The sequence below is a fragment of the Schistocerca nitens genome, chromosome 5 (assembly GCF_023898315.1).
Source record: "Schistocerca nitens isolate TAMUIC-IGC-003100 chromosome 5, iqSchNite1.1, whole genome shotgun sequence".
Taxonomy (NCBI): domain Eukaryota; kingdom Metazoa; phylum Arthropoda; class Insecta; order Orthoptera; family Acrididae; genus Schistocerca; species Schistocerca nitens.
In genome coordinates, this window is record NC_064618.1 from 244,823,289 (window position 1) to 245,111,646 (window position 288,358).

At 40.1% G+C, this 288,358-nt stretch overlaps 2 protein-coding genes across 3 annotated transcripts; one reads left to right on the forward strand and one right to left on the reverse strand.

Moving 5' to 3' along the window:
• Positions 1-56,570: 56,570 nt before the first annotated feature.
• On the reverse strand, positions 56,571-174,604 carry LOC126259472 (transcription factor 25). Of its 2 annotated transcripts, none has more exons than XM_049956305.1 (10): positions 174,288-174,604; positions 162,037-162,222; positions 134,012-134,184; positions 114,105-114,187; positions 99,606-99,724; positions 92,674-92,867; positions 86,477-86,902; positions 69,491-69,740; positions 65,113-65,300; positions 56,571-57,472 (listed from the first exon to the last, which is right to left on the reverse strand). In XM_049956305.1, exons 1-10 carry the CDS (start codon positions 174,423-174,425, stop codon positions 57,235-57,237), a joined length of 1,995 nt encoding a protein of 664 aa, XP_049812262.1. In that variant the 5' UTR covers positions 174,426-174,604; the 3' UTR covers positions 56,571-57,234. The 2 variants fall into 2 exon arrangements, with proteins under 2 accessions (XP_049812262.1, XP_049812261.1); XM_049956304.1 differs by having other exon boundaries at positions 114,105-114,190; positions 174,288-174,603.
• A 2,348-nt stretch (positions 174,605-176,952) lies between these two features.
• On the forward strand, positions 176,953-239,409 carry LOC126259464 (transcription termination factor, mitochondrial). Its single transcript, XM_049956293.1, has 5 exons — positions 176,953-177,474; positions 195,529-195,704; positions 195,792-195,888; positions 227,396-227,549; positions 238,967-239,409. The coding sequence occupies exons 1-5, from the start codon at positions 177,060-177,062 to the stop codon at positions 239,328-239,330; spliced, it is 1,206 nt and encodes a 401-aa protein (XP_049812250.1). The 5' UTR covers positions 176,953-177,059; the 3' UTR covers positions 239,331-239,409.
• The last annotated feature ends 48,949 nt before the right edge of the window (positions 239,410-288,358 follow it).

The following is a 288,358-nucleotide window of genomic DNA, read 5'->3' on the forward strand; positions in this document are numbered from 1 at the left end:
AAAACTCTCCCTTCAACAAAGGCATTAAAATATACAATAGCCTGCCGTCAGAAATAAAAAAAGTCCCTGACTGTATTTAATAAAAAATTAAAATCATTCCTACTTGATCATTGTTTCTACAGTGCAAGTCAATTTCTGCTCCACATGGGTAGAAACAAACATGAAACAAATTGCACCAAAGAATTTTGTAAAGAGTAAAACATTAATGCAAGTATGTGCAAAAATCTTGCATCTATATCATATGCTACTAAGCAAATTAAGAGCAGAAAGAATATCCAACCAGGTACTGTTGTGTATATGTGTTAGAGGAATGTAGCACTAAAATACAATGTGTAACTGAGTATATAATTTGTGTGTCCATAACTTCTCAGAAAATATGTATGTAAGCTCATGTTTGTGTAAACGTTTGGCATATTACTTCATGCCAGCAATTTATCACAATGTCCAACATCAAATGTATGTTTGTGCATCACCATGTGCATGTCATGTACAGTATTGATTCAGAGAACAATAAATAAATAAATTTCAGGACACCAGTTGTCTAAGTAGGGTTTGTTAACTACTGTTATAGTAAGAAATTTCTGTGATATTGTTATTAGTTATAAAAACTAATTGTCTGCATTTTCTGTTTGCATGACTCAGAACAGGGGGCCAGTAATGCTGTAACAAACACCCCACCCGTCACTTATCTGGTTTTGGCGTGTGTTCACCCCAGCTAATTGACTGACAGATCAACAGAGAGTGCAAAACTGCCGCAATATCAGATAACGCAAAGAAAGTAATAAGGCCCTGTGACTCCTGATTGAACTACGGTGGCAGTGTTGACATTAATTGATTCAGAAATGATCACTTTTAATTAAAAAGGGGTGCACATTGATGTTATATTCAGCTATTGAACACCAGATGCAAATGTTGAACATAAAATTAATTAAGAAAATGACTTGGGATTTCAACTACTTGATTGAAAACAGATGCAGTCGATTAGCACAAATTTATTTTAACTCCCAACCTTCCATCATCACGTTCCATGACTCTCCTATCAGGTAGTGGTAATAAATTGCGTTTACGTGGATTGAAGCGCGATAAATCATAATTAATTTCTATCGACTGACCCAGGCGTAATGCGAAGTGCGAGAAGAATTCCCTAATACACGGCCCATGAAATCCTCGTGGAAAGTTTGCCGACGTGATCCAACAAATTAATGTGGCCTAATTCAAGCAGGAGCGGGTGCAATATCACCGAATTCAGCGTGGCGGGGTGTCGTCGTTGTGAGGACGTCAGCCGGCCTCGTCGTGCTGCAAGGCTGCGCTCATCTATTCACTCCTAGCTCTCTTGCTCAATACATAGCTGAACCAAAACTTTCTATCTCCAAGCTCAATTGTTCCATTTGCTAAGTCCTAAACTGCAGAGATGCTCATTCTTTCTCAGGCAAGCTGAGTCAATTGCAGCACGTGTAGCGTTTTAATTATGCGTCGCTTCCCAGCACCGACCAATGCCTGCTCTGGGAAGTGAACAAATTCCCACAAAATTTCCCTTCCTCTCAACTTCTGCTATTTAACTCCTCCCAGGCCACCCATCAAGGTTACCGGAATTCTGACTCCCAGGAGAGTACTTCAAATTCCTTGGTCCTACGTTCCCATCGGAGGCCGGTGTATTTCATTCTGTCGCTCTTCACCTGATTTACTTCAGACTCTGCGGACCATGAATTCAGTGTGAAGTTGCTATAGTCACGAACACGCATATTTTGGACTCTCTTGACCGCTCCGCCGTAGCTTTGCGCGGCTTTCTCGCATGTTTCACTGAAAACGGGATGACGGACCATTTTCGTGTGGTATAGTGAAACCGGGAGCCCCACTTAGCGAAATTAAAAAAATGACCGAATCCGCAGAGGCAAAAAATCTGCATGATAAAGACTTCGTTGTACTTATGGGAGGCGCAAACGATGTCTACAAAAATGAGACAGCGAGTGCAACGCGCGATCTTAAACAGTGTCTGAGGAACCTCACTCACACTAACGTAATACTTGTCAATATTCCGCATCGCTATGATCTTGTAAGATGGTCATGTGTTAACAGAGAAATAGAAAGTGCCAACAGTCAGTTTGCAAAAATCTGCAGACATTTTAAAAACGTGGAATGCGTTGATATAAGCAGTATTGGACGTAGATTCCACACCCAACACGGACTTCACCTGAATGGCTTGGGGAAAGAATATCTGACAAGCCTGATAACCAGGGTAATAAAAAACCATCAAAATAAATTCAAAACCAAAACGATAATTGCATTGCCATCGCCTGACTCCACAACGAAGACGCCTCAAAAAAATTCATTAGAAACTTCATCAGCAGCAGCAAAACATGTAAAAAAAGATCAAATTTCAACAGAAATAACAGTGGACATCGATTTCAACAACAAAGGAACTACTGTTCCTCATCAGCCAAGTATTATTTTAGACGAAAATAACAAAAACGAGAAGACTCCAAGTTCACAAGGAAACACAGCAGCAGTGGTAGAACCAACATTTGAAGTGTCAGAAACAGCACCACCATCAACAACAACAAATAGAAGGCTGTTGGACAGAAGAAATGCTGAGCCTCCTTCTCATCTCAACGATTTTTTATGTGTGGGCCTGAAGAAAAAGAAGGGACAACAGTAGGTAGTGTCAGGTGTCTCCTCTCTCCTGTCTCAAGGCAGACTCCAATGGATTCTCAGTCAGGTAACAGCACTAATAGAATAAAAAAGCAAGAGGAAGGCATCTCTTTCTTTCATCAAAACATAAGGGGCCTCTTAAACAAAACAGACCAACTCCTTATTAACATTAGTGAAAAGGACAGTATAAATAATGCCCAGATTTTGTGCTTAACTGAGCACCATGTTACTGATAAATGTGCCTTGCCATCTATAGTAAGTTATACTTTAGTAACATACTATTGTAGGGAAAGTAAAGATAAAGGTGGAGTAGCAATTTATGTTAAGGATAGTGTAGCATACAAAGCTATAGATATTAAGGAATATTGTGTGGAACAACAATTTGAGGCATGTGCCACAGAAATAACAACTAAATTCTACCCAATAATAGTGTTGGCTGTCTACAGGGCTCCTTCAGGCGACATAAAAACTTTTCTGCATTCAATGGAACTACTACTGTCATGGTTACATTCAAAAGCGAAGGATATTGTAGTATTAGGTGATTTCAATATAAACTTTTTGACAGAAAATAAGAATAAAATAGACTTTGAGATTGTGATGACCTTACACAATCTGACATCAGTAATAAACTTCCCAACAAGAATTACATCCGAGTGCCAAACTATGATAGACAACATTTTTTTAGATGTAAATAGACATCAGAATTATATTGTCAGGCAGGTTATAAGTGGGCTTTCAGATCATGATGGACAAATTCTCACTATTTATGACGTTAATCTGTTCAAAAAAGAATTTCCTCGATGGAAATTCATAAGAGTAATTAATGAAGAGGCGAAAGAAACTTTCAACCACAGGTTGCAGCAAATGGATTGGTCTTTAGTATATAGCCATGATGATGTTGATACTAAATTTAACTGTTTTATAAATGAATTCTGTGCTCTTTTTGAAGAAATATTTCCCAAGAAATGGGTCAGAAACAGGGCCTCCAATTCTGTAAGCAAGCCTTGGATTACAAAAGGTATAAAACAGTCATGTAAAACCAAAAGGGAAACTTATGCTGCAATAAGATTCTGTAAAGATGTAGAAAAATGGGAACACTATAGAATATACTGTAAAATTTTGAAGAAACTAATACAGAAATCAAAAGCCCTTTATTATGAGAAGAAAATAGATAATTCTAATAATAAAATAAAAGCAATTTGGAACATTGTAAAAAAAGAGACAGGAAGAGATACAACAAGTAAAGAAGATATAAATACTATCAGATATGAAGGTATCCTAGTAGATAACCCCAAAACGGTGGCTGAGATTTTTAATAAACACTTCCTATCGGTAACTCAACAGATTGGTTGCAAGCCCGATGTTGACGAAGCTGTAACTCTTTGTCAAGCCGTATATTCAAACAAAATTTCAGAAATGCACCTTAATCCTGTTACTGTAGAAGAAATTCAAAAAATCATCATGTCTCTAAAAAGTACGAATTCTGCAGGGGTTGATAATATATCTAGTAATTTATTGAAATATTCTTGTGTGTGGATAAGGGACATTCTCTGTCATATTTTCAATGCTTCCCTTCAGAAAGGTGTGGTTCCCAGTAGACTTAAGTATGCCATTGTGAAGCCCCTGTACAAAAAGGGTGATAAAGCTGAACTAACTAACTATCGACCTATCTCTTTGCTGACAGTTTTCTCCAAAATTCTAGAAAAGCTAATACATGTAAGAATTACTGTTCATCTCATGAAGAACGAAGTTCTCAGTAAGAGCCAGTTTGGCTTTCAAAAGGGCCGTTCAACAGAAGATGCAGTCTACGCACTTGCAAATGAAGTCCTAGAAACTCTTAATGAAAAAATGCTAGCACTTGGTGTCTTCTGTGATTTATCCAAAGCGTTTGACTGTGTTGATCACCAGATTCTCTTGCAAAAAGCAAAATTAGTAGGAATAAGTGGTGTTGCAGGCAATTGGCTACAATCGTACCTCCAAGACAGGAAACAAAAAGTTGTGTTGAATAGCTTGGGTGGAGTATGTGACACTTCCTCAGATTCTGAATGGAGTTCCATTACATGTGGAGTGCCCCAGGGCTCAATTCTTGGGCCACTATTATTCCTGATTTTTATAAATGATCTACCATCATGTACAAGCCTGCCGTGTAAATTTACATTATTTGCTGATGATACCACAATTTTTATGAGCAGTAGAACAGACAACAATCTTGAGGAACTCATTAATCACATACTCTCAGATATAGTTAATTGGCTCAAGGTGAATGGTCTCTCATTAAATTCCAGTAAGACCAGCTTTATTCAATTCTGTACAAAAACAGAAAAAGAGAGAGAGATAAGTGTGACATGTGGTAATCAACCAATAGTTAGAATGGAAACAACAAAATTTCTTGGAGTGCACATTGACAAGAAAATGAACTGGTCTTCACATATTATTGACCTCTGTAAGAGGCTTAGCTCTGCTACCTATGCTTTACGGGTTGTCACTACATGTGTTGAACCTAACACTGCAAAAGTGGCATATTATGGCTATTTTCATTGTCTCATTGAGTACGGAATTATTTTTTGGGGCAACCAGCCATTAGCAAGGAAAGTGTTCATTGCACAGAAGCGAGCTTTAAGAATTATATGTGGATTGCGCCCAAGAGACTCTTGTAGAAATAGTTTTCGTAATCTTAAAATATACACAACTACATGCCAATATATTTTTTCTCTCATGTGTTTTGTTTGTAAAAATATAGAGATATTTCAACCAAACAGTAATTATCACGAGCATAATACACGGAGGAAGAATGACATACACAGTGAACTCAGAAATTTGAGCTTGGCACAAAAGGGTGTCCACTACACTGGAGCAAAACTCTTCAATGCTCTTCCTCCCAAAATAAAGACAGAGATTCATAACAAGAGTGAGTTTAAGAAAGCACTAAAAATATTTTTGCTAGAAAAAGCTTTTTACAGTCTAGATGAATTTTTAACTAAATAAATTGTAATATTTTAATATTATATAATACAAGTTGACATAATGCCACTATGAATTTTATTTAACCTGAGCTCTGTAACTGTGTGTTCTCCGTATCTGTGTTCTGTAGTGTTTTAATGATTCTAAGAAAATATGTATTTTCTTTTTTCTGTATTGCTGCCCAAAGAATTTACTGTATAAATTTTTATATAATTATGTACTCAAATTTCTGTATATGCTATTAGATTATCAGATTGTATTTGTAAAAAACTGACTCGTTCCACGTCCTTGTGTATCCAACACAGTTGGACCTATGGAACACGAAATAAATCAAATCAATCAAATCAAATCAGAGCTTGAGCCGCCCTAAGCTGCCTATTGCCGCTTCCCTTCGCCGCTCCCCAGCCAGCCCTGGGATAAACTAGCCTCCAGTAAATCGACGGGTTTCCACAAAGTTTTCATGTCGTGTGAATTACTTTACATCACCCGACATTAATTATTCCAATACGTCCATACTATACCCTCTACAAGATGCATTGTGCCTTGTCAGTCATTTTTGTTCAGCCCTACTGTTCGCTCAACATGAGTTAGGTGATCTTTAATGACTTCATGTAAGGGGCATAGTTCTTGCCATCTTACAATGCAAAAAGGCAAAAACTGAGAAGAAAGTTTTGGAAAGAAAAAACAGTTGGTCCCAGGTTACGTAAAATTTTCCATAGTAATCTGGTTGGTTCGGCACAGCAAAGGGAGGATGGCTACGCAAGTTGCTCGGTAGCAACTCTTTTGATGTAGACAGAAACCTTTTCCTCATTATTCCTTCCTTGAATTTTATTGTGGAAAAATTACAGGAATTTTTCAGTGTGATTCGCTTTGTCAGTAAAACATAAAAATTTCCCAACACAATAGTTTAAGTGTCATAGTAGACATAAAACAGGCTTTGATATAGTATAAATTACAATGCATTTTTCTGTGACTTGAACAAGAGAGGCAAATTTCCAATATTTCCCACCAAAATTGCAAGGTGCAAACTGCTACAGGCAGTAAAACTTAACTGGTAAAACATCAGGCACTTATTCCATTAAAAATTTAACATTTTACAGTGAAGTGCAATTTTATTATAATTGACAAGCTTATAGTTAATTGTCTTATTGACATGGACATGTTTAGAACATACAAAACACAGATTGACATAGGTAATGGTAAATGCCACTTTTATGTAAAGGATCAGATTTTTTCCATTGATTTCGACAAACCACCTGATAAAAGTAACAAAAACAAACCAGAGTCAAATGTAATAGTACAATATTCCTTTCCAAGTGTATATTTCACAAACAAATTGATACTGAACAAGAAGCAAACACTAATGTTAGTTAGGAAATGGTAGAGCAGAAAGTAAGTGAATCACAGATACAACAAGAACTTTCTAACTTGTTATTTAAGTATGCAAATGTTTTCAGCAAGGGGACAGGAGTAATTAAAGACTACAAATATAAATTTGAAGTTTATCAAAATGAAACATTTTGTGTAATGTCATATCCTATTCCATGGGCAAAACGAGATGCAGTAAAGTAAGAGATCAATCATATGATTAAATGGGGAATTATACAACCTTCATTTTTATTTTCACCCTATTGTAGTCCTATATTACCAATAAGTAAACCAGGTGGATCTGTAAGATTAGTTCTGGATGTTAGAGGTAGCAATAAGATTTTAGTACCAGTATGCATAAGACCAGAGAACTTGGACGAACAGCTTTTAAAGTTTTACAATACAAAATACTTCAGTATACCCGATCTCAAGGTGTCCTACTGGCAAATAAGGCTCTACGAAGAAAGTAAAAAATATACAGCATTTGTTCGTGGTGGCAGAAATCTGTGTTCTACCTTTCAGACTGAACATTAGTGCAGGCAGTTTTATATCTGCACTGGACATGGTCTTAGGACCAGAATTGCTTAGCAAAGTCACTGTTTATGTAGACGACATTCTAATAGTCACACCCACTTGGTTAGAACATATCAAGCTGATTAAACAGGTACTTCAATGATTTGCAGATTACAGAGTAACAGCCAAATTAGAAAAGTCTAGTTTTGGTATGGAGCAAGTCAGATTTTTAGGACATTTGTCAGAACATGGTATTTTACCTGATCTGAAAAAACTTGATGCCATATGCAATTGTCTAGCTCCAAGGAATAAAAAAACAACTAAAAGCTTTTTTAGGACTAGCATCCTTTTTTTGTAAATTCATACCACAGCAACTGGTGAACAGTGATGCATTTCTCAACTTGTTATGAAAAAATGGGCCTTGGTTGTGGGATGATAAGTGTCAGAAGGACTTTAATAAAATTAAGCAGGCATTAGTCAATGCAAAGAATTCTTAGGCACTGTGACATGTCCAAGGATGTTTGACTATGCACAGATGCCTCATCTCAGGGACTGGGGGCATGCTTGTTCCAGATGTGAGAAGAAGAAGGTAGGGAAGTACCCAAGGTCACCAGTTTTTCTAGTCAAACATTACCAGAAGCAGAAAGATCTTACTCTGTGACAGAATTGGACATTTAGAAAGTCTGAATATTTTTGTGGGGTAATCAGCCACTGACATTTCTTTTAACATATAAACTATTGTACCGTAGATTAACTATGTGGTGTCTATATTTACAAGAATTCAATTTTGACATCATTTATATTAAAGGAAGTCAGAACATTATTGCAGATGCCTTGTCTAGGTTATCACAAGGTTAAGAGGAATTTTGAGAATTAACAGAGCAAGATGCAGAAATCAAAACATTATTAATGCAAGGTACAACACAACAGACTGATTACCATAAGTTTTGTAAGCAAATGAAAATTATACAACAGCAAGATTGCAGATGGGGTAAAGTCATGCAAAATCGTAAGCAAGATGAAGGTGAAAAGGTAAGTAAATGGTATCAGGAGTACAAGGGCATTTTTTTTCATAGGAAAAATGGAAAATGTGATCAATGGTGTGTGTGTGTATCCCTGAAGATTATATTGACAAATTGATAAGACACACACATGAAGCGTGTAGACGTTATGAAGCAGGCAAATGTACTGAAAAAATTGCAACACTCTGTTATTTTCCAAATTTGAGAAGGCAAGTCCTACAGGTACTAAGAAAGTATGCAGTACGTCAAAAATCAAAACAGTCCAATGTGTCAAAATATACTTAACTACACCCAATACTCACAAAAAACCCTCTAGATATAGTATTCCTGGACTTAGCTGGTCCATATTCAAGAAGTACAGGAGGTGTAAGATATTTAGTGGCACTCTATTATGTTTTCTAGAAACATATCAAAATGTATGCCATTAAAAATATCAGAAAAAATAATTGAGGAAGAATATCTGAGAAGAGTGGGTAAACCAAAGGTACTACTAACTGATAATGCTTAATATTTCATTGGGCAAAAATGGAAACAATTTATGACCTCACAGGGCATAAAACATGTATTAGTAAGCTTTTTCACCCAGAAGCAAGCCCTGTAGAATGAGTCTTTAAAGAATTTAACCAGTTTATTAGGACATACATCCCTCACAAATAAACTTGATGGGTTGAATGCGTAAATCCTTTCATGCAAATTATCAATAACCTTCCACATTCTTCAACAGGTTTCACAACAAATGAATTGATGTTCTGGACAAAACAAACAAATGGGTAGTAGTCGCCCATACCAAAAGTACCCACTACAGAAATGACACTACAAGACAAAATCAAAAAAGCCATGATTACACTCAAAAACAGGGCCGAGTACAGAAAGAAAATTTATAATAAGATACTGAAATGTTTTACACAATTTTCTGAAGGGCAACGAGTCCTCTTACGGACATACCCTAAATTGACAAAAATTGGCAGACTACATAAGAAGTGGCAATTACTCTTTTCAGGATCATATATAATTTCCAAAATACCTTACCCTGGAATGAACAGATTAGTCTATGAGAAAACAGGGAGAGACAAGGGTCTGCACCACCAAAGATATAAAAACTTTTATAGAATGATGAAGCAAGGTAACATTTTTTTTCTACCACAAGATAATTGTACATAATTTACACAACTCTAAGAGCGATTTTTTTCTGGAGTGTATTTTAGGATAAAGTAAAGTGTATAAGTATAAGTAATTCTTTTGATTTGTACACGTAAGCACAAAATCAACAGCAATGAGAAGTAATACAATGCTTCACAAGAAGCTCAAGTACAAACAGAATTAACTTATGGCTCATTTGTGTGCACTCAACAATATGCGCTGACTTCAGTAGTAGGAGAGGAGTCATTGACCTGTGTGGATGCGCGCCAGACTGGCAGAAGGTGCAACCAAATAGGAATGCCGTATGTGTTGTTGTTGTGGTCTTCCATCCTGAGACTGGTTTGATGCAGCTCTCCATGCCACTCTATCCTGTGCAAGCTTCTTCATCTCCCAGTACCTACTGCAGCCCACATACCTCTGAATCTGCCTAGTGTATTCATCTCTTGGTCTCCCTCTTCGATTTTTACCCTCCACGCTGCCCTCCAATACTAAATTGGTGATCCCTCCATGTCTCAGAACATGTCCTACCAACCGATACCTTCTTCTAGTCAAGTTGTGCCACAAACTCCTCTTCTCCCCAATTATATTCAATACCTCCTCATTAGTTATGTGATCTTCCCATATAATCTTCAGCATTCTTCTGTAGCACCACATTTCAAAAGCTACTATTCTCTTCTTGTCTAAACTATTTATCGTCCACGTTTCACTTCCATACATGGCTACACTCCATACAAATACTTTCAGAAACGACTTCCTGACACTTAAATCTATACTCGATGTTAACAAATTTCCCTTCTTCAGAAATGCTTTCCTTGCCATTGCCAGTTTACATTTTATATCCTCTCTACTTCGACCATCATCAGTTATTTTGCTCCCCAAATAGCAAAACTCCTTTACTACTTTAAGTGTCTCATTTCCTAATCTAATTCCCTCAGCATCACCCGACTAAATTCGACTGCATTCCATTATCCTCGTTTTCCTTTTGTTGATGTTCATCTTATACCCTCCTTTCAAGATACTGTCCATTCCGTTCAACTGCTCTTCCAAGTCCTTTGCTGTCTCTGACAGAATTACAATGTCATTGGCGAACCTCACAGTTTTATTTCTTCTTCATGGATTTTAATACCTACTCCGAATTTTTCTTTTGTTTCCTTTACTGCTTGCTCAATATACAGATTGAATAACATTGGGGATAGGCTACAACCCTGTCTCACTCCCTTCCCAACCACTGCTTCCCTTTCATACTCCTCGACTCTTGTAACTGCCATCTGCTTTCTGTACAAATTGTAAATAGCCTTTCGCTTCCTGTATTTTACCCCTGCCACCTTCAGAATTTGAAAGAGAGTATTCCAATCAACATTGTCAAAAGCTTTCTCTAAGTCTACAAATGCTAGAAATGTGGGTTTGCCTTTCTTTAATCTTTCTTCTAAGATAAGTCGTAAGGTCAGTATTGCCTCACATGTTCCAACATTTCTACGGAATCCAAACTGATCTTCCCCGAGGTCGGTTTCTATCAGTTTTTCCATTCGCCTGTAAAGAATTTGTGTTAGTGTATTGCAACTGTGACTTATTAAACTGGTAGTTCGGTTATTTTCACATCTGTCAATGCCTGCTTTCGTTGGGATTGGAATTATTATATTTTTCTTGAAGGCTGAGGGTATTTCGCCTGTCTCATACATTTTGCTCACCAGATGGTAGAGTTTTGTCAGGACTGGCTCTCCCAAGGCTGTCAGTAGTTCCAATGGAATGTTGTCTAGTCGCGGGACCTTGTTTCGACTCAGGTCTTTCAGTGCTCTGTCAAACTCTTCACGCAGTATCGTATCTCCCATTTCATCTTCATCTACATCCTCTTTCATTTCCATAATATTGTCTTCAAGTACATGGCCCTTGTATAGACCCTCTATATATTCCTTCCACCTTTCTGCTTTCCCTTCTTTGCTTAGAACTGGGTTTCCATCTGAGCTCTTGATATTCATGCAAGTGGTTCTCCTTTCTCCAAAGGGCTCTTTAATTTTCCTGTAGGCAGTATCGATCTTACCCCCAGTGAGATAAGCCTCTACATCCTTACATTTGTCCTCTAGCCATCCCTGCTTAGCCATTTTGCACTTCCTGTCGATCTCATTTTTGAGACGTTTGTATTCCTTTTTGCCTGCTGCATTTACTGCATTTTTATGTTTTCTCCTTTCATCAGTTAATTTCAATATTTCTTCTGTTACCCAAGGGTTTTTACTAGCCCCTGTCTTTTTACCTATTTGATTCTCTGCTGCCTTCACTATTTCATCCCTCAAAGCTACCCATTCTTCTTCTACTGTATTTCTTTCCCCCATTCCTGTCAATTGTTCCCTCATGCTCTCCCTGAAACCCTGTACAACCTCTGGTTTAGTCAGTTTATCCAGGTCCCATCTCCTTCAATTCCCAGCTTTTTGCAGTTTCTTAAGTTTTAATCTACAGTTCATAACCAATAGGTTGTGGCCAGAGTCCACATCTTCCCCTGGAAATGTCTTACAATTTAAAACCTGGTTCCTAAATCTCTGTCTTACCATTATATAATCTATTTGATACCTTTTAGTATCTCCAGGATTCTTCCAGGTATACAACCTTCTTTTATGATTCTTGAACCAAGTGTTAACTATGATTAAGTTATGCTCTGTGCAAAATTCTACAAGGCAGCTTCCTCTTTCATTTCTTCCACCCAATCCATATTCACCTACTATGTTTCCTTCTCTCCCTTTTCCTACGGTCAAATTCCAGTCACCCATGACTATTAAATTTTCATCTCCCCTCACTACCTGAATAATTTCTTTTATCTCATCATACATTTCATCAATTTCATCATCTGCAGAGCTAGTTGGCATATAAACTTGTACTAATGTAGTAGGCATGGGCTTCATGTCTATCTTGGCCACAATAATGCATTCACTATGCTGTTTGTAGTAGCTTACCTGCACTCCTATTTTTTTTATTCATTATTAGACCTACTCCTGCATACCCCTATTTGATTTTGTATTTATAACCCTGTATTCACCTGACCAAAAGTCTTGTTCCTCCTGCCACCGAACTTTACTAATTCACACTATATCTAACTTTAACCTATCTGATGTGTCGGCAGCTGGGCCAACACCTTGTAGATAGAGGTGGCTTAAAGGGCACGCGAGACTAACGCAGACGGGCGTGAAGTACTGGAACAGGATACGTAATTAATGCTATGAAGAAAAGAACGGAGCTTCTCATATACTTATCTTTAATGTCTTCTTGTACATCTCTATGGTGAACACAAGTGAGACTCTAATTACAATCACTGTAAGGCTAATGGCGCCTTGCTAGTTCGTGGCCATTAACTTAGCTGAAGGCTATTCTGTCTCTCGGCTAATGAGAGAGAAAGGCTTCGTACGTCTAGTCGCTAGCTCTGTCGTCCGTACAACTGGGATGAGTTCGAGTCAGTCTCTCGAGACCTGCCTTGTGGTGGCGCTAGGTTTGCGATCACACAGTGGCGACACGCGGGTCCGACATGTACTACAGGACCGCGGCCGATTTAAGCTACCACCTAGCACGTGTGGTGTCTGGCTGTGACACCACATTCCTCCCCCGCAAATCGGCGAACGGTCGTGAGATAAGGCTTCCGCCCGCCGTGGGGAGGACCCCATGTTGACGTATGCGATGAGGTGGGGAGCCTAACAACAGGCGAGGCTGTGCCACCCGCACCCGGCCATTCGGTCCGAGGGGAGCTAGGAAACGCCTGAAAACCTAGTCCAGGGTGCACGTCAACATGCGGTGTATGCGCCCGTAAAGTGACAGGAGGGGCCGAAGGGTCGACCTCCATGTGGTCGGAGAATCCGACGCGCGATGACGACATCTGGTCCGGAGCGGGCAAGAGTTCCATGGCGGAGGACAGCTGGTCACGGGAAGCGATCGGCGGCGCGTGACCCAGGGAGGCGCGTGGCGGCTGCAGCGAAGCGTCCACTGCGGGCGGCGTCGGAGGCGGCTGCGGCGGCTGCGGCGGCGGCGCGACGCCATGAGGCAAAATGGAAGGCAGCGTCGGTAACACCTGGGGATGAGGCGAGCCAGTAGATGGGTCCCCAGGGCGCTGACCTGACGGCTCCGTCGCTGAAAGCAGACGGGGAGCGGCAGAACCCAGGCGACGACAGAGGCGCAGCTGATTGAGATGCCGACGCACCTCACCAGAGGCCCCCAAAACCAAATACATCGCGCGGCCGAGGCAGCGAAGAATGCGCCCTGTGAGCCAACGCCGTGAACCGCGATAGGTGCGATAGAAGACAATGTCGCCAGGAGCAAAAGCAGAAGTCTGCCGCTGCACAGGAACCTGATGCGGCGGATGCAGCAAAGACATCAAGGTTCGATGAGAACGACCATGGAGCAACTCAGCCGGCGAGCGACCATCGCGGGGCTGAGAGCGATACGAGGACAAAAAGAGCAATAATGCGTCCTCCCGAGAATGCGACTCTTTCAATTTCAACATCTGTGACTTGAAAGTCCGGACCAATCGTTACGCAGCACCGTTTGACTGAGGCGAAAACGGCGCGGACGTCAGATGTTGAATACCATTGGCCTTGCAGAAGGACTGAAATTCTGCGGACATGAATTGTGGGCCATTGTCGGAAACAATAGTCTGCGGAAGACCTTCAATGCAAAAGATAGCAGACAAGGCTTGGATTGTGGCAGAAGACGTCGTGGAAGACATCCGGACAACAAAAGGAAAATTACTGAAAGCATCGACCACAACCAACCAACGAGCATTCCAGAATGGACCAGCAAAATCGATGTGCAAGCGTTGCCAAGGGGAAGTGGCTTTCGCCCATGCAAAGAATTTCTGCGGCGGTGCGGATTGTTGTTCGGCACACGCCACGCAAGAGGAGCACATATTCGTAATCGCAGCATCGATTCCGAACCAAGTACAGTGCTGACGAGCAAGTTGTTTCGTTCGCACTATACCCCAATGTCCTTGGTGGAGAAGCTTTAAGACAGAGGACTGTAACGAACGTGGGACCACGACTCGGGACTGATCATTATCAGAACGCAACAACAAAACACCACGTCGTACAAAAAGTCTCTCCTTGTGAGCAAAAAATCGGCGAACCAGCGGATCCTCGATCCATGACTTGGACAAGGGCCATTGCGTAGCAACAAAACGCAAAACAGTAGCAAGGACAGGGTCAGCAGCTGTGGCCGTAGCTACACGACGAAAATCAATCGGAAACGATTCGACCACGTCATCGGTTGCCGCATCAATGAACATGCAAAGTAAGTTTGGAAGAATCGAATGCTTTATCCTCGGCAACAGGCAAACGGGACAACGCATCAGCATTTCCGTGCTTAGCAGTGGACCGATACAAGATATCGTAGCAGTACTGCGAGAGGAAAAGAGACCAGCGAATGAATTTCTGCGCTGTACGTGGAGGTACCGGCTTGTTCGGATGAAAAAGCGATGTCAAAGGTTTGTGGTCCGTGATGATGGTAAAGTGACGACCATACAAGAAATCATGAAACTTTGTAACACCAAACACGAGAGCTAAAGCCTCTTTCTCTATCTGTGAATAATTTCTTTGCGCAGATGAGAGCAAGTTTGACGCAAAGGCAATAGGGCGATCATGCGATCCATCTGTGTGCGCAAGCACAGCACCGATCCTGAAATCTGATGCATCTACCATCAACAAAAGGGGTTTCTGGGGATCGAACGGCGTAAGGCAAGTATTTGAAAGTAACGCCGATTTCAACTGGCGAAAGGCGCGTTCGCATTCCGTCGACCAGACGAACGGAACACCTTTACGGCGTAAGTGATGAAGCGGAGCTGAAATGGAAGAAGCATTGCGCAGAAATTTATGATAATAATTTATTTTACCCAGCACACTCTGTAGTTGTTTCAAGTTCTGCGGTGAAGGCAAATCCAGTATGGCACGGAGGTGCTCCGGACTCGGATGGATGCCCTGGGCATTTATTACATGGCCCAGGTAGGGTAAATCCCGAGCAAAAAACACACATTTGTCCTTCCTCAAGCGAAGACCATTTTGTCGCAAGACTTGAAATAATGTTCGGAGATTTTGCAAATGTTCGGCTTCTGACTGTCCGGAGATCACAATATCGTCCAGATAGTTCGCAGCAGTAGGGACCGACGCACAAACAGTTTGTAAATATTGCTGAAACAATGCAGGTGCGGACGCACACCCGAATGGCAGTCTTTTGAAGCGATACAAGCCAAGATGCGTGTTTACCACCAAGACGCGCTGGGATTCCTCGTCCACAGGTATTTGCAAGTACGCATCTGCTAGGTCCAACTTTGAAAAATATTTTCCCGGGCACAGTTTGTCAAAAAGATCTTCCGGGCGGGGCAAAGGAAAAGTTGCAGTCACAAGTTGTGGATTCACAGTTGCCTTGAAGTCCACACAAAGTCTCAATTTTCCGGAAGGTTTTGGCAAAATTACTAAGGGTGAGGCCCAGAGAGAAGCCTGCACACGTTCAATTACACCTTGAGATTCTAAATCGTGTAATGTTCTTGCGACCTCATCACGCAATGCGTGGGGAACATTGCGCGCTCTGAAAAATTTCAGTTGCGCGTTGGCTTTTAGTTCCAAATGTGCTTCATAGTTCTTAGCGCAACCAAGGCCCGGTGCAAAAATTTCCGCAAATTCTTCACATAGACTAGAAACACTGGCGGAAGGTACAGTCTGAATCACTGAGAGGACCTGATTTACTATAGACAAATTAAACAACTGAAATAAATCTAAACCAAACAAGTTCACTGCAGTAGAAGAACGAAGAACGTAAAATGACACAAGTTTTGTTTGTCCCTTGTATGTTGCAAGAAGGCTGCACTGTCCTAACACTGGTATTTTCTGGCCTGAGTAACTATTGAGCTGAACATTTGCGGCACGCAACGGAGGTTTGCCCAGTTGGTTGTACGTGTCGTGATTGAGCAATGAAACTGCAGCTCCGGTATCGAGCTGGAATGGTATCACGGTGCCTGCAAAGTCTAAGTCTACAAAAAGTTTATTGTCCTGCTGACGACAAAAGCGACTGTTTTGTGCAACTGGAACAGACCTGGGACAGAATCACGTGCGACGTGACGGGACTTCCGTCGACGTCGACGCACACTTTTTGTGGAATGAACACTGTCACCGGACGGGGTGGAATGAACTACATGAATATCCATGGGCGAAGGTGCATGAGCCTGAGTTTCCTTGGTTCGATTCCGGCGCGAAGCAAAGGGCCTGGAATTGGTGTGAGTGTCTGATCTGAGCTTTTTCTGGCAAACACTTTGGACATGTCCTTTCTTATGACAGTAAAAGCAAATGGCTTGGCGTGACGGGCAATTTTCACGCGAATGTCTAGATGCACACCGCGGGCATGATTTCACTGCAGTAGCTTGCTTACGCGGCGCACGTGTTTGCGAGCTAGGCTGCCGCTGCGCCGACGGGCGCGAGGGCCGCTGAGCGTCCTGTGCAGCGGGCCCGGCGGGCCGGTTAATATGACACACTGCTGGCGAAGTTTCAAACGATTCCTGAGCAAAGTCAAGTGTGTCTTGCCTATCCAATATGTCTATCACTTGTTGAAGGGAGGGATTAACTAGTTTCAAAATCTGTTCCCGTATGCGAACATCAGAAACGTTCTGTGCTATTGCATCACGCACCATAGTATCTGAATAAGGAAGGCCACATTCGCATTCAAACGCACACTCCCTAGTAAGTCCTTGCAATGTCGCAACCCACTCCCTATTAGTCTGACCGGCCGTACGTTTTGTACGAAAGAACGTATACCTTTTTGCAACGACATTTACTGTTTCCTTGAAGTAGGCATCTAAAGCAGACAAAAGTTCTTTGTAGGACAGAGTTGCTACGTCGCGCCGGGGAAACAACTTCACTATCACTCGGTAGGTGGACACACTGACACAAGAAAGCAAAAACGGCTGCCGCTCATTACCTTGAATTCTGTAGGCTGCTAGGTGGAAGTCGAACTGACGGGACCACTCGTGCCATGACTCGTGGGTGGCATCAAAGGGTCTGAATTGAGGTGCAACAGCATGTTGTGGCGGCGGTAGCGATGAAGCGGCGGCGGCCGCATCGGTGTGCAGCGCACGTTGACCCTGGACGAGCTGTCCAAGAGCATCCAATAACGCCTGCGTCTGCTGATTCTGCAAGCGATAAAATTCGGACAGTACATCTGGAGATTGTGGCGAAGCCATGACACAAAGAAATTAGGGCAAAGTAAAACACAAGAGCCTTTGTAGACTCGTCGCCATTTGATGTGTCGGCAGCTGGGCCAACACCTTGTAGATAGAGGTGGCTTAATGCATGCTAGACTAACGCAGACGGGCGTGAAGTACTGGAACAGGATACGTAATTAATGCTATGAAGAAAAGAACGGAGTTTCTCATATACTTATCTTTAATTTCTTCTTGTACATCTCTATGGTGAACACAAGTGAGACTCTGATTACAATCACTGTAAGGCTAATGGCGCCTTGCTAGTTCGTGGCCATTAACTTAGCTGAAGGTATTCTGTCTCTCGGCTAATGAGAGAGAAAGGCTTCGTACGTCTAGTCGCTAGCTCTGTCGTCCGTACAACTGGGATGAGTTCGAGTCAGTCTCTCGAGACCTGCCTTGTGGTGGCGCTAGGTTTGCGATCACACAGTGGCGACACGCGGGTCCGACATGTACTACAGGACCGCGGCCGATTTAAGCTACCACCTAGCACGTGTGGTGTCTGGCTGTGACACCACACTATCCATTTCCCTTTTTAAATTTTCTAACCTACCTGCCCAATTAAGGGATCTGACATTCCACACTCTGATCTGTAGAACGCCAGTTTTCTTTCTCCTAATAACGACGTCCTCCTGAGTAGTCCCTGCCCGGAGATCCGAATGGGGGACTATTTTACCTCCGGAATATTTTACCCAAGAGGACGCCATCATCATTTAATCATACAGTAAAGCTGCATGCCCTCAGGAAAAATTACGGCTGTAGTTTTCCCTTACTTTCAGCCGTTCGCAGTACCAGCACAGCAAGGCCGTTTTGGTTAGTGTTACAAGGCCAGGTTAGTCAATCATCCAGACTGTTGCCCCTGCAACTACTGAAAAGGCTGCTGCCCCTCTTCAGGAACCACATGTTTGTCTGGCCTCCTAACAGATACCCCTCCACTGTGGGTGCACCTACAATACGGCTAGCTGTATCGTTGAGGCACGCAAGCCTCCCCACCAACGGCAAGGTCCATGGTTCATGTATAAGTACCTAACTTAAATACAAAGTAAACGGAAATACTACGCAATTACATCTCCTGTCGAAGAGCTAAGGAACCTGTTGATATATGTACACAGAGAATGTGAAATGCTAAGCTTTATAGAACATATTTGCAAGCAAAATGAAGCATTATGAAAAAATATATGAGGTGTGTAAGATAAGAAGAAACGATAAAATACGGTAAGAAATGTCAAATAATTTTCTTTGCAGGTAAATGATCATAAAGGTTAACAGAATAAATGAATGACTATGAATTTAAATAAAGTATGGAAATATCTGCTGACAGATGTAATGACCAAATGTCTCAGTGGCCACCGAGCTACATAATGCAATTTGTTTTAAGTTTTTTTTTCACCGACCAGTGCATCGTCACTGTGTACAAGAAAAGAATTATGTCGAGAGTAGCAGGTACCAAATGAAGAAACAGGCCGCACCTCAAGTAAACAATTTAGTTACAAGGGTATTTATACAAAGGTCATAAGGCAAATGAAAAATGAAAATATGCATCATCACAGTGTAGCTCGTCGACATTTACCAGAACCTGTTCGCTGCAAAGTACACATAAACATTTAAGCATGTGATTTTACAAAAACCAATTAATTTTTATCATTTATGCTTATAAATAATGACATTTCCATGTATTCGAGAAAGATAAGTCGGTGATGGTTGAAACTCTTTCATAATTAAGACTAAGCTACACATGAGTTGAAGTAAACAGCACTAGGGCATGAAGAAACAAAATTATAGTACATGAATGATTAGTTAGTACACATAATTTCCTTGAAATAAGATTTCCTTGGCAACTAGTCCATGATTGTACGAGTAACATTTCCTCATTAATCCTTGAACCAGTAGATGAGTATTTCCTTCCTTCCCTCCCAAGCAAGGAGGCGGTTCTAGCTTGTAGTTAGGCCAGCAATGCGTAATATTTTAGTCCTATTGTGAATGTTTTTCTCTCTCCTCTACCTAAGGAAGAAATGAGCTCCTGTAAGTGATAAAAGCCTATCTATAAAATGAAGTATAAATGTATCATATGCATGTATTGTACCATAACAATGTGTTATGTAATTAATTTACGTATGTGATGTGAGCAAAGATCAGTTAAAACTAACAAACAAACTGTAGTAATAGAAACTGGTTAATGAAAAATTACGACATTTTAAAACTTAAGAAATTTATGTTCGAAGTATAAACGACAGACGAAATGTCAGACATAGGTATACGCTATTCTGTTATACACACATAAAAAAAGAAAGTTTTGCATCAGCTCGGTTCCGGAACCTGCACAGAAAATTGGAATAGAGATCAACATAAACATTATTTCCGCCCTTTTTATTGCTCATGAAAACCACACATTGCATGTTGTACCCCCATACAGTGAGACCTTCAGAGGTGGTGGTTCATATTACTGTACACACCAGTACCTCTGATACCCAGTAGCATGTCCTCTTGCATTGGCGAATGCCTGTATTCATCATGGCATACTATTCGCAAGTTCATCAGGGCACTGTTGGTCCAGATTGTTGCACTCCTCAGTGGTGATTCGGCGTTGATCCCTCAGAGTGCTTGGTGTGTCATGTCATCCATAAGCAGCCCTTTTCAATCTATCCCAGGCATGATCGATATAGTTCATGTTTGTAGAACATGATGGCCGCTCTAGTCGAGCGATGTCATTATCCTGGAGGAAGTCATTTACAAGATGTGCACAATGGGGGCACGAATTGTTGTCCATGAAGACGAATGCCTCACCATATGCTGCAGATATGGTTGCACTATCAGTCAGAGGATGGTATTCACATATCGTACAGAAGAGGATGGTATTCACGTATCGTACAGCTGTTACGGTACCTTCCATGACCACCAGCGGCGTATGTCGGCCCCACAAAATGCCTTCCCAAAAGAAATGTATTTTCAATTGAAAATATGAATCACCTCAGTCAGAGGATGGTATTCACATATCGTACAGCTGTTACGGTACCTTCCATGACCACCAGCAGTGTATGTCGGCCCCACAAAATGCCATCCCAAAACAAATGTATTTTCAATTGAAAATATGAACCACCATCAGCTTTATATCGGAATAATGACAATGAAAATTTGTTCCAGACTATGTGATGAAGCCAGATTTCCTGCTTTATGTGAGTGTTCACTTAATCGATTCGGCTATCCGCACACAAATCATAGCCAGAGCCAAACTTCCATATGTTCTCGTCCATGCTTTACAACCTTCACTCATATGTTATGCATATCCCTGTTCAGGGATCACATATTTATTGAGAGCTGAGGGCCTGTTATGCATGTCTGAAGGAACATTCCACTGTCCTTTTTTATCAGGCACTGCCAGTTTCGTATCTTTTCACCAATACCAGGCCCTCAACTCTCAAGAATTATGTCTTTCCTGGATGGGAATATAGGTAAAATATGGGTGCAGATTGTGACACATGGACAATGACATATGGAAGTTGAGGTCTGGCTGTGATTCTTGCACAGACAGCCAAAGCAGTTAAGGCGACTGCTCAGGTAAAGCGGGAAATCCAGGTTCTAGACCTGGTCCAGCACAAATTTTCATTGTAGTAATTCTGATATACAGCCAAAGGTGGTTCATATTCTCAAATGCAAATATACTTCATGTATTTCTTGACAGCTGTAGTTGCTGCAGTGACTTTTCCTTCTGATGTGTTTGTATGTCCGAAGGAACATTTCACCACATTTCTTAATATCACAGGCATTTTTTTTGTTTCTGTTGCACTTTGTGGTAATAATGATTTTTGTCATTCCAACTTACTCTGAACGGCCAAAAAAGGCTCTGCATTCAGTGATTTGAATATTCATTGTTTTAGCTGAGACACAATGGCAGTTGTTAAATCACTGACTGACACTGAGCTGGAAGAATTAGTTATTTCCTCTATGGATGAAGGAACAATTTCCAAGTTTGAAGGTCATGAAAGTAGCGCATCTTGAAGCAAGTGTTCCGATGACTGTCCACAGCCTGAACAAAATAGTGCATGGTCTTTTCTTTCTAAACATGGGAATATAGAATGGCAGTTACACCCTCCAACACAATATACCCACCTATCATCTTTCAATATCATCGAGAATGCCCCAGGAGTTACCAGGTATGCAACCTAGAGAGTAAGTGACGTAAAAAATTAATTTGAAGTAGACTTTTATATAGTGCTTCAAAATGAAATAAGAAAGATGTCAAATACTGACAGATAGAATATTCTTGGAGAAACCTGGTAAGTCACTGGTCACAGAATACATTGCATCAAGGAAGCACTTCCAAGAAGAGAGGGTTATCTGAGAATGGTTAGGTACATCTAAACCCTGAAGGTATGGCAAGTGAGTCAGAATTAGTGATAACAAGAAAACTTACTAAATATGTTTGCTGTAAGTTGTATCCAGAAAGCAATGACAATAAAACAAACATATTGTGTGGAAGATGTAATAAACATGTTTGCAAAACATGTGACCAACTTGTGTTCAAATTGCAATGATTAACAATAAAAGTTGGAACGTAAATGTTAGACCTTTTAAAAATAATTACTTGTATTGAAACCTGTTGTTTCATATTTATGATTTCACCAATATTTATATGACTACTAGTGTCCAAACTGCAGTCTGTAAGTAACAAAAATAAGTATGAAAAGAAAAATAATGTAATGCTTTATAAGAAGGTTCCCTTACCAAAAACTTACTGACTGTTCCAAATTTACTCTACGTGAATATTAAAATAATAAATTTCAAACAATGGAAACTCAGGTAGGAATATCAACAATGTAGAAAAAGACAAAATGGTTCAAATGGCTCTGAGCACTATGGGACTCAACTGCTGAGGTCATTAGTCCCCTAGAACTTAGAACTAGTTAAACCTAACTAACCTAAGGACATCACAAACATCCATGCCCGAGGCAGGATTCGAACCTGCGACCGTAGCGGTCTTGCGGTTCCAGACTGCAGCGCCTTTAACCGCACGGCCACTTCGGCCGGCAGAAAAAGACAGATTGCTACTTACTGTAAAGAAGACAAAGATACGTGCAGGCACAATTAAAAGACACATATAGCTTTTGCCCACAGTCTTTGTCAGTAAAACACACACACACACACACACACACACACACACACAAACACACACAAACAAGCAAGCAAGCACACCCCACGCACACACGACCACCAACTCCAGCATCTCGGGCCAGAATGCAACATCATGTGGGATGCAAGCAGAGGGCTGCAAAAAAACACGGTGGGAGATGATATGATAGGACAGAGAGGGTTGAAACTGTTGAGTGGAGGGTGTGGGGACAATAGATGGAAGCCAGTATAATTACAGGAGTGGAGGATGTGTTGTAAGGATAACTCCCATCTGTGCAGTTCAGAGAAACTGGTGGTGGAGGGAAGGATCCCGATGGCTCGGTTGGTGGGGCAGTCATTGAAATCAAGTGTGTTATGTTCAGCTGCATGCCATGCCACAGGGTAGTCTACTTTGTTCTTGGCCACAATTTGTTGGTGGCCATTCATCCTAGAGGACAGCTCCTTGATAGTGATACCAATAATTGCTTCTTCTGCTGTTGCATTCTGACCCAAGATGCTGGAGTTGGCGGTCATATGTGCTTTTGTATTTGTGTGTGTGTGAATGACGTGATGCGTGTGAGTGTCTCTTTTACTGATGAAGGCTGTGACCGAAACTTATATATGAGTGTCTATTTTGAACAAAATATAGGTATATAACAATGTCAACAACTGTAAGAGAAATGTAAGTTAGTAGAATTTTTTTACAGTATTTTAAATGTTGAGTCATACTGACCAGAGCAGTAAATTTTTATAGTACGAGTGAACAGAACAGAAGGGTTAATAACAAAAAAGACGATAACCAACTATTTACAATAGCATATACAATATATACTGTAAAGCCAAAGAAACTGGTACACCTGCCTAAATTCATGTAGGGTCCCCACAAGCATGGAGAAGTGCCGTAACGTGACATGGCATTGACTCAACTAATGTCTGAAGTAGTGCTGGAAGGAACTGACACCATGAATCCTGCAGGGCAGTCCATAAATCTGTAAGACGACGAAGGGGTGGAAATCTCTTCTGAACAGCATGTTGCAAGGCATCCCAGATATACTCAATAACGTTATGTCTGGGAAGTCTGGTGGCCAGCGGAGGTATTTAAACACAGAAGAGTGTTCCTGGAGCCACTCTGTAGAAATTCTGGTCATGTGGGGTGTCACATTGTCCTGCTGGAATTGTCCAAGTCAGTCAGAATGCACAATGGATATGAACAGATGCAGGTGATCAGACAGGATGCTTACATACATGTCACCTGTCAGAGTGGTATCTAGAGGCATCAGGGGTTCCATATCACTCCAACTGGACACACCCCACATGATTACAGAGCCTCCACCAGCTTGAACAGTCCCTTGCTGATATGCAGTGTCCATGGATTCATGAGGTTGTCTCCATACCCATTCACGTCCATCCACTCAATACAATTTGAAAGGAGACTTGTCCGACCAGGCAACATGTTTCCAGCCATCAACAGTCCAATCTCAGTGTTGATAGGCCCATGCGAAGCATAAGGTTTTGTGTCATGCTGTCACCAAGGGTACACAAGTGGGCCTTTGGCTCCAAAGATATTGATGATGTTTTGTTGAATAGTTCACATGCTGATGCTTATTGATGGCCTAGCATTGAAATCTGCAGCAATTTGCAGAAGGGTTGGAATTCTGTCACACTGAACGATTCTCTTCAGTCGCCGTGGTCCTGTTCTTGCGGGATCTTTTTCCAGCTGCTGCAGTGTCGAAGATTTGATCTTTTACCAGATTCCTGATATTCACAGTACATTTATGAAATGGTCATATCGGAAAATCTCCACAGAGATGCTGTGTCCCATCGCTCGCGTACTGACTATAACACCACGTACAAACTTACTTAAATCTTCATAACCTGTCATTGTACGAGGGTTGCTCGTAGTAGCAGTAACCAATCTATAAATTGTGCCAGACAATCATTGTCTTATATGTCTGTTCAAAAAGTAAGGTGACTATATATTTTTATGAAAAAATATTTATTTACTCATCAATATTCATGTTGTCCCCTTCAAAGTAATCCCCTTTAGATACAATACACTTCTGCCAACGCTTCTTCCAATCCTCGAAGCACTTCTCATAAGCACTTTTTAGTACAACCTTGGGTACTTCCAGCGATGCAGTTTTTATTTGTATTTCCTCAACCGATGAAAATCTTTGTCCTTTCACAGGTCTCTCCAGTTCTGGGAACAGGAAAAAGTCGCAGGGGGCCAAATGCTGTGGTTATGGTGGAGGCATGTTTGTCATGTAGTTTTTGGCCAAAAAATCTCTCACAAACAATGATGAATGAGCAGATGCATTGACGCGATGCAAAATCCATGAATTGTTTTTCCACATTTCTGGACATTTTTTGCGTATTGCTTTTCACAAACGGCGCATATCATCAAGGTAATACTCCTTATTAACCTACGACCTTGAGGAAAAAATTCATGTTACACTACACCACGGTAATTGAAAAAAACAGTGAGCAAAACTTTGACATTTAATCAAACTTGACACGCTTTTTTAGGTTATGGCTCTGGGATGCTTCCATTGGGACGATTGGGCTTTGGTTTCGATGTCACAATTGTAAACCGATATTTTGCCACCAGTTACGACCCTTTTGAGCAAATCAGGATCATCATTGACACCATTCAAGAACTCCTGATCATCATTGACACCATTCAAGAACTCCTGAGCGATGCTCATATGACAGTTCTTCTGATCAAAATTGAGAAGTTTTGGAACAAACTTCGCTGACACACGTCTGATGCCCAAAACATCTAAAAAATTGCATAAAATGAACCAAACAATATGCCAACATCCTCAGCAATTTCTCTTACAGTAATTTGATGGTTTTCCAAAACAATTGTCTTCACTGCTTCAATGTTATCATCTGTTGTTGATGTGCTGGGGTATCCAGAGCGAGGTTTGTCATTGGAATCTTCTCGGCCATCTTGGAAGAGCTTGTATCACTTGAAATTTTTTTTTTTTTTTTTTTTTTTTACAGCAGACTCACCGTATGCCACTGTCAATATTTCAAGTGTTTTAGAGTACTTGATTCCATTTTTCACTCAAAATTTGATGCAAATCCTTTGCTCCATTTTTTATAATAATCAAAAATCGCTGAGCACACTAAATCATGTTTAACCTTCCTATCTGTCAAAAACAAATGAATTACAATGTACACTTGAAACTGTGAACATATGAGGGTAGTTTGAAAAGTTCTCGGAATGGAATAGGAAGAAAGTACTTACATCACTGAAACTTTTTTTTATTTTTCGATGTAGTCTCCTTGTAGATTAATACACTTGGTCCTATGATATTCCAATGCCTTGATCACATCTCAAAAATGAGTTTCCTCTAGGCCTGAAAAATAGTTGTCAACTCAGGCTATCAATTCTTCATTTGAAGTGAATCTTCATCCACTAAGAAAAATTTTCAGTTTTGGGAAGCGATGGAAGTCTGACAGAGCCATATCAGGTGAATAAGGCAGCTGTGGCAACAATTCATACCTTAGTTCATGTAATTTTGCCATGATGGCATATGTGTCCGGGCATGCACCAAGAGTCGCAGCACCCATCTTGCAGATAATTTTTTCATTTCTAAGTCTTCACTTAAAATGTGATAAACCCTTTAAGGTGACATCTGGCAAGCATGATGAATCTCGTGCACTTTCAATTGGCGATCCTCCATGACCATTTTGTGCACATTCGCAATGATTTCAGGAGTGGTGACACATCTTAGCCGACCACTGCGCACATCATCATCTAAGCTCTCCCGATCAAATTTAAATTCATTTGTCCACTTGTCAACAGTTGAATATGATGGGGCAGTGTCCTCCAGTGTATTCTAGAAATTGTCAAGAATGTTCTCTGCTTTCATACTTTTCTTTACGAAGTATTTAATCACTGCTCGAATCTCAATTTTTTCCATCTTTGCAAATAGCTATGCAGTAACAACAACAGAGCTATGTCACCGCCACAGCTCTCTTCCAAGAGAACTGAAGTGGCACATGTTTACAGACAACAGTCCAATGAATACCACGTGAATAACTAGCTGCACTAGTGCTGAGCTCTCTTGGTGATTTTGAGAACTTTTCAAACCTCCCTCGTATGTTTGGGACATGTGTACCAACTCAACAAAAAAATAAATAAATAAATCGATAATCAAATGTACGTTGCCCATGCAATATGAAAGTCACCTTACTTTTTGAACAGCCCTTGTACAGGCATTACCGGCTGCAGTAATGTATTCTGCCTGTTTAAATAAACTGTAGAGGGAGACCAAAGCTTCACTACAGTAAGCAGGTTTAAGTGAATGCTTGTTGAAGTAATTGTGTAGACATGAAGAGGATTGCATGGGGTGGACTTATGTAGACAGCTGCATCAAACCAGTCTTTAGTCTTAAGGCCCCAACTGTGTGAGGTGAGGACATTATTATTTTTGTATGCTTCCATACATCCCCTCAGTACTCTTCTTATCTTATAGACCTAACACAATATGTACAATTGGGGTTAGTAGTTCTCTCAATTCACCAAACAGATTGTCATAAAAATGTTCCCCTTCAGAGAGAATTCTAATTTTAAGTCTCTTGACTACTTCATTAGACTTTTGCAGGGGCTATTCTGACTTGTTATGATCCTAGAAGTGTGTATGAATTATTTTGATGTCTGAAGTCATCCTCACATAACGGCTCCAACCTCTGGAGCAGTATGCTAGAATAAGTCATACTACTGCCTTGTACACTTTTTGCTTTACACACACGTCATACGCAGGATCTTCCCAACAAATGTAAGCCTTACATGCTCCTTCAAGTGATCACTCTACTTCATATAACTTTGTAATATAAGTCCTTATGTGACAAGTGCCAGAAATTTACTGATAAAGATTATTACTGTAAAGATAAATTGAGGTTAACTATTCTAGGAAATTTTAGGATGTGTTTTTAAATTAAATCAACATAGAGGTCCATTTGAACACCACTGTGTTTCCGAGGATGATAGGGTTTGATTTCCCATTGAAGACATCATTAGAGATAGAGTACATGACTGGATTGGAGAAGGTTAGGGGAAGAGATCAGCCAAATGATTTTCAAAGGAACCAACTCGGCATCTGCTGTAAGCAATTTAGGAAAATCACAGAAAACTTAGATCTAGTTGGTAGGACAGGGATTTGAACCACTGTTCTCTTGAATAAGAATCCAGTGTCTTACTACTACGCCAACTTAATCAGTTCTATTGGTGTTGGTATAGCCTTCAGTTCCTCCAACCTTTGAACTGACTTATCCAGACAATTACAGAGGACCTTCAGTTTAATGAGAACTTGAAACTGGTGTGCAGCTTAGCAAGTTTCAGATCAACAAATCATTCCAAGAAGTGAAAGAAGCAATAAACGACAGAAAAACTGAGGGTTAATGTTGGATCTTACCCGCCAAGCCCCTCATCAAATGAAAAGAGTTTCGTGCATCATCTTATCATATCACATCCTTACTGTCATGACTCCATGAACATTTGTGTTTACATATCACCCAGTTTTATTTGTCTCATGACATCAGTGCCTCTTTGATAGGACCTTACAAGCAAAGTGATCACCATATAAGCCATCTTCCACACCAGCTTCTATATTCAAGGTGAAGGCACCTCTCTCTGTATATGCAACACCTATAACCTAACAATAACAGTAACATAATACAGTGATGTGCATGTGAGTGCGCGCACAAACTCGCACCCTTGTGCTGTATTACACCTGGCAAAAAAGGAGGAAAGCATGAAGCTGGACTAATCGGGAATCTAATACGCCACATGCCTTGTTCCCTTAAGGTAGTCAAGTGCCACATCAAGGAAGACAGAGCAGAGATGAAGGGAGATCAAGCCCTGAACATGCACTGTATTACACTTGGCAAAATCAGAGGAAAGGATGAAGCTAGACTAATCAGGAATCTAGTATTCCACAGCCTTGTTCCCTTAAGATAGCCAAGTGCCACATCAAGGGAGACAGAGCAGTATTGAAGGGAGATCAAATCCTTAAATCTAAATGTGCTAAATGCACGATTGTTCTGCCACTTGTTGCCAATGACCAAGACTAATAGACTCATGTAATTCCAATAACAGTGAGTCAGATTCTGGGCATAGATTGTAAACAATGAGGCACTAGGAAACGTCATTAGAACAATAAAAGCAATCTTGCAAGGCAATATGTTGTACTTTCAGGATATTCTAAAGCTGAAAGACAAGGTTGTCTGTCTTTAATAGTGTACTGATTGTGATAGTAAATGTTTTACAACAAATTATATTTACTACCGTGGAAAATAAAAGGTATAGTGACAAATACAAGGAGCATGTTTCTTTTACATAACCTCATTCTTCCGGTTACCATCACTTGTACACTTTTATTAACAACCAACAAGCTCTGTGTTACAATGAAAACATCATCTTGGAAATGTTGTCTCACATTCCAGTCCATGTTTCATACCATTTGTTAACTGTTTTTCCTTTATCACTAACAGAATGTAGTGCAGTGAACAGAGGAAGTAGTATTCATCTTCCTCTGCCTCCTGTCAGGAAAGGAGAATTGCAGAGGGGAAAAGGCAACAAGGCACCACACCCATTACACGTGATATAAACCAGGAGTTGCTTTATGCTTATTCTAACACGAAGAGCCCAAATGCACTACAGCAAAATTAAATATTACATTCGCCAACAGTTACCACAACACTACTACAAGTCATATTGTTTCATTGTTAAAGTTGGCTTTGTGCAGACACAAAACATTAGTGACTTGAAGTCTTAAAAAATTAACTGATTTGTCCTAGACAGCCTAGCACTCAAGAACTCATTTCCATATAGTAAGTCAAAACTCAAGAGGGTTTGAGGAACATATACTTGGACTGTGATGTGAACACGGTAACAGTATCTAAACAGATTTCATATTGACCTTATCACAGGCAATTCAGCCTTCAGTTTAATCACGGTTTTCTTAAAGTATTTGAATTTGGCAGTTTCTTGAGTCTCCAAAGCAGTAATTATAACAGAGGCTTTCCAATCTCTTCCTCATGATGACACACTTCTAACACATGCAATTCCATGAGACACACTATCACTAATATTGTCACATAGAAGAAGGTGTAATTAGATCAATGACAAACATTAACTTCACTTAACGAAGGTTTATTCATCACTTGCACATACAAGAGTGTGGAACGAACTGCCTCCGGCCAGAACACATACGGTACATATACAGTTACAGAACATTCCAGTACAATGATTCTTGACATTTGTAGATACTTCTAGAATGTACTCGAACTGAATATAGAAATTAAAATTTTACAATAATGATCAAAGCAGAAGAAATGAATTAAAATTTGTGCTGCGGCTGGGACTCAAAGCCAGGTCTTCTTACTTGCTAGGCAGAAATGCTAGTCATTACACCACCGCAGTACAATGGTCAACATTGCTGCACAAACTACCCAAGTTGAGTGCCCTCCCCAACACAAACTTCAATTCACATCTTCTGCTTATTTTCTCTTACATTGTTACTACTGCCAGGGCTCTTAGACACTGGAATAGCACTCCAGCGGTGGACATAATGGGAAAACCCTGTACCATAGGAGATCTTTTGAACTCATGACCCTCCATGCAACAGTCTAGTATCATAACCACTACATCACATTGACAGTGCTACTCAGCTTCTTCTGCAACATTGCTCTCTCCTTAAGAGAACACTGTTTCGATGTTATGTCCTCCTAGTCCAGAAGTGAGTCATCGGTCCTGCATACTCTGAATCCCGATGACTGATGTTCATCCTGGCGGTGATCATCTTAAAACTTCCCTTGCTGCTACGCTCTTCGTCACCTTTCCGCTTGCTGCCTGTCGCTGGAGCTTCGAATTTACTCTGGGTTGCAGGATCCTTATAGGGCTTCATTGGAAGGATTTGGACCGTATCTCTGATCTTTCATTGTCTTGTGTCGGAGTCGAAATCTTCAACTTCATAAATAACATCAGACAACTGTTTTACAACCTTATAAGGTCCAAAGCAGCGCATGAGGAGCTTCTCAGAGAGACCAACCTTCCGAACAGGAGTGACGATACAGACGAGGTCACCGGGCTGGTAAACAACGGGGGTGGCTCACGTCATTCCTTCGGCAATCATTTTCTTGGGCCTGCAGTGTGTGGAGTCGAGCTAACTGCCGAGGTTCCTCAGCTCTCGTTAACACCTGGCCGATGTAGTCTGTCACAAGATTGGATTGAAAAACTTTCCCTCGATCCATAATTAATGACCTTGGGGCACCATGTTTTAATACAATGTCTTCCACCATGAATTTGGCTACCTCGAATGCTTCGGCTGTTTTCATGGCTTTTGTAATGGCATAGTGTGTCAGATGATCAGTGCAAAAAATAATCCATCTATTGCCACTAGCAGACGTTGGAAATCATCCAAGGAGGTCAATCCCAACATGCTGCAAAGGTGTTTCGGCTGGTGGAATTGGTATGAGTCGGCCAGGTGGTTTCTGAGGAACTGCTTTTCTCCTCTGGCACTCCCAACAGTGCAACACATAGTGACAGACACTCCTAAATAAACCTGGCCAGAAAAATCTCTTGTGGATCCTATAGTATGTCTTAATAAATCCTAAACGTCCGGTCTCAGGTGTGTCGTGGAATTTCTGTAGAACATTTAGGTGCCTGTGTTTGGGATCACTGATAGACCTCTCTTTCCAAACCGATCAAAGTTTTTCTTGCAAAGTAATCAATTAACTATCTTAAATTGTCCTTCTACAGCCTCTGACTGATTTAAGGCAAGCATAATTTCAGATATTTGGTGTCCTTCTGCTCAGCAGAGAGATACGGGAGTGCAGTGAGACAGTCACTATCTTCATCCAAGTCTTGATGGTCTTTCTTGAGAGACAGTCGGCATCTTGGTGTTTTCTTCTACTTTTGTACACTATGGTAATGTCATACTCTTGAAGACGTAGTGCCCACCTGGCGACTCATCCTGTTGGATCCTTAAGACCTATCAACCAACAAAGTGAGTGATGGTCTGTAACAACTGTGAATGGACTTCCATAGTGATACTGTTGAAATGTGCACACGACCCAGATCACAGCAAGAAATTCTCTTTCTGTAGTTGAGTAGTTTCTCTCGGCTTTTGTAAGTGTCCTGGAAGCATAGGATATAACCTGCTCTTTTCCATCCGAAATTTGCACAAGAACAGCACCAATCCCATACGCGCTGGCAACTGCGTGTGGTTCAGTAGGTGCGCTCTCGCCATCCAGATCAAGTACAGGGTCAGTCATCAGAGCTTTTTGCAGCACACTTAAAGAATCTTGTTGAGCACCACCTCAGATAAATTTAGCATCGGCTTTTAACAACTCTTGGAATGGCCTGACTTTGATACAATAGTCTCTGATAAAATAACGGTAATAAGAACATAATCTGAGGAAGCTTCTCACATCTCTAATACTTTTAGGAATAGAAAATTCCGTTATAGATCTCACCTTTTATGGGCCTGGCCGCACACCTTCGTTTAACACAAGGTGTCCAAGTATTTTGATTTCTTTTGCTCCAAAGGGACACTTTCTTAGATTAAGTTTCAGACTGCCTTGTTGGAGATACTTTAGAACAGCCCTCAGCCTTTTTGTGTGTTCATCAAATGTCTCTGAGAACACTACAATGTCATCTAAATAACAAAGACACATCGTCCACTTCAGGTGACTTAGAAGATTTTCTATCATCTGTTCAAAAGTTGCTGGTGCATTACACAAAACAAACGGCATTACCTTAAACTCATACAGGCCCTCAGGGATGATGAATGCAGTTTTCTCATGATCAGCCTTATCTACTTTGATCTGCCAGTATCCCGAGTATATGTCCAAGGTTGAGGAAAACTTAGCCCCCTTCAATCTAGTGCGTCGTCAATTCGTGGAAGAGTGTAAACGTCCTTTTTAGTTATCTTATTGAGCTACCTGTAATCAACACAAAAGCGCCAACTGCCATCCTTCATCCTGATGAGAACCACTTGTGACGACCACGAGCTCTGCGATGGCTGAATGATGTCATTCTTCATCATTTTCTCTATCTCGTCATGAATTATTCGACATTCCATTGCTAACACATGGTATGCTCTCTGGCTTATTGGTTGATGGTCTCCAGTGCTAATCAAGTGCTTCACTGTCGATGTGTTTAATTTGCTCTTCACCTGTTGGTTGAAGCATTCAGAGAATTCTTGAAGAATGGCAAGTAGCTTCTTCCGTTGTTCCTTAGTGAGATCTGTGATAGTCGAGCTAGAAGATCTTGTCTCGTAGTGGTAGCACTGATTTCGCCCACAGACTCGGCTTGGAAGGTTTCTATGACGCAAACCTGTTCTGCAGTTAACGACTCAGCATTTGCTACGCACATGGAAGGATCTGCAGTTCTCGATGACAGTTAACTATCCACAATTCACCGAATCCGTTCTTAAGCGAGAAGACAGAGGCTGGTGTGACCAAGTTAATTTTCAGTGGTATGCTTCTCTTACATTCCACTACAATATCCACGTGTTGATGCACAGCATGACACATGCCAGTTACCTTTCTAGTGCTGACTGCAGGAATGATCACTTCATCTAGCACACATAGTCTCCACACACTCAGATGCGCATCTCCCTGTCCACAGTATCTCACCTGATCAAGCACAATGTTCGAGTGACCACAATCTATAAATACCTGAGAAACCTTCAAAAAGACCTATCCGAGAATGACTTCATGACTGCACTCTTATAAGATGATGAATTCTAAGGGCTGTGTCTTGGCCACTTATACCCACATGAATGACACACCTTCCTGTAGGTTTTATATATTTCCCATTAGCCACGTTCAGCAGAGATGTTTTGTTGTTGACAAATATGGTTTTCTGCAACTGGCAACGGTACTTTTCCGTCATGAGGATATCGATGTAGTTTCCTATCATTTTTGTAGTGATCAATGGCGGAGGATTTTTCTCTTCGGTGGTCTCACCTCCAAAGATGGTTGCACCCTTTAGTTTTGCAAGTTGCAGTGACTAGGTGATCAGCTGGAGCTCCTAAACAGCGATGGAGACCTTGATAGGCATGTTGGGCAGCGTCTTCTCCAGCGGCTAGCTTGTGGCGATGGTGATCTACGTCATCCTGCACCCACATCTTAGTCGTCCCGGAGTTGGCATCGGCTAAGATCAGTCTGCTGTCTTCTGGCGTCCCGATCATCCACAGTGGAAACATACTGGTTAGTTATCCTGGGTCCTCTAGATGTCAGTCTTCCTTGGTGCCCAAAAAGGTTCCCCATGCGGCATTGTAGGAACGTACCTTTGCCTGGATCTCAACTTTATTACCGTTTTAACAGGAAATGAAGGACGAGAGATTGGGTTCAATGTCTGTTCCACTTCCTCCCTTATGACCTCTTGAAGCATCTCGGATTTTTGCTTCCCGTGCAATCCAAGTGCCTTCTGAACTTCCTCTCTCACTATCTGACGAAGAATACTTGTGAAATCAGTTTTTTCCTCCATTACAGACATCGGTACGACATTTGGAAGCCATTCAAACTTCTTTCATGTAATTTTTTTTTTATGCATTGTCTCAATATACTGGCTCTATTTTATGAAGTCGTCTGCTTTTGAAACCTCCTTCAGGAGTAGGGCTTGATACATGTCCTCAGCAACACCCTTCATGAGGTGTGCAACCTTATCTTCCTCCTTCATTCTAGGATCCACTATTTTACACAGCTCCCAGACGTCTTGAATGTAGGATGCTGTTGTTTGTCCTGGTCGCTGTGCCCTGCACTTTAATTTATCTTCAGCCTTGCACTTTTCTTGTTGTGTGTGTCGCCGAAATACTTCCCAGCTGCTGAACTTCTCCTCTTGTTCTCATACCATTGCTTGGCAGTGCCCTCCAAGTAGAAAAATACGTCAGCCAAACACACGGTGTCATCCCATTTGTTAAATATGGCTATATGCTCATATACCTTCAGCCACTTGTTTGTATCTTGGCCATCATCACCAGAGAACCCAGAAGGATGTCTCATGTGGTGACACACAGGTGCTGTCATCGTAATGTCCTCTTCTTCTTCTGTCCCTGATAGATTGTGATCTGTTGAATATGGCTCGAACTCAGGTTTCTCGACATGTAAACAGCGGCTCTGTCATGGCCTGATGGGAGCCACTGTGTTGTCGATAATATGCGCTATCACATGTTCCAATACCAGGCGCCTCCTTCAGAATAATGTCACATAGAAGAAGGTGTAATTAGATGAATGACGAACACTAACTTCACTTAATGAAAGTTTATTCAGCTCTTGCACATACAAGAGCGAGGAGTGAACTGCCTCCGGCTAGAACACATACGGAATATATACAGTTACAGAACATTCCAGTACAATGATTCTTGACATTACAACAGTCTAGTATCATAACCACTACACCACAGTGACGGTGCTACTCAGCTTCTTCTGCGACAATATTAGTAAAGAAGATTCTTTTGGAGCAAATGATATTTTAAAGAAACATTAATTTATATATTTCATTTCTAAGTAAAGTAGAATTATACTTATTCTAAGTAAAGTAGAATGTTTACACGTGCAAAACTGTTTAGTACTATTGTCGGCTGAAAGAGCATTACAATCTGCCTTATATGAGCTTGGATGTAGGGCAAATTCACATACATTTCCTCACCTAACATTCTCAAACTTCCTTGTTTAAATGTTTTATACCACTCATAAAAAGGAAATGCAGCTTCATGCAAATATGTTCTAAAAAACTGCAGCAAAACAATAAGCACTCTTAAGTGAGGGTAATCTTGCTGAATGGAAATCCAGAAGTGGCATAAATCTGTTTTTTGGTACTTCTGCTTTAAAATGTGCTTGCTCTTAAGGTCTGACAGTTCCTCCTCTATAAGTGAAGGTCACCAGTGCTGGTAAATGCGAAAGAGTTTCTTATCCAGTCGTACTGGTTTATATCTAGTGTTAAGAAATATCCATCCAGCCTCTTTCATCTGCAGAACCTGCCAATGAAATGGTGGATGTATTTCTTTTTTTACTAACTGCACATTCAGATAGCAATGGAAATATTTCAAAATTGCTTTCTTTTATTTCTCTCAACTGTACCTCTATTATTCCTTATGTTTGCAATTTTATCTGTGGTGGCTAGGAAGTATGCAGCCTTACCTTGTAGACTAGTGTTTGTCTTTCTGAGTAATTCAAGTAGTTCTGAAACTAAAGCTAACTTTGTGGCCCAAGAGGTTGTCCCTTAATGCAGGCACAAACTTGTTTTTCTTGCCCAAATAACTGCAGCATGCATCCTTCAGTACACACACACACTACTAAGTAATCTCCCTCTACATGGCCAGCACACTTATGCAGGGAGGAGGTGGTTATAATGCTGTATTCCTAGCCCATCATATATTTGAGAGGAAAGTCTTGACTTGAGAGGCCTGCTTGTAATAATGTTATTATTTTAACAGTCTTGTACAAAACAAATTTCAAATCCTTTCCATAGTTTTTGCTTAGGGCACACACTTTTATGCAGAAAGCAGTATGTAATAATCAAGTTTTTTGTTTCATCAGGGAGATGACCCTTTTTTTTTAACCTGCCATTTAAGGGGCACCATTTGTGCATGTACTGACACAGTTCTTATGCAACAAATTCATTGTCTTTATGTAGCTAATTATTATTTTCAAACTGTATTTGGCTTTGGTAGTTAAGAGAATTTCCTTGCAACAGAGGTATTATTCAACTATGGTTCCATCATACATCAAACGAGTGAGAGAAACTAGCCGTGCCAGGCCACTTACATCAGTAGATTCAACCAAATGAATTGGAAACATAAAATTTGTTCTGGAAACTCGAGTTTTAACAAAATGTTCAGTGTTTTCAGACATATTCTGAACATGTCTTCCACCAATATCATCAGCCAAGGAAATTTTTTCACATCAGATTCATACTCATGGCCAAATATTGTTTTCACTATAGCAACACAAGCTGGACTTCTGGTTCTCTCTGCAACTACATGAGGTAATGGTGTTTTTTCCCATAACCTCAGTTAAAGGTAACAACACTACACAACACAAAGGATACTTTTTAAATCCATAATTATCTCCCATGGCACTTGGCTCAAAGGTGCCTATGATCTTCCTCTGTAATGGTGCAAAAGTGTGGTACTCTGCAACGTCACCCCAGGCTTGGCAATGCTTCAAACAGCATGGTGTTGATACAGGCTAAAAAATGGTAATAGCTCAAAAGTGTATGTGATGTGGGTTAATGTTGTCATACCTCACATTTCACCACTTCTTTTAATACCTCAGTAATGGAGGAAGAACTGTGAAGCCCAGTAATGAAATTGCACTGTGTTCTAATGGGTAGCTGATGAAAACCCTGCAGATGCACTGCCACTCAGAATCGACATTGGAAGGCTCCAGGGGGTAGTATAAATGATGGCAATGAAATCATGCCTTTCCTTGGGGATTTTATTCCCCACATTTTGCAGTATGATGAGCAGCAGGACAACATTCTTGACAACCTTTAACACTGTCTCTACCCCAGACATTTCAATTCTTCTTCAAGGACACTGTGCGGCTTCATCCCCACTGAATGTTATCACACTGCTTTGGAGTGCAAGCAACTACAATCTCTGCTCTTCCATACAGGTTGGAACCACTAGGGACCATTCAGAATCATTCAACAAAATTTATACATGACCTGAAGCAGCAAAGGATACTTATGCTTATGTATTTCCAGCCCTCCAACGACAAAGCGGCCCTCTAAGAACCCCCTGTTCGGCAAAACCCTCAGTCGTTCCCACCAACATTTATCGAGAATTTTAAAATGGTGCCTTTACAGAGACAACCTGTGAAACAGTTCTACATGCCTGCAGACAGACATCTGAAATCAGATGGGTGTCAAGGGGTTACCTGTCAGCACTACTTTACAGGTTGTCTCTGTACAGGTACAGTTTTAGAATTCTCAATGAAGGTGAGTGGGTGCCACCTAGGGTGCTAGGGAGGCTTACTGCTGGGACCCTTTGCCGTTTTATTCTTGCATGCATGTGTCACAACATATCCATCCCCCCCCCCCCTCAGCAGTCATGCCACAGGAGTGCCCCCCCCCCCCCCCCCCCAAAAAAAAAGGGCTTAAAACACATAAGCACCCTTTGCTGCTTCGAATCACATTCAAATTTTGTCAAATGGTTTTCAATGGTCCCTAGTGGTTCCAAATTGTACACAATAGGAAAAATTGGGCACTTTACTCCAAAGGGATGCAGTCACATTCAATGGGGATAGCTGCACACTGTCCTTTGAGAATGGTTGAGGTGTTCACACTGTCAGCAGTGCCAAAGTTAGTCACGAACACCATCCTGTTGCTTGTTGCTCTGTGAACTGTCATTTTTGACTGCAAAATGTGTGGGAATCAACGCTCCAAGGGAAAGGGGGAGGGGGGTGGGGAAGAGGTTTCATTTATAGGCTGAGGCCTTTTTATGTTGATTCTGAGTTGCAGTGTGTCTGAAATGTTTTCCTCGGTCACCTGTAAGAAAACTGCACCACTTCAATGCTGGGTGTTGCGGTTCTGACTCCAAAGCAGAGGCATCAAAAGAAGGGTTAAAATATGCGCAAGATGGAGGTGACAACCTTCCCATTGTGCGACACATTTATGGTGGCGTTAGGCAGATTTGTAGTGAAAGTTGATGCCAGTGCAACACCATAAACCCGCCTCACCGATCACATTCATTTATGAGCCCCAGCCTTATCTCCCCATGTGTTGATTCCTTCCTGTTTGAAGCTTTGTCACATCTGAGGGTAATGTTGCAGGGTGCCACACTTATGCTTGATTACAGAGGAAGGTTGTAGGCATCTCTGAGCCAATTTTCAAACTTCTGTGGGGCAGTGTAGCTTCTTGAGTTTTATTTCAGGTCTTAAATTTCCTAGTATACAAAGAACTCTGCTCACCTCTTCTGTCTTAGAATTCCTTTGAAATAGTCAAAACATTTTCATTGTAATTGTTTGCATTTTTTTGAAATATGGCACAGCAATTTATTCGATAACATCTTGCATTAGCGAATTTTTCTCCGCATCCTTCGTTGCCAAACCACATGAACTCCAGTGTGTCTATTCAACATTGTATACCCTCATTTTTGTATTCTTACTATTGCATGAAGGTTCAAAACAAACAGGTCTGAGATACACTATTTGACTGTTGTTTCACATCTACTGAAGTTTCAGACACATTGCTCTGTATCTGATGTTTCACATAAACTGTCTCTTTCTGGCATTAAATTTATCCATTTCTGGTGTCTTCTGTAAATTATATCACCTCGAAGGAAGTAAAATAATAACCCATCTAACTAACAAAACAGACTGAGGGAAATGTGTACAATCTCCCACTATCACCATTCCAAGAATTTGTTAAGACAAGGATGGATTGAGAGTGCCAGTATATGGCAGCAAAAGACACTCATCTGGTGTCATAACTGGAGGATGCGTGCACAAAATAATGGAATTCAACATACCAACAATTGGTTACACTGAAGAGAAGGATGTTTTGTATTATTTTATTGCAAGTTTTTAATTTGTTTTACATTCAAAATTTACTTATCTCTCAATACTCTTCATGCTGCTACTCAACACACTGGGATGTTGGGACACCTGTTTTCGAAAGATTTGCACTAAAAGTCATGTTCTGTCAATTTCTATAGACTGCACAATGCCTCAGACAAAGATGACTGCAACTTAAATTTTTTACCATGTTACCATTCATGAACTAAGTTTTGGATTCCTATTCACCATGATTACACAATATAACCCAAAAAAGTTAGTTCCCTGACCGTAATCTACAGATTCACATAGAAGATGTGACAGTTCAGGTTCTCATTTTGAGAGGTTATGGTGACAAAAGGGTGTTCAGAATGTGTGTGTAAAGTGAAAGGTACCAACTTATGAGATTAAATCTGTGTCATCTCCACACACATTTATCAACTGTTGACAGACCATAGTGGATGCATTTTTTTTTTCCTGGCAATTTTAGTACACTGGCTTACAGATATGAGAATCATTTAAAGTATCAAATATGATTGTGTACCAATCCATTGCCACATTTAGGGAAAAACGTAACAGAACCACCCAAACCTCACTATTTTTTCTATTTAACAAGAGGCAGCTATTAAAAAGGGAGAAGGGCCTGCCTTGATGTTCTCTACAATACTTAATGAGTGCCAGTCAAATTGCAGAAATTGAAGCACTTTAGAATTTCCCACTAAATCTTTTTCTGTTGCTCAATAATATCGGAGTCCTGTTTTACATGTTCTCCAGTCTCATTCACATACTTACACACGTATCTTCTCGATGCAGCAATTTTCCATCCATATTCCCTAGCTTGTCTGTGGAATCTTGCTTTGAGATGTACAACACTCAGCATATTTATCAGTATGCTATTCAGCTTTTATAATGTTGAACATAATTTTTGCCTTTCCCACACTGTTTATGTTAAACTTAGATTAAAAAATAATTCTAAAGTAAGTTTTTGGTTTTCTTGTTACATTCTTACCATTCTATCCTAACAACCATTCTAATTATCGAACAGCAATGCCCTCAGTTTTGTAAGGATAAATCAGAAAATCACCCATAGTTAGAATGTTAAGAGAATAGCTGAATAACACAACAAATAAACCTTTTAGCACGTTCAGTGAATGCTTGAATGCGCCTCAGCAGCTGTGTGATAACGGTTTGTGGGTTAGGGAACTAAACAGCAAGGTGGTCAGCACCTTCTCTAAATCAAATACAGAGGAGCATGGTGAAAATCTATTAAATATTGAAAAACCAAATTGTATCCACACACTAGAACTGTAAAAATAAACCTGATACGGTGAGCATCAGACAAGGCCATCAATAAGAGTCAGACAACATCTACATCTACATTGTTACTCTGCAATTCACACTTAAGTGCCTGGCTCATTGAACCATTTTCATACTACATTTCTCCCTAAGTAGGTGGGTGTCAACAAAATATTTCCGCATTTGGAAGAAAAAGTTGGAGACTGAAATTTCGTAAATAGATCTCGCCGCAAAGAAAGCTGCCTTCATTGCAGTGACTGCCACCCCAACTCGCATATCATATCAGTAACACTCTCACCCCTACTACGCGATAACACGAAACGAGCTGCCCTTCTTTGCAGTTTTTCGATATTCTCCGTCAATCCTACTCGGTAAGCATCCCACACCATGCAGCAATATTCCAGCAATGGACGGACAAGTGTAACATAGGCTGTCTCTTTAGTGGGTTTGTCGCATCTTCTACATGTTCTGCCAACAAAGCACAGTCCTTGTTTCGCCTTCCCTACAATATTATCTAGGTGGTCTTTCCAATTTAAGTTGTTCGTAATTGTAATTCCTAGGTATTTAGTCGAATTGACAGCCCTTAGATAAGTGCGATTTATCATATACCCAAAATTTATCGGATTTCTTTTAGTACCCATGTGGATGACCTCACACTTTTCTTTGTTTAGTGCCAATTGCCACTTTTCGCACCACACAGAAATTCTCTCTAGATCATTTTGTAATTGGAATTGATCATCTGATGATTTTACTAGACAGTAAATTACAACATCATCTGCAAACAATCTAAGAGGGCTGCTCAGATTATCACCTAGATCATTTATGTAAATCAGGAACAGCAGAGGGCCTATGACACTATCTTGCAGAACGCCAGATATCAATTCTGTTTTATTCGATGATTGAGAGGAAATTACGAATCCAGTCACACAACTGAGATGATACTCCATATGCACGCAATTTGATTAACAGTTGCTCGTGAGGAACAAAACGCATCAATACAAGCGGACAAAATGTAGTATGGCAACTAGGTAAAATCAACGATAAAATATCAGTACAGACACAGTCAGAAAGGGGACATATGGCTGTGACTGGGTGTCTGCTTATAAACAATGGGTGATGGAGCCACTCTGTGACACATTAAAATCTCACACTCAGTGTTTTGGAAATGTCCACACATCACAGAAAATCTCGTAACACCAAACACACTCACCTCACGATCAATTAAAACAGAGGGTGGATCTAGTGGGAGACCCAAATCTCCCTACAATTAAAATACCAAAGAACGGAAAATCCAGGATGGAACAGACAATATTATGAAGAGGACAGATTGCTATTCACCATATAGTGGAGATGTTGAGTTGCTTGCGGGGGGGTGGGACCACCCTGTTAAATAAATATATGTTTGACCAAAAGGCCTTCTTCTGAATTAGACAACATACATACCCACATTCACACCACCACAATTCGCACACAACGAAAGCTTAATTGTTTGGCAGTCTTTTTGTTCTGCCTGTCTGTGACTAAACATCTGCACTGTATTGAAGTAGCAATCTATCCTTTTAATAATACTGTCCCAATTAAAATAGGTCGTATCAACACCTGTGTTCCACATCTGTGACACACTGAGGGTTTCTTGTGATGTAAGAGAATGCCATGTGTCAATAGGAAATGTTCCACTCCAAGCCCTGCAAGGGCTACTTCTTCAGCTAGTTGTAGTCAGAAGGAGGCAAGCTATTGCTACACTGGGAGTTTCACTGAATGCAGCTTATTATTCCTCACTTCAAGATACTTCAATCTCCCACCAAAACATGGCCAGCTGGGTAACAAATGTAAAAACAACCCACAGGGGGACTGAACAGCGAGCAGGAGGTCAAAGGGAGCATGCCTCTTTGGCAGCCACATCAGTGAGCACATTTCCCCGGATCCCTACTGGCCCTGGAATGCAGCAGAAAATTATTTCCGTTCTCTGCCATTGCAAAAGACAGAGCAGTCTGCACTTCTTGCACCAACTGATTTGCTGGAAACATCTGATCAATGGCAAGAAGGGCACTTTGGGAATCTGAGCAGACGAGGAATTTCTTGCCATAATGCCATCTCATCTGGTACACTGCCTGCAAGACTGCAAACAATTCCACATTATTACTCTGGGAGACCTAGTCTGAGGACAATGTTGGGAAATACAGTGAAGTAGCCAATAAAATCCCCCTGCTTGGACCCACCCATCTAAACACTATTAAAATGTGGCTGGTTATTAAAAATCCCATTAAATTTAATTTTAAAAGTACAGTCCCGGGTACAATGCTTTTTGTATGAGGTCAATTCAAAAAGTAATCGGGGCCTGTTTAGTAACCATGGAGATATGGTATTCCACCCCTGGTTTCAGACCTTAATAACCCTCCACTTGTAGTAACTGCTCTCCCTCGCATGGATCCCAAATGGCCTCTTTCTCAGCGGAGGGTTGCATAACTGATGTTCCAGTGGCAGCTGTGTAACAGAGATGTATACCAGTGACTTAGGAAAGGACCAAGACCTGTATGCTAGGTGTAGCACGAAGAGAATATGTCGAATAGATAGTGACTCATCAGCCTCGGGACACAAGCTAGAAACTAGACTTGTGCAATAAGCCACTGTTGACAGCTAAATACCCTTGTGGTGAACTGTGTCCAGCATTCTGTGCCCTTTCGGCTCCGCAAGACATGTGACATGCATTTAAGCACAGTTAAGGCCTTGAGGCAACGTACCTTCAGTTCTTTAAAGTGTGGCAGGCATGTCAGCCTCTCTTCAAAAGTGGAGGCTCACATATTTCACCTTTTCTTTAAAAGTGAAAATAGTATCAACAGTTTTAAAACATGTGAACTAAAAAGAAAGTGGGAGAGGTTTAAATTAACACACACAGTTTTCTCCAAAGAGAATTAAAAACCCATGGTGTCTGACCATTTCTCCCACTGCCTAATCATAAAATGCAGTTGCTGAGTAGCCATTGTAGGGTAGGATGGCAAACACCATTTCACTTAAAAAACTCCCTTGAGAGATGCCACTCACATCTTTAAAACAGACAGACAGGTTGTCCCTGACCGTGTACCGAAAATAGGAAGGACTCTATGAATGTGGGTTGATGTACACAGAAACACTACTCGCATCCATATAATATTGCAGGTCTTTTGCAAATCAAAGACTACAATGATAGTATTGCTTATGAAGGAAAACTTGTTGAATTGCCGCTTTGAGCAGGGTCAAGTTATTGAGTGTGGAGTGATACCTCCTAAACCCACACTGGATGCAACTGAGTACTGACCTAGTTTTGAGAACCCATACTATGTGCCGGAAAATGATACACTCTAGTGTCTCTCCTACACAGCTTGTGAGACTGACGCTACAGTAACTATTGGGTTAGTATGATCCTTTCCTGGTTTTAACATCTTGATTAAAACAGATTCTTTTCACAAGTTGAGAATGCGTCCTGTAACTCAAATTGCATTAAAGTGCTGGAGGAGGACTACCTTCAACTGCGTGTTCAACTATTTCAATATGCTGTAAGTTACCAGGTTGTGGTATAGTGAGCTACTAACAATGCAGAATTCAAGTTCAAAATAGAGAAAGGCTGATTGTATACTTCCTGTTAATGGAACAGAAATGAAAACCAACCCACTCTTGCATCTTATGATAACCATGGAGAGCTGGATCTGGCTAAAATTGGCCATGATTGTCTAACAGTGAGCAGTGTCTCTCAACAATGGTAGAAAAGACCCCCGGTCTCCTGCAGATGCTTGGAGGTGATACCACCTGGAAATCCTCCCAATGACTTCCCGTTCTTTGCTTGTGGGAGTGGAACTACTGAAGGAGTTCAGGAACTCTTGCACTGACCTCACTCACATTATTCTCCTTGCCTTTGCTCTTGCCATTCAAAAGGTTGCAAGCTTTAAATATGTGGGGCACCAGTTAAATCTTTACACAGCAGCACTCCAATTCTTGATTATAGGATGACACTCATCATTCCACCAAGGGACAGGCTGCCTCCTAAGTGTTCCTGATAATTTGGGGAAGGACGCATTGGTGGTTTGGTGAGTCAGAGCTGTAATGTAATTTACCCAGTACTGGATACCTGCACATTGCTCAAAAATAGCTAACTGCATGCAAAGCATCCGGTCAGAGTTTTGGAACAGCCATTTCGGCAGCTTCCATTCGTGATCTACTCCATCTGGCAGATAGATCCTGGTAGGGAAAGGTTGTCTGGCATGATAGTTGTCATCAACTTCCCACTGACCAATAGCAGGAGGAGAGGTTTATGGCAGTACACAAACCTGTAACAATGCTGAAATGCATAGCTCGATCCAAGATCTTCTAGTATACAACACCTGGGGGCAAGAGGTGTTGGGTCCCCATAATACAATGTGTGCATTAAAGTCACTCAAAAGGAGAACAGGGTGGAGCAATATAGCAAAAAGCTGTGTGAGGATCTCACTGTCAATGGGCTCATGGTGTAGAAGGTACCCCCAGAGCACACTGTGACATTAACGTGGGTCATTATCTTAACAACATTATCACTTGTAGCTTTGTGGTTACGGACATAGGTGAGGAGTGGGACGTGTCCTTGATGAATACTGTTTCCCATCTTGTGTCTTTCTTGTGGAAGTGAAAGCCTCTACGTACACGTGCTTCAGTAGCTTTAAAATGTGTCTCTTGGAGATGTAAGCACATAGGTCTGTCCTGTACAAGGAGTGTAAGTTCCTCCAGATGGGTCTCGTCTTCTTCTTCTTCTTCTGCACTCTACAACTCATGATGAATGTTGCCCTCTTCAACTATCTCCTTTCACTTATCCTGGTCCCATCTTTCAAAAGTCTTCAAAGACTCCATTCTCCCATTTAGTTTTCAGTCGATCATGTCCTTTCTGTCCACCTGACTTTCTTTGTAAAATCTTTTTTGGTCTCTCTGTATCATTCATCCATTCCACGTGTCCAGCCCCTCTCAGCCTAGATGACTTCACAATCCACAGCTGATCTTTGTAGATGGTGTACAACTCATGATTGTATTGCATCCTCCATTTTCCCTTTCACAAATTGGGGTGATGATTCTATTGAGTATCCTTCTCTTTAATGCATCCCTTGTTGCAGAGCCCAGGTTTCAGAGGTGTACACTATGCGATCAAAAGTATCCGGACACCTGGCTGAAAAGACTTACAAGTTTGTGGTGCCTTCCATCAGTAATGCTGGAATTCAGTATTGTATTGGCCCACTCTTAGCCTTGATGAAGGCTTCCACTCTCACAAGCATATGTTCAATCAGGTGCTGGAAGGATTCTTGGGGAATGGCAGCCCAAACTTCATGGAGTGCTGCACTGAGGAGAGGTATCAATGTCGGTCATTGAGGCCTGGCACGAAGTCAGTGTTTCAAAACATCCCAAAGGTGTTCTATAGGATTCAGGTCAGGACTCTGTGCAGGCCAGTCAATTACAGGGATTTTATTGTCATGTAATGACTCTGCCACAGGCCGTGCATTATGAACAGGGGGTCATTCGTGTTGAAAGATGCAGTTGCCATCCCCGAATTGTTCAACAGTGGGGAGCAAAAAGGTGCTTAAAACATCAATGTAGTCCTGTGCTGTGATAGTGCCACACAAAACAAGGAGTGCAAGCCCCTCTCCATGAAAAACACAACCACACCATGACACCACCGTCTCCAATTTTACTGTTGCCACTGCACACACACTGACAGATGGTGTTCGTGGGGCATTCGCCATACCCACATCCTGCCATCGGATCGCCACATTGTGTACCATGATTTGTCACTCCACACAATGTTTTTCCACTGTTCAATCGTCCATTGTTCACGCTCCTTACACCAAGTGAGGAGTCATTTGGCATTTACCGGCGTGATGTGTGGCTTATGAGCAGCTGCTCGATCATGAAATCCAAGTTTTCTCAGTTCCCACCTAATTGTCACAGTACTTGCAGTGAATCCTGATGCAGTTTGGAATTCCTGTGTGATGGTCTGGATAGATGTCTGCCTATTACATATTACGATCCTCTTCAACTGTCTGCAGTCTCTGTCAGTCAACAGACAAGGTTGGCCAGTATGCTTTTATGCTGTACATGTCCCTTCACGTTTCCACTTCACTATCACACTGGAAACAGTTGACCTAGGGATGTTTAGGAGTGTGGAAATCTCACATACAAACGTATGACACAAGTGACACCCAATCACTTGACCATTTTCGAAGTCCGTAAGAGCTTGCTGATATGGAGTACCTGGCAGTAGGTGGCAGCACAATGCACCTATTATGAAAAACTTATGTTTTTGGGGGTGTCCGGATACTTTTGATCACATAGAGTATGCAAGCACTGGTCTGATCAGTGTTTTACACAGATGGTTAGTTTCGTGGTTCTAGTCAGGAGTCTTGACGATAAAAGCTTTGTTAAGGCAAAATAAGCTTTATGGGCTGCAATTAATTACTGCTTTATTTCATAGAAGGTATCATTTAGATGGGTTACGGTTGAACCCAGTTATTTGAAATGATCAACTCTTTCAAAGGTGTAGTTACCCATTGCTAGTTTGGCTGGCACGTTTTTCCTGGGTGCCTCCCCAGCAGCTAGGTAGTGTGTTTTCTGCTTGTTCATATTTATTTTATATTACTGCTGGCCTGTTCAAGTGCAGTGAATGACTTTTCCATTGCCACCAGATTTCTTGCTACTACACTGATGTCATCCGAAGAGGCCAGTACCTGCACGGATTTATGAAAAATCATTCCCCTATTCGAGATACTAGCTTCTCTCATCATCTTCTCCAAGGCGGTGTTGAATAGAAGGCATTCCAGCACGTCAACTTGCCATACTCCATTTTTAATTTCCATAGTATTGGACAACAATCCTCAAGTTTTTATGCAACCTTGCATTTCTCTCATTGTCATTCTTACTATCTTTATCAGCTTATTTGGAATAACCAATTCACCTAGAGTTTGATATAGTTGTTCTCTTCCTATACAGTAAGCTGCTTTAAAATCAATAAATAGATGATATACTTCGACCCCATATTTCTTTTTCCAGATTTTGTCTTAGGTAAATATCCGATCGATAGTGGGCTCACCGGAGATAAATCCATATTGCTATGGCTCCATTTCCCTCTGTATTATTGGATGGAGTCAGCCGTACAGTAAGCTAGAGAGGATTTTACATCCCAGACTAAGCAGGGTAATTCCTCTATTGTTATCACATTTCGTCTGGTCTCTTTTCTGATATAAAGGGCATCTAATTCCCTCTTTCCATGTACGAGGCATTTCCTCTTCTCCCCACATTAGATTAAGCAGTTCAGGATGTTCCTTTCCAAGTAGAGCCTCCTTGCTTGAAAAGTTCTGCTTGAATGCCGTCCGTTCCTATCACTTCATTGTTCTTTAATTTCCTTATTGCAGTTCTCACCTCTTTCTGTCCCTGAAAGGTTTCTGTGTCTTATTCCCCTCTCTATAAAATTTCCTTGCCTCATTTGCTCTTCTGGGAAGCTCCATTTCTTCAATATATGCCTTCATCCACTCCCTCTTTATCCTTTGATGGGTCCTCCTTTTCAGTTCTCCGCTTTTCTTAGAATTCTTTCATTATTCTCCTGGTACAATGTGGTTGCAATGTCTTTCTGTGTGCTTCTTTCTTTTCCTCATTTGTTACTGCTTCACATTTGGTATGGAACCACGAGGTTCTTGTTTGCCTCATGCTGTTCGCAATTATCTTGCTTGTTGCTGCTATCTGCACTGTCTTTTTTACCTTTTCCCATTATCTTCAATGTTGTTACATTCTCCAGCATCTTCAAGGGTCTGAATTATTCTCTACTGGTATTGTTCCCCTGCTTCCTCTGATGCTAAAGCTGTACTGTTGTATTTCTGTGTCCCGGGCTGCGTTCCTTTCACTACATTAGATATTCTTGCTCTAACCCATGCCCAAACTACGAAGTGTTCCTTGTGTATATTTGGACCTATTAAACTCCTTACACCCAATAAGTCTGACTTGTGCCTTGCATCAATTATTTCATGGTCGATCTGATTTATTGTATTTATATCAGGTGCTATCAATGTTTCCTTATGTATTTCCTTGTGGGGGAGCAATGTGGAGCTTACAACAACAGAGATGTTGCAAATAGTATCAACCTTGCCCTATTGTCGTTACTTACGGCATGTTAACTATAGGTACCAACATTTGGTCTACAGGTCTGTTCTCGTCCCATCTGGGCATTTAGGTCTCTGTCTAGTATTTTTATATCATGCCCTGAACATTCATCATATGCTCTTTCCAGAGATTCGTAGTAAGCTTCTTTTTTCTCATCCTCTGAGTCTTCAGTTGCTGCATGGGCATTAATTATGGAGAAACTGAAGTGTCGATAGTTTTGGGTTCACAGGGTTGAATCCTATTACTAAGTGCTTTAGTTGGTGATGCACCACAAATCCTGTCCCAAACTCATGGTTTCTTTTTGCTACAGCTATAAAATACATTTGCGTCTTTCTTTTTTAATATTCCACTCCCAGTCTACATCTTACTTATTGTAATTGTGTGATGTGCTGCTTCAGGTTCAGTATTTTGTCTAAAATGACTTTCAAAGCTCCTGGGCATTAGTACCGATGAATATATTCAATTTACACTTATATTGTTTTTCTTTCTTTTCTATTTTTGTCCCCATCGACTGGTTGCCCATCCTCCATAACCTGGTCCATGTCATATCCGTTATCAACCTGGCTTTTCTTTGCTGAAGTTTCTTAACATGTATTTTTTACAGTGTGGGGTGTCAACCCTATGTCCAATCTCCACTGGAGAATGGGTAATTTTCATTTAGGGTTTTCTTCCTTAGTCTTTGGAGACCCAACTCCCAGCAGCAAGGCAGCAGTTTGCTAGCTTTGGTCTGTCCTGGGTATTTTAATTTTCTAGTGTTCACCATATCTCGTAAACTTTCCCCTACCCGCCACTTGGGAAGGAGCCTGATGGGAGACTAGGAACTCCACACGGGAGATGTGTCCTGCATCCATTTATATTTCACTAGGGTACGGGAGCCACTTCAGTGGCATGGTTTTAAGCTACTACAATCTTTTAGTCAGGTTGGTGAGGCATTTGTAGATCTAGGGGGAATATAGAGGCTGTCATTGTCTGACGATGAGGCATCTAATTCGGTGGTCATGTCCCCTTGTCTGTCAACTGTACCAAAATTATGTCTGTTGGTGCCTGGAGCTGCTTGGGACCCAAAAATTCTGACCTTTTCCTTACCCTCTTTCTCTTCAAGGTTGGTGGGGAAAGGGGAAGTCTAGAGGCATTCTGCTTTTGGGGCGCCATCTCTATGCCCAATGTGAATGTGTTGCCCTTCTCTCGTGTTGCAGCTGCTTGTATCACTATGTCTTTACTATCATTGCTTTGGCATGTGCATCTGCAAGTACAGGTGCTGGTGTTGAATACAACTTTACTAAATGGCATCTGTGTTGGAGCGTCTACATTGAGAACAAGGTTCTTCAACGGAGAAGCAAAAGAAACGGCAAAGGTACAGGGTTTCTTCACCTTACACCCTTTCTTGGCATCCACATAAGGGATCCACTTTGTCACCTTTATTTCCAGAATTTTTTGTTCATCAGTGAAAATTGGGTAGTCTCAGCTCTGCGCTGGGTGGCTCCCAGAGCAGTTGATGCATATTGCTGGAGATGTGCAATAAGTGAGCTGACTTTCCAGATTTCCTGCAAGTCACTTAACCTCTGAAACTCAGCACTGTGAGACCAAATTGCTAGCATTTGAAACAGCTCATGGGGTTACGTATATATAAGGCCTAACCTTCAGAAATAGGAACCTTGCCATGACGCGCAGGAGATTTGAAGGCCGCAATGGAGGTAGCAGTCTTCTCAATCTCTCCATTGTTCCACATCGACTATCCCCTGTGACACCCATACTTATTTCAGTTCTGAAATGTCTATGTCCATAATATCGTGGCACATGATCACATGCTTGTTTGAATTGAAGGAGTTGTGCAACTCATGAACACTTTCATAGTCATTTTTGATTTTCTAAGAAGTTCCACCTGCTTTGACCAGTTAGTTTCAATTATCAATTAACCATTTCACAACAATGTAATAGACTTGAAAGTACCAGAAAGCCATTCTAATTCCTTATGAATATAGGAAGGAGACAGTTTTTCAAACATACCCTCTTACCTCATCATCACTATATACAAGTTCTGATTCAAGAGTCCTTGAGCCCTGTTACTAAAGACATTCCAAGTATCAGGATGACTAGCCTCTCCATTCGCTTCAATGAGTGAGTGTCAGTACTCCCACATGGTACACCCATCACACTGGGAGTTGAGGTATTGATTGGATTCAGGATGATGTTTCCACGAGCACCTATGGACATACCAGTTCACCCAGACAGAGTTCTGCTTGCCTGGTTAAGCCTTATATAATCAAGGTACGGCAGGTACACCAGAGGTTGCTCGCTAATAACTGTTCCGCCTCAACAGCCATGCATATCATCAGTGAACAGTACACCTTCAGATTGAGGGTTTTCTTGTGAGGTTTTTACCACCCTTGTGATCACAGCGATTAATCCAAGATCCCCGCTCACAGCAAAACATAATGTTTAACCGTCGCACTGCGGGGTGGTTGCTGAAGCTTCCTCAGAGTTCATTGTTACAGAAAACTGGAGGCACTTACCAGTCCTCAGCTCAGAAAACCTTGGTTCGCCAGGCCTGTACCCGCCAAACAGATTGCTGAGCTATCTGCGGTGCTCACCATTTAGCTCGACCAGGGGAGGCACATGTGGCATACGACCAGGGGAGGCACATGTGGCATATCAAACACCGCAGATTCAGCTGTCTCTAAGTATTTCTTTCATGTAAGTTTGCAGTTGGTGAATACAACAAAATCTAGTACACGATCAAACAGTTCAGTACTTTATTCCCACCAACTGATGCTTGATATGTACGTTCCACCATCTTAAAATCTATATTTAATATCTTAATCAATGGTTGATTACAAATGTGTTGATTTTACTCATAGGTGATGTGGCAGTTATGAGTGATATACAATTAATTTGCTTAAAACATATATACATAAACATGTCACAATTATACGGAAGCAAAAATTGATATATTTATGATAAAATGCATTAGTGCTTGCACTTTCAAAAGGAAATAAGAGTGTGCTCTGGGAAGATGAATTTTTCTGGAAAGCATGCAGTCACATTACTTTTGAAACTATGAAAAATTCCCCAGTATCACCTGTCACATGATAAAAACAGGGTGCCAGTGAAAAGGTTCAAGCTCTGTCAGAGAACACAGCATTACTGTTGGGAAAAACCTCCAGTTATTCTTATCACATTACACTGACATCTTGATTCCGAGTAATGTTAAATTAATGTAGTTACCTAGCAAGTTACAAAAACACTGTGGCCCAAAGTAGCTACATGTGCCAAATAACTTGGATTTCAGAGGTTGACTGTAAAATCTGAGGTTCTTCCTATTATCTTTACCCATTGTCCTCAGTGAGATGCTTTCAGGAAGTGATAAAAAAACAAATGGGTAATTTCATAACCAAAAAATTTGGGATGATCAAAATAACCTGGTGTATGTAATACTGATAAAAATGCACTGAATACTCAATGTTGCCAAATTTCAATGAGGTTTGCAACACAAAATGTATGTAGGGTGATCCATCTAGTGATTAGCTTTTGGTGCTCATTGAATAATGGTCACACTACAGGTGCATGACAATACATGATCAAATCCCTTACTTTAAAGTTGTCTGATGATACAAAGAGAACAGTAACACATGAACTTATTTTACAGATGCATCACAGAAAACTATGATAGTGCCAATAAGGTGACACCAAACATCCATCACCTAACTAAGTGGCTTAATGTGGGTGTAAGAGACTGGGTTGGAGGAGATAATAGGTAACAAAATATTTGAAACAGCAAACCTGCTCTCCCCACGCAACCCAATGCCCCCTCAATATACTGACGAGAACCTGGCCAGAAGCACTGTTGTAGTTGCCCTGACAGAAGCATAGCATTGTTGTTGAATTCATGAATTAATATTGTCACCTAAATGTCCACACACATCACCTGATAATGGGTCTACATTCCTTTGTTTCTCTAGCATGCTTACCTTTGGATACATCTTAATGCCACCTCTAGTGGAGAAAGAAGCGAGTAAATGACAGTCAGTGGTATTTGACAATGAATCTCTGAAGCCTCAAACAAAAATTCTTATTTGTAGATATACTAGCAAACAACGAACTTACATGTATGTTTCCATTTGTCACTTCAAACTGACTATGGGATCGGTACCCACTGAAATCCTCTCAGATAATCATTCACTATACATTTAGTGTCCACAGATTCCAAATTGATTCTTTTACCATGCCAATATCTTAAGAAGGAATAAATATATAAGCAATGACACTGAAAGTTATTTCCCTTACCTGGTTACAGTTTAACATCATCTGTCTGTAGATCAGAGGTTCCCAAACTTTTGTTTGTCACGCCCCCCTTCTGTCGAAAAGAAAACTTCCGTGCCGCCCCCCCCCCCCCCCCAAAAAAGAGAGATTTTTATTAATTATCAAGAAACTATTGATAAATTTGTGATGGTGATGTCATGTAACATGGTGGGCTGTTAATGTATCGAGTCGCAGTTATTACGTCATCAGTCTAGTCTTGTGACTATAAGCCACTCCGAAAGTAAAGAAAGTCCTTAGTAAACAAGGAAAAATATTTGCGACCTTTGCAGATTAGTGTATGCGGGCTATTATTTTAAGTTGAGTGTAGCTTATTACTTTCACTCATGATCAAAAATAGTCACTCAGTCACGGTGTTAACGAACATCACTGATTTTTACGCCTAGAGCGCTCCCCATTATCATTGCGCATAGGTTGGCATTTATGTCAACGACGACAGCTACCGAATGGCGACAAAGGCCCAGAACCAGACAAAAAATAAAAAATTTGTTTTACGCAATAACCGTGCAGACTACTCAGAACTTTAAAAAATATGAATAAAACAACTTCCTTACCTTGATTACATTCCCTTGCTGCACACCATTTCTTCACCCGTATACGAGTTTTGGACTACTCTTCGCTTGCCATATCTAGGATAAACTTTCGCTGTGTCTTCATCCAGAAGAAATACTATTATTAGTTCAAATAACATACCACACGTAACATCAGAATCCATAAGGATCACACGCAGTATTTATATTTAAATCAGATTCACTATGTTTATTTTATATTGTTTCTTCGAAATAGTTTTTTATAATTTTACAGTATTACCTACATGTAAGGATACTTAGGAGGAAAATAACAAGTTCTCTTATAATGTGACGTATTTATTATAAAAATATTATTTCCACACACATGTGGTAAGAAACAAAAAAATAAATCAATGTGAAGGATGAGCTTGCATATTTTTTACAAGATTTTGAATTCTTGGGTGAATAGTAGAAACGGCGCAACGTAAATCATTGGCAATACTGAGTTTGCTTCAAGCTTATTTTTTATCGCCACTACCGCTGAAAATTCTCTTTCGCACAAATAAGTGCTTGAAAATGGTAAACACAGTTTCAGTGCTTGTTCTGCTGTGCTGGGATACACCGTGAGATATTTCATCCAAAATAAAGGCTTATCCATCTTCTCAAAGTCATACTTCACTGCAGAATCATTTTTAATTTCTAAGACTTCCTCTTGTAGTCCGTCTGGCAACACATCCACGTAAACGTGAAATGGATCCGTCACTAACCTATAATAAATTTTATCACCACAACTGTTAGAGAAGTATCATTCGAATTCATCAGTGAGGTGCTGCAAATGGTTTGATATTTTACTCTTAGTATCAGTACCCTTAAAATCGTTTTGAAATCGGGCTTCTTCCAGGACTCCAAACAATCTGGGAAAGCAGGAATAATTGCAGGCTAAAATTTTACGTTTCCATAGTTGCAACTTATCAGTAAATGCTTTGATGGCATCCCGATGAAAAATTATGTTTGACTCTCCACCTTGTAATTTAAAATTCAATGTGTTTAAAGATTCGAAAATATCTGACAGATAAGCCAATGCAACATGAACACCGGGCTTTCTAAATTCCACATACAATTCAGTTTGTTTGTTATTTTCCAAAAACTGCATCACTTCGTCTCAAAGTTCAAATAATCTTCCTAGCATATTTCCTTTTGAGAGCCAGCGTACTTCTGCATGAAGTACTCTGCTCAGAACGAACAGTTGTACTAGTTTCGCATTCACGTTGTGCACATTTTTCTGGTGACAAAGGGCATAACCCTGGCGTCCAAATTACGAACCCGCCAGTTCACTTGAAGCGTATACAGTCTATTAAAGTCACTGCAATCGCATCACATGGGGATCCGCGGGTTGACAGGGTAATAAAACGGCATTTTTGCAGTTACGCAGTATATGTGATTATTACTCTGATGAACATAGCCTACTACGGCTAAAAGTTATAACATGATTACGTTCAGTTCACGTGTACAAATGTATGGAATAGTTAATACCTGACTTTCCTGTTTTCCAATTGTCAGAAGTAAGTTGGTTACAAATCTGATATATTACAATTAACGCATATCGCCTTCATAATTTTGAGAGTTTCTGTGTGTGACATTCTAAACGTGATCTTCAAAAGCTATATGTTCTAGGATAGGTTATCGAGATAGGTTTGTGGGAAGTGGGACGCCAAACGATTGCATTTAGCACCGTAATCTATCATTAATACCTGCACATTCATTTTTATTAAAATATCGATATTAAAAAGAAATATTAGGTTTATACCACTAACTCCACCCGCGCCCCACTTGCAACATCATCAGCCCCCCCCCCCCCCCAAGGGGGGCGCGCCCCCCAGTTTGGGAACCTCTGCTGTAGATGAATGATGAAATGCTGAGTACATATTGGGATAAAACAAGTTCAGTTTCTTTGTGGTTTAAGGATTAATGGAAATTAGGTTCCAATAAGAATGTTTGTTCACAATCTAATATGAATGTAATCTCAATTGTGCTCGATTTCCAAAATAAAACTGGCTTGAAAACTATTTTTGGCATTTCATCAGAATGCAATCTGAAGAGCTAAGAGGACATAGCCAAGAAAAATAAGTGACAAAATTATATCACATGTTAGCTGTGCCGGTGCAGAATAAACAGTCATCATGTTAGAAAATTACCACACAGGACCTGTCGTTGTATACTTACAAGTATTCTGTTGTGTGAGTGAGTTTCCAGACCAACTTGTTTGCTTCTCTCAGAAGTTCTAAATGAAGTGGGGTTGGGACATATGGAGACTCAGGTTTTCTATTTTCTTTAGATGAGGCTTTCTTCAGTCTGTCTTGTGTATGAGAACTTGCAAAACAGGCACCATTACACATCAGAAAATTCTCATTAGTACATTAGATAGCCAATGCGTAATGTTACAGCTGGTGTTTGGTGTGCTATTTCCAGATCGGTTTTATTTTTGTTGTCCTTTAGCTAAGAGTGAAAGCTGGATGATACACAAACATAAAATGAAAAGGGATAAAAACAACATAAGAAGAGACAGGAAAATCATTAAATATCTAGTTATTGCATCCCAAGTTAATACATTCCCAAAACCAGCTCTTTATAAGCAGTAAAAACATTCTTCCTTTGGGCATAACATTGATATTTGACAAGTTGACAATTCTGGAATTTTCACACACTGTGCAATAAACAAGAGAAGCACAGAAGGGCAAATAAACACTATTTTTCACAAATAAATTATAGGCTGGCCCACAAAAATGAAAGCCCACTTAATTTTCCAATGTCCTTTCCTTATTCAGAAGCAACTCACTAAAGTTTGCATTCCCCCCCCCCCCATTTCTACCAATGGATGGCCCACCTTACAGTTACCACTTTCTGATAAACAGATGCCTCTTTTTAATCAAAAAATTTCTCTCCTAATAAACAAAAAGTTTACCTCCTACAGAATATTACATTATAAGCCGGCTTTTTGTAGGTGCAAAGGAGAGATAATACCTGCGCGTATGTTTAGTGTTTGTTTAGTTATGTAGAAAATCCAGAAAAGTTGCTGTTACACACAATGAGATTAGCACTGGTATCTAGTCTACAGGTTTCCAAGAAACAAATTCACATAACATTCTTCTTCACGTACCACTTTTTGTAAACAGTCCCCCTCCCAGCAATACATAAAATTTCACTGCAAAATACTAACAGATTACGAATTTTATATTATAAAAAACAAGAACAACAACACAGTCAACAATAACAAGACTGTATTTACAAATTAAGTGGAACTCCACACTTTGATCATATTATATCACACACAACACATGTTATCTTGGGCTTAGTTTCCTTTGATCATAAATGAAGTGGCACAGACAATAATAAAAATTTTGTTTTTCTGATGTCTTGACATTTTATGTGCATCAGGTTTTAAGGTATTTGACAGAACAGTAACTACATATTAATTAACCTCAATCATTGTCAGTATCATCATCATAGTCATCCTCATCTTCCCCATCATCATCATCATCATCATCTTCATTGTTGTCCAAATAGTGGTCACCATGCACCACATCAGATGTGTAAATATTTGACAGCAAGTCTCGCATTGCATCTAACAACGTTGTTACACTGATGCGAAGTTCTACCCCAGCTGCAGCTGCTCCTCCTGCCCCTGCATCGGCATCTACTTCAGCTGCTTCATTTTCCCTGGAAAAGTATGATAATCAAATAAGACTGTTTTTAAAACTGTAGTATACATGGTGTATACAATGTCAACAAAACTTTTCATTGGTATAGAATGAAAATAATATTTATCTTTAATGTCTATTTAGAAATGCTTGCGTGTACTGTGTTTGTTAGTATTAGCTTCTTGAACTTTCAACTTCAGAAAATGTGCCTTTTTTTAAAGGTTCCTTTCACTCTGACCCAAGGTGGTCAAGATCATAACAGCACGGAATGATGCATGGAGTGGAGAGGGGGGGGGGGAAGGGGGGGGGGGCAGAATATTGTGAGGAGGATAGCAATGGATGCAAATGCCTGGCTGAGTTCTAGATGTACATCTATCCATCTCACAGATTAAATCAAACAAAAGAAAGTTCACGATGGAATAACAACAATATTGTGAACAGAATAGTGAGCTATTCACGACAAAGAGGAGGTACCGAGTTGCAGAGAAAAATCAATGCTGCTTCTATGTGGTGAGCAGAAATCTATTCTTTTCATAATATTGTCATGTCACAGGTTAGTAAGATGACGTGAAATGTCAATGTAAGTTGATTCAGATCTGAGATTGAGCTCCGTATGTAGTAGCATCTGCAAACTGTTTCAGACCTTTTGCCTGTGGGGTACACAGTCCCTCCAAACTAAGTTTACACATGAATAACAACATAAACAACTGGTGTTTTGCTATTCTAAAGGATATGGTGATGGTTCCGAAGCAGAAATCTATAGGATCCGACAAAAATGCAATCCAAACTTTAGATTAAATTTTGACTTAAAAAGAGCAGGAATCACAAATAAAGGCACATACTGAGCAAAAAAAAAATTGCTAAGACGAGTCGTTTTGCATCCAGGAAGATGACAAGCATTCTATTAGTATCATCAATAAAGATGGTCTCAAGGATTGTCTATCAGGATCTGCTAAACAATGATATAAAATTTGAATCTCCTTCTGCTGATGAAGAAGTGATAATTATACACACAGACCAACACCTGATAACCTGGTATCTTACGTGAAGTATTGTAAATAAACAATGGAAAATCTGGGATAAAATAACAAAAGTATGTACACACACAAGTGTGTCCGCACACATGTAAGTACATCTAGCACAGAACAAATATAACCCCCAAATAATAATCGATTTTCACTGTGATAATGGAACTACGTATCTTCATCCCTAATTTTGGTGTGGATTGTTTTTTTCATGGGTACATCCATACACCCCCCATCATTTCACCAAACCATATACAATGACAAACTTCAATGCGCTGTAGTGTTTTAAACCAAAGCAGTACAAAACAAAACATTGGTACAGATATGTAGTTGATATAATTTTTGTTAACAGATGAATCAATTCTCTTATTTAAAAAATTCATAAGGACAAACACTTTCCACCCACAAATGCAGTTCATCACTGAAACACAAACAGGTGAAAAACTCAGTTTCTTAGATTACACCGTACATGAGAGATACAACAAACATGAGCTCACAATTTATAGCATACCTACAATCACCAGTGCCATCATTCATAACCTGTCCAATCAGCCTATAACTCATAAAGCAGATGGTTTCAGATATGAGATAAAATAATCAACAAAATGCAAAAACAGGCAACACAGTCATAAAAAGAATCATACACATTGATACAACACAACTCACAACAAATTGCATAACAACAAAATTACACAGAGGGTGGGCAATATATTAGAGAGACGAGGACTAAACATAGCATACAGAATCCAACAATACAATACAGAACAGACTTGGAAGAAATACCACCAACACTGACAAATACAGCTAGCCTGGTATATATCAACTACCTTGCAACTGCTATCAATCTCTTTGTGTGGGACATACAACTAGAAATTTTAGAAGCACCTATACACGATATCTCAGAGCACTGAAAAGTAATAGCTCACATTCAACATTTGCAGATCATCCAAAGGCACCATGAAAACAGAAACTGATTTAAAAATTCTTACAACTAGTAACAGCTTATATCAAAAATTAACAATAGAAGAAAACTCTCATCTCCAAAAATCAATAGCCCCAGAGAGAAAGTACCAATAACCCCACCCCAAAACAGCACATAATCACCGTCAAATGGCTCTGAGCACTATGGGACTTAACATCTGAGGTCATCAGTTCCCTAGAACTTAGAACTAGTTAAACCTAACTAACCTAAGTACATCACACACATCCATGCCCGAGGTAGGATTCGAACCTGCGACCATAGTGGACGCACGGTTCCAGACTGAAGTGCCTAGAACCGCTCGGCCACACCGGCCGGCCATAATCACAATCTAAAATTAAATTCCCCTCTCCCCATACTTCACACCACTCACCACTTTACCTGCCTATCCATAACTCTCTCCCTCTCTCTCGCACACACACACACACACACACACACACACACACACACACACACACACACACACACACACACACACACACACACACACACACACACAGCAAGTGATCACGAGAAGATACCACTGTTTTGTTTTCATTTCCTGCGATAATCAGTAATGTAATTGTGCTTTACAACGAAAACAGATTACATGTAAAGCTGTACAAATTTCTCTCTAGTAATATTCAGTCTTCATGTTATATCAGGCACCAAAAGGTTGTCCATCTGACAACTTATGGAAGACAGCAGCAAAACATCTATGAAATATAGAAATTATTTTACAGTAAAGTGTGAAACTTAATATTTTATTAGTGGAATGTGAATAAACTACAATGTCTAAATATTTTGGTTTGACAGATTTTTCATGTTTTATTGGAACTTTGAAAGATTGATGAATGAAATGAAATGTTTTATACAGTCATGAAAGATAAAGCAATTAAAGATTATACACTGATGTGCTATTAATATGGCGAAAACTACCATATATGTGAATTACACATTTCCGAAATATTAAAAGTATGGGTAATGGAAAACATGATATGATGAACAAATAGACTACATCAAAATGATGGAGACTAATTTAATGGGACTCTAAGTTGAATAGTACATCAAGAATAGAGGAAATGAAAAATTACACTCTCATTGACACAATAGCAATGAGAAAGTAAATAAATAAATTTCTCTGTTTAGTGCTATGGCAACAAAAACATACAGCTAATCCAAAACAGTTAATCTACGTCATCACACAAATTATAATAAAATCTGCACACTAACATTTACTTTTCCCAGCACAAATCTATGACAAAGACAATAATTACAATACAACTATAAATTTATGCATGCAGCTGCTTGAAAAACAAACACTACAAGGTCAACTAGAATACTAGAATCAAGAAATACATTTCATCAAGAGAGAATCTGTCACATCAGTGGAGGAGAAAACTAAGGGACGTAGAGCTATATCTGACTGTCTTCTGCAGCTGATGGCTGTCAACTGAGATACTGCTCTTGGTTATGAACAATAGCATGAAATTTCTTTTTACCATTGCAATATTAATACATGAGAGTGGCAATACATTACACTACAGCTGTCAAGGGGCTTTTGGTACAAGATGTCACGAGCAATTATTTTGATGATATATTTAACGACAGAATCTGTGCAGTATATGGTGGCCAATGCGCAGTGACCAAGTTTCGTCCAAAGTGCTGGACACGTTCATTTGTTTGTTCAGAAGGGAGGCCAACACCAATTGCCCACTTTTGGCTGATCAGCGATGTGCTGTGATTACAGAATTGAGGTGCAAGCCATGCAGCCTTTCTCTAACAATTTTACAGAAACTATCTGGTAAAAAAATTTCATTTTTGTATTAATTATAGCTTTATATGTCAACTTCATGCTGATGTGCCCTTCATTTTGTTAATGTTCATAATTACTGTGATATTTGTATTTGAATAATACACTGTGTGAAATTCGACAAAGTTTGCAATGAAAAACAGGGGTCACTATGATTTGCATTTGGTACATATTATATAATATGTTGCTGCATATGAAATTTAATTAACATATTGCAGTTTCCTTCGGCTTGGGTGGAGGTCTCTTTCTGTTACCAGTGTCAAGAAAATTGATTCCGTGTAGCAGACTCATTTGTGACTGTGCACTCCAATGATAAAGCCAAAATGAAATATCCACAACATTCCTCATATTTCATAAACAGTTTGAGGTATCAAAACGAGTTTTAGCAAATGATAGCACACCTTAAGCAAAACTTCATTAGATACCATGTTATTCCACTAACTAGACTTTTTCAATGAAATACTGTAATTTTTAAGGGCCACTGACAGCTTGTGAAATAAGAAATGATGTGGGTTTTGGAACAAAATAAGTGAAGACATTACACATTTATTTTTGTACTGAATACAGCTTTTTCATATGCTATCGACATTACTTTTCCTTAGTTCCTATCTTAATAAACATAATATGCCACTGTTTCAGAATTCTCTTGCAGTTGCATCTGCACAACATGTTAATGTGGCGACTTCCATGTGAACTCTATTATGTTTTGGCAAAAGAAGCAAATTTTAACAGGGCAACAAGAGATAACAAAATTCACCACTTGTGATGCTTCTCTGAGAGTTAGGAATGGTTAACAAGTCAGGTGAAAATAAATAGCTGCTTTTGTCACATTTTCAGTGGAATTTTGTTTAGATTTTAACCATACCAGAGGTGACAGAAGATCTTTTTGAATGGTCGCCATGTAAGTGTGGGCATGAAGGGCCTCCACTTAATATTTACAAAAAATACAAATATAGGCTTTATTTTAGAATGGCACTTTCCCTCCATTGCTTGGCATTTCCCCTACAGCACCTGCCTATTACCCCCTCCACTACCACTCTCCCCAAGCGAGCCCTGCCGACTGCTCCTACCGGACACGTTATTCTGCAAGCATTCTAGTAGGAAAATAGTGTGTTGAAATAAGTGTTACATGCTATTTATGCTAACAAGCCCGACATAATAATTAATATTTTTTTCAAATACCACTACACTGAGAGCGCCCAGAGAGAAAATGACAAACTCCAAAAGCAAGAGATTTCAGATATAAATAGATTCAAATTAATATAAGCTACTTACAATCCTCTGACTGAAAGAGTGCGAGGAACTTAGCATAGCAAGCAAAAATGACATCTAAATTAAATGTAATTAATAAGTTTTGTATTTCAACAACTTTAGTGGAGGGTCTTGAACTGGCAATGTTAGTATCAAAATTCAGTCACCAAAAAATAAATATTAGCAACATGAACTGATGTCGAGCGTACAATGCCCACATTCATATGTACAAAATCATGTAACTTCCATACTAAGACTGTTCATGTGGACACTGACATGGGCTGCATATGTAAATTTCAAGGTGCTACATATGTAATATCACAGAGGAACATTTACGTAATAAGCCGTGGGAAGCCAATGTAGCATCACCCAACGGGGATACGAAGCTGTGGATGGAAAGTGTGCAAAGGCCACCCCCTCCCTCCACAGAAATAGCCAAATGTGATACTAAACCTGCTGTAAATGCAGAACAAGAGTATGTCCACTAAACTTACATTCAGTATCTGAGCATTTACTGCTTGATCCTCCTTTAGATTTTCCCATTTACCATTTCTTATGTTTAAGTATCTACGATTTCTGAAACTGAGGCAGAAATACATATAGCATCTGCTGAGCTTGGTATTTTTAACTCCGATAGCTATGAGTAAGCATCCAATGATTCAAGGAGGAATGACAACATAACACTAGTTTTAGATAGTGCTGATTCCAGACGGATTCAATGAAGGGTATACCTTATTAGCTGAATGGTAATGTGCTTGCCTCCCAAGCAGCAGGCCCAGGTTCAATTCTGGCTGGGTTGGAGATTTTCTCTGTTCATGCACTGGGTGTTGTGTTGTCCTCATTGTCATTTCATCCTCATCACTGGCATGCAAGTCGCCCAATGTGGCATCGACTGCAATAAGACACACATTCGGTGGCCGAACTTCCCCAGATGGGGCCTCCCGGACAGCAATGCCACATGCTCATTTCATTTCAATGAAGAGTCCCAAGAAAATTTAATTAATGAAGCAAGGCAGGAGTTTACAAAATCCCCATTTGAATGATGCTTGGACATTATTGGTTAGTACGATATCTTCACCACTAAAGGATTAATAGACATGATGGAAAAGATGAAATGAGAGCTGTAAATTTCTTGATTGATGATGTTATAGATGTGCTCACCAACTTCATTGTTCATCTGGAGTGACTTACTGTTAAAAGCTGCGAGTCCATATTTTGAGAAAAGTCTAGCAACCAATCTATTGCATTTGGTACACAGCAAAAGAGGGAAGAAAATCAATCATGCTGGTGTTTACAGGTCCATCCAAAATTTTGCAAGACAAGGTTTTAGGCAAACATGGAAAACCTACCTTAGGGCTATTATGAAAAACCTAAATCCGGACAGCACACGGAACTTTCTAGCCTGAACCTCAATGCAGAGTGCTGATAACAGCACCATCTCTCACTGTGATAAGATTCTGGACATGAATAGACATTTTTGTACATACACCCAGTGACTTTTTACAGGCTTGATGAGGCTAAATATATTTTATTTTCACTCTACTATTTAAGTGATTATACTCTTTCTGTACATGGACTAAAGAAAGAACAAAGCTGGAGAGACTGGTTTAAAATTAAAATTTAAAACAGAGAATCACATCATGACGGTAAATTATTGGATCAAGTGCGACTTCTAATTCTCTGGACAACACTCTTTAAAATTCTTTAATTGTTATAGTATTACGGTTACCCAGAATGTAGTGCACAACATTCCCCCCCTCCCCCCCCCCCCCCCAGCTATGAATGCGAAACGTTACATATATATTATTTGAAGTCTTCTGAGCGAGTGCACCAAGTTTCTGTCACTTCCGACAGATAGCATAGCTGCAGGACAGTTTCAAAATGGCATCTCTAGATGATGTATGTTACAGGCAAAATGCCATCATAGGATTTCTCACTGCAGAGAAACAAACTGTGGGGAATATTCACAAACACTTGTGCAAAGTCTATGGAGCGTCTGCTGTCGACAGAGGTACAGTTAGTTGCTGGGCACTGAACGTGAGGTCATCAGAAGGCAGTTCGGTTGAGCTCCACGATTTGCAGTGGTCGGGGAGACCATCCACGGCTGTCAGACCTGACATGTTGCAGCAAACTGATGTCATTTGTGAGGACAGATGCATTACAACTCGGCAGTTGGCGCTCCATCTGCTAATCCGCAAAGGAAGTTCACACATTGAAGCACCGGCTCCACCACCAGGAAGAGTATTGGTACGGACAATGCATATATGCCCTTGTTTCGCACTGGAGGAAGGCCATAGAACGGGATGGAGATTACATAGAAAAATAGGACATGTAGAAAAAACCCCATTCTTTCGTGTGTTTAATTCTCATTATGTGCATTAAAGAATTGTTGAAAAAAAAATTCAGTGCATTCCTTTCTGGGCAACCCTAATAAATGCACTGTAACATGTACTAGTAACTAGCTTGTTCTTGAAAGTACCAAGTGAAAAAGAAAAGGTATTTATATTAATCTATGTATACAGTGTTTTACAAACAGAAAAAACAGCATCATTTTCTGTTATCTTACTGTTTTCTAAATATAATGGTGCAAATTTGGACAAATGTTCACTCACACACGTTCTGCAACAACAGCTGCTGCAGCTGGTTGGTTTAAGTTGAAGTTTGGCATCAAAGAGCGAAAAAACATTGAAAATGCGTTTGAACGTTCATATGAAGATCTCAAACGCTGTGGCCTTGTGTAGATATCAATGGAGTCTAGTGGTGGAAATGGATCAAAACTCAGGACTGGACCTTGAACATCCTACAAAACAGAAATTAACACATTGTACCATTAAAAACAAAAAACAAATGAAGTAGTCTTATTTATGCTAACATTACTAGTTTAGTGTTGTGATATGATCTATACTGCTGCAACACTTACTTTATGTATTTTATCAAAACTTAATTATGAGGTACATGATAATAAAATTACAGATTTTATTTTATTGTCAATGATAATCAGAAACGCATTAAGGAACATTTCTCAATTAACGCCAGAGAAATTACAATACACGTGTTACATATCAGCATCATCAAAATCAATAAAATAAGACAGTATAAAGGCTGACAACTAATTTTATTAGCAACCACATGACAATTGACTTTATCCTTTTTTGCAGAATCATAAAACACACACACACACACACACACACACACACACACACACACACACACAAATTCCATCACAAATTACTATAGAAAATAATTTTTTAAATTAGGAATGTTGAAGTGAAACTTCACACCCCCAGCCCAAAGAAGTGGGGGTTGCGAGGACTGATGGGGGGCGGCGAGGGGTGAGGGGGAGGGCAGGGCGAGGGGGGAGAGGGAGGGCATGGCGAGGGGGGGAAGGGGGAGGGTCAGGGCGAGGGGGGAGAAGGGGGAGGGTCAGGGCGAGGGGGGAGAAGGGGGAGGGTCAGGGAGAGAGGGGGGAAGGGGGAGGGGGAGGGCGAGGGGGGAAGGGGGAGGGGTAGAGGTAGGGCGAGGGGGGAAGGGGGAGGGGTAGAGGTAGGGCGAGGGGGGAAGGGGGAGGGGCAGGGCGAAGGGGGAGGGGCAGGGTGAAGGGGGAGGGGCAGGGCGAAGGGGGAGGGCAGGGCGAAGGGGGAGGGCAGGGCGAAGGGGGAGGGCAGGGCGAAGGGGGAGGGCAGGGCGAAGGGGAGGGCAGGGCGAAGGGGAGGGCAGGGCGAAGGGGAGGGCAGGGGGAGGGGAAGGGCAGGGGGGAGGGGGATGGGGGAAGGGGGAGGGCAGGGGGAGGGGGAGGGGAAGGGCAGGGGGGAGGGGGATGGGGGAAGGGGGAGGGCAGGGGAAAGGGGGAGGGCAGGGGAAAGGGGGAGGGCAGGGGAAAGGGGGAGGGCAGGGGAAAGGGGGAGGGCAGGGGAAAGGGGGAGGGCAGGGGAAAGGGGGAGGGCAGGGGAAAGGGGGAGGGCAGGGGAAAGGGGGAGGGCAGGGGAAAGGGGGAAAGGGGGAGGGCAGGGGAAAGGGGGAAAGGGGGAGGGCAGGGGAAAGGGGGAAAGGGGGAGGGCAGGGGAAAGGGGGAAAGCGGGAGGGCAGGGGGAAGGGGGAGGGGGAAGGGCAGGGGAGGGCAAGGGGGAGGGCAGGGGGAAGGGGGAGGGCAGGGGGAAGGGGGAGGGCAGGGGGAAGGGGGAGGGCAAGGGGGAGGGCAGGGGGAAGGGCAAGGGGAGGGGGTGGGCAGGGGGAAGGAAGGGGGTGGGCAGGGGGAAGGAAGGGGGAAGGGGGTGGGCAGGGGGAAGGGGGTGGGCAGGGGGAAGGGGGTAGGAAGGGGGAAGGGGGTAGGAAGGGGGAAGGCAGGGGGAAGGGGGTGGGCAGGGGTAAGGCAGGGGGAAGGGGTAAGGCAGAGGGAAGGGGAAAGGCAGGGGGAAGGGGTAAGGCAGGGGGGAAAGGAAAGGGGAGGGGGGAAAGGAAAGGGGAGGGGGGAAAGGAAAGGGGAGGGGGGAAAGGAAAGGGGAGGGGGAAAGGAAAGGGGGGTTGGGAAAGGGGTGGGGAGGGGAGGGGGAAGGAAAGGGATGGGGAGGGGAAAGGGGAGGGGGAAAGGAAAGGGGGGTTGGGAAAGGGGTGGGGAGGGGAAAGGAAAGGGATGGGGAGGGGAAAGGGGAGGGGGAAAGGAAAGGGGGGTTGGGAAAGGGGTGGGGAGGGGAAAGGAAAGGGATGGGGAGGGGGAAGGAAAGGGATGGGGAGGGGGAAGGAAAGGGATGGGGAGGGGGAAGGAAAGGGATGGGGAGGGGAAAGGGGAGGGGGAAAGGGGAGGGGGAGGGGGGAAGGGTAGGGGGGAAGGGGAGGGAGGTGGAAAGGTGAGGGGAGGGGGAAAGGGAAGCGGAGGGGGAAAGGGAAGCGGAGGGGGAAATTTGGGGGGAAGGGGAGGGGTAGGGGGAAAGAAAAGGGGAGGGTGAAAGGAAAGGGGAGGGTGAAAGGAACGGGGAGGGAGGGAGAAAGGAGAGGGGGGAGGGGGAAAGGGGAGGCAGAAAGGGGAGGGTGAGGGGGAAAGGGGAGAGGGTAGAAAGGAGGGAGGGAGGGATGGAGGGAGAGAAGTGAGAGTAGGTGTGTGCATGTGTGGATGCATATCTGTAAAAGAGATAAAAACTCACCAAGTGAACAATGTCATACACATGGTTAATACTATCACGATCCACTGTTTTTTTCCTGACACTGGAGCTTGATGTAGGCGGAAATTGGAGGAGGGTAGCACGTGCTGCAGGCAGTGGGGGGAGACAACGAAGTAAGTGGAGAACGGTAGGGGTGGCTGGAGAATGGTGTAGGATATTGTAGAAGGCTGCCTAAGAGTCCTGGGGGATGGACGTGGGGATGGAGAAAGATGCGAGGTGACGGGATGGGGGGAAAAGGGTGCGAGGGAACTGGAGGTCGGGAAGGGTGCGAGGGGGCTGGGAGTGGAGATGGGTGTGAGGGGGCTGGGAGTGGAGATGGGTGTGAGGGGACTGGGGGTGGAGAAGGGTGCGAGGGGCTGGGGGTGGAGAAGGGTATGAATTAGGCCTGCCCTTCTCTGGGCCCCGGGTCCCTGCCCTGTGCCCCCCCACCCTTGTCCAGGTCCTCCCTACTCCTACGAACCTTCTCCGGGCATACACCCCTGCCAATTGGAGTAATAACACACAAAAATTTAAAGGAATTGAATAAGATGTATCTAGAAGCTAAATGCATACTTAGAATACATTAGTACTTTCAAAACTGGGTGTAAGATGTAGATATAATGCTGTGTATCTTCGTACATAATTTTCTAAATTTTTCCATTGCTTCGTTGTGATTCTCTTATGCTACTTTACATATTAAATTCTACACTACTCCCAAGCAGATAGAAAACTGGCTTCTAGAATACATTGACAACCTAAATGCAAGACATAAAGATGAACCAATTATGGAAGAAACAATAAATGTCAAAACTAGAATTACTTCATCATGGGCGTGGGGCGAGCTACCTAAGGACAAGGCAAGTCAGAAACTATCAGTGTATCGATGTTAATATTATAACATACGAGATTTTCAAATCTGAGAATTTTGAAGTCACAGGGAGCACAATTGTCAAATTAGAAGATATGTGTACTTGAATATGGGACCGGAAGTAGAAATGCGAATGAAACAAACGAATGCTGAAAAGGAAAATGTGAAAACATTAACTGATAATTCTCATCCGTATTGGAATGTAGGACCTCGACTACCATAAGATGTAGTATGTTGAAAGTATTTCACCACTGTCTGGGCTACAGCTTCTGGTGCAATGCTTAGAGCAGCATTGATTGCTCTATATGGCCAATGCAGTGCCTTCATTAGTTTTCTCATTGATCTTTCTCGTTGACTCCCCATGCCTTTGCTGATGTGAAACATTTAACAAATTGTAAAATTCTTACCATGAGGTTTTTTATCATCTCCCTCTCCCTCTCACAAAATGCACTGAGCTTTTACTCCAGCAATACAAAATGCAACAAGAGTGTCAGCAAACACACTATGGTCAATTTCAGTTCTGCCCACCTATCTAGATGGTTTAAACCTTTCAGAACCTTTGGCTACAACTGTGTACATTAACTTTTACTTTACAAAGCAAAAATTTCTGTGCTTGCTGAGGAGGATGTCCACACAAACAAACTTGTTATTCATAAAAATTACTATCACAAAATATATCATGTTCAAAAATCTTTAAAATGTCATGCAACTAGGTAATAAAACTTCATGCATATGCTTCCAACATTCACTCTGTGATTGTCAGTCACTTTAACTGTCAAACGATCTTAAAAGCATCACTATAATTGAAAACAATCACTGTGGGGTCCCGGACTTAATACGTGAGTATGAAGATAGCTCACAACTCACTAAACAGGGAAAGTGCTTGACGCACCTGAGCATTTGCCACCCCCCCCCCCCCCTCCGAACACAAACACAGACTTTGTAGTTAAAAAACATAGACACCATATTATTTCCAAAATTACTTACAGATGGCAGCGCTCCTGAAACATCTTTGAGATCTGACAGCACAATGTGACGAAGCACATTCCTTGGTGTTTTCATATACCTCTTTTTTCTGTTCTCACCACTGTCCAGAACAAATGCATCTTTACTGTCAACACGGTCCAGCACAATATTTACATTCTTCTCTAGCCACGCAATCACTTTAGGATCTTTCCATTCATGATATGTTCTTGAGACATACAACTGAACCAATTGTTGCAGTGGCTGAGTTTGACTGTAAAATTCAATAATAAATTCATGTAATATTTACTCTCGAAGTTTATTAACTATACAATGGACTATTACATGTGTTTTTCATGGCTACATGACAGCACTCACAATGAGGTGTGACAGTTCTGCAAGTGTGTATACAAAAAGCTGCATGCAAATTAGGAGAAAAGAGAATGCAGACTACGTCTTTCATATTCATGGAATGCAGCTAATCTCGCTTATCCTTACTTTAATACAATCTCAATATGTATGATGTATTTGGAAAGGGGGCAGGAGGAAACAAGGGAGGATGTAACAGTTATAGCAGAGATCACACAGTCAAAGTGGTGTCTTGAGTTTAAACTAAGCCATCATGTTCCAATGTAGCAGCATCCTTATCACTATAACACAAAATAAAATGTTAGAAACAGAGGAACAATAACTGAATCATACCAAAACCTTTCAAATTCACTGCTGTAGCCTCATCAGTTACATAAACTATCCCTCGTTTAGCACACAGTAGCGAATCATTGCCAACCTAAAAGCAGCAACACGGCAAGCAGTGCCTCTGATCTTAACTTTGGCCTGAAACAAGGTTCGCAGGAGAGCTTCTGTAAAGTTTGGAAGGTAGGAGACGAGATACTGGCTGAAGTAAAGCTGTGAGACTGGGCGTGAGTCGTGCTTCGGTAGCTCAGATGGTAGAGCACTTGCCCGCGAAAGGCAAAGGTCCTGAGTTCGAGTCTCGGTCGGGCACACAGTTTTAATCTGCCAGGAAGTTTCACATATTTAGTAGTTTGTCATTGTGCCAACATACACACAGAGTGTCACCAGAAGGGCACTAACGAGAACTTGTGTGAGGATGTCAGCCTTTATAACAATATCATTTGATACTGTTCAGATCACTGAAAAAATTTGCAACACTATTTTATAACACACCACTGGAGAGTAGTGCCACTAGACAGTTTCAGAGAAAATGGTAAGTGCCCAGAAATAAACAAGTGGATAATGGCAATCTAAATACAAATCCAAAAGGACAAAACTGAGAGGAATCATCAACAGTGCATGAATGAAACGCGCACAGCAAACAGAGAGGAATAACCAGAAACAAGCATGTCATTGCGTACAAATAGTAACATTGGTGACCTGAAAGTTTCAGATACATAAACACAATCTGACAAGGAATGCATGCTCACTTTCCTTTTTGTCTATACTGTCATAGGATCCTGCCAACTCACTTAGTGTCCATGCCACCAATAGTGTGGCTGTGAAATCTTAAAACTATTAACGGACAACACTAGTGTGTTCATCTAGACATCTCTGCCCAAATCTGGGCCGATTGCCGATGATACTTAATTACCCCCCCCACCATTCTCCAACAGGCATAAAGGTTTATGCTTTATCCACTAGGGCAATGGGGAGCATTGTGCGAGTAGTTCTGCCAGTGGCTTCAACAACTTCTGAATTTCCTGAGTTTCCATCCCTGTGGTGTCTTGCACGGTTGCTGCCTGGTCCATTTGAGACTGCAGTTACTGCTGAAGCACTTAAACTATCAGTGACTAAACTCCATGGGTTGCCAGCTCTTTGCCAGTTCAGTCATCATCATCATCTGCTCCTGCTGCTGCAGGTAATTGTGGCGTGTGCACAGGTTGTAACAGCACTATGACTGTGTCCCGAGTGTGCATTGAGGAGTACTGGCAGGCTGCAAGGATGGCCTTAAAATGTGGTCGCCAATAGAGGCAGGACTGGAAGCCCACTGCACCAGCTTGAGGAGTGGGGATACCTCCTGGGTTATGTCTCATTTGCAACTGGTTTCAGTGAGGGATCAGATGCTCCTGCCCAGCTGCAACAAGGAACATTTGGTGCATCTAGTAAAGTGTGAGAGACAAGGCAGCTCTATCCTAGTAGCTGGGTGTGTAATAGAAGCTTGGGGTTCACGAGATGGGGCACAACAAATCCAGGAACACATGTGGCCTGTGCCTATGCGCTACCTCAGCAGCGCTTGGTCCATTGACTGGGGTGGACTGGTAGGTGGCATGAAGAACTGTCAATGTCTCGTCAGTGGGCATCAGTGCCAGCACCCTCCTCATTTGTGACTTGGAAGTTTTGACCATTCACTCCATTTTGGAATTTAAAACTGGGTGGAAAGGGGTGGTGGTCAGGTGCTAGGTGCCATTGCATTAGCAGAACACTCCAGCTTTCATCAAAACAAACTGAGGTTGTCAGATACTAAGGCGTTGGGGATGGGGAGTCCCTCTACTGTAAAAAGTGAAACAAGCACTCAAATCGTAGTGCGTGCAGTCAGAGAAGAGACATTCACCACCATCAACCACACAACACCCTGAAAAGAGGGGGCAAAGTTGATATGCACCTTCTCCCAAGGGTGCTCAGGCTTGAGCCATGGGTACAGACTTTCTGCTCAGGAGGATTGGTTGTGAGCTCAAGCCTGACACATACACACTGCATGCTCCATTACATTGCCTACTCTGGCCTGTAAATGTGGCACCAAGATAAAGCTTTCATCCTCGACATCTCCCATCGGGAAGTATGTGGCAACTGAAAGACATGGTCACACATTGTACGTGGGACAATGACAACACTTAGCATCCTCTGTAGATAACACCAGTGCTCCCTGAACAATATTAAACCTATGTTTCATAGCCAAATAATTGAGCAATGCAGGGTGTGATCCTTTTGGGAAACTCCATGGCCAACCACTTTGAACCACTGACACGACTCTATGCAGGAGAGGGTCCTCTAAGTAATCACTATTTCATGAGCAGTGATTGGAAAATCTTGCAATGTGTGATGCATTATCTCATATAGTGTGAAACACACTGCTTCCAGATGATCAAACTCGATGTCAGGCAAAATAATGTATTGGTGTTTGCATGCCGAGCAATGGGCCACAAATAAATTTAGTAATGGTAATTGCTCAAGAACAAAGCCCAACGTTAAGAAACACTGTGCCCTTCTGTCTGGAAGGTTAGAATATGAACTAAAAAGAGAAATGAGGTGGTGTTTGTAATCTACAAGTAACTCGAACTTATTAGCATATATTAAAGTTCTCTGCTGTCGGCATAATCCTCTTAGCGATTAACATGTGCCCCAGATAGTGCACAGAAGGTGCAAAAATACTTGCACTTATCAAGGTTACAATGGAGTCCATACCCTGGCAGCCACTGAAATAGTGTTTGTAAGCTTTGCACGTGCTCTGCCCTAGTACCATCAGTCAACCAAATGACATTCAAATAATTTACGCACTTCCGAATATTGTGAGTTCGCTGCTCTGTGTACATTCAGGAAATTCCTGGTGCTGAGATGAGCTCAAAAGGCAACTTCCTGTACGGATACATTCCAAAAGGCATATTTAGTACTAAGATTTTCTGCATGTCTGTATCTAGATATAACTGCAAGTATGCATCCTTCAAATCAATCTTTGAAAAACACTGCCACCCTGATGACTTTGCTAAAAGTTCCTGTGCCCAAGGGGTAAGATATATGTCTATCTAACTTTGCTTGTTAAGCGTGGCCTTAAAGTGACTGCAAATTCTGATGGACCCATTTGCTAGAGAGAGAGACCCAATGACTGACAGAGATTGGCATAATGACCCCAATTCCTGTAATCTCACTATATCACACATTGCGATAGGAAGTGACTGTGCATGACAAAATTTAGACACAGCGGACTGTTTGAGTGAAGTATGTGCTTCAAACTCATTGGCTCAGGGCCATCATTGATTGGAACTGCTCATAATTCTCTAATAACAATTCTAAACACCTCTAATAACAATTCTAAACACTGGAATGGTACCTAGCTGAATACAAGGTTCACCTCATCCAATACTTGGAAACAAATGCAATGAATGCAGGTATGCCAAAAGTTTTTACAGCCACCAGTGAACATACAACCATCAAAGTGATTTGTCTTTCCGCTTTCTTATATTTTTGCCCATATAGTCTTTTACCCCACAAAGGGATCCTCTGTCTGCTATATGAGATAACCTGCCACTGCGGTGGCTACGAAACACCAACTCTGCAACCCACGTCTCAGTGAGGGAGTGGCTCCTTCTCTTGACCAATTCACTTCTCTTCATTAATTTCTCTGTTGCCACTGTGTCACATCCCAAATCCAGATATCTGCAGCATCAGTTTCTGCCATATGTTGTGAGGATGCTCCAACAACAATGGTACCACCACCTACTGGTTGTAACTTCAACAGTATTAGTGAGGTGAATTAACTTTCTATTTTTGTGGCTTCTTCTGTTTTTGGACACAGCAATGATCGGGAGACTTTATGTGCTTAGAAACCTGCAGGTGTGATTTGTGAAACCTGAAGGACCTGCGGATGTCCCAGTTTAAGCAAAATTATAGGGAGCACTATTTATGGCCAGTCATATGACAGCAATGTAACCTGGCACATCACATATTTTGTTGCATGCAGTTAGTGTCAGTAACATGTAGTACTTGCCAACATTATTGGCATGAGGCACATGACTATATGGAATCTGTAATAGTTATCTTTCATTTTTTTGTGTTCTTTAGATGTATTGTATTCCTGATTGATAGAGGTTGCACAAATACCAGGCTTACAAACATGAGCAATAATGACTGAGGAAGTGATTGAATTCTTGGTGAAACAAGTAGCTGAATTGAAGGAAAGTAACGCTGCTTTGCAAAGGCAAAGGCCAGACAGGCAGCAAAGTAGGTCGACAGGGTGAACTAGCTGGAGCAGTAGAAACAAAATTTTCATTTAGCATACTTACTCCTTCATTAAATTTGGCTGCAGCTAGTCTAGTTACCCTTTCTTTGAGTAAAGCAACTGAAAATGAGACAGCATTTATTGATAACTTGGAAACTAATGCAAGGCTGCGGGAGTGGTTGGATGAAGTATGTTCAGACACAGCCAAATTATGATAATTTATGGGTGAGGCAAAGATATACTAATGTACCATGAAGGGTTGAAAAGACACACACATTTCAGCAACTCATAACAGGCAGCACTCAGCACTACTGTAAATAGAACAGTACAAGAGTCTTTAGGGAACAGCTTAATGGAATATCCCAGAAGTACAACGAATTGGTGTAAGCATTCTCGGATAGGATGAGGAAGATAAGTGCACAAACTTGTGAGTTGACACAGTATGAGGTGGTAGAAAAAATTATCCTCCAAGAGGCAGTGTACAGAATATGTTAATTGTGTTTCTTGAGGGTACCTCCATCCAATATGTCGAGTAGAGTGTGGATGGAGAATCCGAAGGATTAGGCTGCTGCCATTAAGGTTGTTAGGCAGCCAGAGGAGGTGCATATAGCAACATAAGTATAGGATAAGAGAAGCGTTTTTTCCTTGGAGGTAAAATATTGCACGTGTGGATGTGAGGCCCGTATTTGGAGGCAATGCCTCTGGAGTGTGAAGTGGTAGGGCACCACGCACGGCATTGTACAAATAACAAGTAGGGCGGTAGAAGGTCGTTAAACATCAACATGTTTTCCGCAACTGCCAAATGAGATTCCCAATGAAATTCAATGCTACGAAGATATTTGCACATTGAGAATACAGCTTAGTCAGCGTGGTGAACAGTATGGAACAGGGATTTTAGTGGACACACGGCTAATGAGTCATTAGTGAGTCTTGAACCCTTTGGTAGGAAGAGACTGAATTCCTCACCGTGTTATAGATTACATGGAATAGGTGACAATGAAGTGGCATCACTGGGGGTCAATGTTGCACAGTTTTTGTATTGGAGCAAGGAACTGTCAAGAGCACATGGATTTGTTGCTATATGTTGGTGAGGGGTACTGTGCAATAATAGGGTGGGATCATGTTATAGCAAGAACAAACATGATTTATGAACATAGTACTTTACAGAACCAGTTTAAGGTGCAATAAAGTACAGGTTGCACTTAGCACTGTACACACTGAATGGGCAACAGTAATCTAGATTACAGAATAGGCCGAACACTTGTTTGCGATCGCTTACATAATGCTGTTTCTTTGATGACTCAATAGAGTGCACCAGGGGAACAACCCAGCTGGCCTCTATAAGCAGCACTGTGAACTGTACAGACGTGCAATTTCTGAAATCGCGTGCATATCAAGTGAAGGTACATCAGAGTGCTTAAATAAGTGTCATGCAAAAACGCATCTTTTGCAGCATACTATCAAATTAAGTGGAACACTGTCCTAACTAGGAGAGACCTCTGTAAATGATACACTGTTACAAAGTTCAACTAGTAGGAAAGTGAGACCAATTAAAATGCATACACAATCATAAAGGCTCAGCTCACATAACAAGTGCCAAATGGTGCAGGAGAACTACTCTGGCTAAGGGGAGGAACTGCCCTACTCAGTGATATTTTCTTTCCTATATAGCCATTGGAACCCAATGACAAGTTGGCAATATCACATACTTTTATATCTAGAAGCACGCCACATATGTAGGAAGTGAATGGAGAACAAATGGTCCCAGTTAGTGTGGATAATTTTGGCACTGATGAAATGATTATTACCACTTTGGACATCCTGGGGGATGACGATTTAGAAAGATCAAGTTGTGGACCTTTGCCATAAGCAAACCACAAATGCAGCTGCATTATATGAAAAAGTAAAACATTTGAAAGGGAAAGATAAGGTAGCAATAGAAATCCTATTGACACAGTTCACAGTTCTGTTCAAGATTAGTGGACCATTACCACGCAACATAGGATCCTCCTGGCGGTTAATCCTCCTGTCTATAACAACCCATAGAGAATGCCTCAACACATGCAACCAACAATGGAGGACTCGTCAATCGACAGCTGAAGAACGGCATTATTTAACGGAGTGGTAGCTTGTGGGGAGCACCCGTTATCATTGCAGCCAAAAAACTAGTAGAGCGGGATGAGGAAATACAGATTCTGTTCCAACAATAGTTACTTAAATGCTATAATTGTGAAATATGCATATTCAATATTTAATGTTATGGAAAAATTGAACAGCTTGGGTGTTTCAGCAACAGAACTGAAAAGTGGTTTCCACAAGTTAGACAGTGGACTGTTCCCCTAGTAGCATTTATCGTCCCGGGTGGGCATTACCAATATTGGTGGATGCCTTTTGGACTTAAGGATTCACTGGCCATATTACAATGATTATTGGATGGAGTGTTGGGGGGGGGGGGGGGTTTAAACCATGCCAGTGTATGGCCTACTTAGCCCCCCGTAACTTCTTGCTGTCAATGGTTACCTGAAACTATCCTCACAGTGGCTCCACAAGCTGCCACAATGGCCATTGGTTGCAGATTATAGGTGACACATGCAGACTCCAAATGAAAACAGAATGATAGGAAGAAAAATGAGAGCAAATAAAGTCAATAAAAGGAAAACTAATTAATTTAATAAAAATAATAATCAAAGTCTTGCTGTTACATTTAAGACTGGTGAACCTATCAAAACAATGAATCGAAGCATTCTAAAACTCTGCTTTATGCAATGTCATGTGAAGTTCTCTAATGTAAGTTAATCTCTGTGATTGTAATAACTGTATATGTGATGCTGAATCTTGTCTCGTGTGGAAGGATCCAGTAGTGTTTGGTTAGTGTGTGTGTGTGTGTGTGTGTGTGTGTGTGTGTGTGTGTGTGTGTGTGTGTTTTTATCATGTCAGATAAAATACAAAACAAAAGAGCCACACCCAGGATTTAGGATAAAAAAAAAAAAAAACTGGACAAGGGAATGGAACTGAATTCATCAATTTTTTGGCAATTTGGCAAGAACGAGTGTGAGTGTAGTGTTGAGTACTTTTGATTGGAGGAAACCAACTCCAATGTATGAAGTGTCAACTATCAAGTAATTTTAATCTGACTATAGGTAGGATGACAAAGTTTGGGCCACCATCATGGTATCTGCGGAACTGAAGGAAGAAGTATTAAAAGAGTCTCGTAATCATATGTTGCAAGACACAGAGGGGAAAGGACAACGGGGCACATAATGGCTAAACTGTTTTGGTGGAGAATGCGAAGACGGGACCTTGACCAGTATGTGAAGAACTGCATGCCATGTGTACAACAAGCCGATTTCAGACCTCAACGAATACTGCTTCAAAGATTACCAGAGGTGTCTACACCATTTGAAATGGTGGGGATGGACATTTTGGGTCAATTTAGCAGGACACCGAAGAGTAACCGCTGCTTGTTAACCATCACAGACTAATTTTCTGATTACACTGCAGTGGTTACCATCCCAAATCAATAAGGGAGTACAGTAACAAAAGCAACAGTAAACAACTAGTTATCGAAATTTGGTTTACCTGACGGTAATTACAAATCAGGACACCAACTTCGTATCCAAATTGATTATGCAATTACGTCATCTATGGCAGAATCGAAGTTAAGAAGTAGGCCCTACCACCCTAGGGTAAACTTGAGGATTGAGCATGTTCACCATACTATTGGTAAAATGTTAAGTTATCTGAATAGTCATCACATAGGGCATTTATCTACCGTATGTTGTAGCCACATACTATTCGAAAGTGCACGATAGTGTTGGGCTCTCACCATACGAGATGTTATACAGTAGAGCCATCATCTTTGAAAGTTATTAAACCTAACCTTGAGAAAAATGGAGACTCCATAAAAATTTTTGCAAAAAACATTAAAGGCTGTCTGGGAAGGGTAAGGCAGTGAGTTCTTGAGTGCTAGGAAAGAATCAGGAAACATAATGTTAAGTTATCTAAGTGTAGGATTGGCCAATAGGTCACGCTAGCAACTTCCCATACACCTAGGAGCAAAATGAAGAAATACCAGGGCCATACGAATCAGAGAGCTGACAATGCCTGTGAATATGAAGTTGCAATTACTAATTTCAACTTCCATTGTCTGCATAGGATGAGTTAAACAGTTTAAGGCTACCCTGGACACACTACTTGAAGTGTCAGTGCCATTATCTATGAAGATGGCAAAAGGTAAGAAGAGACTAAAAGGGGACAGAAGGTAAGTAAAGATGCAGGATGTATTGTTAATCTCCAAGGGGAGAGAGGAAGCTATGTGTTGATGTCAATGGATGAGTTCAGATTGTGCCAAAGAGAAAGAATTATCTTATGCACAATCAATATGGTCCAGACTGACATGGAAGCACATGAGATACAGATTTTTTAGGTAGCAAAAATTGATCAGGATTTCGAAGAGATGTTCTGATGCAACAACCAAACTTCCAAAGTGTCAAAATGCAATGGATTTACTCTGTATTTGCTCCAGCGATAGTCACTGAATTGTTACTAAGAAGGTCGTCCCAAGGGAATGACAAAGCTAGAATTCCAAAGCAAGTGGGATATTAATTAATAGTCCAACCTGCAATATAGCTCGCAACTACTGTCACTGGGATGACTTATGAATACGGTACAGCCCTTGCTGTAATAGCTGGAAAACCTTTACAGATTGTGCCATTCAGTACTTGACCACCTTAAATAATACCCTAAGACTACATCTCCTCCATTTGTAGGGTGAACTGATAGCCCCATGGGAAGGTCATTTTACCACTGTGCACATGTTTCAGCACATTCAGCAACACCACTTTAAGCAACGAGATATGATTATGAATGTGAGTGTGTGTGTTTCTGGTACCACTGCAGTTTTGGCCTGACTGTATGTAATCTATGTCTACTACAAGCACACAACTCCCCCAGCTCTCAAGCTCCCAGAGCAACAGTTGCCGAAAACATTTAATAGTAAGGAACAGCCAATGAATCATGTGGTTTACGCTATGGATTAGAATAGAAAGATGAGGAAAACTTTGTATTTTTACACCAATCTGCAAAACGTGTTAAGATAGTTGTGTCCAGAAATGTACACAGGTCCCACATGGGAAACCAGGTGTTTCAAGCAGGAAGGAGTGTTCCACCATGATTCAGTCTAGTACGATAAGCTTCTCTTGTTATGCTCTGAAAATGATGTCATACAGAGGGAAGCAAGTGTCAGTTTGCAGCCCAGGCAGCATATTCACAAAGAAAGAATGCTTATTCATCAGGAAGCTGACAAAGCAGAATAAGCTAGTCAGCAGCTCTGAAAGGTGATGCTGGCCAATACTACAGTTCCGACTAGGCTCATGCAGGGATTGATTAAACAAGAAAAGCTGAACAAATGAAGTCACCACCACTGAATGATGACACTAAGCTGTTACAGCATGTTGTCTCTCTCTTGGGTGGGATGCTGCTGTTTGAGAAGTACCAGCCAGCAAACACTCATAAAATATCACCTAAAATCAGACCCTCACTCTCAGATTTCTCTGTATATGACCATATCGAGTTGGGTATGTGACACCAACCATCACCACCTTCCTCAGCTGCAGAGTTAGAGGTGGAGGACACTGCAGTGCCAGATGACATATCCAGTCACCTACCAAGAAATTCATCTCCAGTAGCAACAGGCAAAGGCCTGTGCTGAAAACCACGTGCAGACGACTTGGTGCCTTTGCACCATTAGGGGTCCCGTTAACTGTCTTCCTCCTGATAATGGCTACCTCCCTAGTGATGCACATATTCAAGCATGGGCTAGGGTGGCATGGTCTCTCTGTTGCTGTGTAATGGCTCCCAAGGGCCTCCGTCATTTCTGATCACCATCCAGTGCAGGCACACGCTTTTGACTTTGGCTGTGCTGGATGTTATGGTTTGTACACTGTCTATCCTGGAGTGGTATGCGGTGACCACGAGTTAGTAAGGCCGCCAGAAGCTGCACCTTACACACTTTGGGGCCAGTTTTACTGACAACACTGAACATCACTGCTAACACATGCTGGGTTCGCTCCTAAGCTAGCATTTGCAAGACCGCGGAGCTCGGTGTCCTGGATGCCGTCAACAATATCTAGAGGCAATATCCTCCCACCTCCTGTAATCCTGTATCTGTACTAATATAAATAAAAGAGTACTGTGAACAGTGATGTTGCATTAATGACGAAGCAGTTTCGGCTATCTCCACTTCCATAACCTATGTCCCACAAAGGAAGCGGCACATTCTTCTGATCTACAAACAGCTGATTCCTCCTCCTCCTACACCCTGGAATTCATTCCAGAATTTGGGGAATTTTGCAATAGCAGAGACTACTATAGTCTGGTTAATAAATAGTGAAAGTATGAACATTTCTGATAAAACTTGGTACAGGACAAAGGTCGAGATACTAGGAACACCAACAAGAATTCCACTATGTGAAAAGTCCCATTCAGAAGTTGGCATTGCATTGATGTGTCTATCAGAAACAGTTAATACATTTCTTTCATGACTACATAACAACATAAATCTGTCTACAGACCAAAGATGAGTGAACATCATAGAAGTTCATTTGGCATGGCCATATTGAAAGTGGTATGGCGTTCACTTCCTCCAACCTCTTAACTGATTTACTGTGCCAATTACAGTGGCAGCTTAAGTTTAACATGGACTCCAAACACCAGTGCAGCTCAGCATTTTTCACTCTGAGAAATAACTGCCATAGATGAAGCAAGTTATAAGCAACAGAAAGAAATCCTAGGAACCACTGAGTACAATACTACACCTTTGGTTTTGTAGTGTGACAATGAGTCATTTAGTCACTGAGCCTAATCTTAAGCTGTCTCACACAGAGCAATTGCCATACTTTGCTTGACTGTTGCTAGCAGGGTTGCAGATAGCTGGTCCACCTGCCAAAACTGTCACACCATGTAATAAGACGTTCAAAAGTGGCAAGACGTTCAAAAGTGGCAAGACGTTCAAAAGTGGCAAGACGTTCAAAAGTGGCAAGACGTTCAAAAGTGGCAAGACGTTCAAAAGTGGCAAGACGTTCAAAAGTGGCAAGACGTTCAAAAGTGGCAAGACGTTCAAAAGTGGCAAGACGTTCAAAAGTGGCAAGACGTTCAAAAGTGGCAAGACGTTCAAAAGTGGCAAGACGTTCAAAAGTGGCAAGACGTTCAAAAGTGGCAAGACGTTCAAAAGTGGCAAGACGTTCAAAAGTGGCAAGACGTTCAAAAGTGGCAAGACGTTCAAAAGTGGCAAGACGTTCAAAAGTGGCAAGACGTTCAAAAGTGGCAAGACGTTCAAAAGTGGCAAGACGTTCAAAAGTGGCAAGACGTTCAAAAGTGGCAAGACGTTCAAAAGTGGCAAGACGTTCAAAGTGGCAAGACGTTCAAAAGTGGCAAGACGTTCAAAAGTGGCAAGACGTTCAAAAGTGGCAAGACGTTCAAAAGTGGCAAGACGTTCAAAAGTGGCAAGACGTTCAAAAGTGGCAAGACGTTCAAAAGTGGCAAGACGTTCAAAAGTGGCAAGACGTTCAAAAGTGGCAAGACGTTCAAAAGTGGCAAGACGTTCAAAGTGGCAAGACGTTCAAAGTGGCAAGACGTTCAAAGTGGCAAGACGTTCAAAGTGGCAAGACGTTCAAAGTGGCAAGACGTTCAAAGTGGCAAGACGTTCAAAGTGGCAAGACGTTCAAAGTGGCAAGACGTTCAAAGTGGCAAGACGTTCAAAGTGGCAAGACGTTCAAAGTGGCAAGACGTTCAAAGTGGCAAGACGTTCAAAGTGGCAAGACGTTCAAAGTGGCAAGACGTTCAAAGTGGCAAGACGTTCAAAGTGGCAAGACGTTCAAAGTGGCAAGACGTTCAAAGTGGCAAGACGTTCAAAGTGGCAAGACGTTCAAAGTGGCAAGACGTTCAAAGTGGCAAGACGTTCAAAGTGGCAAGACGTTCAAAGTGGCAAGACGTTCAAAGTGGCAAGACGTTCAAAGTGGCAAGACGTTCAAAGTGGCAAGACGTTCAAAGTGGCAAGACGTTCAAGTGGCAAGACGTTCAAGTGGCAAGACGTTCAAGTGGCAAGACGTTCAAGTGGCAAGATGTTCAAGTGGCAAGATGTCTGTTTCAAGTACAGGTATTTGTTGTAATAACTGGAAGTTTTCTCAAGATATAAAATGACTTCCCGAAAGGCATCATTTAAAGCAATAATGCTGTCTTCCTTCCAAAGAGGAGATATCCACAATGATGCAGGCATTGTGAAGTTACTGCTAGTTGTGCGCCTGCCTACCATGGTCGCTCTTGAGATAGGCTCTGTCTTGCAGTTGTAATGTCAGAAACTGACATAACTTGATATTGGCTAGTGTAGGTAGCATCCAGAGAATATTACAGGAAAAATAGCATATGAGCTACCACCTGCAAACATGCAAAGCTCCTTGCAGAAAAGCAACCTAGGAAGACAACGGTGCCTGCCAGAAAGCCATAGCAAAAGCCAGCACACACTCTACATGTTTTTTTTTTTTTAATTGTATAATCTTTCTTTTGATGGATGTCATGATGAAGCACCAAGAGCTGGTTTAACATGTACAATATTTATTCACAGACAACCAGTTTTGGTCAAGTGACCATTATTAAGTCACCTATTATGTCACTGGTGACGACATGGCTGTCTGTGAATACACACACATTACAGCTGCTTTTGGTTGTCCATCACTTCATTCTTTAAGTACTCAAAGTTCCTTAATCGGGGGGAGGAGCAAAAGATATCTTGGGGAAGGTTAAAAGGGGAGGTCAGGTTACTCAAACCCCAGGATGATGGGTGTACTGTGCCCCAGCTTCAGAACAGACGAGCTGAAGACAGAGTGAGATGTACAGATAGATTACGTGAGCTTGTTCACACAGAATATTGAAGACACAGTCATTCACAGTTTAACTGTCATATATCTTTATATAAATTCATAAATTTACTGTATCAAAGGAAAGTGGAATGGAGAAAACTAATAACAATTCTGAGACGCAAATGCTGCCAGTACCCACCTTTAGGAGGATTGTCAGTGTTGTTTACATATACACATGAAGGTAATGAAACATTACTTGTCTCTAGGAACTAATGGTTCCTGCACCAGGGAAGAAACAGGAATAGACTGGGAAACATTAAAAAGGAAGGGCAGGTTATTCAGACCCCAAGCGGGAGGGATCCACATGTAGTGATAGACAAAGATTATAATGTTCTACCATGTTCTCAGCTTTCTACAAAAATTTAACTCAATTTGCCAACTCTATTATTCTTGTCCTTTTACAAATTCAGAACCACCTTGCTCAATATTGGTCTACACCTCACCAAAGCCCACATTCAAAAACCTGCCCTTATAAAATCAACAAGTAATGTAAATGTCTTGTGACTAGGGCTTCCCGTCAGGTAGACCGTTCCAGGTGCAAGTCTTTCCATTTGGCACCACAACACCCAGTCCCCGAGCGGAGAAAATCTCCGACCCAGCCAGTAATCGAACCCGGGCCCTTAGGATTGACATTCTGTCGCGCTGACCACTCAGCTACCGTGGGAGGACAACAAGAATTAATACCTACACTATGACAACTGCCACTCATTCCACATAAAATTTCCCTTCCCTGCAGCATCTTAGTAGCCACCTCTCCAGAGCAGTATCTTCCATTTATCCACCTACTAACAAAGCTTCCATTTCCAAAACACTCAAAACTCAAAAACACCCCCTCATCACTCTGTACCACTCAGGCACTGAATGCCTCAATGATTTATTACTCTGTCAAGGCAATGACTGTCTTAAGTCAAGCCCTGGACTGAGATGCTCTCCCCACACCATCACACACTGTCGCCTTCCATCAGCCTCCTAACCTCAGTAACATCCAAGTCAAATCTTATAAAATTTCCAAACCATTATGTACCAACCCTTGCAATTGTCCCCACTGTAAAAACTGTCCCATGCACCCACCCACTACCATGTACTACAGCCCCATCAATGGGAAATCTTTCAATAACAGGGTGACCAACTTGCAAAACAATGCACATTTTTTTATCAGGTAACTTGTCTCCACTAACAGTATTTTATATAGGCATTATACCAACACTAAATTGGGTGAACTTGTGCATAGATATAAAAGAACTGTCCACCTTGGGGACACCCATACTCAGTTCCTGAACATGGTCTACAGCTTGCCTAAAGGGAAGTGAGTGCTTGCTGCATCACAAGGGCTATTTTGTTTTTCCCAAATAATGCCACTTTCCCTGAACTCCACCAGAGATAGGAAATTGCCCTCCAACAAATCCTTGTATCCCCCCCCCCCCTTGCCGGACTTAATCACCATTAACACCCCTCTTTCTTCATACTACCTTATGTTAAGGGTAGCAAACACATTGAATAAAGTGACTGCTTCAGCAAATTAGTAATTCGATTCCTTCAGGTTCCCCAATGCCAAGTACCTTTGTGGGCACATTTTAGTGCTAGTGCAGCTGCAGCCTTTTTGTGTGAGCAGCAACAAGTAAATATTCATATTTTGATGTGCAAATGATGGGAATCAAGTCAATATGGTGTTACCTTTTTCACCTGAGACAGGCTTTTGTGCTCTTTCAGCTGAAAGCCAATAGCCTCAAGACAACTGCGGCAGCATTGTCAATATATCGCTTGTTCTTTATTGTAAAAATAAAATGATAAATGTTTATGGTAAATCAATTCTGTAGTGTTCTGTAAAGAAAAAGTTAGCACTCATCTCTCAATCAAAATTGTATGCAGTGGAGGTTGTTTAACTGTGAGGCAAGTCACTTGAGGGGGAAGAAATGTTCAGAATGAGTGTTCTTACTTATTAATAAATTTATTTGCATTACAAAACTGGAATATATCACACAACATTTGAATTGAAGAAAAATTGAATATGCATCAACTTACTTAATCAAATTTAAAGTTATTGTGATCTAAAGAGAATATATTTCATACAATTTATCATATACACTAGAATTAATTATTTGAAAAGTAATTCTCGAAAATATTGAATAAATTCATTCAGGGACTTCCCCCATCTTCTGTACTAAAAACAGAAAACAAATCTGCAAACTCAAGAAAAGGAAGGAAGCAAATGATGTTGATAATTTACTTCAGAGGTAAATAATTTTGTACTGTTACAATTTCCTGTAGCCCTTATCTCATGAGGCCATTCTGTACATGGTCAGTGAAACTTTGGAAAACAATATTAATTCCATATAAATCCATAAAAGAAGATTAGATGTTGAGCTAACGAGTAGGAACACAGTTAAGGTCCACTGTCATGATGAAAGAATTTTCTTCTTACTTTAGGAATTCAGGGGACTGGTGCCATGTATTGTATGTAAAATATGACATACTCAATCTTTTCAAGTGTACAAAGGGTAAGTTATTTCACACAGTTTTAATCACTAGAGTCTAATGCCAGATTGTGCCCTTTCTTAACCTGTAGTAGCAGTTGGGACATTTTCAATAAGGATAATATACAAAAGAAATAAGGAATGTCTGAACTTATCTCAGCCATTTTTGAACTGCTGAATACCAGAAAGCATAAATCTGGAACTTTGGACGAATTCCACTGGCAATAAACTACCCAAAAGATTTTTTTTTTACTGAGAGCTTGGTTAAAATACACAGAAGATGCCAGAGTTAAAAAAAAAAAAACTGTCTGAACAAATTTATTAATAAGATCAAGCTTGTACTTGATTTGATTTGTATAATATTAGAATGTGTACTAAGATAACAATAATAAAATATGTATCAAATAGAAAATTCACTTGAGGAAACAACATTAGTTTTTACATTCCACAACCTACCCTCTTTCTTCCCTTAGGAGGGGAATAACAGTTCCAAAAATTAGGAATAACTTTCTCAGTTTTAAATGAGTCTATTGGGAGTACCGGAATTACGCCTCCTGAAGAACTGACCAGTCATTCAAAAGCAAAAGTTTTATAGATATTGACAGCATTTCTCTGACAAGTCAAGAAATTTTCTCCTTCAACACATACTTAGCACTGCAGCACAGTTTCTTACCTGTTTTCAGCCTGTGAGGTGAAAAAGTTATGCCTTATTACCCTTGGATCTGGTTGCACTGAACATTTTTCCAACAAAGGCATCAGCACACCAGGAAACATTATGAGAGCCTTTTGAATTTGTATATCTGAAGCATCTGGTTCACACTGATTTGCTTCTGCCAGGTGGTAAAGGGCCAGAGCATGTGAATATGCAAAATTTGGTAATTGTGAAACATTCCGTGTTGCTTCCCATTCCTCAGCAGCAGCAACAAGCCATGCATACTTCTGTGATCGTAATGCATAGAAATCTATGCACAACACAACAGCCAATGGATCATCTGCAAAGTTGAGTGAAAGCAGAACTTTGCACAATTCCAGTGCAGTTCGGTAACATGCACGTTGGCCTACAAACATCAAGTGCTTAAAAATAGTGATGAATAGTGCCCTGTAACAAAAGAATACAATAAAGTCTATATTAATGTTTCTCATAACATCAGAGAGAACTGAGGGAGGGAGGAGGGGGGGAGGGAGAGAGAGAGAGAGAGGGGGGGGGGGGGAGTTAGAGAGAATGAAGGGGAGTAGTGTGATGGAATGCGATGTTTTGAACACGTCACTCAGTTGAAACATACCCCGTAACATTAACAATGGTGACATACAATAGGCTAAACTTACTCCAGATTTAACCAAACAAAATATGAAATGAAAACCGAAGTTAATTCAGTGTTATGTGGTAGTGACCTACCTTCTACATGTAATTGAAAAACAAAGTAGTTGAGAACAATGTACATATGTCCTGCTACCTGTTCCTTTGCAGGTGATGCCTTCTGTTGTTGATTTCTGGAATCGTTTTGAAAGAAACATCAGTGAATGTAAAAGCTGCTATTGTGAACAGCTTAGCCACTATGTGATCATGCTGAAGTAATTTCGGGCACATACTGATCAGGTTTCGCAGTTTCCTGTAATTCTGCTACAAATATGACACATTTGTTGAGTGAGCAAGAAATTTTGGGGGCTAAAGAGGAAAAAATTGCTCAATAACTCAATTCACACTTTTTTTGAAGGATAATTATACTTTCTGTCATCATTAGTATGTATTACTCTTAAAGATATATCAATTAAATTTGTGCCAGTAATTCTTTAAATTTTAAATAATTGCATAAATGGCCAGTTTTCTAGGCCAAAACATTCATCTAAGTGCCCATTCTCCAAAATTTTAATGAAGAATTTTATACCACAGACCCACCAATAAAATAAGATTTCAGTGAGGATGCTTTCATCACTTTCCAGTATAGATAGTGCTGAGTTTAATGTGAAATATTTAAAGACAAAAAACACTTGTGAGCCATCATATCAGCAATTTCAGTCTCCAGAATACTAATATTTTTACAGGAGTTCCAAAAACTATGCTATGATACTTCTGAAAACGCGAGTCACATAATTCCTTAAACATAAAATACTGCCTCTTGAAATTCAAGAGCAAGTACAGAATACTCATTCTCTCAAGTTATCTACAGATAAATCTTCATCTATGATGGTCGGGTCCTGCAGAAAGTGTCATCACTTCTGTCTCTAAGCTGGTTGTAGGTTGTGTTCCAAAAATGAACAATATAGAGACAGAAGTGACGACACTTTCTGCAGGACCTGCCATCATTTTGCAGGACAATGCTCAAGCACATACAGTGCAAGCTGTTATTGATTTGTTTGACTGATGGGGCTGCTAAGTGCTATACAACCTACTGCACTCCCCTGACTTAAGCCCTCATGAGCTCAACTCGATTTCTAAACTGAAGGAAACACTTTATGGCATTCGCTTCACAACTGCTACAAATTTGTTGGGCAATAGACCATGCCGCTCAAACTGTCAACACAACTGGCACTGTTAAGAGTATCCTATGACTTCCACATCGTTGGTAACGGGTTATACAGAATTCTGGTGACTACTTTGAAGGTCAGTAAAACTTTGAAACATGTATCTATTTTGCAAGAGCTGTAAATAAATAGCTGCCACTATTAAAGTTCCAACCCTCGTATTAATATACTGAAAGAAATAGTTATGTCGCAGGTGAGAGTCCACAAAGACCTTTATAAACAGTGATAAGGTAAGGTGTACATCATTAAACCTTTGCGCTTTAATGCGGAACAAATTTTTTTATAAATATTTCTTTCAAAATCAAATGAGAAATATCATGGCATAAAAAACTATGGGAAATGAAAAATAGAAGTTTTCTTTTTTCATAAGGAAAACAATAGATTAAAAAACGAACTACAATATCAGACTTGGCATCATTTACATAAAAATGTTTTTGTGGAAAAGAAATGACATAAGCGCACTTCTTGACACCAGGTTCGGCACGTAGGCAGAACCCACAAAAATTCAACAATTGCCACGAGACAGAGCAGTTTGCTTTGAAAAATATTTGTTCCCAATACTGACTTAGTCACCATCCCACGTTTTACTGACTGACTGAAGAAAAGCGTAAATTCTGAAGTTTTAGTTTCATTATTGTTTACAATTTTTTCTCCTCCTATCAGAAAATAACACATGAACAATCATTGTTGGAGTCACTACAGAACGGTGGGGCTTTAAAAACATTTTCATTAGGTTTTCATAAAATTTTGATAAAGTATTTGGTGAGTAATTATTATTTTTATTATATGTCTCAACTTGCTGTAACTTTGCTGTCCAAATTTTTATAAAGTAAAGTTACTTCTCTACTTTATAAATCAGCATATCATGGAACTGGTGGGTGGTTAGAAAATTTTACTATTAACAGAGATACAAAAATGGGCAGTCGAAAAAAAAGATTGACTAAACTTGCTTTAGAGCTAACAATGGATGTTTGATGAGAGGAGCCATGCATGTGTATCCAAGCATGCAGTGTTTCTTTTTTATCATCACGAATCTGGGGATGTTATTTTGTAACTCAGTCTTGTCGAGGAACCATGGCAAAACGGAGAGTAATTTATTTATTTTTGGGATTACTCCATTTCCTTGCTCAACGTGTTCTCCTTGGGTGCCTATGTTACAAAACTGACTACTATTCAGACCAACTACTAAAAATCTGGATAACTGAGCTTTGCCCTTGCTAGTGGACTTCTCCTTGCAGTGTTTTCTGTGCTACAGGCTGAAATAAAGTCTGAATCCTACTCAGTTTTATGTATTGATCAAAATTTCTTCTTTCAATGAAATACATTTAAAAAAAATGATCTACTGACACACAACCTGCACAGAAAAAAAAAATCAGTTCTTGGGAAGCTACTGGCTCTTTATTTACATGAAGTGATTAACATTACTGACATGAGATCTCAAGTTGATTCCATATCTCTAGCTTTCCAGAAGCCTTTTGATACTGTTCCTCTCAAATGCTTCTAATCAAATTGCAGGCATGTCTAGTACTGGCTCAGCTATTCGATTGGATTCACAATTTTCTCACATACATGTCACAATCTTTGATAAATAACGGGAAGTCACATAGTGAAATGGAAGTTATATCTGGGGTTCCCCAAGAAAGTGTTATAGGTCCTCTGCTGCTCTTAATCTATATAAATGATTTAAAAATACATGTTGAGCAGCCTTCTTCGTAAATGTCAGTATCAATGGCAAACAATTTGTGTAGTGAAGTTATCAGACCAAATCGAATTAAAAAATTATTTATACAAGCTATCTGCATGGAGCAAAAATCAGCAGCTGACCCTAAACTGCAGCAAGTGTGAGGTTATCCACATGAGTAATAAATTTCTGTCACACAAAATCTACATAAATTTAAATGTTGTCTTTTCATCTAAATACCTAGGAATGATGGAACAGCATAAATTGGGAGCATTAAACAGAGAATGTTGTAAGGCAAATCAAAGATTGTATTTTATTGGCAGAACACTTAAAAGGTGCAGCAAATCAACTAAAGGCACAGCCTGCACTATACCTGTCCATCCTTTTCTAAAGTATTGCTATGTGATATGGCATCCTCACCAGATAAGACTGATGGAGGATACTGAAAAAGTTCATATCATATGATAGTGGAGAGAATGTCATGGATATGATATGCAAGTCAGTGCTTTTCATGCAGCGAGGCCTTTTCACTTCTGTCACCAACCTCCTCCTCCAAATGTCAAAATACACTGCCCACTAAAAAAGTAAAGCACCCAGAAGACATGGTCAGATGTCAATGTAACTACACACACACACACACACACACACACACACACACACACACACATTCTTTGTGGGTATGTAAATGATTAAGAGTTAAAATTCTATGTGACATGTAGAACTGCCATCAGAGTGCATTACTGTTGTTCTTGTTTAGTGTTGTTAACAAGCCTGGTTTAGTATAATGGTTATGAAGAGTTTCAGATGTTGAGTGATCACTGTGAGGGACCCAGGGATCCTGTGTACTCATGTGAAACAGAGTTGTCATACACGACAGTTTCAAAGGGGCCTCATAGTGGGTCTCCATTTAGTCGGCTGGTCAAATTGTGCAATATCCAAATTTATGGGACATTCGGATGTGACAGTGGTCTGATGTTGGATGGCATGGGAAAGTGATGGCGGGCATAATCATAGTCAAGGTTCCAGTCAACCAAATCTGACCACCACCAGCATGGATCGTCACATACTGCACGAAGCACGTCATAATAAATAAAATAGTCTCTATATTTACTTCTTAATAATTTTTACATTATGTCCTTTAAAATATTCCCTCCAAAACCCTTACACTACTCCATGGGAATTTTCCACTGCTCAAAAAAGTACCTGAAGTTATCTTTTGAAAGCATATTTACAGATTCCATTGATTTTTCCTTTCATGGCTTAACACACTAAAATATTGTTGCTTTCAGTGCAGATTTCACTTTCAGGAAGAGAAAAAAAAAGTCCCTCATGGAGCAAAATCTGGTGACTAGGGAGGATGTTCCAACACTTGGATCTCACACTTAACCAAAAATGACTTCACAGATGTAAGGTTCTTGAGCACCACTTTTGAACAAACTTTACTGTTGTAGAAATGTTCACGTAAAATCTGCCGAACTGTGTCTATTTTTACAATACCAACAACCGCATGAATACTTAATCACTGGTCTTTTCATCTAAGATCTCTAATTCTTCCAATGTTTTCGTTCATAGCTGACACTGAAGGTCGCCTTAGACGTGACTCATCTTCAACCTTTATTCGTACATCCTTGAACCACTTCAGTCACTCAACCAGCCTACTTGAATGGGTGAAAGGCATTAATTACTGCACCTTTGTTTAAATAATGAATGGCTGCCTATGGTTGTCTTTCTAACTTTCACTTACAGTTTCACATTAATTTGTAGCTTTTTAATTTTTTAACAGGTTGCGAATACATACACTAACACAAACAAAGGCCACGGCCCGACTGAGGGGTCGGCAGGTGAATGGTTAGCAGCAATGAAGAGGGGAGACGCCATGCGATTTGGCAGTGTAGCATTTGACTTCGAGGCCTGCAATGTTTGTCTAATAAAAAATCAGTTTGGTAATTTTTTAGCCAAACCACTCATGTCTGATTAATCTTAAGTACTAATGTAGTATCTGAAAGCCTGGACTACCAAAGTCTTATTTAGTTGGATATTTACATGCTCCAGTAGTACATCATCCTAGGAGTTCTCCTTTGCAGCCACCTTTATCCTAATATCTCAAAGGAGAGTAATTGCTTGAAACTGGTTTGGTCTTTTCGTTTTTAGTCATCCTAGGTAAATTTAATGTATAATCAAGAACAGCAGCTCCGTAAAAAAATTATCAAAGAAAAATTCCATTACAACTCAGTTTGTCTTGAGATTCTAAATATTATTCTAAGGTTTAAAATATAGCCAGAACACTACTTTTTCGTGTAAATAGAAATATTTACAGCATTCCACCTGAATACCTAATGATAGTGTACAAAGTTAGGCTATGTTATTTCATGAGCTGTAATAAAAGCAAATAATGGTGTCAACCTCCCCAAAATAGGGATATAATTATGTCCTTATGAGCTGAAGTATCTATTTCAGTCTGATGATTCAAACAACATATAAATCCTGAAATAGTGTTGTGTGACATATTGTATTTTGCACATAAAATTAATGCAACCTTAATAATCACCACCTTTATTGTTTAGAGCTAAAAAGTTTGATCTGCTGCACTTAAAGTATATACAATTTAATATCAACAATCATCTAAATAAATTTAACCATATTTAAAATGAACTAAATGCTTTTACCTGTTCTCCTGTCGCCTGTAATCTAAATGACAGTTGCCTGTGATAATGTTGAACGTTGGATGGAAGGCACTTTCCAAGCAATATAATGCTCGTTCATTCAGTTCTGCAGCCATCTGTAGGTCTTCACTCAGTTTACACAAATCTGACAATTGGATGAGTGCATCCACATGGTAGGGATGGTCATTGATAATTGACTGGAGAGAAAAAGAGTATTTATTACAATTATTGGCAAAAATAAATACTGAATGTGTTTACTTAAGTTTTGCATCTATCCATACAATTATTCATCCTACATAAACACCAGGATTAACTAATGAAAAACATTCTGAAAAATAAAAGGAATAAAAAGAGTGACGCGATCTTTGATGTTTTTTAGGCTTCATTGTTAATGATATATTGTTGAGTGTGAGGGTTACATAATCATTCCATTTTTATTCATAATATTTCCCTAACTGTTCTTGTGATGATGGTTTTGAAAGATCACAATAGCTAACATGGTGGCGGTGGTGGTGGTGGTGGTGGTGGTGGTGGTGGTGGTGGCAGCGGCAGCAGTAGTAGTATTTAGTCTTCTTGGGAGAATCATCTGGCTTTTGTCTGAAGCAATTTAGGTACATGGTACACCTATATCAGGACATCCGGACAGAGTATGAGCTCCATCCTCCAAATCTGAGGCCAGTGTCTTACCAAATGCACTACTTAATCCATTATTCCTAGCATACCTACTTAATTGATTATATCTAACATACCTCTCTCTTACGTTTGTATATAGAACTACATTGATGGGAGTTATTCTCGCAACACATCCTTCACTCTTGTAACCATCATGGTCTCAATCTCCAGTAACCCACTGTCCCCACACCCTCTATCGGTTTCCCCTTCATCCATCTTGTCACCCCTCACAATTCACGTCCGCACATCACCTTCAGTGTGCACCGCTCCCCACCGGCTCTGACAGTCAAGCATCACACGCCTAGCTCGTGCACCTCCACCTCTGCCTCCCATGTTCCTAGCCGGCAAACTGGCTTCCTCCCTCAGAGCTGCTAGCCACCCACACCCAAGTCCTCTTCATGCCTCCCACCACTCTCTCCTTTTACTCACTCCACCTGACAACCCACACCCCCAACTTAGTTCATCTGTCAAAACTCACTAGCACTGTTCGTCCAGCAGGTGCCAAGTAGGGGCATAGGCACACGCGCGTGTGTGTGTGTGTGTGTGTGTGTGTGTGTGTGTGTGTTTGGGTTGGGAGGGGGGGGGGGGGGTCGCCCAAACCTATCAACGATGCAATACTTCTGCTTTTCAGTGAGTCATCTCCTTTACTCCTGAAGTACTTACATAACCACACCTTGTTCACTTAGTCTCTCCATACTTCCCACTCCACAAACCAAACATACCTTCAGACCCCAAATGTGCTGCCACTTGTTACTCATTAGTATCTGCACAATACTGATTTATGGCTCATTTAACATGTATCTTTTTGGCAGGTCTCCTGTTTAAAAATTGCTAACGACTTAAAAGATTAATACAAGGGTTGGAACTTAAATATTGGCTACTATTTATTCACATCCAATACAAAAGAGTTACATGTTTGCACCTGTTACTGTCCTTCAAAGTAGTCACCAGTGTTGTGTATACCATTAGCAATGCCTGTTCTGTTGATGGTACGAATGGAGTGGTCTAAAGTTATGGTGATTCTCGTGTACGGCTGTGATAGTGTTATCCTAATGCATTACGTTCCTCCACGCAGACCATCAATGCACAGCATTACTGTTCATTTTTGTAGCATCACTTGTGACCAGCTTTGCGAAAGAAGCAGCGACACTTTCTACGCAACCCACTCATCATTTTGCATGACAATGCGCGGGCGAATACAGCGCAAGCTGTGGCTGCTCTTTTCGGTCGATGGAACTGGGAAGAACTGTACCATCCACCATACTCCCTTGACTTAAGTCCTTGTAACTTTGATTTGATTCCAAAGATGAAGGAACCACTTCGTAGCATTTGCTTCAGAACTATTCCAGAGATTCAAAAGGCAGTAGACCACTACATTCACACCATCAACAGAACATGCTCTGTTAACGGTATGCTACGCCTTCCACATCACTGGCAATGGGTTCTACATAATGCTGGTGACTACTCTGAAGGACAGTAACAGATGCTAACATGTAACTCTTTTGTATCGGTTGTGAATAAATAGTTGTCACTATTTAAGTTCTAACCCTCGAACTTTAATAAATATTATTTAAAATCTTTTTGGTACATGATTTCTTTGCACAAGCAAGCACACATTCACGAGAAAAATAAAACGCGTGGTAAAATAACGAAGCTTATGAAAAGACAGGACATAAAACAACTGTTAGATTAGATTAGATTAATACTAGTTCCATGGATCATGAATACGATATTTTGTAATGATGTGGAACGAGGCAAATTTTCCAATACATGACATAATTAATTTAACAACATACTTAAGTTAATATAACAACTTTATTTTTTGTGTTTTTTTTTTTTTTTTTTATTTTTTTATTTATTTATTTTCTTAATTTATATCTAAAAATTCCTCTATGGAGTAGGAGTTGTCATTCTGAAATTCTTTTAATTTCTTCTTAAATACTTGTTGGTTATCTGTCAGACTTTTGATACTATTTGGTAAGTGACCAAAGACTTTAGTGCCAGTATAATTCACCCCTTTCTGTGCCAGTTAGATTTAATCTTGAATAGTGAAGATCATCCTTTCTCCTAGTATTGTAGTTATGCACACTGCTATTACTTTTGAATTGGGTTTGGTTGTTAATAACAAATTTCATAAGAGAGTATATATACTGAGAAGCTACTGTGAATATCCCTAGATCCTTAAATAAATGTCTGCAGGATGATCTTGGGTGGACTCCAGCTATTATTCTGATTACACGCTTTTGTGCAATAAATACTTTATTCCTCAGTGATGAATTACCCCAAAATATGATGCCATATGAAAGCAATGAGTGAAAATAGGCGTAGTAAGCTAATTTACTAAGATGTTTATACCCAAAATTTGCAATGACCCTTACTGCATAAGTAGCTGAACTCAAACGTTTCAGCAGATCATCAATGTGTTTCTTCCAATTTAATCTCTCACCAATGGACACACCTAAAAATTTGGAATATTCTACCTTATCTATATGCTTCTGATTAAGGTCTATATTTATTAATGGCATCATACCATTCACTGTACGGAACTCTTATCAAAATTCAGTGAGAGTCCGTTTACATGGAACCACTTAGTAATTTTCTGAAAGACAGTATTGACAATTTCATCAGTTAATTCTTGTTTGTCAGGTGTGATTACTATACTTGTATCATCAGCAAAGAGAACTAACTTTGCCTCTTCATGAATATAGAATGGCAAGTCATTAATATATATTAAGAACAACAAAGGACCCAAGACTGACCCTTGTGGAACCCCATTCTTGATAGTTTCCAGTTTGAGGAATGTGCTGATCTTTGCATATTATGAGAACTACTTATTTCAACTTTCTGCACTCTTCCAGTTAGGTAAGAATTAAACCATTTGTGCACTGTCCCACTCATGCCACAATACTTGAGCTTGTTTAGCAGAATTTCATGATTTACACAATCAAAAGCCTTTGAGAGATCACAAAAAAATCCCAAGGGGTGGTGTTTGGTTATTCATATCATTCAAAATTTGATTGGTGAAAGCATATATGGCATTTTCTGTTGAAAAACCTTTCTGGAAACCAAACTGACATTTTGTTAGTACTTCATTTTTACAGATATGTGAAGCTACTCTTGAATACATTACTTTCTCAAAAATTTTGGATAAAGCTGTTAGAAGGGAGATCGGATGGTAATTGTTGACATCAGATCCATCCCCCTTTTTATGCAAAGGTATAACAATAGCATATTTCAGTCTATCAGGGAAAATACCCTGTTCCAGAGAGCTATTACACAGGTGGCTGAGAATCTTACTTATCTGTTGAGAACAAGCTTTTAGTATTTTGCTGGAAACGCCATCAATTCCATGTGAGTTTTTGCTTTTAAGCAAGTTTATTATTTTCCTAATTTCAGAGGGAGAAGTGGGCGAGATTTCAATTGTATCAAATTGCATTGGTATGGCCTCTTCCATTAACAGCCTAGCATCTTCTAATGAACACCTGGATCCTACTATATCCACAACATTTAGAAAATGATTATTAAAAATATTTTCAACTTCTGACTTTTTGTTCGTAAAGTTTTCATTCATTTGATGGCAATACTGTCTTGCTGTGCTCTTGGTTGACCTGTTTCTCTTTTAATAATATTCCAAATTGTTTTAATTTTATTATTAGAGTTGCTGATTTCAGACATGATACACATACTTCTGGATTCTTTAATAACTTTTCTTAATATAACACAGTAGTTTTTATAATGTTTGATAGTTTCTGGGTCACTACTCTTTCTTACTGTCAGATACATTTCCCTTTTCCGGTTACAAGATATTTTTATACCCTTAGTAAGCCATGGTTTGTTACAAGGTTTCTTACGAGTATATTTAACTATTTTCTTGGGGAAGCAGTTTTCAAATGCATTTACAAAAATGTCATGAAATTGTATTGATCAGTAAGTCACTGTAAACCTTACCTCCAAAAACTTAAATAGCTCTGACTACATACAAAATTTTCACAACATTTGCATTCTTGTCAGATAAAACTGATGGTAGAAGCTTAGGAAATATGATGGCTGCCCTCTAGTCACCAAATAAAATATTTCACATTAAAATATCATTTATAGATAAGGTATCGATGCAAGTATCACAACTGGTGGATTCTATTATCCACAAAGGTAGCAGCAGGTATTGTGGCATTGATTTTAACAATTCATTTTATGAGATTGGATTGATAATATGTACTAAAGCTGAGAGGACATTTTGTTCCCAAAATTTTCAAAGTACCTGAGTAGCGCATTTGTGTGACTGGTGTTGTGGGATGTTACCTGGACATAAGCATGTTACACACAATTTCTTTTCCTCTGGGTGAAAGATGTTCACAATGAAGTGACAGTGGGGTTACTGAGTTGAGTTACACTTTGCTATTCTTCATATTTTTGTCCTAAATCTAATCCCTTCCTAGAAAGTTATAACAGCTTGACTTTTTGCTTTGAAAGTCACCTTGTTGCAAGTCTCAGTTTCCTGTACTCCCATTTCTTCCAGGTCCCTTTGAGCCTCTTGGATCTAGTATACTTTGGTTCTCTTTCTCACAAGTAACTACGTTATCTTATGAGTCAGCTTCTGCTGGGCCTTTCTAAGGATGTGACCAAAGAACATCTTCATTGTGTGGGATCATCTCTATTCAGGTAAACACTTCTTGGTTCATTAGTCTTTTATCCGACTGTCTTCTGTTCTTCAAGATGTCTTCTTATTGTAGATATTCACAAATTTTTATGTTAACTTCATCTTTTTATTCGTGCTCCCACAGCATTTTTTCTATCACACTAGTTCCCTAATGATTCCGACAATATCGCAATACTGTCTATGATTGCCAAATGATCTACCTGTATTCTTTTTTCCTCGTATATTCCTCTTTTCGTGCATCCCAGTCATAAACCACTCCTCCTTTCATTTCTCGTCACATTCTCTGAGCAACTCATCACAGTGTAGTTAAAGAGGCAAAGTCTGCCTTCCTGCAGCTTTGATCTTTACCACTTTGTTAGTCACGCTAGAACTTTGAGGGCACCTCTCTACCAGAAAATTTATTTTCATACATGTATTATCAAAAAGTTAGTTCCTACCTCTCAGATCACAGGAAATGAAACAATTGATGAAGCACTTCCAATCAAAACGTTACCCCTTTTTTTTTTATTTTTGTCCACTTTTTCTATAAATTTATGAAGAATGACAGTCATTTCTCATGTTCTGCCTTTTGAATGAGAAATTCACTATTTTTTTGAAACAAAATTACCCATTTTCCTCATTTGGAACTCTCAGATCCATAGAAACTATCCATGTACCTATTAGTGATGCGCCTAACCAGCTGTTAAGGCTTACGAAAAGTTCGCCCTACACTTGACCTAGGATGTCATGTTAAGATCGTTTGGTCGGTTCAGTGGATGATCTATCCAAACTCATCTCCTCCAAAGTTTGGGATAGGGTCTGTTTATACTATAAATCGTAGGCTTTCTTGAAGTCTATGAATGTGTGCACAAAATTCTTGCTCTATTTTTTATGTGCCACTACAAGTTTCAGATTCAAGATTTGTTCTGCACATGATCTGCCCTTTTTGAAGCCTCCTTGGTACTCACTGACATGTAGATGTAGTTGCTTTCCCATTCCACACGCCAACACTTTCGAGAATATCTTTTAAGTCACTGGTATTAATGACATTCTTCTGAAGACCACAGATCCAACTTATCTTCACTTCTGTATAGGATGTATCAGTGCTAACAGTCACTATTCTGGAAGCTGCTCTACTTCCCAAATTTTACTTATATATGTCACATGAGTGTATTTAAGAGTTCTGTAATTACTGAATCTTCATATTAACATTGTGTATTTCAGATGCAATACAAAACACAATAATATGGTTCTTTTTTTACTTATCAGTCACTACATAGAAAATGCGTGCCTGTGTGAGGGGAGAGGGTGGAAGAGAGAGAGGGGGGCAAGAAAGACAGAGAGAGAGGGGGGGGGGCAAGAAAGAGAGAGATAGGGGGCAAGAAAGAGAGAGATAGGGGGCAAGAAAGAGAGATAGAGAGAGAGAGAGAGAGAGAGAGAGAGAGAGAGAGAGAGAGAGAGAGAGAGAGAGAGAGAGGAGGAAGGGAGAGAGAGAGAGAGAGAGAGAGAGAGAGAGAGAGAGAGAGAGAGAAGGAGGAAGAGAGAGAGAGAAGGAGAAAGAGAGGGGGGGCGGTGGAGAGAGGGCGGGGGGGGGGGGGGGAGAGAGAGAGAGAGAGAGATTCATTACCACAATGTTATCTGGATTCAGGCTATCAACAGCTTCCAGAAACTTCTTCTGCACCTGCCGATAATTTGCATTATGTTCATACGCAAATGTTGGAGAAGAAACCACACGCATTGATATACCTGGAAAAAAAGAAAGCAGAATCATAAACTTTAAATTATTTAATGTTAGCAGATTCTGTGGTTAGCATGTTAGGGAAGGTCATTCTGAGGTGGAACAAATAAGTGCAAGCAATTTCAACTAGACAAAGATCCAGAGTAAGAGAAGAAGGTTCCAGTAAGTGGAGTAAGGGTGGAGTAGTAATGAGAGGCTTGTGTGTGTGTGTGTGTGTGTGTGTGTGTGTGTGTGTGTACACATGGGGGGGGGGGGGAGGTGAAGGGGGAGGGAATATGGTATGGAATGACTGGAGGCAAAATGAATATAAGTCTTGCCTGGGTCTTTGATTGTCACTGGCCAGCAGATGCAAGAGGACTGTAAGGAGTGTTTGGATACAGGGCACAAATATGTTTATGAACAAGGTTGAGAGGGTAGTTTCAGTCTATAAAGTAATGAGTAAGATAATCACCGTACGAGGTGGACTGCATATTGATACAAAAATAGTGTCTGCAGGAGACCAAGTGAGTTGCACAGACTTTTTGACAGGATAGGAGCTATTATAGTGGACGTATTGCTGATGAATGTTATGAATAATGTGAACAGAACAAATGGGGGAGGAGGTATTGAGGATCTGGAAGAATGAGGAAGCTGCTGAGTGTGATCTGTCAGTCAGATGGGGTGTTAAGCTGGACAACACTCTAGTGTTCTTCAAGAGGGATAGATTATGTGCCAGATCCAGATTCCACCCTCTCACTGGATTTCATCCATGAAAGCATAAACAATGCTAAACTACACCAATACTCATCCCCGTACTCCATTCAGTGAAACTATAAACCTGACAAATAACAAGTTTGACATTGTGTTGCAATACATTTTCATGCACCTTTATCAGCTGTGCCAACCTTATAACATGTCCCCAAAACCTCACACGTGTCGGTGTCCATCAAAAAATCTTGTCACTGTGGCAGAAGTATGTTGAGGGAATGGAACTTGGCTAATAATTCATTTTTCACACACAATTTCTTGACAAGCAAATTTGTGCATAACACAATGTATGATACCCTACTAACATAAGATTGAAATGGTCATAAACTGCATTGCAACTTGAGCTTGAGAGAGAGAGCCCTAACCATAGCTGCAATGATTTGATTTTTGTAAAATGGAAATGAAGTATGCAAAAATTAAGTAATCATGTTACCCCAAGTTCCGGATCATTTTCTCTGGAAATTACATTTCCTGAATAGTGCGATGAGACTTAAGGAAATTTGTGCTCAAGAAATTGTTCCCATAATCAAACTTCACCTTACAGTATTCTTTTCAAAATTTCTTAGATCTCTCCGATATACAACCAATTTTTGGAGAGGAATTCTAAACGAAACTGCATTGATATTAACAATAAATCTGAATAATCGTACTTCAAATTTATTAGATACAAAGGAACATGTAAATGTACACAGGAACTGTAACATCTATCATGTTCTGCCTATGCAACTCTAATTACAATTAGCAAATTAATCATACTGAGCAGTTGCTATCTGAGCTTCACATATTATTTCGATATAACTTATCTAAAATGTAACTCTTAGTTTACCACACTGTCTATATAATTTTGTAAATATATGTGTAGTTTTTTATCAGATTGTAAGTACTATTGTGTAGAACTAATGAAGTCCCTCTTTTAACAGCAGAACTTCAGAACTTCAAATCTTACACAAACTTAATGAGACAAAACTATTTAAAGCTACTTAAGATACAGTATCTACTTCTGATGTTGTGTACTAGAACTATAGTGGAGCTAGGAAGACATGTGAAAATACAATGTTTTCCAAATTGAATATTACCCTACAATAATCATCAGCAGGATCTTGGAATATATTTAACATTGATAATGATAAAGGTAATGAGTTGCTAAGAAGTGAGTATTTGAACTACCAGCCACGGTGAGACTGATGCCTCGGCGGTAGTAAGTCTGCTAGATTACCAACTTTTTATAATGTGTAATACTGTATTTGTGAGCAAGAGTACCATTTTTGAGACTAGCATTTAAGCAACAAAAGCAAAGCACCGGTCCGTGAACAGTGAATATAGCATCTTAGCTGTATTCAACCTGACTGTGTGCACCGTGAAAGATACAACAAAAGGTAATAGATACTGGACTGGAAGAGTAATGAGTAAAAGTGGGCAGTGAAAAATGGATTACAGAAAAAAAAAATAATTTTGTATACTATTGCGTATCTAGAAAGGATGGACCTTCCCAAGATAGAAAGCAAAAATTTTTGAAAACTGAATTGTTATCTAACACTGCAGAGTATCCTCAGATTGTGCCAATCAATAGTTATGAACTAGTGACAAGAACATTAGAGAGTAGTGCTCAGCTGAAATTTTAATACAAGCAGGAACAATTGTCAATGTGGGGTAGTGCAAGTTTGGGTAATGCAAGTAAATCCAACAAGGGAACAGGTTTGCAGTCAGTCTTGCAAGGAATAAATCAAATGTCTGTTAGCATTAAGCAAGACTCAGACAATAAATTTTCAACTGTGAACCAAATGTTTGCTAGCTTTCAGCAAGTTCTCTATTATAAACCAAATGTTTCTTAGCATGAAACAAAACTCAGACTATACGTTTAGAGATCTTGAAATCCACATTGATCATCAAATATCTTCAGTGGCAGACAACATAATACAGCAATCAGTCCCTGGGGGGTGATAAGATACAGCAGGATGTAGAAAAGCTGGAAAGTATTATACTGAAATTTTCCAAGTGGTGCAAATTTCATTGTAATTTAACAGATAAGAAATGTTTGTGATAATTTTAGTCTGGCACTGTCTCGAGTGCAACATATCAATTATGATCATCTCTGCATGTTATCGCAGGCCAACATGCATTGCGCAGCTACTGCATACGTGGCGTGGCAGGAGCTCTATGAAGATTTTATGATTCCCCGTTGCCTGTGGCTAAGAGCTCTGTTGCAGTCTCGGCCAGCAGTCAGTCAGATACCTAAGCCCCAGTGATTTAAGATTGATATTCTAAGTGACAGCATGTGCTTAGCAGTGGCACAGTTAAATCGCACTTCTACAAGTTCCATAGTGATGATTTTGATTTGAGTTGCCACAAGCCTGTCAGATGTGGTGGTCAAGTTCTGCAGACTACTAACTTCAGTAGATTAATCCATTCTAACTACAGTATAGATTCATGTATCTAGCATCATTAGATGATTTATGTAATATCACTGAGGTCTAGTGGACTGAACAAGTTAACATCAGTGCAGGTTGCACCTGGCTGGCTGTGTATGCAGTGATTTGGTGCCATTTACCATCTGAAGCATGTTGGATATTTATGATTGGGACAGGTTTTGGAACTAATAGCATGTTGGAGAAGTCACTTCGCTGCACTCATTAAGATGCACATCCTGTATGTTTGATTCAGCAGCCTATTAATAGTATAACTAAGGTTAATTCTTTAATCGACCCAGATTCTACTACATAAAATTGATGTAAGGTTTTTTTTAATTTTTTTAATGATAAGTTATATTACCATGGTATTTTTTGCAAGTGATAAGTGATTTTATGTAAACAGTGTATTGCAGAGTCACTAACATTAACCATGCCTGTTGCACTCCATGATGTGCTAATGGAAGATGAAGATTTATAAAACATTTCTGTACACTAAATTATGTGCTTTAGCTGATCAGTTAATGTTTTTCTGGTCCTATTGTGAAAGCATTTGACATTTCTGCTACAGAGCTAGATATGGTTTGAGTACTTTAATGTTTTAAGCTATTGGTTTAAAGCAGTGGTTCCCAACCTGGGGTTAATTACCCCCTGAGGGGTAAAAACTAAAGATTTGATTCTATTTCAGTCACGAAACTAAATTATTTTCAAAAGATCATTACTATTAATCACAACTTTGTAAGACTTCAGTATTGATTAGATAAGTTACCAATAATTACTTTTTCTCAATTAGTAACATTAATGCATTCGAGGTTACAGGCTCCTCACATAGTCCACCTACTGCACATACATTTTGTGCTTTGTCCCATACAACGCTGATGATAAAAGTGAGACATATATGTAATAAATGCTAAATATCTCAAGAAACATCATCTTCAAGTTGTAGATAGTACCTGCAGTAGTCCAGAAATTGTTTCAGATACATTTATTAATTGACAGCATGACACAGCAGTAACTACATAAGGGCTGCTATAGTACTGTACACAGCTTTATTATTATTATTATTATTATTAGTATTATTGTTATTTGAGAGGTTAGACACAAAGCATATTATTATTATTTCTTTCCTTTCTCAGACCTTAGGTCTGGTTCGAAATGAAAGTGACTCGGACCTTGATCAAGCATGACTTCCTTTTAACTGTACGGTATATGTTACATTGCGTTTAGGAACTTTCGGGTAATTGAACATGTATCAATAATTACGGATTTCTGTAGTTGTATATATATTTTTGGATGTAGCTGTATTGCGTTGATGTACTGGTGGATATTGTGTGGTATGACTCCTGTAGTTGATAGTATAATTGGTATAATGTCAACTTTATCCTGATGCCACATGTCCTTGACTTCCTCAGCCAGTTGGATGTATTTTTCAATTTTTTCTCCTGTTTTCTTTTGTATATTTGTTGTATTGGGTATGGATATTTCGATTAGTTGTGTTAATTTCTTCTTTTTATTGGCGAGTATGATGTCAGGTTTGTTATGTGGCGTTGTTTTATCTGTTATAATGGTTCTGTTCCAGTATAATTTGTATTCATCATTCTCCAGTACATTTTGTGGTGCATACTTGTATGTAGGAACGTGTTGTTTTATAAGTTTATGTTGTAAGGCAAGCTGTTGATGAATTATTTTTGCAACATTGTCATGTCTTCTGGGGTATTCTGTATTTGCTAGTATTGTACATCCGCTTGTGATGTGATCTACTGTTTCTATTTGTTGTTTGCAAAGTCTGCATTTATCTGTTGTGGTATTGGGATCTTTAATAATATGCTTGCTGTAATACCTGGTGTTTATTGTTTGAACCTGTATCGCAATCATGAATCCTTCCGTCTCACTGTATATATTGCCTTTTCTTAGCCATGTGTTGAATGCGTCTTGATCGATGTGTGGCTGTGTTAGATGATACGGGTGCTTGCCATGTAGTGTTTTGTTTTTCCAATTTACTTTCTTCGTATCTGTTGATGTTATGTGATCTAAAGGGTTGTAGAAGTGGTTATGAAATTGCAGTGGTGTAGCAGATGTATTTATATGAGTGATTGCTTTGTGTATTTTGCTGATTTCTGCTCGTTCTATAAAGAATTTTCTTAAATTGTCTACCTGTCCATAATGTAGGTTTTTTATGTCGATAAATCCCCTTCCTTTCTGCTTAATGTGAATCTTTCTGTTGCTGAATGTATGTGATGTATTCTATATTTGTGGGATTGTGATCGTGTAAGTGTATTGAGTGCTTCTAGGTCTGTGTTACTCCATTTCACTACTCCAAATGAGTAGGTCAATATTGGTATAGCATAGGTATTTATAGCTTTTGTCTTGTTTCTTGCTGTCAATTCTGTTTTCAGTATTTTTGTTAGTCTTTGTCTATATTTTTCTTTTAGTTCTTCTTTAATATTTGTATTATCTATTCCTATTTTTTGTCTGTATCCTAGATATTTATAGGCATCTGTTTTTTCCATTGCTTCTATGCAGTCACTGTGGTTATCCAATATGTAATCTTCTTGTTTAGTGTGTTTTCCCTTGACTATGCTATTTTTCTTACATTTGTCTGTTCCAAAAGCCATATTTATATCATTGCTGAATACTTCTGTTATCTTTAGTAATTGGTTGAGTTGTTGATTTGTTGCTGCGAGTAGTTTTAGATCATCCATGTATAGCAAATGTGTGATTTTGTGTGGGTATGTTCCAGTGATATTGTATCCATAATTTGTATTATTTAGCATGTTGGACAGTGGGTTCAGAGCAAGGCAGAACCAGAAAGGACTTAATGAATCTCCTTGGTATATTCCACGCTTAATCCATATTGGCTGTGATGTGATGATATTTGAATTTGTTTGGATATTAAGTGTGGTTTTCCAATTTTTCATTACTATGTTTAGGAACTGTATCAATTTAGGATCTACTTTGTATATTTCCAATATTTGTAGTAACCATGAGTGGGGTACACTATCAAAAGCTTTTTGGTAATCAATGTATGCGTAGTGTAGCGACCTTTGTTTAGTTTTAGCTTGATATGTCACCTCTGCATCTATTATCAGTTGCTCTTTACATCCTTGTGCTCCTTTGCAACAGCATTTTTGTTCTTCATTTATAATTTTGTTCTGTGTTGTATGTGTCATTAATTTCTGTGTAATGACTGAAGTTAATATTTTGTATATTGTTGGTAGGCATGTTATGGGGCGATATTTAGCTGGGTTTGCTGTGTCTGCTTGATCTTTAGGTTTCAGATAAGTAATTCCTTGTGTAAGTGCATCAGGGAATGTGTATGGGTCTGCAATGTAACTGTTAAATAATTTAGTTAGATGTGAATGTGTTGAGGTGAACTTCTTTAGCCATAAATTTGCTATTTTATCTTTTCCAGGGGCTTTCCAATTGTGAGTAGAATTAATAGCTTGGGTGACTTCATGTTGCAAAATTATCACTTCAGGCATTTGTGGTATCATCTTGTATGTGTGTGTTTCTGCTAGTATCCCGCGGGACTGCTACGGTCGCAGGTTCGAATCCTGCCTCGGGCATGGGTGTGTGTGATGTCCTTAGGTTAGTTAGGTTTAAGTAGTTCTAAGTTCTAGGGGACTTATGACCTAAGATGTTGAGTCCCATAGTGCTCAGAGCCATTTGAACCATTTGCTAGTATCCACCATGCATGCCTGTTATGTTGTACCGGGTTTGACCATATGTTGCTCCAGAAGTGTTCCATGTCTGTTATGTTTGGTGGATTGTCTATTTTAATGTGTGTGTTATCTATTGTCTGGTAAAATTTCTTTTGGTTTGCGTTGAATGTTTGGTTTTGTTTCCTTCTATTTTCACTTTTTTTGTATCTCCTAAGTCGTTTTGCCAATGCTTGTAATTTCTGCTTCTTCTCATCTAATTGCTCTATCGCTTCTTGTTGTGAGATTTTACCTAACGTTTTTCGTTTTTTTTTCTGACATTTCATTTCTTATAAATTGTGTTAGCTGTCCGATGTCCTTTCTCAGTTTTTCTATTCTGATCTGTAGCCTGTGTTGCCATGCTGGTTTTGTGGGTTTCTTCTGTGTGTTGGTTGGTTCTGATCTCTGCCTAGTGTGTATATTTAGTGTAGTGAGTGCTCCTATATAAACTAGTAGTTGTAACTCTTCCATAGTGGTATATTCATTTATTTTGTTGTGTATGATTGTGTTGATAGTTTTTATTGTTGTTTCGACTTGTGGGTTACTTGGCAGTCTATGCAAGAATGGTCTAATGTCTGTATTTGTGTCTTTATATTCTATATATGTCAGCTGAAATTTTTCTTCTATATCTAACATGTGTGTCACTTCGAGTTCTATTTGTGCTTGTTCTGGTGGCTGTCGCAAGATTTCGTTTTCCTCTGATTGTTTAATTGATGCGTGTTGTTCTTTGTTTGTTTGCTCTGGGATGTTTGAGTCCATTACTCTATTTTCTTCTTCTTCTGTTTGCACATTATTTTGTTCCAGTATTTGTTGTACTTGTTGTTTGATGTTTTCTAATTCTGACTGGGGTATCCTGTTATTTTTGATTATTACACGGATCTGATCAGCTAGTCATTATTCTGTTAAAAATTTTAATTCTGGGTATCTGGTAATAAATGTTGTGTATACTTGTGATCTGTATCCAGTTGTGTTGGTTCCTAAGTTTGTTGCTTGGTAATAACAGAACATGAGGTGTCGATTAACTCCATCGGACCATCTCATCCTCTGCCTTTGTTTTCCTTCTAGGGTGGTTGTAGGAAGCATATCCTGCAAAACACCTCTATTTGGATTTAAATCATTTTCCAGTTGGCTAGCAGTGTCGTTACCATTGTGGGCGGGCACAGGGTTCAAGCGTCGTCCCTGACCATGACGGCACTTGTCCGAGGCTTCTTTAGTTCTGTCCTGAACCAACTCATCACACTAAAAGGGGGGTTAGCCCTATTAGTGGTTTGTTCTTTTCGTCGCCTTTTACGACTTGCAGAACATACCGGAGACCTATTCTTTTCCCGGGCCTCCACGGGATTATTATTATTATTATTATTATTATTATTATTATTATTACTATTATTGTTATTTGAGAGGTTAGACACAAAGCATTAACAACCTGTAGTCTTCCAATTTCTGCCAGTTCAGAAGTAAGGAGTGCAGCAATGAAGTGTATAGTGCGCACGTCTGAACTTGTTTGATTTTAAATGGGGTTGCAGTGTGCAGGTCAAGCAAGTGCTGCAATGGAGAGGAGTCACGCAGGGGAAGCATTTTTTGTAATAATTGTGTACCCTCACTGTGGATAGTTAGCTTTCTATTCTGAGAAGTTGTGGGTAGCTCTTGTGATGCATCATGAATTCCTTCGTCATTCATTCTGACACATACAAACTAAACATCATACATCATTTTAAAAATAAAAATGTTCTAAGAAATGTCCTTCTACTATTTAGTCAGGCACTAAAGTTGATGATAATGAGGGGCAGGTGGGAGGGGGTGGGGATAGAGGGGTGGGACAGATGGCGGTGGAGGGAGGAGGGCCAGGGGCATTACCTAACGCCTGATTGCACTCAGGGTTAATAGTTTAAGATCAGTTGGGAACCACTGGTTTAAAGGCTCTGGGTTAGTTGCATATTGATTAGAAGTTATACTTTAAAATGAAATCACTTTTCTGCTTGGGTGATCACTCCATTTTCAAATGATTAATTTAGTCTCAGTATTGCTTCTTCTCCATGTCTACTTACATTAATATGTTGCATCTGTGACCATTTTACAATGCAAACTTTTCTCTGTTCTTGTTAGATTATCAAACAGTATATAACCATCTCAACGGCTGTGCCCACAAGCGGAGGTGAAGCCTGAACTGGCTTCCGAACTGCTGTGATGAAAGTCTTTTATAATTGTTAAATTCAACACTGTGCAAGAATTCTAATTAACATATTTTCTCTTCCACTTATTATTGCCGGCCGGGGTGGCTGAGCGGTTCTAGGTGCTACAGTCTGGAACCGCGCGACCCTACGGTCGCAGGTTCGAATCCTGCCTCGGGCATGGATGTGTGTGATGTCCTTAGGTTAGTTAGGTTTAAGTAGTTTTAAGTTCTAGGGGAATGATGACCTCAGAAGTTAAGTCCCATAGTGCTCAGAGCCATTTGAACCATTTCTTCCGCTTATTGACTTAAAATTTTCAAGACAGCATGGTCATATTGGTTCAACTTGTGTAAATGATTTGAGTTTAACAATCTTCACTATTACTTGTGATGTTTGTTAAATTAAAAATTGAACTGAAGGGTTGTGAAGTTTTATTTAGTTAAAGTTTTTTGAGGCCTGGTACCTTCCGCTCACCCAAATCCTCACTAGTAATTTCAGATGGTAGCTGCAGAATGTGGTTATGTGAATTAAACAGTAGTTATCATACCAGGAAGGACACTGAATGTAAGCTGTACTGTTAATTATACTTGTACCATTTGGTTATAATTAAAGTGCAGTTACTCATGGATGTCCACTTGGTAGGTATGCTAATGCATTAATGCGGAACCTATTTACTCTGGAAAAAATAGTTCCAATCATGGCCACCAGGTGCAAATTTGTTGCTGTACGCTATTTGTATGACAGTATGACATCCACACCATCATTTGACAAGCCATTAGATAAGTGAACAGTGTGGCCACTGAAAAGTGAGACTATCTGCTGTTAATGAAACTATTTCATGTGAATGGTGGCAACTACAGTACTGCATTGAGAGAGTATTGCCCACTGGAAGGTCTGAGGAGATGCTTGATGTCATTAAATCGTTTAAAGAAGATAATGAAATTCAAAAATGCAGGAAAACTTTGTGTGGCACCTCAGAGAAGAAAGTGCCCTATTCCAATGGAAGTTACCGATGAGGTTGCTGTTGCTGTAGAACACCATGCAGAACATACCCCAGGTAATGTTGGTGCTTGTGCAGTGTCACAAGAATTGGCTGTACCATGGTCAACAAGCAGTAAAGGAAACAAAAGAAAAATTCGGAGTAGGTATTAAAATCCATGGAGAAGAAATAAAAACTTTGAGGTTCGCTGATGACATTGTAATTCTATCAGACACAGCAAAGGACTTGGAAGAGCAGTTGAACGGAATGGACAGTGTCTTGAAAGGAGGATATAAGATGAACATCAACAAAAGCAAAACGAGAATAATGGAATGTAGTCGAATTAAGTTGGGTGATGCCGAGGGAATTAGATTAGGAAATAAGACAAAGTAGTAAAGGAGTTTTGCTATTTGGGGAGCAAAATAACTGATGACGGTCAAAGTAGAGAGGATATAAAATGTAGACTGGCAATGGCAAGGAAAGCGTTTCTGAAGAAGAGAAATTTGTTAAAATCGAGTATTGATTTAAGTGTCAGGAAGTAGTTTCTGAAAGTATTTGTATGGAGTGTGGCCATGTATGGAAGTGAAACATGGACGATAAATAGTTTGGACAAGAAGAGAATAGAAGCTTTCGAAATGTGGTGCTAGAGAAGAATGCTGAAGATTAGATGGATAGATCACATAACTAATGAGGAGGTACTGAATAGGATTGGGGAGAAGAGGAACTTGTGGCACAACTTGACTAGAAGAAGGGATCGGTTGGCAGGACTTGCTCTGAGGCATCAAGGGATCACCAATTTAGTATTGGAGGGCAGCATGGAGGGTAAAAATTGTAGAGGAAGACTAAGAGATGAATACACTAAGCAGATTCAGAAGGATGTAGGCTGCAGTACGTACTGGGAGATGAAGAAGCTTGCACAGGATGGAGTAGCATGGAGAGCTGCATCAAACCAGTCTCAGGACTGAAGACCACCACCACCACCACCACAACAACAACAATAACAGTATAAAGATACCATTTCTTGTCACCAGTAATCATGCATGATAGGAAAGGTCAGCATTGTTCACATGCCAATTGATGAGAAACACACAGACGTAGATATGACCACCCACTAACTTATGTGGTTTTGGATTGGGGCATGTGGTACCCTTAGACCCACTTTCAGAACCTTGCCCATTGCATACAAATGTCGCGTTATGGTGAAATGATCACATTTGCCAGTTCCTGAGTACAGTGACGTGGATCACTGTGATTAATTCATTTAAATGATCTTCATCAAACCCCAAAAGTCTTCCTGAATGTAGAGTGTCACTAATGTCAAAATAATCCTCCATAAAATGAGAAAACAACTTTCTTGCAGTGCTCTGTTCAATGGCATTATCTCCATACAGGGTATAAATGTTGCTGAGTGACGCTATTGCTGTCACCCCTCTGCTGAACTTAAACAGAATAATAGGTTGGAAATGTTCCGATATCTCTATTTGGCACTCTATTTTCTAGTGTCCACAGCTTCACACATTATCTCCAAATTATAAAATGACAATATGTAAACTCAAATAACAACAGTGAACTATAAACAAAAAATGACAACAGACAGATAAATCCACAGCAACCGGAACACCAACAGGCAACACAAAAATGCTACAAACTTATATACCAACCTAATATGTAAGAAGTTGAACAATATGTGTGCTGACTTGTTAAACATTAAGTCGTCTACATGGAAGCTATAGTAACAAATCACATAATAGGAACTGGTGGCTGAAGGATATATGTTTATTGCTAATGAATGTGATTCCTGCAATGAGAAGTTCTATTGTAGCCGCAAACGCACAGCAGGCAGCGCACACAAACATTTTTTCAAGATATTCTTGACCAGAAAGTAGTCGTTTCCAGGCCTATTTTTACACAAAACATTACATAGCTATGCTGATTAAATGACTAAGGGAGCAATAGCAACTGATGGGTGAATGAATTGAATCATAATCATTCCAGTGTAAATATGATGGAAAGACTGTGAGTAGCAAAATTAACGTTACAGAAAGGACTGAAGACAACAATTTTCTACAATGTGGTTAGCAGGCAGAGTTCTGCATTGGCAGATATATATTTAAAGATAGATTTTGTGTGTCTTCATTGCTCTGTTTTCTTTTATGGTAAGTTAATTTTCAGAAAGTGGGGCATAGAGTGGGACCTGCATTCGTTTGATTATAATTATTTATTTGTACATTTATGTATGTTTGTATAATGTAAACATAGGGTGAGTCTAGTACGGGATTTTGTATGAGCTGGGTCATTGGAATGATCAATTTCTTCCTTAAAGAATGGTGTTAATTTTCTTTTCTTTTCTCTTTAACAGAGTGTTGTTTATGAATGGTTCATTGTCAGTAGAGTCATTATAGAGCCAAGATTTGGCAATGGAACTGGCTTCTGTTCAAATGTTAATTATAATTAAATAAGCTTTTATAGCAATTTTGGTATTCTTTAGGTGGTTGGTGCAGAGACACAGCAGGCATTGTAATTTCTCTTATTGTTAGGAAATGTTAGCTTCGTAAACTAACACAGATAATTGGTTTGTTTCTTAACACACATGGTGACGATGCCAAGGTCAGAGTACAAAAATACAGAGTTATCTAAATGGATTATTAGTCTATGTTAATGAGCAGTACAATCTTCAAATGCATCTAATACTCATAAAGGCAATGAGAAGCTAAGAGGCAAGTACTCATACCACCATCTGATTGCTGATTTCAATGTCCAAGTGGCCAAGAATAAGTTGTTATGTCAACATTAATAGAAGTAAATTTATATCTTGTTGCAGTATTATAGTTACAATTCACAATGTCACCAGACAGCTGATGATGTCCACTTAACGACCTTTTTTGGTGGAATCAGATCTGAAATATACATAGTCCCGAGTCATTGCCGATTTAAAGGCAACAATTTGTACTCAATCTTTTATAACTGCCCAACATGCCTGATGGTGTGTTCAGAGGAGGTACATCTTTGACACACTGGAATGGCTGTCACAGACCCAAGATCCCAGTTCAGAAGGGGCCCTTAATGAGTTTCATCATGTGTTTTGTAACTCATCTCCCACAATATAATCCACAGACATTTTTCTTCCACTGCTTTAAAAGCTTGCTTGTAGTACACAAAGTGAAGATAAGTTTGAATATCGTAACACTCTGCCATTCTTCAAAATTTTCCAGATGCTGAAAATCTACTCTTCGGTATTCTGCCCTGGTGCAAACCTACTTTATTTTTACAGCATCTGAATATCTTTTAGCCACTCACTGAAGCAATACTTTTGCTGACATGTCAGATCAATGAAACAATTCTGCAACTGCTGTAGCCTGCGGATGAGCACACCTTTTTTTTTTGGCTGGGTGCAAAGACTGATCCCCACCACTCGTCAGGCCACCTCACTATGATCTGAACATTCTTATGCAGGTCTAAGAGATAGACCACTGCTGCTTACAACTTTCAGCATATCAGTCACAATTTAATCACAGCCAAATACCTTGTCCTGTTACTGGTACCCCACTGCTTTCTCCATTAATGAACCGATTTCAAATCTCTTGCCAATTAGTGGGCCATCTGGAAATTTTTGTTTATATGCTGCATACGCACAATCTGCAATGCTTTTTGGGACAGCTTTCTTCAACCAATTCATACTGCAGGAGACTTACACCCCTGTTTCAAATTTACTTACCAGCTATCTTGCCGATTAAAAGCTATCATGGCTCATGACATGTTGCCTATTTCAGTGCCGATATTTTTGAAGCACATGTTCTTGTTTCTCTGAGATTTCTTTAGTTTTCTAGTTCACTGCTTCAAATCTCTCTTCCATGCTCCACCTGCTTATCCATTTCGAATTTAGTTCCTGCATTTCCTTTCCCAAGGTGTCATCCATCACTGAACGCTTCTCAGTTGATTTCATGATTACTTTATGCATCTCTTTCTGATCACCTATTTGATCTTGTGTTAGCTTTGTCACCTTTGGTATTTGTGTAGTTGCATTATTACTTAAATGCTAAATATAATGGACACTCTAACAAAATACGAAATTTTTTGCCTGAAATTATACCACTGCTTGAACTCACTGTTTTAAAATTGTCAAAACTGCCACAACATTCAACTACATGTTTTGTGATCAATCAATTATGGAATTAATAAAAATAATGCCAGATAAATCACACTAAATAATACATAACCTGAGGAATGTTGTCCACAATTAGTACAATTATTTAAAACTATTAAATCAAACATCTGACACAGATGTGGTCCATTACATTTTGCCAACCCAGTATAAAACATCTCAGAGATGTACAACAACATTTTACAATCACTGAGTATCTATAAAAATATGTGGTATATAATGTTCTTACCTGTTTTAGTAATAGGCAACCAGTTTTCTCTTGGCTTAATTAACAATGGCTGTTTTATATACGTTCGCCCATGACCTCTCCTCCTACTGAACAAAAATCTTGAGTGTAAAAGATAGCAACAAAATGCACAGAATTTTATTTAACAAACATTAATATATACTGACTGACTATTTGGACTGTACCTAGCAACAATTGCAAGAAACTGCAGTAACTTATCCAGCATCCTTTGCAAATTGTTAGAAAAGTATGCAAGTATGCAACCCCACACACACAAACACACACACACACACACACACACACACACACACACACACAGTTTTCTATTATTACATTGAAAGAGACGTCAACTGCAATTACTCACTACATTTTTTCCTTAACAAACAACTGGGGATTTGTTTTAATACATTTGGTTGTAAGAAAAACAATGTATTTCCAAAGATAGTCATTTTTAACATAATTTCATAACAAGTTATGTACATGACTAGCATGGTCTGGTCTGGTCTCCACGATTCTGTTCCTCTGAACATTGGTATGGTGAGTCTGGGTAGTTTCCAGCAAGTGTTGAACTTAGTTTCACAGTGGCAATCCAGAGTGTAAGCAGCACATGGGTACTTAAGATAATTTCATGATACTTTCAAATGATACTTCTGCAACTAGAGAGCTGTAACTTGACGCAAGTGTTAGTTTATTTCATGATTTTGTTTTGTTTTATGGCTCAAAAACAACTAGGGTCATACATGCCCATGTCAAAAGTGTAGAACACAAAAACAAAGAGAGGAGTTAAAAACAACTACACATCAATCCCAATCAACAGAAAAGAAAACAGCTAAAAACACAACATTGGAGAAAGATCTATAAAATATGCCATAGAGAAACAGAGGTCCAGAACTAAAAATTAAATGGTTTTCGCCATATTGCTATGACAGATAAAAAGTAAAACTCAGCCGACAGCCTGCCCATCATTCGCTAAAACAGCCGATAACTCAGATGGACCAAACAAATGGGAACATAAGCGGTTAAAAAAAAAGGCATTCCGTCAGGAAATGGAGGACAGTCAAAAGTTGGTCACAATGTGCACAAAGTGGTGAGGGAGCACCATTTAACAAATAATTATGACTAAAGAGACAGTGCACAATACACTACCTAGTTAAAATGATCTCCTTGCAGCGAGAGGGACAAGACTAGGTCATCCACACAGTTGAGAGAGGCTTAATAACCTACATCTACATCTACATCTACATCTATACTCCGCGAGCCACCTTACGGTGTGTGGCGGAGGGTACTTATTGTACCACTATCTGATCCCCCCTTCCCTGTTCCATTCACGAATTGTGCGTGGGAAGAACGACTGCTTGTAAGTCTCCGTATTTGCTCTAATTTCTCGGATCTTTTCGTTGTGATCATTACGCGAGATATATGTGGGCGGTAGTAATATGTTGCCCATCTCTTCCCGGAATGTGCTCTCTCGTAATTTCGATAATAAACCTCTCCGTATTGCGTAACGCCTTTCTTGAAGTGTCCGCCACTGGAGCTTGTTCAGCATCTCCGTAACGCTCTCGCGCTGACTAAATGTCCCCATGACGAATCGCGCTGCTTTTCGCTGGATCATGTCTATCTCTTCTATTAATCCAACCTGGTAAGGGTCCCATACTGATGAGCAATACTCAAGAATCGGACGAACAAGCGTTTTGTAAGCTACTTCTTTCGTCGATGAGTCACATTTTCTTAGAATTCTTCCTATGAATCTCAACCTGGCGCCTGCTTTTCCCACTATTTGTTTTATGTGATCATTCCACTTCAGATCGCTCCGGATAGTAACTCCTAAGTATTTTACGGTCGTTACCGCTTCCAATGATTTACCACCTATGGCATAATCGTACTGGAATGGATTTCTGCCCCTATGTATGCGCATTATATTACATTTATCTACGTTTAGGGAAAGCTGCCAGCTGTCGCACCATTCATTAATCCTCTGCAGGTCTTCCTGGAGTACGTACGAGTCTTCTGATGTTGCTACTTTCTTGTAGACAACCGTGTCATCTGCAAATAGCCTCACGGAGCTACCGATGTTGTCAACTAAGTCATTTATGTATATTGTAAACAATAAAGGTCCTATCACGCTTCCTTGCGGTACTCCCGAAATTACCTCTACATCTGCAGATTTTGAACCGTTAAGAATGACATGTTGTGTTCTTTCTTCTAGGAAATCCTGAATCCAATCACAAACCTGGTCCGATATTCCGTAAGCACGTATTTTTTTCACTAAACGTAAGTGCGGAACCGTATCAAATGCCTTCCTGAAGTCCAGGAATACGGCATCAATCTGCTCGCCAGTGTCTACGGCACTGTGAATTTCTTGGGCAAATAGGGCGAGCTGGGTTTCACATGATCTCTGTTTGCGGAATCCATGTTGGTTATGATGAAGGAGATTTGTATTATCTAAGAACGTCATAATACGAGAACACAAAACATGTTCCATTATTCTACAACAGATTGACGTAAGTGAAATAGGCCTATAATTATTCGCATCTGATTTATGACCCTTCTTGAAAATGGGAACGACCTGTGCTTTCTTCCAGTCGCTAGGTACTTTACGTTCTTCCAGAGATCTACGATAAATTGCTGATAGAAAGGGGGCAAGTTCTTTAGCATAATCACTGTAGAATCTTAAGGGTATCTCGTCTGGTCCGGATGCTTTTCCGCTACTAAGTGATAGCAGTTGTTTTTCAATTCCGATATCGTTTATTTCAATATTTTCCATTTTGGCGTCCGTGCGACGGCTGAAGTCAGGGACCGTGTTACGATTTTCCGCAGTGAAACAGTTTCGGAACACTGAATTCAGTATTTCTGCCTTTCTTCGGTCGTCCTCTGTTTTGGTGCCATCGTGGTCAACGAGTGACTGAATAGGGGATTTAGATCCGCTTACCGATTTTACATATGACCAAAACTTTTTAGGGTTCTTGTTTAGATTGTTTGCCAATGTTTTATGTTCGAATTCGTTGAATGCTTCTCTCATTGCTCTCTTTACGCTCTTTTTCGCTTCGTTCAGCTTTTCCTTATCAGCTATGATTCGACTACTCTTAAACCTATGGTGAAGCTTTCTTTGTTTCCGTAGTACCTTTCGTACATGATTGTTATACCACGGTGGATCTTTCCCCTCGCTTTGGACCTTAGTCGGTACGAACTTATCTAAGGCGTACTGGACGATGTTTCTGAATTTTTTCCATTTTTGTTCCACATCCTCTTCCTCAGAAATGAACGTTTGATGGTGGTCACTCAGATATTCTGCGATTTGTGCCCTATCACTCTTGTTAAGCAAATAGATTTTCCTTCCTTTCTTGGCATTTCTTATTACACTTGTAGTCATTGATGCAACCACTGACTTATGATCACTGATACCCTCTTCTACATTCACGGAGTCGAGAAGTTCCGGTCTATTTGTTGCTATGAGGTCTAAAACGTTAGCTTCACGAGTTGGTTCTCTAACTATCTGCTCGAAGTAATTCTCGGACAAGGCAGTCAGGATAATGTCACAAGAGTCTCTGTCCCTGGCTCCAGTTCTGATTGTGTGACTATCCCATTCTATACCTGGTAGATTGAAGTCTCCCCCTATTACAATAGTATGATCACGAAACTTCTTCACGACGTTCTGCAGGTTCTCTCTGAGGCGCTCAACTACTACGGTTGCTGATGCAGGTGGCCTATAGAAGCATCCGACTATCATATCTGACCCACCTTTGATACTTAACCCAGATTATTTCACATTCGCATTCGCTAATAACTTCACTGGATATTATTGAATTCTTTACTGCTATAAATACTCCTCCACCATTGGCGTTTATCCTATCCTTGCGGTATATATTCCATTCTGTGTCTAGGATTTCGTTACTGTTCACTTCCGGTTTTAACCAACTTTCCGTTCCTAATACTATATGCGCACTATTTCCTTCAATAAGAGATACTAATTCAGGAACCTTGCCCTGGATACTCCTGCAGTTTACCAATATCACGTTAACTTTTCCTGTTTTTGGTCTCTGAGGACGGACGTTCTTTATCAACGATGATAATGTTCTCTCTGGTAAGCCGTCAGGTATTTTATCGTTTCGCCCAAGGGGGGGTCCCTCTAACCTAAAAAACCCCCGTGTGCACGCCACACGTACTCTGCTACCCTAGTAGCTGCTTCCGGTGTGTAGTGCACGCCTGACCTGTCTAGGGGGGCACTACAGTTCTCCACCCAATAACGGAGGTCGATGAATTTGCAACCATTATAGTCGCAGAGTCGTCTGAGCCTCTGGTTTAGACCCTCCACACGGCTCCAAACCAGAGGACCGCGATCGACTCTGGGCACTATGCTGCAGATATTAAGCTCAGCTTGCACTCCGCGTGCGATGCTGGTTGTCTTCATCAAATCAGCCAGCCGCCGGAAGGAACCAAGGATGGCCTCAGAACCCAAGCAGCAGGCGTCATTCGTTCCGACATGTGCTACTATCTGCAGCCGGTCACACCCAGTGCGTTCAATAGCTGCCGGAAGGGCCTCCTCCACATTACGGACGAGACCCCCCGGCAAGCACACCGAGTGCACACTGGCATTCTTCCCCGACCTACCCGCTATTTTCCTGAGGGGCTCCATAACCCGCCTAACGTTGGAGCTCCCTATAACTAATAGGCCCGCCCTCTGTGACTGTCGGGACCTTGCCGGAGAATCGGCCCCTGGCCCAACAGGCGAGGCATCCTGTGGTGGCTCGGAAACGATGTCATCACCACTAGGAAGCACCCCGTACCTGTTGGAAAGGGGTAAGGCAGCCGCCACGCGGCCAGATCCCACCTTCGCCTTTCGGCCAGGCACGCGCGAGCCCACCACTGTCCGCCATTCACCCTGGAGTGATGGCTGACCGGTAAGATGCTCACTGCCGGAAGACGCAGCGACATCAGGGGTTCCATGTGATTCCAAGGCCACCGAAGTAGGCATAGGTCTCACCACAGTTGCCCCAACGCCACTTACGAGCCGACGCCTGCGCCTCGAGCTCGATGAGCCTAACAGACAAAGCCTCCACCTGTCCCCGAAGAGTGGCCAATTCTCCTTGCGTCCGCTCACAACAACCACAGTCCCTACACATGACTATGTTTACCCTACTCTATACGGTGACAAATTCCCAAGATAATCTTCTGATGAGCTACTCTGATAATCAAGAAACACTCACTGAAATACGAGACGCGAAAACTACGCTAGGTTTTCCCAGAAAAACTATTTAAAAGCTAAGCGCAGCAAATAAGTACAAAAACACTGTTATTGAAATAAAAGGTTCTACCTAGTAAGCACTCGAACACGCAAGAAATTACAAAAATAAACTAGTAATTACACAGATAACTGAAAATATGTCGCTGCTGTTTGTAAAATATGTAAGAAGCAAACGGTGTACTCGCCTTAGTAGTAGCAGGAGCTAGCGATGCGCTCTCGCTGACGGTCTAACTGACACTGGAGCTTGTTCTCATGAAGGGAACGCAAAGATCATCAGAGGGAATATAAGAACTAGCGAGCTGGAGTACAAGGACTGCACCCTTAGCAGCAGCCTCTTTTCCTGTCAGACCGACATGACTGGGAATCCCCATGAACACCACAGTGATTCCATCATTAGCAAGCAAGTGACAGCTTTCTTGTACCTGTTGCACTAAGGGATGGACGATGAGCAGCACACACATTTGAAGGGCACAGAGAGTCGGAGCAGATAACACAATTGAAAAGCCTGTGTCGCTGGATCTAACTGTGTGGCCTGATACAGGGCAAAGAGCTGTGCTGTAATTTTTGAGCTGTATTCCGGAAGCAATACTGAAAAACATTGGTGCCAATGACAAAGGCACACCCACCACCATGGTCAGTTCGAGAGTCATCAGTGTACACACAGGTACAATACGAAATCCCGTGGGAAGGTAGTGAAACATAAGCTGCAAAAGCAAGGCTGGAGTATATTACTTAGGAAGTGAATGAAGGCCAAGGTGAACACGGGCCATCACATGAAGCCAAGGTGGTGAAGAGTTCGCACCTTTCAGGACAGTGGCGGGTAGTATGAAGTTCATCTGCCAGAGCGAGAGCCAAAAGCGAACTCCAGGTGGTAACAGAGAAGAGGGATGTGTCCCAGTACTGGCAATCAACGAAGTCATCGAAGGAGGAGGCGTAGGATGGGTGGCCATGCATGGCATACGTGCACATCTGCTAAGGAGAAAGTCACAGCGGTAGGACAGTGGTAGTTCGGCAGCTTAGTTCGGGATAGTGTAGAAGATGCCAGTGGTCAAACGGATGTCATGATGGTGGATAGCACTGGGACAACATAAGAGGGACGGACATGCTATACAGATGCATAAACGAAACACCTATAGTCTAGTTTTGAATGGACAAGGGACCGGTACCATCGGAAGATGGTGGTTCGATCTGCACCCCAGTACCATTGAAGACACATAGGACATTGAGGGACTGCATACAGCAGGCTGCCAGGTTAAAATACATGGGAGGATCAGGAGTATTTCCTATCAAGCATGAGCCCGAGGAACTTCATAGTCTCAATGAATGGAAGAGCAACAGGCCCATGATATAAAGATGGTGGAAGAAACCAATTAAGCTGTCAGAAATTCATACAAACGGATTTGTCAGTGGAAAAATGAAAGCCATTGTTGATGCACCATGAGTAAAGATGATCAAGACATCGCTTAAGACGCCGCTCAATGAGAAAAGTCCATGGAGAACAACAATAGGTAGCAAAATTGTCAACGAAGAGGGAGCCAGAGATGCCCAGCAGGAGACAGGCCATTACAGGGTTAATCGCGATAGCAAAGAGGACAATGCTCAGGACAGAACCCAGAGGCACACAGTTTTCCTGGATATAGGTGTCCTACACGGCAGAAACCACACGGACCTTGAAAACTCGGTCTTTTAAAAATGCCTGAAGGAAATGGGGCGGGCAGCCACGGAAGCCCCACCTGTAGAAAGTACAGAGGATACCAGTCTTTCAGCAGATGTCCTAGGCTTCCTCCAAATCGAAAAACACAGCCACCGTCTGGGATTCCCACAGAAAGCCATTCAAGACATGGGTGGACAAAGTGATGAGCTGGTCAACTGCAGAATGGTGCGCTCGATATCCACACTGCGCAGTGGTTAGACTCTAGTTGCCAGACTCTAGTCACCATACAAGCCAGGCATGAATCATACATTCGATCACCTTGTAAACATAGCTGGTGAGAGAAATGGGGCAGTAGCTAGAAGGAAGGTGTTTGTCCTTAGCAGGCTTAGGTATGGGTATGACAGTGGCTTCACACCAGTGTCTGGGAGATATGCCCTCTGCCCAAATGCGGTTATACATATTAAACAGAAAGGTTTTGCCTGCAGGAGAAAGGTGCTGCAACATCTGAATGTTAACAGTGTCTGACCCGGGGGCAGAGGAGCTGGATGAAGTGAGAGCATGATCTACCTTCCTCATAGTAAAGGCGGCATTGTAGCACTTACGATTCTGAGAAGAGAAGGGTATATAGCTGAGCCTCCTCCGCTTGTTTCCAATGGAGAAAGGCAGGGTGACACTGTAAGGACCTCAAAATCTCTGCAAAATGGAGGCCTAAGGTGTTGGATATAGCAACAGGGTCCACAATGACATCATCTGCTACAGTCAGCCCGAAAATTGGGAAATGGATCTTGGTCCCAGAGAGCCGTTGGAGGTTGGCCCACATGATAGAAGAGGAAGTGGAACTGTTAAAAGAACTAGTGAATGAAATCCAGCTAGCTTTTTTCCTATCCTGAAGAATGCGATGACTGTGCACGCATCTGTTTATAACGAATGCAGTCTGTCATCGTAGGATGTTGCTTAAAAACATGGAGAGTATGTCCCCATGCACGAACTGCATTGTGGCACGCGTCAGTCCACCAAGGGAACGGGAGGAATGGAATGTTCTGTGGCAGTAAGGATAATATCTGTAAGATATTCTACCTAGTCATCACAACTGAGGAAATGTTGATCACTGGAGCTGCCAGGGAGGAGTAAAGCCTCCAGTCCACCTTAGTAAGCTACCATTTGGGTGTGCACAGAGGTGGGGTAAGAGTCCACAAATGGATAGCACACACAAAATGATCGCTCGAGTGTGTGTTAGAGAGGATGGACCACTTGAGACAATGGGCAAGATGGGCAGTGCAGAAGGATAGGTCCAAATGGGAATAGGTGTGCGTGGAGTTTGCAAGGAAAGTGTATGCTCCTGTGTTAAGGCAGAAGTAGTTAAGTTGATTAAGGATGTCAGCCAAGAGGGCACCTCTCAGACAGGTTCTAGGAGAACCACAAAGGGGATGGTGCGTATTATGGTCACCAAGCAGCAGAAAGGGGTGGGATAGCTGCCCAATAAGCTGGAGGAACTCTGCCCTGCTGACATCAAATGATGGAGGATGTAAACAGTACAAAGGGAAAAGGTAAAGTCAGGAAGGAAAAGGGAAACTGAAGCAGCTTGAAGGCTGGTAGTCAGGGAGATGGGTTGGCTATAATATCATCCTGTATGAGGAGCACAACTCCCCCATGAGATGGAATGCCGACCTCGGAGGGGGGGAGGGGGAGGGGAGGAAGGTCAAAACGGACCGCGAAAATACACAAGAGATCAAAACAGTTGTGAGGATGCAATTTTGTTTTCTGAAGGCAGAGAACAAGTGGATGCTGTGATTCTAAGAGCAGCCGTAAATCCTCTTTGTTGGATCAAAGGCCGCAAACATTCCATTGGAGGAGAGTCATGATGAGGAAAGAATTAAGGGGTGTCACCTGCAGGAGGATCCTGCTCCATGAGGTCTACAGAAGTGTTGGCATTCTTTTGCTGTTGGCCTGCAGAGTCCAGGGCAGAAAAACGGTTGGTGGTGTGCACTGGTGACACAGAGGGCAGCTGGATAAGGGTGTCACGTGATGACACCTTCTATGAGGACCTTTGAGTCGGCGAAGGAGACTGTTTGTTTGCCTTTGTTTGACTTCTTCGAGCCTCTCCAGTTAGCAGAGGATGACTCAAGTGTTGATTGGCTGGAGGGACGTAGGAAGTCTTCAGGGGAGTACTCCTGCTTTCCTTTCTGGCCTACTGTTGTGTAGGAGGTGACTTCACCCCATGAGGCAAGAGTTTGGTGGCGTGTTGCACAGCTGGATGAGGAGATGAGGACGCTACTATGACATCCGGCGATTTCACAAAAGCGGTGTTAAATTTGAAGTCACATGTCTGTGGGGCCACGTCTTTCGTGGAGTGAGATGTAGCAAGAACACTACTGTAGGTGCCAGACGGTAGAACACAGGGTTTCGACTAGCCAACAATTTGCGAGCGACCGATTAAGGCATTTTTTCCTTCACCTGGATCTCCTGGACAGCCCGCTCATCAAGATACACAGGACAATCGCAGGAGGAGGCAGCATGGTCGTCACTGCAGTTGATGCAGAGGGGAGGAGGAGGTGGACAATTGCCTTCGTGAGCATTCCTACCACAGTTTACACATTTGTTGGGTGTCGACAGAGCTCTCAAGCGTGATTGTAATGATGACACTGGTAGCAGCGCATTGGGTTAGGAACATATGGCCTGACTAATGACTCCATAACCTGTGTTGATCTTTGACGGAAGGACCATTCTATCAAAAGTGAGAAAGAGAGTGCATGTGGGCACCAAGGTGGCGTCTACATTTTTCATCACCCGATGGTTGGCAATGACACCCTGATCAGAGAGCTATGTTTACGTTTCTGCCTCGGTCAGACCATCGAGCAGCCTAGTGTAAATAACACCACGGGAAGAATTCAGTGTTCGATGGGCCTCGACACAAACAGGATAGTCATGGAGGAGTGAAGCTGCAAGCAATTGTTGTGCTTGAGAATCAGAAGTAGTCTCCTAAAGCAATTCAGAGGGCCAGCTTTTGCATAAACACCTTTCTGAATAATAAACAGATTTACAGTAGCGAAGGACTGACCGTCTTCAGTACGTGAAACCATTAGGAACCTTGGTGCAGCTGGGAGGGTCTTTGAATTGTTAGCCTCATCCCAACTTCCAAAAACATACTCAAAACCATAAACTTAGTGCTCATTACGTATATTACATCTCAGTTTGTACATATTTTTCACCAGCTTTCTAGTGCTGATTGCAGATTTTTTGTAACTTAAATGGTTAGGTCACAAATAATGCTTTTGTCACAGCAGACACTAGTTTGTGTCATTATGCTATCAGTAAAAATATATAACTAAACCAATTACCCCCATCCATCCCTACTAATATCTATCTATTAATGCTGCTGCTAGTTTCAATATTTCCTATTTTATTCGTGGGATAATTCAACTTTTATGCTTGGATTATACATTCTGATCTGCAATTTAAAATACATGATAGTCACAAATAATCGACTTTAACAATTCAATAGCACTCACTGAGACCTCTCCATAAACACTACATTTGTAAGGATTGCTTACGGTATTACTGAGATAATTTTTGAAGGTAGTTTTAAAAATAAATTATTTAAAATTAAATAAATTAGAAACTACACTTCAAAGTGAGGACACGTCTACACCCATGAACTCTTTAAAATTTTGTCTTTGTAATCGTATTAGTGGCTTATCTGTCAACAGTTGGATTTAGTTTTTATTTGATACTCCCTCTGTTCAGTCAATTCGGCCATGGTGGATACTCTTCTAGGATCATGTTAATGGCCAGACTTTTCCCACCACACAGCCTGAGCCTCTGGCTAGCTGACCTGCACTCTAGATTTCTCATACTCAGAGCTACCAATTGCCGCACCTCAAAGGGTGCCAACACCTACTGAGGACACCGCAAAGCTAGTGCAGCCCAGCCTGGTCTCCACTGCTGTCAAAACATGCCCTCATGGCTGTCACAACACTCGCTGATTCAGCTGCTAATGTTACAATAGGAAGTGCGTGAATGACGGTGTCTTTTTTTTTTTTTTTTTTAAAAGGTTTCTTGTAACTGCTTCCGGGATGTATTGTCTCAGACTTCGTAACCCATGCACAAGTAGACTCATGCAAATGGGATCACCTGATCTCATGCCCCATGCACTCAACCTTGGTATTAAGCAATGTGGAATTTGTCACCTACAGGAACTTCCCATTATCCATAAAAGGTTTATTCGCACTCCTGCACTGGAGCTACATGAAAACTGCATGGCTCAGCAACACATCTAATGTTCTCCAGCTTACATTACTGTGTCCTCCCATAAAATCTTGTGAGCAAATAACGCCATCAAGCCAACCCATGTGTAATCACTTTTGTACATGTGGCATAATACTGCAGGGGAGTCCATACTGAAGTTACACTTTATAAGCTTGACAAAGTGTATGATTTACAAAGCACAAAACCATGGACTGAAGTACAAATGTTCTCTATGCAAGTGTGTAAAGTGCTTCATAATGTCTACAAGATTAGAATGATGGCCAAATTGACAAATTTTGTTCTTAACTTTCACTTCTATCCAATCATTGTGAATTGTGATTTATTAGTCTCATAACGTACACTTGCAAATCATGTGATTATGGTACAGGAGACACGTCAAAAATTACAAACTAGAATCTAATATTAATTTTGAAAACTATACTTAGTCTATGTAGCAGCATCTATATTTTCTTGCATAGGTAAATATCTTTCTTGATAATGGACAATTTGTTTTTTTTTTCCCCACAATATAATGCTAATTTGCGGTTGGATTCCGCTCAAATTATAAGCTCATCTCCCATGAACTCTTCTAATGAGTAATAACATTTGTGTATAAGAATTTCATGTAACTTTTTTAGTATCCCTAGTTCCATGTTTAGAATGTTTTTGCCTTTAAGTTTGTTGTAGACTTTCATGCCCATATATTGTGGGGACTGAGCATATAATTTCAATCTACGTGCAGGAAGCATAAAATTATCTTTATTCCTTGTACTGTATGGATGATCAAATTAGTTTCTAATGAACAATTCCGGTTTGTTGCGTAAAAATATCATTAGCTTGTATATGTATAGGGAGGGGACAGTCAAAATTTTTAGTTTCTGTAATAATGGACGATATGGTTCTCTTTCCTGTGCAGTGCACATATTTCTGATAATTTTCTTCTGGAGCTTCAGTACACGAGATATATTATTGGAGCTCCCCCAGAAAATAATGCCATATCTTATCACTGATTCAAAGTAACTTAGATATGCTATTTTGCGAGTGGACATGTTAGTAGCACTTGATAATATATGCATGGCATATGCAAAGCTACCCTGTTTGCTGCACAGGTACTCAATGTGTGTGTTTCAGTTTAAATTCTTATCAAGGAGTAGACCTAGAAATTTGGAAGAATGCACTTCTGTTAATTCTTCACTTTTATGATTTATACTAATTTCCTGGACTCTTGACTGTTTGGTTCTGAATTCAATCAGGTTTGTTTTTGATATGTTAAGCTTCAGACCATTTAGCTGGAACCATGACTCTAGCCTGTCTAATGTACCAGTGACAATCAGGAATCGTTTGTTTCTTTGCTTTCTATCAAGACAGATGTGTCATCAGCAAACAGAACGGATAGTGAATTTATGTTTAATGGTAAGTCGTTGACATACAATAGAAAGAGAATTGGACCAAGGATCGAACCTTGCCGGACACCCTGTGTTATTGTTTTCCAGTCTGAATGGCAGTTTACACCATTTGAAGAGATGATTGTTCTTTGTTTTCTATTAGATAAGTAAGAAGTAAGCCATTGAAGTACTGCACCCTTAATCCCATATTTTTCTAGTTTGTGGATTAGCAAGGAATGATTTACGGAATCAAAAGCCTTTGTCAGGTCGCCGAAAATTCCGGCTACTTTACTTTTTTTGTCTAGAGCTGTGCTAATTTTATCTATGAAATTATTTATGGCATCTGTTGTATTTTTCCCCTTGCTGGAAGCCAAACTGATTGCACAAAATAATCCCCTGTGATACAATAAAGTTTTGGATTTGGATAGCAGCTACTTTCTTGAAAATTTTTGACAGCACTTGACCCTTTCTTTAAAAATGGTTTTATTTCCGCGGATTTTAATGATTCTAGAAAACAACCTTCTTCAAATGATTCGTTGATTAATTCAACTAGTGGAGGACTTACTATTTTGTACACTAATTTAATTACTTTCGCATTCTGCCATCAGCTCATACTTTTAAGAAAAAGCCATCAAGCCAGGAGAAAATGTATACCTACATTTTTGTATTTCACTTTGTGAAAAATATTCTTCACCTTTAAATCGAATATCACAAAGGAAAAGGGATAATTCAACATATTCTTTTTCTTTTGTAAAATAACTCTCGAAGCTTGAGCTATAAACTACAAAAATATGATAAAATGTTGTTTCTTTGTTATTTTTTGATTTTGTAACAGATATTCTATATCTTTTCTTCCGAATTTAAAATAAACCACCAAATTTTCCAAGGCTCTGAGCAAAATATTTGACAAAACTGAAATTTTAAGTGATAAAACAATCAGGCCCAGACAACAACATTTTAAAAACAGGTCAAGTTAATTCTACTTTTTAAGCTGCACTACTTACAGTAAGCTTAATCTATAACATTAACACTTTTTTCTGGATGGAACACACATTCCTCTGAAAATCTGGTTAAGTTCAGCCACTTGATGTTAAAAGGGACTCAACAGCAGCAAGTCAACCAGGAAATGGAATTGGACAAATATCCTCTCATTTCGACCAATTGAATTAGGGCGAAGGTCCTGAAGATTGCACAAATTACAGAGTAACATCATCTGGTGTACTTAGTTCAGTAGTTATCCCAAACTACAACACACTGGAATACTTACAAGCTACACATCTTTATGGCAATAAATTTTCTTCCATCACAAAGGATATAAATTTATTCCTTAAATTATATTTCACTTCTGATCCTCCCTGCTTCTAAGTCCCTTTAAAAAAATCTAATGGTTTAAAGTTGGGGAAAGTTCTGTCTCCAGGAACCGTTTGAAGTTTTGCAAACATTCTGTGAGATCGGAATGTGTGTGGTTCAGACTCTTCAGAAACAAAACACAACTCAACTTAGATAATGCTACAAAACTAAAATGAAGCTAATGCAAATAATATTGGTTAGCTAGAAGTGTTTGTGGGGATACCAATGATTACTCCAAATTTTTATATCAGCTTTTGCTTTATTAAGGGAAGACATATACAATGTAGTAACCTGAAAACCTGTATTACCCAGTTTAGCATAAAATACTGTATAATTGAACTTGAATTAAATACTATAGAGGGTTTTTTTAGCCCTCGAGTGGGCGCACCCTTTTTTATAACCTGAGCGGATGCATAAACTACTTTGTAAATAGTAAATAATAGACGTGTTTATGTTACCAAGGTAAACATGCATGAGCAAAATCACAGTTTAATCTTCGTTTAATTAAACAATGATAAAAGAAAATTACATTATGCAAGCTAAACTATTATTTCATTAAAAAATATTAAAATAAACATTCATATATCACTCTGTTGCTGCATAGAAGTATTACCCCGCAGTAATGACCCACTCGGAGCATTAAACAGAACAGTTGCATCAGATCCCAGCCAACCACTTCTTCTATTGCTAATTATCTCATAGAGAACTGCCGCATTGTGGGATTGTGCAGCCGGCCCTACATCTGGGTAAATTTTTTTCTCATCTAGCTCGCTGTTTATTTTACATTACTGTTGCTCACTTGGGCGTATGACAGCACAACTTAGCACGTGTTAGCTGAAGCAATAATGAAGGAATAAGTACAGGCTCACAATAGTAAAACAACAATGGAACGGTACAAAAGACAATGTTATCTGTGGTTGCTGTATTTTATGCACAGGCGCCCCTGCTTGAGGGTTAAACACAAAACATTAAAAATGTTAATTACTGAACATTCATAAATATCATTCCATCACAAGGCTAATCTGACAAAAATTGAATTAACCTATTTCTGTTTCTTTAGTCAGTAATTCCTTGTCACTCATCATTCCATAAAAAAATTCTTAACAATTGTGAGTAATAAGGAGTGACTTGTAGATACTCAACTTTAAGACAACTTCTCAACCAAGATCGTATTTGTAAAACTTTTACTTATGACGACCGTTTTTGGTAAACTTAGAGTTACGATCACCTCATGAATGTGTACATAAAATGTAAAGCACACTAAATTATGAAATAGCATACAATGTCTTAAATGTATTACACAGTGTGAATTATTATTAGTCACACCTCGGTAAAGATTAATATAAGTACCCAATTAGAGCTGTAAACATACTCCATATCTTAAATGGCTGGATAGTTGATGTAAGGTGCATTGGCATGTCAAAAGATAAAACAAGTATTAACAATATGTTTCGCCAAGTGCGTCCATCCCATATTACAAGTCACAGAGTGCATCACTGATACAAGAGTGGTGCTAAGCTGACACACTGCAAAAGTTCGTAGAGAATATGTCAACATTTAATGCCTCTAGAGGCCACTTGTGTATTCTTGCCATCGTCAATTGCAAATTTAGGTTAGTGCACAGTCCTTAGCATTTCTGTTTTGCATGTTGGTATTAGTGTTCCAACCCGTGGGATTTTTCCCATATTGTGGGACATTTTTTATAAATATTTATCAAGAAGGGACACAGGGATTCTTTTTTTTTTTTTGCAAAAAGTAAGATGAATATGGGATCTTTAATTGTTGCCTTTCATAAAGTGTAGGAATGCTTATTGTACATATAACAGCAAAGATAAACATTTCACGGAAGTACACAACACGCACCACCTGCCATTTGTACAACCAGCAGTCAGCATTCACTATGGGCACAATAGGTTTGCTTAGACAACAGTAATATATGTGCACTGTTATACGTATGATTGTCACATACCCTGAAAATACAGTAAAACAGCTCACGGTAGTAATTATACGACACCCGCTGACTGCCATTTGTTCAACCAGTAATCTATATCTACTCCATTATAGTAGCCATCATTAGTTCAAATTTCCCTTCGTATGCACTAAATTAAACATACCACTATTTATTAATGAGTGAAATGTATGAAAAATTTGTAGAGTTTTCAAATAAACAATGCATCTCAGAATGCAAGTGAGATGGGCGATCAAGACAAGTGGCATGTTAAGCTGTAACGTAGCACATAGTTATACGGTATTGTTAGAATTGGTTTAATTTGCCCAGATCAGTGTCACTCGAAGTTATTACCTATTGATTGTCACTTGGGCTGAGTCATGTGTGCAAATCTTGATCTTATTAAATAATAATTGTTTCTGAGTGGTTTGTTTTGTACACATTTAAAAATGTCAGACTGCAGTGCAAAGAAATTTAATTCCAGGTGCAGTGTATTGGATCTGGAAAAAAATACTAGAACTTTCCAAGACTCTTGGCTTCAAATTGACAGATTTAAAGGGTGGTTGCAGGTCGCAGAAGGTGACAAAAGAAAGGCGTGGTGTAAAGGGACTAACGTGATTGTTGCTCAAGATAATAGCAAACTCAAAAAACATGCTTCTTGAGTTAAACACATTAAAAATGTTAAAACTGTGCAAAGTAGCGGAACTGTTGTGGATTATTTTTTGAAAATGTGTAATGAAAGCAAAAATTCAGATAAAGTGAGACAGCTGAAATAAGATTAGCAACTTTTCTCGTGGAGCATAATGTTGAATTTTCAACAGTGGATCACCTTGCTCCTGTGTTAAAAGATGTTTGCCCCAATTCCAAAATTCCTTCAGAGGTGACTATACGTCGAACAAAGTGTACCAATATAAGTGAAAAATGTTATTACAAAAATGGAAGTTGATAAAACAGTTCAGTTACTAAAGGATAATAAATGTGTGTCGCCAATTGACAGGCATGTGAAAATAGAATGTCTGGAATTGATCCCTTTATATGCCAAAGACTGCTCGGCAGAAGTCCTATTCAGAGCTATGCAGAGTATGTTGAAAAAGAAGGATATTCCAATTACAAATGCAATTGGCATGGCTTGTGATAATGCATCTGTAATATTGGAAAGCCATAATTCTGTAAGGACAAACTTAGAAATGTTGTACCAAACTTGATTGTTTCAGCTTTACTTGCCATTCGGCTGCTTTAGTTATATGCAACACATATGAGAAGCTTCCTAGATCCTGCAAACAGTAAATAAGGTCCATGACAAGCTACACATCTGGCAGTGCAAAGCCCTGCACTATTTTACAAGAATTTTTTGGAATCAAATATAAAAATTATTGGGTACACGATGGCTTGTTTTACATGCATGTGTTGTTGGTCTCCTAGGAAACTGGGATGTATTTTTGCACTACTGCCAGTTAGCAACTGTTGAAGTAAAGTAAAGTCTGCAGAAATGATTCTTTGCAATTTAGAAACTTCTTACACTAAAGCTTACATGTTGTTCATACAGTATGTTTTGGTTTACTTCAACAATTTTAATGCCTTTTTTCCAATCAAGGAAAATATTTATTCACAAGCTTTCAGAAGATTCTCTGCATCCGTTCCAAAACAGTCAGAACATTATAAACCCTAGTGTCCTCACTGAAATGCACAAGATATATACACTTCAACCATGCCATCATTGCTCATTAGAGTCAGGGTATCTTCGGCCCAAATCTGAACATTTATTACAAATTCTCCCTTGAGAATGTTAAAATGGAATGTCTTTATTTCTATATCACAGCAATCTAAGAAATGAAGAAACTTCTACCTATTGTTGTTGTTGTTGTTGTTGTGGTCTTCAGTCCTGAGACTGGTTTGATACAGCTCTCCATGCTACTCTATTCTGTGCAAGCCTCTTCATCTGCCAGTAACTACTGCAACCTACATCCTTCTGAATCTGCTTAGTGTATTGATCTCTTGGTATCCCTCTACGATTTTTACCCTCCACGCTGCCCTCCAATACTAAATTGGTGATCCCTTGATGCCTCAGAACATGTCCTACCAACTGATCCCTTCTTCTAGTCAAGTTGTGCCACAAATTTCTCTTCTCCCCAATTCTATTCAATAACTCCTCATGTTTCACTTCCATACATGGCTACACTCCATACAAATACTTTCAGAAACGACTTCCTGACACTTAAATCTATACTCAATGTTAACGAATTTCTCTTCTTCAGAAACTCTTTCCTTGCCATTGCCAGTCTACATTTTATATCCTCTCTACTTCGACCATCATCAGTTATTTTGCTCCCCAAATAGCAAAACTCCTTTACTACTTTAAGTGTCTCATTTCCTAATCTAATTCCCTCAGCATCACCTGATTTAATTCAACTACATTCCATTATCCTCGTTTTGCTTTTGTTGATGTTCATCTTATATCCTCTTTTCAAGACACGGTCCATTCCGTTCAACTGCTCTTCCAAGTCCCCTGACATTTAAATCTATACTCGATGTTAACGAATTTCTATTCTTCAGAAACGCTTTTCTTGCCATTGCTAGTCTACATGTTATATCCTCTCTACTTTGACAATCATCAGTTATTTTGCTCCCCAAACAGCAGAACTCTTCTACTACTTTAAGTATCTCATTTCTTAATCTATTTCCCTTAGCATCAACTGATTTAATTGGACTACATTCCATTATCCTCATTTTGTTTTGGTTGATATTCATCTTATATCCTCCTTTCAAGACACTGTACACTCCGTTCAACTGCTCTTCCAGGTACTATGCTGTCTCTGCCAGAATTACAATGTCATCGGCAAATCTCAAAGTTTTTATTTCTTGTCCATAGATTTTAATTCCTACTCCAAATTTTTCTTTTGTTTCCTTTACTGCTTGCTCAATATACATATTTAATAACATCGGGGATAGGCTACAACCCTGTCTCACTCCCTTCACAACCACTGCTTCCCTTTCATGCCCCTCAATTCTTACAATTGCCATCTGGTTCTTGAACAAATTGTAAATAGCCTTCCGCTCCCTGTATTTGATACCTGTCACCTTCAGAATTTGAGAGAGAGTATTCCAGTCAACACTGTCAAATGCTTTCTATAAGTCTACAAATGCTAGAAATGTAGGTTTGCCTTTCCTTAATCTATTTTCTAAGATAAGTATTGCCTCACGTGTTCCAACATTTCTACAGAATCCGAACTGATCTTCCCTAAGGTCGGCTTCTATCAGTTTTTCCATTCGCCTGTAAAGAATTCGTGTCAGTATTTTGCAGCCACGACTTATTAAGCTGATAGTTCGGTAATTTTCACATCTGTCAACACCTGCTTTTTCTGGGATTGGAATTATTAGAGTCTTCTTGAAGTCTGAGGGTATTTTGCCTGTCTCATACATCTTGCTCACCAGATGGTAGAGTTTTATCAGGGCTGCCTCTCCCAAGGCTATCATTGGTTCTAATGGAATGTTGTCTACTCCCAGGGCCTTGTTTTGACTTACGTCTTTCAGTGCTCTGTCAAATTCTTCACGTAGTATCACATCTCCCATTTCATCTTCATCTACATCCTCTTCCATTTCAATAAGCCATGTCTCCACAGTATCCTTTCTTTCAGGAGTACCAGTTCTGCAAGGTTCGTAGGAGAGCTTCTGTAAAGTTTGGAAGGTAGGTACTGGCAGAAGTAAAGCTGCGAGGACGGGTCGTGAGTCGTGCTTGGGTAGCTCATATGGTAGAGCACTTGCCCATAAAATGCAAAGGTCCAGAGTTCGAGTCTCAATCCGGCACACAGTTTTAATCTGCCAGGAAGTTTCATATCAGCGCACTCTCTGCTACAGAGTGAAAATCTCATTTAAGTATTTTATTGTTATTCTAGGGAAAGAAGAGAATTTATCAGCTGAAGGATGTACACTTACCAAACCCTCTTTCATTCGCATATCTCTTCCCCTGCACTACTACTTGCTTTGATCCACTTTAACCTTTCTAAGTCACCCACTCCACAGAAAACTCCAACATCACTATTTATTAACAATTCTACAATATTTTGAACTTTATTTATATTAAGTCACCTGGTTTCATTCTGAATTATCCGGGATCCAAATATCCTTTTCAGTTCATTGTTTGGATTCAAATTTTTCCGTCTAACCTCCAGCAATGGTCTCATCTGGTCACTTTTTCCGTCTTTGTTTGTGACACTAACAATATCAGTATTTTCTCCTGGCATAAGCTGTTCAACTAAAACCTAGGAAAGAAAGTAAGATGATTTAATTATTACCAGTGAAAACAATGTTTGCATACAGGTGACCTCAAATTTATTTAGATTTCATTTCAAGGATATAATGCTTTAAACTAGATAGCACGAAATATATCATTGCTATTTGAATTGGAACAAATGGAATAACTATAATCTATTCATACAATGAACTCCAAGATGTAAATAGCTTTCAATTTTTGGAACTGTAAACATAACATGGCCTGAATTGTAATACATACACTTTAAATTTAACTATCTACCATATATTAAGTTGCTTTAACAGGAAGTGTGATCACAATAAAATAAACTAATTATGTACTCCCATATTATGTACAAATAAATTAATTCATTCTGCACTGTTTTCATTTTCTTTTTAGGAAACTGTGTGCAAGGAGATAATATTTACAGAATACAGAGTCATGTTTTTAGAATTATTTCTGGGATTAGTTCAAAAGTTCGATAATGTTGTACACAGACCTCTTTACACAGCTAGAGGTGTGTGTGTGTGTGTGTGTGTGTGTGTGTGTGTGTGTGTGTTTTTTTCCACTGATCAGTGAGCTCTGTTTCCGTAAATATGCTTCTTGTTTAAAAAGTAATATTAAGCACCATCATAACATTCCTGAACTCTATAAAATCTCCACAAAGCTTTCGACGACTATCAAAGGAGTAACATATGTAGGTTCAATATTACAAAAAGGAAATAGCGGAGATGCTGAGTCGCAGATAAGCACAACAAAAGGACCGTCACAAATAAAGCCTTTGGCCAGTAAGGCCTTTGTCAAAAGTACGTGGTGCACAGTGAAGTGCTGCTGGGGAATGTACAGGAATGAGGTGGAGAGAGGTTAGGGCAGCTATGTGCAGTTGGGATGTTAAATGGGGGGCAGGTGTGAGGTTGGAGGGTGGGGGAGAGAAAGGGGGGGGGGAGGTATCGGATAAGGAGTGAAATAAAAAGAGCGGGTGTGATGGTGGAATGAGGGCTGTGTAGTGCTGGAAAGATGATGAAGAAGATGATGGTTTGTGGGGCACTCAACTGCGTGGTCATCAGCACCGTCCCAATTTTGACACAGTCCAATGTAGCCACTGTCATGAATGATGATGATGATGATGATGATGACACAAACACCCAGTCCCCAGGCAGAGAAATTCCCAACCCGGCCATGAATCGAACCCAGGACCCCATGATCCAGAGGCAGCACTGCTAACCATTAGACCGTGAGCTGCAGACTGTAGTGTTGGAATGGGAACAGGGAAGGGGCTGGATGGGTGAGGACAATTACTGACGAAGGTTGAGGCCTGACCTTATCTTGTATTTTATTTTTTAAACTCTGGGCAGTCTGCTACACATTGTAAGTGGTGTTCCACATAATTTACACACAAAGGTGAATGTTCATGAGGATGACATTTGTGTGAAGTGATCTTCCACAATTTCCAAATTTGGGTCTACTGTGCAGTGGGATGACGTATGTTCAAAGTGTAAACAATGGAAATGTCTCGTGGGTGGTGGGATGTAAGGTTTCACGTCACTTCTATACACCAAAGCTAATTTTTTTTCTGGGATAACATTTCCTACAGAAAAAAAGAAGAAAGAACCTGTACCTGTTAGGTTATTTTTTGGCATTTTTGAACACCTCGCCATTCTACATTAGCTCATAGCTCTCCGTATGATGAGAGTGTAAGTGCATGATAGTTAAAGTTTATGTGAAGTAGCAGTCACTGGTACCTTCACATGCCCTTCACATGCCTGAAATGCCTGAGATTGTGCAGCAGAGGATGCTGTAACCAACAGTGACCCATTTAGCAATTTTCCTTATAAGACAACTTCTCTACATTTGTCTTCTATTTGTAGTGTCTTTACCTAGATTTAGTAGAACTCTGAACAATTTTAAGTAGCCACACTGTAGCACTGTGTCAAGCTGCCGTGGGACAATAAGCATAGTGTGGCAGCATGTGTATCAGAATAACAAGTACGCGAAAGGATTGCGAAACAGGCTTGCTGTACTCAGCGGAAAATTGTACCGTGCACCAGTAACAGACGGAAGGGCAGGACAGTGACAACACTCCTGGGCAAGACTTGTTACAAGCTCTGTGACTGGGTGTGGAGTTTTAGTGTAACAAGTGCGCACTAGAGTCATAGAAATAATAGATTTTGAGGTTGAGGCATTGGGAGTCCAGCAGCACCACCACTACCACGACACCTGGGCCACGCCAGACAATAAGATTACTGGGTATCACCAGCTGCATTCATGGGTTCAAGACAGTGTCATGCCTGCCAGCTCCTGCACTGAGTCTCCTTGTGCAAACTGGCATCACGGCGCCACTAACCTGACGTATGTGACTACCGCCATCCTACTACTACCAGGGGGCAAAAGGTCATGTCCCATGTATGACAGTCTTCCTTCACCTCCACAGTGGACATCGTCAGACCTGAGCCACCTAATTATGGACATTCACCACTGTAGAATGTCGTCATAGCACAAACCCAGCCAGACCGTTGGCTGTCGCTCCGTCTAACATCAGCATCACAGCGTGCTGACGCTCTTCCTTCTCACCAGGATGGAAGCAGCTGGCCAAGAGCCTTTGCTGGCCTGAGTCACTGGATTGGGGTGTCTGCCTCACATTTATAATGTCACGATGAGTATCTGAAGTTAACGAGATATTGTTTCTTGGTCATGGCTGTATTTACTGGGCCCCACCAGCCCACAACCACATCACTCACACTACTGAGCATCTCCGGTGGTCTTAATATTTGTCCCACGAAAAATAATGGATTCATGACTGTAGAAATTCCATCTGTTCTAGAACACACCTAGTATTGGGTAAATTGTTTCACTGTTAGTCTCCTGGCTTGCTCTCTTTCCCACGGAGTAGCCAGGATGGGGAGAGCAGCTGGATTGCAACTATCTGTGTTGAAATCTGCTGAGACTGCCAGATCAGTATGGTTATTACGTTGATGTTGTTTGATGTATCTCATACGTGAAATATCTGACCTGATGCCACCTACCCCAATCAAGGGCTCTCTCCCATGGGTACCTTCCAGCTGCAGCAAAGATGTCTGACATGAATGAGAAGCTAGTAGCTCAGACATCATCAGAAGTGTGACACCTGTATGTCAGGAGGCTCCACTGGCTACTGAGTTGGCTTTCACGCCAATGTATGAGCCTAAATAATTATTGTCGGCAGAGGATCTTTTTTAATGCTGTTGGTGCTATTTAAGATGTTTTTCCCCAGTTGGTTTACACCACAGGAGAAAGTTTTGAGAATTGAGGTCTAACTCAGAAAGGTGCCAAAAATTACTTAACCCAAAACGCTGATGTACATGAAAGTGTAAAGTATAAATGAAAGAAAGCGGAACCTAGAGATACTGATGAATCACCATCAAAGACTGGCGACATGTGTAAGAAAGTAACAGAAGTATGAATAGTTGGAGGATTGTAGAACAAGAAAGGAAGTATGGAAGTAAGTCCTGCAATAACTTGGGGGACCATGCTCGCCATGCGCGTACTCACAACAGAGTTGTGAACCCTGTGAGAGGATGAAACTGTTTGGATAGGACTGGATTTATGGCAGTAATCAGCAACTGTAACACTCCAAGAAAGCTTCAGAGACATGTTGCACCAAAATGGGCTTTGTTATGCCATATCCATGCAATCACTGACTGCACATCCATGGTAGCATTAAAAGAGAGAGAGAGAGAGAGAGAGAGAGAGAGAGAGAGAGAGAGAGAGAGAGAGAGCGCACAACTGAAAATGGAACCTATAGACTTGCAAAATGCACATTTTGTCCAATATAGGTCCATGTCAACAGTTTAAGGATTTATACAAGGTACGGTCTTCTCCTAAATAACTTGAAAATAGTGGTTCAGCCTAGTATTAGGAGGAGTATAATGGGTTGAGTTGGGAGCACACATAGTTCCTGCTGGGATAAATCTTGTTCAAAAGTGGCTCTTCCCACACACCTCCCTGGATTAATTATATAAGTACAGTTAACAACATTCATTCAGTAGCTGATGAGAAGATAGAATGTACAGTATACCACAAGTAATTGAGCAGAACATAGTGCAATCTCAAAATTTTTGAATTGGTAACTAATCTTGATTTCTGTTAACATTGCTATGACATTTCTTCATTTGAAATACATGCCGTTTGATTTCTTTTTCAGGTCTACCTTGCAGGTTTCCATTTCATTCCAAAAGACAACATTTGTTTTAAATGGACTTAATTTTTTTTTAATATTGTAGTGAAAAAATGTTTGACTGTAAATATTTGAATTTATGTAAATGACAAAAATTTCTGTCAAACTAGGATTCAAATACAGATATCCACATGGCACTACCTTTTGGTTAATATTACCTTCTGAGGATGTCCCAAACTAACTCTTTACATAATTAACGTTTCTCTCATGTTACTTCAAAAAACTGCAACCAGAGGTTTTCCCAGGAGATATGTAGGAACAGTACCACTGGGTGAATTGATTTAGTGGAGACGTCAGTCTGTACCAGACACCCTGGGAACTCAATATACACAGAAACATTTAAATTAAAGAAATACAGTTATGACAGCTGCAATAATGAACTGATTTCACCGGTTTCTTTGATTTCAATGTTTCTGTGGATACTGAAATTCGTAGGCCAGTGCTACAGCCCTGCACCTCCAACAATATTCTCTTTGTTAGACAACTTTCACATAAGCCAGTAAAGGAGGGTGTCCAGTGATTGAGCGTTTTCAAATTCAAAGATTTTCAAGGCAAATTTTTTCCATGTTACTTTTTTATTAAATTTGAGACTAAAACATCCTTTTTTTTTCAAAACTTTATACTGATAACTGTTAGAATATGCATAATTCATTACAAGTTATTTCTTTAGTGGTATAAAACCACAAATACAAATTAAAATAGTTTTAAAACATTAAATACTATATATTATGTAAATGTAACAATGAAAATAATCAATTATTGACAATATAATATAAATGGATAGATAAAAAATGTACTCAACAAGTGGTGGCAAGGGAAAACACACACACACACACACACACACACACACACACACACACACAAAAAGGGGTTTAACTTTTACAAGCTTGACGAGCCAGTAGCTCCTCCTTCTTGCAGAAGAACTGAAGGGGAAGGAAGAGGGATGAAGGAAAAGGACTAGAGATGTTTAGGGAAGGGGATACTGTTAAGAAAAGTCACCCAAGAACCCCAGGTCAGGGGAGACTCACCAGACGGGATGAGAAGGAAGGACTGATTGTTGGGGACTGGACCGGACGAGATTTGAAAACCTGAGAGCTTAAAGTTTGAAGACAGGGAAAAATGTAAGACAGAGATTTCTACTAAAACATCGTGCATGAGTGAATACGAGTGAAAAGCTAAGTGTAACAGAGGTGGGAGGGCGGATGGCAAAAAATAGACAGGTCAGAAAATGAAATATGTAGAAAACTAAAATGGAGTGAAGAAATGTTGGGATGGAAGGAATTAAAATTAAGGCCAGGTAGGTGGCGAGAACGAAGGACATGTTTTAGTGCTAGTTCCCACCTGCGGAGTTCTGAGAAAGTGGTGTCTGGGGAAGAATCCAGTTGGTGCATACGGTAAAACATGCACCGAGGTCATGATTGTCATGTTGTATAGCATGCTCTGCAACAAGATATTGTGTGTTGCATATATACACCCTCAGTCCATGCCCAGTCATCCTGTCTGATAACTGGGTGGTAGTCGTGCTGATGTAAAAGACAGAACGATGTTTACATAACAGCTGATATATGACGTGTCATTTCACAGATAGCTCTCCCTTCGATAGTACATGTTATGTCAATTACAGGGCTGGAACAGATGCCAAATAGGAAGGTGCAAAGGACAAGTCTTGCTGTGGGGACTTTCACAGGGGTAGGAGCCATTGGGTAGGGAGATGGGTGCAGAAAGAGCATAGTGTCTGACAAGAATATTGCAGAGATTGAGAGGATGATGAAACGCTACTCTAGGTTGGGTGGGCAAAATCTCAGACAGAATGGATCTCATTTCAGGGCATGATTTTAGAAAGTCATAGCTTTGTCGAAGTAGCTGATTAATACATTCAAGACCAGGATAATACTGGATGACAAGTAGTGTGCTCCGAAGTTGATTTTTTGGAGGGGATAAGCAGTAATACGATAATCTGTTGGCCTGGGAAATCTGCTTTTGAACTAGGCTGTTGGGATAATTACATCCAGTGAATGCTGAAGTGAGAGTGGTGGTGTATTGCTATAAAGAGTCTGCATCTGAACAAATATGTTTGCCTCAAATGCCAAAGCTGTATGGTAGGAACCATTTGATAAGGAAAAGTTGGCAATTGTCAAAATGTAAGGTACTGCTGTTTGTTAGACGGTCTAATGTGGACAGAAGTGTGTAACTGGCCTTCATTGAGGATGAGATCAACATCAAGGAAAATATTGGGATCCGGAATAGGACCATGAGATATTTAATTGGGAAAAGGAATTTTAACAGTTCAGCCTTACCATGAGTCCCTACAACAAAGACGTCATCAATGTATCTAAACAAAACCAGAGGCCGAAGGCTTATAGATCCCAGGAAAGCCCCCTCGAAGCTACCCATGAAAGGTTGGTTTAAGAAGGAGCCATCCGTGTTCCCACAGCCGTACCACTAATCTGTTTGTATCACCCAAAGGTGAAATATTTGTTGGTAAGTATAAAGATGATCACGGTAAGCAACAAGGACATCATAGCTCTGGAATCAGGTGAGTGTTGACAGGAAATGTTCAGCAACAAACAGACCATGTACGTGAGGCATGTTGGTATAGAGGGAGATGGCATCAATGGCGACAAGCAAGGTACATGGTGAGAGTGGGGCAGGCATGGATTTCAGACAATCTAGGAAATGGTTGGTACCTTTAATAAAGGAGGGAAGTCTTTGTACTACGGGTTGCAAATGTTGATCAACTAAGGCAGATATAAGATCAGTGGGAGCTTTGAAGCCAGCAACTATAGGATGGCCAGGATGACTGGATTTGTCGCTCTTAGGTAGAAGGTGAGGGTGCGTGATTTTGGTGGGATAAGAAGTTCTATGGACTGAGGTGTAAGTCATTGAGAGGGAACTGAGGCTTTTAGCAGGGACTGCAGGTTAGTTTCAACCACAGGGATGGGATCTTGATAGCAGATGCTGTATGTAGAGGTGTCAAACAGCTGGCACAGACATTCACCAACATACTCCTGTCGGTCAAGTGCCACAGTGGTAGATCCTTTGTATGCTGGGAGGATAATGATGGAGACATCGGCTTTTAGGGAATTTAGAGCTTGGAGTTCTGCAGAGGACAAGTTAGGGTCATATTGTAGGGACCTGAGGAAAGGTTGTGAAGCAATGCTGGATGAGAAGAATTCTTGGAAGCCTTGTAAGGAATGATTCTGAGGCACTGGTGGTGGATCAAGTTGGGATCGTGGTCAGAACTGTTCACGGCAGGGTTCCATATCAGGTTTGCTGTTGGAGAGATTTTGAGATTGGGTTGCAAAGTGATACTTCTAGTTGACATTACGTGTAAAGGAACATAGGTTCTTCACCAAAGAAGCACGGTTAAATGCAGGTTTAGGGCTGAAAATGAGACCCTTGGATAATACAGGCATTCAGGAGGGGAGAATGCTGCGGACAAAAGGTTGAGAACACTGTACTGTTGTGATTGTTTCTTGTGACCATGAGTTATTGCAGGTGGTGAAGGCTGTGAGGTGTTAAGGAGTTTGACCAAGCACATTTTGGAGGAGAGAGTCAGTTGGTTGGCTGGATGGCTTAAAACAGGGGGGAAAGGACCAAACAAAGGTCATCGATTCCTTGTTCCGAATAAAACAATGCCACAAGGGTGAGAACAAAACAAATGCGACTGACAACACAAAACGGACAGAAAGGAAAAACCACAAGAACGACGGAAGGGTAAGGGTGGTGGTGGTGGTGGTGGTGGTGGTGAGTTGGTTCAGGGGGCACTCAACACCACGGTCATCAGCGCCCTGACAAAAAGACAACATGCAAATCTCATGGGTGGGGACGCAGGCTATCCTCACATGCAGAGCAGTTTACAACATACTAAAGTCTGCCGCCCTTCCCCACCAGTTTATGGATGAGGCCTGATAATTCACAAAATTTCACCACTCTGTTAATACTGGTATAAGTATCTGTGAGGACAGTTGGCAGATCTCCAGTGAAATCTAGGGCGGCCCTATTATCAGTATACAGGACACACATAGCCACAATATGCTAAACTGAAAGCAGCACACCACAAACTTCACAGAATGGTGGATGATCCCCCCGGAGGAGGAAGCCTTGTGTGAAAGGGCTATCCCTGATGCACAGTCTGGTAAGCGAAACCTCCCTCCAGCGGCGTGGCTGACACAAAGTCGCCTCCGACATCTGCAACCATTCAGTCTCTCACTGATGCATGATACATCTGTCAGAAAATGAGATAATGGCATGCAATGGGATGGGACATTGATGGACAGCACCATCCCAACATGCTTCCCCGACAGCTTTATCAGCCATGTCGTTACTCTGTATCCCAATGTGACCAGGTACCCAGCAAAAGATCATCTCCTTGCCACGGCGTTGGAGCCGCTGTAAGGAGTCATGGGTGAGCTGAATCAGCGGATCTAGGAGATACATTTGGTGAAGCACTTGCAGTGCACTGAGAGAGTTGGAACAGACAAGAAAACTCATCCGGTGATGACTGTGAACCCTCTCCAGTGGCATTAGAATGCTATATAACTCCGCTTCATAATTTGTAAATCATTCTGGAAGATGCACTTTAAATACCCTATCAGGGAAAATCACATAACAACAGAGCATTCGCCTGCTAGGATCCATTTGTATAATTAATGATAAAACTATGGTATATACTTAAAATAGACGAAAACAACGTAGTAAAAACCAAATCTGGAGTACAACTTTTTGTGTACTGTGTCAAGCTGAAAATCACTTTGGACCTCTGAAGACACCAAGGCAGCAGTGCGTTCCATCCCAGCAGTGCGTTTTCATGCTCGGAGATCCAAATCCTTAAGACAGTCTGTAGCATGTATACCAAATGGCTGGGTCGCTTGGGGCCGATTCCTGAATAGTCGTTTGAAGGTGAGTTGGACTACTGAACTAAATGTCAATGAATGAGGTGACGCTGAGATTTTCAGCGCCTGTCGAGCCAAAAGGATATATCGCCCAATCCAGAGTGGTGGTTCACCAGCCTCTGCACACAGACTCTGAACTGGGCTGCTCTGAAAGGCTCCAGTCGATATCCAAATGCCATCCTAGTGGACAGCATCTAACATCCGGAGGTAGGAAGGACAGGCAGATCCTTAGACCACGCTGCCATAGTCTAAGTGTGATCGAACAAATGCCCTATAAAACTACAGGAGCTGGGAGCTGTCAGCTCCCCATGTTTTTCCGCCAAGGCATTTCAAAATGTTCAACGACCGGAAGCCCTCTGTTTGTAGGTCTTTCAGGTGTGGGAGCCATGCTAATTTCAAGTCAAATAATAAACCCAAAATGCGCACAGTGTCATGAAAACGTAAAATACGGTCCCCCATTGTATGCTTTGGCTGGTTAAAACTCCGACAAGCACGATTAAAATTGACACACACAGTCTTCCCAAGTGAGAATTGAAAACCAGTTGTCTGGGCACAGGTTTCCAGCCTCCTAATGGTCAGCTGTAGTTGCCTCGTCATCACTGTAAGAACAGAGGAAGAGTAGAAGATAGCAAAGTCATCCACAAACAAAGAGTATTTTATAGGGCTTCTGACTACGGAGGAAATGCCATTGATAACGATGGCAAACAATGTGACACTGAGGACACTGCCCTGGGTCACACCATTCTCTTGAACATAGCAATCAGACATGGCATTGCCAATGCGATAATGAAAACGCCAATCCTCGATAAAGGATTGGATCAGTAGCGGCAGGCGTCCATGCACGAGGGCTATTTTTTTTTTTTTCAACCTCTGATCGTCCATCTAAGCAAGTAAGAGGTAGGGAGGGACCTGACCTGCGCGTCATGCGATTGCACAGCTCCCCCACCACAACCTCTGCCGTTTTCAGCTGCAATGTGTCAGTTGTAGCCGAGCTACGTCTGTGTAAACATGGCCGTTACGCTCGATGCTCCCGCCAAATGTGAGTTACGAAGTGTAATCCGTTTTCTGCAAGCAGAAGGATGTAGTGCTGCGGAAACCCATCGCAGAATGAGCAACATGTATGGTAACAATGTTATGAGTGATGGTAGTGTTCGGGAATGGTGTCGAAAATTTAAAGAAGGACGAACAGATGTCCACGACGAAGGTGGACAAGGTCACAAGTCTGTCGCTACTGTAGGCCTCATTGAGCATGTTGATCAGGCAGTGAGATGCAAATGAAGGTTTACAATTAGCAAACTGTCTGATGAATTTCCAGACATTTCAAGGTCTGCTTTGTACACAATTGTGACTCAAGACCTAGGCTATCAGAAATTGTGTGCACGTTGGATCGCAAAAATGCTGAGTACCAACCACAAAATGCAAAGTGTGGTGTCAGCATTATCGTTTCTCACACGTTATGCCAATGAGGGAAACGTTTTTTTGAAGTCGATTATTACTGGCGATGAAACGTTGGTCCTCTATGACAATCCTAAAACAAAGGAACAATCAAAGCAGTGGATGCACACAGCTTTCCCAAGCAAGCCAAAAAAGTTTAAACATTCACTGACAAAAAGAAAAACAATGGCCACTGTGTTTTGGGACCATAAAGGAGTGCTGCTGGTGGACTTTATGGAGCAAGCTACGGCGATAACCAAGGAAGTTTATTGTGAAACTGTATGTCGTCTCCGCAGAGCCATTCAAAACAAACGCAGAGGAGTGCTTTCGTTTGGTGTTGTTTTGATCAATGACAATGCCCGACCACACAGTGCCAACATGACAAAAGACCTCCTCAAAAAGTTTAAATGGGAAGTATAGCCCAGACGTAGCACCAAGTGAGTATCACCTGTTCCGAGAACTGAAGTCATGGTTAGGTGGGCAGCGCTTCGCTACTAATGAAGAACTTGAGGACGCCGTCAAGACTTACCTGTCCTCACTGACGGCAACATTCTTTGAGGAAGGCATCGAAAAGCTTGTGTCCCGGTATGACAAGTGCCTCAATTGTTTTGGCGATGATGTAGAAAAATAAGTTAAAACTTTACTGTACTTTTGGTAATAAAATTTTCTGTACATTTTTCTTTTATTTACAGCCAATCGGAGGTTGGAAAAAAACGGCCCTCTTAGTACACATTCATGAAGTTAGTGAAGGATATTGTACCTCCAAGTAGTGTCATAGGCCTCTTTAAAAAAAAAAAAACAGGAGCTAAATGGTTTCCGTGTAAGAACAACTCTTGTATCGCCATCTCCAGGAGAATTAAGTTGTCAGTAGTGGAGTGGTAGTGCCTGAAACCGCACTGGGAAAGGCTCAGGTGACCTTGGGACTCTAGCAGCCAGACAAGGCAGCGGTTGAACATGCGTTCATGAGTCTTACCCATACAACTAGTAAAGGCGACACTCCAATAACTTTTAGGGGCACTACGGTTCTTGCCTGGTTTCCAGAATGGAATTAAAATTGCCTCCTCCCAAGTTGTGGGATACTGTCCACCAAACCAGATCAGATTGAAACAAGAGAGGAGCTTAACTTTCGCTTCAGGGCACAGATGACGAAGCATGGTATAATGAATCTCATCAGGGCCCTATGGATAACTTGTGCACCATGTAAGGCGTCCTTCCCCATATGGCCCGCACTTCTGTAAAATTTTGAAAGTGGCAGGTCAAACTATAGAATGGGACCTGAACTCATTGGGCCAAAAAGTGAGACACTCCTTTTAGTTGCCTTTTATGACAGGCAGGAATACCTCGAGCCTATTCTAACACCTGGACCCGGAGTTGGAGGGGAGAGGGAGGTTGGGGGATAGGAGAGGGGCAGTGGTGGAGGGTGTGACTGGAGAGCTGCAGAGGGACAGGAAGGGAAACATCAATGTTGAGGTAGTTTATTAGATGGTGGGATAGCTTTTAGAGCTGAAGTTTGGCATCATGTTGCAGTTTGAAGTTGGTTTGGCAGATGGTACCGTCCAAAGAAACATGAGAGGCAGATAATTGCAGAATTTTGTGGAATGAGAAAAGTCTGGTGGAGGGGAAACTGGCAGATGAGGTGTCAAAATCTTTGAGACTTCACATAACATATGTGCTCTTTTTGTTTCCAATTCTTTGATTTCAGCTTGATTTCATTTGTTCGATAATCGCTTCTCCTTTTCTCTTTCACCTTCCTTCGATTTTTGTTTTATATCGTCTTTGTACAAAGAATGTCCACAGCGAAAAGAGTGTATAAGACTTTTCTTGATGTTGTCACTGTCAACTCCATTTATGTTCTGGTTTGCATCATCATATATGTATCTTTGAGCAATAAGGCCTTTTTTGTTTGATTTTCAACAATAACTTTGAGGTTTAAAGAAAGGCCTTGATCAACAGAACCATTTCTATGTGAGGTTAAAATAATTTGCACAAAATCTCTGAATTCTGCGCACGGCCTTGAAGGTAATTTGATTATATCAATCTAGAATTTATCAAGACGATTTTCACTTCTCTTGTAACATTTCCTCTCATCTTCAATTCTTTTTACCTCTGTAGATCTCCACAAATTCAAGTTCGACATGGACTTCCTTTTAATCCGATGTCGTTCCATTTGATACCAAAATTTCAAGACATACTACCAATCTTCAATGAGCTAGTGTAATGTGATTTCTGGAGTCAAGCAGGAAATCGAATGTGTTAAGTTGTATTTGAGTGATGATCTTTCTTGTGCCTTGTCTATTGTGCCAATAATGTAAGCTCGCATATTTTCCTTCCTTCCTTCTCTCTTCATGTACATTTCTAATTTTTTTCAGAACTCTTCCTGTAGCAAAATCCAGATTGAACTGTCTTTATGTAATAAGATTCTTTGCATCCTATAAGTTGATTTTCAATAAAGATGAGTTTTAGCTTTTTAAGACAGCTACTTTCACAACTTGCTGTATCAAAATGTTCATAATATTATGTAGTACATCATACACCTATGGAACCATCGGACATCACTCTGAAAACTGAGTAAAAATAGTTCCAACAAGCATGCTGTTGAACTGAAGAATGTCAGTTTTGGAGCTACCAGTTTGTCAATGACAGCTTCAGAAACAACTCTGAAACTTGATGAATGAGGAACAGTTTTCGATTTCTTTGTCTCAGAGACAGAAGTTCAAATATGTTCAAGAATTTTCACAGCTTTTTCAGCTGCATTGGCAATTTCGACCCATCTTGTTTCACAAAATGTCTTAGGAAAAGATGAAGATCAGGTTATCTCAGTGAATTATGACCATCGTGGAGGTGAACTGTGCACTAAATAATAAAGTGCTCTCAAAAATGAGAATTTCCCAATTGGTGTTGGATACGCCTGTTCTGAAAGAGCCATGTAATACATGAAAACTGCAGGTACCAATTTGTAGCAGTTGTAGACGATCGAAGGAGCCTTTTACTTCCTTATTGAAGTCATTCAAAGGTTTTAAATTCATGTTTGGTCCACTCACTGACAACTGCCAGTTTTTTTTTTTATGTTTTCCAAACCCAATTATCTTTTTACACCTTTCAACAAATCATTTGCCCTTGTATGTTTCAGAAAAACAGAATCAATGTAACAACTAATCATAAATGATTTATCATAGTCCCAAACGTAAATCCATCTGCGTTTTTTGAAAAAACAGTATTCATACTGTCATCAAATACGAGTACAATCACTTCACATTTGTCAATCAGGTCAGCAAGGTTGCGTCTCACGTATTGTGCCAATTCGTATACTATTCTGTAACAAAGTTTTGATTTTTGCAACAGCATTTTCTTTGCAATTTGACTGTCTGTAAATAATTAAGGGAATAACGGTAGACAATCCTCTGATCTCCAAACTGACAGATGATTCCTGATGGTGTGCAATCACCACAAAATAGCAGTTCATGTAAAGTCATCTGAGAGAAAATATGACTGCACTGTAGACTGATTCCCTGGATCATTCTGTGGCTTTGAATATATTGCTTTGTTTGCTACTGGACATACTATTATAAATGACACTATCTATATAAGCCAGTAAATAATACACACTTACAAATTAATAAATTGTACTTCAGATTAAAAATAGTTTATATTTCTTAAAATTGTGATGAAATTCCCAACTCCCTCCCATTTAAAAACTCTTTGCAACCATAGTTTCTTCCCTAGTCTGGATCTAACCTTTGTGTCTCAAATCTGAAGAATGCAACTGAGGTTTTTCGTATCTACTACTGAGAATCTTGTGTACATAACAGGGCAAATTTGATTCTCAAGTCACAACCCACATGATATTCTAACTTTCTTTCAGCTCATACAGCCAACTTCACACTTACTAAGCAACGAACAGTCTAACACGATTCCAGCTGAAGTTGCCCAACAGCTTCCAGGGGGACAAAAATTTTATTTTCCGTATCTCATACAATTACTCACCAAGCTTAGAAATTTAAAATGCTGTTGTAATCTATTTACTCATTACAAGACATACAGTATTTACTCGAATCTAAGCCGCACTTTTTTTCCGGTTTTTGTAATCCAAAAAACCGCCTGCGGCTTAGAATCGAGTGCAAAGCAAGCGGAAGTACTGAAAAATGTTGGTGGGTGCCGCCATAACTTATTTCTGCCGTCGAATATATGTAGCACTACACAGGCATGCTTTGTAGGCACAAAGATAAATACTGGCGCTAAAACCTCTGCGTCAGTAAATAAATTAAAAAAAAAAAAAAAGGTGGAAGGCGAGCTTTTTTCTCCGCCCCGAGTTTCAACCACTACATTTTCATACATTATCCAACGAAGTATACAAATTCCGTATTGTTCATCTTCGAATGCAGCAGCACTTCAATGTACTACGAAAACCCGACTGGCTAGACTGTTTGGGATCTTTGTCAATATGGCCAATTCTACATTCTGGATTTTTTTCCTATCTGTGAGAAGAGATGGTTGCTAATAGGAACTTTTATAAATTGTGAATCACATGCAGTATTCTCTTCACCATAATAATAATAATAATAATAATAATAATAATAATAATAATAACGGATATAAAGATTTTGCCATGTATTCTTTCGTGTTTGCTGCTATCTCATTTAAATCCTGTCTGCCTAATAAACCACAAAACTAGAGTGAGACAACAGCAAACACGGAAGAATATACATATCATGTCATGTTTATATTCGTATTATTCTTATGCTTAACAGTGATACAGTCAGAAATGAAGCACGGCAACTGACTCGATTTGTAAATCTAAGACGACTCTAATTTCTGTGCAGAATGTAATGTACTAAAGAGGCACCTGCAAAGATTTTCAACGGAGAAAAATTTTCACTAAACTCTCGTTCAGAACATCATCTATCATACTCAGTCTATTACTTGGTTCTTGTTGATCATTATCAAAGAAAGCAGCAGTGTAAATAACAACAAATAGCAGTCTCGTGCCATTGTTTCGCTAATGAGACAATTCCTCCCTCTTTTTTTTTAATTGTAAGCGGCGGTAGCCCGCACAAAAGCAAGCCATGCCGCGAGCGGCGACAGGCTGTAAACACGCACTATCAGAATGCGACAAACAGTGCATGACACAGTACAGTAATGCATTTTCAGCTTAGAGTGACGTAAACACCTATAACAAAGAAAACTGTGCTTATCAGATCAAAGAAAAATAAGCAATCAATTCAAACCAGATGAAGCACGTGAAAAAGGAAGCGTACCCGTATAAATACGGACGGAGCGCCTGACGCATAGCAACGGCTAAGCTTACGACTACAACCAAACTACTGTAGGTGTATCGTCATTCATTCGACCTAAATTGTCTCTCATATTACAATGGACCAACTTTGTTTCGATTTGGAGATGCGGCCTAACACTTTTCTCTCCCCTTGAATTTCTAGTCTCAAATTTCAGGTGCGGCTTAGATTTGGGAAATTTTTTTTCCCTTGATTTCGAGTCTCATTTTTCAGGTGCGGCTTAGATTCGAGTGCGGCTTAGATTCGAGTAAATACGGTAATCTTGCATTAAAGGTTTAATACAATAGGGCAAGTATTATAGCTAGAAACTGTACACGTGTTGAATGTGTAATTCAAGGTGTGCAAATTACACAGATTATGTATTTGAGAATGAACTTCACACCTTATTTAAAACCTTTTCTAAAATTATTCTTGCTCATAGCCCTATAAAATAATGAGTGAGAAACAGTTTATGGTTTAGTAAATGTTCGCCGTTTTAGCTTCAAACATTATGTTTAATTTTTTGTCACTTTACTACCAGTACATTACTTTCAGACGTTTGAAACTGTTTTAACATGGGAGTTCGATTCTTTAATGAATCGAGTGGGGGGGATTGGGGGTGTTACTGGTTCATCCCTAAACTAAACCACTGAATACTATTGTCCCTCTCCAGAACAACAACTAAATAGCAAAAGATAAGTTGCTTATCTGTTTTATACAATGATATTGCTTTTTAAACAATGTATTTTTACAGATCTTAATCTGCAATATTTCATCCACAAACTTAAACATACTGGTACTAAATGGAGTGATGTATGACTGTCAAAATTTTTGTTGCTGAAGGTTCAGAATGTTGCATGAATGCACCTAGTGGCAGCAACTTTTGCAAATTTGCACTGAAACTCTAGTGTTTTATGCTCTCGCTGCAACTTTTGAAAGCATTTTTCCCCGTGCCAGAAATGTTGATCACTTTCTTGCACCAAGTACAAATAGCATTTGTACTTTTTGGGGGGGTCAGAAGCAACACACAGAAATAGAAGCTCATAAGATTTTCGATATTGCATTGTGCTTGTAAGTGATTTAGAAAATTTTGAAAGTTCAACATCCCCAAGGTAGAAACACTATTTTAAATAATCTGCTGGTGTGGACTTGTTCAAAGCCATACTACAATTTTGTCCCGTTCATTCTCTTTCCAATTATTGTTTGTTACACAATGTTACGAACTGCGATTACCAAGCATGCATTCTTTTATTGGACGGTCTGAACAGATTTTCATTACTACGTCGTTAAGGGGTTTTCTACCTTTATTCAACTGCTTAAAAGTGAAAGTACTTCCGAATAAATGAAAGCATTTGAAGGAAAGTGTTTATTTTATTTTGTAGCCCGTCTTCATACTGCTTAGAACTACTGCCCAGCAACACGATCCAACAGTGTGTGGCGTTGTAGTAAGTAGCCAATATACAGCATACAGTCATTTGTTTCAACTTGAGCATGTGAGCAGAGAAACAATGAATGAAGAAGCTACTCTGGCCTGTCCATATCTACAACACCATCGACACAGGGTGAAGCGAGAAAAATTATTATAAATGTCACGCAGTCTTGCAATTGGAAGAAAATGCAAACAGGAGAGTACATACTAAAAAAAAGATGCGGGGTGGGGGGGGGGGGGCGTGAATTATTACTTAATACCACAAATGGTATAAACACTGCAAAATAAGACAATTACAAATGTTCAAAATGTCATTATCTCCTCCTGTTTGAATAACGGGTGTTACAACAGCCTTGATATAATTTCATTACTACTCAACATTATTGCTGCTTCGCTTCACAAGCTACAGATTTATCGACATAAGACCGTGGATTATCCCAAGGTGAAACTTATGGCTAGCTTTAACTTCTTCATTCATAACTTTACGTCAGACTGTCACCATCAAGCAGTCACCAAGCCCCAGAGATCTACCAGGCAGTCATCTACCGTATTTACTCGAATCTAAGCCGCACTTTTTTTCCAGCTTTTGTAATCCAAAAAACCGCCTGCGGCTTAGAATCGAGTGCAAAGCGAAGTCCTGAAAAATGTTGGTAGGTGCCGCCACAACTAACTTCTGTCGTCTAATATATGTAGCGCTTCGCAGGCACAAAGATAAATACTGGCACCAAAACCTTTGCGTCAGTAAATAAATTTAAAAAAAAGGTGGAAGACGAGCTTTTTTTCCTCCGCCCCGAGTTTCGACCACTGCATTTTCATACATTATCCAACGAAGTAAATACAAATTCTGTATTTTTCATCTTCGAATGTAGCAGCATTTCAATGCACTACTAAAATCCGACTGGCAAGACTGTTTGGGATGTTTATCAAAATTGCCAACTCTGCGTTCTGAATTTTTTCCTACCTGTGAGAAGAGATGGTTGCTAATAGGAACTTTTATAAATTGTGAATCACATGCAGTAATCTCTTCACCATAATAATAATAACGGATATAAAGATTTTGCCATGTATTCTTTCGTGTTTGCTGCTATCTCATTTAAATCCTGTCTGCCTAATAAACTACGAAACTAGAGTGACACAACAGCAAACGCGGAAGAATATACGTATCATGTCATGTTTATATTTGTATTATTCTTATGCCGAATAGTGATACAGTCAGAAATGAAGCACGGCAAATGATTAGATTTTTAAATCTAAAATGACTAATTTCTGTGCAGAATGTAATGTACTAAAGAGGCGACTGCAAAGATTTTCAACCGAGAAAAATTTTCGCTAAACTATCGTTCAGAACATCTACCACACGCAGTCTCTTATTTGGTTCTTGTTGATCATTATCAAAGAAAGCGGCAGTGTATGTAACAACAAATAGCAGTCTCTTGCCATTGTTTCGCTAATGAGACGATTCCTCACTTTTTTTAAAAAAATTATAAGCAGCGGCAGCGTGCACAAAAGCAAGCCATGCCGCGAGCGGTGACAGGTCGTAAACACTCATTATCAGAATGCAACAAACGATGCATGACACAATACAGTAATGCATTTTCAGCTTTTAGTTATGTAAACACCTATAACAAAGAGAACGGCACTTATCAGATCAAAGAAAAATAAGCAATCAATTAAAAACCAGACGAAGCACGTGAAAAATGAAGCGTACCAGTATAAATACGGACGGAGCGCCTCACGCATAGCAACGGCTACCTGGTAAAGCTTAACTGCTAAGCTTACGACTTGAACCAAACTACTATAGCTGTATCGCCATTCATTTGACCTAAATTGTGTCTCATATTACAATGGACCAACTTTGTTTCGATTTGGAGGCCTAAAACTTTTCTCTCCCCTTGAATTTCGAGTCTCAGATTTCTGGTGCGGCTTAGATTCGGGAAATTTTTTTTTTCCTCTATTTCGAATCTCATTTTTCAGGTGCGGCTTAGATTCGAGTGCGGCTTAAATTCGAGTAAATACGGTAGCCCAAGAGACCTATTTGAAACATATTGGTAGCAGTCATTACTCTTCGTGACTGTGACATCTTGTTTTCGATTGTTGCTAACTGCAAGAATTTAACAGTTGATATAGTTAGCGTTACAACAGGCTTAACGTAATTTTACAGACTACTACACCGAATATGAACATCTCTATAAGACACTTTTAAAAAGCTTACTACTTACATGTATTTCTACCATAGCAGCTGCTCTGTACTTTATGCCAATCTTTGATGCAACGAATTCTTCCATGTCTCCCCACCTCTCACACCTGCCTCATGCGACAGTTCAAAGAGTATAAAACAATTACAAATCTCTGAAAACACTGGATCACCAAGGGGTATTATGTGTGTAACATGTAGATTCCCCTTTGAATATTTGAATGCTATTTGAAATATCACAGATGGTTTGAACTGATAACATTGCAATATGGGTACGGTACCAATTTAAAAAAAAAAAAAAACACATCGAGGTTATTAAATAAAATTCATGGTTTTTTCCCCAATTTTTAAAATTTGAGGTTTTTTCCAGTTTTCCCGGATTTCAAGGTTCACTGGACACCCTATAATGTATAACTGGTTGAGTTAGAAGCACACACGGTTTGGAGATAATAACAGAAACATTTAAACTTTCAGTAGTTACAAGATATGTGCGGATGATTTAACTGATCTGGCTGCTTGCAATAAGCAAGTTTTCTGCAATTCAGTTCCCATCAGAAATTTTCAACTGACATGATAAATAAATATTTCATTGGATAGATAAAAATCTACTCACCAAGTGGCGGTAGAACATACACATAAAAGACTGTTGTGATTGGCAAGCTTTCGGAGCCAGTGGTTCCTTCTCCAGGCAGAAGGGTTGAAGGGGAAGGAAGATGGGTGAAGGAAAAGGACTGCAAGGGTCTAGGAAAAGGGGTAGATTTAGGGAAAGTCACCCAGAACCGCAGGTCAGGGGAGAGTTACTATATAGGTTGAGAAGGAAAAACTCTTGTTTGTTCATAACTTTCCACCAGTCTTTCCTTCTCACCCCATACAGTAACTCTCCCCTGACCTGCAGTTCTGGATGACTTTCCCAAAATCTTCCCCTTTTCCTAGACCTCTCCAGTCCTTTTCGTTCACCCATCTTCCTTCCCCTTCAACCCTTCTGCCTGGAAGACGAGCCACTGGCTCCAAAAGCTTGCCAATCACAACAGTCTCATGTGTGTCTTCTTCCACCACTTGGTGAGTAGATTTTTTATCTCTCCAATTAAATAATTTCATCAATAGTTGGTTGTTTTTGTTGTTATCATAAATAAATAATATCACAACAATTGCATTAATCGCTTGATTTTCATATTTCTGCGGACACTGATGTGAGTGAAAGGAAACCTTTGGCACTTGCTGTATACAAATCCTTCAGTTCTGTAATACAGGGGATTTATAAATGAATATCGGGGTTTTAACGCTTTAAAATATTTATTATATTAAACTTACAGTTATAAATGATATGTCAAATTAAAGAGCAGCTCAAACAGTTTTACCAAGAACCTTAGAAATGTTCGATGTGAGCACCATTTGTCATATGGCACACATCAAGTCTATAGCCGAGTTCTTCACAAACATTGATAAGTGTGTCTTCAGTGATTGTAGCAACAGCTGCTTCAAACGGTTTTTTAATTCAGGGAGGTCTGCTGGTAGCGGAGGCACATACACACGATCCTTGATGAAGCCCCAAAGGAAAAGATTGCATGGCGTTAGGTCAGGTGAATATGGAAGCCATGCAAAGCAAGCCCCGTCATTGGGCCCCTTGCAGCCTATACGTTGCTTGGGTAGAGTAAAGTTCAACCAATCGCGTACTTCGCTATGCCAGTGAGGTAGCGCACCATCTTGCTGGAAAGTGAAGTTCTCTGCCTCGTCTTCTTCCAACTGAGGGAAGATCCGTTGCCCTACTATATCAAGGTAAGAAATGCCAGTAAGAGTAGGTTCACCCAAAAAGAAAGGCCCACAAACTTTCCGTCGTGATACGACAAAAAAAAGTCACTTTAGGGGAATCTTGTTGCATTTGTCGTGATATGACAAAAAAAAGTGACTTTAGGGGAATCTTGTTCCATTTGTACCACCTCATGAGGATTTTATGGGCCCCAGGTGCCCACATTGTGAGTGTTAAGATGTCCACTAAGGTGAAAGGTCAAATCATCACTGAAGACAACATGATCCAGAAAATCTTCATCATCATGAAACAACATTTCGTTTGTGAAGTTGCACATAATCCATGGTATGCCGGCTTTAGAGCCTGTAATAACTGCAACCAGTAAGGACGTAGTTGTACATGTTTTCTTAAAACTTTCCAAACAGTCGACACGGGAACTTTTGATTCACGACTAGCCTTCCAGACTGATTTCGATCAAGAGTCTTTTCACTAACTCTTGGTAGTTCTGTGCTCTTCCCTTTACAAAGCCAGCCAGTACCTTCAAATTGATGATACCATCTATGAATGTTGTTATCACTTGGAGGATTACAACCAAACTTCAGCCGGAACGCACATTGCACAGTAACTACAGATTCGGTCTTTGCAAACTGCAAAACACAAAACACTTTCTGTTCACTAATCGCCATCTTTGCTACTACCGCTGTCTAGCGGACCGTGGTGGAAACATTGCGTGCTGCGCATGGGCACTGGTGCCAAACACAACTGTTTTAGTTGCTCTTTCATTTGACATATCATTTATAATGGTAAGTTTAATGTAATAAATATTATAAAGCGTTACAACCCCAATATTAATTTATAAACACCCTGTACAGCTTTGACTATCACTGATGCAGGCAGACACGAAGGGATTGTTCAAGTGGAGTCACCAAGTTTCAATTATGACCTAGGAAAAATAGCTACAGAATTAATTCTTTGTCTAACATTAACTGAATTTCACACTGGTGCTTGGCAGAACATGATAATAATATTAAAAAGGAAAAACACTTCCTAATGTTCTGTAAAATAGTATTTACTTGGTCACCAGTTCAGGTCACCTGAAGATAGCATGAGAAGGCAAAAAAGTGGTTGGTGACCAAATGAATATAGTTTTGCAGAACATTAGGAAGCTTTTTTTATTTTCAAAATTAAGTTTTTTTTGTTTGTTTGTTTGCATGTGCAGCCTCGTCTGCGGTCTTGGCATAAATCAATGTTGCAACATTTAGAAAATGTATGTAAAATTTTTCGAGTCTTAAAAATAAATGCTGCCTCCTTTGTCAAGGAAATTATGATTTTCTTTTTTCCTTTAAGCTGTGATGCACACTGTTCCGAAAATAGTGCTAGTAATAATGAAAAATAAATAAACAAATAAATAATAATAATAGACTCATCAATGGCCAATTGTTATTGCAGTCTAGAGTAACTTTGAACTACTGTTCAAAAGTGACATATCGTCTCTCTTTGTAGAACAACATACCCTTGACTGTCTAACACCTTCCAACACTATCAATGCTTAACAGCTGTGCTGAAAGATGTATGACTACCGTATTTACTCGAATCTAAGCCGCACCTGAAAAATGAGACTCGAAATTAAGAAAAAAAAAAAAAAAAAATTTTCTTGAATCTAAAAGTTTCCCGAATCCAAGACGCACCTGAAATTTTGAGACTCGAAATTCAAGGGGAGAGAAAAGTTTTAGGCCGCACCTCCAATTCGAAACAAAGTTGGTCCATTGTAATACGAGGCACAATTTAGGTCAAATGAATGACGATACAGCTATAGTAGTTTGGTTCGAGTCGTAAGCTTAGCAGTTAAGCTTTACCAGGTAGCCGTTGCTATGTGTGAGGCACTCCGTCCGTATTTATACGGGTACCCTTCCTTTTTGACGTGCTTCGTCTAGTTTGAATCAATTGCTTATTTTTCTTTGAACTGAAAAGTGCCGTTCTCTTTGTTATAGGTGTTTACATCACTAAAAGCTGAAAATGCATTACTGTACTGTGTCATGCATTGTTTGTCGCATTCTGATAATGAGTGTTAACGACATGTTGCCTCTCGCGGCATGGCTTGCTTTTGTGCAAGCTACCGCCGCTTTCAATTAAAAAAGAAAAAAAAGAGAGGAATCGTCTCATTAGCGAAACAATGGCAAGAGACTGCTATTTGTCGTTACTTACACTGCTGCTTTCTTTGATAATGATCAACAAGGACCAAATAACAGACTGCGTATGATAGAAGATGTTCTGAACGAGAATTTAGCGAAAATATTTCTCCGTTTGAAAATCTTTGTAGACGCCTCTTTAGTACATTACATTCTGCACAGAAATTAGAGTGATCTTAGAATTAAAAATCTAGTCAACTGCCGTGCTTCATTTCTGACTGTATCACTATTCAGCATAAGAATAATACAAATATAAACATGAGATGATACGTATATTCTTCCGCGTTTGCTGTTGTCTCACTCTTGTTTCGTAGTTTATTAGGCAGACAGGATTTAAATGAGATAGCAGCAAACATGAAAAAATACATGTCAAAATGTTTATATTCGTATCATTCTTATGGTGAAGAGAATACTGCAAGTGATTCACAATTCATAAGAGTTCCTATTAGCAACCATCTCTTCCTCACACGTAGGAAAAAATTCAGAACGTTGAGTTGACCATATTGCCAGTCGGATTTTCATACTACATTGAAATGCTGCTACATTCGAAGATGAACAATACGGAATTTGTGTTTACTTCATTGGATAATGTATGAAAATGCAGTGGTCGAAACTCGGGGCGGAGAAAAAGGCTCCTCTTCCACCTTTTTTAAAATTTATTTACTGACGCAGAGGTTTTTGCGCCAGTATTTATCCTTGTGCCTGCAAAGCATGCCTGTGTAGCGCTCCATATATTCGACGGCAGAAGTTACCTATCAACATTTTTCAGAACTTCCATTTACTTTGCACTCGATTCTAAGCCGCAGGCGGTTTTTTGGACTACAAAAACTGGAAAAAAGTGCGGCTTAGATTCGAGTAAATATGGTAATTCATGTTAGACAAAATCAGTGGAAAGATTTGCTTGTCTCTCCCCAACTAAAAAGAGACTTAGTTTGGAACTGACCTCTTTCCTTGGATGACAAAAGTACGTGTGGCAGTTATTTCTGTAATTATGGTGATATATATGAGGTGGAACATTTCCTGAACAGCCAAAATGCAGACTTCCACAATCAAATGTTCACAAAGTTGTTCATCAATTGGAAAACTGTGTCACATTGAAGGGCTAATCTACAGAAAAGAACTAGCATATTCACAAAGTTTCATGGTCAGAGCTGGTTGTTTCCAAGTGATACTTTAATACCACCCACTATACAAACAGAAATACAATGGTTATTTGCAAACAACCATCTTTTGATTCTACCAATGGCCATCTGAATGCATCAGTAGGTGTTAATGACCGTGGTCTATTTCAAGATCAATTGTTAACACAGGCTAATACATCACTTTTGCATGTTCTCCATATTGGGAAATAGAAGTATGTTAACATGTAACAGTTTTCTGTTTAAAAATATATGTGTATCCTACACAATCAGGAAAAAGTCAGTTAAAAGGAATTACACAACTCTTAAAAATGTATTCACAACTAGCCAACACATTTATCCTGTCAAGGGTTTTGATCATTTGATTTGTTAAGTTTCTATTGGTCCTACAAATAGCAAAGTAAGAACTACAACGAGGTGACAAAAGTCATTGGATAGCAACATTCACGTATGCAGATGGCAATAGCATCATGCACGCAAGGTATTAAACGGCAGTGCATTGGCGGGACTGTTATTTCCTACTCATGCGATTCATGTGAAAAGGTTACCGACATGATTATGGCCACATGATGGGAATTAACAGACCTTAAATGGGGAATGGCACTTGGAGCTAAACACATGGGACATTCCATTTCAGAAATCATTAGGTAATTCAATATTCTGAGGTCCACAGTGTCACGAGTGTGCCGAGGAAACCAAATTTCAGGTATTACCTCTCACCACGAACAATGCAGTAGCCAACAGTCTTCACAATCGAGAGCAGTGGTGTATGTGTAGAGTTGTCTGTGCTAACAGACAAGCAACACTACACGAAATAACCGCAGAAATCAATGTGTTGTGTGCAATGAATGTATCCATTAGGACAATGCAGCCAAATTTGGTGTTATGGGACTGTGGCAGCAGACGACCAAAGTGAGGGTGTTTGTTAATGGCACTACATCGCCTACAGCAGCTTTCTTGGGTTGGTGACTATATTGGTTGGACCCTAGACAACTGGAAAACAACGGCCTGGTCAGATGAGTGTCAATTTCAGTTGGTAAGAGCTGATGGTAGAGTTTGAGAATGGTGCAGACTCCATTAAGCCACAGACCTAAATTGTCAATAAGGCACTGTGCAAAGTGATGGTGGCTTCAAAACGGTGTGGGCTGTGTTTACATGGAATGGGCTGGGTCCTCTGGTCCAACTGAACTGAACACTGACTGCGAGTGGTTATGTTCAGTTATTTTGGGACTGTTTGCAGCAATTCACGGACTTCATGTTCTCAAACAAAGTCACATAACTGGGCCACAATTCTTCGCAACTGGTTTGAAGAATTTTCTGGACAATTTAAGGGAATAATATGGCTACCCAGATCACACGACATGAATCCCACTAAACATTTATGGGACATAATCGAGAATTCGGAGCACAAAATCCTGCACCGGCTAAACTTACGCAATTATGGTCGAGTATAGAGGCTGGCTCAATATTTATGCAGGGGACTTCCAACAACTAGCTGAGTCTATGCCACATTGAGCTGCTGCACAACACTGGCCAAAAGGAAGTCCAACACGATATTAGGTGGTATCCCATGACTTGTCACCTCAGTGTATTACAGGGGTGCACCATGTTGCCCCAGACGTTTTAGACTAATCAGAGTTTCGCCTTAATAGCTACCACTGTGGAATTTTGTTCACAGCGCTTTAAGGGAATTTTGTGAAGGTATGTACGTTTCTCACAAGCCATACAGTGAAGCCTATACTGTGATGCAATATTACAGCATTCTGTGAAGCTACGATCATCAAAGTGAGCAGTAAGAATATATTCAGAGGGGCATTTTTGAACATCTTAATTATTACAATTATTTCCCACTACATTTACTTCTTACTGGAAAGCAAGAAATTAAGAATCACTACAAACTAAAAAGAAAATTAAAAATATCTTCTTTCCCGCAATTTATATGACTGTATAGACTCTACTTACTTTTACTTGCATGGCAACTATCAGCGTTTACTGTAAAGAGGATTCCATTGTCATAACATGCAGAGAGAATTTATTCTCAAAGAATTCGGAGTTCATCATAAAAAAATAGCATTCCAATTAATTCCACTGTTACACTAAGAATGAATAGCACTAATAATTTATTTGAGTTTAATGATAGTTAAGCTCACTTCGTTACACACATCACATCCTTGGACATTATCTTTCATAACAGAATCCACAAGACATGAATGAATGAGTAAATGAGTGTAGGTAGCATGTGAGTAAAATATAGTTTAACAATAAGCACAAGGTTTCACAAAGATCCCAGTTACATTTGACACTTCTTTGGTTTGCAGCTGGATCATCAAATCAGTATCACACAATATTTTGACAGACCACCTAGTCACTATTTTCAGGTGAGATGCAGCTGTTGCTACATCTCATTGAACTGCTGCTATGCTGAAACCAGTGCCATATATAGACCACCAGATAGTACTCAGCAGACGCAGCAAGTGTTGCGATTGCTGCCCCCACTGCAAGAGTTAGTAGCAATGCTGCTGATGGTGAAGGCACACGGAAACAAGTTACTGCTGCTGTAAATAATCATCAAATTATTCTGCCAATAGATAACATTACATTTTAATGCAGGTCAGTGCAAGGTTCCACGACTTGCTCAGAGGACAGCTGTTGTCCCTATTAATAAGATTATAAGCCAGCCTCATTTCAACGGAGTCCTTCAGAAACCAATCTCAGTAACAAGAAGAGACAGCAAGCACCTGTGTCGATCATATTTCATTGTTTGTGTCTTGGTTAAACAATGCTTCCACCACTGTGGAGTTTTCGGGTTTGTGCATTTGAAGATAGGCATGTGGAACATCGTCGACACACGCTGAAATGTAATGAGACGCAGGAGATTGCTGCTGCTTCTCATTACTGGTATTGCATTCTGATGGAATCAGTTGTAAATAGGTTGGCTGATAATCTTACTAATAGGGACAAGGGCTATCTTGTCATAAAACCCTGCACAGACCTACACTAAAACACGATGTTCTCAATTGGCAGAAGAAATCAGTGATACCTCATTTTTGTTTGCAGCACCAACAGCAGTGTTGCTAGTATCTTATGTAGTAGGGGCACTATTCACGAGACTTTGTGCATGCACTAAGAGATCTCTGCTGCTCTAAATAAGGGCAATGGTTCCAGTATAGCATCAGTTTAAAGAGACTCAACAACACTAGTGTCCCATAGGAAGATAGCAGCCATGTGGACAGTCAAAATATTGTGTCAATCTGAATTGAAGACCCAGCTGCTAACTCTAGAAGATTATCATAAGCTATTCTTCTGGGAAAGTCTACAAGTCACTAAGTAATTTTGTATGTCAATCACTCACCTCAATATTATCATCACTGCTTTTACGATTATTTGTGAAAACTGGTTTTGTAGCTTTCTTTTTCTTCTTCTTTTTCTTCCGTTTGACAAAGACATTTTCATCCTTAGTGCCTTCAGCAGCTAATGTTGGCTCAGTTTCATTGTCATCCTCTTTAACTTCTGATTCTGAATGACTCTGCTGGATTAACTGTAAATTAATTGATATTTTTAAGATATTAAGTTATTCACTGTATGGTAACTGATCAAAGAATTAATCCTTAAATAAGATTTAAAAACTGGTGAATTGGGAAGCATTTTCAAAACTAAATACACTACTATTAGTCATCAAATCTTCCTATTTTACAAGGACTGGACTAGTTAATTTTTGAAAGTGCTTCATTTCATTATTATAAGATTGTTATGTGTTTAAAAATCTTAACTTACGAGTTCAGCTTATGGACAGTTTACATTGCATGCAACAACTAAATTTATATCGCAGATCATAGAGTAGCCAATATTTGCAACTTTTATCTGTCAATTAACTTTTGTTAGACAGACATTAGCAGATGGAGACAAAATGCTTACCCTCCTGAGCAGCGGTGTATAGGTTGAGCTCTGTAGCTCTGTAGCACTGTAGCTCTGTAGCAGTTAATTTCACAAGGAAAAAGGTATATGAGAGGCAGTTGGACATTGGATAAAATCATTTGTTTTAAACTCATGTCACTTCAAATAAAATCCTGGAGCTTTTGATAGCTGCCTCTCCCTACATCATGTGTGGAGATCATTAGTAACAAATAAGTAGGTGGTGATTTGGATATCAGATAACTCTAGCATTCATCAACAATATAAAATTGCCTCTGTTGTTCCCATGTAAAACAATATTACCTCATTAGCATCACAAAATTAACTAAAATGGATCTTGTGAGTGCAACAAAACAGATGACAAATAAAAGATTTCAAGTCTATCATCTGAAGTAGCCGACAGTCTACAGATGATAAGACAAGGCCATTTTTCAACACCACCTTGTTGAAATCAACTGATCGGTGTCCTTTGAGTCTATACTCTTAATCAAATCCCAATTATATCTAGACAAGATTAAAAATTCTATGTCCTCAAATACACTTTATAAGCCAATGTACATCTGTACTCCACAAGCCAGCTTTCAGTGTGTAGTGGAGTGGAGTGTATTTTTGGTACTACTATCATTTCCTACTTTCCTGGGGTCAACTCAAGCGTGTGATACAAGTCATCTGCTAAGACCTTCAACCTAATTGTGTTGTGTGACATTATGGGAGTGCAGTGTATTTGAAATGTATTGTCTGCAGAGGACCTGTTGGAGTATGTGGTGGCACACACTAGAGTGTAATGTTTACATTTCTACATTGTGATTGTTATTAGTGATATTGGACTCCACGAGCGCTTTTGGTGACAATACTCTAAGAGTTTGTGGTGGTTTGTTAGCGAGTTATTTTGATGTTCACAGTTAAGGGCAACAGATTCATTTTCTGATTTTAAATTATTAGTGCAGAGTGTTGTTTATGGTCGGAGATTTGTCTACATCGGAGCCAACATCTTGCTTTATCAATCCCCACCATCCATGTACTAATTATCACAAAGTGCATGCCTCACTGGGCCAAGCATGGAAGTCAGTCCTTCTTTACTCTTTATGGTCTATTGTTAGGTTGAGCGGAGTTCATCTGGTGGACAAGTGTATCCACATTACCAACAGAGATGGATGACAAGCTGGGCAGTGAGGTGTTTGATAGTGATTTGTCAATCACTTGAAATGAGAGTTTCCACACATTCCAACAATGCAAGAATCACAGCTGTGTGCAGCCGACACACAGGAAATCAGACAGGTTTGCAATGATGACAAATGCCTCGCCCAACGACTCCCTGAGCTTTCGTTCACTGTCAAGTCTCCATAGACTTTCTGCAAGCACCTATGAATATGTGTTATGCCAAAAGAAACTCAATGACAGTTCTCTGCTTGGAACACACCTATGTTATAGACACCATTTTGAATCCTACATATAGTGCCACCAGCTATCGGAATGTCATAAAACCGTAGAGGCTGAAGCATGAACATTATATGATACCACACAGTAAATTGCCCTTTTTTTTCACCCAAAACTGCCTGAGAGAAAAAAAAAAAAAAAAAAACTGTGTTGCTTTACTTATTAAACGTTCCTTGTAATTATACATTATCGTAGTATGTACAGTATGTGGGTCTGTGTGTATAGTTGTGTATTGGTAAGTATGTTGGATTGCCAGTGGTGGATATCGTATGTTTGGTTTACCTGCATTAGTGTGGTTAGTGTTCCATCAGTAGTTATATTTGGGCACAGGTTGACCGATTTTGTCAATTCAGTATTTTGTTAGTTTTTGTGATGCTGTGTTTTATACCTTCCCTGTTTCATCCACAAATTGTGCAAATGGATGATGACAGTGAGTAAGCTTCTGTTGATGGTGAAGTGTGTTTTGAGTGATCACCCTGTATCTACTTCCCATATCGCATATCCTCCAGCTCTCTGATATCCCGCAGTAACGGGCTACAGGCTTCGTATGCTATGTGATAACTACTTATTTAATTTTTTGTTGTATTTGGGAACTCTAAACAAAAAATACTTTGTCATAATCTGAAGATTGTAGATTTTCTCGTGTTTATTCTGCCATCTTATGACTGAGTGATGTACAAACAATACTTTAACTGTCTTTGTTTCTTTCACTCTCCAATATTTATGTAATTCACTATTTCAACTGCTGCTGGACATCAGTGTGAGGCTGACTTTAGTCAAGTTGCTTTCTCAAAACCTGCCACAATGAATGTAATCATTTGAACACAATAACTTGCCAATGGTCATTGTGTGTATGAATTCATTCGTTTTAATGGTTATGCACTTGTGGAGATAGGCTACAGACTCAGCCAGTTTTTAATTATGACATGTAGGATAGAGAGCAATATTAAATATTAATCATCAGCTTTGATCTGTGATGGAGAAATGCAACAAACATCATAAACATCATGGCGACTGGATCATCATACCCGTGGTGATTTTTGTTTTCAAACAAGATAAGTTACAGATCAGTTTGCTGCCCCAACAAGGTTGTTTTGGTAATACATTCACTTGCTTTGCCATCTTGGTTGGTTGGTTGGTTTGTGGGATTAAAGGGACCAGACTGCTATGGTCATCGGTCCCTTTTTCCAAATACTAAAAACACCCACAGAGAATAAAAACGAGTAACAGAATAGATCACAGACAAGAGTAACAGAATAGATCACAGACAAGAGTAACAGAATAGATCACAGACAACACAGAACAAGAGAGACTTAGACAAAAACCAGACAAGACGAACTAAAATCACACAGAGTGTGACGGTGGTTGGCCGACCATAGAAACAAAAAAGAAAAACCAACCACCGAGAAACGCATTAAAAACTCAGATTAAAATCGTAGGCCAATGGCCAGAACCAACACAAAAGAACATAACAAACACTCAGAGTAAACGATAAAAACCCCCTGCCTGAATAAAACGTAAAACTAAGCCAGCCATAACAGGGCCATCAGATAAAAGGGCAGGGAGCGTATCAGGCAGCGCAAATGTCTGCCTGACCACAGCTAAAAGGGGGCAGGCCAACAAAATGTGGGCCACTGTCAAAAGCCGCCCCGCAGCGACATAGAGGAGGATCCTCCCGGCACAGTAAATAACTTTGTGACAGCCGGGAGTGGCCAATGCGAAGCCGGCAAAGGACTACTGAGTCCCTGCGAGTGGCTCGCAGGGATGACCGCCACACAGCTGTCGTCTCCTAGACAGCACGGAGTTTATTACGCGTTGTCAGTTCGCGCCATTCATCATCTCATAGCGCAAAAACTTTGCGGCGTAAGACTGCCCGTTAATCAGTCTCTGGGAGGCCAACATCCAGAGATCGTTTACTCGTGGCCTCTTTTGCCAGGCGGTCAACATGTTCATTGCCCAGGATACCGACATGACCGGGGTTCCACACAAAGACCACAGAGCGGCCGCAACGGGCAAGAGTATGCAGGGACTCGTGGATAGCCATCACCAGACAAGAACGAGGGAAACACTGGTCGAGAGCTCGTAAACCACTCAGGGAATCGCTACAGATAACGAAGGACTCACCTGAGCAGGAGCGGATATACTCTAGGGCACGAAAGATGGCGACTAGCTCAGCAGTGTAAACGCTGCAGCCATCCTGCAAGGAACGTTGTTCGGAATGGTCCCCTAGAGTTAGCGCATACCCGACACGACCAGCAACCATTGAACCGTCAGTGTAAACAATGCCAGAGCCCTGATACGTGGCCAGGATGGAATAAAAGCGGCGGCGGAGGGCCTCTGGAGCGACTGAGTCCTTCGGGCCCTGTGCCAAGTCGAGCCAAAGGCAAGGGCGAGGAACACACCATGGGGGTGTACGCAAAGTGGCCCGGAAAGGAGGTGGAACAGTGAAAACCCTAAGCCCGGATAGAAGCTCTTTGACGCGGACCGCGATCGTACAACCATACCGGGGCCGACATTCTGGCAGATGGACGACTGATTGTGGGAACAGGAGACGATAGTTTGGATGCCCGGGCAAGCTAAAAACATGGGCAGCATAAGCGGCCAGCAAACGTTGGCGCCGTAACCGCAGGGGAGGGACACCTGCCTCCACTAGTATGATGCCCGCACCAGTGGCAAGTCTTATCCCACTGTGTAGTATAGGGTCCAGCACCCGCAATGCAGATGGGGAAGCGGGACTGGATTAACGCCTGGTAGAGCCGTAACAGGGTAGATCGGTCGGCGCCCCAGCTGGTGTGGCTCAAGCATCGCAGAGCATTTAGATGCCGCCAACACGCCTGTTTAAGCTGCCGGATATGAGGCAGCCAAGTCAACCGGGCATCAAAAAGTACACCCAAAAACCTGTGGGTCTCCACCACAGCAAGAAGTTCGCCGTCAAGATAAAGCCGCGGCTCAGAATGGACCGTTCGGCACCGGCAGAAATGCATAATGCGGGTCTTGGCAGCTGAAAACTGAAAACCACGCGCTACAGCCCAAGACTGCACCTTGCGGATTGTGCCCTGTAGCTGACGCTCAGCAGCTGCAATGCCAATAGAGCTATAGTAAAGGCAGAAGTCGTCAGCATACAGGGAAGCGGAGACAGAATTTCCCACCGCTGCAGCGAGACTGTTTATTGCAATTAAAAACAGGCAGACACTGAGGACAGAGCCCTGTGGTACCCCGTTCTCCTGGGTGCGGGAGCAACTATGGGAGGCTGCGACTTGCACGCGGAAGGTACGATACAACAGAAAATTGCGGATAAAGATCGGCAGAGGGCCCCGATGACCCCATCCATGAAGCGTAGAAAGGATGTGATGACGCCATGTCGTATCGTATGCCTTCCACATGTCGAAAAAGACAGCGACCAGGTACTGACGGCGGGCAAAGGCAGTACGGATGGCCGACTCCAGACTCACCAGATTGTCGGCGGCGGAGCGGCCTGCACGGAACCCACCCTGAGACGGAGCCAGAAGGCCCCGTGACTTCAGTACCCAGTTCAACCGCCGGCTCACCATCCGTTCAAGCAACTTGCAGAGAACGTTGGTGAGGCTAATGGGACAGTAGCTGTCCACCTCCAAAGGGTTCTTCCCAGGTTTCAGAATGGGGATGACAATACTTTCCCGCCATTGTGACGGAAACTCACCCTCGACCCAAATGCGGTTGTAAAGGTCGAGGAGCCGTCGCTGGCAGTCCACTGAAAGGTGTTTCAGCATCTGACAGTGGATGCTATCTGGCCCAGGAGTGATATCAGGACAAGCGGCGAGGGCACTGCGAAATTCCCACTCACTGAATGGAACATTGTAAGATTCTGGATGGTGGGTGCGAAACGAAAGGCTCCGACGTTCCATCCGCTCTTTAATGGAGCGGAAGGCCAGTGGGTAATTGGAAGAAGCGGAACTAAGAGCAAAATGCTCTGCCAAGCTGTTGGCAATTTCGTCGGAGTCCATTCAGTGAGAGCGCAGGGACGCTGACAGGGGTCCGATAGCCATAGAGGCATCAGATCTTGGCCCAGACCTGCGATGGAGAGACATGGAGGCCAATGGTGGACACATACCGCTCCCAGCACTCCTGCTTGCTTTGGCGGATAAGGCGGCGGGCCCGCGCACGCAGCCGTTTGAAGGTGATGAGGTGTTCAATGCAGGGATGTCGCTTGTGATGCTGGAGCGCCCGCCAGCGATCTTTAATCGCTGCAGCGATCTCAGGCGACCACCAAGGCACAGTCCGCCGCCGAGGGGGCCCAGAGCAATGGGGAATGGCAGATTCGGTGGCAGTAACGATGCCGGTGGTGACCGATTGAACCACCGCATCAATGTCATCACTAGAGAGAGGCTCAATAGCGGCAGTGGAGGAAAACAGGTCCCAGTCAGCCTTATTCATAGCCCACCTGCAAGGGCGCAGAGAAGACCGACGCTGTGGCAGTGACAGAAAGATCGGAAAGTTGTCACTACCACACAGGTCGTCATGCACACTCCATTGGACAGACGGTAAGAGGCTAGGGCTACAGATTGAAAGGTCAATGGCGGAGTATGTGCCATGCGCCACACTGAAGTGTGTGAAGGCACCATCATTTAAAATCGAGAGATCGAGCTGCGACAATAAATGCTTAACGGTGGCGCCTCGACCTGTTGCCACTGACCCACCCCACAGAGGGTTATGGGCGTTGAAGTCGCCCAGTAACAAGAAAGGTGGCGGCAATTTGGCTATCAGCGCAGCCAGGACATGCTGCGCGACATCACCATCCGGTGGAAGGTAAAGACTGCAGACAGTAACAGCCTGTGGCGTCCACACCCGAACAGCGACAGACTCTAAAACTGTTTGTAGAGGTACAGACTCGCTGTGAAGAGAGTTAAGGATATATATGCAGACGCCACCAGACACCCTTTCATAAGCTGCCCGGTTCTTATAATAACCCCGATAGCCACGGAGGGCGGGGGTTCGCATTGCTGGAAACCAAGTTTCCTGAATAGCAATGCAGAAGAAAGGGTGAAGGCTGATAAGTTGTCGAAGCTCAGCCAGATGGTGGAAGAAACCGCCGCAATTCCACTGGAGGATGGTAGTGGCCATGTCTGAGAAAGGCGTGACGGGACTCAGAAGGCAGATTACGCCGCTGGGTCACCTGCTGCCTCCAATTGAGCACCGGTGCTAGCGCTATCCATGGTGTCTGAAGGACCGGCGAGATCGAGGTCCTCAGCGGACGCCAGAATCTCCAACTCGTCCTCAGACGCAGAGCTCGTAGGAAGCGGTGGAACGGGTGCCACCGCAATGTTGGTATTCTTGGGGACTTTCTTCTATTTCTGTTTCTCTCATTGTGCCTTCGGTGGTTCAGGCTTGGAGGGCTTCACAGGGTCAGTCTCAGGGACAGACGACGACTGTGAGGCCCTACGACCAGGGACTGGTGGTTGTTTGAGCCACTTGCGGGTGTCTGCTGTGCCGCTGGTCGGAACTTGCGAAGGGAGGTCATCAAGGGAACCCTTCCTGGCGAGAGTAGCCGAAGAAGTCTTACGCTTCTCCGGCTGGGAAGCGGGAACTGATGTCCCCGATTGTTGGGGGGGAGGGGGTGTTGCTCCTGAAGTAGATGGAGCAGGAGCAACAGGTTGTGAAGTGCCCCCCCACAAGCAAGGGGGCTGGTGGAGTCTGACCGATCTTAGAGCCGATTCGTGACGATGGGAGAACCGTCGTAGCAACAGCGGCATAGGTTGACGTCATTGCCACAGGATGGAGCCGCTCATATTTCCGCCTAGCCTCGGAGTAGGTCAGGCGGTCCAGGGTCTTATATTCCATTATCTTCCTTTCTTTCTGGAACATCCTACAGTCCGGCGAGCAGGGGGAATGGTGGTCTCCGCAGTTAACACAGATAGGAGGCGGGGCACATGGAGTATGGGAATGCGAAGGACGTCCACAATCCCGACACGTGATGCTGGAAGTACAGCGAGATGACATGTGCCCGAACTTCCAGCATTTAAAACACCGCATCGGAGGAGAGATATATGGCTTGACATCACAACGGTAAACCATCACCTTAACCTTTTCGGGTAAGACATCACCCTCAAAGGCCAAGATGAAGGCACCGGTGGCTACCTGATTATCCCTCGGACCCCGATGGACGCGCCAGACGAAGTGAACACCTCGTCGTTCTAGGTTGGCGCGTAGTTCATCGTCGGACTGCAGAAGAAGATCCCAGTGGAATGTAATACCCTGGACCATGTTGAGACTCTTATGGGGCGTGATGCTAACTGAAACATCCCCCAACTTGTCACAAGCGAGCAACCTCCGTGACTCGGCAGAGGAAGCTGTTTCGATGAGAACTGACCCAGAGCGCATTTCCGACAAGCCCTCCACCTCCCCGAACTTGTCCTCTAAATGCTCCACAAAAAACTGAGGCTTGGTTGGCAGAAAAGATTCACCATCAACCGCATACAGACAAGGTACTGGGGTGAATAATCTCCACTACCGTCTTTAGCCATGTGTTCCGCCCATGGAGTGGCTAGGGAGGGAAATGATCTTTGATTGTATTGCTTGCCGTTGAGGTTAGACCTCGATCGCTTAGAGACTGCTGGTGGAGGCCCACCAGCGAGAGATGATGTACCACGCTTCATTGCGGGTCATCTGCCCTGATGCCACCCACTCCGACCAGGGGCTCTCCCCACGGGCGCCACCCAGCCGCAGCAAAGACCACCTGGCAGGATGGCCTTTGCCGGGAGTCCCGATGCCCCTGAGGGATAGGCATCTACTCCTCGGCATACGTGGGGAGGTAGCAGCTCAGGCATCAGCAGTGCGATCCCTGTGTAGTCAGGGGGCTACCACCAAGAGGGTACATGACGACCCCACCACAACGGACTGGCTACCGTGCTGGATGTCGGGTGTCAAATATCCATATGTGTCATGAGTGCGAAGATGGAAGTGCATAATGGAGGGCATGTATGCCACCCGGAACACACTGCAGCTGACGTGGCCGGATGCTCGGTGTAAGGCCAACTCCATGACAATATCGGTTGTGCCAGATCTTAGGGCAAGATGGATATAGAATGCACCACGTAAGGCGTCCTTCCCCAAATGGTATGCACTAACAGAAAATTTTGAAATCTAGTGGTCAAACCCCTTAGGGGACCATCACATTAAGACCGAAAAGTTTGAGACTCCTTTTAGTCGCCTCTTACGACAGGCAGGAATACCGTGGGCCTATTCGAACCCCCGAACCCGCAGGGGGACTTTGCCATCTCACAACCAAACTGTCACCTCTCAAACTAACCTAAACCTCAGGTTACACAACAAATCAGTCTTTCAGTAAAACCATGTCTTTTGCTTTCAAAATCGTCACCCTTGCCCACTAACAAACAAACCGTGAAAATACAAGCCAAAAGGTGATGTCACAGCAGCCATTAACATTATGTCACTGGTTTAGGCCAATGACTAGTACTGAATATTCCTCTATACCTGAAATGTACACTTACTGTATTTTCTGGGAGACATTCTTAACTGACTTGTGTAACAGCTTTTACTAAATTGCAACAAATTTCATTTTTGTATATATCACACTCATTGGCGGACAGTATGCTCCAATAAACAAGTATCAGTTAAGTGGAATATTCTCTGAAACCAGTTCCATATCATTATGATACACCATTATCGTGCTACCTAAATTTAAAAAATATGTATAAAATGAATAAAAATAAATAAATAACATAAAAAAGGAAGTGGGATATTAAAAGTGTTATGCACCATCAACAATGAGATCATTAGAGGTGGAACATAAATTTGGATGGACAGGTTTGTCGTCAGCGCGATGGAATGCCATGCCAAGGGGCGCAGGTTCAATTCCCGGCTGGGTCAGATTTTCTCCGCTCAGGGACTGGTTATTGTGTTGTCATCATCATCATTATTACCATTAACATGCAAGTCGCCGAAGTGGCGTCAACTGAAGAGTTGCACCAGATGTCCGGTCTACCCGACAGGAGGACCCAGCGATACGACATGTCATTTGTGAAAGAAAATCTCAGGCTGATTTGAGGGAAACAATTTGATATGAAATGATGGAAAAAATAAAAGGGGATGACTAGAAACTGATTTTACCTCTGCTGCTCATGAATGGTCTAATCCAGTTGGTCAATCACTAACCAACTAGCAATGTTTAGCAGGAGTGTTCATCAGACTTTACCTACTTATTTCTGCTGTTTTCACAATATGATGCAGTAATTTGTTATTACTAGACTGTGTGTCTAACACTGTACAACAAGAGCGAAAATACTAAAGATAAATAGATGTGCAACTAAAGCACTGAGTTGGATAGTAAAAAGTGCCTAAATGTCTAATTTGGAAAGTGTAAATTCTGTGATTCATGAGGATGCAAGTTCATGTACAAACAGTTTCAAAGAGACATTTCTTCACTAATCTTTAACTCTTTATGGCACACATTCAGACAATTTTGTTGTTCTGTGGTCATAGTGTTCTGGTAATTTAGTAACTACCATTCTCCAAATCCTCAAAAACCTAGTAAAATAACATAATTTCTTAATACAAATAGTACAACGTGGAGGTACACTAGTCAACAGTACTCTCAATTTTTAAAAATTCATTTAGCCTTAGCAGTGATGCTGAAGTACAGTTCTACCTGGGTAAGAAAAGTACAATACTATGTATCAATGACAATGAAAATCTGATGTGGGGTGAGAACTGTAGATGGAATTTGTATTTTTCAGTTTCAGGCCGCAAATATTTGTGTAGTTCTAAGCTGAAAAATGCAATGAACTAATTCCGTTAACAAGACAGTCACTGTTTTCCCCAAAGTCAGTATGACTAATCTGTGAGCCTTAGGAATGCTATAACTGCTCACATGGCAATGAATGTTGTAATATGTTTTTATCCTTTCTTAATAATATCAAAGTTTCATTACTCAGCAGAAACACCACAAAAGTGCATTTATTGAGACAGGGGAGTCCAAAATTGAACTCTCAAAACAACCATGGAAATAGTTTCCTGGCTGTAAAGGCAAACACGCTCCAATTTAAAACCCCGTTACATGTCAGAAATAAACCTACAAATGACCTTTGATTGTGACTGACAAATAGTAACATGATAGCATTAGATGTTGTCAATAAAATGTTTATCAAAATTTGGATACGTCTTCAATAAGTAAGAACCTTAGAGCAAACAATGTGAACTTTTCCCCAAAAGGTAGGTCCAGTGGCTAAATGAAGAGAACAGACACATACTATACAAAAAGTAGACTTGCAAGCTGTATCAACGTAGGACAACAAATTACAATAAATAAAGCGAATTTGCACCTATTACAATCTACAGAACCTATTAACCCTACTACATCAGGCTACACTACATGTCAATTAGTTACCAAAATATTTATTTTGCATTCAGATTCACTGGCTTTGTCAGCTCACAATCAATTTATCACATTTCAATCATTCAGGCAATGCTGCAGATCAAATTGTCATTAAGCCAAAATGCGAGGTGAGTCCACTATCATGTTCTAGCCATGTGATATGCAAAATGAGGATGCATTAAAATTTGTGGAATGGTTTAGGATAGCTACAGTTTGATTTAGGTGGTGAGGAGAGCTAAATGGCTCTTTGGACAGCACCAATGACAGAAAAATACAGTCAAGCAGATAATTTTAACCTGTCAGGGCAATTCTTCAGTAAACTACGCTTTGTGGAATGCATTCATACTATTTCATTTACCATGGTCATGGCGTTAGTGTGGAAAATCATCCAGCAGTTGATTAAAAATGTGACAAGGAAAATGTTTTGTTCCAGAGATTACCACCTTCCAAAATCAAATGACTAGCTGCTAGGTTTCAAATCACATGCTCCTCATTACATATTGAATGTAAAAAAATAATTCTGCTGAAGCTGAGCAAATATGGATTCATAAACCATGGTAGAATGAGCCACGATTTCCTCGTAGCACAGTTACCAGCACTCCAGCAGATAATTAAACATACAGCTTACAAAAAGAAAATATTTTTTTGATACTGAACAGCAGTTTGTAGATTGCCAGCTGGTGAATTTCAGTATTCAATATGCTCTGTCAATGTGTTTTGGAAAGCATTGTTGTTATGCCTACAAGTAAATGACCGGTTGATACATTACGGTACGTCTTGAATCATGATTTCTAGGATATTGTTTACAATTACAAACAGCGTATGGAAGCGATTACCACCAAACACTACACAACAATACGCATAAATTTCGGTGAGATACTTACTAAATCATATGGATTTACATTGAAATCTTTCCTTTTCGCCCCTCCTCCAACAGTCACATCAAGTTCTGTTTCGCTGTTTGCAGCTGGTTCTTCAAAGTTCTCGTCACCACGTAACTTTCTTAATACTCGAGACGACATCCTGGAATCAACTTTTGTAGACTGCTCATCCCTTTACCCTTTAAATAAATATCAAATCATTGTGTTATCCACATATCTAAAAAAAAAATGGGTGTTCGGAACTTGCACATTTCCACAAACCACAACCACGAACTGATTTCTAAATTCTCCGCGAATACTTTACGAATGTGTTTAATATCTCTGCTTACTGACGTTTCAGCAACAACAATCGACTTACACACGAGGATATCAACTGACGTTACTGATTTTAACATTACCATCGAAATTTCAAAATATCTTGATCAGTCATCTATCACCCTTTCAAATTAGATCTATAAGTATGTAAATACCTGCATTATTATATTTTTTCTTGTTCGTAAATTGTAGGATAATCCCATGAATGTTCCATACGCTTGTAAAAGTGATTCTCGTATAAGTAAAAGCCCTACTACCGATTCCTCTGATGAGCCATAAGAGACACCCCGACTTTCGGCAGTTACCTTGTGTATCTTCTTCCTGAGAACAATAATGGAAAGTAATCGCTATCTACATACGAAACTAATAAGTCCCTGCAGTTCTTCAAACAGCAGAGTCAATTTATATGGATACCAATAAACATGTCACAGAACTTATTTTTGTATGGATGAACACTTGGACCAATGTAGATGGAGAAGTAGCTCCACTGACTTTTTAATGATATACTATTTGATGGATGTCCAGAGACATACACTCCTGGAAATGGAAAAAAGAACACATTGACACCGGTGTGTCAGACCCACCATACTTGCTCCGGACACTGCGAGAGGGTTGTACAAGCAATGATCACACGCACGGCACAGCGGACACACCAGGAACCGCGGTGTTGGCCGTCGAATGGCGCTAGCTGCGCAGCATTTGTGCACCGCCACCGTCAGTGTCAGCCAGTTTGCCGTGGCATACGGAGCTCCATCGCAGTCTTTAACACTGGTAGCATGCCGCGACAGCGTGGACGTGAACCGTATGTGCAGTTGACGGACTTTGAGCGAGGGCGTATAGTGGGCATGCGGGAGGCCGGGTGGACGTACCGCCGAATTGCTCAACACGTGGGGCGTGAGGTCTCCACAGTACATCGATGTTGTCGCCAGTGGTCGGCGGAAGGTGCACGTGGCCGTCGACCTGGGACCGGACCGCAGCGACGCACGGATGCACGCCAAGACCGTAGGATCCTACGCAGTGCCGTAGGGGACCGCACCGCCACTTCCCAGCAAATTAGGGACACTGTTGCTCCTGGGGTATCGGCGAGGACCATTCGCAACCGTCTCCATGAAGCTGGGCTACGGTCCCGCACACCGTTAGGCCGTCTTCCGCTCACGCCCCAACATCGTGCAGCCCGCCTCCAGTGGTGTCGCGACAGGCGTGAATGGAGGGACGAATGGAGACGTGTCGTCTTCAGCGATGAGAGTCGCTTCTGCCTTGGTGCCAATGATGGTCGTATGCGTGTTTGGCGCCGTGCAGGTGAGCGCCACAATCAGGACTGCATACGACCGAGGCACACAGGGCCAACACCCGGCATCATGGTGTGGGGAGCGATCTCCTACACTGGCCGTACACCACTGGTGATCGTCGAGGGGACACTGAATAGTGCACGGTACATCCAAACCGTCATCGAACCCATCGTTCTACCATTCCTAGACCGGCAAGGGAACTTGCTGTTCCAACAGGACAATGCACGTCCGCATGTATCCCGTGCCACCCAACGTGCTCTAGAAGGTGTAAGTCAACTACCCTGGCCAGTAAGATCTCCGGATCTGTCCCCCATTGAGCATGTTTGGGACTGGATGAAGCGTCGTCTCACGCGGTCTGCACGTCCAGCACGAACGCTGGTCCAACTGAGGCGCCAGGTGGAAATGGCATGGCAAGCCGTTCCACAGGACTACATCCAGCATCTCTACGATCGTCTCCATGGGAGAATAGCAGCCTGCATTGCTGCGAAAGGTGGATATACACTGTACTAGTGCCGACATTGTGCATGCTCTGTTGCCTGTGTCTATGTGCCTGTGGTTCTGTCAGTGTGATCATGTGATGTATCTGACCCCAGGAATGTGTCAATAAAGTTTCCCCTTCCTGGGACAATGAATTCACGGTGTTCTTATTTCAATTTCCAGGAGTGTATGTTATTGCTGTGAACAATTTTCTTCATATGTTATGTGAAAAACTGTAAAAACTTACTTGTTTCTATGTAATTTTGACACAGTCATGACTGACAAACTACGCAGATATAGTAATGAATAAAGTGATAAAGTGGTCCAAGGGTCTAGCCTTGGGATACACCGAACCTAATAGTTCCTCACTTTGATTTTATTGTTTTACATTATCTGTTTCCTGCAGCAAAACATGAGAAGTGACATAAGGATTTGAATTTGTGACAATAATACATGGAGTTGAAGGCGTTGTGAATATCAATTTTGTATTGACAACGTTGAGAGACCAAACACTAACGATCAATCGATATTTTATCGATGTACAAGGAGGACGTCTAAACTCTATGGTCCAAGGGACACGAAACACATCTCTGATTTGTTATTGTTTTCTGTTTTCATCTGTTTTGTATATAATTGTGTAGTCACTCGTTAGTGTTAGTATGCCAGATGATTCTGAATTTTTGCAAGAAAAACTATGATATGCAATACCTTGTTTAGATTATTACGTCTTAGCAGAACAGCCGACTTTCAGTGTCTTCATAGTGAAAGGCTTTTAGGGTCTTTCGTTTCCAAGAAGAGCGATGTGACAAGATCAGTCGGAAACATAAGATGTCATGTTAGTTTTAATGTTGATACAGATGAGGAATTTAACAGTGATTACATTTCTGTTGTCGATAAGAATTATGAATCACGCAAAATCTTCTGTGTTAATAAACTGAAAGACATATTTGAAATATCCTCGGATGAGGCAGAAAAGATTTACGAATCCCATCCATATTTACATAAACTGAGCCCTGCAACAATACAGAATAATGCAGAAAAAGCACAGGCGCAAGGATTACAGAAATCTGTTTTGCAAAACAATCCTTGGCTATTGACATTTGAGGAAGGTAAAGTTATGTAATTTTTTCCTCATTTTCTTCTACATTGTGTAGTAATTAAACATGTATGTACGGTACAGAAAGATGGCATACTTCTTAGTTCAACATCTGTTTCTTTCAAAGTTCGTGACGGTTTGAAAATGTACGTGAGGTCTGGATTTGAACCTACGCTCTTATCAAATAATTATTATGGTTTCCCACATGATCCTAAACACGGGTTCAATCTGCTTGTATCTTTTCTTATTATCAAAGTTTGAACACTTCAGAGCCCTTGATTATTGTATAAACTCAACTGTACAATACAAATTTCGCTCTGGAACAATTTTGAGTTAATAGCATTGTTTACATTGCATAAGTGTTTAACTAACGTTGAATTGCGGTTCAGTGCGCAGTTTCGTTACTGCATTTCTAACACATTGGTCTTTCACATCTTAAATCACTGTTAGCTGCACTAATTACTTCTTTACATAGCGTTTCTACTGGCTGTACAGAAGCAGGATGGAACAGTGTTATTCTTTTGAATACTGGGACTCTTTGGAATCTGTTATAATGATGTTGCAGACAAGCAAGAAATCATTTATATCATGTGATCTCACCATGTGGTCGTTTGTGTCACTGGTGAGTAAGAAAGTCATATGTAAGAGAGAGAGAGAGAGAGAGAGAGTCAGGAAATGAAGATAAACTTTAATCACCCAATTGTAGTACAATTCCATCTAGTCATGCAGATGACATGATTTCATGTCAGCATGCCTTTGTATAGAGCATTTTCCTACAGCCTGTGCCTTCCTGCTGCAGAATTAAATGCATCTAATGCAGTGCACCATATTTTAACTGAATGATGTCTGTATGTTGATGAGAGAGTGTTAGTTTGACTTCAAATATGCCATCTATTTTAAGTGGTGCTAGGATGAGAGAAGCTTGGGTTTAAAATTTTGTGACAAATCCTCCCTATGTTGTCATTGAGCAGAGTTCAATGATTCGGTGATTGGCTCCTTCCTGTTGTTTATATTATCGGTCAACCAGCCACTTGTGTATGAGAAAGATTTTGAGCTTTTATACAGCTAATCATAATTTCTCAATGTACATTAATATTTGTTATTAAGAATATTGTAATTATGCTTGAAGGTGGCAACATGTGGTTTGTGGCATACACACAGTTATTCACATGTTTATTCTTTGTGTTAATATATTTATTTTTTCAATTGTAATTACTTAAAAACTAACCTTTTACATATTTTAAGCTCACTCGTCCAACATAATTTTGAACCTCAGACTATCTTCTTGACATACAAACCCAAATCCTAGAAACTTTGAACTGTGTTCCACTATCATGGCGAGTTGTACGTTGTTATGCAGGACATTTAGATGTTCTAAGGATATCATTTACTACTTCTGAATGTAGGACTGCATAACACATGGGTTGGCAAAACATATGAAAATGCCAGTGGATTTACATTTGCATTTTTCTTGACCTTCTGTGTTGTGTATTTAGCAATATTTGTCATACTCAAAGTATGTTTACTGTACTTTACTTCCTGAGAGCCAGGATTTTATCCACCCTTGTCATTTTCTATGTACATCAATTAATGAGCCACTCAAAAGGATTCTGATGTCTAATACTTTCTTTGAAAATTATGCAGTATGTGTTCAGAAAAGAAAACATATCTCTTAAGCTTTATCCACAATTTTTTATTTTCATGTTTTAGTTGACCAGCTTACGTAGTATAGTGCAATATAAATTTGCATTTACACGCTGCGGTGTAATATCTCTGACTCAATGAATGAAGATCGCTGCCCTACGAGGCAGTGGCATTTAGTATCTCTGTACACTTGTAATGCTTGCATGTGTTATGTGTATGTGCTTACTAATAAATAGTGTGGAAGTCATATCTTAATGCTGTGTCACTATTCTACCATCAAAGTGCCCATACCCCACTTCCCACAGTGGTGACCCACAATTTCCACATCATGCTGTGATTTTGCTGTTCGAAAGTTTTCCATGCCAGTTACGCCACTGAGAATGCTACTGTTACAAATGGTACAACCCCTCTGTTTCTTCAGCAATGTCAGCATCATCTCTCAAGAAGTGCTTGTGAATTCCACAAACAGCCTGTGCGCAAAATCGCTAAATATCTGCCAAGGCTTAGATGACACTACAGTCCCAGGTGACAAAGCAACAATGCCTTCATTGTTCGCCACATCTTCAAACCTATCTCGCATCGCCACCAATACCGAGGAGTGAACCATGTCGTGACAAGTGTTGAATTTACTGAATGACTTCATGACAAACATTCCAGATTTTACACCAAGTGAATCTATTCCTGGTATTTCAGACAAAAGTGCACCAGAGAATCACAGTAAACAATAGCTGCTTGCCTCTGCAACAAACATTGATCTTAGTGCCTTTGACTTTCACACAGGACAAAACGTTGTGCATGAATATTATGACACTCACAGAAACGACCTGAACCATATAGAAACTTCCCACAGTGCCATTACGGTTGAACAACACTGGTCCATGCCATACCACTCCATCGTTCCGTTTTGTCATCCACCTGCCAAAAGACTGCGGTATCAAAGTGTACATCGCCTTTCAGTACCTGTTCATTCTGATTTTCCAAATCCTGTGCCAACTGTTGTGACTAAACATGAATTCCTTGAAATGAACTATGACATCAGTCATATCCCATGCCGGGCATCACAACTGACTTGCTTCTGGTCCAGCACTGTGCTTTGGATTTGCATCACCCACACCCATAACCAAAACCAACTATGGACTCTGAGGACGCATTTTTCTCGACCTTGCCTCGCAAAGTGAGATACCACTGCCTTCCAGTTCCAGTGATGTCACTCCTGTGCCAGCCACACTGCAAATGACTGCATGTCTGCATGATATCCATGAGATATAGACAGTGCCACTGGAAAATATATGGACCATGCCTTCCTTCTTTATGGTGCCAGAAGCTCATGCACACACTCACGTGCATTGTCTGCCATCTCAGACATCTGACATTGGGAAAGTCATATCTACAGCGTCAGCTCTGGAACTTCACTCACACATGCGGCCATTCTTCAAACAGCCACCCGAGTTCTATATACATCGCCACATGACACCGACACAACCAACCCATGCTGCGACAGGACCCACCTCATCACGTGCCGTCCTACATTGAGCCGTATTTCCTGCCTGTCTTGTGCATTGATGCTCCTGTGTCTCCCATGCTGTGCCACGCCCACCTCACTGTGGTGCCTTACAATCATTCTGTCCAACACTGTCTGAAACGACCATTGTTCCACATGGATTCTTCCATGATGTGTTTTGCCCTCAGCAACTGTTTCATGTCATCCAGTGGCATCATTGGGGGCGGCGAGAAGTTTGCCACTCTTCTTAACCTCCTCAGAGCAAGTGCGGGCCTTATTAGAAACTTGTGCTGCTGCTATGGACACTTCTTAGGTTGATAAAGCATCACAACCCCCAATGAAGTGCACTCCTAAGGCAGTGTCGTGTGACATTAACAACAATGGTGAATCATGTCATCTCCTGCTTCCTGGACTCACTCCACACTTCCCCATTAGACCCCACGCAGTATGCACCGTACAGGACGCTACTGTCCACCCCATTACAACCGTACCGGCACACTGTCTGTCGCCACCCCTGCCATCTAGCTCCCCACAAACTTAAGGTGCCTAATGCCGCAGTGTACAAACTTTTGCAAGCTGCCATAGTAAGGTCATCAGACAATACTTGGGCTTCCCCAGTTAATCTAGTTCCTAAAAGAATGGTACTTGGCACATATGTGGCAGCTACCACTACGTCAACACCTATACAAACATTGACAGCTACTCCATTCTGAAATTGCGTGATTTTTCCCATGTCTTGTCTGGGGCAAAAATTTTCAGCATTGTCGATTGTAAAACAGCCTTTCTGCAAATTCTGATGGCAGATGAAGGCATACTAAAAACAGTGATAATCACGCCATTTGGTCTCTCTGAGTTCCTGTATATGCCATATGGACTAAAAAATATGGCACAGACGTGGCAAAGATTTATTGGTAGTGTACTGTTCAATTTGCCTTTTTGTTATGCCTGTCAATATGACATAATTTTTCCACAAAATGAGCAAGACCATGTCAACTATGAGTGGATCACCCTCGATAAGCTGGCCTCTCATGGGGCCCTGATAAATGATGACAAGTGCCAACTTCGGCAGTCCTGTGTGACCTTTGTTGGACACTGCATCGATGCATCTGAGGTGCATTCTGCTCCTTAGAAAATTAACCAAATATGCCTCCGCCCACCTCCTAACAACTAACAAGAGCTGCCTAGGTTTTTGGGAACCATAAATTTCTACAGGAACCAACTGCTTTCACCACTGAGACTTTGCTACCACTCACCTAAGCATTCCACAGCAGAAATACATCTGGTAAACGATGCCTTCATTGGACACTGCAAATGCAGGCAGCCTTCGACAAAATAAAAGAACACCTCTTACATGCCATGGCCCCCACCCACCCATCTCCTAACGAATATCTAATTATCACATCTGATGCTAGAGGTCACATGATCGGGGCTGCTTTATAGCAAGAGATTGGTGGAATCACTCAGCTGCTCAGGTTTTTCTCCCACAAACTTACCGACACCCAGGAAAAAAATGTCCACATTTGAACGTGAACTACTAGCCATACATGAAGCAGTTCGTCATTTTGAAGATGATATTGATGGGAGACCCCTTACCATATATACAGACCATCGCCCATTGGCAGACACATTCCTCAACCCGTCAGCGGATTCTGCATCCAGGAGAGATGTCTTAGCACAGTTCACTACCGATGTGCCGTATGTTAAAGGTGCCGGTAATATGGTGGCGGACTACCTTTCTCGTATCGCAGCTACCTCTGCCCAAATGGACTTTGATAGAATCAAAGATCCAAAAACACAGATGCTGATCTCCACAGCTTGTTTAACAAACCAGACACCAGACTCCAATTGCAGCAACGCACGCTACCCAGTGTGACCAACCAAGTCTGATGTGATATTTTGAATGGACATATTGTATGACAATTTTTGACCTCCATAACCTTCCACAGCCGGGTGTGCACCCTACTGTATGCCTCATCAGTTAATGGTTTGTTTGGACAAACATTAAAAAGGATTGTGCCATGTGGACCAGGATTTGCATTCCATGCCAGCAGGCAAAAACCGGCCACCACACACGGCACCCCTTTGGTAAATTCCTGATTCCAAAGGGGCAGTTCCAGCGCATCCACGTTGTCATTGTACAGTCACTCTCCAAATCGTGTGGGTACCATTGCATTCTGTTATTGATAGATCACGCGACGCAATGGGTGGAGGCCGTGCCCATTTTTGACCTATCAGCAGAGACAATGGCAAAAACTTTCATCAACAGTTGGAGAGCCAGATTTGGCTGCCTGGCCTCCTTAACCTCAAACCAGAGTCAGCAGTTTGAATCCTAACTGTTCAGTGACTTATGCCACCTGCAATCCAGTGTCCTCATGGAACAATGGCATTGGGCAATGAAAGCTACTCTCATGTGCCACTCAGAATCATGGATGGAGGCCTTTCCATGGATTCTGTTGGGCACTCACATGACACACAAAGTTTACCTTGACGCATCACTCACTGAAGTACTATATGGTGAGCCTCTCAGTGTATCCACTGAATTCGTAGCACATGAAATGGTCCCCATAGAGTAAGACTTACCACATGTAGTGGCACCTGTGTGGACACATATACAAAACATCCATGTGCCATCCCCTCCTATCACATGCCACTACGAATTTTTATTCATAAAGACCTGGCCAAGTGTTCTCATGTGATGTTGCATACAGATGCAGTGAAATCCAACCTTTTGCAGGACCATACCGATTGTTGAAACATGATACAAACACTTTTGATATCATAATTGATGGAAAACAAACAATAGTGTCAGTGAACCAGCTTAAATCGGCATGGACTTCAGTGGACCTGTCACAACAGACACTCCCCACTATCCATCTGTTAGTCGGTTTCCAATTGTGTATGAATCTGCACAATTTTCTGCCTGACAGCATATCGCATCACGTTACACAATACCAACCTCATGATTACCACTACCTACATGGATAGGTGGTCTTTTGCAAACACTGTCGCCCACAGTTTTTTGCACACCACTGCTGCCCCACCAGAAGTTAGCATGGCAGCACTCACCACCTGTTTTTCATCAGACGGTGCACTCACTATCACCACCCATGGCTTACAACGCCGCCAGCTCTACAATGCCTCCTGTGGATGCAGCATTGCAGGGCAATGCTGCCAACATGCCTCCCTCTTCAAATGCTGCCACTGAGACTACTTCCTTATCTGCTTACACCGGCAGTGGCAACCCATTAGTTGCATAACCAATATCGCACTTTGGCCTGCACCCTGCCACCCCAATCCCCTCCCCCCTCTCCCCCCTTGTGGTGCACCTTGCTGACTATGACAAATCTTCCCTCACACCCACCATCATAAAGCTGCCTACATCACTTCAGACAGATGATGCCCCGTTGCAGCCTTTTTCTTCTGCGCTGTTGGGGGGAGGGGAGACCTCTGTGGCGGCGTAGCTTCTTTGACTCCGTGAACGAGAATTGCTGCCCTCTGAGATGGTGGGAGTTAGTATGCTCTGTTCGATCATAACGCTTACACATGTTATGTATATATCCTTACTAATAAAATAGTGTGAAAATCATATCTCAGTGCTGTGTCACAATTCCACTATTACACAGCGGATACCCCACTTCCCTCATTCACTTGATCTCTTTATAAGTACCACCATCCCAATTTTATCCACAGATGGTTAGTTTCCTACAAAATATTGATACATTTACCGCTCAGGTGTTTTTTTTTTTAATTGGTGGGGGGGGGGGGTGGTTACTGATGAGCAATATCTATATCCTACATCTAACAACTGTTTGACCTTCTTTAAATTAATTATTCTTAAGCTCCAGAATTACACTCTCTGCCAGGTGCTGCACGGGTAAGTCACCATGCATAAAGTATATCCAACAACATAGAGTGATTTGAAAATCTTAATACTGTATTTGTGGCTTCTGATTGGAATGTACGAATGTAAAAATGAAACTTGTCTTCTGTTGCCAGGATTTTATCTGTATCAAAAATTTCATTGCGTAATCTACATGAACAGTTTCATCACATACCTGTTGTATAATGGGTGTCTCAGCAGGAGTGGTCAGTATTCAGGGATATGATAGGAATGATCATTCAGAGCAAAGAAATCTAGTAAACATGAGCTTTAAAACCATGCCTTAAGAGCTTTGAGCACTTCTTTGTCTCCAATACTATGAAACAAGTCTCCTCTACTGCTATAGCTCTTTGCTTTCCATATTGAATTGTGGAGGCTTAAGGACCAAAACAAGAAAATTTTTTTTAGTAAACATGGGCTCAAAAAATGCGTACTTTAAGAGCTGTGAGCCCTTGTTCAGTACAAGAGATCTGCTTACAGTAGTGAAGGTGCACAACTGGTCATAACTCTTAAGGTATGCGCTTTAAAGTCCATGTTTACTGGACTTTTTTTGTGTAGGTTCATATTGCTTCCTCCCAAAATATGGAAAGCAAAGAGCTTGCAGTAGAAGAGATTTGTTTAACAGTATCAAAGATAAAGAAGTGCTCGTAGCTCTTAACGTGTGCATTTTAGAGTCCATGTTTACTAGACTTTTTTGCTTTGAATGATCATTGCTGTCATATCCTTCAATATTGACCATTCTTCCTGGGACCCTCTGTATTCTGCACTAAATTTTATTCGGGATATATTTGTTATTTCCAGAACTTATGAGTTTATCATTTCTGTTAGATGAATTATCATCTGCAAAATGTATAATACATAGGAGTAACCGAAAGTGATGTCTACTGGTAATTGTCAGAAAAAAAGTTATGTTTGAACAGAAAAATTTGTGCACCAATAATCGTGTATTGTTGGATAAATATGTATATAATAATATCGAAAAATCTGTGAATTTCTTCAAGATTTGTTTATTTACAGTAATTTATGTACACACTTTAAATTACATAGTTGCTACCTAAAAACAGTACAGCATATCTGTTGCTTTCAGTTACAGTAAAAGGATAATATTGAAAATCTGTAGGATACAAGGAATCATATGTATTTTTTCCATTACCTGTAAACACAACATCTTTCAGACGAATGTCGCTGACATCAAGCTGTTCCACAGTGACTCTAGATTGATTAACATCTGCACTGAAACCACTAGACCTCTTACCATCACTAATACCAATACAGTGTTGTCATAGTTGCCACTGTTTATCAAAATAAAAATATGATTATTCCAACGTGCTCTGTAATTCTCCATCAGCAAAATCAGTTGTTTATGGGCATTATATTTTTGTGAGATACTTGTAGTGTGGGATTCGTCCATATTAAAACCATTTATGTCACATAACACAGATCTCACTTTCCATAACGAAATATAAATTAGCAGTCAATATTGTGGTGCATATAGAGGACACTTTATTTTGAATTATTGGAAACAGTAACATGGTTCAAATTAAATTTTGCAAAATTAAAAATCTTAAATAAGGTGTTGTATCTGAATTCTTGTGTACTTGTATTAATTCAGTCAAGATATACACATTAATGTGCAGGAGAGTAAGAAATATGTAAGAAGTAGAACTCAGAAACCACTGCTGTAACCACAGGTCAGCTGATAATATGTCACCAATCCATGATTGCACCTACAAGCCACATGACATCCAGATTGTATACAACATTGTGACTGTGTTGCAAACATGCTATCCAAAGATTTTATTTCTTGTGATCTTCACTCCGAAGACTGCATGTCCATCCTGTGTGAGCATCTTCATGTTTGACTAATTGGTGCAACCTACAGCTGTTTGAATCTACTTACTGTATTCAAGCCATGATCTCACTTTACAATGCACCCTCGCCCCTCCCCCCTACCCACCCTCCACACAGGCGCACACTTCTTTTTCCTATTAGGAAACTGATGATTCTTTGCTGCCTTGTGATGTGTCCTATCACATAGTCAAATTGTGCCACAATTTTTTTTTTTTTTCAAATTTGATACCTTCCTGTTTATTATGCAACAACAATGGAAATTCCTGGATGGAACAACATGTAAAATAAAGGAAAGGCACCCACTCACCTGTAGCTGACTGATGTGTGGCATATAGAAATACACAACAGGACCTGTTTGTAATAGCTTGTGAGCTCTTGCTCTTTCTCTGGTAGAAGCACACACATTCACGCACACAACTACACGGACTCCGAAACTCACATGCCTGTGGCCACAACAAGACTGATGGTTTGTTATAGACCGCAATTACTTGGACAGATGGAGGTGGGGAGGGGCTAGGCAAGAATGCATGAAGTGAGCAGGGTGTAATGGGATAGTGCGAGACAGGAATTTTCTTAGTGACACAATGACAGTGGTTGCGCAACAAGATGGGAGGAGTTCAGAGACTGGAGCATATAAGATTTAGGAAGAGAGAGGAAAGGGATGGGAGGAAAGGATAGGAAGGTGGAGATGAGGAGACAGGCAGGGAGGTAAGTGATAAAAGTAGAAGGGTGGAAAAGGAGGGGGAGGGAGGGGGAGAAACTATATGCTTGCTTGGAGGGGTAGGAAGGGTGGTAGGAGAAATCAGTACATGATCTGCGTGGGGAAGCATTATTGTGGACAGAAGAAAAAATTAACAGAGGTTTAGGCCAGGAGAATTGTGAGAGTGCAAGATATGCTGGAGAGACAATTCGTACCTGCATAGTTCACAGAAACTTATTACTGGAAGAGAGTATCCAAATGACCCGCATAGTAAATCAGCTATTGAACTCATTTATGTTGTGGTGTGCTGCGTGTTTGGCAACTGGATGGTCAAGTTTGCAGTTTGCCATACTTTGGCAGTGGAAAATATTGTGAGTAGACAGTTGGTAGTCCGCAGCTCGTGGTCGTGTGGTAGCGTTCTCGCTTCCCGCGCCCGGGTTCCCGGGTTCGATTCCCGGCGGGGTCAGGGATTTTCTCTGCCTCGTGATGACTGGGTGTTGTGTGATGTCCTTAGGTTAGTTAGGTTTAAGTAGTTCTAAGTTCTAGGGGACTGATGACCATAGATGTTAAGTCCCATAGTGCTCAGAGCCATTTGAACAGTTGGTAGACAGTAGAATGCTGCACAGTAATGCAGCATAGCTGATATATAACATTGCTGCTTTCACATGTGGTCCTGCATTTTCAGGCAGGAAATGCCTGTAACTGGACTGCACTAGGAGGTGGTGGATGGGTATTCGGGTCATATCTCTCATCAGGGTCGACCACAAGGGATTGATCTGTTGGGTGGAGGATTGGAATAGGGATGAACAAGGATGTTCTGTTGGTGGGTAGACAGTGGAATACAACTGTGGGTGATGTGGGTAAGATTTTGAGTGGGGTACCCCTAATTTCAGTGCACAAAGAGGTAGTTGAACCCTTGGTGAAGGTTGTGGTTGAGCTTTTCAAGTGCGGGGTGATACTGAGGGATCACAGGAGTGGTGTGTGGAGCCAAGTTAACAGTTTTACTGGTGTCAGAGGAGTAGATGGCACAAGAAATCTGTTTATGTGTGAGCTGGATGGGAAGCTGTCTGTCAATAAAGGCTCTGGTAAGGTTATTGGAACATTTCGACAACTCCTGCTTTCCACTGCAGATGTGGTGTCCATCAGTGGCGGGGCTATATGGAAGAGGCTTTTTGATATGGAATGGATTAAAGCTGTCAGAGTGGTGGTACTGTTGATTACTGGTATGCCTGATCTGAAAAGTCTTATTTATGGAGTCATCTGAGAGATAGACATTGACATCTAGGAAGGTGACTAGTTCAGTTGAGAAGGACCAGGTGAAGTGAATGTGGGAATAGGTGTTCATGTTGTGGAGGAAAGAGCAAAGGTTGTCCTTGCCATGAGTCCAGATCACTGATATGTCATCAGTGATTCTAAACCAGACTAGGAGTTTTAGGTGTTGACTAGAGATGTATGTTTTCACCAGGTCATCCATAAATAAGTTGACATAGGATGGGACCATGCAAGTATCCATTACTCTACCAAAGGTTTGTTTATAGATTTGGTTTTTGAAAGTGAAGTAATTGTGGGTCATGATGTGGTTGGCTAGAAGGGTTTGGAAAGAGTTGTTGGGGTGATGTCAGGAGGATATTGCGAAAGGTAGTCTTCTTTGGGAACATCACATCTACAGTGACCAGGAAGGAATGTAGTAGTAACTGTTGGATTTGTAGAGTTTGGGGAGTAGGCAGAAGTTAGGAGTGCATAGGGTTGATGGTATGAGGAGGGAGATGGATTCAGGTGTCTAGTTTGGGATGGACCTAAGGTCTTGGAGGAGCTCTGGAGGTCATGTTGGTCTTCTGATATGGTGTCATGGTTGTATGGTTTGTATTTCAGAAAGTTGAAGGAGACCCTCAGCCTCATAATCACTATGAGTTATGATCACTGTGGTGAAGCCTTTGTCTAAGGGAAGGATGACAAGACCTGGATTGATTTTCAGGTTGTGGATAGCAGTGTGTTCCATAGGAGTGATGTTGGACTCACTGGGAGGGATTTAGGAAAGGAAGGTGAGGCCAGGTTGGAAGTGAGGAATTTCTGAAAGATTACCAGGTGACAACTGTGTGGAAGGAAAGGTGGTTCACAGTTGGAGGGAGGTAGGAACTGTTTTAAACAAGGTCCAGTGTGGGCTTTCGGTGACTGTTACCAGTAAGGTGTGCAATGAAGAAATGTATTTGCTATAAAGAATGAATAGAGAGAAGAAGGTCCTTGACAAGTCTGGCATGGGTGAACTTAGATTTAGGGCTAAAGGTGAGGCATTAATAAAGTACTGAGTCTTTTTCAGGGGTCAGAGTTTTGGCAAGAAGGTTGACAACAGTGTTATGGGACGGGTGTTCAGGAACAGTGTGTTTCATGGGGGGTGGAGCAAGTTTTTGGGAATGTGGAAGCCAAAATATGTCAATAAGGCATGGTTGAGGAGCTACAAAGGGTTAGCTGTGGGGCGAGGGTGGGGGAGGGGGGGGGGGTTAGATAAGTGCAGTAAGCTTTTTCTTGTCTATAGACAATTCAGTGTGGGCATAAGCCAGGAGTAGGTCAACAATAGTGTTCAGAAAGTTGTGGTCACAGACTAAATGTGTTTTGCAAAAGGAGCAAAGTCTATGAAGTATGGTTTGACCTTGGATTGTATGATTCTGAAGGACCAGAGTGGTGAGGGTGAGGTACTGATGAAACTGGGAATGGTGAAGGCTCTTGGAGTAGAATGTGCAACAGCCTGAGACGCCAGTTTTAATTCTAGGCCCATTAGGTGGGATACCATATGTCAGACAAGATTTCAGAAACAGGATGTGTGATTGGAATTTTGCTGGGGCAAACGAGAATATTTTGGTGGAGGTAGAATGAGCAAGGATCCATGGTTGGATGGTTGGGAGATAAAAGGAGTGACTGAAAACATAGTTAATCAACTACCACCTCCTCATCTCATGTGTCCTTCCCTATGCCGTCCCCACCTCCATCTGCCCAGGCAACTGTTATCAACAGTTGATAGTATGTCTTACTGTGGCCATGAGTGTGTGTGTATCCTGATGTCTGTGTGGTTGTGTGCATGACCGTGTGTGTTTCTACAAGAGAAACAGCCAGAGCTCGAAAGCAAGTATGAATAGTTTTCTGTTGTGTGTTTATACATGCCACACATGAGTCATCTATAAGTGAGTGGTTACCTTTCCTTTATCTTACATACCTTTTTGTTAGTTATTTGATGTACCCATCTAATCTTCAGCATTCTTCAGTAGCACCATATATCAAAATCTTCTATTCTTTTTTTATTTAAACTGTATATTGCTCACGTTTCATTTCTGTAAAAGGCTTCACTCCACATAAATGATTTCAGAAAAGAGCTCTTAACATTTAAATTTCTTTTTATCTAGAAAACTTTTCATGGTATCCCAGTTGTGATGGTTTGCCTTTTTTATTTCTCCATTTGTTGTCCTCGGTGTTGATGTACTGTGTTGTGGTGCTGGCTGAAAAATGGGGTGTGGAGGTACAACACTACTTTAAATAATGTAGCTGACAGTTGTGTTTCACAGTAGTTTACTTTCACTGTTCACAACCTCCCAATAATACACAGTTATATATGGCCAGTGCACTATTATTTAAACTTCCCATAAGCCTCATTAATAGTCTGCAGGCAAACCTCCACATACTGCTACAATAGTTTACTATTGTACATCTATGAGCAGTAAAAACCTAACCACAAAGTTCACAGTTCTTGAAGAAAAGAAAGGTATGTGTGGAGCAGACACTGTCATAGTTTTAACACACTGCTTAATTGTGTAACACTTATTTCACAGTTAAGTTGAAGCATTGTTGTTGTTCTAACCAACACGGGTTTCTTGCTTGAAACTTGATTGTGGACTGACTATCTCGGGACCAAAAATCGAGCCCTTATATATCCTCACAATAATAGGTACTGAAACTACACATTGTTTGGAGTTAAATTTACAGAAATTACAATAAAACGTAACTCATTAAATTAACTGAATACATAAAAAATTGGTTCTTTTTAACAGTTTCTTCTACTACAGGGGTTAAGCCGAATTATTTGTTTAAATCATGAAATTAACATATATAGTTATGCAAACAATACTTTTGACAAAACTGTGAATTACTTTGGAATTAATTAAGGGCTGGCTTCGCTAACAAGTTTTTGAATAGAGCCAAATAATCCTTTAAGAATACTATTAGTTGTTCCTCCAAATGTTTATAATTAGTACAGATTTATATTTGTTGATACGTCAACAATAGAATTTAAGTTATGAAGCATTTACTGTTTTCACCCTATAACAATAGTATTAACTAGGAAAATAGTTGAAATAAATTAGAAAATCAATTACATCCATAAAACTAAGCACAAAATTAGATCTGGTTTTATATTCTTTAAAACTGAGGGCCAACTTTTCTCTTTTATGAAAATGTAGATTATACACACATATGTTCATGGTAATTAGTTAAAAGTGAAAAAATGAATTTTAAGGAGGCAGATGGCAAAACAAGAGGGGAAGTAAAAATATCCCAGCTTGCTTCGTCACACGGTCTAAAGCATATATATCCTCTATACTTCTGCCATTAACAGTTATTTTGTTGTCCATTGATTGTGTACAAGTATAGATAACTTTTTGCTCTCTGTGTTTTATCCCTGCTACTTTCAGAATTTCAGAGAGTATTCAAGTCAGCATTGTCAAAAGTGCTCTCTAAATTTATTAAAGCAGTAAATATAGGTTTGCCATTACTTAGTTTATCTTCTAAGATAACTCACTGGGTCAATATTCTCTTGTGTACTCCTGCATTTCTATGAAACCTGAACTGATCTTGTACCTTATACATATAAATAATTTATGTCAGTATTATGAACTATGAGATATTAAACTTGTGGTTGTGGTAATACTCACACCTGACAGCACCTTTCTTCTTTGGAATAGGAATTATTACATTCTTCTTGAAGTCTGAAGGTGTTTCACTGTCTCATATATCTTTCATACCAGATGGAATAGTTCAGCAAAAGCTCCAGGGGGCTCAGTAATTCTGAGAGATACTCGTTGGCTTTATGGGCATTGTTTGACTTTCAGGGCTTGGCCAGATTCTTCCCAGACTATCATCTCTGCTATCTCACCTTCATCTTCACCCTCTTCCCTTTCTATAATACCACCTTCAAATTAATTTCCCTTGTATGGTCCTTCTATATACTCCTTCATACTTTCAGTCTTCCCTTCTTTGCCTAGTACAGGGTTGTCATCTGAGTTTTTAATTTTCAAACAGTTGTTTTTCTTTTCTACAAAGTCTCTTTAATTTTCCCATAGTCATACCTCTACTCCCTTTTATTTCGCATGCAGCCATTCTTGCTTTGTCATTTTGCACTTTCTGTCATTTTTAAGGTGCCAGTATTCCAATTTGCAGTTTTATGTTTTCTCCTTTCACCAGTTGTATATAACATGTCATTTGTTATCCAAGGATTTCTAGCTGATCTTGTCTTTTTGCCTGTATGATCCTCTACTGCCTTCACTATTTCTTCTTTCAAAGCTATCCTTCCATCTTCTATTGCATATCTTTCCCCTCTTTCATTTAATTTTTGCCTAATTTTATGGTTCTTTCAGTGTATCCAGGCTCCATCTTAATTTCCTACATTTCTGCAATTTCTTCAGTTTTAATCTACAATTCACAATCAATACTTTATGGTAAGAGTTCACATCTGCCCCTAGACATATTTTACAGTTTAAGATTTACATTCAAAGTCTGTGTCCTACCAGTATGGAATGTATTTGAAAACTTTTGGTGTCTCCAGGTCTGTGCCATGTATACACCATCTTTCATGGTTCTTAAACCAGTGTTGGCAATGCTTAAATTGTCCTCCTCTTTTGTGATTCTTAAACCAGGGTTAGCAATGCTTAGATTGTGGTCTGTGCAAAATTCTGCCAGGTGGATTCCTATTTCATTCCTCTCCCTCAGACCGTATTTTCCTATTTTTCCTTTCTATCATTTTCTACTATAAAATTCCAGTCCCCCATCACAATTAAATTTTCATCTCTCTTAAATATATGATTAATTTCTTTTATCTTGTTGTACATCCCTTTAATCTCTTCATCATCTGCTAAGATAACTTTCATATAGACTTGTGCTATTGTTGTGGGTGTTTGCTTCATGTCAGTCTGGGTTACAATTACACATTATCTGTGCCTTTTTTTAGTAGTTTACTTGTATGTTTATTTTATTATTCATTATTAGCCCTATTTCTGCATTACCCCTATTTGGTTTTGTATGTATAACTCTGTCTTCGCCTGATCCAAATCCTATTCTTCCTGCACAACAACTGCACTTTTAAATTCTCTAACCTACCTACTCAGTGATGTGGTCTAACATTCCATACTCCAAACTGTAGTGTGCAAGTGTGATTTCTGCTGATGACAACATCCTCCTGAAAGGTCTCCACTTGGAGATCTGAATGAGGGGACTATTTTATCTACAGAATATTTCACCAAGAGGATGCCATCATCACTCAGCCATAGAATAGAGCTAGAGAATTTAATGATTGTAGATTCCCTTACTTTCAGTAATTTACAGCACCAACATAGCAAGGCTATGTGGTTAGTATTCTAAGACTAGATCAGTCAGTTATCCAGAATCGTGCCCCTGCTACTACTATAAACACCGCTGCCTCTCTTTGGGAACCACAGGTTAGTCTAGCCTCTCCATAGGTACTTCTCTAATGTGGTTGCACCTATGGTATGGCTATCATGGAGGTATGCAAGCTGATCGTACCTTGGTGAGGTCTATGGTTCTTGTGAGAGCTCCTGGCTGCCAGTGGGTAGAATGAGTCCTGCGTGAGCCATTCCCAGTGGGCTGCATAGCAGTCAGTTTATTAATTAGTGCATAATTTTTATCAGTACTGGCGTGTCTAAGCCAATAATGCCAGTTTTGTTCAGGAAGCATCTGCTTTGTTTATGACACTTGATTATATGAAGCACATGTAATTTCAGTTTTGGCTGGTAGTGCCTAATTTACTGATTTCTTCATATTGTTGTTTTGCATAACAACTTAATACGTGAATAAGGCAGAAATGAAATACAGCAGACACCAGTTCCTGCTCAGCTTATCAATATCCACTCCTAATACATTTTTCTAATGATACAGCAGAACTGTAACCATTTCTTGTCATAGTGTTGAAATAGGATATTCTGTTTTTCTCCAGAAACCTGGAACATCTGATGTAATAGGCTCACATGGACACAAAATAAGGAAGTATTGTTTTTGCCCTCTATTGATGCTTTGTGGACATCATGTTGTAGTAAGGAAGAAATGAGGTATGAGAATCTTTGGTAATCATGCTCAGGCATTAGCAATTCAACATCCAGGTTAGGTTGAGACTTTGAGACTAATGAGCTGACAGCATAAGCCATGGAACTGACCAAATAGGAGCAAACTTGTGTATCATTCAGAAAACTGTCCATTATTCTGAAACTTATACTTGCATCATGCTTTGATAAATAATGAAGTTACTCTGCTACAAATCACTTAATTCCAAAACTATGTTGAATGCATTTTTGTTGGGGAAACTATGCCCTGCTGCAGAAGATCCTAAGTTTCCTAAAACTAAGATTGTTATTATAACATTCTAAAATTAATGGAATTCAAGAAATATGTTCTTGTAGAGAGGACTGTGGATCACTGCCTTGTTAAATAATTGTAATTTATTTTCCATTATTTTTTCAAAGCCTTTGAGATGAATGCTTGGATATATCCTAACAATATGTCATGAGTGTCGTTTTCCTTATATGCTGATCATTTTTAGTAAATTAAAATTCACATGTTATATAGGTACAGTCATCTGAAAACAGTTTCTATTTAAGTCAAGAGAGAGAGAAAAAGTCTCAGAAGCTTTGTTATTGAATGATAATTGGGGACTAGAGAAATATTCATAATCTCATTATGATTTCCCTGGTTTTCTGATGTAAGATATCTCTCTTTCATGTTTACTGATATTACCTTACTTCATTGTCTTTTCGTCTTTCCTGCAGAAATTTTTATTAAGTATAGCATCTCATTTTATTTTAATTTTTTTTTTTTTACTTTTTTTACATGCCATTTAATTTTCCTTTATTTCTATTTCTCTCTTTCAAGCCCCCCTCCCCGCCCATGCCAAACACAAACCCCTTGCACCAGCATCACCACTGCCAATTTTATTTCTCTGGATTCCAGCTAAAATGCAATTTTTGTTTTTTTATGAATGTCACATTGTGTTTGGCCTAGTAATTTTTCTATTTCTACTGGATTTTCGCAACAAATTACTGCTAAATAAGGTTGAACAGAAAAATATTTGAGAACAATAACCCACATCTGTTCTTCATTCATTTACATTAAACATCCTGTTACTTTATATGTTTCCAATAACTGATGTGGAGACTAATCTACCCCCTTACGGCAATCATTTTGTGTTGTGAATCAACCCTCTGGATTTTCAATCTCTCTACAGGAAAACTAAAGTACAGCATACAAATTGTGAAGAGGTATCATGAAGACATAAATAAAGTTGTGCCACTCTTGAAAATACCTTTCCACAAGCTAAGAATAATAAAAGAATATGCTCAGAAGGATGACTTGCATTTATCTGAAGGAAGCCGCATCAAATATCTGAGTGAAAAACTGCAGGTAAGTTTGACATAATAATTTGAGTTGAACAGAATTCCTGTTTTCCTTTCTTAGCCATTCATTCCCTGTACATGTTTTGTTTTTCAGTGCCCGCCGTCTGTTATTAGTGAGGCCTTAGTGAAACATGATGTTTTACTGTCCATGCCATTTGTCAAACTCCAGACTGTAATGGACCTCATGCTTGGTAAGCTCTGAAAAAGTTATCTGTCTAATCTATTTTTATGCTGTCAATATTGTGAAAAAGATGGATTTGCTACTTACCATGTAGTGGAGATGTTGAGTTGCAGAGAGGCACAATAATAATAATAATAATAATAATAATAATAATGGCTGTCAAACAAGTAAGCTTTCAACCAGAAAGGCCTTCATCAGAATTAGACAAAACTCACACACACACACACACACACACTCACAAACACACATCACACATAACCATAGTCTCTGGTTATTGAGGCCAGATTCTGGTCATGTGTGTGTGAGAGTTGTCTTTGCAGGTCTGTGTGTGTGTGTGTGTGTGTGTGTGTGTGTGTGTGTTTGTCTACTTCCAATGAAGGCCTTTTTGGCCAAAGGGTTACTTGTTTGACTGTCTTCTTCTTCTTTTGTGCCTATCTGTGACTCAAGATCTCCACTACATGTTGAGCAGCAATCTATTCTTTTTGTAATATTGTTATTATTCTGTACTGGATTTCCTTATGTTTATGCTGAACTGTTTGGGGAAAATAAACTACTCTCATCTCATTTTGTGTGTTGTTGGCTTCGAGTATCAACGAACATTGTAAATAATGCTTTCATAAGAAATGAGAGTCATTTTTCACTGAAGATCACAGGATTCATAAAAATAGAAAATAAAAATGCAATGTGAAGAGTATCTTTTTTACGTGGAAAAGAATGGTTCTTTTGTTTGGGTAAACCTTCAAAAGTGTTAATAAATTTTGCCTTTCAACATAATCTCTGGAGAAGTAATTGATTTGTGTATGTATTAATTTATTGTTTTACCATTTAAGATTAGTAGTATAGGACTTGTCAAATAAATTACAGAAATATTTACACCTGGAAGAAAAGGAATGTGTACAAAATTTTGATTGAATTGGACAAGGATGGAATAGAAAATCATCTGTGACTTTTTAGTGGAACTATCAAAAAAATGTTGATTTTGCATTCAGGAAGCACTGTGATTTGTGTCACAATTACTACCTTTCTACTCAGTACTGAATGGCTGATGGAATAAATAAGAGCAGGCATAATTATGCTGTTGCTCATTGCAACAACACTGCCTATTAAACTCGAGATGTTATGTACCCATGTAACAAGTGGGTATCTTGCTGCAAATGAATGGTCAAAATAAATGTTCACAATGCAAAGATATGCTCGAAGCATTTCCTTCTAGAGGACTGCATGTGGGATTAGAAAAAATGAGGTGCTAGGTCTGTCTCTAAAAAAGACACAGAACCTGAATGCTGTCCTTTCACAGAAAGTAAACAATTTTGGAGGTGACACTCAGAAAGCTGCAAGAGATTGTATCAGTGTCAGAGAGAGATGATAAACTAATTTCTTCCTTTTGTTAAATGGCATTAATGAACACTTTCCTGAGTTAAATCTCTCTCTTTTTGTCATTATGTATGTGTGATTCTTGAACATTTAACATGTCATTTTTGCACATGTTAATGATTGAATGTTATTGAGAATCCATAAGTATGTCCTTAAAATTTGCCTTTACCTGTAGGCCATCACAGGAACAGAGCATCACATGGATATGAAATCTGTTGAAAAAATGCTGTTACAACTTTATATTCATTAAATATAGCAATTAATGCTTATCGTATATATTACCGCTTATCATATATAGCAATTACCATTTGTCATTGCCTAATTTTTTTTTTTATTGCAATTGCAGTTTTGAGCATTTCTCATTTTCAAGAAAATCCACAAATCCAAATGGCATGTATCCAACATTCCAATCATACGTCAAATTACCTTTCTAAAATGCTAGAAGAGCTGATCTTCTTGCTATAATTGTAGCCAAACAAACTTCCAAAAATCTTCTTAAAATATTCTCCCAGTTTTTAAATTGAGATCGTATGCATTTCTCAGGGAGTCATCTCATTTTTGGGATAATTTATGTTGAACACGTTGTTTAATAGTTCAGTAAAAATAACTTTGTTCTCTTCAGCACATACCCCACAGCTTGCTCAGTGTGACATAAGAGTAACTGTGCTGCTGTTCTCACACTTTGGTGTAAACTTCCAGTAATATTCAGCAATCTCTCTGAAATATGAACTTCAACTGAAAGATCGTCATTATGTTGATCCATCATAGATTGTATTGAATTCTTTGCAAAATGCATCCTACATCTAGTAAATGGTTTATTAACAATATTATGAAAGAATTCAACAATGTGTACATTACATAATACCTGTACTATCCTGTCATAATATGTAGATTTAAGAAATACATTTTATTTGTGGATAGCTGAAACTGCTTCTAAACTTTCAAATTTTTTGCTCTCATATCACAAACAAAAGATGTGATACATCCAGCTACTTCCCATTATTTTGTTATTGTTCTTAAGAGCTCACTGGTCACTGTGATGTTGACATCATAATATATTAGCTGCCTCCCTGCCCAAATAAGCTAAGGCCCATTGTCACAGGAAGTATCATGTCAGAAAATGTAATTACTATACTATCAGCATTAACTTTATTATTTGATGGAGAATTACATCCATGGTAAAGGCAGGTGACCATTTAGATTTGGCACAACTCTGAAATAGGGAAAGCGCAGCAGTGGTAACACCCTTTGCTGTCAGGTCATCGAAGCTAAATGCTGTCAGGCTTCAGATTTAGGGCTGTCCAGGTCAGCCAAGTGGTGTTGGCAAGTGGGGTGTACTCAGCCCTTGTGAGACCAATTGGGGAGCTGCTTAATTTAGAAGTAATGCCTCTGGTCACAAAAACTGACAGGAGAGTGGTGTGCTAACCAAATGCCCCTTCATATCTGCATCCACTGAAGCTTGTCGGCTGAGGTAGACGCAGCGGTCAATCAATACCATTGGGCCTTTCAAGGCCTGTTCGGATGGAATTTGGTTTTAGTTTCTTGATCTCACAATTCTTTGTTAAGTGTTGTGCACTTCAAAATTTCATCTTGAGATAGAATATGTGGGATAAAGTACAAAGGTAACAAAATACTAACGTAAGTATGAATATTAATGATCCATATACAGAATTTTCAATTATCATATAGCAATCTATCTTTTCCTTACGTTATTGATATCCCAACCTGAAGTTTCCAAAGTTCAATTATTGTCATACTTACATTTAAATCAAACTTTAGTAAAAGGCTCAAGAAAGTCAGCACATAAGCTGAATGTAATACAGATATCAACTTAAATAAGCATATTTGACAATGTCATTGCCTATTCATAGAGAACTGGTTCCGAACTGACTGTTGTGATTAAGCTATCTAAGAATTAAACAAAAGCTGAAGGATTTAAAATTATTTTTTTTATTTTTAAAAAGTGTAATCCTAATTCTGCATCCTTAGCCATGATATGCATGGATGTTTGTTGCCCTTGCACATCTACTTCTAGCTATACTGTTATATGGTCTGATATTATACCATTAGGCTTTTTAGTTAAAAAAATAAAATCCTTTTAATTGTAATACTAGCTGCTGTTTCATTTCAAGTTGTTGCCACTCATCTAGGCACCTAAATGGTTCTGTTGTACGTCATTTATTATATGGTTGACTATTGTAATATGACTATGTTTGGTCATACCCATGTAACATTTTAGCTTGTGATGGTTGTAAACTCGTTCTTTCATAACCATGAATAAAGCCTTATTTGTGTTACTTGGATTGTTTTTGTGTACTACTTGTTATTTCATGATTGTCAATGAGTTTAGAATGGTTGAAATGTATGCAGTCTTTAAGAGCAGTTCCATCAGGTTTAGTCATTATTGATGTCATGCTACAGGCCCTGAGTAAACAGCTTATTTCGGCAGTGACCACTTTGTCTGCTTCCATTAACAGACCTGGTACCGTTGCACCGGTCTATACATCAGCTTTTCCTCCTTATGATGATTCAGCCGAGAATAGTTAAACTTATGAAAAAGAACTCGGACAACATTGTTTGGTTTTCGGTGTAACAGACTCAAATTTGTGGAAAGTCTTATTCCTCTCGTGGGTTCCACCTAAAGTGTATCAAGTACTGCATGACTTTGCCTGTTTACAAGAATAGGCAGCTCTTACTTTTGATCACATGTGCAGTTTATTGTTCAACTACTATCACAAACGAATGCATGTCATAGCAGCACGAGTTGAATTCTACCAATGCTGCATGAAATCAACGCGGTCATACGAGGCTGGGCAGCCGAACTTCATGGCCTTAGCTGTAGGTGTCAGTTCATTACTGATGACTGTAATGACTCCTATGCAGACTGTACAGTGTGCGACGCAATTATCTGTTTAGTTCCCGACAAGGAAGTGCACCAGAAGGCAAAACAACCCCTTAGCAGAAGTTTTGCAAATAGAACAATCATTTGAAGTTTCTCGGGCAGTGCATGATGAAATTGAAGTGCGGGATGATGTGGCAGTAGTGTCACAAGACGTGTCCACTAGAACAACAGATAGCTTACACGAGGAAGCAGCAGTGGCATCTGTAAACAGGACTGCCCAGAGCTGAGCAGACCAAGGTCGGTCCAAGCAGCTGTGACCACCACAGCACCAGGGACAACGTTCTCTGTTTCTTTCCTGTACTGTCGAGCATGAACATTTGGCATGCTCTAAGCAGTGGGCTACTTGTAATGCTTGCCAGAAGAAAGGTCACATAGCCTCCATGTGTTGTTCCCTGAAGGTTGCTCTGGATATGGACATGGATGTAAACTGTGTGACTCCAAGCTTGTGAGTTCTCCCAGGTTGTTTATCAGTTAAGTGTTTTTCACCAAGTGCTCTGGCTATGGGTCGACATAGATGCTGCAGTGACATTATTGAATTCTCAAACCTATAAGAGTTTAGGCTCACTGCCGTTGACACTGGTCACATGGAAGCTGGTCAGTCATAAGAGACAGAACGGTCCACTGTTGAGTCAATTTATAGCATCTGCGTCTTATAAGTCAGTGGTTTGTTCCATTACACTTTTGGTGGCTGTTGATTCCGATGTTGAGAACTTGTTTGGTATGAATGCATTTCAGGCATTTGGATTTTCTATCACCTCCTGCAGTGCACGTTTTGTCTGATTAGGTACTGTAAACACTGTGTGAGGAGTTTGTAGAGTTGCTTTTTGGAAGGTATGGGGTGTTCTACGAATTTTTCTGCTCATATTTCTTTGAAATCTATGGCGTGACCTCATTTTTGCTGTGCACATCCTATTCCTGCCACCCTGAAAGATCATGTGAAAGCAAAATTGAGCAGACTTCACTCTTTAGGGGTGGTGCAACCTGTTGTGACGAGTGAGTGGTTGTCTCTGCTGGTTGCAATTCAGAAGCTGTTGGGGAAACTGTCTCTCAGTGACAACTTCAGTAAAACTGTCAATGTGCAGTCGATCATGGATACGTATCCTCTCCCACACGAGGAGGAACTGTTGGTGAAAATATTGGGTGGCCAGTCCTTTTCTAAAATTGATTTGTCTGAAATGAATCCGCAGATTCCTGTGGACAAAGAGTCTCAGTGAGTTCTAGTTTTGAATACTTCTTTTGGTCTCTATCAATATTTGCACCTTCCTTTTGGTGTGGCTGGTGCCCCTGCTATTTTTCAATGATTTTTTGAGCAATTGACTATACCAGTAGCAGGTTGCGTTAGTTATATGAGTAATATTGTTGTCGCGGGCTCCTCCATGGCCGATCACTTGAAAAATTTGTGCACTTCCTTTTCTGCTTTACAGTCCCCAGGTCTACGGTGGAACCTTGTGATATCTCAGTTTTTTTCCAGCATTTTATTGTTTTTTGGGGCTTTGAGGTCTTGTGGGATGGGGCTCACCCTCTGCCAGATCACATCTCTGCTGTTACATCTGTGCCTCATCCCTTGTCTATGAAGGAGCTTCAGGCCTTCCTCGGGAAGATAGCCTACTACCATAAATCCCTGCCAGGGGCGGTCATATTGGCCCTCCCATTGCATGCCTTGTAACGAAAGAATGTACCTTTTTACTGGAGCCCTAATTGCTTTTCATTGTCGAAATCCAAACTTTTCTTGGCCCTTTGTTTAGCTACATTCTCTCTGGACCAGCACATAGTTTTATCGACTGACACCTTACACTATGGCCTCGGTGTGGTCCTAATGCACCGATATATCGATGATTGTGAACAGCCTGTTGCTTTTGCCTCTAAATCTCTCATTCCGGTTCAGCAGCGTTACTCTCAGGTGGAATAAGAGGCTCTTGCCATTGTCTATGCTCTCCATAAATTTCTTTTTTTGTGTGGCTCCAAGTTTCAACTTATTACTGACCATAAACCCTGGGTTTCCTTGTTTAACCGTCATACTTCCTTGCCTACCAAGGCAGCACACTGCCTACAATGCTGGGTGCTCTTCTTGTCTCACTACAATGTTTGTATAAATATGGCAGTGCGGACACCTTGCCCAATCTTCCTGTGGGTCCTGATCCTGATTTTGATTATGAAGAAATGCTTTGCTTTCACACCTTCATATTGACACAATGGCTGCAAACATGGGTTTCCCAATTATGAGCTCACGCATAGCAGCTGCTGTTGCCACTGACCCAGATCTCTGTGAGGTGGTTCGGTTTGTTCAAAAGGGCGGGTGAGATAAAAACTGAGTCAGGCTTTGGACACCCTCCGCAACAATTTTTCTGTACAGTATTGACGGACTGTCTTCGATGGTGTTTTGCTGTTTTCTATGGAAGATCTCTCTCCCAGAGTAGTCATTCCCGCCACATTACAATGCGAGGTTCTACACCTTCTCCACCAGGGGCATTGGGTAGTTTCCCACACTAAACTGTTAGCTAGCTGTTTTGTCACGCTTTGTGAGCAATGTGCCCGACAACAGGCAGCTCCCAGGGTGTCTCCATCCCCTGGCCTACACCATCCCAGCTGTGGAATGCATTCATATATGCTTTGCAGGTCCATTCTTGAATTCCTATTGGCTCTTGGTTGTGGATGCACTTTCTCCGGTGTGTGTCAGTGTCAGCTGAGGTCACAGTTCGTACGCTTTTGAGGGTTTTTTCTATTGAGGAGTTGCCTTGTACCTTAGTTTCCGATATTGGGCACCTTTCAATTTTTTTGTTCCTCTCATGGCATTCATTATGTGATGCCTCCGCCATTCCACCCTCAGTCAAATGGTGAGGTGGATGACTAGCATATACATTCAAGTCCCAAATTAAAAATTTTGTCGTGGATGTTTTGCTGGATGATGCCCTTCTCCATTTTCTGAGCACCTATCTCTTCATGCCTATGGGGGAGCGCAGCCCGGCTCAGTTGCTTCACAGCCAGCAGCCACTCATGCTCTTCCACCTTCTGTGGCCTGAGCCGCACCTGTCGTGGTTGGGTTTGTGTGGCTGCCTTGCACCGGAATTGCCGGTGTCGGGGTGGGGGTTTGATCATCAGCCCAAGTGGATACTAACCACTGTTGTCCACCGTTGTGGACAGCTTCTTCTTGTTGTCTGTATGGCCAATGGGCTGGTGGTGCACCACTTTGATCAATTGTGCCCCTGCTCGCCGCTGGAGGCTGCTGGATTGTGTGTCCTGTCACTGTTGCTGCAACTGGCCACTGCCTTCCGCCTTGAACCCATCATTGCCGGCTGTGGAGGCACCACTGTCTCATTGGCTGCCTCCTCTATGTGCAGCACCTTAGGGTTTAAGCTTCCCAGCACTAGCCGCCAGTCTGTCTCTGGCCTCGTGTCTGTCACCGTAGCCTGCTGTTCCAGTTGGGCTGACTCCATCAGCTACCTCACCATCATCACCTCAATCCCCGCCTCCTCTACAGTGGGATCTGATTGCTGATGATAATGTACAGATGCTGATGGCACCCTTATACCCAGAGCTGTCACCAGGCAAAGCATGGACTGACCGTCCTTGGATATGCTCACAACTCTGCGCATTCCAGCCATATGCTCCAGCGCCCATCTGGCACATAACCCTGCCCCTGCCATTGGCACCCGCTGATGGATGTACCTCTTGTCAGGCATCTCCTCTATCACCTGGGATCCCTCTTTGCACGAGTTATATGCAGGATCCTACTGCTAACGCTTTGAGTGTGAATGCGCCAAATGTTGTGTCACCACGTATGTGTACTTCAATCATCTGCCAACTGTATCAGCATGGGCCAGCCTCTAGAAGCTGCATGAAGGAAGCGTGTGCACAGCAGGGTCTCCGCCGTGCCATTTACCAGCAACTCACACCCATATACACGCAGAGTAGCACTGACTAACTCTCACTATGTTCTTTTAGTTTGCACCGGTCACAGTATTTGTTCTGTGTAGCGCTTATGTTGCACCTTCTGTATGATTATTTTGTCTTGTTATGTGTTGGGTCATGGGAGCCTTATTTCCATTATTATTCAAATGTTTATGACTAAAGCCATATTTGTGTTACTTGGATTGATTTTGTTTATTACTTAGTTACTATAGATTTCATTTTTATGTTCACTGGCCTTCATTTACTGTTTAGGTAGCATAATTGCCTCAGCCAGTTTAGCGTTGGTTCCCTTTGAACAGGCAATGGCATTGTCAGAGGTGACTATATGAGATGATATCTGTATTATATTCAGCCTATGTGCTCACTTTTGCAAGCCTTTTTCTAAAGTTTGATTTAAATGTAATTATTATAATAATTAAACATTGGAAACTTTGGGTTGGAATATTATCAATGGAAGGAAAAGGCAGATTGCTACCTATCATAAAGGTGGCAGATTAAGTTACAGATGGACGCAACTAAGAGAGGCTTACATATTAGCTTTCATGTGCCTGTCTGGAACTTTACATATCGTCTTTATGGTAAGTATGATATTAATTGAAAATTCTGTATATGGATCACTAATATGCATACTTATGTTGGTATGTATATATTTGTTAATGTTAATGCCTTTGTACACACTATCCAACACCTTCCATCTGATGATGAAATTATGAAATACATAGTGCTTAATAAAGAACTGTGTGATCCAAACCATTCCATACTTCAAACTTGAGGCAGCACTAATTTTATCAAATGTAAGAACAGATACCTCATCAAAGGTTTTAAATTCATCTGATCCAGTTCTAATTAAAATTGTTATCTTTTTGATACACTCACATTGCTTAGTCTCTTGTACTACACTCACTTTTTTGTCCTTTATTGGATAGCAGGATAAAGGATATTTTTGTTTTATCAAATAATTGTATGCTTTGGGAGAAACTGCTGTTAATGTAAATGATGTCAGTCTAGTACAGATGCACAATGGTTAGCTCACTGGACTCACATCCTGGAGGATGATGGTTGAAACACACATCCGGCCATCCTGAATTAGGTTTCCTGTGATTTTCCTAAATCGCTTCAGGCAAATGCCAAGATGGTTCCTTTGAAAGGGCATGGCCGACTTCCTTCCCCATCCTTCCCTAATCTGATGTGACCAGTGACCTCATTGTTTAGTCCCCTCCCCCAAATCAACCAACCAACCATCCAGTACAGATCACAAATTTTTCCTTTCATCAATAGAGGCACTACTTTAATTAATATCAGTTGCAAAAACAGAAGTGAAGAGAACGTGTTTCTAAACATTATCCTCAACAGTACAGTATTTCTTATTGAAGATGTGACAGACAGAACCTTGTCTTGGCTTCAAATGCAAGAACATTGGCAGTTCGCTGGGAGGCGAAACAGTACATTGTCAGCCTGCTGCAAAAGAAATTATGATTCAGCAATGGATTACTGTTATTTCTAAAGTACCTGTCACGTATCCATCACCTGAATGGCTGAATTTGTTGGTAGAGTTTGAGTATATTTTTGCTACTTTCCAGGGAGAAAGGATTTCAAAGTGCAAAAAGGTAATGGAAATTATGATACAGACTCAGTTTAACAAAATTAGCAAAAGAATCTTATGTGGGGACAAGGACTTTTAGTCTAGACATCTGAACAGGAAGTTTAAATGGATTGCTATAACGAAGAAACAAACAAACTGTGGACTGCACCGCATTTGGCAGTTGCAGATTAAACATCTTGTGTTAATATTATTTAAAGATTTTATTTTATTTATTTATTTTCTTTTTTTGTGTAGTATCTGATGTGTAGCATTACTGTGGTGAAAATGCTATTTATGTTAAACTGATACTTTAAATTTGTAAACGTATCCAACTATGAGGGATGGTAAAGCTGTCTCTGGAATGTTGTACTAATTTAAGAAGTCTCATTCTGTTTTTAACCATGCTGTGCGTAGTTATTTTAATGTGACTGATTACTTTAGTTGTTTTAATACATATTAGAGCTAAAAAGTATGACTAATTGGTGTGAGAAATAGCCAGAAACATCATAACTATTACTGTGTAGCACAATGGGGACTGAAGTCCTTGGCACAGCTGTCTCCCCAGTAATGTCAGGGATCGTTGACCAATGGCAGCATACTCGTCAGTATGACGTTCTAATACAGTTTTTTTTAAATAGTAGCTTTAAAAATTTACAATAATATCCTTAAAAATTGGAATATTTGTCATGATAGTTTGACTGATACAGAACACACAAATTGAAATCAGGTTACTGTCATATACAAGACATGTTGCTTTTGTGGTAACTAAGGATAGAACACTTGCTCCTTGCTATCAGACACCCTACCTGCACCTGCTTCCTGATGTCACCTCCATCAGCTACAGAGGGTGCATTCACTACACATATCTGATGACAATATTTGTAACTACTTATTGCATTTCACATGATCCGTCACACAGAAACACATTTTAGTCTCGCTTCCCAAATCAATGCCTCTTTTATCGAACTACAGAATAAACAAATAATCGTCAGCATTAAAATTAAGAAGAAAACAGTTTTTGCTAACAGCTTCCCTCCACCCCCCCCCCTCCCTCCCCCAACACACACACACTTCTACAGTAGACATTCACAGATACAAAAACAGTATCACTTAATAAAATTAATACAACGAGCAAACAAACACAGGGAAATCCTGGATGGAATTCTGACAATATTATGAAAAGGATAGTTGTTACATGGCGAAATGTAGTTGGAGATGTTGAGTTGCAAATAGGCATAACAAAAAGACTGTCAGAATCTGGCTGTGGCAGCCAGAGACTGTGGTCATGTGTGTGAGTTGTGTTTGCGTGAGTGTGTGTGTGTGTATGTTGTATAGTTCTGATGAAGGCCTTTTTGGCTGAAAGCTTTGTTTGACAGTCTTTTTGTTGTGTCTATCTGTGACTCAACATATCTGCTGTATGGTGAGTAGCACTATCATTTTCATAATATTGACATCTGGCAAACACATATAGATGTTAAAACAATGTTAATCATAATTCAGTCATATTCTGGTCACACTCGGACACTTCATCGTAACTCAGCAAATTGCATCACTTTCGTAAACCTGTAGATATACGACTTTCTTTAATTCTAGATAAAACTTTGTCTCATTGTGGCACAATGTGATCTGATTTACTTTCTTCTTGTGTATTTTTTTACTGTCTTTTTCCTTTTCGTTAAGAAATCATATGAAATTTATAAAAAATTATTTTTATAATCAGTGAGCTGCAAGATAATTTCAGTTTCCCAGTGGCTCTATTTTCACACCACAATCAAATAATTTCTTATAAACCTCTTTCTGTGACCTATTCTTACACAGTAGAATAACATAATGGAAAAACTTGAATTTATTGTCATTCGAATAATTCACATATATCTGCTGACACAGGTAGAAAAATTCATACCAGCCCTGCTGATTGCAGTCTCTGCGAATGTAAGTGTGCATATATATCTCACCAATTTCCATCATGTCGTGAGCATTTTGCAGTATCATAATAACTTAAAATAAATAATGAATTTTCATCATTTCATCAGCATCAGTAGCATTACCTACTTTGATGTTCTGTAACAGCTTTTGTTAATGCAGTTATGTCTGATCCTACCCTCTTTTGCTTCTCAGTTTCAGGTTCTTTTTCCCTATGTCACATCGGATTTCATCTCAATAAAGACTTCTCACTCATCATCATTTTCTACATTATCAAAAAAAATCAGCTACATCATTAATAATTACATCACCATGTGCATCACTACAAATTCCATTGGTAATGGCTTCATTAATATTCACCTCATAATTAACTGAAAGAAAATCATCAGCCACACCTACTCAAAAATTTGCAGCATTATCATAAGAAACATATTTTGCTGATTGTAAGGGTGCAGATACGCATGGTGTTAAATGCAAATTGGTGATATGCACCCATACTGCTAAACTGAGATTTGGAGATCGTATGCGTTTGTGTTTATACAAAATATAGATTAGGCTGAGAGTTGAACTGCAGAAGACTAGGTTTAAGTAATAATAGTTATAAGTAAAAGGAAATTAGATTCTATCCAGAATGGTGTAGTGATTTGTGTTGGAGATATACTGGGGGCGATGGATGGCTGCACATGATGTCGGAGCAGGCATGGGCTCAGAGTCTGCAGAGCAGGGCTGTGTGCAATGGAGCTCCACGCACGGCAAAGTTCCGTGATCATGGGACTCGGTGATAAGGAAATCTATGTGTAAACATAGAACTGAATTTGACTCAGAACCATAAGGAGGGCCTGTTCTTGTTATTAGTTGGTTATGTGAAGTTATTGTCAAGCAGAAGTTAAACCAATTTGTAACTGGGATAATGAACACTGTTTGTGAACTTACCAGCACCTTTCACTATGTAGTAGTAGCCATTTCACAGAAGTCTAGTGGAAGGCAGAGTGTCTGCGTAATGAGTAAGAAGATCACTTCAAGAAGGAGAGAACCCTCGCACAGTGAAACTATGTAACCTACATTTAGTCACATTATCTGGCTGCTGCAAACATCTGCGCACTTTACTTTCTTCCAGTATAGAATGTTCAGTTTCTAACTAGGGATCTATTCTGTAAATTTCATTCTTAGCCTTACCATTGAACTTAATACATTCTCTTGAGTTACATTCTATCTCCAATGACATCATTGTCTCCCTTACTCAATATATTTTGCAGTGACTGGATGCTACTATCAATTTCAGCCCCGTGATGCTTTCTGTATTTCTTAATTTCACTCAGTTGGCTGTTCATTTTCACTAGAACTTGCAATACTATCATTAGATAGAGAATCCACTTTCATTTCGCAGTTACTAAGTGGGCGTACTCTAATCTCATTGTCTGAAGACTTGCCTTCTCTACATCTACCTACATCTACATCTACACTCTGCAAACCACCATGAGGTGCATGGCAGAGGGTATATCCCACTGTACCATTTATTAGTGTTTCTAGCTGTTCCACTCTCGTATTGAATGCAGGACGAATGACTGTTTCGATGCCTCCTTGCATACAGTAATTATTCTAATCTTATCCTCACAAACCCTATGCGAGCAATACATAGGGGGTTGTAGTATATTCCTAGAGTTATCATTTAAATCCAGTTCTTGAAACTTTGTCAGCAGACTTTCACGGGATAATTTACGTCTATCTTTGTAAGTATACCAGTTGAGTTCCTTCAGTTTCTCTGACACTCCCTCACAGATTAAACAAACCTATGACCGTACGTGCTACCCTTCTCTGTATACATTCAATATCCCGTTTTAGTCCAACCTGGTATGGGTCCCAAACACTTGAGCAATATTCTGGAACCAGTCACATCATGATTTGTAAGCTATCGCTTTTGTAGACTGATTGCACTTTCCCAGTATTCTACCAATAAACCAATGTCTGCCACCTGCTTTACCCACAACCGAACTTTTGTGATCATGCCATTTTATATTCCTATTGAGTGTTACACCCAGATACTTGTACGAGTTGGCAGATTCCAACAGTGACTCACTGATAGTATAGTCATGGGATACTATGTTTTTTTCATTTTATGAAGTGCACAATTTTACAATTCTAAACGTTTGGAGCAAGTTGCCAATCTCTGCTCCACATTGAAATCTTATCAAGATCCAACTAAATATTTATGCAGCTTCTTTCCAATAGTACTTCATAACAGATAACTGCATCATCTGCAGAGAGCCTGATTTTACTATTAATATTGTCTGCAAGGTCATTAATATACAATATGAACAGCAAGGGCCCAACACATTTCCTAGGGGCACACTCAAAGCTGCTTCTACATCTGGTGATAACGCTCCATCCAAGATAATGTGCTGTGTCCTCCCTACCAAAAATTCCTTAATCCAGTCACAAATTTCACTTGATACCCCATATAATCATACTTTTGACAATAAGCGTAGATGTGGCACTGAGTCAAATGCTTTTCAGAAATCAAGGTATACTGCTTCTATGTGGTTGCCTTGACCCAAAGCTTTCAGTATGTTGTGTGAGAAAGGTGGAGTTTGGTTTCACATGGTCTATGTTTTTGAAATCCACAGCGGTTGGCATTCAGGAGGTCATTCTGTTCAAGATACCTCTAGTTTCTTTGTTAACACAAATACTGTCTGAAGACTTGTTGTAACCAGTGCAAGTCCTAAAACCACAGTGCTGCACAGGACACTTAATTTTGTGCCATTCATACCTATCTTTCGGAGTCATCCTGTTTCCCATGAGATGTATAGAGCCAGTGTGCTGCTGTGCCAACTGCTGCTGCCATGTGGACAGTGCTGCAGCTTGCTAGGTTTCCTACTTCCTGGTGTGGACTGCTTCTGCTGCTTCTTCTTCTGCAGTTGCTGCTTGGTGACAACACCTGGTTATTCTGGCAGTTTATCCTCATGAAATCTGCCATGGCTTCTGATGTTCCAGTACAGTTTTTAAAATAATAACTGTTAAATATTTGAATATTTGTGATAGTTTGAATAAAAGTGTGACTTGGACAGAACTAATTTATTGAACTCGTAGGTTTTGATTGTGTGCAAGTTTGCTGAAATGATTCATCCAGTTTGAGAAATGTGTGTGTGTTCAGATTGGGAGTGTTGCTGCTCTCAATTTTTGAACTGCTGCATCTGGAATAAATGTTCAGATAAAATGTGTAGATTGCATTAATGTGGACTTATTCTCCATAGCAGCTGTGTGCTGTAATCTGGAACCTATGATAAATTTTTTATTATAATAGAAAGCACTCGTTCCGAACACATTTATATTGACTCTTCTGTTATGATTGGTGCATTTAAGGCAACTGTTCATATATGATTAATGGTCATACATTAAATATAACCTTACATGAACTCTATCTGACAGTGGGTAATGACAGATCTGTACCAGTTAACTGGTAACTAAGCATAGTATGTTTCCCATGACCTCAGAACCTTTGTCACAGCTTGCCCTTTTATTCGATGACACATCCTGCTTTTTCAGAATGGTCACTGCAGCCAGCAGATACTGCGATGCATAGTAAAGCTGCCCCACCTTGAATATGTGTGGAGCCCATCCATACCAGTTCATCTGTACAAACAGTACCAAAAACTTACAAACAGTTTGCAATGCTAAACTCATTAACTAATGAAAATGCTTTCACTGTTGTGATCATCATCCATTGGTTATGTAGGCATTGGGTAACAAGCACTTTACCAAAGTGATATGCTACACCACACCACCACAGAATGCATGCTCCTTGCTCTCAGAGCTCTTAGATGACCTGCGAAGCATATATACTTAACCAGACCTGCAATCAGCAAGTGAGTACAGATATGACAAATGGCACTCTCTCCCACATGAGAACACATTTGGCAAGACATCATAGCCACAGAGATGAATCTGACTGCATCTTGCTGCGCCACACACCAGCTGTGAATCTTAAATTTCAATAGAAAATTTTAATAATTACATAAATGAAGCAGAACATTGAAGCTTTCAAACCACAAAAATCATACATAAAAATTGTTTCAACCCTAAATTTATACATCTGGGCTTGGCAGCTGTATAAGCTAAACATGTCATATACTTTATTGATTTTTCTTAGTGTCTTTCACAAATTGACAGTTATTTTTGAACTAGTTACATTTTTTTTACAAAAATCAATGTTATTGAAATACCATTTAATTTCCCATCAGCACATTAATATATTGTTGAGTTCTAAGTATTAAGTTGAAATTGATTTTCCCTCCTCATGTTTCAATGAAGTTTTGTTCTTTATTACCTCAAGTACTGATAGCCCCCCCCCCCCCCCCCCCTTTTCCTGATCACTGTGCATGTCAGCTGCTCCAGGCAATTTTGACTGAGAGAAACTCACATAATATCCATCTTCAGCATGCCAGCGTAGAGTTGGCATAGAATGAGCCAAGTAAAAAATCCATGCAGTTTGCATATTTATTTATATGTGAAACCTGACTTCGGAATTTTCCTTTCTGTTCGGCCATGTGTGCAAGATACATGTGCCAATTTGAAAGTCTAGATTTGTGTATTTTACTGTTCGCATTGCTTCTGCATACACTTTCATTGATTGCATCAGTACTCATTTGTATTGTGAAATTTCAGATATTTGCAAGTGCTGTGATAAACTCATACTGTTATCGTCAGTTGCAGGCTTAAACTTTTTTTTTAATTTTAGAGAACAGTACGCCTATCCTCATTCACAACAATCATTTTCTAATTTCATTGTACAATTAGGTGAGAAATAGGTTATTTTTTAGAATTTTTGAATGCTTACATAACTATATTTTTGAATATTTTTGTTAGTTTCTGGTACAAGTGTTTTGGATAATTTATTCCATAGCAAAACAGTGTTTTTAATTCACAGTTACTGCCAAAGAATAGATCACCCCGTATTTCAGTGCATATCAATGCAAATAAACATATATTTCTGGAAATTTTTTGAAGTTACTATTGTCCTGTGCATAATTTAATTTATATTAAATGAGTGTTTGTGATTTATTTATTGTAGCAGATATTGAAAATAACATAGTTATTTCTAGTTTTCCCTTAAAGAAGATATACATCATCTACATTTATCATAAATAATCTCTATTTTCAAGTTTGGTAACAACTATAATCAACCTCAAAAAGTTTAAGGAAATTAATAATTTTTGCCACAGGTTTTTCTGTTGCTTAATAGAAATCTTATTTTGTGTATTTGCTTCAATTATTGTAAAGAATTAGTAATTTTTTAGCTCAAAATATTAAAAGATAATCAACTGGCTTAGTATAAAGTTATTTGTTCATTGCCTTGTAATACATTGAAACAGCCTCAATGCAACCCTGCTTGAATGCTGTTCTCAAACACAAGATGAGTTGCTTGATGTACATAAGCAACCGGAAATCACCCTGACTGCTGTCAAACGATTAGCAGCTGCTGTGAATTGATGTGTCGGAAGAGCTTCCGAGAGTCATGTACTTGTGGTAACAAAGATACCTCAAGTACTATCCTCTCCTGTGGATCCTGACTCCTCTGCCGGAAGTACGAGATATATCATTGCTCATCCATAGATATGAACCAGGAAGGACTCAGGGTGTTATACCGATCCCTGAAACCAACAAGTTCGAGGTGCTGTATTTCATTGAAACTGAACTAGTGGGCCTGACTTCACCTGTTTTGGAGAAACCGGCTTTGCCCTGCATCAAGAGGAGACAAATGCAAAAGGGTAGGGTCTATTAATGATCAGCAGTTCAAATATACAGTGAATAGTGGTATGCCTTAGGGAAATGGCAGCAAGGGGCAGGAAAGAACACCTGGTGTGTATGTCCGGGGACCTCGTTCAGCATGTTGAAGAAGCTGTTCCAACTGTCATTGAAGGAACAGGGTACAACCAACTGTAGATTATTGTGCATGTTGGAACAAATGATGCCTGTTATCTGTGAACCATTGTCATGTTTGGATCATTCCTGAAACTCACAGAGAAGGTTGAGAAGACCAGCCTTCCACATAGAGTATCAACAAAGCTCATAATTTTTAGTTTCGTCCCCAGAACTGATCATGGCCCCCCTGGTTCCAAGTCGAATGGAAGGAGTGAACAGAGAATTTGAAGGTTCTGTGACAAGCTAGGCTGTAGAGTTGAGAATGGATCACATGTGCATTACACATCAGATGCTGCTACCTAGGTAGCTGACTTTGTGTGGGTTTTTCAGATTAGGCAACTCTTCATCCAGTCCAGATAACGACAGCTGTAGGAGACCGAGAAGTGTAAGTGTGAGGTCCAAAAGAATGCCCCCTACAGGTGAGAGTATTAAAATCGTAGTAGTTAACTGCTGAAGCATGCACAACAAAGTGCCAGAGTTTAAAGCACTCCAGAAAATCAGTGACTCTCATATAACACTAGATAGAAAAAGCTGGTTGAAACCTGAAATTGACAGCATTGAGATTTTTGGGGAAAATTTAAGTAATATATCGAAAGCATAGACAAATGGGAAATGGAGGTCGCAGTTGACGAGAAACTCAAATCCACCAAGGTAGAAATTAAAGCTGCATGTGAGATTGTCTGGGCAAGACTCAGTATCAGGGGTGGGCATATAATGATAACTGGATCCTTATGCTGCCCAATTTAATCATCTTATCATGTAACAGAAAACTTTAGAGAAAACCTCAGTTCACTTGTATGTAAGTTCCCCAATCATATTGTAATCATTGGTGGAGACTTAAATCATCAAACAGTTAATCGGGAGAAGTACAGTTTTGTTTGTGGTGGGCCAGATAAGACATCCTGTGAAACATTACTGAATGTCTTCTCTGAAAACTACACAGATTGTTAGGAGTCCCACCTATGATGAAAATATATTGGACCTAATGGCAACCAACAGACCTGACCTCTTTGAGGACGTCCACATTGAAACTGGTATTAGTGACTGTAGCACTTTTGTGGCAACAGTGATTACCAAAGTACAATGAAACCTAGCAAAAATATATATGTTCAGTAAACGAGATAGAAGATCAATAGTGTTATATCTTGAAGAGGAACTTGAAAACTTTCAGCACAGGGCAAGAGCATGTAGGGAACTATGGCTCAAGTTTAAAAGAATAGTTTACCATGCACTGGATAGATATGTAACCAGTAGAACAGTTCATACTGGGGAGGAACCTCCATGGTATACAGTCACTGTAAAGAAACTTCCAAAGAAACAGAGATTACTGCAAAATGGGTATAAAACAATGCATAGGGCTATAGGTAGAGAGATGCCGAACGCAAAAACACATTTGGATGTCAAGAGAGCAATGCGAGATGCTTTCAATGACTACCATAGCAGAATATTTTTAAGTGATCTTCCACAGAACCCAAGGTAATTCTGGTCACATGTAAAGGCTGGTAGTGGCACCAAAGCTAGTGTCCAGTCCGTAGTGAATGAGACAGGAACTGAAATTGAGGGTGGCAAAGCAAAAGCTGAAATGTTTAACTCAATTTTCAAATGTTCCTTTACAAAAGGAAACCCAGGAGAATTAGCACAATTTAACCCTCGTCCCACTGAAAAGATGTGTGAAGTAAGTGTTAAGTGTCAGTAGTCTTGAGAAACAGCTGAAATCGTTGAAACTGAGCAAAGTTTCAGGACCCGACAGAATTCCTATCAGATTCTATATTGAGTTTGTGGCTGAGCTAGCCCCTCTTCTAACGATAATCTGATGTAGATCACTCAAACAGAAAACCCTGCCCAGTAGTTGGAAGGAAGCACAGGTCACCCTCATCTAAAGAAGAGTAGTAGAATTGATCCACAAAACTAGCATGCAAAATGCTTGACATTGATTTGTTCTATACTGTTAGAACATATTCTGAGTTCAAACATAATAATATATCTGAAACAGAATGACCTCCTCTATGCCAAATATTATGGATTCTGAAAACATCAATGATGTGAAACCCAACATTCACTTTTCTCACATGACATACTACTAAAAGCTTTGGACCAAAGCAGTTAGGTCGATGCAGTATTTCTTGATTTCAGAAAAGCTCAGTATCACATTTATGCTTATTGTCAAAAGTACAATCATATGGGGTATCAAGTGAAATTTGTGACTGGGTTGAGCAGTTTTTGATATGGAGGACACAGCATCGTAACTTGGATGGAGTGTCATCATTAGATGTAGGTGTGCCCCAGGGAGGTGTGTTGGGACCCTTGCTGTTCATATTAATGTCCTTGTGGACAATGTTAATAGTAACTTCAGACTTTTTACAGATGATACCGTTATCTGTAATGAGGTCCCGTCTGGAAGAAGGTGCATAAATATTCAGTTAGATATTGATAAGATTTCAAAGTGGTGCAAAAATTGGCAACTTGAAGTAAATATTCAGAAATATAAAATTGTGCACTTCACAAAACAGAAATACATAGTATCCTATAACAACAATATCAATGTGTCACAACTGGAATAGGCCAACTAATACAAATAGCTGGATGTAACACTCTGTAAGAATATGAAATGGAATGATCACACATGCCCAGTCATGGGTAATGCAAGTGGTAGAAATACTGGGGAAATGCAATCAGTCTACAAAGAAGATTGCTTACAGATCTATTGTGGGACCCATTCTAGGATATTGCTCAAGTGTGTGGGGTCTGTACCATACAGGACTGATATGGGATATTGAATGTATACAGTGAAGGGAAACCTTAGTGATCACAGGTTTGTCTGACCTGTGTGAGAGTGTCATAGAGATGCTGAAGAAACTGAACTGGCAAACTCTTGAAGACAGATGTAAAGTATACTGAGAAAGCCTACTCACAAAGTTTCAAGAACCACCTTTAAATCATGACTGTAATAATATACTATAAATCTGTACATATCGCTCATGTAGGAATCATGAGTACCAGATTCTTCTTCTTCTTCTTCTGTGAATTGAATGGGAAGAAACTTAATAACTGGTACAATCATTTGAACCCTCTGCCATGCACTTCACAGTTGTTTAAAGAGTATATATGTAGATGTAGATATAGATGTAGATATAATGGGCATCCAAACACTATTTAGTTTATGACTTTAAGTCCTACTTGTGAAGAGACACTTCTATCGCGTTTTTTTTTTTTTTTTTTTTTTTTTTTTTTTAAAAAAGCTCTGAACACATTATTTACTGTTTGGCATCTAAAATATTCCTTGGCTTTTACACTGTATCCAGTGTTTATCTTCATTATATTTTTGTGGCACATTTAGTTTGTATGGCACCCATGACATGTTATCTCATGTTTTATTGACAATCAAAGCACTTGTTTTCATATATATTTGTCTTGCTAAGACCTTCTAAGTCTACAATTTATTACTGTCTAACGTTGCAAAGTAAAAGTTACTGTATATTCTTTTTCTAAAACTTCTGTTGTAGTTTCTGAAATATACAAATTACAACTATTTTTTCCCTCTCTCTAAAGAGATTTGAATGAATGGAGAATTTAATGTGCTAGTGCTCCCAAATGGCATGTTAAATTGGAATTATTACTCTCAAAGTGAGAATACAAATAACTTCTTAAAAAATTAGGTTAGGCCGGTATTACACTATCAAATTTCTTTGTCAAATATCTTTGTCCAATATCTTTGTCAAAGATATTTGATAGTGTAATAGGGACTTTGTCAAATGTCGTCCAATATTTGATCAAATCTAGGGCCTCGCTGTATATTTGATCAAAGAAACCGCTTGTCTTCTGTTCACTGCAATGTGACATGTTTCCACATGGAGCGCTAGCATCGCTGCAGCGTTCTGTCGTCTGTAGTGTTTTTATAACCATTGCCGGTAAATACAATTGGTGTGTGCCGACAACTACAGAATTAATAGAGACGTCTGAAGCTGATGAGGCGCTTTACAACATGAGGCACCCTGAATACAAAAATAGATTAATAAGATTGGAGACCTGACCTAACCTAACCTAACCTAACATAACCCTCTCCTGTAGCAAGGAATCGGAGTGTTATAGTGAGCCCATCTTCTGAAGATGTAGCAGTTCTTAAGTGAAAATTGTGCTTTGTGATATGAGGATACACTTTATTGAGCACATACAGAAATGTATGCTCATCCATTCTTAAGTAATTGATGTACGACTTGACGTCTTCCACTGTAAGCTCACGTAACAAGTTTTGTTGAATGCTTTTATCGTGTCGTCGTAAAACCCACGGCTTCACCCAGATTAGATTAGTTTTTCGTTCCATAGATCCGTGCGGAGGAGATCCTCGTGGATGTGGAACATGTCAATTTTTTTAAGCTGAAATAAAAATACTAATAGTATGAATAAATACAATACATCATTTGTTTCTATTAAAAATTTCGCCAATGGAGTAGAAGGAGTTGGCCATTAGTAAGTCTTTCAGGCTCCTTTTAAACTGATAAACTGATCTTTATTTCTAACTAAATTTTTTATGTTTCCTGACAAATTATTAAAGATGAGTGTTCCTGAATAGTGGACCCCTTTTTGAACTAAAGTAAGTGCTTTTAAGTCCTTGTGCAGATCATTTTTGTTCCTGGTATTGTATGTATGAACTGAGTTGTTTGTTGGAAAAAGAGATATATTATTTACGACAAATTTTATTAAGAAGTAAATATACTGAGAGGCAGTAGTTAGTATACCCAGTTCTTTGAAGAGGTTTCTGCAGGAGGGCCGTGAATTTACTCCACAAATAATACATATTACACGCTTTTGGACCTTGAAAACTTTTGTTTGACTTCAAGATTTACCCCAAAATATTATCCCATATGACATTATGGAATGAAAGTATGCAAGCTTTTTAATTTTTATGTTGCCTATGTCTGCTAACACTCGAATTGCAAATACAGATTTGTTAAGGCGTTTCTGCAGTTCTGTGGTGTGCTCCTCCCAACTGAATTTATTATCAAGTTGTAATCCCAGGACTTTTAAGACTGTCAACCTCGTATGTATGGTTCCATTTTTTCCCCCCACTTCTTTTCCGCATGTGCACACAATGCAATTGGAGTAAGTAGAACTGCTGTGGTTAATAACAAGTTGTTGTCAGCCATCTTGAACTTTGACGAAAAATTTGATGACAGTGTAATACCCCTTGTAGCGCTACGTCAAAGATCTTTGTCAAATATATTGGACGGAATATTGGATCACATCTTTGATCAAATCTTTGACAAAGAAATTTGATAGTGTAATACCGGCCTTACTAGTGCAACCATTTTTTAGTATTACTTAAATAGCTTCTGAAATCCACTTTAAACTTTTGTTTGCAATTTTACACAAAAATTAAATCCCAGAAAATCATAGATTTACATAAATGAAACACAACATTATAAGCTGAGGTTACCTGTTCATTTCAGTATCTTTATGTACATTCACATACAGGGCTATTACAAATGATTGAAGCGATTTCATAAATTCACTGTAGCTCCATTCATTGACATATAATCACGACACACTACAGATACGTAGAAAAACTCTTAAAGTTTTGTTCGGCTGAAGCCGCACTTCAGGTTTCTGCCGCCAGAGCGCTCGAGAGCGCAGTGAGACAAAATGGCGACAGGAGCCGAGAAAGCGTATGTCGTGCTTGAAATGCACTCACATCAGTCAGTCATAACAGTGCAACGACACCTCAGGACGAAGTTCAACAAAGATCCACCAACTGCTAACTCCATTCGGCGATGGTATGCGCAGTTTAAAGCTTCTGGATGCCTCTGTAAGGGGAAATCAACGGGTTGGCCTGCAGTGAGCGAAGAAACGGTTGAACGCGTGCGGGCAAGTTTCACGCGTAGCCCGCGGAAGTCGACGAATAAAGCAAGCAGGGAGCTAAACGTACCACAGCCAACGGTTTGGAAAATCTTACGGAAAAGGCTAAAGCAGAAGCCTTACCGTTTACAATTGCTACAAGCCCTGACACCCGATGACAAAGTCAAACGCTTTGAATTTTCGGCGCGGTTGAAACAGCTCATGGAAGATGATGCGTTCAGTGCGAAACTTGTTTTCAGTGATGAAGCAACATTTTTTCTTAATGGTGAAGTGAACAGACACAATGTGCGAATCTGGACGGTAGAGAATCCTCACGCATTCGTTCAGCAAATTCGCAATTCACCAAAAGTTAACGTGTTTTGTGCAATCTCACGGTTTAAAGTTTACGGCCCCTTTTTCTTCTGCGAAAAAAACGTTACAGGACACGTGTATCTGGACATGCTGGAAAATTGGCTCATGCCACAACTGGAGACTGACAGCGCAGACTTCATCTTTCAACAGGATGGTGCTCCACCGCACTTCCATCATGATGTTCGGCATTTCTTAAACAGGAGATTGGAAAACCGATGGATCGGTCGTGGTGGAGATCATGATCAGGAATTCATGTCATGGCCTCCACGCTCTCCCAACTTAACCCCATGCGATTTCTTTCTGTGAGGTTATGTGAAAGATTCAGTGTTTAAACCTCCTCTACCAAGAAACGTGCCAGAACTGCGAGCTTGCATCAACGATGCTTTCGAACTCATTGTTGGGGACATGCTGCGCCGAGTGTGAGAGGAACTTGATTATCGGCTTGATGTCTGCCGAATCACTAAAGGGGCACATATCAAACATTTGTGAATGCCTAAAAAAACTTTTTGAGTTTTTGTACGTGTGTGCAAAGCATTGTGAAAATATCTCAAATAATAAAGTTATTGTAGAGTTGTGAAATCGCTTCAATCATTTGTAATAACCCTGTACATGGTGGACAAGCAATATTGCCCCTCAAACATCTTCTCATTTATAAGTTTCCAGCTAAGAGAGAACTGTATTATACATAAAAAACATAAACATTATTTACAAAATTTCTCACCGTGTTCTCTCTCTTCTTCACTTTCACTCATGCAGTTCATGTTAATAAATAAAAACTTCTGTTATCTATCTTACTTTCTCCCCGAATTCCTAAAGTCAACATCTTATAATCACCATGTAATATTCTCCCATTGTCACATTCTTCCTGCATCACTATTTGCTTTACAACAACACTGGTTACTCTTTTAACAGATTATTCAACAGGTATTCTCTAAAACATCACAGTATGTGTCTCAAAATACCACATTCTGTTTTATGCATACTCTTTACTCATTTGTTTAGGTGTCAAGAACCACTACATATTACCTATAAACCATTACAAATGTCATTGCCAGGTTCCTTTTGCATATTTATTTCTGCACTGAAAACTTTTCTCTCGAAATATATCCGTTATTCTTTTGACAAAATTCGCTATAATTTCTCACATCTGGTTACAAATTAGCTCTGTTGCTCATTTCCCATCAATATATCCCCCAACAGTGAAGGATATTAACGATGACAGGTGCAGTTCAGAATGATAGAAGAAGAAGAAGAAGACTGACAACATGAAAAGAAAGTGTAGTATTTCTAATAACTTGAGCACCTGGATAGTGTTGTCAGTGACCTGATATTGCAAAGGATGCATGTCTCCTGAGGCCCTTACCCCAGGTTCTATTCCTGGAGAATGTACTTCTTCCATTTAGTTTATTCAGCATCCACAAATATTTGCTTTTTCCTGCAATATCTTACTTGTATGCCATCCCTTTCCTCCTGTGTCAGTTTCTTTCCACCCAAAAATGGTATAGTCACTTTCTTTCCATCTATCTCTAAAATTACAGAATTGTGTTGAAATCCAATCCCTTTATATTTATTAAAGAAATTTATACATACTGGCATGTTAACAGTTAAACTTGGAATTATCAGAAAATTGTGGTACAACTGACTGACATTGGTAAAATTACTTCATAATTCACGGACTTTTTTTTTTCACTTTCCATGGAGTGACTATTATTTACACTCCAGATACAGGTGTAATGACCATAGATTTCTTTTCGGGGAAAGCATTTACATATTTTTGTGTTACCATACTCCGATCACTGCTCTTATTCAGTAAGGACAGTGTTTCCTCACTTTCCACTAACACACAAGGCTATTCAAAAAGTATCTGACATTTATGTATAAAACCAATCTTTATTTAGATACAGTTGTTTGAGACTAATCACCTTCAAAGTATTCCCCTTCAACTTCTACACACCTCTCTCAACACTGCTGCTACTGCAGGAAGCATATCTGGAAAGCCTCTTTTGGTATGATGCGCAGCTGCTGTAGTGAATTCTGCAAAATGTCTTCCTCTGTTCTGATGTCTGGTTCCTTTCACAGTTTTTTGCAGTTGAGGGAAAAGCCAGAAATCATTTGGTGCTAGTTCAGTGGGATAGGAAGGCTGTCAAATCACAGCCGAGTTGTGTTTGGTCAAAAAATTCTGAATTAATGGAGAACAGTAAGTGGGTGCATTATCGATGTGAAGGTGCTAAGTGCCCGCTTCACACAAGTGCAACCATTTGTGTCTCACTGCTTCATGAAGGCAACACAGAACCTTTTGGCAGTACTTATTGATATTAGTACATTCTGCAGCATGCTCTTGATGGACCACATCATTGCAGTCAAAAAAGGTGGACAACATGACTTTAACATTGCTGTGGGTCTGCCTCGCATTTTTGGGACTTGGGGATGACGGATACTTCCGTTGCAATGACTGGAACTTTGTTTCTGGGTCATACCCATAATTCTAGGACTCATCACCAGTGATGACTGTGTTGCGATAATTGGGATTACTTTTCACAGTATCTGGCATGTCCTGTGTAACTTCTGAATGAAATTGCTTCGGCTTCATTGTTAGCAGCTTTGGCACAGGTTTTGATGAGAAACTACAGAGGTCCAAATGTCCCATGAACATGGAATTAATGGATCCAATACTAATTTTATCCTCATCTGCAAGCTCTCTGATCTTGATTCATCTATCTTGCATCACTAGGGTCCTTATGTGATCTATAAAAAACTCATTAGTGGATGCTGAGGGCCTGTCTGAATGTGCTTCACTCTTCACTGATGAGCAGCCATCTTTGAAGTGGTTGTACCAGTCCTTTATCTGGTGGTACCCCTTGCTTCATCCCCAAACAGGTGTTGAATGTTGAGGATTGTTTCAACTTGAGAATCAATCAGCTTAAAACAAAATTTGATGCAATAACATCATTCCACTTTTTCTGTAATTTTGTACACAACACAAAATCCAGTGGCTGCTATTTACAAGTGTTCACTTGTCAACAGTTAGCCAGCAACTGGTTTCTGCAGTCATGTAAAAAATCAGGGATGTAAACATAGAGAATGTGTATGCCCCAATACCATTGTTAGTTTCATTAATAAAAATAAGGTCAGACACTTGTTGAACAGCCCTAATATTTATTATAGTTTGTCCTACCTTTTCATCTTCACCTTTCACTCAAACAGAATTTTCCATCTATCAAATTGTTCTCCATCCGTGGATTTAACACACATATTTGTAAGATTGTTTCCATTCTGTTTTGTACAAACCTTAGTCATTATGTCCTATAAGGACAAATCAAAATAATTCACAAAATCTGACATCTCTCTTTCATTCTGAATCTCCAGAACTTCTTCCTCACTTTTCATTTTACATCATTGTCTTCACTATCTCCATATAGCAACTGACAATCAGCACCTTCATCCTCTTTCACATATTCCTTATATGTAAGTAACCCACCTTCTGCTTCCTTCAGTGCGACTTCTAAATTCTTTTTCTCTAAGTTCTGCACTCCTCCATTTTGTCTGCTTTTCCTGCTTCTGTGATCAGATTCTTCCTCTGTTTCATTGTGTGTACACTATCTTCCTCATTACTTTCTTCATTGACCCCTTCTGCTGATGGTAGTGTATTAAGGTGTATATTTAATTCTCTCACATTAGAGTTGCCCCATCCCGTGTCACCTTTCCATTTCATGTATATGTTTTTCCTTAGCTATATCATTCCCTCCTTTGTTTTTAGATTTCATTTCTTCATTGTTCCTACATTCAGAAAGCAGATACAAACTTCTCCTCCCATTCTGAAGATGCTAGCAACCTACAAAGGGTATTTATTTTCCTGTATTCTGTAAGCCTGTACTGTTTTGAACTCTAATCCTCTCATGGTGCATAGGATGTAGATCCACATTGTCACATAAAGGTGAGAGCATTTTACAGCTATAGTTCCTTGACCTCTGCCATTTTGCCTAGGTGGTGAAACATTGCACTAACTTCTTGCCACCCCCCCACCTTTTTCCATTGTTATTAATTCAATATACTCTCATCCTGTTGCCATTAATGTTTTGCCTGTTTCCTACAGTTCCGCACCTACTAAAATGTCAATTTGCCCATTACTCTTCATGCACCAGTTTTTGTGCTCCTTGTAAATAATTAATAAACTTTCACACATCATCTCTGGAAGCTGCAATAATTTTCTGTCTCCAATTCATTGGTAATTTCCTGTCTAAATCTGTTATAATTTGCCCTGGCTCCAATTTAATAGTTAAGTAAGACAGATTTGTTACCTCTTCAAAGCAAATTTCTTTACATTTTTCCCTCTGAGGATTCAATTGGCCTCCAATGCAGAAACTGTTTTGCAACTCCATTTGCTTTTCATTACCCCAGTAAATTCATTGAAAAATGCCCCCTAAAACTTTTCCAAAGTTTCACACTGTTCAATGGCAGTATTCCTTCAAGTTCTTGGTCCCAACAATTATAAAGTAATAAAACCCACCTTTTGTCAGTCAGTCCATAATCTAGGCAAAAGGTTTTCAAATCATTCCAAAAACTCATTTGTATGAACATTACCAGGGTGACAAAATGTCAAAAATAGTCTGTTAGTAATATAAGCCACTTCAGATGTCTCAGTTACAAATTTACAATCAACATTGCTAGTACCTATTCTAAAATTCTTCTTTGCATTAGACAGCTTGCTATCATGTGCATGCAAACTGCTGTGTACAGTATTCACTTGACAAATCAACTACAGTAGTTTCCACAACATCCTCATGAGCCAACCATATTTTTCAAAATATTCACATTTGTTTCTTTCAGCAGTTATTTTACAATGAAGAATATCATGCTTATTTTTACATAGTAACTCAACAGCAGTAACTTTCTGCTCCACTTCGTATACATCACCACTTAGTATCTCTTCCTTCACTTTCCTTTAATGAGCTACCAATTTAATACCTTCTTTTAATTCACTTTTTACATCTTCTGAGGACTTTTTACATTTTGTATCAACTTGAGAAACTGTTTCCTCAATTTTATTGCCAAACAGCTGCAAATCTTTTTCCCAAATTTCCTTTAAATCAGAAGCCTCATGTTCTAACTTTGTGCTAACTTCAGGTTTGAAGCTTTAGAGTTCACTAGCCAAACAATTTATGTCATCAGATTGTTGGTCAGTTTCCTGATTGATGTTACTAGATCATTGATCAGTTTTATTGATGAGATTGTTAGCCAAATTACTTATGTTGTCATACTGTTGTGTCATTGTGATATTAGTTTTGCAGACATTTCCTTAATGCTTTCCGGGTCATTTTCCTCATGTACCACTTGCTATTTTGTGTTTGCTTTTCAGGGAACAGTGCCAATTTAACATCAGCTTTCACTGTTTTTTAGTCATTTACTTCACTCTGATTTAGGGATGCTAAATTAAAACAATTAAAAGCATTCGATCATTGTTTTGTCAAGAGTAAAACTGTACCCCATAATTTCAGCCACTAATGAGTTTCTGTTCCAACTTCAATCCCTCAACTGGAAATCGTTGATTAACCTTTGCAACTGAAACACCATTACTTTCTGTACATGCACCATGCCATAGTTCTGAACTGCTACTTTAATGTACCATATCATTGACCCTTTACCATTGCTGAATTACTGACAATTTTTTAACACTGGCAAGCACCAAACAAAATAAACTGAACTTTTCTTTCATTGTTTGTGGCAGATCAGACATGTTGAACTGCATGCTTGTAGAGGGTACTGAGCAATATCAGAAAACAGGCCACTGCTTTCTACAGAAGCTGTCCAGCCTCTCTTCAGTTAGCTAGCTGCTCAGCTGCAAATCTGCCAATCCTGCTGTGTTCTGGTGTGCACTTCTTCTGTCATGTGATTGATGCCTGCCAGCAGTATCAGCTTGTAGCGAAAGTATTTCACCACACAAATCTTCATTTCTATTTTACTTGCTCACTATGCTTCACTGTCTCTCATCACAGTCACTTTATTCCTATCTTTCTAAACAACATCAACCTTTTTCAATTCGGGATTTGAAATGATTTCACTTCCCACCTCAAGATACAATAGCAATGATGCTGCAGGTTTTGTCTGGTGGAATTTACTGACATACCTCTGTGATTTTTGTCAGAATCAAGAACTGCCCTGAATTGATGTATAATGTACTGTAATCTGGAAGAGCTGTTTAAAAGTCAGGCTGCACTATATGTGTCAGCAAGGTGCGTAACACATTCTATTTCCTAGATTCCATACGTTGACTGTCCTGGCTATTTCTTTAGAAAATGTACAGCTAATCTCCTTCACCATCCTTGATCAATTTGAACTTGTGTTCTGCCTCTAACAAACTCATCATCAGTAGGGCATTAAATATAAATTTTTCTGTCCTTTTCTTAAATTGTAACAATATTATGAAAAGGAAAGTTGCTACTCATCATATAGCAGAGATGCTGAGTCGCAGGTAGGCACAATTGTTGTGTCACCGTATAAGCTTTCGGGCATCAAGGCCTTTGTCAAAAATAGACAACAGAAACACACACACACACACACACACACACACACACACACACAAACACACACACATATGCAAATGCAACTCATACACGTGATTGCAGCCTCTGGCAGCTGAAGCCACACTGCGAGCAACAGCAGCAGTGTATGATGAGAGTGGCAACTGGGTGGGGTTACGGAAGAGACTGGGGTGGGGAGGGGGAGGGATAGAAGGGTAGGGGCAGGGGCAGTGCTGCTTGGGAGTGCACGACGACAAGATGGAGAGAGGGTAGGGCAGCTAGGTACAGTCGGGTGGTTAGAAGGGGGGGGGGGAGAGCTGGGGGGGGGGGGAGATTGCGGAAAAGGAGAGAAGTAAAAAGACTGGCTCCATTAGTGGAATGAGGGTTGTGTAGTGCTAGAATAGGAACAGGGAAGAGACTGGATGGCTGAGAGAAATGACTAATGAAGGTTGATGCCAGGAGGGTTATGGGAACATAGGATATATTGCAGGGAGAAGTCTCTCCTGCGCACTTCAGAAAAGCTGGTGTTGGTGGGAAGGATCCATATGGTACAGGCTGTGAAGCAGTCATTGAAATGAAGGACGTCGTGTTAGGCAGCGTGCTCAGCTACAGGGCGGTCCACTTATTTCTTGGCCACAGTTTGTTGGTGGCCATTCATGTGGACAGACAGCTTGTTTGTTGGTTGTCATGCCCACGACATGCGCTCCCCAGCAAGCAGCACTTCACCATCCCCCACCCCTACCCTGCACTCCCTCTCCCTCTCTGCCCCAGTCTCCTCCTTACCCCCACCCAGTTGCCAGTCCCATCATGAACTGCTGCTGTTGCTCGGAGTGTGGCTTCAGCTATCAGAGGCTGCAGTCGTGTGTGTGTGTGTGTGTGTGTGTGTGTGTGTGTGTGTGTGTGTTTCGTCTGTTTTCAACAAAGGCCTTGATGGCCGAAAGCTTATATTGCGACAGTCTTCTTGTTGTGCCTATCTGCGAATCAGCGTCTCCACTATATGGTGAGTAGCAATTTTCCTTCTCATAACATTGTTAAATTCCATCCTGGATTTTCCATTGGTTTATTAAATTATTATTTCCACCTGCCAAGGCCACAGCAATGCTATGTTGTCAGCTGTTGAAATCACTGCAGGAAATTGTTTATGGAAAATAATGTGTTTCTCTTTATTGTCTTCTTTACCTTACAGATGCAGGGATCCAGCCTGAAGATATTTTGAAAGATCTGTGGATTTTTCGACACAGTATAACTGCAATAAAAAATCGACTGAGCCAAGCAAAAACAGCAGAAGTTCCAAAAATCAAACCATGGATGGCACGTTGTGTTCCCCAGACATTTCAAGTGTAACTATTTTTAATTTTTGTAGGTTCTGGCCATTAGCTATAGCAACAATCTTCTTTATTATTGTAAACTGTGTTATATGTATAAAGCACTATTACTCAACAACTGTCAAAATTAAAATGTCAGATGGAAGACAAAAGCAATGTAAAATATTTACTGATGAGAAATCATTTATATCACAAAACGTTTTCTTGAGCTAAAGCAAAGCTTGAGTGAAGCAGAAAAACTCCAGGAAAGTGCGATTTTGGAGAGCCGGAGTTCTAAATCAACAGAGAAGCTGTATACATTGCAGATATGTTAAGTAAATTTGGAATGTAGCAAACAGGATTCAAAATTTAGGATATTTAATAATGTGCTTAATGTAATTTGTTGCCTGATAATGACCAAGACTGTAAAAACTTTTTTATCATGTAAAATTATTGTCTTCTCCTTCAGTATAGTCACCACTAAGAGACCTGCAAAAATTATTGTCAAATTGTGGGAAGTCATGGCTAAGCTTCCACTAGGAGAGAAGTCCTCTCAGTTTTCTTGAGAATAAGATTTTTTTGTAAGATGATGCAGGCCCTTTTCTGATAGTTTACGGTCACTAGGTGACCTCTCAGGCATTGATGTGTGGCTGGCACCCTAGTGTAATCAGTCACAATAGCTTTGTTTGCATATTTTTAAAATCTCACTTTATTTGTATGATAACATGCCTCCTGAACCTACTGAGAGCTGTCGTGTGTCATAAAATAAACCCATAACTTGTTAGTAGTGATTGTAGTGTTCCTGAGAATGTTGTTTCCAAAACCTGCAAACAGTTTTTGTATTTGGACAGGTGTCAGCAATGTGAGTACTCAATAACCACAAACTTGTAACTTGTTCAAATTGTCCTTTTAAAACTGGGACGGCGAACGTGTGCGGATTTCTCTCACATGGCTGTGCACTTTCCCCACCAGTATGCCATGCTGTTGGAGTGGGAAGATAGGAAGACTGTGAAAGTGCCACATTAGATGGCAGTGCAAAACTGAACAGTTTGCATGGGGCTTGGTTTGATATTTCATATTTCTCAATAACATAGATCACAAACAGACCAATTTTTCACTACTATTCAATAAATTTTGGCTAGCTGGAGACATAATAAAATTTATATCTGGCACAAACTGTCAGCACAAAGACAGATGCAGACAGTTTTGCAGATTTTTTTCACTGAGACTGTCACATAATCAATACTTATTTAGTTTCATAATAATATTAATAATAATTATTATTATTATTAAAAGAAAGCCTTTCAGGTGTGTACATTGATTGAAATGCTAATATCAAGTTTGCAACCTCATTATGAAAACATGATAACTTTTCCTGGTAAAAAAAAATGTTGGTTAGTTATTTAGTTAGTTAGATACATGTTCCATAGGTCATTTGAATAATTCTTTTATCGAAATGATGTTTAACGGGTCAGTTTACAGGATGTATATAATCATCTTTTGGTGCAGTTCTTCTTGTTGTCTCCGTGCTTGCTAAGAAAATGGGATGAGAAGTTCCGCCTTATGCAAGACACCTTTTTTCTTTTGTTTCACCCATACATGATTCAGCACTTTTGTGCTATCATCAGTGGGTTCTATTTTTATTTTTAACTGTAAATTTGTTGTTAACATATTAACATTTTCGTCGTTTACAACATTATGTAAAAGTTGCATTTATAACTTAATTGGCGAAAAGTAACATACCTTACATTATATTATTGTCCTCTTGTTTTGGTAGCTGTTATGCTACACAATATACAACATGTCATCTGCAAACAGCAAAACGTAATTTATTTTCTATTTGTTATGTATTTACGAACGGAAATAAGATTGTATCATGTTTTCTTTCTGTAACTTACAGTTTTGAAGTTGTGGTAGGTTTTCCTGTTTTGTTGGCGAAGTAAATGGGCTTACTTCTTTGCCTGTGTTCGTGTGGCAATGCAGTTTTTCGATTACTCAAAACATAGGCGGAGTTTTCGCTGCCATTACGTGTTGTTGTGGCTGTGTGGCGTTCATTTGTTTCGTAGCGTGTTCTGCTGGCTGAGGCGCGCGAGTTTGAATTGTATTTGGTGTTAGTTGTGTGTGGTTTATGTGGGTTTGCCTGTGTGTGATGAGTACTGGGGCAGAGAGAGAGAGAGAGAGAGAGAGAGAGAGTGTGTGTGTGTGTGTGTGTGTGTGTTCCTTCCTAAGATATACATTTTAGTGTTAAAATTAATAAATACATTAATTTCTAGTCCTACTCATGCAACTATGCTGTTGAGTTACTCATGAGAAATGATTTTAGGTTAGATTTAAAACTTGCTTTGCCACCTGTCAGGTATTTTTGCTATTGGGAAAATGATCAAAAGTTTTTATTGCTGCATACTGAACTCTTTTTTTTCTGCACTACCGACAGCTGTAATAATGGCTAATAAAGGTCATTTTTTGCTCTAGTGTTATAAGTTTGGAATCATTATTCTTCTTGAATTGTAATGGATTATTTATGACATATTTCATTAGTTCTACATGTCTTGTGGTAGTACAGCTAAAATGCCTAACTCACTGAAGATGTGGCTACATGACGACTGGGGATGACTACCATATATTATTATTCTTATTGCTCACTTTTGTGCAATCAGTACTTCCTTTTGTTAGTGATGAGTTACCGTAGAAAATTATTCCATAAGACATTATTGAGTGGAAATGTGCAAAATATAGCAGGAGGCTGATTCATTTGTTTCCAAGACTAGTAATTACATGAAGAACAAAAGTAACTGAACTTAATTGTAATCTAGAGCATTGCACCCTATTTACTGACTCCTATTCATGTACTACATTGATTGTTGGTATAATTCTACTTGTTGTACAGAACTGAATAAAGTGTGTCTTCTAAAATTCAAGGGAGAGCCCATTTTCAGAGAGCCACTTAATAATTCTTTGAAAAACATCATTAACAATCTCGTCTGTTGCTTTCTCTCTTATGGGATTTGTTATAATGCTAGTATTGTGTGCAAAAAGTATCAATTCTGCTTGTTGGGTGTTAAGTGGAAGGTCACTCACATATAATCATAATTGAATCCTGTGGGGTTCTGTTTGTGATATCTCTCCAGTCATCAAAATTTTCTTCCTGTTCAATGGTTTGAATTATTTAGCACAACTTTTTGCATTCTGTTTGTTAAGTATGATTTAAACCAGTTATGGGCAAATCCATCAATTCTATAAAAACTTAATTTTTTTCAAGAGTGTAACATGATCTGCACAAACACCTTCGAAAGATCACAAAAGATATCTGCTGGCAGTATTTTGTTATTTAAGGCCTGTAATATTTGGTAGATGAATGTGTAAATAGTGCTCTTACTCAAGCCCTTCTGGACTCCAAACTGTGATATGCTAAGTGAATTTTTCCTTTTGAAATGTGAGACTACTCTTGTGTTCATTACTTTTCCGAATATTTTGGAAAAAGAAGGCATCAGGGAAACTGGACAATAATTGTTTAAGTCTTTTTGTCACCATTCTTATAAAGAGTCTTAATAATTATGCACTTTAATCCATTTGGGTAATTTCCCTGTGCCAGTGATGGACTACATGTATCACTGAGGACATTGCTTATTAAGTTAAGAGTAATTTTTCAGAATTCTGTTTAAAATTCCACCAACACCAAATGAGCTTTTATTTTTTAGAATTTTTAGCATTCTATTAATTTTACTTAAATGTGTTTGTGCTACTTGTAGTTGCCTAAAATTTTGTAGACTCACACCATTTAATCTTATTCTTGCTGCTATATTTAGAAAGTGATTGGTAAAAGTACTCACAACTAGTGAGTGATCAGTCACAACATATTCATTTAGCTTAATTGTTTGGGTATTTTGTACACTGACTGGCTATTATGTCTCCCATTTGACAGTATCCATTATAGTTTTAATCTTATTATCTGCATGATTTACATCTGACAGAACATGTTCACTTCTTTGACATTTTAATTACTTTCATTAAAATAATACACTTTTTGTAGTGTGCAAGTAATTTCGGTTCTTGACTTATTCTGGCCTTTATATAAATTTCTCTCCCCCTCTTACATGATATTTTAATTCCCTTAGTTATCCAGGCTTACTTGCTTTTTTTAATGGGGATTCTGGATAGCTTTTTAGGAAAGCTACTTTCAAATATTGACACAAATTCACCATGGAATAAACTGACTTGGAAATTATTCTGTCTTTGTATATACATCTCATCCCACAGCATCTCTTATAAGTTACTCATAAAACACTAAATGTTGTTCTCATTATTAGGCCTCGCTGCTTTGTATGAACCTGCCTCACTGTTGTAAGGTGCTATATTGTTTATTTCCATTAATTGTGCATCATGATCAGAGAGTCTGTTAACAATTAAGTATATGTTAATTGTTTCAGCTTGAGTACAGTCTATAACTATGTTATCAGTCAGGATCCTACTATCTTGCTGCACACAAGTTGGAAAATTGCCTACTGAAATTAGACTGAAACAAGAATACCCAAACCGAGCGAGGTGGTGCAGTGGTTAGACACTGGACTCGCATTCGGGAGGACGACGCTTCAATCCCGCGTCCGGCCATCCTGATTTAGGTTTTCCGTGATTTCCCTAAATTGCTCCAGGCAAATGCCGGGATGGTTTCTCTCAAAGGTCCCGGCCGACTTCCGTCCTTCCCTAATCCGATGAGACCGATAACCTCACTGTCTGGTCTCCTTCCCCAAACAACCCAACCCAAGAATACCCAAGTAGAACTCTTGTTCAGTTTTAACATAAAAGAATTTGTCTTTTAAATGGGAACTACATTGCAGATTGATCAGTTCCTTAAGGACGTGCACAGGGGAATTTTCAAGTGAAATGATAAATGGTACCAAAAGCAGTTCAAAAACAGATGTAAGACTGGCAATGTCCAAAAAATCTTTAGGAAACTGTTCCTGTAAGTCTTTCAATGACGCAATGAATTCTTCAGAATTCAAGTTTTCTTTAGCACCAGTCAGTCTAGGTAAATGGACAGTATTCCTTGTCAGAAGTTGTTTCTCCCACAATGCAATTTTTTTTAAATGCATCCATTTTCCCCACCAAATCGTAAATTAGTTACTTCTCACCTCGCAGTGTCTTACTGAGAACAGCCTGCACTCAACTCTATTTAAAATGTGAGGTCTGCAATCTATTCTGGATCTTCTAATTTTCATGCTTGCTTTCCATTTTTCCTTGAGAAATTCAACAGTAGTAGGTCATTCCTGGCATACCCCTTTGACATAGCTAATGTACTTCACAGTAGTATATAACGACTCAATGTTCTTCATTCAGTTCCATCAATAACTGTTACAACTGGTGACATAATAGTATGTGCAACTTCAGAAACTTTACTGTTCTTACCACCAATCAGGTGCTCCATCCCTATAAATAGGGCACAAAGTGCTTATTGATGTACAAAACAATGAATCCCATACAAATCATCTGTCAATCACGGAATTTTTTTTTTGAGCTTTCCTCATGAACTAAATCTTTAAACACTTTCTACAAGGTGTTGTAATGCTGTTCCCTAGCAAATTTGTGGTATGCATCAGTTATGTGATTGCATAATAGATGTGGGGGACAAAGAACCACTGGCTCTACCGCCCCCCCCCCCCCCCACAATAATATCGCTGCACTACCACAGCAAGAACAACTGAACAACTGTATCTGTGCCTGGTCAGTTCTCTGTAGTATGCAATCTATGCTACACGCATTGTGTATACACCGTGAGAATAAAAGTATTCATAGTAAGTGATGGGAGAGTGAGTGATTATTTATCGTCGTAATTACCACGCCCACTCCCCACTACCTACAGAGATATTGAGAATTCTCTTCTTTCTCTTCTGTGATTCCAATTGATTTTTAAAAGCTTGTGATGAGAGATCAGTAGACTGCCTCTTTTTGTGCAAAGAACAGTTGAGTGTGTAAAGTTTCTTTATACTATGAGCAAATAGTATAATGTGCCAAACTAAGGAATGTCATCCCGACTAACATATGCTGCACGAAGTGCCAGGAGAAACAGGGTCACATCACATTGCTGAATGAAATGTCTTAGTGTAACAAACCCAGACGTACCGATTAGTGACAGGACAAGCCAAGTTTCAGTCCACACACACACACACACACACACACACACTGTTAACTTGTGCAATTTTACAAGCCATGGCTGACTCTTGATTTAAAATGACGTGGGTAGTTCTCACCTATGTAGCAATTTTTGTAACTTCTGTATCAGTATTTAAGAATTGTTACATGATTGCAGCTGTAGTATGGCAGTGATCTTGATAGGAAGTGGTGAATCCTGCATTCACTCATCATAGGTCAGTTCTGTTCCCTTACCTTTTAAGAGTCAATGTCATTGGCAACTACAAAATTAGCCATTGAAGATTTTCTGTGTGCTCTTTGTTTAGAAATTATTGTAAATCAGTTTAGTAGAATACAAAACTTGATCACATAAAGTGACTCTGTTTCTGTAATCTTAAACTATAGAAGTATGTTGAGGTATAACATTATTCCAGACACTGTTGACAGATCTACTGACTGATAGCAATTGCGAGTGCTTCATAAAGTATCTGATATACAAGGTGTGTGAGAAAGTAATGAGACTGACCACAATGCAAGCAATCTGGCAATACTATGTTGCTCTGCTTTTGCAGACAGGCATGTTCATCCCTTCCAGATGCTCAGCAGAGTTTCGGTTCCATGCACGATTTTTGAGAGTGTCATCAGTGAAGTTGTGTTTTTTGGTTGTGTTATGAAAATGGAACAGCACAGCAGAATTTAGAGCAACTTTATGTCACCATGTTTTGTGTTAAACATGGGGAATCCATGAGTGTAATCTTTGAAACACTGAAACAGGCCAATGGAAGCATTCCTTATCAAGAGCAAAAATTTTTCACTGGCACAGATCAGTTTTGGGAGGCGTAAAACACGTTAAAGATCAACCTCGCTCAAGAAAATCTTCACTTTCAGAAGGTGACAAAAATGTCAAATGTGTGTGCTCTTGTTAGACCATTCCTCCAGGACAAAATGTCAACCAAGCATTTTACAAAGATGTCTTTGAAAGGCTCCGGAAAATTACAACTCAAGTGACACCGGACATTGCGTAGAAGTGGATGCTGCACCATGACATTGCCACATGTCACGTGGCCACATCCATCACGGAATTTTTGACCCCAAAAGGCAGTCCTGCTGTGTCACAGACCCCTGCTCACCTGATCTGAGACTTTGTAGTTTTTTCTTTTCCCAAAATTGAAAAATGTCATAAAAGAACGCCATTTTGGGGCTATGGGGAACATTTGAAAGAACGTGACGAACATGTTAAAAGGCCCTACCAGCTGAAGTCTTTCAGCAGTGCTACCAAGACTGGGAACAATGAGTCTGCCATTGTATAGCTGCCAAAAGGAACTACTTTGAATGGAATAATATCGTTATTTGAAGAAAATAAAAACTTTAGTAGATAAAAAAATCAGTCTCATTACTTTTCTTGCACACCTCATATGATGCCAGACTGGTAATGTTATTGAGTACTTTTGGAACATAGTCTATGTCTTTATTGAACAGCCAAACAGACCAGCACTTTTCAGAAGAAATACTTCGAAGCATAAGAGGGGAGGTGTCAGTGGATGGAGAGGGGTTACAAAAGGTACCAAGAGAAAGAAAGGAATGGAACATGAAATAGGGGATGAAACTTTAAGGTAGTTAGAATGGAGGGTCAGTTTATTGGCACTAACGTAAACTGAACTTCCTGTCTCCTTATGTTTAGAATAATGAAACACTGCTTGACAAAGTAGCCTCCAAATTTTTCAGACCACGGATTAGTTTCTCAAGTGCACAGGCAGGGATGTCACACAACATGCATTTCATATCTCCAAGTGCAAATGGTTGTGCCCATTCTTCTTGCACAGTATGGTTCATTGATCGTAAAAATAATTGCAGATGAAATTAACAATGTTAGTAGTAACATCTCTTACACTTATACTTTTATAGTTGATCTAGAACTGTAATGGTAAATATGTACAATGAGCTTGCATATTCTGCTTTGTTGCACCAATGTCTTTTACAGTAATTTACCAAGTACTGAAAACGACAAGATTGCCTACTGCATACTTTAGTTTATATGAAACCACCATCTAAAATTAGTCACAGAACTTAGACAATTGCTATATTTCGTATATGGTAACACTTCCCCCTCCCACACCCACATCCATTTTTAACTACAATATTCTGCTTCTGCCCATACAACTGTGAGGTGCAAGAAAATAAAGTTGCAAGATCATTGCAAAACTTTCTGAGGTATCTTAAAAATATGAGCCCTCAGCATTAATGCTGATTAATCAGGAAGGTAGCACATTGTATTGTATGTTAACCGGGGGCATAGAAATGACAGAGAGGCTCCATCCCCACTGCAGACGTAGTTGTCCACAACCCCATGATGACTACCGCAGTCCAGTTCACCCTTCCGCTGCCCCACACTGAACCACTCTTTCAGGGTTATTGTGCGGTTTGGCCCCCGGTGGACCCAACTTTCAGAGATATCTTAAAAATATGAACCCTCAGCATTAATGCTGATTGATCAGAAAGGTAGCACATTGTATTTTATGTTAACTGGGGGCCTAGAAACGATGGAGAAGCTCCATCCCCGCTGCAGCCACAGTGGTCCACAAACCCACGACGACTACCGCAGTCCACTTCACCCCTCTGCTGCCCCACACTGAACCACACTTTTAGGGTTATTGTCCGTTTTGAGCCCCGGTGGACCCCCACAGGGAACATCTCACACCAGACAAGTGTAACCCCAGTGTTTGCGTGGTGGAGTAATGGTGGTATACGCGTATGTGGAGAACTTGTTTGCCCAGCAATCGCCGACATAGTGCAGCTGAGGCGGAATAAGGGGAACCAGCCCACATTCGCCAAGGCAGATGGAAAACCGCCTAAAAACCACCCACCGGACCTCGACTCAAGTCTGCCGGGCAGATTCGTGCTGGGGACCAGGTGCTGCTTCCCACCCCAGAAAGCCATGCGTTAGACCTCATGGCTAACTGGGCAGTCGAGGTAGCACATAGTAAGCAAGAAAATCAGAGATCCTCACAGAATTATTTAATGAACCTTTAAATTGGAATGACTCACTGGAAATGTTGCCAGTAGATATGTGCACATTCATTTTAACCATGTTAAGAGTTAAACAAGTGAACAAGTTGCTATGCTTTAATGGAGTATATAGTTTTCCCCTCAGTAAATATTAATGTATGTAATGTGACTGCTTATCCTACTCCAACAAATTCCCCTTGATCTAATAGATTCTTCAACCATTAACGAGACAGGGCTCAATTAGAGAATTAAAAAATTACAAGACATATGACAAAGACCTAATTTGTGCAGAAATGTGTAAAATGCAGGAAAACTGGCATTCATGAATCTTCACCATCATCTAGTCAAAATGTGGATCATAGAGAAAATTCCAGAGTTGTGGACCACAGGAATAACCCACCCCTTACTGTAAAAATGTGTTGAAACCAACCCAGGCAATTACAGAGGAGTAAGCAATTTAGACTACAAATTTAAAAAAATTGTGCACAATTTACAAGATCAAAAACACACTGGGAACTGTAAACACTGCCAATGTTAACATCACTATTTGAAAGCACAATTTTAGCTCGATTAAAATACCTTTGTGATTGACAGTTAGCAAATCAATTAACACAGGACAGTAACTAAGTGTTCAAATTGATTTGATAATTTTAAAGAAGTGTTTTTGTGTCTTCATTGACACTGTGGTATCTTGTAACATGGAAAGCAAGGGAGAGGATGTTGTTTGGTGGCCGATGTCCTCTTTCTACAACACAAACTGCACACATGTATTAACAGCATTCTGTATTTACCAGGACAGAAAGCTACTTATCTTTAATCTATTCCATGTGTTGTGATACAAACTCTTCTATACTAGTCCACGTTAGCCTCACGACTGGTGAAGTACAAGTCCTGCTATGTACACTACTCTGGTCGCTAGGTACTGACTGTCTGTGAGCTACAGACTGTGACTCTGACTGACTGCAACTGCGACTCTGACTATGACTTACTAAGTGACTGTCTCTGACTGAATGGCCCTCCGGTCTGCTGTGGTGATCTAAATACTGGCAGTTGAGAGGGCATTGGTGGCATGTTGCACGTGAGTCTATCCTTGGGCTCTCTCCTGATAGGTGCACTTGATTCAGCACCTATTATCGATCTTCTTGCAACCTCTTTGCCGACCAGTATGCTGGCGACAGCTTATGCCAGCACAAGGGTCACAAAAAGGTGCATATTATGTCCTGAAATCAGTTTCTTGGAGCATTTTGGAACGCCTTTTATTCTGGAAAATTATACCCATTTTGGAGAACAAAAATCTCCTCTATAGGAATCAACATGGATTCTACAAACAGTGATTTTGTAAAACTCATCCCCATCTATTTGTGGCCATATTGATACCAGTTCTTTTCTATTTGAAAAAGTATTCAGTAAATTTTTGTACTGTCATTAAATTAACAAAATACAAGCTTATGTAATAATGGATCATCTTTGAGACTATATGCAGGTCATCCAGCATATGGGATGGAACATTGTTCTTGATGGTGCGATATTGTCATTTCCCCAAGTACCATTATTATTATATTACTTACAACAGATAAAATACAGAAAGATGTTCTCCAATCAGTAGTAAGCTACTACAGTAACAATCTCTTCTTATAGTAATGGTTATATTTGGTGGTGCAACAGTCAAGATTTTGTAGTTGTCACTCAATGTAGTTTAATCTTCAGTTTTTTGACAAATGGTATATCATTCAAACTATTCATGAGTGAAGTTTCCTCATGCAAACAGTCTACTGCAAAAGTGTTTGAGAAACAGGGACGGAAGACACTTGTTACCATGTGTTAAACAAACATGTTTTCTGTAATAAGTTGAGAGATATGGACTTGACAGACCTGTTGTTATTGTTACTAGCACATTAATATTTTGTAATTTTATTGTCATTATAAACATTCATCTGAAAACTGTCCGCCCATGGTAGCTGAATGGTCAGTGCGACGGAATGTCATGCCTAATGGCCCGGATTTGATTCCCAGTTGGGTCGGAGATTTTCTCTGCTCAGGGACTGGGTGTTGTGTTGTCCTTATCATCATCATCATTTCATCCCCATCAACATACAAGTCTCTCCGAAGTGGCGTCAACTCGAAAGACTTGGACTAGGCGAACGGTCTACCCGACGGGAGGCCCTAGCTACACGGCATTTCCATCTGAAAACTTTGAACAGTCACAGGGGTACAGATTCACAATATAGGACTGATCACTGCAATGGTATGACACAGTATTTTAGCAGTAATGTGTATTTATGTGCTGAGATAGTAATGATAAATCTTTCTTCTCTTTACAGGACACTGAGGCGTCATGTACAGCATCGCATCCTCCTAGCACCTCACTCTACAGTTACTGGCTACCTTAGTGAGCGCCTGGAGTGTACTCCTGAACATGCTTCTTACATAATGAAGAGAGCTCCAGCATTGCAGCGAACGCATATTTCAAAATTGAAGAAAATGATAGATTTCCTTTATGAGGAAGGATTCTCCGCAGAACAGATACGTCAGATTCCACGAGTTTTGTGTCATAGTCCTGAGACTGTAAAAATCCGCTTGAAAGAGTTAAGAATGTTGGGATACAATCCATCATCTCTTACTGTTCTTTGCAAAAGTAAACGAATATATAACAGTTTTGTAAATAAATTGTTGCAGAAGTGCTGACATAATTTATATTTGTGTAATGATATTGCATATCAGTTGTGAGATTCTTTTTAATGTAATATACAAATTTTCCTGAAAACATTTTTTTTTACCTAAAACATTGGGATTTTGCTAGTTCAGGCTCTGATAAGGCCATGGCTCTCTATATTAATAACTAGTTAGAAGAATTCCTATTTCTTAATTGTTTGCTTACAGTTGTAGAAATCATGACATAACATGAAATTAAGACATTGGTTTTACCTGTCAGTACATCTGTGATCCTTGTGATGTGTTGATCTGCTGTCATGAAAGGTGACACTCTTTTCCAAGAAGCACAAATTATCAGTGTTTGCTTAGTAGATGGATACCAGACAACATCCACGGATCCTCTAGGGCTACGCATAGCTGCTGCACTGTGCTCGTGGGAACACTTAGTATATTTAAAAGACTAGTGGGAAAAAACTAAAGTTACCAATATAGAGACAAGAGGGCGTGAAAGAGAATTGCTAATTCCAGAAACAAGAACACTATCACAAAAGACACTACAAAGCATAATGTGCATTTTATCTTTTGTGCTGCATATTATTGCTGATTTTGGTGACCAAACAATGAGAACCAACTTTGCACACTTCTACTGATTTATGTTCAGGAGACTAATACTGTTCGGCAGTCCTACACACAAGCAAGGTGGCACACTAAACTTGCATTCAGGAGAAGCAACCCTCATATCCTCACTTAAGCGTCTAGATTTAGGTTTCCTGTCATGTGCCTAACATGCTTAACAGGCTGACTGCCATAGCCAAAATGAGTAAACCGCTCCCAGAAGCCATATGAAGATGTACATACAGTTTGATTCATTATCTCGTCTGTAGTCCATCTGTATCATCGAAACTTTAAAAAAATGTTGCTTGGCAGGAAAATGGAGTCTGCAAGTTATCTTACAGTTGGTGAGCAGAGAAGAAAGTTCAGCTCAGATGCCAACTACAAGATAACTCATCAACAATCATCTTGCGTATTTCAAAGCATGTTCAATAATATGATTCACATCTTTGTTGTAACTGCGTTAGTAGTTGTTCGGACATGATAATGATATGTATCATTATTGGTGTTCAATATTCCTTGTAAAATGCCTAGTAATAAGAGGAAATAGTGAGGTAGAACTTGAACAGCCAACTTCTGTTAAAGAATTGGGATGGGATGAGTTTATTGACATTTTCTTGAATGGTGGAAGTCTCTATGAACCATCTTCACGTGAGCATTCAAGTGAGGATTTAGATGCAGACAACAGTGAATTCAATGAAGAAGATGAGCAGGTTGGTCCAACAGCAGGCACTACAAATAACAGTGATGAGTAGAGTGACATTCCTCAAGACTCATCAGTATTTGTGTTCAGTGAGAATGTGGTATTGAAATTAGACCTACAAAATTTTGGTATCAATGCACTTGTTGACTTTTTTTTCTGAAGAGTTTCTAATGTCATTATGTGAACAAATTAACCTATATGGAAGCCAGGAAGGAGAAAAGTGTGGGGGGAGAAGACCAACCAGGCTCTCGAGGTGGGAGATACGGATGTTGTGGAAATGAAAGTATTTCTGGGGCTGTTGCTGCACGTGGGACCTTGTTGTATTCCATTGATAGTACAAGTCCTTTTCACAGTGTCATGTTCAGGATATCTATCATGAGTAGAAACAGATTTCAGGTGTTATTGAGATGTTACATTTCTCAGACAACTCATTGCAATCCAGTGACTGGCTCTACAAAATTAGACCAGTTTTGTACCATTTCAATAGCATTATAAACAATAATTATGTTCTGGACAAGAATCTCTGCACTGACAAATCAATGGTTTTGTGACACGGCTGTCTGTTTCTCAGAGGCAATATATCAAGAACAAGAAACAAAAGTATGGTGTAAAACTTCATGAAATCTGTGAATCAAATGGTGTGGTTCTCAATATAAAAATCTACTGTGGCAAGTCATAGGAGAAGGCTGAGATGCGTCGTGCATCTGAAGTTGTTTTACACTCAATGGAAGCTTTCTTGAATGAAGGATATGTGCTTCAAATGGACAATTTTTATGATTCTCACCTTTAAAACTGTTGTCAACTTACAAAACTTATGTGTGTGAAACATTACATAACAACAGAAAGGAGAACCCAGAATTGTTACTATTAAAGTGAAGAATAATCAAATGGTGCGCAAAAGAAATGACAGTGTTGTTTGCAAATGGAAGGACAAATGGGATGTCCTGACCATTTCTAATACGGAAAAAGTTTGTGATCAAAATGGCAAAGTTGCCTTGAAACCAAACATAGAGACTACAACAATGGCATGGCAGGCATTGATCAGTTGGATCAAATACTCTCATATTATTCAGGATTGTGAAAAACTGTTAGATGGCAGAAAAATCTTGCTCTATATGTAATGAAAATTTATCTGCACAATGTCCACCAGATTTATAATCAAACAGCAGGAAGGAGAATCAAGTCTATATGTTTTAGAGAAAAACTTATTCCGATTGGGGATAAGATGACAGACACCCAGAAGAAAATCATGACAGATGGCAGCTTTCATTATTTGGAAACAATATCTGCCACTGAGAAAAAAGTGTGGCCAACATAGCCATGCAGAGTGTGCCTGTAAAAAAAGGAATGCCATGAATTATACTATTTTTGTCCCACTTGTGAAGAAAAACCAGCTCTTTGCGTGGAAAAATGCATCAAAACATATTGTCAGTTAAAATAAAAACTGTGTTTTCATTACCATTAGCAACACAAAGTATACATTTTACATCTAAAGATAAAATATTTGAATGCACTTTTCTGTTAGTTTATTCCAAGTGTGAAAATAAAAATTCTGTTCTAGCACATCCAGATGATTTACTGTACCTGTCCCTGACGCTCAAGACTGTAAATCATACATATTTGCTACGAATGTTTTAATATCTGAATTTATGCAGAAACTCATTTTCTACAAGTTAACTTGTAATGGGCGGATACACCTGTTACAAGACTGGAGTAGGAAATGCAGGGTAGGTGGACTGGACTGGTCACACACTTAGGTCTGTGGGGCAAGAGGTTGGGAATGGGAGTGGCATAGGAATGGACCAGGATGTGTAGCTTGAGTGGGTAATGGAACACCTCTTTAGGATGGGTGGGATGGCCCTCATTTCCAGACCTCATGATAAATAATCAAAGCCCAGTTCTTCCAGTGCAGGGGTGGTGGGAGGATTAGGAGCGTCTGAAGATATCACATGGGGAACCTGTTTATGAACTAAGTTTAGAGGACATTACCTTATTTGGGCCCTCACCGAGTGTTACGTTGTCATGTGAACACATTCATAATTCATCTACATTGATGACCACAGACTGTGTCTGTTAATCGCCTGAAACCAGCGCGGTCACTCTCCGACCTGCCTTCTGACGCTTCCGATTTGCCTTCCATCGCTGCCACTCCGCCTCCCGACGCCGCCGACCTGCCTTCGTGTTGTCTCTCTGTCTACACAGCATTTGGTGGCACGGGACTCTTGCTGCGCAGTTTCTGACGCACCTACTTCTCGTGCCGGCTGTCATCTACAACCGCTGTGTTGGCATGACAACTATGATTTCAAGTGATGAAGCTTACCTCCCCCGTGCTCCTCCACACTACTGGGGGGGGGGGGGAGAGGGGGGTCTGTGGTGCCTGGTGCAGAGCGCCCTATCTATGACTCTGATCTCTCTGATCTGCTTTGTTCTACGTCTCTCGCAGCGCCCAACTTGTGTGCTGCCATGTTTTGTTCTTCTTGCTTCATGTCTAATAAATCCATTTACAATATTTAAAGTGTGTTGTTACCAATCAGCATTACGTGATAATCACACATTTATTAAAGCAATTTCTGAAATTCAGACCTGGTGGACAAGTTCACCCCATCTATTTTTTTGAGAGTACCGTATTTTCTAGATCTTTACCAAAAACCTGGGAGGAGAGCACAAAGATACATTTTGCCTTGAGTTATTTGATAGGTGATGCACCAGAATGGGGTACTGCTCATTCTGAGGGCTTTTTTATCTTGGGAGGGTTTTAAGGAGCAATTAGGAGAAAATCTTGGTCTACTAGCATACAAGAGAAAGTGACAGTAGAGTTATTAGATGTGAAATAATGTAATAACTCTTGGGGCCATTAAGTAGTATAAAATGGCATATGACTCGTTCTAAATATTTAGATAAGCCTGCAGAGGAGTCCCATTTAATCAAAATATTGGTACGAATGTTACCATATTATGCACGAAAGGAAGTGTGGCACAGAGACTGGACAACAGTTAATGACTTACTAACTTTTGTTGAGGGATTAGATACACTGAACAAAGAAAGGAAAGGCCCTCCTTTGGGTCATGCTGGGCACCTGCTCAGCACATAAAGAAGACTGAACAATACGAGACTGGAATAGAAGGGAGAACCGACAGAGGTACTCAAAGTACCCTCCGCCACACACTGTCAGGTGGCTTGCGGAGTATGGATGTAGATGTAGAACATATGCCAGATGATAACAGGTGAAGTAATAGCATGGATAATAAATGATTCCCAAACAAATTCTTTAAGAAAGAAAATAATAATCTTTGCCAAGAGCAAAGAGAAAACAAAAATGGGAATACACCTACAAATGGCCAAAACAGCAATATATCTTCACAAGTGTTTGTGCTCTAAAGTAGTAACTAGTAGTGAGGACAACAGAACACAGGGAAATCAAAGAGGAACAGAGAATACAGTGATTGCAACACTTTACCCTATAATAGTTACGGAAAATGGAGAACGTCCTGGAACAAGGGCTACAACCCACAATGTGATGAACAATTATTAGGACCATAAATAGAAAATGTAGTTTCCTTTATCCATAGGATACTTGCAGGAGAATGGTTATTAAAAGAAGAAGAAAGAGAAAAGGGGGATATTCAACCAAACCCATGGTAATTGGGACAATTTATGGAAGATCATAGATATTTATGTCGATTCAGGTAGTGTAATTTCTTTAGTTCCATAAGAACTCGTGTATACATAAGAACTATTATATTCATGCTTCACATGCCTGTGAAGCATGAAACGAGAATACCTATCACCATAGGATAACATGAATTTTGGCAAACTTTATTAATAATGCTGAATATAAGTTTACCTGTTACTTGGTATGGATTGGTTGTTAAAGTACAAAGTAGGCCTAGTTGTAAATTTTGGCACCAATACCTTATTTTTTAATTTCAATGGAATCAGTAGTGAAATACTGTTTAAGTCAGATGCTGAGATAAATCCAACCCTTATCTTAAACACGAAAATGTTTGACTGCAACTGCTCAGTTAGTTTTGCAAGTTGAAATGGCAAATGACGTTCTAACTAATGAAAGAGTTTTATTTAACAAAGCTTATGAATCACAATATTTAACTGCAGAGCAAAAGCAAGAGTTATATAAAATTCTGACTAAATACAGTAATGTATTTTCTGAGAAACCAGGCATCATAAGAAATTATATGTGTAAATTTAAGATGAAGGATTCGAATCCCTTCTTTTGTTAACCATACCCAGTACCTATTAGCTTAAGAGCTGCAATTCAAGAGGAAATCAACAAAATGTTAAATAACAAAATCATCAAATAAAGTTTTAACGTATATCATAATCCAATACTTGTAGTGAAAAGGCTACCGGAGGGGTTCATTTGGTGCTGGATGCTCTTACATTAAATAAGCATATATAAACCCAAAGGGACGGGTCTATTATCATAGAGGAATTATTAACAAAAATTCGAACAGGCCAAATATTTCAGCTCCATGGAGTCACAAGTGGTTATTGGCAGATCAAGCCACACAATGATTCTAAAAAAGTTATTTGATGGAAAATCTTACCAGTGTAGAGTATTACCATTTGGGTTAAATATTTCAGCATCAATTTTCATATGAGTGCTCAATGAAGCATTAGGTAAAGATCTGTTACAAGAATTCATTATTTATGTAGATTTTGCTAGTATCAAAAAGTTGAGAAGACCATTGTCATTTACTCCTGAGAACTTTGCAAAGTTTCAATGAAAAGGGGAGTATGAAAAAATTGTCAAAAAACACAGTTTTCAAGGGAGGAATTAAAATTTTTGGGATATTTAGTTAAGGTTAAGGACATAAAACAAGACGCAGACAGAATAAGAGCTATACTGGAGAGTCCAGAACCTCAAAATCTAAAACAGTTGCGTTCTTTTTTAGGATTAGCGGGATTTAGACGTCAGGTACAAGTATTGAATGATCCAAAGGTATTACATCTTTTAAAGCAACAGTCTGTTTGGTCATGGGATGAGGGTGCAACAGAAGCATTTACAAATAGTACTCAGGTGCTGGTAGATACCCCTGTAATGAATGAGCCATTTAAGCTGGTCACAGATGCATCAGTGTACAGAATCGCGATGGTATTACTCCAAGGGAAATGGAATGCCAAAGTAGGGGAACAGAGAACGATAGCCTTTGCTAGCAGAAGTTTAACAAATAATGAAATGAATTATACAGCAAAAGAGAAAGAACTGTTATCAATAGTGTAGAATATTAAGAAATTCCAAACCCTTCTATGGGGATCACAGATTATTGTCTGACGGACCATCAAGCATTGTCATTTTTTATGGAAAGCAGGTTATTTCATCAAAGTCTCATGCATTAGGCTGTGTTTCTGCAAAAATATCAACTAAAAATTAACTATATAAAAAGATCACAGAGTATAGTTCCCAATGTATTATCACAATTATCATTCGGTGTGAGTAATGTTAAATGAACTGAAGGTCCAGGAATGATTTTTGCCATCAATTTTTTGGGATTAAGCTACAAGAACAATGACGTAAGGACTCTAGCCTTAAGGATAAAACAAGACTTGAAAGAGGATCCTTACTTTAGTGATAGATTGATAGATATAAGAGATATAAAGAAGTATCATTACCATGGTCAGAAAATTCTGAATGGATGATAGTAAAAGATGTGTTATTTTGGGAAGCACCATCAGATCAGTCAAGATGGAGACTATGTATTCCATGTAGTGTAGAAACAAACCTGATATGGTTTGCACAGAAAGAATACCATCATTTTAGAATAAGGAATCATGTTAAATACATATGCAAATTAATTATTTCAGGAATATGAGTCAGAAGATAGTTACTGTGTTGAGATTATGTATGATCTGCCAACTTGTTAAAGAGGATAATAGTCATGTGAACTATAAACTATATCCGATAATTCCAAAAGGTTTGCATGATTTAATGGCAGGAGACTTCCTTGGCCAATTACCCACTGGTAGGAAAGAAGTAAACACATATTGGTGTTGGCCAAAAGTAAGCAAGTGTTCAATTGATGAAGAATCTAGTGATCTTGCTGGCCAGGCCAGTTGGTGTACACCACGAAGAGCATGTTGTGTCACAACATCTATAAGTAGATGTGTACTGTTCTGCTGAAAAAGCACAGCACCTTCCTGTTGAAGAGATGGCACTAACACAGGGGTAACAAGCTGTGCAATGTAGCAGGCACTGATCACTTTACCCTCTACCAAACCCAATGTGACTGTGTTGTAACTGATGTCCCCCATACCATTAAGCCTGTGAAGAGACCTGTGTGTCATGGCCAAATGCAATCTGGAATAGGCAGCTCAGAAGGTCTACACCATAAAACTGTACATCCATCTCCTACTCTTATCGCTGAAAACCACAAAGTGCCTTTCCACACTCCAGTCAAATCTTTCGCGACACCAGATTAGCCATGCCTGTTGAGGTAGCGTCAGTGGAAGCCTTGTCAGAGGCACACTTACTCTTAATCCTGGTGCAAATAGGTGGTTCCCAATGGCCCTGATGATACACCAGCTGCAACATGAACCCAAATTTCATTATTTCATCTTTGGATGGTGGTTGGTTGGGCTCTGCTGTTCACACAATGCATCAATCTCGACTGCACCTTTGTTATGCAGACATCCAGGACCTGGTCTACAGGTATCGGAATATTCCGCAGAAAGCAGCCACACACCACCAATACACTATGCCCAACAAGTTCTGCAGTTCACCTATATGTACTTCCAGCTTCTCACAGGCCAATAATGCTACCCTATTCAAATGGCTGAAGCTGTCCATTCTTGTCATCAGTTGTTTGTACCCTAGGATAAATATTGCAAACACTGCTCATCTCTTCACTCAGCACAGTTACTGCCTACAGAGTCAAAACAGAGGGCCCATAGACAGGTCCTCTGATTGCCATCTGATTGTCTGTAACCTTGAAAAACACTACAACCTAAAAGTAACACTACAACCCAACAGTATGCACATACGCTGATGGAAAAAATCACAACACAAAAAAAGGTAGAATAATTAAATTTCGGGAATACATTTGCCTAAGTAATATATTTAAGTGATTAATGTTGCAGGATAACAGGTGCATGAGATACACCATTGCAGAAGTGAAATGGTAGTACATTAATAATGGGTGTAACGGCCAGAATGTAGAATGCAAACATGGAATTTTTTGTGACCTTTCTAAGGTGTTCGATTGCGTGAACCATGAGATTATTTTGAGAAAGGAAGAATATATAATGGGTTAACTGAAGAAGCAGGGATGTGGCTTGCCTCCTATTTAAACGACCGAAAACAGAAAGTCATGGTAAACGACACTAATGGGGAACCAGTGTCGTCTTCTTGTGGCACAATAAACTGTGAAGTCCCACAGGGCTCTATTCTGGGTCCTCTACTTTTCCTTATTTTCATAAATGACCTTCCAATGTGTACAAGGGCTAAGATAAATGACACAATGATTCTGGTATACAATTCAACAAATACTAATTTTTGAAATCACTGTAAATGCAATTTTTCAGGAGACCTTTAACTGGTTTACCTCTAATGGATTATCACTAAATTTTGAAAAAACTCAATTGATTCACTTCCATACAAGCCATTTGAAGGTGAGATTAATGTTAAATACAATTATGGGAATTTAGCAAGAGTGGAGTCAACAGTGTTCCTGGGTCTACTTGTTAATAGCAATCTAAATTGGTCCTTGCACATTCCTTACCTATACAAAAAAACTAAGCTCGGCAGTTCGCCGTTTTACCTCCGAGGATGTCTCCCGCAGTTGGAGACGAAACATCAGGAGAGAGTTTTATACTTCGACCACGGCCTATCAGCCCGGAAGTTTTAAGTGAAGACAATACCAGCTGTGAAAGCTTACATTGTATGACCCAAGCGATTTATCGCTAATGGGTCTACAGAACACGAATGAAATAAATAAATAAAATAAACATGCAAAGTATTGTGCAGGTGCCAGATGTCGTTTGTGAGATGGAGTTCCATGCCTGTTGCACTTGGTCGGTCAATACAATAATGCAGTTTGTGGATGATGCTAGTGTCATCGCCCGATGACGTCCTATATTTGCTTGATTGGAGTGAGATCTGGCAATCCAGCAGGCTAAGGTAACACGTTGACACTCTGTAGTGCATGTTGGATTACAACAGGTTGTAAAACAGCACCTGGAAAGCTTTTCAAGAATGACAGCACAACAGGTCTTATCACCAGACTGAAGTACAATTTTACAGTCAAGGTACGTGGAGTAACCACGAAAGTGTTTCTGCTGCCATATGAAATGGCACCCCAGACCATAATTTGTAGGTGAAGATACAGTGTGTCTAGTAGGCAGACACGTTGGTTGCAAGTCCTCAACTGGGCTCCTCCTAACCATCACAAGGCAATCAGTGGCACCAATGCAGAATCACCTTTAACCGGAAAACGCAAGAGACCTCCAACCTGCCCTACAATGAGTTATCGCTTGACACCACTGAAGTCGCAAATGGCGGTGGTTTGGGGTTAGTGAAACACACGCTACCACGCATTTGCCTCTTAGATGTCCTTGAAGTAACCACTTTGTAACAGATAGTGGTGTCATTTTGGTGGGCACTGCTGCTCAAATTGTTGTTGCAGATACAGTACAAAGCACTGCTGCCAGCAATCATGTACAGTGGCTAAATTCCTGTCTAATCTTTCTGCAATATTTGCAGAAAAAACATCCAGCTTCTTGTAGCCCTATTACGTGAAATCTTTCAAACTCAATGAGATGTTGATAATGGCCTCCTTGTGGCATCAAAGACAATTGTTGGCTACTATCAACTCACCACATCCAATCTTAAAGGTAAATAACGCTCATGACCGTTACAGCATGTATTTAAAGCAAACCTGATATGTTTCCTCATAGTAAAGCTACTAGCACTGCTCTTATGTGAGTGGCGTGAAATACACATAATCTTTCAGTTGTAGAAACACGCCTACCAACTTTCGTTTATGTCGCATAACTCCATCTGGCTACGGCGATTTTTTTTTGCCATCAGTGTACTATCCTCTTGTGCCACGGAACATAGTAACTAAATACAGTCCTTGAGGGTCTTGCATTTTTTTTCCAGTGGTGTATATTTTGAGAAGTTACTGTGTTATTCTATTTTGGGTGCACCCACAAGAAGAGAAATGTGCCCAGATAGCCAAAAACAACAGAACTTTGTTGCGGACACAGAATGTACACAATATTGATTGTTTCTGAATAACAACAGAAAACCTGTTCCCTGTAAAGGCACCGTAATGATCGTCCTGATCTGTCACTAACGTGATTGCAGAGCTGGCCGGTGTGGCCGTGCGGTTCTAGGCACTTCAGTCTGGAACCATGTGACCGCTACAGTCGCAGGTTCGAATCCTGCCTGGGGCATGGATGTGTGTGATGTCCTTAGGTTAGTTAGGTTTAAGTATTTCTAAGTTCTAGGAGACTGATGACCTCAGATGTTAAGTCCCATAGTGCTCAGAGCCATTTGAACCATGATTGCAGTTCTGGAGGTTCAGGCTGGGTACACTGTCGGTCGCTATCAAGAAACACTGTTCTAGACAAAGTCTGGATATGCAGCATTCGCGAAGTCTTAGGTACCACTGCTGATGCGTAGACTTGCTACAGTTCCAGTAGTGAGATGAGGCATTATAGGCGAGATTGGAATTCACATTGGCTGGCGAGCTGTTGGGCACTATCCTATAAGGCTGTCTGGTGGAGGTATGCTGAGAAACTATGTTAGTATCAAGTGAGGAGGCGCGCTAGTGGCAGCACAGTGGTGCCCCCAAATACTGGAGCAGCTGCCGCAGAGGGATGGGCCGCGATTGAGTAGCAGGCGTATTGATAGGGCAGCAACCTGTAACTCTCTGTTGCTTGGCATTTGTGTGGATCATAAGGTGACAGGCAGATATCCCAGTCCTCTTCCATATGGAGGAGATGATGGCTGCACATGACAGCCGATGATATGGCATACATCTTCCCTATGGAGAAGGTGGTGGAGGCATTTCACTGTGTAGGCGGTATCTGCAGCAGAGACGACAGCTGAAGATATGGCACACCTTGTCCCAAAAGAGGAGATGTTGGAGCCTTCAGGAAGAAGTGGATCTGACAAAAAACAGGAATCAGCAATGTCATCATTGGAGAAAGTGACCAAGCTGCAGAAGGCAAGGCCAGGCTTGTGGTGAAACATCGAGGATCAGAAAACAAGTACAATGAAGGCCAACTGAAGGCTTGGAAAGAGTGCCCCAAAGAGAAGAGGCTGGCTCTCCATCGAGAGGAGAAGACCCTGGTGACTGGACGAGATGACCATTATTAGAGATGCCTGGGACCTGCAGCCAGGGTAGAAAGGTGCAGAGCAGGGTCCAGAATGAGGTGTGTTGACACGAAGGTGCCTGTCGGATAAGAAACCCTGTGCATGAGATATGTGAGACTCACAACCAGGTGAGAAGTCACCAGGGCCTGAGCAGCCCATGGTGTTGAGCCATCCTCAGGAGGAAGGTCAGTCATGGATGCAGGATCCTGCAGAATGCATGAATAGCATCGGTCATGTCTGGTGGAGTGCAGTTGCTGGGCAGAGAGAGAGGCAGAAGAGGTGAAGAGTTGAAACACAAGAGACATGCAGGATGACCAGACCACTGAAGGCATCAAGATAGGGTATGGTCAGATCTTATGGTGAAAATTCCAAGACTGGAAAACTGGAAGTACAAGGAAGTCCTTAGGGTCCCAAGAGACAACCATGAAGAAGATGTCCAGGGGCAGTGACAAGGGTTGATGGTGCCAGGCAGGGTCGATCAGAAAGTGGACTGTATACCATAGAGGGACCTGATAAAGAAGAAAGTGAAGGTTGGTGTAAAGTATGGGCGAAAGTCGGAAAGGAGGGCGGAATTACATAGATTCGTCAGGAGGTGGTATGGCCAGGTCAGTGGAAATGGAAAAGAGACAAGCGACGCCACCATTAGATGCAGAAAGGAAAGGAGGGCGGAATGACATAGATTCATCAGGAGGTGGTATGGCCAGGTCAGTGGAAATGGAAAAGAGACGAGCGACGCCGCCATTAGATGCAGAAAGGAAAGGTTACAGAGTGCTTTGACACCATGGGTACAAGTAGTACAGGAGATGGTCTGATGGGGAGGTGCATCAACCAGGTGGGTTGCAGAGGGGCCAACTGCAGCGTGGCTGGCTACAGTGTTGCTGGCTGCAGTTGGGCTGGCTGCATTGGAGCAGGGGTAGACACAGCTGGAGCCAGAGTTGCAGCAGCGAGAGGCATTGCAGCAAGAGGCGCTGCTGTGGGAGGTACCAGACCAGTATTTGCCAGGCTGGAGGACGCCATTTGGAGTCAATGATCCAGAGAGTACCAGCTTAGTAGACGGTGCTGGATTTCGAGGCTCCAAATTGGAAGAAACTAGATTGGATGGAGGAGCAGGATCGCACAGAGCCAGAGCAGGAGTTGCCAGAGCAAGGAATGCTAGATCAGGAGGCACTAGTGCAGGAGACGGCAAAGCAAGAGGTGCTATAGCAGGAGGCACCAGAGCAGGAGATGCTGGAGCAGGAGACATGGGAGCAGTTGGCACCAGAGCAAGTAAACTGGATTAGTGTCAGAGGTGGCTCTACTGGAGGCAAGTGCATGAGAAGTGGAGGGGGTGGTGGCCTAGGGCTAGAGGCTACCAGGAGAGAAACTTTGGGAAGAGTGGAAATGTGAAGATAGTTTAGTGCAGCAAGGAAGATAGGTCATGAATCTAATGCATTTCATGTGCCACAAAGATGCCTTTTGGAGACGAATCCCAGTCTATTAGACATCTTAGATATCTGAGATGCACATTCAGTAGAGAAGAAATCAGGTGAAGGAAGCAGGACCCTGGGGGCATGGTCAAAATGCTGACAGCTGGCAGGAAGGATGACAGAATAAAGAGCTATGCACCTGGAAGGAACAAAGAGTGGTCATCAGGCCAGCACAGGGTGGAGTCATCCCACCATCAGACCAAGAAGGTGATGGCACAAATGAGGCTGGAGCTAATTGCACAGGAAATAGCAAGGAGGGACCAATGGCACGTTATAGCAAGGAGGCTTTCTGCATACAGGCTGGTGATTCATGAACTGGATACATGTATGCCGGAGACCTGTAGAGTGATGGTGTGTAAACTGGTGGTCTGTTGCCTGACGACAAAGAATGAGCTGAGGGGCCGGCTGCAGAACTGCTGCACTGGAGCCAGCAGTGCTGGAGCAGGCGCCGCTAGAGCCAGCTATACTGAAGCCAGAGGAGCTGCATGGGGTGCCAGAGTGTGCACCAGTGACACAGGATTAGACCCTATCAGAGCTGGTGGTGCAGCAGAGCAGGTGTTGCAGCTGGAAGGGCTGCAGTGGGAGGCAAAAGACTGTGGTGTGGTGGGCCAAGAAGCACCAAATCAGGAGGCAATGATCCAGGGAGTGTCTTGCTGGAAAGTGCTGAATTGGGAGGAGTTGGACTGAGAGGTGCCAGATAGGGCAGAGCAGGTCAGATAGAGCCAGAGCAGGATGCGCCAGAGTAGAAGGCACCAGAGGAGGTGGTGGCAGCACTAGAGGTGAGCATACAAGAGGCAGAGAGGCTGGGGGCTGGAGTTGGTCAGCAGAGAAACAACAGGAAGAGTGGTAATGTGATGGAGGTGGTTCAGTGCAGGCCCTGACTCCAAGATGTTGTCGAAATCTGAAGGAAGCGAGGGCACCTATGTGGAACCTGCACTGCCCAAACTATTGTGTGTAGGGGCTTTGCCACCAAATGGTGGTGGGTCAAGCAAGTGATATTCTGTATCAAATGAAGCAAATGGTGACTCCGTAATGGGAAATCTGTAGAAACAATAGTTCCAGCATGGAAGTAATGATGGCAGATGGGCAGGTGAGACCAATGACAAAAAGAAGAGGGTCCGTCATTGACAGGAAGAAGTGAAGCAGACAGAAAAAGAGAAACAACGCAAGGAATAAAGATGCATTAGCATGGGACAGAAACAAGGGGAAAAAAAGTAAGGAGAAGACAGAGAGACACGGAAAGTGAATGGTGAAAAGTCTGTGCAGACAACGGAAACAAGCCAACAGAAACTACAAAAACATCAGTTGATAGTGGATCAGAACCACTAAAACACCAAGCAGAGGGCACATGAAGAGGCAAGGTCTACCTGGTTGAGTACAAGGCGGTGAGAAAAATGATCTGGAGACAAAAGAGGTATGAAAAGTTTACTCTCATTGCCATGTAGCATCCCATTGTGGGTGAGAAATGTGCTCAGGTAGCCAAGAACAGTTGAACATAATCATGGACACAGAAAGTACACAATAATGATTGGTTCTGGATAATAACAGAAAACCACTACTGAGTAAAGGCAATGTAAAGATTGTCCTGATGTGATGAAGGTCTGTCACTAACATGGTTACAGCTCTTGAGGTTTCAGCAGAGGTACACTGTTGATCACTATCAAGAAACACTGCTCTAGGCGAAGTCTGGATGTGCAGCACTGGTGATGTCCTAGGTACTACTGGTTTTCAGTAGATTGGTTGCACTTTCATTGACGAGTCGAGATGTCAAGGATGAGACTGGAATTCGCGCTGGCTGGTGCCGTGCTAGGTTTTGTCCTGTAAGGCTCTCCAGAGGAGGAGTACTGGCAAAATATGCTAGAATCGTGCAGCTCGTAGAGGCAAGCTATCACTGCAGTCTCCCAAACAGTGCGGCAGCTGTCGCAGGCAGAATGGCCTGCGACTGAATTGCTGGCACCTTCACAGGGCAGCAACCTGTAGCACTCTTTTGTGTGGTGTATGTGTAGATTTTAAGGTGACGACTACACGCAATAGTCCTCTTCCCTATAGAGGACATGGCATAGCTATCTCGTTGCATGGACAGCATCTGTGCTGTAGACGAGAGCTGAGAATACGTCAGTTATTAATATTAAATTACTTAGTTTTATTTTGTTTTTATTTTTAAGTTACGGACTTCAAGTAGTTCCTTTCGAAATTGAACATTTTGTGACAAACTGACTTTGTAACTGCGTATTCACGCAACCAGTCTACTCCATTAACTAAAAAATAATTTTCAATAGAGAAGACACTTCACAGTAAACTGAACCCTAAAAGAATAGAACACATCGGTTTTTAATAACGTGGATTCTGCTAGGATTCGTATGTGGAGCATTAACTGTGTCTGTATCTGCCTTACTCACCTTTTTTGGCTGCAATTGGCGTTCGTCCTGTTGCTTGTAGATGCTCTGTGGTCTGCTTACAGCACCTCCTAGCTGTGTTGTGCTGCAATAGTTGTCAGTATAATGCAGGCAACCAAAAGTGGGACAACCTTTGTGCCACCCCACTCTCCATTGTTGCCAGATGTATCAAGATGGCGGCCTGTAGGCTTGGCATCAGTGCATGACATCATCCAAGATGGCGACTGTGACATTATATGATGATGCAAATACTGTTATCCAAGAAGGCGGCTTTTGGTGGGAAGTTTGAATTTTAGCGGGAAGATGGGCCAATTGGGTTACCCCCAACTATCCTAACCCCCAGCCCTCCCCCAGAAAATGGCGGGAAGTTCAAATTCCATCAGGACAATGCAACATGGCCACCTCCACTAACGTAAGAAAATGGTCGGAAAGAAAGGGCACTTGTGGTACCTCCACTAACCTAAGTCATCTGACTGCCACCTCTTCCAAGGAACTGGAGGGGAAAAGGACTCAGCCAGTGCTGGACGTAAGTCTTTATTTTGCATGCAGTCTTTATTTAAAAAATTAGAGACAGTACCACCATCAAGTGTGTTCATCAAGGGGTCAGAAGTCCAACTGATCTAGTACACAGTATTGCCACCAGAGAGCGCTGTTATCCCTCCTGTGAAATAATCCAAGATGGCGGATCGGGGTGGGGGAAAATGGCCAGAAAAGGACTCAGCCTTTGCTGGATAGGATGGATGTAAGTCTTTATTTTGCAGGCAGTCTTTATTTAAACAATCTGATGCAGTACCTCAATCCAGTGTGTTCACCATGATGTCCGGAGTCCAGCTGACCAATTACACAGTTCTGGCACAAGAGGGCGCTGTCGTCCCTCCCATGATGTAATCCTAGATGGCGGTCTGGGGGTGGGGAAAATGGTGGGAAAATGACTCAGTCCGTGCTGGGCTGCTGGAGACAGGAAGGAGTTTACTTTATTTATTTTCGAGTAATTTATTTATTACACTGATACAAAACACATGCTCTTACATTCTTGGGGTCACGCCGCACAGCCTACAGACCTTAAAACTACTCGTAAATCACTGAAATAATGCGGTACACTGATGTGCAGGCCTGCAAACTACTCGTAAATTACTGAAATAGTGCTATGTAACGCTATGCCAATACGCTCACAATGCTTAAACAGCCGGAAGTAATGTAGTGCACAAATACTGATTCCATGTAAAAATGCTTTCGAACTATCATCAATGTATCAGAGGTTGCAGAGATGCGCATATATCGACATCGCTGTGAACCACCACTGGCCAGTGTGAGCCACCACTCTCACGCCATTGCTGCCTACAGCAAGCAGGTGAAAGTCATGTCTACAGTTAAAGTTCTTTGAGTGTTATACTGATGTCACGTTTATCTAAATAACGGCCAAGTCATCCTCTGGGCCGCACGCATGTGTTTACCGTTGCTGACGTGGAACCTGTGCATACTGACATCATAGCTCGTGGTATATAAATCTATTCGACCGTTTTCTCTCCGTCACGATCATAACAGGAGGTGCGAGACACATCTATGCATGGCTGACACATCGCCGTGAAACGTCCACCATCTAAAAGGTTCTCAGTGTTATAATGGTGTCACATAGCTATGTAAAATAAGAGCTAAGTCGGCCTGTCGGAAATTATATAGTGTCCCAGAAATAGTTAACGGCGCTTTTGTAGGAGCTTTTATGATATCTCAGCTTGTCTGAATGGAAATTCTTGTCCTAACAGAACCTTTTTATGAAAAAAACGCAGAATAACGCCGAATGCCTTCCTCCTGATAGTCCTAACGTGACACCCCGTCCATCAAGTGTTATCCTTCCTGGAAATCGTTAAGCCCGGCTTTCAACAAATATCTGCAAAACACAAACGTTCTCACCGCTATGTAGAGGCTCCTAGATCACAACATAAAGGATGTCTTGTGAAATGAATGGAGCATTATGATTGGTGCTTATTGAATTTACCTGCCGACTTACTGATGCCACCGGTGTGGAAGCACCATCTGCCTTTCTTTTTTTTCATTCTGCAGACGAGACTTTCAGGGGCAAAAAACTATTTTGCACATATCACCACATTGCACCAACAATTGAACCTTGCAAAGTGGTCTACAGATCGTCAAATACAGAAAGACTCTTACTCAATTACACTGCTCTGCCACTGAGGACAGGAACTTGAATATTAGAGTGTGAAACCGATCTCCAATCCAGCAATATATCATAACATACCGTATGAATGTAGTAAACATACAATTCGTATCCTGCGCCATACAAAAATCGCCCCTTTTACATCATTCGTATAGTTATCGACCACCAGACACTCGTACATATACTGCGAAGACAGACAACACCGTATATACTCCTCACAGCACTAAATATTTTCCCGCAGCCGACGGTTTTATAGAAATTTTTCAGTGTGATACACATTGACAGTAAAACATAAAGAATTGTGACACAATAGTTTGCGCATCATAACAGATGTAAAACAGACATTAATGTCACGTGAATTAAATTTATCAAGTGTAATAATTAGTTTATGAAATTTTCAACATTTTTGTGAAATTTCTGTTTTTTGCACATTCATATACATGGCAGAAACATATATCTCCATTGTTGATAACAATAGCGTAAATGCAGTCAGTCAAGATGGCGTAGAATGGCGTGATCGAACAATTGAAGTTCAGGCCCATGCATGCCTACAGCAGAAAGTTTAAGTAGATCAGAGATGAGTGTCGCAGGAGTGACAAATGATAGCGAAGCTCCACAGCAGAACATCCTTGGCGACACAATGTTCAAAATTAACGAGACAATGTCATGCATATACCAGAGCGATATACCGGTCATGAATGAAACATTGGAGAGCGATCCCCACATGAAGTTTGACAACGCACTACAAACACCACTTGGTCACAACACAAACATTCAGTTGGGAAGTACAGCTGACAGCAACCACAGTTGTACAATTGAAGCACTACTCTGGCAGTTATATCTAACATAAATACGAAATTTGATGATATGAAACAAAATATAAACACCAGTTTCAATAATTTGACACAAGATATGAACATGCTAAAACACCAACAAAACGCTTTTACAAAAGGCCTAAATGCAATGAAGCAAGAACAAAAACAAGTATTCAAGGAAGACACAGTCTCACAGAAATTCGATGACTTAACCAAAAATTTTCGCACTGAAGTCGACGAAAAATTGAATGATATGAAAACAAAAGTAAGGGATGAAGTACTTTCTGAAGTTAACATCAACATTACGGAGGTAAAACAGAAGGTAGATTCTTTTAATGACCATCATGATCGAGTAGAGCAACTCATAAAGAAAATCACAGACCCATCACAAACATTGAAGCTACAAAATAGCTGTTGGTTTCGTCAGTAGAAAAGGTAACCATTGTCGTTAACAAACGAAATAATGACTATGAATGTGCACTCCTAACTGTAAAAGAGCTTACTTTGCAAATAATACGCAGGCTACAATGAACAAACCACAACCTGTTGGTATCTAGTCACAAATTGTTACGAGTCCCACAGTAGGTACTAGTGACAGTTGTAGATTGCAAAATGAAAACATACTCACAACTCTAACACCTGAACAATTACCAGCCGGAATTACAGGTAACTACAATTACAACATAAATACGATTGAAAATACTGAGACATCGACAATTTCCTACATTTACTACCGAAGGTAAACGAATGATACACCTAGTATTTACTAGTGCTTTTCGTCATGTATTTCCACGCAACTGGGCGGAAGCGCAGAAAATCAGATTTGTCGTGCGATATAACAAAGGTGAGGTGCGTTTATGGGCAACCGAAGTAGCCGAACGTTGCAACACTTATATCCAATTTGAACGAGCTTTCCTCGACAAATACTGATGTGAGGCAGTGCCAAAAAGACTCAGACGCGAGGTTTTCAACCCTGCACCATTCAATGGCAAATACGGTAGTCTACGTGGATACTTTGAAAAAAACTTGAACAAGACACGCTACTGGACGAACCCAATATCACAGGTAGACGTGTTAAAAATTTTGAAAAGTCGTTTACCATCGCATATTAGAGAAAAATTAGTCATGACACTGAATATTTTTTGTCAGTACGTGATTATATCGACTTAATCTATGAGGAAAGACCTGTATCCTATAGAGCGCAAACGTGACGTGATCTGCTATCGACTTTTTGATAAGGAAGAATATGAATATTATTGATCCTCGATTTTCTCGCGGCAATTTAAGCTGTCCTCTTACGTTCCTGCCTAACCACACATCTAAATATTAGCAAGTAAAGAGACAAATATTTTTGAGAAGAAAAGATACAAATTTTACTGCAGCTCGTTTTTGCTGCAGCATTTAAAACTGTAGACTCAGGCTCCAGCCTCACCACACACTAGGAAATCGTTACACATTCGGAAATAAAGATCCAAATATTACTCAGAAGGCAGAATACGAATTTTATTGCTTCTCGTTTCAGTCGCAGCATTTAAAGCTGTACTTGTAGGTTACTGCCTAACCACATCCTCGGAAAACGCCACACATTCGCAAATAAACTACGAAATATTTGTGATAAGAAATGAATGAATATGAACTGTCCTCTTAGATTGCTACCTAACCACGCATTCGAAAGGCGGCATGTATACGGAAATAAAGAGCCAAATATTTGTGAGAAGAAAGAATATGAATTTTATTTTGCTCGTTTCAGTCGCAGTAGCATAAGCTATTCTCTTAGGCTTCTGACTAACCACATATTCGGATAGCGCTAAATATTTCTTTCTTTCTCAGATCTGACTAAATGCAAATAACGTCCAGTACTGCAGAACATACTTGTATTACATTCACAAGAAAGTAACAGAATATGTTAACAACGCTAACATGAAAAAAATTGCATGCAATGGAATGCAAACCAACAACTTTCAACTCCAGAAACCACGACATTATTCATTACACTGCATTTAACCATGTGATGTTTAACTCCGCTCTTGTTTATAATATTCTATCTTGAAGACTTGTATCGTTGGTGCATTATTAAGTGACACTTAATGATAATCGTTTGTGTCTGTGCAAATTACGGCACTGAAACGGCATACTGCAAATTATAAAACAAGTGTGTTTCATTCTTAATTTGTAAGTTATTGACGATAATAACTCACTCCTAAGTGAGCACTCTTGTATGAAGCCATCAACCACTGATAATATTATATACACCGATTATAGAAAAAATTATAATAGATCATTCCAAGAAGGACGTTTTCTTATCTCCGGTATGCTGACATGAAATCTTGTGGGAGGGTCATATCGAATGCTAACGAAAGTCGATAGCCGATCATGCGGTTCTGTGTGACGTCAGAAAGGTGTGTCCACACGATGCCCTTATTAGGTTCTGCAAACCTTCTAGGTGGGGCAACCACAGCTATGAGTATTCATCTTGGATATTAATATACGCTTCAGGTGGCTTTTAGCGCCACGAAACCGGCAGTGATACCGTAATAAAGGACCGAATAAGGCTGAAGCTATTATTAATACCCAAAATGTATTAGGTTCATTTAAGTGGCTGCCAGACAGCTTGACGTGCAAGCCCAGAGCTGAAATCGCGTATAAGCAGCGCCTCTTCCCACCTCTGGCCACTTGGAATGTGGGTGTCTGATGTATAAGCAGCTGCTGCTGCTGCTCTCGTCTGTTATTTTCCCCTCTTTGGGGAAGTGTGAGTGGGAGTTTGTAGCCTTTCGGCTTTCAGGCTTTCACTCCCCTGTGTACTTGTGTGTGTTATTTTTTCTGTAGTTTTTTTTTGTGTCTGTGAAATGTGATGATTGTTCTGTTTGTGTCTGGTACTTGTCTGAGGTTGGCGAGATGATTGGTGTTATTTGGGAAGGAGCAGGATTAAGGGATTGGGTATTGGAATTTTCTCTTCGTCTTAATCGTCGAAGACCGTCATGGGGCGCTTGTGCTTGTCACGGGACATGTCACATCGACCTAGGGATTGGATGAGGGCGTTTCCTGATCTGGAAGAACCTTCATAGGAGGCCCTTGCTAGATCTTGGAAACGCTCTCTCAGGAGTGGAATTTCAGCTGCGTGCGGCGTGCGGATCGTCTATGGGGAATCCAAGAGGTAAATGCAATGCCCTCCTGAGGGCGCAGTTCTGCAGCCTCTGGGGTTTGTCCATGTGCTGCTTGACCACGTATCCCCAGAAAGGGCACGCATATTCCATTACTGGCCAGATCAGGGCCTGGTATACATTTACTGCTACTGGGCAGGGAAGGGAGCTGGTTGAGTTCAGGATTGGGTATAGGATGGTCATTCTGGCGCAGACCTTCCTGTGGACGTCGTGTACGTGGGGTTTTCACGAGAGTCCAAGGCTACGCCAAGGTACTTGGCGGTTCTGCGCCAGGGGAGTTGGGTTCCATTCAGGTGAAGTTGGAGGGGGGGGGGGGACGTTGAGGAGGTTCGTGCCTTCCAAGCCGGCGTGTAATCAACATAGCCTGTGTCTTTTCAGAGTTGATGGTGATACGCCAGCGACGGGCCCAAATTTTTGTGTCATCACTGTATAAGCAGTGAGAGCAGCCATAATCTACCCAAAAAAAATTTCTGACACTGCCAAACTGCCAGATGCACGCATGCGCATAGCTGGCTGAGTGAGAGTGGGGGTACACTTCACGTGACTCGTGTTTTGTTTATGGCGCGTTTTCCAATCGTTTCGAAGCTGCTGCAGGTCCCGCGTTCACCTATTCCACGTTTACACTTCATTGTTAATAGTAAGGTAAGCAAATCCGATGTTAATGCACCACTATGCGGAGTAATCTAACCATAAATGGGACGAGAAACGTCTAAGCAGTTCGAAGATCAATCACGGATTCCTACGTCGTGGAAGCTCTGCATGTACACTAAAGCCTGTTTTTTAGCGCATGAAAGTAGCTGCTTAAACGAACCTATTGCGTTCAACATCGCACGTGCGCATAAATTTCCAACAGCGCAATCACGCATGCACATTTGTGCATGCATAATAGCCAAGAAATGGAGGCAGTGCGTCTAATGCTTTGCTAACTGCCTGCGATGGGGATTGTGGACTTCTTAGCAGATGACAGGTAGGTGCTGCTCATATGTGTTTATGTAGAGTGTTGACGTTATGCTGTAAAGCGGTTTATGTGACTCCAAAGGAAGCACGCTTAAGTTTATAGATGATCACAGACAAAAAAGTCGTGTGGAATGCCTATTCTAGAGATTTTTAAATAAAAATACGAGGTGTGTTGTGCTGGGCGTCACGTATTAGATAAATGTCTCCAATCGTCTTTCTGTAAAGAATAAGGTAGCGTAAGTTTCGAAGTAGGAAAATTATTGCCAGCCTTATCGCAGCACTTTGGCAAACAGAAAATCTAAAATCTCGTTGTGGCCTCCTACTGACATTTTCAGACAAAATATTCTAGCATCACTTTGTATCCCTCGTACTTCTGTTCCTGCTCATATGTGTTTATGTAGAGTGTTGACGTTATGCTGTAAAGCGGTTTATGTGACTCCAAAGGAAGCACGCTTAAGTTTACTAATGATTACAGACAAAAAAGTCGTGTGGAATGCCTATTCTAGTGATTTTTAAATAAAACTACGAGGTGTGTTCTGCTGGGCGTCACATATTAGATAAATGTCTCCCATCGTCTTTCTGTAAAGAATAAGATAGCGTAAGTTTCGAAGTAGGAAAATTGAGAAGAATAAGCCAAAAATTTATCAAAAGTGTAATGAAAACTGTGGATGAATATTCATGCTGTGGCTACATAAAGGCACAACTGAGGAGCCTGACATCTGAGCAAAAGAAGTGATGGAATTATGTAGCTCCTCTACAAACTACTAAAAATAGACAGGAAAGACAATGATGTTGCAAAAAACCCATAACTGAAAAACACAACCTCCATTCTAGTGGATTCTGGTATCTATGAAATTTCCAAATTTTTTGAGCCTGAGGATGTTAATCTACATATTGTATCTCATGATTAGAGACAAATGATGTATTGAAAATTAGATTAACCTTTACATAACGACTAATAACTATCCTTAAGCATTTCTCATTTCAGGAATAATCACTTTCATTTTTATTTACTTTTACTTTTGATTCGGTATAGAAGAGAATTACATGGATACGCAACAGTACTTATGGATGCTAATAGATACAAAATACAATACTGTATAGGTACAAAATAAGCTAATAATTACAAGCTCAGGAATTTTCTACAGCGAAAAGAGGTATGAAGCAATAAAATAATAATTTCCAATTATTCTATACTACTGGATATGTATTTGATGGGATTGAAATGTATTATTTTGAAACGAGGAATAAATAATTCAAATGAATATATAAGTCGCCATGTACTAGCTAACGAAATTTTATCGCCAGCCTTATCGCAGCAGTTTGCCAAACAGAAAATCTAAAATCTCGTTGTGGCCTCCTACTGAAATTTTCGGACAAAATATTCTAGCATCACTTTGTATCCCTCGTACTTCTGTTCCTTATATACTTCTTTACCTACAGCCGCATTTACGTTTCCTTTTTCTGTCGCATTTTCATCAAAATAAACGCAACACAAGATTCCAGGAAATGCAGGGGATTCATAGCAAACTTCTTGCGCAATGAGGCAAGATGTGGACATGAGAACGCCAATGTGTACATGTGTTCTTTCCACAACTTTTTGTCCATGCCCTTTTTTTATCCCCGTGCATCTGCGGCTGTGCACAACGGAAGAGGCATCATGTGGACATACCTAAATGACGTCATGTTCACGGGAATTGTTGTGAAACGACCGCTACGCTTTTTAGTTACTAAGTAAAACTGTATCCTGAGAAAATATACCGTTCATATGTAAAACTTTATTGTTCGGAATTAATAATTTACAACAGCCGTATTTCTCATTCTTTTAGTCACATGTTTCATATGGTAAATTCATATGGGGACCTTCTATTCACATATGGCTGGCTAGCAAAAAATCGATTTACAATTGTTAGAGTCGACACAGGTGAATAAGTAATAGTAAGGGAAATACATTAGTGCCAGTAACTATATTTGCACTTCCAGGTAAAATACATTGAACACAACAACCAAGGAACATTTTATTACATTCGTAAAACTCAGAGTGTACAATAGCACGAGAGGTCTATTATAGTCTACATGATATACTTTGCTGCAGTTTCACATGAAATATATTGTTCACACAATTCCAACACACCCCCTTTGAACATATATTTTGTGTCTTGCCTTCAAAGGTAAACCAAATAGTCCCACAATCTTTTCAAACTTCTCTTTGTCCAAGGGCTTTGTCAGAAGGTCAGCTAACATGTCTTCTGTGCCCAGGTATTCCATGGCGATGTTCTATCTCTCTATGTGGTCCTGAATAAAATAGTGCCTTATATCAATATGTTTTATTATAGCAGTAGTGACATCATTTTATCTAGGTTAATGGCTCTTTTATTGTCACAGAACATCGTTATGGGTTCCACTATTAAATTGGGTTCCATTTCACAAATTAATGTTCTTAGCCACAATGCTTCTTGTGTAGTGTAAGACGGCGCCATATACTCGGCTTCTACAGTACTCATGAAACAGTTTTTTTGCTTTTGACAAGACCATGAAATGAGGCCTCCCATTAATTTAAAGCAGCAGCCAGTAGTGGAGCGCCTATCTCCCAGATCACTCCCAGAGTCTGCATCGCTGTAGCCTTCTAGTTTTGCATTACCTTCTGGTATCTTAATTCGTTGTTTGAAGTTCCTCTTAGGTATAGGAATATCCTTTTCACAGCTTTCCAGTGCTTTTCGTTTGGGTCTCTGCAATACCTGCTCACTGCATTAGTGGCAAAAGCAATGTCAGGTCATGACATTTGAGACAAATATAAAAGACTCCCTACTGCTTCTAAAATGGAAGATTCGTATCACATTCCACATCTGTCTCATTTATATTTAACTTCAGTCCTACTTCCATTGAAGTAATTATGGGTTTACAATCACTCATGGCAAATTTCTTTAAGATGTTTTCTGTATATGATTGATTTATTCACAATTCGTGTCTCTCTTCATCCTTAGTAATCTGCATAACTAAATAACGTTTAACTTCTCCCGACCATGCATCATAAACTTGGTTTGCAGCTGTTTCTTAAAAAGTCTCATTTGACTTTCGTTTTCAGCCAGGATAAAGAAGTCGTCCACCAATATTGCCATTATTATTATTCTTTCTCTTTCACTTTTATAGTAAATACTGGGATCTGCTTTAGATTGCTTCATATTCATATTTATTAGAGTTTTGTGTAGACACCAATTCCAGCAATGTTCATTCTGTTTAAATCCATAAATACTTTTTTGGAAACATCAAATCTTTTTCTTTTTGGATCTGGTTTTCATAGCTTCTCTTGGTGGAATGACATGTATCTCCTCCTCCAATTTCCCATTTAAATATGCTATTTTTACATCCATGTGATGAATTGTTAAATTTTGTTTTGTTGCCAAGCCTAAAACATGTCTTAATGAGGCATACTTCACTACGGGTGAAAAAGTTTCTTTGTAATCTACCCCCTGTTTTTGGGAATATCCTTTTATTACAAGCCGTGCTTTATATATTGGTGATGAATTTTCGGAGCTCTTCAAAGTGAATAGACATCTTGCCTGCAATGGGTTCTTATCAGCTGGCATATTTACCCATTAAAAGATTTCGTTCTGAGAGTTCACATTTTAAAGGATTCTACATCTCTTCTTGTAACAATCCTTTTATTCGGTGGATCCATTAGTCAGTAGCCCTTTGAATTCTCACAATAGCCTACAAAAACATACTTTTCAGCTTTCAGGTTCCATTTTCCTCTTAACTGTTTTGGAATGTGCACTGTTGTATTACACCCAAAAACCCTTATATTGCTTAGGTCGGTTTCCTTCCTACCCATATCTCATAGGGAGTTTCATTCCTTAATGCTTTTGTAGGTGATCTATTGTTTAAATATATGGCCGTTAATACAGCCTCTGCCCAAAAATGTTTTGATAATCCAGCATCAGCTATCATGCTTCTTGCTTTTTCGACAATGGTCCTATTAGCCCTCTCAGCAACCCAATTTTGAGATGGGCTGTACCTTATAGTAGTTCAATGCCTGATTCCCATTTTTGCCAGAAATGTCTACAATTTTTGGTTAATATATTCTCTCCCATTATCAGACCTGATGATCTTAATCTTCTTTCCCAACCACTTTTCGACCATATTACAATATTCCTCAAAAATATCACTCAGTTGGTCTTTGAAACTAAGAAAATAAACATGAGTATATCGTGAATAATTATCAATAAACGTAAGAAAATAATGTCTACCACATATGCCTTTGCACATTGGGCCATCCATACATATGCATGGATTAACTGTAAGACATCTGTAGATTTACTTTAACTAGTCTTACAAACATGTGGTTCCTGAAGAGGGGCAGCAGCCTTTTCAGTAGTGAAACACGTATGTTGTGCGGCAGCGATGCTGAGACATTGTAGAATCTCTGACCAGAGCAGTTGCGCTCGACTCGCAGTAGCGAGCAGTCAGTCAGTGTGCAGTAGTCAGTCCTCAGTAGTGCTTGGAGTCGGTTGCTAGCAGTAGCGGAGAGCAGTCGGCGGGCGTCGGCATCGCAATGGTCGAGATTCAGGACGAGGTATAATTTATTTAAATAAATAATCATGCAGCTTTGCGCTCATCAGATAATGTAACGAACAGTCATTGTAATTTAACTTTCAAAAATCGCCCCCAATAATAATTTTGATTTAAAAGCAATTTTAGAGACAATCATTCAAATTTCCTTCCTTTTCCTTTTAACAAAGATTTTTAAAAGGTACTTCCAATGCTTTTCATGCAAGCGCCAGAGAACAATAAGAGCAGAATTTTGACATGCAGTTTCACTAAGGTAAGAAATTTATTCTCGTTTCGCACAGGGCAAACACCGACTTTTCGGTTGAATTGAGTTTAGGTTATCATTACAGTTTCATTATCATGGGATTAGCGTTTATTATTTAATGGGAACTTGTACTTGAGTCAGATAGCGAGCTTTCATTTAATTGTCTTTGCCATTAATATTCTTGTGGGAAGGTCACACTTAGCTGTGGCTCCAATACTAATAAATATAGTTATTTTAGAATTTGTTGTGGGGAGGTTACACTTGGCGACACCCGGTCCAGGATCGTATTTCGTAGAGAATCTTTTGAAAAACAGTCAGATATCTGCTCTTATTTGCTTAAATATAATTTTAATTTGGCGCAACGCTTTTACTAATCTTGTGACTTTCTTTCTACAGGTCAACGGCAATTCGTTGCTCTGTTGTATTTGTGTGTTGATTTTGCATTGTGCTTATTAGTTTTGTGATTAATTGTGACTATAGCAAAAATGCCGCGAAAGACTGTGAATAGTGTATCGCGAGGTGTTATGAATGAATTTACCGACCTAAACAATGTGACCGATAGTAATTGTGACACGCAGTGTAATTATGACAATCTTGCGTTCACCGACAATCAGTGCGTTACAGCCACCAATAATGATGATTTTTGTCTTAATGATGAACAAACGAACTCGGTTATGTCTTCTGTTGATTTGACGACAATCAATGACGCGGGACGCTCTATTGTAATGAGCGCTGCCCAGCCTAACACAACCGGTTTACTAAATTCACGTGACGAACAGACAAATTTGTCTAATGAAAATGATCAGTGTACGGAAAGTACGCCGGACCTATTTAATTCCAAAATAGTGTCTGACAGTGTACATCCGACTGATAAACCTTTTTGTAAATCTCAGAATAACCAATTGGTTACAGAAAGCGAGAAAATTCCAGATCCACCATTAAACAGCACAGAGAATAGAAATACTAATTCTGTGGCGGATCCAATTATGGCATTGTTGCTACAAATGACTAAACAGTTTTATGAAAAATTTGACAAACAGAGTGAAAAATTAGACAACAATGACGAAAATCTCAAACAACTTAGAGAACAGAACAAACAAGATAACGAAAATCTCAAACAACACTTAAATGAAAAATTAGACAACAATTCCAGACAGCTAAGTGAACAAATTAGGGCCGTTGCCGCACAATGTCATGACACTAAGGAACAGTTACGCGAGGAAATTGAGGCTTGTTCACGAAAAAGTAGCGAAGAAATTAAGTCTGTTGCTCAGGAATTAAGGGAATTGCAAACAGCTGCAACAGAAACACTTAGAGCGGAAATCAGTACAGTCGCTAAACAATGCTCTGAAAAAGCTACACAATTACGCGACGAGTTTAAAGCAATGACGGTAGAACTTTCGCGCACAATGGATGAAAAGATTGACGCAAAATTCGAACAACAGAATACACAAATTAACGAACGTCTTAGTCTTCACATAGAAAACAGTAATGCGCGTTTTCGTAAATTTATTGATGATCAAAATAAAGTAAAACGCCAGGTAATGGAAACAATCACTGCACAGAGACAAGAAGACAAACGTAAAATGTTTGCGAAGGCAAAAACGTATGTAGACAATAATATTGCCACAGTTTCGGACAAAATTAATACCATCGAACAGTCAAACACAGAATTACGTGACGAAATTTCTGATCTGAAATCGAAAACAGACACATACATAACAGATTTTCAAACAGTGACCGATAGACTCGAACAATTAGAACTAACACAGGATTCCGATGTCGTGAAAGCTGATGTTAAAAAACTGAACGAAACTACACGTAAATTGCAAAACCAGATTAATGCCAATGACACTAAAACCGATGATCAGGTAAAAATACTGACTGAAAAATGTGATGAATTGGCCAGTCGTATTGACGTCATCGAAACTACTAATGACAATAAATCAGACGACACTTCACCGGTTTCATTTAATCAAACACCTGAATTTCAAAATTTACAGCAGACAATTAATGAGATCGATTCGTCTAATAACACCTTGCGTAGAAAATTGTCAAGTTTACAGCAGGAGGTAACAGAGATGAAAAACACTTCAGTTAATAACACATCACAGCAGACGCCACTTTTCGAACATTTGCCAGACTCACGCAGCGCGTGTAATTTGAGTAATCTACAGAGAGTACGGGACTTAGATTCCGAACAACCACAGTTCAATAGATTCTATTACAATACTGAACCTGTTCCATCACACAGAGACGACAATTTTGATTACAAACATTTTCTGTCAGTGAGAAAGTTTAAAGTGTTTAAAAACGACAGAACACAGATTCACCCGCTAGATTGGATACAACAATTTAGCTTTGCTTTTCCACCGACTTGGCCTGTAACGCATAAACTTGAATTTATTTGCAGCTTTTTGGAAGGCGAACCGGCAACTCGTATGAGGCCGATCGCGAGGCAATGTTATTCAGTGGAAGAGTTTCAGAATGCGTTTCTATCTGCGTATTGGTCAAAAACGACACAGCGCGGAATTAAAGATCAACTAATTAGTTTGCCAAATTATGAGAACTCCAATTTTCCGAGTGTGACGCAATTTTTTGAGCACATGGTGCAACAAAACCAGTACCTGAGTGAACCTTATAGTGAATCTGCACTTATTCAATTATGTATCTCTAAATTACCACGATCATTAAGAGTGTCACTTCTAACGGGTCAGCAAAAAGAAAACATTTCAGCATTCAGAGAGCTATTGCAGCTTTTAGAAGTGCAGCAATCAGATTATTCTTTCGTAAACAAAAATTTTTCATATAACAACCAAGGCCAACAGACGTATAGCAATTATGATCAGACACGTAATTTTAATAGGAAAAGTAACAGACGTTTTAGGAATGAAAACCACCAAAGCTTTAATAACAGACAAAATTCTAATTATCAATATCGTCAAAATTTTGAGCAACAAGAATCACATTTTGGTAACAATAGACGTTTTCCACCACAACAGCATGAAAGTCAACCGGTTAACATGCCTAACCAACAATGGAATGCACAAGGTCAACCAGGCTTTAATGTTTCGCCGCGTACATGTATAGTCCCTGGTACAACAAATAGTAACGCACGGCAGCAAGGAAATAACTACGTACAGAGAAGACAGTTTTTCAATTCCAATCGCAATGCACCGTATAGGAATGACTATTACGATAGACGTAAAAATAATGACGATAGTTTTCAGCGTACATCTAACAACAGTCGGTCATACCAACAGCAAAATTATCCACAAGAACCTATTCTCATGAATGAACCCGACAGTAGGTATCATCCAGAGCGTAATACGTCTGGAAGAAGTAATAGAACTGTTCAAATTGTAGAAATGCCACAACGTCCTCCTGATAATAATAACACGTCAGATAGAATCTGACTAGATACTGTACAGGACGCATCTTCCAATAACACAAGCACTACCTTTGACACGCAAAATGTTGTTCACGAAAATGTAATTACTTTTGATGACATCAGAGACACTCTTTTGCAGGAAAAACCAGTTATTCAGAAAATCATTTCACATCCTGTTATCGAAATTAAAATTGGTTCATCGAAACTTTCAGCAGTAATTGATTCCGGATCACCTATGTCAGTCATTAATGAGGAAACTTTTAACGAGTGTAACAAAGAGAATACGTATCCCACATTACCATTAGGCAAAACAAAAGTGAAAGGAGCAGTATCAAGTAAAGGTGTAGACGTGAAATTACAGACGCATTTATCATTTTGTATTGGAGGTCATACTTTTCACTCAAATTTTTGGATTGTTCCCTTATTGACAACAGACGTAATTTTAGGTACTAATTTTCTCGTACAACACGACGCAGTGGTTGATTTTCAAAATTCTTATTTAATGTTGAAAGACGAAAATGTACAATTAGCTTTAGAGTTTCAGCATTTACTATCGACAGAAGAGGAAACAATTAACTGCACAGAGGTCATTTCCGCAACACGTAACATAAACTGTAATTCCGCATTGTTTACCGACACGTACGTACATAACTATAACACTCCAGACGAAACTGACTACGACGTAATGCAAATGATTTCTGATAAAGTTAAACAAAGCAGTGCAAATACAGACGACGAACGAACGCAATTACATAAAATTCTTTTACAACAAGCTCCAGTTTTCGACAACATTCCTGGTACTATGTCCGGCTTTATGTACGAATTTCAAGTCAAACAGCACGATACATTTAAAGCAAAGCATTATCCTATTCCGTATATCCACAGAGAACAAGTCAAAAAAGAGTTGCAGGATATGCTCGACCAAGGAATTATAGAACCAGCAGTTAGTCCGTACATAAACCCGTTACATATTGTTAAGAAAAAAGATGGCTCACTTCGCCTCGTACTTGATTCACGTCACATCAATGACATAATTATTAATGAAACAGATCGACCACAGACTTTAGAAGAACTGCTACAGAAATTTCACGGTACAGCTATTTATTCTACATTAGATTTGAAATCGGGATTTTGGCAAATACAACTTCATCCGAATTGCAGAAAGTATACAGCTTTTCTCTGTTTTGGTGACTGTTATCAATTTTGTAAATTACCGTTCGGCTTAACTATTTCCTCTGCAGCTTTTATTCGCGGTTTGAACACAATACTTCCGACAGAACTTAAAGACAGAATCACGACGTACGTAGACGACATTCTTATCGCAGAAGCTAACTGGTCTGAACATAATCTGATTTTAGAACGACTATTGCAAACTTTCCATGCACAAGGACTCACAGTTAACCTCAGTAAATCACATTTTGGTAAAACTTCTATAAAATTTCTTGGACACGTAATTTCAGCAGAAGGCATTGCGCCTGATCCGGAAAAACTTCAAGCTCTACGTGACATTACTGTTCCTACGACAAAGAAACAATTACGCAGTTTTTTGGGCTTAATTAACTTTTTTCGTAAATTTATTCATCATTCTGCTTTAGACACACCTAGATTATGCCAATTAACAGGTAAAAACACTATTTGGTCATGGGATAAGCAAGCACACTCTGAATTTATGAACCTGAAACATGCTTTGTTGAATGCTCCACTTTTATCGCACCCAGATCTTACCAGAAATTTTTCCATTGCCACCGACAGTTCCAACACAGCTTTAGGCGTACACATTTTTCAGGAAATTGAAGAAGATGGCTATACAGTAATCAAAAACATCGCATTTGCAAGCCGCATTTTGTCACCTGCTGAACGAAATTATTCCGTTACTGAACTAGAAACATTATGTGTTGTATGGGCTTTTACGAGATTTCGACACTTTCTTTATGGAAGACATACCACCGTTTACACAGATCACAGAGCTATACAATTTTTACTTTCAGCTAAATTTACTCACGACAGATTAAGCAGATGGAAACTGTATTTACAAGAATTTAATTTTACGATTGTTCACATTCCCGGCACACAAAATGTTATAGCAGACGCACTTTCTCGTTCTCTCAGCAACAATCAGCAAGACGTAGCAACCAACTTCTGCAAAGCAAATTTCAGCGTCATGTACATTCAACAAGTTGCATTTGAAAATTTTATTTCATCGACATTACAGGACATAGCACGAGAGCAAAGCAAAGACAATGTGTGGAAAGAAATTAAACACCTTTGGCAAGATAAGAATAATGTTACGATTAGAAACCACTACACTGTACGCAATGACATTCTGTTTCGCCGCTCTCATCCAGACAGTAACAATTGGTAATTATGCATTCCTGACGAACTGGTTAACAAATTAATTTGGTATACTCATTTAAGCTACGCACATTATGGAGCTAGAAAATGTTTTCTTATATTGAGACAGAACTGTTATTTTGCCAGCATGGAAAAACGTATACGACGAGTTTTAGCGTCATGTAAAATTTGCCAGAAAGCTAAGTCTGACACCACTTCACATATTCCTCCATTATACCCCATTGTACCTGTTAAATTAAGACATATGGCCGCAGTAGACATTTTTGGTCCAATTCCGAGAACTAATAGAGGTTTTTGCTACATCTTTGTCGCTGTTGAACTCACTTCAAAATTTGTTACCTTCACTCCGTTACGCAAAGCTACTGCTAAAACTGTTTCGAAAGCATTTGTAAAGCATTTCTTATTTCATGTAGGGCATGTGATGAAAGTAATTTCTGACAATGGATCACAATTTCGTTCTGTCATATGGACACGCATGTTACGAGCTAGAAACATTTCTCCGATCTATATATCTAAGTACCACGCTTCTTCGAACCCTTGTGAACGATTAATGAAAGAAATTGGCAAACTGTGTAGAATATACTGCCACAAAAGACATGTTAATTGGGACACACACATACACTCATTCCAAGATGTAATTAATTCCATTCCAAATGAATCCACTATGCTACCTCCGTCTGTTATACTGAAAAACGTTGAACCACCCAACAAAATCAAAGAGTTAGTAAATTTTCCTACATCTCGTCGATTACGACACCACGAAATAATTGACATTGCGCTGAACAACATCAAACGTGCCGCAGAGCGCCGGAGAAGACAGCAAAAACAGGTTTGTAGACACCGAGACTTTCACGTTGGACAGAAGATATTAGTACGTACACACTATTTATCCAGCAAATTAAAAGGTAAGTGCAGTAAATTTGAACTTCTATACGCAGGTCCATATCGGATTCGCAGCATTCCTCACCCCAATGTTGTACACGTCGAAACTCTGAGAACCAGAAAATCGAAAGGCAACCATCATGTGTCAAACATTAAACCCTTTATCGAATGAAACCACTTTACGATGTAACATGCTATGAGGCCGTTTACACATTTTATGACCACTTATGCAATTATATTCACATGACTAATTACTGATGATTATCGTATTTTTTCTTGGCAAGTGCCCGGCAAGGTAAGGTTAGCAGGTCGCTTTTCTTGTCGTTACACATCAGACCGTGCACATTTTTTCAGATGAACTTACACATTTTATGACCACTTATGCAATTATATTGACATTACTAATTACTGATGATTATCGTATTTTTTCTTGGCAAGTGCCCGGCAAGGTAAGGTTAGCAGGTCGCTCTTCTTGTCGTTACACACTAGACCGTACATTTTTTCAGATGAACTTACGCATTTTATGAATAATTATGCAATTCTCTATAATGACGCATTAATTTTATCAAATTCTCTCTCCATTGAAGTCTTTAATTATCGCATCTATTAACTACACTACATATAAGCTGAACACAACGAATGTCACATTTTGTCTTTCTTATGTATGTACGATTGTTTTCATGTTTTGTTTGTATGCACTGTGAACTAGTTAAGGTATAACACACACCATTTGACTTTGACATTTTGCCTTGTGATATCTCAACATCGTGACTGTTTTACATTTTCCTTTTTTGCTGCTGCATTACGATATTCTCTGTACACTTTTTGCCTTTAAACACTGTCTGTGCTTTGAGATATTACGTTTTCTGTCATGTTATGTTGTATGCTTAATTGAGTCACCATTAACCAGTCACTATTTAATGGGTATATGATTTAAATGCAAGACATTAATCTTTGTTCATCAATTTCAGAAATAAATGATGCGTACAGGAAATGAATTAAACAGAAGTGGGAATTTCACCTATGGAATAAACGAAAGAAGATGCAATAAGCTAATGAGGACGAGTAAATGGATCAGAATTAACAAGCATTAACCAGAATATATTATACACATCGCAGAATAGCAGTCTTAACTAATTTTTTCTTTCAGAATACAAAGCGATTGATGCAAGCTGTCAGACAGAACTACACATCTTAGTTTTAAGTGAAGAAATATGCTAGGGATAAGGAATAGTTGTGTGATGAATAATGAAGTGATATTTTGCAGATGATAATTAATGCTGACGAAGAATAATGATGAAGAATATGGTACTATGAATAATGAAGTTTTTGTTTACAGGTGATGATAATGATGGAGTTATGATGATATGAATAATGAAGTTTTTCTTTACAGATGAGGATAATGTTGAAGTTATGTATTTATGCTATGTAGTTATTTAAGTATTTGTTGCAGTTTACTTTGACAGCAGGTGTTATATTGCGTAGTAGGATGACTGAAGGTTTTGGAAAGGACAGCTATGGAACACATTTTTTATACACATTTCACTACCTGTTAATTCGAAGTTCACTACTTTTCAGCATAGTCTGCGTTTCTTCTTTCAGCTCAATAATCCATTTTGTATTTTTCTTTCAGGAGAAGCTTTTTATGATACTTACTAAACTTGTTACCTATTATACCTGTTCTAGTACTTGCATTTTTTTTTTTACCCATTTGTGTCTATCATTTATAAATGTGATAACCTTGCTACAGCTGACTCATGACGAATGACGTTACACAATCCTTTCATTTATAGGAACAACCTAGAAGCAATTTTTTCTCTTATTTCTTCTTGCTTTCCCTTATAATTACCCAAAGCAATGCATTGCTAGCAGAAAAAACAAAATGTATTAACAGTCCCAGATAATGTCACTAGTTTATGATAATTCTGAATAACACTGATCAGCTCTGAATAGTATGTCACTTGAATAATGACTTCTTAATGTTACCAAAACATAATTGCCACTATCTATTGTAATGAGAGTACTTATAATGCCCATGCTTATTAATGCTATGATTGTAATTAACACTTTTCTAATGATGATTTCTTAATGATATGAAGAATACTGAATGATGAATAATGTTTTATACTATTCAATACTTGCTGGCCACTGAGTGCCCATAATTAATGTAATTACTTATAATGCCCATGCTTATTAATGCTATGACTGTAATTAACTGATTTTTCTAATAATGATTTCTTAATGATATGAAGAATACTGAATGATGAATAATGTTTTATACTATTCAATACTTGCTGGCCACTGAGTGCCCATAATTAATGTAACTTATAATGCCCATGCTTATTAATGCTATGACTGTAATTAACTGATTTTTAATAATGATTTGTTAATGATATGAAGAATACTGAATGATGAATAATGTTTTGTACTATTCAATACTTGCTGGCCACTGAGTGCCCATAATTAATGTAACTTATAATGCCCATGCTTATTAATGCTATGACTGTAATTAACTGATTTTTAATAATGATTTGTTAATGATATGAAGAATACTGAATGATGAATAATGTTTTGTACTATTCAATACTTGCTGGCCACTGAGTGCCCATAATTAATGTAACTTATAATGCCCATGCTTATTAATGCTATGACTGTAATTAACTGATTTTTAATAATGATTTCTTAATGATATGAAGAATACTGAATGATGAATAATGTTTTATACTATTCAATACTTGCTGGCCACTGAGTGCCAATAATTAATGTAACTTAACGTTTTGTTAGTGTTTTCAATGATGACTTCCCATATTAATACTGAATGATGATAAATATTTTGTACTAATCGAAAGTTGCTAGGCCACTGAGTGTTAATAGTTACTTGTAAATATGTCATTTGAATGAGGAAAAATGTTTTGTAATACTCAATACTTGATGGCGATTGATTACCACTCTTGTCTTTAAATTAATTAATGAACATTTTTCTGTAATACTACATTCATGGTACAGAAATGTTCAATGACTAGAGTATGGATACCGCAAACTACTTATGTAATCACTAATCAAAACTTGTGTGTTAGTTAATGTCCTTCACCTTCTGACCTAACTACCTGAAATTATTGTAACATCCATTTGTCTTGTCCATCCTCATTATCATGGAGCACTATATTTGGTTTTTGCACTAATTCTACGTTGGTGTGCCGCCTCTTAAAAGCGTGGTGTTGACACGACATGCTGTCCACCACTGTAGGCGAAGAAACTACTTATGTAATCACTAATCAAGACTTTGTTATGGAGCACTGTGTGCCGCGTCTTAAGAGCGTGGTGTTGACACGACATGCTGTCCACCACCGTAAGCGATGAAGACGTTATTCTGGTCCCACTGTTTGGTGTACCTGGTATACTGCCAAATGATAGTATGGAATACTACTACGACGTTTCACTGTCTTGATACGCTGATAAATACTTCTGGGAACGGAACTGCAGATTGTATCACTTAGTTGTGATTCTGTGGAAAGATATGGACTTTCAGTGCAGCTATGTGCAAACTAAAGTGCTACAACCATGATGCAATCCTTCCTTTCCTATCCTAATAGTGAAAATCATTTTTTTTACTAACACCATTTATGTTCATGGCCTATACATTTTTTCTCGATTTGTTGAACTCTAGTGCGAGTACACTTGTGTCACTTGTCGACATGATTTTTGCCATTTGTTGTCAAAATACTAAAGACATTTTCGATTTGTTTTGAAGTGCAGTATGTGTGCACTCTTGTCATCTATATTGTATATACTTTTTGTGATTTGATGATTTTTTCTACTCTTGCGTTTATTTGTTATAAAAATGTTCAAAAGTTTTCAGTGCATGTGCACTTATGTGAATATGTTTTCAACTGAACTACAGTGCCTGTGCACTCTTCTCAATTTTCGATATGATTTGTGTTCATTCTGTATACCTTTTATGATTTATGTCATTTGTTACTCTTGTATATACATTTCGTCTTTTACTGATATGTTCTCCACTGCAGTGCATGTGCACTCATGACACTTGTCAGCATGATTTTTTTTTTGCCTGTTATGAAACTGCTAAAGAATTTTTCAGTGTGTGTACACTTTGTTATCTGTCAAATAATTTGTATATACATTTTTCCTGATTTGTTTTGTACTTATATTTTGTCTTGTCTGTAATGTTTTGTAATCGGTGCATGCGCACAACATTTAATTCATGTGATACATCTAAATATTTTGTAAATGTTAATTAATTAAAAGAAAAATTTGTTACGATGGCAAGTCCAAATGACTCACCATCGCTGCCAAATTTTTGCCCCCCCAGTGGAGGGTTATGAAACACGTATGTTGTGCGGCAGCGATGCTGAGACATTGTAGAATCTCTGACCAGAGCAGTTGCGCTCGACTCGCAGTAGCGAGCAGTCAGTCAGTGTGCAGTAGTCAGTCCTCAGTAGTGCTTGGAGTCGGTTGCTAGCAGTAGCGGAGAGCAGTCGGCGGGCGTCGGCATCGCAATGGTCGAGATTCAGGACGAGGTATAATTTATTTAAATAAATAATCATGCAGCTTTGCGCTCATCAGATAATGTAACGAACAGTCATTGTAATTTAACTTTCAAAAATCGCCCCCAATAATAATTTTGATTTAAAAGCAATTTTAGAGACAATCATTCAAATTTCCTTCCTTTTCCTTTTAACAAAGATTTTTAAAAGGTACTTCCAATGCTTTTCATGCAAGCGCCAGAGAACAATAAGAGCAGAATTTTGACATGCAGTTTCACTAAGGTAAGAAATTTATTCTCGTTTCGCACAGGGCAAACACCGACTTTTCGGTTGAATTGAGTTTAGGTTATCATTACAGTTTCATTATCATGGGATTAGCGTTTATTATTTAATGGGAACTTGTACTTGAGTCAGATAGCGAGCTTTCATTTAATTGTCTTTGCCATTAATATTCTTGTGGGAAGGTCACACTTAGCTGTGGCTCCAATACTAATAAATATAGTTATTTTAGAATTTGTTGTGGGGAGGTTACAGTAGTTGCAGGGGCAGCAGTCTGGATGATTGACTGATCTGGCCTTATAACATTAACCAAAACGGCCTTGCTGTGCTGGTACTGCGAACGGCTGAAAGCAAGGGGAAACTACAGCCGTAATTTTTCCCGAGGACATGCAGCTTTACTGTATGATTAAATGATGATGGCGTCCTCTTGGGTAAAATATTCCGGAGGTAAAATAGTCCCCCATTCGGATCTCCGGGCGGGGACTACTCAAGAGGACGTCATTATCAGGAGAAAGAAAACTGGCATTCTACGGATCGGAGCGTGGAATGTCAGATCCCTTAATCGGGCAGGTAGGTCAGAAAATTTAAAAAGGGAAATGGATAGGTTAAAGTTAGATATAGTGGGAATTAGTGAAGTTCGGTGGCAGGAGGAACAAGACTTTTGGTCAGGTGATTACAGGGTTATAAATACAAAATCAAATAGGGGTAATGCAGGAGTAGGTTTAATAATGAATAAAAAAATAGGAGTGCGGGTTAGCTACTACAAACAGCATAGTGAACGCATTATTGTGGCCAAGATAGACACAAAGCCCATGCCTACTACAGTAGTACAAGTTTATATGCCAACTAGCACTGCAGATGATGAAGAAATTGATGAAATGTATGACGAGATAAAAGAAATTATTCAGGTAGTGAAGGGAGACGAAAATTTAATAGTCATGGGTGACTGGAATTCGTCAGTAGGAAAAGGGAGAGAAGGAAACATAGTAGGTGAATATGGATTGGGGGGAAGAAATGAAAGAGGAAGCCGCCTTGTAGAATTTTGCACAGAGCATAACTTAATCATAGCTAACACTTGGTTCAAGAATCATAAAAGAAGGTTGTATACCTGGAAGAATTCTGGAGATACTAATAGGTATCAGATAGAATATATAATGGTAAGACAGAGATTTAGGAACCAGGTTTTAAATTGTAAGACATTTCCAGGGGCAGATGTGGATTCTGACCACAATCTATTGGTTATGAACTGCAGATTGAAACTGAAGAAACTGCAAAAAGGTGGGAATTTATGGAGATGGGACCTGGATAAACTGAAAGAACCAGAGGTTGTAGAGAGTTTCAGGGAGAGCATAAGGGAACAATTGACAGGAACGGGGGAAAGAAATACAGTAGAAGAAGAATGGGTAGCTCTGAGGGATGAAGTAGTGAAGGCAGCAGAGGATCAAGTAGGTAAAAAGACGAGGGCTAATAGAAATCCTTGGGTAACAGAAGAAATATTGAATTTAATTGATGAAAGGAGAAAATATAAAAATGCAGTAAATGAAGCAGGCAAAAGGGAATACAAACGTCTCAAAAATGAGATCGACAGGAAGTGCAAAATGGCTAAGCAGGGATGGCTAGAGGACAAATGTAAGGAAGTAGAGGCTTGTCTCACTAGGGGTAAGATAGATACTGCCTACAGGAAAATTAAAGAGACCTTTGGAGAGAAGAAAACCACTTGTATGAATATCAAGAGCTCAGATGGCAACCCATTTCTAAGCAAAGAAGGGAAGGCAGAAAGGTGGAAGGAGTATATAGAGGGTTTATACAAAGGCGATGTACTTGAGGACAATATTATGGAAATGGAAGAGGATGTAGACGAAGATGAAATGGGAGATAAGATACTGCGTGAAGAGTTTGACAGAACACTGAAAGACCTGAGTCGAAACAAGGCCCCGGGAGTAGACAACATTCCATTAGAACTACTGATGGCCTTGGGAGGGCCAGTCATGACAAAACTCTGCCATCTGGTGAGCAAGATGTATGAGACAGGCGAAATACCCACAGGCTTCAAGAAGAATATAATAATTCCAATACCAAAGAAAGCAGGTGTTGACCGATGTGAAAATTACCGAACTATCAGTTTAATAAGTCACAGCTGCAAAATACTAACGCGAATTCTTTACAGACGAATGGAAAAACTGGTAGAAGCGGACCTTGGGGAAGATCAGTTTGGATTCCGTAGAAATGTTGGAACATGTGAGGCAATACTAACCTTACGACTTATCTTAGAAGAAAGATTAAGAAAAGGCAAACCTACGTTTCTAGCATTTGTAGACTTAGAGAAAGCTTTTGACAACGTTAACTGGAATACTCTCTTTCAAATTCTGAAGGTGGCAGGGGTAAAATACAGGGAGCGAAAGGCTATTTACAATTTGTACAGAAACCAGATGGCAGTTATAAGAGTCGAGGGGCATGAAAGGTTCAAAAATGGTTCAAATGGCTCTGAGCACTATGGGACTCAACTGCTGTGGTCATCAGTCCCCTAGAACTTAGAACTACTTAAACCTAACTAACCTAAGGACATCACACACATCCATGCCCGAGGCAGGATTCGAACCTGCGACCGTAGCAGTCGCACGGTTCCGGACTGCGCGCCTAGAACCGCGAGACCACCGCGGCCGGCTGGCATGAAAGGGAAGCAGTGGTTGGGAAAGGAGTGAGACAGGGTTGTAGCCTCTCCCCGATGTTATTCAATCTGTATATTGAGCAAGCAGTAAAGGAAACAAAAGAAAAATTCGGAGTAAGTATTAAAATTCATGGAGAAGAAGTAAAAACTTTGAGGTTCGCCGATGACATTGTAATTCTGTCAGAGACAGCAAAGGACTTGGAAGAGCAGTTGAACAGAATGGACAGTGTCTTGAAAGGAGGACATAAGATGAACATCAACAAAAGCAAAACGAGGATAATGGAATGTAGTCAAATTAAATCGGGTGATGCTGTGGGGATTAGATTAGGAAATGAGACACTTAAAAGTAGTAAAGGAGTTTTGCTATTTAGGGAGTAAAATAACTGATGATGGTCGAAGTAGAGAGGAAAAAAAAATGTAGACTGGCAATGGCAAGGAAATCGTTTCTGAAGAAGAGAAATTTGTTAACATTGAGTATAGATTTAAGTGTCAGGAAGTCGTTTCTGAAAGTATTTGTATGGAGTGTAGCCATGTATGGAAGTGAAACATGGACGATAACCAGTTTGGACAAGAAGAGAATAGAAGCTTTCGAAATGTGGTGCTACAGAAGATTAGATTAGATTAGATTAGATTAATACTAGTTCCATGGATCATGAATACGATATTTCGTAATGATGTGGAACGAGTCGAATTTTCTAATACATGACATAATTAGGTTAATTTAACAACATACTTAAGTTAATATAACAACTTTATTTTTTTGTGTATTTTGTTTTTCTTTATTTTTTTTTATTTTTTAAATATTTTTTTTCTTTTTTTTCTTAATTTATATCTAAAAATTCCTCTATGGAGTAGAAGGAGTTGTCATTCAGAAATTCTTTTAATTTCTTCTTAAATACTTGTTGGTTATCTGTCAGACTTTTGATACTATTTGGTAAGTGACCAAAGACTTTAGTGCCAGTATAATTCACCCCTTTCTGTGCCAAAGTTAGATTTAATCTTGAATAGTGAAGATCATCCTTTCTCCTAGTATTGTAGTTATGCACACTGCTATTACTTTTGAATTGGGTTTGGTTGTTAATAACAAATTTCATAAGAGAGTATATATACTGAGAAGCTACTGTGAATATCCCTAGATCCTTAAATAAATGTCTGCAGGATGATCTTGGGTGGACTCCAGCTATTATTCTGATTACACGCTCTTGTGCAATAAATACTTTATTCCTCAGTGATGAATTACCCCAAAATATGATGCCATATGAAAGCAATGAGTGAAAATAGGCGTAGTAAGCTAATTTACTAAGATGTTTATCACCAAAATTTGCAATGACCCTTATTGCATAAGTAGCTGAACTCAAACGTTTCAGCAGATCATCAATGTGTTTCTTCCAATTTAATCTGTCGTCAAAGGACACACCTAAAAATTTGGAATATTCTACCTTAGCTATATGCTTCTGATTAAGGTCTATATTTATTAATGGCGTCATACCATTCACTGTACGGAACTGTATGTACTGTGTCTTATCAAAATTCAGTAAGAGTCCGTTTACAAGGAACCACTTAGTAATTTTCTGAAAGACAGTATTGACAATTTCATCAGTTAATTCTTGTTTGTCAGGTGTGATTACTATACTTGTATCATCAGCAAAGAGAACTAACTTTGCCTCTTCATGAATATAGAATGGCAAGTCATTAATATATAATAAGAACAACAAAGGACCCAAGACTGACCCTTGTGGAACCCCATTCTTGATAGTTCCCCAGTTTGAGGAATGTGCTGATGTTTGCATGTTACGAGAACTACTTATTTCAACTTTCTACACTCTTCCAGTTAGGTACGAATTAAACCATTTGTGCACTGTCCCACTCATGCCACAATACTTTAGCTTGTCTAGCAGAATTTCATGATTTACACAATCTGAAGATAAGGTGGGTAGATCACGTAACTAATGAGGAGGTATTGAATAGGATTGGGGAGAAGAGAAGTTTGTGGCACAACTTGACTAGAAGAAGGGATCGGTTGGTAGGACATGTTTTGAGGCATCAAGGGATCACAAATTTAGCTTTGGAGGGCAGCGTGGAGGGTAAAAATCGTAGAGGGAGACCAAGAGAACAATACACTAAGCAGATTCAGAAGGATGTAGGTTGCAGTAGGTACTGGGAAATGAAGAAGCTTGCACAGGATAGAATAGCATGGAGAGCTGCATCAAACCAGTCTCAGGACTGAAGACCACAACAACAATAACAGTCTTAAAAGGTATTCTCGCTTGTTTTCCGTTGATTCATATCTTACAAGTGTCCTTGGTTACACTATAATTCTGTATTCCCTTCACCATATCCCTAATTAAAGACATACTGTTTCTATTTAGGTGTCCAAGTCTGTGGTGCCATAGAACACCTTCTGCTGAGTATACTGAATGACTAACATTTCTATCATTACTGTCAACAGAATACAATTTAAAAATACCCCTTTTGTTACTTGCTGCAGTTATAACTTCACCATTTTTGTTGATTACTCTTGCTCCATGCATGTCAAAAATGACTATGTTTCCCTTCTTGACAATTTCCCCTAAAGACAGTAGGTTAGTTCCAACATTTTTTACATAATGAACATCGTGTGCTGTAACCATATCGGGTTCACCATTTACACTTAGATGTAGGTCTAGTTTCCCAGCCAAATGACATTGAAACTTGCTGCCATCAACAGTAGATATTGCCATATGAGTTATCTTTAGCATCATACAGAAGAGATTTGTCTTTAACAATATGCACAGATGCACCTGAGTCTAAAATCCAATCCAGCTGACGATTACCCACATCTCCAAAAGAATAAAAACATGAGAGTGCCTTACCTCTATTATTGGTCCCTCTCTGTGGGCTATCAGCAACATACCTCTTTTGCTGTGTGTCTGAACTTGGGTTTACTGTTTCTCTACAGTGAGATGCAATATGCCCCTTCTTATGACATCTAAAGCACCTCACTGATTTCTTTTTTTTTTTTTTAATAAGGAGCAGATGCAGTTTCTTTCTCCAATAAATGACAGCTTGAAGTACTCTTTACATCCTGTAGGATTTTCGCTTTAACACAGTCATCCGTGATCGGTATATCTGAGCTTTCCAGCCCCATTATCATAGGCGCACACCTTTCAGGCAATCCTGCCTTCAGTAGTGTCCCTATCCATTCGTCAGCGATCTCAAACCCAATGTTTCTCAGTCAGTTCGACGCGGCTGTTATTTTGTTGACGTATTCGTCTATACTCTTGCTTATGTCCAGCTGAGTGTTAATTAACTAACGTAAAAATTCCACTTTCCTTGTAAGACCTACATCCACAAATGTACTTCGTAATGTGTCCCAGACTACTTTCGCCGTTGCAGCTCTTTCAATGTGAACATAATTCACTGGGTCAACTAGTAATATCAACTTTGATTTTGCTTTTCTGTATTTACTTGAATAATTCTGATCTGTGGATTTCATTGTCCTATTCACCACATCCCAGAGCTCGTCTAAACGTAAATATGCTTCAACTGCAAATTTCCATGTTTCATAGTTTTTCGCGACCCAGAAGTCTTCCAATCTGCAGAATTTGTGCCGCGCTCATTTTAACAGTAACTTTCATCTTTCTTGTCGAACAGAATAATGCCGAAGAATAATAAAAAGAGTTGCGTTCGTCTTGTAATGATAACTCATACTTCACTACTTCATACTGCACTATTTGGAACTTTTCCAATCTTACTATTATATTATGTGTATACTTATTCCAAATGCATCGCTGGGCCCATAACCTGTTGGAGTCGACACAGGTGAATAAGTATTACTAAGTGAAACACATTTAGTGCCAGTAACCATATTAGGTAAAATACATTTAATGCAACATCCAAGGAACATTTTATTACATACGCAAAACTCAAAGCGTACAATAGCACCAGAGAGGTCTATTATATTTCACATAAAGCACTTTGCCGCTGTTTTACACAAGATATATTGTTCACACAATTCAAACAACATTATAAAAGGGTTTACGATATGGATAAAGCTGATATTAATATTTAAGATTGTAGCTCACATAAGATACTTGATTTGTACTGGTAATATGCATATTAATTATAATGCTTTGATTGGAATTGTAACTTGCTATTACTGGAGAAGCCTATTCTGCTGTATGAGGTCAACGGCAATAAAAAAAATCTGAACATATTCACAAGTGTACCTTGTTGGCCACTTGGCATTCTGCTATCGCAATGGATGACAAAGAAGCGATGGAGTGTCTTGACACAGTCTAACATAACAGTCGCGACACTCACTCTTGCAAAAGCTGTTACCGTTCGACACATGGAGCGACACTAGCTCCCCAAGGGTCGAGTAAGGTGACCGTCAGACGCGTCGTAAGCATAATGTTTGTTTTACATTCATTTCCTACGTAATTTACGAAATATTTGAGTTATTTTCTTGCCTCCGAGGGTTTGTGTAGTATCAGAAAGCATATATGTTTCTAAAAATGTTTGTAAAATACGCGCAAGTATGGACAAAAACCATGAATCGAGTGGCAACCTACAAAACATTCGTGAAGAGTCACTTGTGACGTTGGATAGAATTGGAGCTTACCAAGTTGATGTCAAAAGAATATAAACACACAGATTCACACGTAAGAAGCACAGACATATACCTCTACATGCAAAAGCGATCGACAGCTCATTTATCGTTCTGTAGGCCTACAATGTTTATCATTGTCGCCTGTTGCCACAAGTACGAGCATCTCATATTATTCTAAGTGGGACAAGCAACTGCCAAATAGTGGGAGGAATATGTTGAAAATATTATAATGAACTGATTACGTTACATTTCACGCAAAACCAAACGTTTGAATAATTTTCAAACAATCTGTCAGTGAACAAGCTGCTAACAACCACACGAAGGAAGCAAGGAAAATTAAGTGACTAACAACAGAAGTGAATGAAATATATATAGCAAATATAACACTTTTGTAAGACACGATTAACTGCACGTAATCTAACCACTTCATCGTCAAAGCAGGTCTGTGTTGACGATTCACACGAATCTGGCACTGATACATGGAGAGATGAACTGGCTGCTAATGTGTCACAAGACTGTTTTACTGCTTTAGATGGATTGTTGAATCTTTGTGGCAGTTTCCTCTTCATTGTCAGGTGAGGTGGCTTATTTGGGTTGTCAAACAGTGTGGGCACTGCATTCCACATGAGTTTATTATTGTCTGCGTTCATGAACATGTTTTGTTCGAAATGTAGCGAACGAAACCTAATATTATTATACAGGTAAACTGGGTCTTTTTTCATAAGGGCTTCTCGTCTGCTATTAATTATCCATTTTCTTCTCCTAAAACGAAATATTAATCATTAATATACATGTAGTTTGCAAGTGAATCCTGATGATTACATATATACAAGTTATACAGCATATATACATGGGTTCAAGATCAATATGTGACATAGGTTTTACATAAAATACAATATTTAAAATGAAATAATATGAAAACATTGCATCATAACTGATTCACTTAAAGAAATTATGCTGCACTCTCCAAATTGGTACCACTATGATATTTTACAGTCGTAAAATTCCTGAAGTGAGAAGTATGGATTTGCAGCTAACCAACTGAACAATTTGTCTTTAAATAAATCAAATAGAGCTTCTACCCATTCTAGTGGCAAATTATTAAACATCTTCATACCCACCACTTCGTAGCTGTTCAATGACTTGGATAATCTGTAGTAAGGTATGTCACGATTGCTACTATTTCTGGTTCCATGAGAGTGTACATGTCTTCTACGCTGGTATTCTGATAAGTTGCTCTTTATATGCAGTAGGGCAGTGTAAATATACATGTTTATAACAGTTAATATTTTTAAGTTGATAAACAGTGGTTTGCAGTGGGCCAGTTTATCACTGTTTGTGACAATTCGAATTACTTTCTTCTGAAGTACCAAAATGTCCTGAAGGTGTGAGCTATTGCCCCACATTAAAAGCCCATAAGATATAATACTTTGAAAAAAAGCAAAGTAGGCTGATCTTACATAGGCCGCAGGTACATGGTTTATTAAATTCTTTATCAAATACACCACTCTAGACAGCCTTGCACTGATGTATTTAATATGTGGCTCCCAAGTCAATTTACTATCTATAACAATACCTAGGAACTTAACACTATTCTAGAAGTCTTCTACTGGTGGATCTGTCAAACTAAATACAATCTTTTGAGTTTTACTCTCATTAAGCAGGAACCCATTAGCTCGGAACCAGACTGATGCCTGTGATATTGTGTCGTTTGCCACAGTGTGGAGCATATCAATGTCTGAGCTGATATTGAAAAAAGTGGTATCATCTGCATAGAGAATGGAGTATTTATGTAGGATGGTAGATCGTTTGTCATTAGGATAAATAGCAGAGGTCCTAATACTGAGCCTTGTGGCACACCGCACTTAACTTCAATTAGCTGTGATCCCTGTTTACCAATACAAACAATTTGTCTACGGTTGCTGAGGAAAGATTCAAAAATGTTGTCAACTTCACTGTTTGTGATTCTGTAATAAACTAGTTTGTTGAGGAGGGAAATATGCTCTACAGAATCGAAGGCTTTGCTAAGATCACAAAAGGTGGCTTGAGCAAAATTTTTTCCTTCGTAAGCATTAAGCACTTTTTAATCAGTGAGTCAATGGCATTGACTGTGGATTTGCCCTTCCTAAAGCCAAATTGTACCGCAGTAATAATGTTATTACATGTCAGATAATCACACAACTGGGAGTTGCTGATGGATTCCAAAACTTTAGATAAAATAGGTGTCAGGGATATTGGGCGATAGCTAGATGGGCAATTTTTGTCTCCTTTCTTGTAAATGGGCACTACCCTAGATAATTTTAATACTTCTGGGAATACTCCTTCAATTAGACATCTATTTATACATTTAGTAAGAGGATATACTATGTAGCCAATTATCTTTTTTAACATATTACAAGAAATACCAGATATATCTTCACTATCAGAGGGTCTAAAGTTATTTACAAGAGTTAAAACAACATCTGGTGTGACCTCTGTTAAAAGGAATTTATCGTTCATGGTGTAGTCTACATTATGGTATTTAATGAGATCAGCAACAGTCTCTTGTGGCCTCACAATGCTTTCCCTAATTTGGTTAACAGATTTTATACAGTAGTTATTAAATTCATCTGCTGAAATTACTACCTCAACTTTCTGCTTGCTTTTGGCCACTGAATTTATTATAGTCCATGCTTTTCCGCATTTATTTTTTGATGACTCAATGCTGACTAGGTTATGTTGTTTTTTGGCCTCATTTAAAGCATACTTATATTCCTTTTGTGCTCTTGAGTACCTTTGTTTAGCCATATCAGTTTTCTGAAGTCTGTAAGAATCTCTATACAACAACAATCTTCTTTTCATATTGGCTAGTTGAGCGGTATACCATGGATTCTTATCCCTATGTCTCTTACTGTTACTTTTAGGGTTAACTTTACATTTGTATTGAGGGCAGTTGGTTTTGAATATATTTAAGAAATG

Coding starts and splice junctions, on each gene's coding strand:
- LOC126259472 (XM_049956304.1), bottom strand. CDS start 174,425: ATGTCGTCTCGAGTATTAAGAAAGTTACGTGGTGACGAGAACTTTGAA. Junction 99,725..114,104: donor GTTGCCTATTACTAAAACAG/GTAAGAACATTA, acceptor CTTTTTTTCCAG/GTATATCAATGCGTGTGGTT. Junction 92,868..99,605: donor TGAATCCAGATAACATTGTG/GTAATGAATCTC, acceptor TTTTCTCTCCAG/TCAATTATCAATGACCATCC.
- LOC126259464 (XM_049956293.1), top strand. CDS start 177,060: ATGATATGCAATACCTTGTTTAGATTATTACGTCTTAGCAGAACAGCC. Junction 177,475..195,528: donor GCTATTGACATTTGAGGAAG/GTAAAGTTATGT, acceptor ATCTCTCTACAG/GAAAACTAAAGTACAGCATA. Junction 195,889..227,395: donor TGTAATGGACCTCATGCTTG/GTAAGCTCTGAA, acceptor TTTACCTTACAG/ATGCAGGGATCCAGCCTGAA.